Genomic DNA, 288,358 nt, shown 5'->3' with positions numbered 1-288,358 from the left:
TCCTGTGCAAGTTTTAAATTCAACCCGGAAGATAATCTTATACCTGTAGTAGAACGTATTCGTGATAATAATAGAACTGAGATATGGCATTCATTGTTGTTGGAAGTAACTGAGGAAGGTATATGTTACATTAATATTGATGCGCGCTATACTTGTTGTAGTATGTTGGACGGGTTAGTTGTGCCATCGGATTATAAAGTCACTTGGAATAAGGACTATGCACTTGTTAATATCTTTATACCTGATGTTATAAAAAATGATTGCGACAATGAAGAACCGAAAACTTGGAAGAGAGTGTACGTTGAAACAACGGGAGAAGGTAGAATGAAACTAAATATAACTCCATATGATGAAGAATATGGATTCGACTGGTTTAAAGGATGGCAAATCGTGAATACCACAGATAAATGTGAAACAGATGTAATGATGGTTCATACATGTTATAAACCGGATATTCATTTTAAAGAAAATCTTACTGCGATCATTAACGAGGAAAGTAAATTTGATGAAGTAACTGAACCAGCATTCACTAATACTGTTAAAGTAAATGAAAAAGAAAATGTTGTTATCGACATCCTCACACCTGAGGATCTCTGTAATAACAACAAAAACGAAACATAAACAACATAAAAAACATTAGTTACAATCCATATCCAGAAGTCTTTGCATGAGTTCATATTTGTCAAAAAAAATCCACTAGGAAGAGTTACTAAGAAATATATATATAGTATATATTTCATTTCAAATCTGAGTAAGAAAGTGAAGGCACTTATGGACTAATTTAAAAGAAACCTGATTAAGAGTATCAGGTCTTAGCAACCAATAAACAAATGTATACAGAAGGCTTCTGGATTGGATTTGCATATACTATTCAAAAATTGTAATGGCTTGAGCTGTGCACAGTTCAAAAAACATGCAGAAATCTTAAGAACAGTTGAGAAGTATTATATTAAAGCGATTCAAGTTATTGATTAATTTTTATCAAAATGAAACAAAAAGAAGCTAGAAAAGATGTGAATATATTTCGATATATAGATATTTTAAGCTGTTGTCAATTCAAATACCGATCAAGAAAATGCTAAAGCGATATTTAACATCGTTTACTTTGTGTTGAAATTGAAACAGATTGAAGAAACTAGATGTTCTTTCTAACTCCGTGACTAGTTCTTAAGACTCTGTGAATTCAAGAATAACCGGATATAACAAAAAATAATAAGATATAAAAATGGTACCATAAATACGTGCCGTGCCAATCTTTTAATATTATTAAGATCAAAAGTAAAGGTTTTAAACTGCTAAGAGGTAAGAAATAATATTTCTTCTTAAAAATCATTATTCATATCTTGTGCTTATAAGGATTGTACTGAAATCATCAATAAACGCATAATAATATAGGTGTTGTACGGTTCACATATTAACTATGAAGAATTGGTTAATTATTTGAGAGAGATGATGGAGCCTTTACTATGTGTAAGCTACTTGACTTACGAAATAACGAAATAATGAGAACTACTACTGAGAGTCCCATGGTTATTGAGAACTTCGAAAAATAATTTTTGTCGACCGAAGTCAACTGAATGATGGTCAAGAAACTACGTTGTCACTGGTTTGTATCAAACATATTTAAAAATTAATTTTTTTTTGCTTGTCTTTGCAGATAGATGCTGTATGTACTACTTTCTTCAAATAATTTTAATGTGTAATGTTATTTCTGTATTGAAGGAAACTTATAGAACTTATGTAGATGTCTTCAACTATAATCTTCAACTGTACACACGGCTGGCAGAAAATAATGTACAGGATTCATGTAGCTGTCTTCCACTATGTGCTAGGCGAGTTCCAACTAACAAGAATTCCTATAGTACTACATAAGTACTGCTTTCAATTGTAAAGACTGCTGATAGAAAACTACTTATAGGACTCATGATTTAAGTATAAGATGACCGAGTCACAATTAACAAGAAATACATAAAGGATTTATGTAGCTATCTTTAACTTTGGCTTAATGGGATTCGAATGCAGAAGATAAGTTCAGAGTCGTCATGTAGCTATATTTCATTACGGGCTAACTAAGCTCCAATAAGTAAGAAAAAGGTGTAGGATTCATGCAGCTGTGTTCAATTATGACCTCATGCAGTTTGTAATTAAGAGAATACATTGGTAGTGCTTAAGTAGCTATCTTTCACTATGAATTCCAATCAACAAAAATAATTTAGAGACTAACATGAATGACTTACAGGACTTTAATTCTACAACAGTGTTCAACTATAACGACTGTTAACAGAAAATTACTTGTAGGATTCACCTAGTTATTTTAAACTATGAACTATGGGAGTTCCAATAGGAATAACTAATATGCGGATTAGAAGAACAAATACACTACTAATATTTTGATGTTTAAAATTTTTACAAGTTATAAACAAGTTAATATCGAACTGATTTACCGCACCACATAAATAGATGCAAAAAATTTGAGGATTAATAAAAAATATATTTTTATATAAATTTTATAAACTTTAATATCCGGATAAATAAATTTTAAATAAATATGTTTTTTTTATATACCTTCAGCCAAAATTTTCTTTTGTCGTTTCTCACTTTCTTCCTGCGATTTCTCTAATTAATATTTAAGTGACAGTGCTGGCACTTCCTTTGCTCGTACACCTAATGTGAGACGTGTCATAATGGCATCCATTATATGGAAATGTTTCCGTGTGTTCATACTTTATTTGTGGTTAAACCTGATTGAACATGCTTTTTTAAACGATTATAGAAACATTTCAAATTTTTGATCTGTGTTATTGTCGCCTCGTGTATCTCTTTTGTATTCCTCTTGTGTGTTGTCTCTTCTATCCCTTTTGAACCCGATTTGTATCTCTCACGTGGATCTATATCGCCAGTTGATAGGTAATAACATGATTTTAATAAAAAAGTAAACACGTACTATTGTGCACCATTAAGCCCCACTTCACTCCGTCGAATGTCATCTGTGTACTGGGGACCAGAATTTATTTCCAATGAACTGGGGCGCAGGAACAAATTTTTTAAAATAAATATCTGTCAAAATATCTGATTAGCACTGCTTTCTTCATGTTTAATAATTAAATATTTTGACACATGATTTTTTTTAATTTTATAAACAAAATAAAAACATAATTGTATATAATTAATACTTCAAAAAATGTTTCGATTCTGCAAAGACATTTTAGGTATGATTGGCAGTTGTTTTGGACAACGAAATAGAAGACAAAATCCATGGGCAGATATAGAACTGCATGAACATAATACACGTAGAATTGATCTTGATAATATTAGCGTTGAGACAGAAATTTTTACGCTATATGAAGAAGATGAAGAAATACCCATTGCTTCAGGAAAAGCTAATGATTCACATGCTACTTCAATGAAATATGATGCCACATCAATAACAGATGTTTCCCATCGATATGAAAATCAGTCTAATATTTTGCATGCTAGTTTTGTTAGTGTAGATTTGAATCGTTCGGAACAACTTTACAAAAATGACAGTAATAATGATATACAGTTAATTATATTTAACGGTATAATTTTAAAAATATATGTATATATGAAGAATATATTATAGTTTTTGAACAGATTCAAATTTGGAAGTCAATGCTGAACCTGACAATAGAAGTGTAAATGAAAGTAACTCTTCTAAATATCAAAGTTGTGAAACTGATGAGGTTTTAGTCTTTAAATCACCAATTACTGAACATAACTTATCACAAGACTGGGTTTATTTTGATAGTAATAGCAAAAAAAAATTAATATTTTTATGTCAAATTATGTTATATGTATAAATTAGATACTGATGAAAATGCAAAATCCAAAGATGATGCAGAACGCATAAATGAATTTATTCAACATCCGCAAGATTTCAAAATGAATAAAATGTGCTTCCTGGCAAATAATGAAGGTATGTCTTATTCAAAAATTATATAGAATTTATATATTGCATTCATTATATGTAAAAGCACTTAACGAAACAACGGAACCATCCAATAATCAGCCAATCATAAAAGAATGCATTGAAACTTCAGAAGAAACTGAAGCAACTGGATCAAATGGTATATATAAAAATTTTAGGTATATATAAAACTGTACATTAAATAATAAATGTCGTGACTAGCTGTGGAAGAGCCTGAAAATAGTAAATTCCAGGAAAGTGGTTATGAAGAATTTTTGGGTGGAATTGGTCAAAATGTAAACCCACAGTTTTCACCTAATAAAGGTGCATTTTGTGTATTATATTAGACATTAAAATAGAATAACAACTTCTTTTGCAGATTTCTGTTTTAAAATTTCAGAACAGTTACCCTAAACTCTACATATACCAATTTTATATTATGATGTATGAATGAATAAAAGCTCATTATCAAAGGTACTCTAGTTTGCGTAAAATTGATTAAATATATAAATTATTATATATTTATAAAAAAGCGTTGATTTTAAAAAGAAATTTTTAGTATATAAAGAGCAATGAAACCTTATAAAGCTATCTAAAGCTATCTAACAGTTTTAGAAAGAAACACACAGAAATGTGTGTTCCTTTTTTCTTTTAATATTATAATCTTAAGGGCGTATAGTTTTACTATAATGTAAAGTGTACTATAAAGTGTTCAGTATAAGTTTATGGAAAGTATATGTATATGATATGTAATTACAATATTGCATTTTTAAATTTAAAGTGTCTATATAGTATAAAGGCATAGTACCTTGTTTTTGTTAATTCACTCATCTCCTTAAGAAGTCATACCTCAATACTATATTATATAAAACGAAAAATAATAAAACGAAAAAATAATAATAATAGTTCAATACAGAGTACGTATTATTAAAACAATTGCATTTGATTCAATTATAATGCATATATTGTTATACATTTACAGAACAAAGTGGCTTTTGGATTGTGGACAATGGATTAAAAAACCAGTTCCGGCACTTCACTTAGAAATTTAAAGTATTGTCTACCATTTTTTGACATTTTTACCTCATTTACCTCGAGTTAAGAAAGAGTAAAAGTGCTCAAACGTCAGTTATGACGGTTGTGACTACTTTATTGGCATCTCACTTATTGAAGCTGTATGGTCAGCCAAAAATAAAATTAATTAAAAATGAAAAAAAAATTTGTTGTTGCAATTCAGTACTGTTGCAAACCTCTCTATTGGTCATATATAAAATTTCAATTTCTCAAAGTAGCTTTCTAAATTGCTCTTCATGTTTATATATATAATTTAGTGATAGTCGTAAATAAAATTGTAACATAAGATTTTTTATCCCAATAGAGCATTGCATAGTAAAAATAAATGATATATAACTTTTCAAAATTAAGTCATTTAAATTGGAAATAAAATCCTTTAAATTTTTTGCAACACAATTTATTTCTCAATTTCGCCAAATTGAAATGCGAAAATCTTCCCGGATAACGTGACAAATGCGTAATCATTTAGTAAATAAATAAGTGTCCGCACTCAATATCCTACTGCTAAAGCCGTTTGCACTCAATAAAAATAATAAAGCAGTAAGAGGAGCAGCAATACTAACAGCGGCAACTGAAGTAAGGACTATGGTAACGGAAACGGAAATACATTGGCATAAGATTAGAATGCTCAACGCAAAGCGGACATCAGTGTTGATTGTTTTTTAACGTGGAGCATAAATTATGTTCATCATTGGCAAAGCTACCAGGAGTTACTAAGCGCTACAAAGCGCTATCATCAAACCTTATATTGCTGTAATCATACGCATCAAATTCATCTGGGGCACACTCAATTTATGGAGACTTCGAATATCAGAGTCGGTACATGGCGCGATGGCGTCAAAACAGTTAAGCGCGCCAAGAACGTAGCCACAATATTGGTAGTTAGTTTGTGTTTGTATTTATAAAAGTTTGTATATATCGAGAGCAGTTTTTCTTTATGGGGAATCTGTGTAACTATGCGAATGAGCAACTTCATCAGCAGCATGTGTTGTCTCATCAATAAAATCATCGAGGTCATTAAATGGATTAACTGCTACCATCAGTTGCATGCGGTGCTAGCAAATACTTCGTACAGCTCCGTACAGCTCCGTTCAGTTCAGTTCAGCTCAGCTCAACTCAGTTCAATTTAGTTTAGTTCGGTTCGGTTTAGTTCTAAGTGTGCTCCTACAAATTCCCAGTAAGTAAATGTCGCAACATTTCATTTCCTTCCATTTTGTGTTTGTCTTTCTATTGGAGCGAAGCGTTGGAATTATATGCGTACATTTTCCATCATTTGGGGTTAGCTTCTTCCATACTTCCTTGCTCAACTTATTATATTTATTTTAGTTTCATATTAAGTGCGCATATTTTTCGTTCCTTTGACACATCCTTAGAGTTATCCTTCTTAATATTTGCCTTTTACTTTCTACTTCATAATATTTAAGTGTTGGTCCTTTTGCTTGGTTTAGTTACTTTGTTGCATTTGTTGTCAGTTTCTATATTTTCGTGCTCCACTTTTTAGATACTTAGAACTAAGAGCATCCTTTTTTATCCTTGTGCAAGAATTTCTACTTGTTTGCTGATGTTTCGTTTTTATTATTTTATTATTTCTTTTTTTTACTTGCTTCATCTTATTGCGTCCTGATGCTATTGACATGTACAAATTAGGTTAAATTATTAACTGACAGTTCACTGAACTGGAAATTGGATACTTTATTAAATTTTTCTTCAGCATGTTTCGCACTGTTATGACATATTTTTAGGCGCACTATCCCTTTTTTAATTGCTATTTGATACTCTATTATATTGTGTCTCACATTAATTACAATAATTTAGTTACATGATTTTGTGAACTGAAGGGTGAACTGACTTGATAGTAGATAACTATTTCAGAAAGCTGCGTAGATAAATTGTTAGCATATTTTAATATAAAAATAATAGTCAGCAATATGTTGGTTTATATGAACAATTTCTAAAAGGATCGGAACTTATAATTTTAACTCAAAGTTATTATTTCAAACTTTTTCCGATAACTACAGTCATTAAATAGCTATCACATACCACATAGCAATATATTCTATATAAAACGTTATTTAATAACTAAGGTTAATTTTTTCTTGCCGATAATGGCGTGTCTTTTTATGACGAAAGAAACTATTTAAAAGTTAAACAGATTCAAATAGCAAAGAAAGGACAAACACAAAAATTTATTTTTAATTTTATTGAAAATTTGGCTGACCATACAACGCTGTTTCGAGTATTGCCAAGTACTCTTCATCAGTGGTCTTTGGAAATAATCGAATTTTTATTTAATTAGTTTATAGACCGTATATAATTTGTTTGGACTGCAAGTGCCAGGCTTAGAACTCGTGCCTGTCTAGTTATTTAATAACTTTTCTCAATTTGAGATTTTTGAGTTGTTTGATAACACATCAAGTTCATTGGTTGATGTTGGTAATCATGATGGGTGAAAGCAGGCTTACGCTGCTTTCTTTGAATTGGTTACGCTCATACCACCTTACAAATTTTTTTGTGACATAGCCTAATCACTAAAGGTTTTCTACAACATTATTCTTTATTCAGTACTGCTTTTTCCAACTCTTCAACTCTTTTTTTAATAGTTTTTATAATCTTATAGCTTTTATCTGATCTGGATCTTATAGCCAGATACTTGGTCAAAATTTTTATAGTACTTATATTATTACTTACAGTAATAGTTTAGCATGAAAGCTCAGTTATAGCTTTAAATCTTTCCTGTGTTGGGAGGTCTGTTCTTTGGAATACGTTTCGTTTAGTTATCTCTGAGATTTTTGAATCACATAAAAAATTTTAGGTTTAGGTAAAGAGGACACTCCTCTAGAGCATCTGATGTGTAATTGCCCGGCTCTCTCGAGAACTCGACAAAAATACTTGGGAGCTTTCAGTTTTGCAGGACTGGAGTACATACCTGAGGTTTCTGTTGGAATCTTAATAAATTTTGCTAATGAAACGCGCATCTTAAGTGATGCTTACAATCGCTAAAACAAGACTCTGATCTGGTATCGCAATGGACCTTAGTGGTCTACGCGTGGCCTTTATGGCCTGCCAGCATAATCTAATCTAATCTAAAGAGGACACTCATGCAATCATTGTAACACTTTATATAGGTAATATTTTTGTGTATTGTGTCCAATATTTCTTTCATTCCTTTTAATATTTCTTCTTTTATTTCCTATGCCCTCAAAATCGCATAACCAGAGGTAACTATTTGCTCTCTTTACCACTACAGTTTCCATGGTACTTAGCAACATTCACATAAAGATGAAAATCCCAATGTATTTATGATTTCTTTGCTAGAAGACTTTATGCAAAATTTATAAAGTAAGCAACTAAAGAGTTTTATTATGCTTTAGTGTACTTAAGTACTTTATTTCTGAATTTAAATAAAATATGCGGTATTTGCTTTATCTCTTTGGCAATAATTTAAAGAAAATGCGATATAACAATAAGCGCTATGCTAACATTTTCCGATACAACAATAATAAAAATAACAATATATATTTAAATGAAATAAAGACACATCACACTCATACCCCCACAGTTGCATTTCATAAGTATCTACGTTTGTGTGCTATGGTTTTGCCAAGTTTTTGTTAACAAAATTCGAAAGAAAATTGTTAAGATGTAAAAAGAGAAGAAATGGTGGCATACAGCTTAAGTTAAAAGTATTGTTACAATGTCCTTAGAAGATGCAAAGCAACTAGCAACTTGAGTTATTATGAGCACAACAGGGACGAGGTTGTTGCAATCAGTACATCTATAAGGACAATAGTGCGGGTAAGACTTAAGTTATTGTTTGCCAAGAGCAGCCACTATACTTACTGCAAATACACTTACACTCCCCTCCCGTATGTCATACTATTACTTTCCCACTAACAAAGCATCTAATACTACAGCCACTGCCACTACAACTGATACTACAATTGCTACTACTATTTTTACCACTTCTACTACTCTTCAAATAGCAGCAGTAACAATGGTGACAATATTGTCGAGCACTGAGTGATATTATTCAAAACTCTTTGATTTTTTATCATACATTTTTTTTTGCAAACTTTTTTTTTTTCTTATAGTACTCGTAACTGAAAATTGAAGAAGGAATGAAGGCATCGAACTGCACAAGTGTTGCAGCTGCTCAATACTGCAACATGATAAGGATGCAGTTTAGGAAAGTGGTAAGTATTAGTAAACATAATTTAAATCATATAAATAAAAAGAAAAAGTTCTTTTTAAAAAATACTTTTAGTTACAAATATTATATTATTTATTATAAAAAATTAAATAAAATTTTTTTCATTAATATTTTGTACTAATAATTTTTTTTTGAGTGTAAAAGTCAATGTATGTAATTTACTCGAAGCACAATCTGGAGTACTTTTCTTTGGTAATTTTTTTAAAACTATTCACTTCAAATCGTGCTTATGGATCACTTGCTGCTTTCATTGGGTGGCACGCTGAGTGACTAAAATATGCGAAGAAAGTATGAAAAAGCGTTCGCAATGAATAGTGTTGCCACATTGATGCAGATTAATGCGGCAGTAGTAAAATTATATGAACAGCGATTAATCAATGTGAATGCAGTTGCAGCTAATTTTTTATGCTTTTAGCTTCACTGTTGGTGCATTACAAGGATTTTACTTTTTCAATGACTAGAAGACGTCTAAAGGGATTTTTATTGCTAATGTCTTTGCATTGCGAGTGTAATGTAGAAAATTCTTAAAAATTTCAATCTAGATAATATTAGACAAAAAAATGGGTACGAAAAATTGTATTAAATAAGAATAAAATAGTACACTTTGTAGTATTGTTTATGGTAATTAGTACATAGATATACTTTTTTCTAAGCTAAAAATATTATATCGGTTAGGAAGCTCTGGTAGGAAATTTAATATTGAATAACTTTTGTCGCAGCTTTACATATTTTTTTCACTAGCAATGTGTTTTTTTTTTATTGAAACGAAGTCAACTAAAGAACCTTCCATGCAAAAGCTCTTAAAACCCCTTATGAAAATCTTCGAAGATATAAAAACTCTCTGAATCTTACAATTGCTCATATCCTACTTGTATTCTTACAATTGCTTTTTAAGTTAAAAGCAACTCCTGAGAGTATTCTGTTAATCCAATCTGATCTAAATATAAAGACACTTATAACAAAGGCTTTATCGTCAGAATTACACATATATAATACATTGATGCATAAACTTAAAAAAAAGTAAACAATATTTCACAAAAGCTAGTGACTAAAAGTCTATGAGAGAAATTCATCAAAATGAATCGGGTGAAGGCTTACTTCAGATCTTTCTGGTCATTGATGTATAGGCCCCACGCAGAGCTACTGTCCATTCCTCATAATCCTCACTGCAGAAGTTTTGGAAAAAAAAGAAACCATTAAATACTTTTTCTAAGAATGCCTGGCTTTGGCGTTCAGAAGAAATAGGTTTTAAGGAAGCTTAACAGAAGCTTTGATAGCTTAACATACTGTTTATTGGCAAGGACGAAAGACCAATTAAATTATATAAATTCGATGGGATGAACTTAGTCTATGGTATATACTTCTGTTTTTTAGGAGCTCTTGCGAGGAATCTGGTATTAAAGCGCCAAAAAATCACTAATTGAGGTACATGGAAAGTTATACGATGGCCTGCCACAGCAATCAACTAACCCACCAAAAGTCTTCATCCATCTAAACTATCTGAGCCCATCATCAAATGGAAAGCTCTGACATTAAAGCGAAGATCGAGCAATAAAGTCTGTGAAATTTTTGTCCGATAAAAACGTTCTGATTTAAAAAAAAAATACTAACAGGGCTAAGTATAGGCTAAGTATATATACATATAGTTACAGTTACAGTTGCAGTTGCAGTTACAAGTAATATGCCATATTTTTTTTACATATTGCCTATGTAACAAAAAGAAATATGTACCGAAGTTGAATTTCGATTATTGTGAGTATTTAATAATAATACACACAAGTATTATTTTAAATAATTTAATACACACAAGTACTAAAGTTTTTCCCTGAATATTTATTCTGCCTTTTTTGATGCTCGATGAAGGTAAGGGCTTTTGACAATTGTATATTTAATACTCTTGCTAACACGAAGAGAAAACGATATACTAAACGATAGGATCACTTAGTTTGTGGTCCTTAACAAAGATATAGATCGATTCCATTTTCTTCTCTGCATGTCAAATTATACACTCCAATGATGATTAATACTATCGTTACTATTCTAATTGTGTTTATTTGGAATATTTATTCTTCCAAATCTATACACTGCAGATAACCTATCCATCTCAAGTTGTCATTGAATAACTAACCCTAATATCGTTAAAAGCATTTTCATGAAAGGAATTTACTTTTACTTTCGAAAAATTCTTTAAGTGAAAAACAAACTGATTCGTAATTAATTTTTGTTACAAATAACAGCAATATGTAGAATCAAAAAAAAAAAAATACAATTGTAAAAAAATAAACACTAAAATCAAAAACTCTAATCAAAATGGAACTAAAAAGTGAAATTGAAAAAATTTGCACAGTGTTGCCACACATTCACACACATATAGAAGCCACAACATAAAAGTGCCATACTGTGCAGAATTGTACAGATTTGAAAGGATTGCACTGCAGTTTGGGAGGTTGAACGATAGGGTAGTAGCCAATCAGGGGTTAATGCTTAGTTCACTGAAAAGTGCAGGGTTAAATATTTCGCATTCTTCTCCATAGTTTTGTTGGGTAATAGTTCTTACCGATTTTCCGACCAAATTGGCTTGCTAATGTGGTACTTTCCGAAGGACAATGCGCTTGTGGAATGAGTGGAAATGGTGGCAGTTGCAAGCATGGATTTTCAGGCGAAAGTCAAGTGTTAGTCAATGCTTCAAGCAAAGAATTTCGGTAGTATCCTGAATTATTAAAAAACGCTGACAAATTGAAATTCGATGGAAGTTACGAGGTTATTTGTTGGGAAAAAGGAAAATAAAACTGGGAATGCCAAGTGGCAGAATCTGAGCTAAATGTAATGAAAAATGTGAAAGTGTTTTGAAAAAAGGGAAAGTGCACCGTTCAATTAGTCAAATTTGACATTTGACAAATCTGCTTAAGAGTGAAACAATGTTAAATCAGTTGAATGTTTTTTTTTATAATTTATTTAAGAGTTTTATCTATATGACTTGGCTGGGTTTATTTAATGTAATTGGTATTTTTTTTCGAGCTTTTCATTTTTATTTTTGTAATTAAATTTTTTTCCATAGTTTTTATTTTTAATAGAAAGGTAAATAAAGAAAATTGTAAATTAAAAATAAAATTGAAAATGTATATAAAATATTTAAATAGATTTTAATTAGGCTAGATTTGTAGATGAATGGTAAGAAATCAAATCAAATACACAATACACACAAGTATTACTTATTCAATTAACAACTGAGAGAGAATAAATGTAAAAATGCAACTTAAAATTTTTGGAGAAAATTTTTCATTTTCTAAATATACCTATATTTAATTTACCTAATTAAATTTAAAAATATAAAACCGCAATTTCACTTTATATGGAAGTATATAAAGTTTCAAACTAATAATAAATATTTTTTAGGAAGTATTAATCCAGAGAAAAGATAGTTACTCTTATTAATACTTGTTAGAACAATAGAGTAATCTTCGTTTGCGCCTATCTATGCAATAGGCTAACTCTTGAAAAATACTGCTATCCTCAGTCTTTATCATATCCTAAATGTATTCTTGCTAAAAACCACATCATTCGATTTATGCTTCTAAAGTAAAAAAACAGCAATTAGGGATGGATAATACATTGACCCGGTAGTATATATATCAATAACATGGTTACAAACTGCGTAGGTTTGCAGAAGATAACAGCAATATGATTTTTAAGTATAGCTCCCAAGACAGCAGAAGACTCGCATATGTAAACAAAACATTAAAGACAAATCAAAACAGAACTACGACTTTATGTGAATAACTAAGAACAAGTTAAGGGATTGGCATTTAACTAAGCTCAGTAGAGATTACATGTAACGATCCTAACGTTTTTATAGATATTTAAAATATTATATTACTCTATAACTGAAGGAGAAAAACTTCTAACAGGATCTTATTATACTTAGAAACTGCAAATAGTTACGTTCTTGAATAGGAAAAAACAGATTTTGAAATATTTTTTTTGGATATTTCAGATGCAATTTCAGATAGCAGATAATAAGAATATAGATGATCAAATACTGGGAGGACTGCTTCTATTCCGCAAAGCTTGATCAAATCCGTTAAGGATCTTTAACTTCATAAACGTTACCAACAAATCCAAGCTACTGCTGTATAAAACAATGGTCATATTAGTATTCATATATGGATCGACACTTACGTGTTCAACAAAATCCACTCCGACACGTTAGCTGTGTATAAGAGTCAATTTGGTAATCCTGTATGTGAGGAAAGGCAATTCTAGAGATCTCACTATCATGAATGTCTGCGATTAATATAGAAACATGCATATATAGGTCGATATTGAAGCATGATATAGACTACATTACTCATGATGGAACGACACGGACGATATCATTCACATATAGATCCAGGAACTTAGGAGGTTTGTAACTTATGTTATTTAGTAGGTAGATGGGAAATTGAGTTGGGTGTAGAATATTAGGGAAAAAATTTTGACGCTTGGTAAAGCATTTTTACGAAAGCAATGATAAAAAGTCATCTAATCGCTGAATACAGCGAATATACTCTATAAGACCCGTCAAGTATATATAGGTGAAAGGAAGTTAGGTTGAGGTGACCGAATTTAGCAGGTTCTCTTTTCATTTGATGGTTCTTATATGATCCGGATTCCAGACGAGTAAGAGAACACTGCTCGGAAATCCTTTTATGATATGTTTTATGGTAAGCGGTAGTAAGGCACATCATGTGCTTATTAGGACACAATTGGATGACATCGACTCACAATCGACCTCGGTTGCGGAACTTGTGGAAGCTAAGACCGTTATCGGTTATATTGTCGATAATGATGTGATGTTTTGGTTTTTTTTTTAAACAGTATTTTTTTATATTTTTGTGAATTGAAAAATTTCTATACTTAGTTAATATAATAAGTTACACATTAATGCAGTACTTTAGTTCTAGGTCAGCTTTTGAAACTAATTAAATGCATTTTTTTTTCGTTTACAAGAGGTTAATAACAGGATTGCTAATTCCATGCAAATTACTAATATTTATTCATCTCTAATTAAATTATTCACAATCCAATTAAGACTTTCTATTTGCGTTTACTTTTGGTACTTGACGTTAAATGAAACGCACCTAATGTACACACTTATGTGCTATTCATTACTTATACATACACACACCCATACACACAAATTGGGGTAAAGAGAACAGATCTAAGGCTTTACTCGATGCCAACAACAATTTGAAATTAAACTTTGACATAAAAGATACTTAAAATGTGATTGAGATACATTTTCAAGGTATGCTCATATTTTATGATGGTTGCGTAGGTAGGTAAGGAAATAATTGAAAATTTGAGATAAATTTTAAACAGATTAGTGCTTAAGTGTAAAATGAGCTTAATTTGGGAAGTGGATTTATATGGTAAAATTTTTAAAGGCAAAATAAATTATACGAGGAAGAAAATTTCCTTAAATAGTAGCAACTGTGGAGTAGTAAATTTAAAATTTTGTATACTAACAAAATTTAATTAAATTTTCTTTGTGACAAATTAAATTTCTAATCTTACACTAAATCTACTTGGCTAATTGCTTGCAGATACATTTTCATTTTCTTCAAGTAAAAATTCCAGACCCCAGGTGGTAGCCATTTCGCAATGATGGCATTAAATAATTTTATTTTATTTTTATATTTTTTTTTTCATTTTTTAATTAGACTGACAAAATTTCAGGAAAAATGTGTTTTTTTATGTTAACCTTGCAGAACATTTTATTTAAGAATTATTGTGTTTTTTAGACAAAGTCTAGGAATATTAATAAAGTATAAACGAGAATTTTTTGTTGCTTAATTATTATGAGATGCAGGTGATACAACATAATTTTTTAAATATGAAATGATAAATTCGTAATTAAATTTTTCTCCATTATTTTTATTAATTTTTATATAAGAATAATCTGGTCTTTAAGCATTTATATTGTGAATTTATCGCGGTTATTTGACGTAAAAATAATAAATTACATTAGACAGATTCGAATAGCTAAGAAAAGACAAAGACAAAATTTTTATTTAATTGATTGAAATTTGGCCATTGGTCAATCGAATTTCAATAAATTAAATACAATTTTTGTCATTATCTTAACTTTGCTAATCAAATCCGTCTTACTATGAAATAGCTTCTTTTCATCATAAAGACGCGTCACTCTCGGTAAGAATGGTGATCATATATTACATGATCATATACCTAGTCTAGCAAATTTTAGCAATATCATATATTTTCACAAAAATCTTACTAATAAACGATTAAAAACATTTAAGGATTTCATATATATAAAAGATTTTAGATTGTCCAAAGACTGCAAGGATGACAGCAAGCAGAATAGACTCTTACTATTACAGCTAATTAAGCCAAAGTTAGCAACAATAAGACACAGTAGAAAGTAGACAGACACTTGTTAAGAGGGTTATTTCCCAAACTTGAATATTATATATGTTCGTATGTTATTATGTAAATAATATAAATAAATCTAAAGAAATAAATAGGAAAAAAACATAATAAATATGTAAACAAATTCTGTTAAATCAGTATTTTTTGCACCAGTTGTGCTTTTATCGCATTTGAGAGATGTGATTTTCCTTTAGTTATTGAATGAATTAAAGTTCGTGTATTTTAAAAGAATTCTAGAATACAAGCCGCTGCGTATAAGAGTACTGGAATCGATAGTTAAATGTAACTACAGTTAAATGTTACTACAGCATCCCATTTTCACTCATGATGTATAATAAATTAAATCAGAGATGTACTAAATTTTCATATGCGCTACACACAGTAGATTAAGCAATTGGGCAACATAGAATGCCAATATTTTTAAATCTTATACGAATATTAACAACTTTATTATTAGAAATCAATAAATCCAAATTTCTTATAATTATTATCTTCTTCCTTTTTTTGCTAGATGAGAAACAAAGAAATGCATTTGCACTTAATTGTGTCTGCGACTACTTGGATGATCGACTGTAATAAGAGCTGCATTGTTTTTCAATAATAAGTTATTCAGATAATTTTGTAGAAGTATAGTTTAAAGCCCAGCGTTTCTTCCTGACGGAATAATAATTGAATGCAATAATTTTGGATATATGTTCAATATATCCAAAGATGTTTCCTTACTTTAAAGAGTTTCATTACGATGACTTTATTTGGTTAAGCGTACAGCCTTCAATTTATTTATAGAACGGGGTTGTGCCAAATGGATTTATTCCAGGTAAAAAATAAAATGCATAAGTACTTTCAAATCAATAATTATTGTGGTCACTCCTTTAGAAAATTATTTCTTAAGAACTTAGCTTTAAAAATATGCAAATATTAATTTAAATCATTATAAATGTTGTGATTGTGATTATTAAAATATAATTATATCAGGTAATAATAGAACAGTTCTATATTGAAGACATTGATATATCAATATATTGATATTGATATTGGATATATTTAAGCAGAATTAGAAATATTTCTTATGTAGTATACGTAAATCTTCATGAGGAACATATGTCGCAATCACTAAACGCCAACGACAAATCAGTAGATATCAGATACTAACCTCTAGAAGACAACCAAAATGATTGAAAAAACAACAATCAAGCGGAACGGTTATGCATTTTAGTATGTAGACGAATGTAGATTTAGTGTGAAGACGTACTCTTATAAAAACCTGTAAGCTACTGCTATCTTTCATTGAAATGAAATGCAACTGTATATATGAATTCTACTTTCAATTATGTATTTTAAAATCTGGCAACCAGCGGCTACAATCTGTTGGTGAAGGTATGAAACGGATGTTTCAAGAAGAGACAACTCGCTGCAATATAGAAAGTTAAGACCTATTTAGGTTTCGAAAAATCTTTTTATAACAAAAATGCAAAAAAATTTAGAAACCTTAGAGCTTTGCTCTAATAATAATATACTAATAAATAATAAAATATTACACTACTATATTATACTACTATATTACTATATAAAGTTTCTAAATACTTTTGCATTTTTGTTATAAAAAGGTTTTTCGACCTTATACTACTGAGTATATTATAATAAAGTAATATATTACTATACATATGTTGGCGAACAAAAATTTCTAGTAATCCGGTATGAGTATGGAAGCCTATGAGAATATTATTGTTGTTTTCTCTAAGTAGGCCGACGTTATTTATACTGATGAATAATGAATTTTAATCGGTGTTAACATATTCAATCTATATCAGGATGTAATCAGGATGTAATACAAGACCCGTCCTTTCTTTAAGATAAGTTTGGAATTGTAAGTTATCTACAAAAATAGACAATTTCTGTGATGTGTAATGGAAAGTTTTTTAAAAATTTTACTTAAAATTTTACGGAAAACTGTTTAGACCTTTTTGGATTTGTGTATATATTTATATATATATTTCGAAGAATCCATCAAATTTCTATATCGTATTTAGAATACTATTTCTGAGTGTAGCGTAGAGAAATGAAGTCAACAAAATCAACATCAATGATGAATGTTATTTAAGCGTTATTTATCAACCACTCAACATTTTAATGTAAATGTGGAGAAAGGATGTGGCAACACTCACATTTGGAGACTATTTCGTCAATCCAGCTGCACTCCTTCGTTATCAAAAGATGCAAAGCAAACGAAAACGGAAAGTTTAAGCAAAAATTATTTAAAATTACGTTACGCGCACTTGAACGTTGCTTCAGAACTGAAGTGCAACGCTTGTGCTTCAATATTTGCTCAACGTTGCACTGCAATCTGCACTGACGTGCAGATATGCAAGTATTTTGCACTTTAATAAATTACATTAAATACTCTCAAATTGTTCAGATTTAATATTAATATGAAAATATTTTTAACTCCTTATATGTACACAAATTTTCAGACTTTTAACTAAAAAAATTTGCAGAAATCGTACAATGGTTGCAGTATATAGAATCAGGAGCGGACTAACTTAATTTGCGGCTCTTCATGGTCCACAAGATATATTAATATTAATAGTTTTCGAATAGCAAGTTAAACTATTATATATACTGACCTTTTTAAAATAGAAGGTGTGACGGTACTATTTTTGAAACCGTGCTTTTGAAATTTATGCAAGTCATTTGTCAATGCACTGATTCGGCCCTGTGTGAATTTGCACTTAATTTGAGTAATTCCTACTTCAAGATTTAATTAATTAAATTTATTTGTCATTTATTTTTACTATTTAAATAAAAGCATTCAATTGTTTTAAATAAGGTTTGAATTTATTTAGTTTAATCCAATTAAATCAAACAACCGAAATATAAACAAGATTAATTTTTTGGCACTTAGCTTGATGCTTTCATTGGAAAAAAGTAAATTTGGAAAAGCTTTTAAGAACTCTGCTTCCAAAGGATTTAACACCTGAAAACTTAATTAATAGGATTTGGAAATAATTGAGTGTGTTTGGTTGTTTACTTTAAAACGCACTATATGCTGCCTAATGGCTGTGTATTTCAGTCATTACCATTCCGCTCAGCTCCCCTCAGTGTACATGTAAGCAACTGAATAAAATTAAATAGAAATTCTAACAAAACTTCAGCTTTTTTTCGAATGTGATTAATTGCGTTTGTAATTTCATTTGAAAATTCACTTACTTTTTTTTTTGTTTGAATTTTTCATTTAAAGACAACACTCCGAAATGTTGGATAGTTGGGGTGAGGTGCGAGAAAGTAGCAAATATTGCTTCCCAACACTGATGATGATGACGATTTCCTTTGGGATGCTCTGATAATAGCTGCGTGCAAATAAAACATAGTTTGATTGTTGTTGCAAACAGTGCTGCCACCTAATGTGTGTATGTTTGTGTGTAAATGCCGGCTTAAATAGTCGTCGCGAATGACACAGTGCTAATGAAGTTTGTTGCAGTATCGCGCTTCATGTCTCTTTTACTGTTGCTGACATCGAATAATTTCTGCTAGTCTGGCAACATTGTTTGTCGTTGTATGTTCGTATATTTGTTGCTGTTTTTGGTGTTGAGTATGAAGAGTTGACGTTGACAATGATGACATGATGATGCGTATGTGCTTAAAATTGGTTGGTTTGGTTTGAGGTACACTAAATCGCAAACATCTGGCAACATTTAAACTATTTTCGATTTACTTACTTCCAGTTGATAAATTATATTTGAAATTCTGTACAAATTTACTTGTAGTTCACTGGTTTATATGTCGAGCATGTTGAAGTTGATGAAACTGATGAATGTGTTCCTTTTTGGAATAATTTAAGTTGAAAGTTTGTACCATTACCCAGCATATAGGCAAACTATATTACATTTTATAAACTTTCTAAGGAAATTTAATTTATTTACACATTCGTTGTTTCACATCCTATGAATTAATTTTATTCTCAAATTGTGTTAGTATTTTATTTAATCAGCACTTGAGCTCTGGTGTACTGAAGGCGCGAACTTAATTAAATGTGGTTAATTCAATTTGTTTTTCCTGATGGGATTTTAATTGAAATCAAATTTGAAAAGGTGGTAAAGTTACAGAGGTTTAAAAGACTACAAAAATGAAAATTTGAATTAAAAAAAAATATTTTAATTAACATCTTAATTGTTAGAACTTTTTAAATGATTAAGAATGTTTTAGTTTGAGTTTCATAAAATAGAGAAAATTATAAAGTTATATAGAAAAAATAAAGTCAGGAAAAGCTATTTTAAGTGAACATCATATAGCGTAGTGAAATTAGAATCAACCAATGTTAAGTTACTCGAATGTCGGCATTTCAAAGAATCCACTTAGACTCATAGGTTTAAAACCCACCTTGAACTTTTCGAAAATTAGTAAATTTCATCGATAATTTTGAAGAAGACCATATTTTTGATGCAATATTATTATAATATATATTATTATTTATAACGAAAACAAATCACGAAACTTTTGTTTTGAGCACCCCAAGGGTTTGATATCAGATATCTTTGAACTAAAACCATGATGTTTGTTTTTAGTTCTTCATGACAATTAGAAAATTTTATGAACATTAATTATGGTTTTTCAAACTAAAGTTGACATGGACTGTCTGGATGATTATTATCAGTAGCAGTACTTAACAGCTATCGATAAAAAGTTATCTTTTCTAACTTCAACAGTTTTTTCAAGAGCAACTTAATTATCAGAATGCAATATATAAAGAACCTATAAACGTAATAATAGTTGTGGAGTAGTAATTATATTTATCTGATAATGGGAAAGCCTTTTTTTTATAGCACTTATCTTTTCTTTAACTATCTGGGAATATATTCAAATGTTATTGTTTGAATATTTCTTAAAAAGTATAAGGTTGACATTTAAAAAAGTTGTTATAAGAAGGAATTAGTATGTCCAAAACATCAGCTTATATGATGGCTAAAATAAAATTTAGTGGATACTAAAAATATTATTCACACATATAAACACAATTTCAATAAAATTTTTTTATCAAAAAATTAATTAAAATTAATTTACATATATATATGACATTTAACTAATTCCGATTATAATTTTTGGATCACACCCATAAAGTCTACGCGTTTTGTTCGATTCATATAATTCTAAAAGAAGGCAAGCTTGCATTGATAAATGCACACAGCCGAAGAAAGCTAGATTGATTCATCTTATCGAGTTGTTGATGTACCTTATTAGGTCTCCGACTTTTCCTCTATATAATAAATATCTTCACTAAATCAATGTTCTTTGCTGACACTATGCTAGCGTACAAAGTGAATGACTCGCAAATTAAATAAAAATAACAACAATCGTATAATCGGAATACAGACGTCTTCTGCTCAGTGAGTGGCCAAAAATTAAATAAAGGGGGTCTAGCGTGTCTCTTTTATGAAATACTCAATCTGTTGTATCGCTCTTAAATAGCAAAAAAAGAGACAATGACTAAACAAAATTTAATTAAAAATAAAATATTAAAATGTTTGGAATGACTTGCACAAATCAAATAGTCAACATGCGATGGCAAAAACAAATATTGTTGATGTGTTTATCAGTAAATATTATTAAAAATATATAAAAATCGTTGAGTTGATACAAATTTTTTAGTATAAAATTTTTACTTTGGAAGTACGGACATTTAATGATGATGCGGAGTCTAAAATTATTTAACAGCTTCATGCGAAAAGACAGGAATGCACTGAACTCGTTCCAATCTTTAATTACTAATCGAGTATGTTTTTTGCTGTTATTTCTAATATAATTTCAAAACAAATCAACCGGTCTGGATAATGAATTGAATTAATTTATGATATAAACAATTGTTTCTAGTGCTACTGTGTGGCAGCTATAAATCCCTTAACATGGGAGCATGCCAAACCGTTGAAAAACATACCAACTGTCGGTACTTATGAATTCATAGTTGGGAACTTACCTTGGGGTAAGTTCTACAAGAAAGACTTCGCAGATATAGTGCGTTTGTTGCATGAAGAGAAAGGTGATATATTTTTATGGAAAGGAATTTTCGGTCAGAATGATTTGGTGTTCACACAGACGCCGGATGATTTTGAAAACATTTTTCGTCATGATGGTATCTGGCCAGAGAGAAAATTTCTAGAACTGGCGACATATCATAGAAATGTATATAGAAAAGATTATTTTGGTGATGTTACAGGCTTATTAGCAAGGTAAATTAAAGAAGTAAAACAGATTTTTTCAATTTATTGTTTCAATTTATAATTAACATAAAAGCATTTGTAAGACTTAACAATAATAATTATTCACAGTGAGGGGAAAGCTTGGGGTGATCTACGTACATTGATAAATCCAATTTTAGTACATCCAAAAAATACAAAAATCTATTTGCCTTCGTTGAGTAAAATTAATCAGGAGTTTATTGACAAGTATGACGATTATTAATATCTATCTTTTCTATGTAATCTTATTCATCGAATCCAATTCTAGAGTTCGAAAAATACGAAATCCCGAAACTCTAGAAGTACCAGCTGATTTTGCAGATGAAATTAAACGTTGGACTTTAGAGTCAGTTGGCATGGTTGCATTAGATAAAGAACTAGGTTTAATAAATGGACATAATCCTGAAGCTATGGCATTTGTTGACAGTACACAGTTATTTTTCGATTTAACGGTAGAGTTAGAGTTTAAACCGTCTCTCTGGCGATATTTACCCAATAAAAAGTTTAACGAAGCGATGCAAATTTTGGATAATGTCATAGTATTTGCAACGAAATACATAAATGAAGCAATAGAAAGATTTGAGAAATCTCCCACCGATAAACCTGAAATAGAAAAAAGTGTTTTGGAAAAACTTCTAAAAATTGATAAAAAAGTTGCTATCATTACAGCTGTGGAAATGTTTACAGCAGGCGTGGATACGGTTAGTTCTAACTAAAAATTATGTCAATTGATTATCTTAATTATATTACAGACTTCAACTGCACTCATGGGACTTTTATTATGTTTGGCAAAAAATCCAGAAAAACAGGAGAAATTGCGTCAAGAAATTCTATCGGTCCTGCCAGAAAAAAATTCCGAGTTGACTGTGGAAAATATGAAGAATTTACCTTATTTACGTGCTTGTATTAAAGAAAGTTTACGAGTTTACCCTTTGGCAGTTGCAAATGTGCGTCAAACTGCTGAAGATTTAGTGCTTAGTGGTTTTCAAATACCTAAAGGTTCCAATGTTAATATGACGTCAATAAATTTGATAAAAGACTCAAAATACTTTTCACAACCCAATGAATTCATACCGGAACGTTGGTTAAGAAACGAGAATAAAGACGATACCTGCCCACATAATTCCGCTACAAAAAGTAATAATCCATTTATTTATTTACCATTTGGTTTTGGACCACGCAGTTGCATTGGTAGACGTATAGCTGAAATGGAACTAGAAATTGCAATTGCACGCCTGGTACGAAATTTTGGAATAGAGTTCAATTATCCTACGGAAAATGCGTTTAAGTGTTTGCAACTATACCTTCCCGTTATTCCAATGAAATTCAAATTTACGGACTTGAATTAAGAGATTAAATTAATCTAATGCCTCGTTTTCACTATGGCATTTTTAATGTCAAATAATGTCAGTGTAATGTCAATGAAAGTGGGTAGTCATATGATGTCAAATTCGCCTTCTTGTCATGAAATAGAAACGCATTTGACACACCAGTCAATTATAATTAAAATGACATAGTGAAAACAAGACATAAGAATTTTATAAGTTGTATATATTGTATTAATTTGTATATATTTAAAATAATTATTGTTTTTGAAGAAATCATTATATTCTTTATTTTGAATAAATGAGTTTAATGAATGAATTCATTAAATTTGAATGTTTTTTATAAATGTGTTTTATTTTTTAGTTTATTAGTTAGATTGAAGTGGTGGTCTTCTACACCAAAGCCCACTAGTTGTTAAATAGTCAAATGGGTTAATCTGTCATTACTTATATATGTATTGCTTCAGGAGTTACGAAACCCTAAAATTTTTCAAAACATTCTAATCTAAAATATCGTAAATGCAGTATCTCGTCATAATTTATATTGTATATAAAAATATATATTCTCACTGTGAAGGTTAGATTATTAGCCAACTTTTTAAAGTCTAATATTTGATATTGATAAGGAAATATCTGATAACCTATTAATTAGCTGATAAAATACAGTTTATCTATCGTGTGTTCACCAGCTGTTATGGTGATAACGGTATGTGCGTTAAAAGTAGAGAAGTACTTTACCGCTTTTTGTATTAGATACAGTATTATTAAACCTAGTAGTAATTTTAGAACAGTTCTTCTATCGTGTGTTCACTAGCTGTTTGCTATAGTGATAACGGTGTGTGTGTTAAAAGTACAGAAGTACTTTACCGCTTTATGTATTAGATATAGAATTATTGAACATAGTAGTAATTTCAGAACACACTTTTAAGATTAAGTAAAACAATATTTGACGGTAGCATCAATACTTTATTTATGTTATAAGATTAGCAAACCTCATTAAGCATTTTTTTTACATATAAAACTAAGTGTTCACACTGGAATTAAAGTAATGAATAGCAAAGCAAAACCAAAACGAAAATAAATCAAATTTGATATTAAAACAAAAAATTATTTAAATTAATTGATTAAAATTAATTGATTACTTCATTTAGATGTACTTGTAGGTAATGTCTCTGTTGTATTTTTTGTTGAGAGTATTTGAAAGCATTGGTACATGCGTAAAATTTTCATCTTAGGCTTAATATAAAACTATTCGTGACAGATGGTCCCAAAACTTAAAGATTGCCCAAATAATCAGGCTTCAGGTTATGGTTTCTAAAATGCTTCACCCATGTCCAGATATTAGAATTTATTTTTCATCATTAATCGCATATACAAGATTGTCATTTATTTATATATATCTCAATATATATATATATATATATATATTTATGCTCAATATATATCTTTATATTTAAAAGATCTGTCTAGTAAATACTTTCCTATATTGAGATATTAACTGTTTAAACAACAGTGTATGTTTGATGGATATTATTGGTATAATCGTTGTAATTTTTATCAAATAACAGATTTTTATCAAATAACAGATTTTTTTAATAATATCGGTATAATAATGACTTTAAGATTAAGCACTTAGTTTAGTACCGAATGAATGCATCGATTATTGTATATAAAATTTGTAAATTATATATTAATTACTCTTTTAAAGTAATAGTAATAAATAATAAATAGTAATAAAGTAATAATAAATCGGATTAAATTAAACTGATACTACAGCACAAATTCACGTAATGAATAAAATTATTCGACTTCATACCGCGACCGCTTCTATCTGACTGACTGCTTATAATGGTATTGTCTATAGTAATATTCATTAAAAATCGTTCTTCTTCAAGCATCACTCATTAATCAATAATTACGAAAAACATTTTTCCTCTCAGAGATTGTTTGAAACAAACATAAAAATAAATTAAAGACTAGTATTGAAACGAGTTTTGGTTTTGGCGAAACATAAGTACTCTACACACAGAGTCATTAAGTGTACTCTATAAAGAGTTTTGAAGTGGTGTCTAGATCATTAGTCCATATGCCAACAGTTAATACGAAAAACATTTTTAATTTTCTGAGATTGTTTGAAACAACCATAAAAATAAGTTGAAAGCTAGTATTGAAACGAGTTCAGGCTTTGGCGAAACGTAAGTACTCTACATACAGAATCATTATGTATATTTTATAAAGAGTTTGGAAGTGGTGTCTAGATCATTAGTTCATATGCCAACTGTGTCCTAACCCAAGTTAATCGGGTCTTAGAAACTGTAAGATCTGTCAATGATCAGATAAATATAAAATGTGATTTTATTCGGATGATATATTTTTTAGCTGGTTCAACATCCATTGCACTGCTTTGAGTTATTTAGAATATACATCGCCTTACTTTGTGTATAGGGTATTTAAACTAACTTAATTTAATTTAGTTTAAATTCACGCTTTAATAAAATAAAATAAATATATCGTATAGTTCATCGACAGCTGCTCAGCTGTGCGTTGTGTTGTCCGAAATTAAAAGAGGGGCCGGCCGGTTGCGTCTTCAACATATGAGAAATGCTCTTATACCTAATAAAATCTCAAATCTCATATGTAAAAAGAGAGGCAAATAATAGAGTAAAACTAAACAAAGAATTTTTGAACACAAATTACTAAAAGTGTTTGGAATGACTTGCAGAAATCAAAAAGTCAGCATGAAAATCCAAAAATATGGATCGCTTATATGTGCTTATCATTCAACATTGTTAAAAATTATAAAAACTGCTGAGTAGAAATTATTTGTTCAGTCTAAAATTTTTATTTACGAATGCAGACGGCCTACGACAATGCGGAGTCTAAAATTGTTAAGTAGTTTCATGCGGAAAGAGAGGAACGCAGTGAACTTGTTTCGGAACTTAATTAATCGAGTATGTTTTTATTAATTAATTAATTCATTTCATAGATATTAAATAGGTCAATGGCAAATTTGTTATTAATAAACACTGTTTTATTTGGTTTTTTTTATTTTATATTTTGTTTCTTTGTTTTGTTATTAAATAAATAGTAATATTCCACATAAACAATTAATATATATTTTTCATTTACTTTTAGAACTACTGCGTGGCGGCGGCAAATACTTTATCATGGGAGCATGCCAAACCATTGAAGAGCATACCAAGAGTAGGTGCTTATGACTTCATGATTGGCAGTTTACCCGGTGGTAAATTTCGTAATAAAGATATCGATGACGTAGTGCGTTTGCTACATGAAGAGAAAGGTGATATATTTATATGGAAAGGTATTCTCGGTCAGAGCGATATGATCTTTACGCAGACACCAGCTGATTTTGAAAATGTTTTTCGCCATGATGGCATTTGGCCACAAAGAAACTTTTTGGAAACAGCAGTATATCATCGAAAAAAGCATAGAGAAGATTTTTTCGGTGGCAATGGAGGCTTATTTGCTAAGTAATTAATAAAATAGAATAAAATAAAATAAAGTTGTATATTATTAATATATATAACATTAATAATATTTTTTAGTGATGGAAAAGATTGGGGTGATCTACGTTCATTAATTAATCCAATTTTAGTGCATCCAAAAAATATAAAAATATATTTGTCATCTTTGAGTAAAATTAATCAGGAATTTATTGACAGGTATACTGATAAATGATATTAAATTTTGAAAAAGTATTTAGCTTACAGAACTTTATTCTAGAATTCGAAAAATACGTAATTCTGAAACTCTAGAAGTACCAGCTGATTTTTCGAATGAAATTAAACGTTGGACGTTGGAATCAATTGGCATGGTTGCTTTGGATAGGCAACTAGGTTTAATTAACGGACATAATCCTGAAGCTATTGCATTTTTTAACAGTATAGAGAGATATTTTATACTTGTTCTAGATTTGGAGTTCAAACCGTCTCTCTGGCGTTATGTACCCAACAAGAAGTTTAATGAAGCTATGCAAATATTGGATAATATTATTACTTTTACTACAAAATATGTAGATGAAGCAATAGAAAGATTCGAAAAATCTCCCACCGATAAACCTGAAATAGAAAAAAGTGTTTTGGAAAAATTATTAAAAATTGACAAAAAAATTGCTACCATTACGGCTATGGAAATGTTCATAGGTGGCGTGGATACGGTTTGTTTTACAAAAAAATTATATTAATTGATTTTATAAATAACTTATATTACAGACATCATCCACTCTACAAGGAGTTTTGTTGTGTTTGGCAAAAAATCCAGAAAAACAAAAGAAATTACGTGAAGAAATTCTATCGATCCTACCTGAGAAAAATTCAGAGCTGACTGTGGAAAATATGAAAAACTTACCTTATTTGCGTGCTTGTATTAAAGAAAGTTTACGACTTCACCCATTGGCATTTGCAAATTTGCGTCAATCTAGTGTAGACCTAGTACTTAGTGGCTATCAAGTCCCGAAAGGTTCTAATATTAATATGGTATCTCTTAACTTGCTGAGAGATGCAAATTACTATTCACAGCCCAATGAATTCATACCGGAGCGTTGGTTAAGAAACGAGAATAAAGACGATACCTGCCCACATAATTCCGCTACTAAGAGCAATAATCCATTTATTTATTTACCATTTGGTTTTGGACCACGCAGTTGCATTGGTAGACGCGTAGCTGAAATGGAACTGGAAATTGCAATTGCACGCCTGGTACGAAATTTTGGAATAGAGTTTAATTATTCAACAGAAAAGCCGTTTAAGTGTTTGCAAGTTTACGTTCCAGCAATTCCAATGAAATTTAAATTTACCGACTTGGAATATTAAATTTAATAACTACATATTTTCGTATTATTATGGTATTGTAATTTAGTTGTTTATATTTAAAAATTTTTATTTATTATTATATTAAAAAATTTTAATAAATTTGTTATTTAAAAAAATATTCATTCTATATATAAATATAAATAAATAAATATTCTATATATAAAATTATATATAGAGTTTTAAATATGAATTGTATAATTTTTAGTTAAGAATTTTTTTTTATTAAAATAGATGTGTATAAATTTCATAAAATATGTCCTAATATATAGCTATCTCAACGTATATACCATATGCTACAAAAGCCTAAAATATCGTAAACACAGTGACTCTACAATTAAAAATTAAAAACAAATTGTAATGCTCTAATGTTTATCAATACCGTATACCGTATCTGTAGACACCTGTTTATGTAGTATATTCAGATTTGATAAGGTATCTAATAATTACCTGATGAAATATAGTTTATTTATTGCGTGTTCCCCAACTGATAGTTTGACCTTATAGGGTATGTGCTTAATTGGTTGTCAATGGTATATTGATATGATTAAAATCCTATATTTGAACGATTTTAATAGAATTACAATTAATAATGTAAAAGAATGGGTAAATAAATGTTTATTCTTAAAAGAAATAACTATATATTAGAAGAAGACCTTTGCGTAAGAAGTGCTAGTACATATTGATCATATACTTGGTCGTATTAGCATATACCTGAAATATGGCAGATCATTTCATTCATCTTTGTTCTATTTTAAAGTTCTATTTGCTGGTTATGTATGGAACATCAGATTTTTGAATTAGGTAGTATTATAATCATATACTAAAAAACACAATAAGTACTTATACAATGATAACTGAACGGAACTTTCAAATGGTTTACAACAAGGATATTACCGGCCACTATACTCAACAAATGGCAAGAGAAGATCAGAAGCAAACCATCGAAATATGGCAACAAAGATGGAATAATAGCATTAGGGGAAGATGGACTGCTAGAGTGATACCAAATATAATCACAGAAATCGGGAGACACAATCGGAAGACGAACATGGATATTTTTGTAAGTACCTGTAGAGCATTTATGGTGACGGAGACTGTGACGACGCATAGCTGGGCCAATAAATCCCGAAAATATAGTGGAAAATATGAGAGCGAACCTAGAAAGATGGCAAAAAAAAGATTTATATGTAATTCAAGTCTTCAAAACTATGAAATTAGATCTAGAAAGGAGAACCACAATGTAGAATAATAAAAAGTGCAGACACCAAGAAAATGGTTTGAAAAAGTGGAGGCCTGCAAGCAGATTGATAATCGCAAGAGCTTATGTTGAAATGTAAATATAAAAGAAACCCTCCTCGAAGTAATGTGAAAGCGGTTCCGAGTGGTTTTTTTCAAAATTTTTTTTTATTCTGTATTCCTATTGATTTATAATATCGTTAAAGTTTTGAGATAATGTAATGATAATTTTTTTTACATAGAGTTTGGTATTACAATAAAATATTTTAAACTAACAAAAACATATTTTATAGGTCTGTTTAACAATGTAACTCCTAAGTAATTGGTTTATGACAGTATCAGTACAGTATAATTAAAAATTTAAATAAATGTTAGTCAGTGTAAAGTCGATACTAAAGTCTGCAGAGTATAATTATATGGCGGATAAGCTATTTTGTTTATTTAGATAAAATACTACATATTTCGTACAAACTTAAGACTTCTGCTATTGTCCTCGTAACTCACGTTTTAAACTAGAAAATGGCAATTGTAAGCAACGCAAATTTCAAATATTTTAATTAAAAGATAAATAAATGTATCAGTATCTTTTCACCACAAATAACTATGAAATAATTTAACTTTGAAGAAAAGAACAAATGAAAGCACCTCACAGGCAGTTTTCTTGAAGTCATTCGGAAGAGCTGTAAGAAATGTACGTGTGATACATATTGTCACGTATTGGCGACAGTAATTTAAAACTGTCAACATCATTATGACCAAATTATGAAGCTCTTACCAAATAAAATTCAAGCAAAAATACAAACAAATAATTGAACGCCTCCAGATACGAGTGCTCGTATATAGCTAACCTACAGCCAAAGGCATACTGTTCGGGACACAAGATATTATTTTAATTTATAGCGAATTTGCCAACCATAATGAAGTGTCTTCCATTAAGATTAATTACAGCACTGAGCTGCTCGTATGGCAGCGCGACAGTGTTGCAGAGAGCCGACCTACGCCCCTTTATGGCAACCCAAGTCAAGAGGATTTTGGCTTGAGTTTATAGTTTTCTTTACACTTTACGTGAAATGATAGCCATAAATTATTAACAAAACTAAAGATAGAAATTGAACGCATCCATGTTTATCCTAAAGTGTCAGTTCTTATCAATGGCCCACAAAATTATACTTCTCAAGTTAATTTACATACATCATTTGGATTATTTTGCTTTGATCCAATTAGCTTCAAATTTCTATTTGTGTCATAAATTTTATTAAATTTTATCCATAAAATATTTTAGTTTGGTTTTTTTTAAATTTATGAAATTAATTAAATGATTTTAATCTGTTTGCCTTGAAGTGGGACAGTTTCTTCGGTTTAGTTAAGGAGAGAAGCATCTAAATCATTTTAGGTAAAAAAACATGTGTAAATGACTTTTAGGGTGGCTTTACATTCGAGTCTTTGGGGAATGATAAACGGATATGCTTTTTATATTTCTGGATTGCATATAATTTGTAGTTTAAGATTTTTGCATATAAGTGTGTATGGTATTAAAGTTTAGTAGTAATTTTATAAAGTTATTCTTGAGAAAAATATTTGAAAGGAGATGGCGAGCATATCTTATATACTCATAAATGAAATAAATAATCTTCGTACTCTTATTAAAAACGTTGACTAATAGTAATTGATTTCACTAAAACATTAGATTCCAGTCATTTTTACCGAAATTTGGGAATACCGAAAAAAATATATTACTACAGGCACATTGACAGATGATCAGAGAGTTAGATAAATTGAGAAATAGAAACACAACTAGACAAATAACTTGGAAAAGCTATTGATATTACCGGGCTCACTAAGTATGAATAGTTTATATGATCAGCTTTAAAAAGACTTTTTAAGGTATTATAGTACATTAGGACAAATGACATCCTTAGCGAACTCAATTTTGATCCTATCAAAAATATGTAAAAGATGGAGATCTGAAATTATTTACGAAAACTGACAGGCAACACCGCGTTATCGAATCTTAGAATGTTTACAGGCTACTCGGGGAAGTATGCAGATCTGTGGTCAGTTATTGCTTAGTCTGATAAAGTGATAAACCATAATCCAGTTAAGGCGTAGAGAGAGTTTTTGAAGAAACCTCGCAGTTAATAGAGAGTAAAAGCGCTCAAGTGCACTGACTCAACTAGCCTCAACATAATAATAATAATAATAATCAATGCATTACTATTATAATAAAATTCATAATAGTTTGGAGAGTAAAATGTTACTAACATTTTTTGTACTAAATTTGATTTTAACGTCAGTTATGATGGTACTGACTATTTCGCTTAATAGAAACTATTGTATTTGATAGAGAGGTTACGAATAGTACTGAAGTGCAACAACAAACAATTTTTGTTACTTTTAATAAATTTTATTTTTTTTCATAGTTCGTTTCTTCATTCTTCATTCCTTTCATTCCTTGAGTTGTGCTATTATTCTTTTTAGCTTATTAGATTCTGCTATACTAGATGCAGCTTTAGGATTTATTTTATGAATTTTTTTCGACACTGATGGAGCACCCATTGCTAATGGTGGTTTTGGGTTAGACACATCTTGTTCCTCGTTAAAAGATAAGGAATGATTTTCTTGTTCATTTTTCCTCGCCGATAAAAGCTTCGCTAAGCATTGGTCCCTATCATGCTTTGATCTTAATTTTTTCATCCTTAGGCTAAGTTTAGTACACAACGGTTTATTCTGATCAAAAGATTGATTTGGTGAAGAGCTAGTTTCACTACGACTTCTAGCTGATTTGTTACCAATAGGAAAACAGTGACTATCTTGTTTTGTAACTTTTGAAAATACAGGAACACACTTACCGCACTTACTACATCTTCCAATGAAACCCGAATGATGTAATCTTTGGCCAAAACGATTGGTGATTTCAGTTGAAATAAAACTGGTACATCTTGTAGTTTCATCGTTAGCATTTTTAGTCAATTGGCAAATTTTTTTTAACATACTATCATTTGCTAAGTCAGTCTGTTTATTACACCCACAAAACATCTCTTCAACGGCTAAATGTGTTGAGTTGGCGGCAAAACAATTAATCTTCTCTGATTCGAGATACTTAGATAAGCGAGAATTTGCAAATCTACTTGAGCATGGATTATAAAAATTTTCACAATCTCCATTCAATGTTCGTCTAAAAGGTTTAAGGTGAACTTGACACGATCGTGAATCACTAAGTAACTGATGATGTTGTGTTCTTTCACTATTCTTTATTGAATCAGAAATTGTTTGTGGTTTATTCGTATTTATACCAACTGATTCTTCAGATGTTTCTATAAATTTGTCATCGAAAGGTTTTTTCGGAGGAGCAAAGGTATGTATCGCTTTTTGTTTGAGTTCATTGATAATCGCTGGTAGGGGACTTTTTATATGGGGTTCACTGCTTAATTGTTTTGCTTTATCCCATATATTCTTGGCACCGTCAACATAACTTGTTCGCAGCTCAGAGTTCGAAAGGAAGTTAACGACTAAATTAAAAATGTTCATTCTAAATGTGAAAAATTGAACTTAAAATTTTGAATTTTGCAGAATTAAAAAATATAGAGAATAATTTTTATCTCTCTTAAACTTGAAAAATATATTATGAAATTCTACAAACATTATTTTTTAAGAAAACAATTTAAATATTCTTATGCTTACTATGATTTAAAAATATAATTCTATAGAATAATGGAATGAAAATTCTATGAAAAATTCGATCATCTAAAGACTATAAATGATCATTTAAAACTGCTAAATGAGCAAATAAATTATAATTTAGCCCCTTAATGATAATTTAGTTCCCGTCTGTCAATGCTATTACTCTCCTATAAATTTATACTGCACCAATGGAATATTGAATTCAAAGTAATATAAAATCTCTTAAAATTTTCTAAAAAGTCATTGGATTGTGTTTCTGAGAAAACAATTAAATTATTTATTTTATAATGTATACATTACTTATATTTGCCATTGTGCTTATAAATATCTAATATTCGCTGTTGTGCAGAGATTCTTGAAAGATCTTTAAACTAATGTGATTGATCAAACACCATACCCACTAGACAAGACCCCGGGTGAACTTTTCTGTTCACGAAGCTAATATGAGTACATCTACGAAAGCGTTTAGAGTCTATGGTGGTCATAAGAGTAAATGTGCGATAGAAGTTTAAGATTATTCTTTAATCAGTCTACTAAAAATAACTGGGGGATTAGGCGAGGCGTTGGCATCGTTGTTCTATAGTCTATGGGGCCTAATTGTAATGCGATCACAAAAATTTTGTTTCAAAGATTATTTTTTGTGTAATTTAATAATTTCGGATAAGTTTTACACAAATAATCCATATAGTTATGCTTTTTCCTATGATAATAATTGGAGATATGGTTATGGTATTTGTTATATGTATAAGCTTATAACGAATATCCTTGGGACTTCCATCCCATAGAGATGATAGTAGCAGTCCAATATATTCTACTATTAAGGCTGAATATTTTTAAACTAAAGTAGGCGATAAATAAATGATCAACGTCTTGAGAGCATATGTTTTTGGTAAGAATATATTAGATAAAATTGTTCAGCTGAATTCATAGTTTATTATAGGTGATTTAATGTTTTTTTAATAAAAATTAATAAATAAAAAAAGTATTAATTTTTAAGAAATTTAACGATATTATAAAAGATTTTTGCACAATCCGAAATTATATTTCATTTAAATCTTTAGTCAATTTTAGCTACAAAAATGTGATGTTTAGTAAAATTAGTTTAATATGAAACATAACATTAACTAAAATTAAAAAAATTTGATTCAATTTTTATTAAAATATTTAAAACGATTAATTGAAAATAGCTTTAGGCTGATAAGGGAACTGTTTGGGATGTTTCTCTACAATCATTATCAATGGAAGCTAAAATTGTTAGTATTGAAAATATTTTTATATAATTTAAATAATTGTACTTAAATATTTTTATTTTAAAATTCTAAAAATTATGAACTCATTTTTATTCTTATTTTTCATAGCAAAACTGATGCCAAATGTGATGATTCCTGTCGCGCATTAGACAGATGCACTCATTTCAGCGACGTGGCACTAAAATCCAAGTCATTAAGTCACCAAATGTGTTACTCAACTCAGGTGAATGCGCATTTTTAACACATGAAGTGAAAGAGTTCAACAAAAAGATACTTTTTTTTTTGAGAAATTAATTCAACTCAACTTGCATCACTCTTGAGGATTCTCACAGTGGAATGAACTCGTCTTTCACACTTCACCGTTTATGGTTGCAGCTGCACACGCCTCTTTTTAATTTTGGTTCGCCGTACTTAGAAATGCATTTACTATGTTTTTAATTATTTTTTATTTTATCTAAAACTTTTTACAAAAATGAACAAACAGTTTATGCCTCATGAATTACTGACGCAGCTTTTCAGAGAAACTTGATTTTCTGGAAAGGAAACTAAACAAATATTGCTTTATTTTAATTTATGGATGTACTTAAGCATTTTTCAATACTCGCATTTATTATAAATATTGACTTAATTAAGAATAATAAGTCTACGGATGATGGAAATTTGGCGCTGTCGAAAACACCTATAGCAATCCAATATTATATATAGATAATTAGAACAATAGAAGCTGTTAAAGACAATTGATAATGGACATTTGAGGTCATACGCAAAATTGTTGCAATTTAAAAATTATATGGGGACTAATAAACTACTAGATGTTTTCAAAAACCTCTAATGATGGATATTTGATGCTATCCCAAACAGATTTAGTAGTTCAAAGCTATATACGGACAATTACATCTATAGATATTTCGAAAGACCACTGATTATGGATATTTACTATAATTTAACACGGGTAATTAAGTCAAAAGGTGTTTTTGAAGATGTTCAACTTTGACAGAGTGCAGTTCTTAATGATGCACTCCTAAATCTTTGTTCGGACAATCAAACCAAAAGATACCGAAGAAGACCATTGATGATTAATATTTGGCATTATTGGAAACAGCTATTGCAATTTAAAAATTATATGTGTACATTCAAACTAATAGACGTCTATTATTGCAATTCTAAAGTTATAAATGGACAGTAAAACTAATCAAACAATCAAACAAATAGATATTTTTAAAGACAACTAATGACAGATATTTGACTTTATTCTAAATAGCTATTGCAATCTTAAAATTATTTACATATAATTGAACGAAGATGTTTCGAAAGAAACATCCAAGCGCTATCCAAAGTCATTATGGCTATCCTAAAGTTATTAAAGGACAATAAAATTAATAAATGTTATCAAGTTCTGCTTATGATGGATACTTAGTATTATCCGGAACAGTTTTTACTATTCAATAATTATGTACGGAAAATCAAACAGATATTTTCAAAGACTATTAATGATAGATATTTGATATTATTCTAAACAGTTATTGTAATCCTAAAATTATTTAGAGATAATTAAACCAACAGATGTTTCGAAAGAAACCTGGTGATGGATATAGTCCGAAAGCGTTGTTGCAAACCCAAATGTTGTAAATGGCCAATTTAACGAATAGATCTTTTTAAATATTACTTATGACGAATATTTGGTATTATCCGAAAAAATTTTTGAAATTCAATAGTTATGTACGGACAATCAAACCAATAGATGTTTTCAAAAGCTGATGGATATTTGACAGATATGACAATTCAAAAGTTATGATTTAAAAATTAAATTAATAAATGTTTATAAGGATCATTTATAATGGATGTTAGTGTTATCCGAAACAGTTATTGCACTCTATAACTATGTACGGACAATTGAAACATAAAAGGTTTGCAAATACCACTGAGTTTGCATATTTCACTTTATCCGAAATAGGTTTTGCTTTTATTGAATTAATCATTTATGGATAATTAAACCAATGGATATTTTCAGAGATGTTCAACATAGACAAAAGAGCAATTACAGATACTTGTAATTCAAAAATGGTACGGATAATTGAATCATTAAAAGTTTGCAAAGACAAGTGATGATTAAGTTATCCGGAACGGGTATATTGTCAACTTGAAAATTTATTCCATTAGAAATGGAATTTATCAATTCTAACGTTTCCTTATTATTGCCTCTATTTCTATTTTAAGAAATATTTCTTGTCATATGACATAATAATTGTAGTTACAAATAATTAAAGATTAAATTCAAGATACATTAATTAAGATACATTTTAATGTACCTCCATAGCTTTGATATTTAGTCCTTTAGAAGAATAATATGATTAAATTCATGTTGAATTAATTCGAATTCATAATCAAATTCGTATTTAAATTTTACTTCTTATACATATAAGCCGAAGAATTATTTGAAAGGATGAGATTTTTCATAGACATTTTACGATATGAAAATTAATTTATTCGCTTCATAATGAGAATACGCAATTTGCATAAATTTAACCTGACGAGATAAAATTTAAATATGCCAATTTTGACACAATTTATTCGTAATATATAAAATGGCATTACAATATACACAGATACTAGTTCAAAAATATGTAGATACATTTATTTGCTTTGAATGTACTATGTATGGTATATAAGTAGGGAAACCCTTATCTACGCATACAATTTTGTTATGTTTTGATATGTGCGAGATACCCACAGTAAATGGGTTAAATTTGCAATATGAAAACGATATAAATGATAAAATGATGGGTTGATATTCCTTTTCAAAACCTACAACAGCAACAACAACAACAATCGCAACAGTGGTTATAACAGTAACGATAAATAGGACTTGAGAAAAAGTCGGTATTGACACACATCCTGCATTGAATGTACTCGTTCGTATACCTTTTTTGGGAATTTAATGAAGTGCTATAATTAAATTTTAAATGTTTGCCATTATGGAGAGACATTAGCATGCGTAGAAAGTGAGCGGCGTCGATTTTATGTTAATGGGCCTAGGCACCAAACTTGAAGTATCGCATATCGCTTACGTAGGCGATTATACTCATATAGATATGCGAATATGTGTACTTAATCCTTTTTGATGGAAATGCGTTGTAAGATGTGTGTAATATGTATTTTTGTGTGAATATTGACATAAAATTGTTTGCTTAAAAAGCGTAAAAGAACATGTTTGAGAGTAAGTGGAAGAGGGTTAATTACATAGGTTAAACAAATTACTAATTATGTTTAATTTAATGCATGGAATGGAATAGATTATTTGCTCTTTTGTAAAAAGGTGAAATTCATTTATTTTGAAGTAATTTTTTGTTATCATAAAATTTAAATGCTTTGATGTATTTAATATAGAATTCGATTGTGGAAGAGTTTGTTATTTGAATAATGAACATGCTCAGAGTATGATTATAGTGCTCTTTTTACCATCTTTAATTTTCATCATTAGTAATCAAACACAAAATTGATTGATGTGATTTTTAGCAACGACATCACTATTTGTTCCTTTGCTGAAGTTTATTCCGATTTTTGTATAGTTAGTTCGTTCGTAATTTTTTTTCTTTTTATCACACGGTGTTTTGGAATCCATGTTAATGATATTGCCAATTGGTTACTCTTTGATACCAATTAAATTTTGCAGTGATTGACTTGCTTTGATTTTGCAGTGCGGCTTGCTAGCGTGAGACTGAGGGCTCTACTATTTCCTATGCTTACTTCTTTATAATATTTTGGACACATATTCAGAATTTAGTCAAATATTCTATCTTTAATTGGTTGACAATGGGAGGACAATTGAGATATGCAATTGGAAGGCAATTGCTATGAGAATTTGAAGATTAATTTATATAAGAAATTGAAAATTTCGTTCCGTTTTTCATCAATCCTTATGAACCATGATATATATATACCATATATATGTATGTAATATATACGGTCAATTAAAAATTACTTTCTAAGAAATTTCACAACATATTAGATTCAAAAGTTCTCATTTGTGTCCTATACTGTGATCATCAAAAAATCAATACAATATTATTATCCCGATCATTGGAATATGTTTGAACTTTGTTGTGTTATAACATCAACAAGTACTTTTATATAAAGATTTCTTAATAATTTTTTAATTTCAAAAGATATTAGATCGAAACGTTCTCATTTGTGTCCCATACAAATCTGATTTGTGTCAAAAAATCAATACAATATTGTTATCGTGATCATAGGAATATATTTGGATTTTGTTGTGTTATAACTTCAACCAGTACTTCTAATTAGAGAGGCCTTATACATATTTTTTTATCAATGACATTAATACTAATTATATTGTTAACTATTCTTAGTTTTTAAATATAAGTTGAGATTAATAAAAAGCCACATAAAATTTTATTAATCCCTTTTGCATTTCAGATGATCAATTAAAGCTTTGTTTGTTTTATTTATTATGTAGATACCTTTCAAAATATTTTGAATATTTAAGACATTATCAATTTCTAATACAAAAAGTGATAAAAAGTGACATTATTTTTATTAACATTATTATTCCCAGTTAATCATTTACACTGAAATCCATAACATCACAGGGGATTGCTGACGGAAAGCTGTTGATTGACATTTTCTAAATTACTTTTCTTTCACAAATGCAAATATTTACTGAAATCATTTTCTTATTCTCTAATCTGAAATGCATAAGCTCCTCTCACATCATAAAAATATTTATTTTTAACATGAAAAATTGTTCATTATTTTACCACAAATAAATAAAACGTATTTTCTTGTTAATTTTTCCACTGATCTCCTTCAATTATGCCTGTCAGCTTTCAACAACCAAAATCACTTGAAGTGTCAAAAATTACCTTAACGTGGCAGCTTATGAAATTGGCCAAAAGCATCCAAAAGCATAAGTAGCTTCATGGTAATGGCATTGATGGTGTGTGCGTGCTCAATTGTGGAAAGGGAGCATCTCTTAAGTGGCACATTTATGCTAACAATCACAGTACAGAGCACAGAAGTGGAGAAACAACGACAACCTCACTCGGAAGGAGGTGCCACATATAGCAAAAAGTGGTAAAATTTTGGTTACTTATAAATTATTCTGTCACAAAAATATTTTGCTTCGTTTATTTAATTCATCTTTTCTTACTCCTTGTTGTTCCTCAGTTTGTTTCTTTCTTCTTTTCAAAGTGGACGGGAATGTTATTATCCTTCTTCAATTTGAGTATTCAATGAACACACAGCATGAGGTTGAGGTAGGTAAAAGTAAAATATTTCTATATTATGGAATATATTTCTTACAAAAAAGATTAAATATATTTATTCCTTTATTAACGGATATCAAAAGGATATCAAATGGATAAAGGATACCAAAAAAAGCTCGTGTGATATTTGTACATGGTTTAAACTCAATTTGTGTTTAAAACACCTATTTATTATTATACACTAAATGAGTTTTACGTTCACCTAAAGGGTTATCCGTTTTACGCCTGCGATATGCCAGAATTGTGTTATTAAAATATAATTAACGGAACTGCCATCCAGGACATCACATAATAAGTTTAACATTTGCCATTTTATCGAATCGAACCTTCTAAACTAAACAACGGGTTTTGGATAATTATATAATTTTTGCTTAGTGGTTATGTCAACAAACAAAATCCCGTCATCTGAGGAATTAAGGCAGTCAAAATATACGAGAAATTATGGGAAGAATATTCCATTCACAACACGACACTATATGATATAGTATTTGGTCTAGAAGTGCAATAGACAAGTAAGTTTCTAAAGACGACGAAGGTGTGATCAATTAGATTTCCACTTTGGCTGCGCTAAAGTTTCCACTTCGCTACAGTCACATGATTACCAACTATTTTAAAGGGAAAGAAGTGGAAGTGATTTAAAAAAAATTTCACTACAATTGTCTTTATATCAAATTAAGATGTCTTTTGATGTTTTCCCCATACTACAGAGTAAAAATATGCTAGAATGTACTCAATGCTGGAAATAATGAGCTTTCGCTTATTCTTTAATTTTATCAGATACAGAAATGATATAGTTACGAAAAACATTTAAGTTTCGAGTATACCGTAGGGTTACTCCTGCAGGAAAGGGGTCAAAATAATCCTGAGGTGAAATATGTCTGTCGTAAGAGGTGACCAAAATCCAGTAGGCGGTACCCGATACTGTATGTGTGTATAAAGTATATACTGTCAATTATAATATATCAAATTAAACTATTATATTTTTATAAGGCTGTTGATATTCTATATAACAATAATTTGAAGAACAAGAGTTTTCAACGTATTCCATAGCCACTTTTATTAATTAATATATAAAAGTCAAAAATAATTTATTAATTTGTTATTTTTCAAGTTGCCTTTTGGTACTGTTCCAGTACTCCTTTGGGGTTATTTCCACAGTGCTGACCAACAACAATCTGAACAGCCATGCTGTGTTCGTACCAGGATTCGTATAACACCGGAAATTGCTACATTAAATGAAATCTAAGACCAGTTATTTATAAAAGCAACAAGGAAGGTAACACAAAACGCAAAACAATGATGAAAAAAAATTTAAAAAGCAATAAATTTTAAAGCAACTGTTAAGAATGTAACTCAAGGGGAAAGAAAACTGAACAATTTGACAGTTAATAAAAATATGGCGGGTGTGTTAGCGTTGACACGTAGTGACAACAAATAAATTTCACATACGCCAGCCTCGACTCGAGCTCAGCATTGAATTTCAAAGCAAAAGTTTCGATTTTGTGTACATTTTCATTTTTATTTTAGTTTCATTTTTTTTTATATTTTTTATATTTTATTTTATATTATCTTTGTGCTTCGTGTGAACGTCTTATCATGTTTTTGGCACGTGGTGCACGCAATCAAACGTTAAGCTAACCATGGCGGCCGGAAGTAATTTGCAGTGTGAAATAATGGCAGCATTAAATGAACAAACACATACACCCACAAACTCACATGCAAGTTCACATATACGCAACGGTTGTGGGGTGGCGCATTTCTAGGTGTCGGCGTTGCTGTGAAATTTAACACCTATTAAAAGCAGTTATTTGTTGCTGGGAAGTATGCGGGTAGCATATCCGGTGTTCTTAAGCTAAATTCATACACTTCATTATTTTTATACCATTACTCTCATTACTTCATTCTATTGAACTAAAATTTGGACTAAATTTGATGGAGGAGCAATACAGAAGCTACTATACATACAGTTATACTTATTATGATTAGTGTACTCAATGTGTTTATTCAATTAATTATTTCTTATTAATTAATAAATATTTTTAAATATTTTAAAAAATTTTAATGTGACATTCAGTATATTTTCATATAGGGTATACTACTACAACCACATTCTTAAATATTCTTATCTAAACAATACAAGAGTATTAAGTAAATGGAAGGAAAAAAAGTGGCAGCTAACAGCACTAAAAAATGAAAAAATTAAGCATGTAAAATTATACAAAAACAAAACCGCTACGTAGTAACACTAGAGAAATGAAAAATTATGGGCTGATTTATGACCATTTTTTGCGACAGGCAAATAGTGAGCGGACCCTTACTGCCTCAGCAGACAGGTCAAGGGCTACTTGGCCGATCTATTCCAAATATAGAACCTCTGACTTAATTTGTAGAAACAAATCTGAGGGGTCTAGGCTAATATCTGTGTTTACAGGGCACTGGTCCATAGAACGACATGAAGCTAGACTCGGCCTTCCCTGTGGTACCTCTTGCAGTGCGTGTCTACCAGCACTTGAAGAAATGACACCAGAACACCTGATGTGTTTTTATCCAGGTCTGGCCAGAACTAAGTGAGCTTCTGGGGGCCCCATTCTTCAACTCACTCAGCGATATCTCCAGCATTAGCATTAGCCAGAATCTTACCTTTGTTAATGCTTCTGGCTGGTTCTAGGTTGACCCTCTATCTACTACCCACTATTACGAGGTTTTTGTGTGGATTCAAAGCGGCTTTGTTAGCTAATTGGGGAGGTTTCGTCCCCCCTCTACCACAACTAACAACTAACTAACTATCCTTAAAAGAACATTTTCAATAATAAATTTAACAAAAGTATATACATCAAAAAAAACAACAGCCAAAATTCCAACTAACAGCACTAAAAACAGATAAATTTTAATATACAAAATATTCAATAAAAAAACTGCTAGTGGTATTAGAAAAATGGAAAATTATTTGTGCTAAAAATCTCTATTGAAAATCCCTGAAAGGATATTTTCAATAATAAATTTAACAAAAGTACACATATCAAAATAAACAACAGCCGAATTCCAACTCATAGCATTAAAAAATGAAAAATTTTATTAAGTAAGAAATCAATTAAAAATTTTATTATGCAAAAAAAAAATTTAAACTGCTAGTAGCACTAGAAAAATGGTAAATTATTTGTGCTAAAAATATTTATTGAAAATCCCAAAAAGGACATTTTCAATGTTAAACATTACGTCATATCCGCTTTTTCTGTTATTTATTAAATTTACTGAAACATGAAACTCACTTTTCTAATTACTTTCAGTCACTTACATTTTTCCGCTTAACATCACAAAAAAATTAATTTTCCATCGCTTTCATTTCACATCGTTTTTATTTTATATTAACATTTCTCAAACATACTAATAAACGCATACATATATATATAAGATTATTTATATAAATACAAGCAAATATATTAATTGTGCATTTGTCATCATAAAATATAAGTTAACAATAATAAATAAAGTAACTGGAAGCGGAAAAAGGAAATAATTACACATACATTTTGTTAACATAAATTTGTAAGTTTAATAGCGAATTTCACACATACACACGCACACATACACACATTCACACAATTACATTCAAACAAAAGTTCAAACAAAAATAAAAAGTGAGAAACATGCAAACATTCATAAACATGTATAATCAAACACAAATGTTGAAACAAATAGAACAGCAACAACAACTACTACTACAACAACTACAAAAACACCTTCAACAGCAACAACAATAATCACAACGAATACAAGTGTAATCAGAGTCATAAGAGCAACATCAGTTGGAAATTTCCCTTTCCGTACTCATACACTAAATACTAAGTAGTAGTGATGTGTATGTGTGCGTGCAGATATTAATGAAAAAAATCTGTATGTAGAGAAGAAAAAAAAATAATGTGCAAAACACTTTTACCAGTGTTCCGCACTTACTCCTATCCTTCATACATTTTTTCATTACTTAACTGTAACCGCACTTCCCTTTTACATTAGATTGCCACATGCAAAGCGGAAATGTGCTTAAGCGTAGCACATTTTGCTTGCCGCTACAATTTATCAATTGTATGTGTGTGTGTGTAGGTGTGTGTGAACTGCAAGTTCAGTGCTGCCATCATATAAAAGCTCTTTAGTTTATTTTTGTTTGCGAGTGTGTGAGTGCATGAGTGAATGAATGTATTTGTTTGTGTTATGGCATTTATGGCTGCTCATTGTTAATTTTAAAAGTGTTTTAATTTAAAATGATGCTAATGTGATTTGTTGTTGCAGTTGTGTGAGTAGCTGCCATTGTTGTTGTTGTTCTTGTTGTTGCTTTTGTTGTTATTGTGTAGTCATTGAAATTAAGTAATTATAAGGTTTTTAAATCTGACATTTTGTATTTAAATGAGTGTTTTTAACATTCATCGAAAAATAACCAAAGAAATTTAAAATATATGAAATTGCAGAATTAAAATTTTTGAAGTTTAAGCACTTTTTAATTAGTATACAAAATTTTGTAATATTAATTAATAGCTTTCACATATGAGATATGCTGGAAAAAAGCTTAAATATCGTATATTTGATATAATGAAGCACACTTCTGGAAACGTTTATATTGTGGTAATGGCACTGAATCTTAAATGCTTCTTCTTTTTCAAACTGACTTTCTATGTGTGTGTACGCCATTTTTGTTTACTTTTTTGATATGTTTTTAATTTAAGAACAATAAATATGTTTATACGGAAGGGTTTTATATAAATTCTTTGTAAATTTCCGTTTTTTCTTCCGTTTTTTTATAAATAGCTACCTGGACAGTTTAAATTTAGAATTTTTGTGGGAAAGAATTGAAAGGACGCGTTCAGACATTTGTTATTTTATGACTTTACCAATTACTCAGTGAACGAGCTATGGCTGATCACTCCAATTTTTTTTTGCGTTCCTTTTTTGTACTGTATTTAATTTTTTACTATGGTTGAGTGCAGGGTTAATCTTAGTTTGTGTAATCAATATATGTTACAAACAATTAATATCATAACATTTTCGTTGATTAGTTTAAAGGATAATAAATAAAACAAGTACTATCTACAAAATTGGACTCTATTGATCAATATTGTCATCTTCAAGAGTAATATAATCTTTCCAGTGCTTCTGTAATATTTCGATCCCCTCATTGTATAATACCCCTCATCTTTGTCCTTAAAATATATCTCAGTTTTGCTGATGACTTTTCCCCGGAGGCCAAATCTCCTTCCCTAGAGTATTACTAATACACTATGATGGTTATGATGGCCAACAACTTGGGATACGAAACAATATTTTGGTAAAAGAGAACTTTTTCATTTACAAATAGTGTATCAGTTGATGCACCAGTTGGTCTCTGTAGCCATCATTATTGATAGTTTGGCTTTTTTGAAGGTAGTCGATAAACAAAACTACATGTGCATTCGAAAATACAAATGTAATAACCTTGCGAGCTATTCTTTACGTTTTTGGCAGCTATAAGTGAGGTTTGCCGGCTGTACACGGCTGTACAAGTTTGCCAAAACGATTTTACAAGCTTTTTTTCTTGATATTTTGCGATGTTACCACCATTTTTAGGCGAACAGCGCGTTTGGTATCATCGGTCATCATCAGCAGCGATGAGTTTGGTTATTGAAAGAGATTTCAATACAGTTCGAGTTAAAGGCTTGGTACTTAAAGCTACAAATGTAGACTTTGGCAACTAAAACTTCTCTAACATCGAGCTATTGAATAACGTTTTGGGACTGCTATCACGAAGATAGTTTACCACATGTCATAATCTTTCCCGCTGATATACTTCACACAGTTCAATTTATCATCAAACTGCTTAATGATATGAGTTACAAGCCTCATCATTTTCGGTCCTCTTATCTGGAAGATATCGTCCGCATCTCTACTGTAACCCCGTCTTACAATCGTCACTAATCGTTATCCTTGTTAGTAAATAATACCTTCCTTCATTCCGCTTCTTGTTTACAGTTTTGTAAGCAAATTTTATGCACAAATTCTTGATATAGTTACTATGTTAAGCATTTGTTTTCTAATGTATGCCTTTTTCATCATCACTGCAATGGGGTTTTAGAATTTGATCTCTATGGTTCATATGATGAGATGTGTCCATTTTATATTTCTAAGACTTGGTTTTAGTAAGATCAAGCCTCACACTGTGACTTTCGATGTTTTCCAAATAAATACATCTATACATATATATATTATAGTTGCTATCTAACAGATGATCATGTCGTGTCTACTTTTCTCTGTATATCAATCATAATCGTAATCATGCTATATCAGCATATAGTCTTGTGCAAAAAGTTGCTCAGAATAGTGAAATTTTTCAAACTCCATCATTAATACTTAGTATCTGAATAAGGTAGTAATGCCAATTCAACGACTTAGGAATAACAAGATCAGTTTATATACATTTATTGGTGTAACCTTTGTGTTTAGTTCTAATAACTTATGCGTAATTAGACACTCAACAGACCTGAGTGTGTTTATATGCGTAAGCACCATTAATGGCATACTTATTAAATAGATAGTTTAGAAACATATCTATATCTAGGTATTTTGTGCGACGAATTTATTTATTTATTTTTTTTTTTTGTATAATATAGCAATTCACACCATTATTTAAACTATTGTGTGTATTTGAGTATTTTATTTTGTATGAACAACGGTATTACTTACTGTTCAAGTATTGTTTTTATATGCAACAATATATTTTAAATAAGTTTCAATTCAATGATTTCACTAAATTAGAGCTTATTTATAAATAAGTTTCTGTTTTAAACCACTAAAATATTTAATTTAATAAAGGCCTGAATGAGTTTCAAAGGACTGCGTCAGCGTAATATTACAAAAATAATGAACCAAACCAAATATTTTTGTGTAACCACAATGTATTGTGTTTTTGATTATTATTATTGCTATTATTATTTATATTTATTTTGTTTAGAAATCTGCTAACCAAATGCCTGATTTTCCATTTGAATTGAGAAATTCGCAAAATTTTATTAATAGTCGAATGTGTGTTAAATATTTAAACTCTGCAGGTGATAAACGCAAATAAATAGAAAACCTATAAAATTGAATTAAAATATCTGTTTATAAATATATATACAGTATTTCATATGTACATATATATATAATTAACACTATATGTAATTTACTAAATAAACGTAATATGTGTAATTAAATTTGTAGGCATATATTTTTATAATGATTGATTTTATTCTACAAAAGTGCGTGGTTTAAATTTTTATTTTCTGAATTTAAATAATTATAGCAAATATATTATTTTTGTTTTCAATTATTTTCCATAATTATATGATTTCAACCGATTTATTTGTAATTTTTATATTTTTTTTTATTTATGGCAATAAAATAAATGAGAAATATTTTCAAGTGCCAACAATTATAATAAACGAAATTTTATTAATGAGCGGTCAAAAATCACGCCCTTCAATAATAAATCAATTGTTTAATAAAGTTATTATTTTATTTGTAAAATGAAACCATCATTTATAAAAGCTAAATTATATATTTAACTATATGAACAATAATTAAAAATATTTAAATTTATTAAATTTAATAAAAGTTTTAAGAGTCTCACTAAATAGCAAATTATAAAAGTCAAAAATAAAATTAAATTAAAAACAAATGCGGAAAACGCAAATTATAAAATTATATGCTAAATTATTAAATTATTTATTTAAGCAGTAATTTATTTAAATACTTAAAAATATTTATTATTATGAATATCTCGGAGCTTCCATCATATATGTTTTTGACACGCCAGACAGCAGTTGTCAGAATAGCCAAAATAAATAAATTTATATGAAATTTATTAGGAAAATTTCACACACGAAAGTTTGCAAACTAAATCTATTGAGTTTTTGGGAATTTCTGCAAAATTTATGAAGCAAATTGTGTTGACTCACAGTTTATAATACGAAGAGTTATCACCTCTATTATAAATGAAATTCTCATTCGAATTAAATGTTTTTATATGCGAAATGATTTATACAAATTAACTTAGTCATTTAGCGCATAGTACGGTGACTATTTCATCACCAAAAAAAAAATCTCTTTGATATTATTTATAATAAAAAAGTTATATATTATAAAGAAATTTATGTATATTTAATAAATATAATATATAAATATTAATAACTTAATTATTAAGAACAGCAAAAGAACCTGTCCAAACTGCATAATTTTTCCTTTGCTTCGCACAGTCTTCGTCTTGTGGTGGGGGCGTATTCAGAATGCGGTAGAACAGTAATGCATTATATAGCTCTACAGTCCTCGTTTATCCGAGTAAACTCTGTAATTAAACCAACCAGCTAGTCATATTCATAGTCTTCAATTTACGTTTACTTTGCTTTCTATAATTATTTACTCCAAAGCTCTGTTTGGAGTTTTCTTTGGAGTTTCGAGTTTTTCGCTATATACTTATGTTACTTACTTTGTTGGTCATCGTGAGTCGTTCTTTGCCGCGTTGAGTAGGCCTCGGCAGCCAGTCCCATTGGTTGATTTATGTCGCCAGTTACCTGATCAAGCCAGCGGTGCTACTGAATTTTTATGCGCTTGACTAAGTCAATGTCGCGATATAATTCCTTAATGTTTAGTGCATTAGTGTTTAGATAATGTTTAGATAATGTGTTAAATATATTAATTATTTATTAATTATTAGGCTTTTTCTCATTTATATTAATGAGTGAACGTTTACATTATAATGAGGTCATTTATGCAGCTGGTGGTAGAACTTTGATAAACTTTATTTAATAATATATCACACAAAAAAATTATATATATAACTGATATATTAATCATTTATATAAATTGTATATATCAATTACATATTTGCAGCTCAGCTATTGTTTAATTACATATTACATATAAAACAAATTACTAATATTACAAATTTTGGTAATTTCCCTTGTGGGAAATATATTTTAAGGGTTTTTGTGCCTTAAATCAGTTGATTTATTGATAATGATATAAAAGCATTTTGTATGGAGAATCATCCTCATTACTGGTTATAATAAGCGAAACTGCCTAAATGATACACTGTGAATGTGCTATAAGCTTGTTATATATAGCCTAGTAATTATCAAACTTCATTAGCACATTTTTATATGGATGTTGTATGGATTTCCTATGTAAAATTGCACTTCTTGCTGCACATTTGTATGCCTACACAATCAAACATACTATAACTGTTTGAAGCGATGTTAACCTCAACATTGTCAAAGCTGATATTTTAATTATGGATTGATAAAATGACAAATTTATTTTATAAAATATTGAAAAATGGAAAACATTTCTAAGAATTTGTAACTTTTTTTCTATAGTTGTGGTTTAGTTCTTTTTTTATCGTGCAACAAAAATAAAATTAAATAATCCTAGTTCACGAAAAGTAGGTTAAAATTGTAAAACTTAATGCTTTTATTTAGTTATTCTCTTGAATATACTATACCATATATAGTAACTAAAAAGTAAGTAAAAGGAAATACTGAAATCTTAAAGAAACTTTCTGAATTAAATTGACCTTCACGCTGCACTGAGAGTTGCCACGTTAACTTTAAATAAATTATTTTATGTACTAACATTAACTTGAAAGTTCTCGTTCCTTTTTGCGATATTTTTTTCTCAAGTTCTTTATTTTTTTCTGAAGTTATTTCATTTCTTATTCCATTATATTTCTTTGTCAGTGCTGCCGGGTGTTTTTGATAACTAAAACGTGACTTTAGTAGTATTTTTAGTATTGCTAATGAAAATTTCGCAGCAAATTTGTCGCACATTTTGCAAAATTTCTTGCGCTACATACGCGAAGCAACTCATAACGTTTCGGGTCATAGTGTCTTCCCATAAATATTCTAGAAACGATTGGGGTATAAGAATCCCTAAAAAAATCTATAATATTTATACTGTTGTACTTAAAAATGAATATATTCTTGAAAAGTATAAAATTCTGCAAATTTTTTAATCTTTACTAGATATCTCCATCTAACAGGTCATCTCTTTATTTTTGTAGAGCCCAAAGTATTCTTAAAAACCAATCCATTCTTATTTTCGTAAATTTGGTATATTTTCAGCTACTTTCTGGTGAAAATTTTGGCGGCATCGATTAAACGATTTGTCGTCTCTTCTTGTTTATTTCTTTTTGGGTGCGATTCTTGCGTGGTCCATGTGCGTTACTTTGATTCTTCCACGGCGCCACACAATATTAACGTGAAAATGTGCTCCTCTTTTTTGACCATTTTTTTCCGACTTGTAATTTTATGTAGCATTTGCCCCATTTGCGCTGGCATTGTTCCTCTTTTATTATTAGCTCACGAAGTAGTTTTAAAAAAATTTTATTTCTTGGAATTTTTTACACAATTTCATGCTATTTTGGTTTTATCTTTATGCCTTCAAAATAAATTTCCTATAAGAAAATTATTCTACAATTGCCTGAAGACTTAAGTTGCGTATACGATTTGCCACACTTGTGTATGGTTTTCATATTAAATACATAAATACATATATACTTATAGGATTAAAAGGGAAAAAGTTATAAATAGTATTTGTCATCATTTATAGAGAAGTGTTTATTTTAAATAAAATGTTAAATAGACAGAAAATCTCTGAATCTCTGAAATCTATATTTATATAGTATTTTTCAGTTGTTTTTGAGAAGAAGTTTTATTTACACACGAATATTTACGGTAGAATAAAAAGTTGTTTAGTGGATTAGGCTTAATTTCGATAATTTGTTGAATACGCAATACTAACTTATCAATAAAGAAATACTATATACGCCAATGGCGATTCTATACCCCAATGGGAGATACAGGAATTGATATTGATGATGATATACGTCTATAATTATTTTAAGTATCTGACAACAAGTTTTTTCTTATAATTTATACGAAGCTTTATCTAGATTTATTAACTCACATAAAGTAACTATCGCGTATGTCGGTTAATACTTAGGGATGTTGCAATATAATAGGTATATTTAAAAGAAATCTATTATTTTCAAGAAATCCCTACGACAAAACTCTTAACTCAAAACTATATTGTCAACAATTGATAATTGACCATCTGAAGGAAGCAATCACACAGAAACGGCCAGCTTTGGGAAATAGCAGAGGAATTACATTCCATCAGGACAACATCTGGCCACATACATCGATAATGACTCGACAAAAGCATTAGGAGGAGGATAGTTGGGAAGCTCTTATGCATCCACCTTATAATCTAGTTCTGACACCAGTCCTGATTACCATTTGTTATTATCCATGGCAAAAGATTTTTATGGTAAAAGTTTCGCTCTAAGAGAGATTTGTGAAGATCGACTTTCTCAATTTTTAGCCAATAGGGACGAGGATTTCAACGAGAGAGGCATAATATAATATTACTCTCAAAATGGCAATAAGTTATTGAATAAAACAGAGCATGTTTCATCTATATACTATCATTTAGTAATTATACATAAAGGATAGAGATAGGCTTACCAACATTATCGAATCTCAGAATGGTAACAGGCTCCTCGGGGAGGTATGCAGATCTGAGGTCAGTTATTGCTTAGTCTAATGAAGTGATAAACAACAATCCAGTTAAGCCAGTTCAACAGAGAAACATACAAGACGTTCGCATAAGCAGCACATCATGGCCTTATCGTATGCTCAAAGCGTGGAGCGGATACGAAAATGGTCTGTAAAGTACAATGGAGGAATAGATCCAATAGATTTTGTGGAAAGCATAGAAGAGGTAGCGGACCTTGACGACATCAACGTGAATTTAGTTCCCAGGATGATGCCCATACTGCTTGAAGACAAAGCACTGATGTGGTACCGCAACAACAATAAGCATTGGAACCTTTGGTCAAGCTTCAAGATGGACTTTCTAAAATTTTTCCTTTCACATAGGTATTTCGACAGATTAGAAGACGAGGTGCGAGCACGAGTTCAGAAGGAACATGAAAGTTTTAAAGATTATGTACTGGAAATCAAATATCTTATGCGACACACAGGCATGAACCAAGATTCGCAATTGGAGCGAATATACCGAAATATGCGCACAGAGTACCAAATGTACATCAAACGTCGAGACTTTTCGAGCTTAACAGAATTAACAATACTAGCTGATGACTTCGAAGAACTTCGCGCAAAACAGGATAAAGTGAGTCGAGGCGGTGTTCGACAGGAAGTGATAGTTGGTCGCATAGAAGTTGAATATCCACAAACGATGCTATTAAAAAATACAGTGAGACACGTACCTACCACGCCGATACAGGACAAAGTTATTTCCAGTTCAAATTCCGAGTCGCCTATACTCATCCAGCAGCAAGTAACAACAGCAAAAGCTAAAACTGTAAATCCAGTAACATCAACACTACCCAAGCTAAGCATGTTGACACAAACCACGCAACGTCGAAGTTATTTAGAACAACACCCAGTACCACTACACGAAAATTCACAAGAACAAGCGTTATGTAAATGCCGCATAACCCCGCCGCAAGATCCAAGGCCTGACAGAAAAATTACAGAAGTATGTTATCAACAGCTAGACACGCAAGGTCAACAAATGTTCCAAGTTCAACCATGCGAACCAAAGCAAGAATCACAAAATATTAGGCCCATCAGAGGAAATTCACAGATAGAAGAAACACAACGACAAGTAAACCCAAAACTTACAAAGAAGAATCCCGAAGTATTTAAGCCAGCACGAGTTACACCAGATCAGGAAATATTTCATAGTCAAACGAAGCAAGTATCAGTACACCAAACACCGCAACATGTCACGTCGTTCAAAGAAAACTTAAAATCGTTCAATCAGGACCAAGCCACAGAATTTAAACGTATGCTCCAAATCCAAGCGTGCAAACCACAGCAAGATTCAAGACCCAACAAGCAAAATCCCAAAGTATCTATACAACAGCGAGTCACACCAAACCGTGAAATAGTATCAGTTGAAATACAAGAACTACAAAACCAGTTAAAACCAATATTTATCAAAGAAAATTTCGAAGTATCTAAACAACAGCAAGTCACCCCAAATCATCAAATATTACAAGTTCAAACACAGAAAGTACAACGACAGAAAGAACCAAGCGTAATCAAAGCGCAAAAACAAAAGATTCAACGGCACAAAGATCCAAGTCCTAGCAAGAAAAATTCACAGGTAGTTAATCAACCAAAAAGAATCAATCCAACGAGGAATCACCATATAACACAAGTTAAAATTCAAGATACACAAGGATGCGTAGAACAACAGCAAGTTCAAGATATTGAAACACAACAAGGTCAACGAAAGGTTACAGTAATCGAAGATCATACCAGACGAGTTCGATTGACTCAAGAAACCCCAAGTCCGACACAATCATTGCAACAAGTTTCAATTAACCACGATAGTCAACGAAAGCCACAGCCAGAAGAAGAAAAAAATGATTCCACACGTCCGAAAGATAAGCTAGACAATCCTCTGATACAAGTACAGGAACTAAGTCTAGGAATTCCAAAACCATTCAGCACCCAAAAACTGCAGAAGCCGATGAATAACTTAGGTGTACTTCAGCAGAAGGACTATGATCTTGTTAGTATACACCAAGATAAATTTTTCAAAATATTCAAGAGCCCAAAGAAACGGCACAGAAATCATGCAGGCAGATAGTGGCAAATTAATTTTCCTCGGAGAAGGAGGGAAATGTAAGGATGGAAATTTTGTAATAATTTCCAACCTACATAAATTTAGTAACACCACCACTTTGAACAAAATACGTGAAGTAATCTGTAATTAGGAGAAAACATTTCAATAATAAATACAAAAGGTATATAAATAAAAATAACCATATAACATACCTTCATTATTTTTCCACATAAATTTATTTAAATTAATAAATAATAATTTATTTATAAATTATTTATTATTTTATTTATAAATAATTCAACTATAAAATAAAACCACGAGCACCGCCGCTTTTTATAAAAATGTAAACAAACATTTACAAACGTCAAAAATGTCAGAATGCAATTCGCTGCAAAAAGATGCACAAGGGAGCTTTTGTGCAAAAGTGTTAAATGCAGTAAGTTCAACTAAGATCAACTCTAAGCTTTGTGTACTTTACACAAAAAGTTCAAGAGAAATGCATATAAAATAAGGCGCAATTTTCTAAGAATTTAGTGAGTCTTGTATGATCACTCGGTGGCATTGTATGTCAAAATATAAAATAAATAAATATAAAAAATATTGTCTGACACAGTGGCGGTTTTAAGCCTAGTTGTATAAATTACTAAAATATATATATAATTGTGTACAAGTGCATGGGCGGTTTTAAGTCAAGACACTTGGACACTATTGTATAGATATTCTATAACCGAACAAGGAAATATATTTTTTAGTATATATACACTAACCCTTCTGTCCCACACAGGTACGCATTGAGCAAGTAATCATACGAAGATACAAACCACGGAACCAGATTAGAGATCACCGAGCTCCAAAGGAACAACCTCCAGATACAGCAGAATACCAGGAAATAATCTCAAGTTTCTCAAGTTTAAGCACGTTTAATGAATTTACTTTGTTTTTTTAAAATACTATGTCATTGAATTGTACACATTAGTAATCTCAAGTTTACATAATTACGTTTAACTAAATTCCTTTTTTTTTTAAATATTATTTTCATGAATTAATAATATTTTAAATAAATCTACATTTAAAATTTAACACACAATCTTTTATTTGAGAAGTCCTGTCTCCGCGAATATAAATTTATTGTAGCGACCCCCTGGAAAAGACTGAGGATACCCCAGCATAAATTATAACGAAACGGGAAAATCCGTGTCGTTACAAGATGTAGAGTGGGGTTATGAAGAAACCTCACAGTTAATAGAAAGTATAAGTGCTCAACTGCACTAAATCAACTAGCCTCAACATTATAATAATAATATTGGAAAACAGAAATTAAAAATAAAATTCAGCAACTACTCATATTATTGCTAATAAATAGTATATTTTTATTATAAATTTTTTTTTGTATATACATAAAGCTGTGTGAATGACACTTGTGTATAAAAACCTACTAATTAGCAAATAATCAGATTTTAATATGCATTTCATATGTGCTTGAAGCATATTTGTGCCAACAGCTGTCAACAGCACTTCACATTGTGCTCGAGTATTTTCCACTGCAAAATGCAACAAATTGCAAAAGCAGGCAGCAACAGCAGCAGCAACTACAGAAGGATCAAAGGCCAACGGCAACTAACAACCGACTAGGAAGCAACTGTAAGGCAACTTTTCAGTTATATATTTTATATTTTATGCAGAAAATAAAAATAAGCTGACATTTTAGCTTGAAGCTGTAAAAATATTGTGCCTAATGAAAAGACCACTGACATTGGCTTTATAAGAATATTATATGAGAATTATTTTCAAATTTGTAGGACCATAAGTCGATACTATTTCAGTTATAAAGAATTGAAAAAAATTTCATAGGAACTAACGGAGGTACTATAATTAATAGAAGATTGAGAAAATTGAATTAAAATTAAATTTAAATTGATTTGAAAGCTTAAAAGACAATAATATTTTTATAAAATTGATTTGAACGAAATAATTTATGAGTTGAAAGAGTCAATATTGTGAGCTGGTATATAGGGTATATAATTGATGCCCTAGTTGATCTACAATGCTTAGTCAAAGATTGTTGTCTTAAGATATATAAACGACAATTTAAATCCAATAGGCTATTGCCTAATATTATTTATTTTTAAAGACCCTTAAAATAACTTTAAATGAGGTAATATGATATCCAATGCAATTTAAAAAATTTTAGTTTGAAACTACGATCAATAATAGTAACCTACATTATAGATTACAGAAATAGTTAAAATATGTGAAGCAATATTATATCTTCTGATACAAAATATTAAAGAAAATAAATTTGTTGAAATGATGTGGTAACCCTTAGATTATGAAAGCACGCAACATATAGGTTGTTCTCAACCTACAAACAGATTAAAATAATAGTAAAGGTAGAGACAAGAATATATCATTCAATTCAAAATCGTTAAAAAAAATAAATAGATAGTTGAAATAATAAGGGCATCATTATTGCATCAGGCATGTATGTATCACAGCTGCCCTTACTATATAAAATTTTAAAATATTAGAAAGGAACCAATTTAATTAGAAGAACACTAAAGTAACGCAACAGACCCTGTTGAATCTGTTGAAGATTCCTCCCTATACCTATGAAGTAAGACATCTTATAATAAAAGCAGAAGGAAAATCAAGAGACTCGAAAAAAATTGGGGTTAAAGATTTCATCTTAAAATTGTTATATATGTCATGAAAACATTGAAGACCCTTTACTACAACTTGAAGCCTATCAATTTTCGAGATGACTCATACTGCAGTTGAAAATTCAAGTGATAGCCTATGTTGAAGGAGGATGGTTAATTTAAGATATAAGAATTAAGCTGCAGCGGTATCGAAAAAATAACATTTAAATGCACTCTAGCTGCACTAAAGAATTGTTAAAAAATATATCGTTATATTGGATAGGTGATATTACACGTATTCAACAAAGCAAGTAAGGTCTTTAATGCTGTTTAAGAAAGTACTTATAGCTTAAGCAGGCGACTGAAAAGATGACCGAAACTTTCTTCTTTAACTCCTGACCCACAGCTATAAACGGAGTGTTTGAAAAGAGTCGATAACAAATAGATGTGCCTGCTCATTATGCAGTTATCTTGTATTATATCAAGATGTTTGTATTATGAATATGTAATAGTTCTATTTTTCGTAACTGTTTGGCTTTGAACTGGACTAGAAGAAGATGACTGGACTGATGACAGGCCTTCTACCCACGTCTGATGTTAGCATATCTATAACAGTTGACATTTTGCCATTTAATCGTTGGGTAGAGTGTCTTCTGTTTAGTTGGGATCGATTAGAAGCACAAAATATTAATTATTTCTATTGTTTTTTCGAAGACATTCTCTTACCATTTTGTGCATATTACTGGCTATGATTATTTTAGGATGCTCTATTTGCCAAAAAGAGATATATAATATATTTATTGTTTCGCGTTCTATATATTTGGAGCATTAGTACACACAAGGAAGCTGTATGGAACTATTACACATTAATATATGAATGTATACATATGAATATATCATATACATTGTGCAATATTTCATTATTTTACTTTAATAATTTAAAATAAAAATAATGAAAGTATTAGCTGTGACTTTGAGATAGTTTTATTTTCTCGATGACACATTTTCACATATTTGAGCTTTTACCTCTGCGACATATTTTAACACATTTGTGCTATAATATCTCAGTGACATATTTTCACAAATTTAATAAATATTTTAATTTAGTTTTCATCAAAACTAAACCTCAACAAGTGTACGTTTTTGAAGATAGATACGAGCAGATACATTTCTGTGTACATTTTCATCGTAGCACCACAGGTTGAAAATAGTTTTTACTTTCTCATTAGTCATTTTATTTTATATATCTGCTGTGTTATTAATATATCTAATTTAGTTTTTTCTATTTTTAGTTTTTAATTTTATTTTTTAGTTTTATTTTCAGTTAGACTCATACACACCTTAGATTATATTCAAGGTGTATATATTAGATTATATTAAAAGTTTTTATCTAAGTTATACACCTTCAGGGGAAAAAACAGCAGCGAGGTAATTGTAAAATATTTTTTTTTAAAAATATAATATCATATTAAATTTTAATATTTCTTCTATTAAAAACAAGGTTAAAGAAAGTTAAAGAGAGTCGGTTCAAACAAGTGCAGCCTCTAAACAAAATGTCGAAAGGGCAACTACTAAGGTCTGGTTAATAGTTTAATAATAGATTAATAGTTTAATAATAGCAATAAGATCAGATATGTTGAAGAAAATTACTAAATTAATGTTGCTACATACAATTCTGTTAGATGATTGACTTTATTACAATTAAAAACTCGGTACTACACTACCTTTAATCAAAATGAATCACATTTTAGGCAATGAGTTCTGATACACTTAGTAAAAAGAATGATTAGTTTGGATTGTTACTGATCAAATTAGATAAAAACAATATATTTATATCAATGACAAATACATATTGATATTGTATTATATTCTTAAATAAAATTTCATTTAATTTGATAAAAGACTTTAAGTCTTCTAATTATACAAATGCAGTCAAACACTATATTAGGTGTCAGTTTATCAAGCCACTGACAATGACTTCAATAGACAATTACAACAAAATTTTTTAAAACATCAGGTATTGATAACTCCAGTAGCAATAGTTACAATACATCGAATGCATATACTTCCCTTTCCAGAAAATTAAATTTTCCTGAAAACCTGCGCCAGTAAATCGTAAGGCCTAAGTGAAAATTTGACATAATTCTTTCATTTTTTGTAAAAAGTTTTAGTTAAAATAAAAAATAATTAAAAACATAGTAAATGCATTTCTAAGCACGGCGCACCAAAATTAAAAAGAGGCGTGTGCAGATGCAACCATAAACGGTGAAGTGTGAAAGACGAGTTCATTCCACTGTGAGAATCCTCAAGAGTAGACGACGTTGTGACATAAGTTCAGTTGAATTCATTTTTTAAAAAAAAAAGTATCTTTTTGTTGAACTCTTTCACTTCATGTGTTAAAAATGAGCATTCACCTGAGTTGAGTAACACATTTGGTGACTTAATGACTTGGATTTTAGTACCACGTCGCTGAAATGAGTGCATCTGTCTAATGCGCGACAGGAATCATCACATTTGGCATCGGTTTTGCTATGAATAACAAGAATAAAAATGAGTTCATAATTTTTAGAATTTTAAATTAAAAATATTTAAGTACAATTATTTAAATTATATAAAAATATCTTCAATATTAGGAATTTTCACTTCTATTAATTTGGATTGTAGAGTAACATCCTAAACAGTTTCCTTAAAAATCTAAAGCTATTTTCAATTAACCGTTAACCGTTTATTAAAAATTAAATCAAATTTTTTATTTTTAGACTATTTTAAGTAAATTATGTTCTATATTAAACTGATTTTACTAAATCATCACATTTTTGTAGCTGAAATTGACTAAAAATTTAAATAAAAAATAATTTGGATTGTGCAAAAATCTTTTATAATATCGCTAAATACCTGAGAGATGAGTACTTTTTTTATTTATTAATTTTTATTAAAAAAACATTAAATCACCTATAATAAACTATGAATTCAGCTGAACAATTTTAGCTAATATATTCTTACCAAAAACACATGCTCTCAAGACGTTGATCATTTATTTATCGCCTACTTTAGTTTAAAAATATTCAGTCTTAATAGTAGAATATATTGGACTGCTACTATCATCTCTATGGGATGGAAGTCACAAGGATATTCGTTATAAGCTTATACATATAACAAATACCATAACCATATCTCCAATGATTATCATAGGAAAAAGCATAACTATATGGATTATTTGTGTAAAACTTATTCGAAATTATTAAATTACACAAAAAATAATCTTTGAAACAAAATTTATGTGTTCGCATTATAATCAGACCCCATAGGCTACTCTAACTATGCCAACGCCTTGCTTAATTCCAGACTTATAAATTTGATAAATCTGATAAATTTTTATTATTATATTCTATAAAAATTCTCTAAAAATTTGCTCTATTTTATTCACATATTTATTGATTATATCCTGACTTACCCAGTTACTTTATATTAATCAATCCCTTGAAAAAAAGGGTGACATTAAAATATATATAAACCACACGCTTAAAAAGGAAACTTAATGCTCTTTGTAACTCCTAATTAACCGACATTTCATACTTTTGTATTCAATTTCTTTTCGAAAGCATAACCGACAAATGTAACGACGAACCGCAACTGTAACCGGAAGTTAGCCTCAAATAGACAACACGGAAGTGAACGCACAAAATTGATGTCAGCAAGCGGAAAATGTAGTAATTATTTGGTTAGTTGATGGTTAAACTAAAATAGCAACATAACAATGTCACAACAAAGGTTTCAAGGACTCAAATGTCCTGTTTCGTATTGCTGATATTGTATGGTCCGTGGTGTATGGGTGTGTGTGTGCGACTATAAACTTTATAATTTATAAAAAAAAGAATAACATTAAATTGTTTTGCATATCCTTTTGAAATAAATTTTTGAATTTTTTTTTTGATTTTTCCTTTTTATCAATGCAGACATCAGTAGCGGAAGTTGAATACAAAAAGTATGCAAATCCTTCAGGATGTTTCAACAAAAAGAGAAAAGAAAAGTCAGAGTAAAATAAGTTTATTTTAATCTTCCTTTAGTTGTTTTTTAAAAATTAATTGTAAGGTTGCTAATCTTTGATGCTTATTTCTAAATATTATATTAAGGATACTAGGGAACTGAGATTATACTCTTTCCTCTGTGCAAGAACTATATAACACAAAATTTGCATTAACTATATTTTTGCAGCCCATTATTAATATATATTGTGAATGGAATTAAAGTTAAGTTAAAATTCTGGCAGGAAGGAAGTTTCCCTGACTTGAAATTTAACTTCCTTATTGAAAATGTTAAACATATTAAAATTGCTATTGGGTACCATGCAGACTACTTGTATACAAGTAAGTTTACCTTTTCTTCTCAATAGAGAAGAATAAGTGTACATTTATGGAATATATGTAGACTAATCAAATCCATAGTTTCCAACACAAAAGCCAACTTAATTAAACTTTCAGTTGTGTGAGTGTTGCAAGTCAACAGTTTTCTGCCTTTGGTTATTAATTTAAACAAATATTTTTGATTTATTCTTCTGACCAATAGTACGACGTATAGCAACTCTGCATGCTCTGTGGAATTTCCTTTGCTTTGCATAAAATTAATTACTTTATCAAAATCAGATTTGTGCATTCAATAAAATTTGAAATTTGAAATTAAATTAGAATTAAAAATTCTCAACTGCTTTAGTTAAGTAAAAATCACAAAATCTTAATAATTTAATTTAAACAAATTTATACGGTCGTTTGCATAGAGAGAATTTTCATTTTAATTTCTGCACTAATGATTTGCAGGTTTAACCACACACAAATATCAACACACATACACACATACACATATCAGAAAGCATATTAAACTGAAGTGCATTTATATACGTTCATACATATGCAGTTAGTTATACACACCATACAGTGTTGTAAGTATAAAAATGAATGTCGTATGCAAAATTTTCGATTTGCATTCAAAATTAGTAAACGATGCTGTCGACCACAGTTGTACTCTCAGCCATACTTAAATATACACAAGCACATACAAGCACGTGCATGCTCGTACATGTTCGTACAATGAATATGCACATAGATACAAATATACTTTTATCCCATACAGAGCATTCAATCAACGGCATTTTGCAAAATTCGCCATTTTAAGGAACACACATTTCATATCACTCAACATAACCGCAATCATTAGTGGTGCAATCGTTTGATGCTAGCTGTTCGAATTTGTAGGTGCATTAGATACTGGCAACATGGTTTGGTCTGGTTTGGTCTATTCAACTCAGAGTTGCTGGCGCATTACTCGTTCTTAGGGTAATGTGAATTCTTTGCTTTAATTGAGATGATTGCATGAGATGATGGTAGGATTGCTCAGTACGAGTATTGGGGTTAAATGTTTTTCTATGGATCAGAAGGAATGAGGTGATGATGTGGTTTTCGAAGTTGGTACAGATGTGATAATATACTTTCTATTACACAAAATTGTTATTAAAACATGCGATGTGTTTTTAACTTACTTAGAACTGAAACTGAATATTTCGTACATCAGTGACGTTTGTAACATAAATTAGAGGTTTTGATAAAAAAGTTATAGTTAATGCATGCGGAGGTAAAATGTTATGTTACTAGCGTATGTATGTAGTAGTATATTCTAAACTATATTGAAATGGTAAGAAAAATATTTGTCTTGGATGTGTCGAAAGATAGTTATTTAACAGTTTTGTATTGTTTACTTACGAAACATTTTGAGTTTTATACTTAAAATTATTTTGGATATAAGCACTGTTGTGGACATAAACATAAATTTGGACATGCATATAAGAAAAACATTTATCTTGGATTAATCGAAAGAATAATCCTTACTGTTAACTTGAAAAATATTTTCAGTTTCATACTGAAATTGGTTTTGAAGAAAATCATAGTTTTGGACGTCGGCATAATTTTGGACATAAGCGTAGTCTTGGACCAAATTTCAGTTTTGGACATAAGTACAGTTTTGGATATAAACACTGTTGTGAACAGGAACATAGATTTGAAGAAAAATGGTTATATATCAGCTTTTTATTGTTTACTTGTAAAATATTTTAATTTTTATACTTAAATTAGTTTTGCACACAAGCACACTTTTAGACATAAGCACAGTTTTGGACAAAACAGTTGTTTTGGATGTAGTCAAAGGCATTTTTCAAGAAAATATCCGAAGCGTTTCCCGCTTCAGACGAAATTTTGAATTACGCCCAAAGCGGGAAACGCAAACATAAATGCAAGGACAGCTGACAAGATTATGGTATCCGTGTTTTTGGGATGCATCTGGAATTTTTTCGTGAACTATCTTGAAAAATGTCTTTGGCCAAACTGTACTTCAAAATTTCGTCCGAAGCGGGACCCTGTTATTTTGGATTGGCGGAAATATAGGAAAATTGGAATTGTTAAGTAATAATGGTGGAAATGTAAATAAAACATCTATAAGAGATAAATAGGTATAAGACGGGGTAAAGATTAAGTAACACCGGAGATCACCACATGGAGTCCTTTTGTTGGAAAGAGTGAGATTAGTATCGCATCAAGAGCACATACAAAAGTAGTATTGTTCACTATGAATGTATTTAAACAGTTAAAAAAGTATGCAACTGACAACTGCAATGTGATTGTCTGCATAATATGCCTCAATTGTTGTGACACAGAGAGCGTAAAAAACACGGTCACGAAAAATATGAGCTTTACTATTACACGCTTTGGTAAATTAGTGCTTTAATAACCAATGTATTCTAATTTTCCTGATCTTCTGTTATAGCTCACCAATAATGCATACCTATTTGTTAATCATTGTTCCCTCTTTCACTCGATGTGCCATGTTTTTGAATTAATGCTGTATTACTGCTTCTGTTCATATTTGATTGGTTTGTATTCCTAGGACTCTATTCTAACCATCTCAAGCTTAACGATTTATTTTACCCGTTCTGTCATTTTATTATGCGATCAAAATCGTGATTGTTTCGTATTTGGTATGTTTCATTCTTCAGCAGTATTGTGTCATATATTTTCCGATCAAGATTTATTTACGTTATTTATTCAGTAACTCGATTCAAACAGCTGGATGTTTTGATTTACCCAATTTATTTTAAATAAACAGATTTCTTTATAGTGTGTTGTGCATAACAATTCTTTGTTTTTTTTTCAACTTTTAAAAATTGATTTCATCTAATGGGAACGAAGTCGTAAATGGAGACAATTTAAAAAGAAATAAAATAAATAATAACACTAAAACACTACTAATCCATGCAAAATACCCAAAGGAAATTTTTATTATTTGGTTCTCCGAATTTGATTTGTTGAAAATCACACAAGATGCATTTTAAGCATGTTGCACAGTCCTTAGTCCTTGTTCCATACATACCGTCTGCTCCATATGTATCGGCTGCTCCATACATACCGATTGCTGCATACTAAAGTACACAGAATTAGACTAGACCACATCCACACGAACAGGAAGAATAATGAAGAGCCATGTAAAGAAAGAACCTCAAATGAAACATTTACGATGCATTGGATTTTTGAAGGCAAATGGCAACTTTATTAAGAATTCACTTCTTGGCATTTGAATCAATTTTTGCTCTTTGGGTTTGCGACTGAAGTTATTTCAGTAATGAAATTGAGCAATGAATGAAAAATTGCATATTCGAAAAAAGATTTTCAGATGTTTTATTCATGGAAATTCGAGCAAATTGAATTAAGTTGCAACAGTCCGAGAGCTTGAAGTGGCATTTCGTTGAAGGCAGAGAGAATCATGCGTACCACATCGAAAAAGAGACGTTAACAGAACAGTGGGAAATTTTAACAGAAAACAATGTAAATGTTATGATAATGTTAATGTCTTCTTTTCTTATGTTAAAATCGAGAAGCCTAATTTGTTTTGTGTTATATAGTAAAAGGAATGTAAAAATATTTATTTTCTTATTTTTATATGCCCTGTAAGTCAAATTAGAGTTAACTTGGACTTGCCCCTTACTGCGTTAATACAATGCTTACATTCTTGCTCTATTTCAAATGAAATGCGGACTACTGATATAGCTTCAACAGCTGATTGTCAGTAAGAATATAGACTTCCTCTTTGTGAAACTCTTTCCTCAACAGTAGGGTGACGAAGATTTCTAGCTAAAATCGGAATCGAATCGGAGAGATGGTAGGATTTACTAATCTCTAATTCTGGCTCTGATGTCTTTATTCATCTTAGAGTACTCTGTGTAGATAGCTATTCTATTTTAACTTTCCCTCGTTATTTTCACATCTTCAGTAATAATTAAATTGGACTAATCTATTACACCATCACCTAAAGTGTAAATAAAAATTGATGTATAATTAAATAAACACTCTACATACTTCGTATTTCTAATAGAATAAAAAATGTATGAGATTGAACATGTGTCTATAATTGTATGAATGTAATTTCAATTATAAATACAAAGGGTTGAGATACTATAAAGTGAATATACAATATTGCATAATGTTATTGTATCTATACAGAACCCCCTTTCCTCCATTGGACTCTTCATTGAAATTTAAGTGGGCATAATTACAGTTAAGTACTAAAAACAATGCCGCCTTTATTAAATGGACAAATACGCTAATCGTTCTGCAGCTAAGTGTGTGCATGTTCAGATATGCAGATAGGCGTACCGGCGGACGGCCAGACAGACAGACAGACAGACATGTGTTTGCTGTGATATATATATACATAATTGAACGGATATCTATGCACTTCTGTCTCATGGCACAGATAAATGAGTGCATTGCAGTGAGCTAAGCAAATTGCTGCTAGTAATGATAACAACGAGTGTCATTGTTTCCATAAGACAATTACCGGCACCGGCAATTCAAAATTATTGGGCTTAAGCAAATTGAATGTATCGTCAGGTCACCTTTTTGGCGTGATTACAATGTTTTATTCATTTATTCAATTTGAATCTTCAAATATTGATGACAATATCAACTGATTACAGTGTCAATTAATTGAATTGCATATAATGATTGAGAACATGAATTATAGATGGTGGAGTACAAGATAGCTAATATTGGATCATCAGATATATCATTAAGTTGATTGTTTTGCTTAAAGTAACTTCTTTTTTTTAAAATATTTTAAAGTTACTTGTAAAATATGTTTGTAAATGATTTGTTTGTAATTATGGAAAATTTAATCTGTCAAGTTATTAATTATGTATGCTAAACTAGTAGGAAAGTTTCGATAATACTATAGTTATTATCCATAGACTGACATTTTTTCTAGTACTGTTGGATATTCCAAACTGTGCACCTTATCTTCCTAAAACTGATAGATGAACTACATTATATTAAATAACATATAAGAAAATATAACCCTAAATAAAGGAATTAGTTTTGAATTTTAGTTTTGGTAACTGTTACCTCTTATATCTGTTTGCGATTTGGCTCAAATAAATATTATTTACGAGAAATATATATCTTAAGTTAGAAATCAGGCTTGATTATGATTTTGTTAGTTTTTTTGGTGCGCCTTATTTCTGAATTCAATTGACTGAATTCGGAGGCAAATAAGATGTATTTAAGAGATATATAAACCTTATATAAAAAGTCAGTGGCAGGCCCAGTATTCTCGCTAGTTTTAGGGTGGGGATTTCTGCAACTGGTTACCACACCTAACATCAAACAAAAAAAAAGAAATATAGTGCCATGAACTCTATTACCACTTTTACAGATTGTTCAATATCCCCTCAAAAAACATTTTGTCCTGTAAGTCGGTTTAAGTCTTTCTCTCTCTAACTACCTCACATACCTCACATCACATCGTCATATTTCCATGCACAATCGATTATTCTTGTCATTTGCATCAAAGATTTTCTGTCATATGTTATCACACTTTTTGGACCTTGCTTCAATACATCTATTAAAATAGTGCTGTCAGAATATTTGTGGTCGAACCTTTGATGCCTTTCAACACTGTCTAGTACTTTTAAGATTAGTTGACCTTACATGGTTAAAATTTAGATAAAAAATTTTAGTTAAGTACATACTATATAGGTATCAAGTTTATTTATTAACGGCTGTGTGCTATAGAATAATACTTTTACAAAACCGAGATTAACTGAACTCAATGGGTATGTATAGTGGGGCTTTTGAATTTAAGGATTGAGTTGAACTTAGTCATTTTAAATTTACATTTATTAACCTAAGTAACCAAATACAATTTCAAAATTTTAAATTACCTACGAATCATGTGAACATATAAATTGTATTTATTTAAAGAATGTTTACTAATTTTCTCTTCGAAAATTATTTATTTTTGACAATCACGTTTTTTAAATTTTTTATTTTGTGTCAAATTTTTGAGTATCAAAATTTTCAAAATGATTCGTTTGGTGAAATCAATGAAGTATACACTTATCAACTCCCTATATAGTGCAAAGCGCCAGACTGAGAAATATCCTGCAGTTGGTAACAGAATTTACACATTTGAGGCCCTTAATCCAGTACTGCAAAGAAGTGAAGCGCAACCGATTACTGGTGGACTATTTGCTCGTTACCTGTGGACAAGGCAATCTGATAGTTTTGCGCTTCAGTTGGACGATCAGAAATTTAGACGATTTTGTAAGCTTATGCCATCTATGGACGAAAAAATAAATGAGTGTGGCAAATTTAAGAGGTTAAATTCCATGCTGGAATTATCTGCAGAAGACAACACAGTAGTTTGGTTTCCTGGTAATATAACTTTATAGATATAATATGGAAATTAATTAAAAAAATTTTACTTGTGGACTAGAAAAATCAGTTTTTGGTTAGTGTTTTCAATATTTTGTTTTACTTTCAGAAAAATACAAAGCATATCCTAGGGTATTTAAACCACAATTACTTGACAATAAGAAAACTGATTGGCATGAGAATATTTACCAATTTTTATGCGGATCTAATGTGGAGAGTACTGATGCTATGATAAAGATACTTCCAACAACTCTGAGGTGTGATAATTTAGCTGAAATGAGTGAGAGAAACATTATTTCGGCCTTTGGAAATCAACTCCAATGCATACTGAGGGAGCCATCCAATAATTTCACAATTCTCCTTTGCAAATCTATCGAAAAATATAATAAAAAATTATCTCCCCTATATATTGCTTTTGATAATGCAGATGGAGGGGGAGTTAACAACAAATTCGTGGAACATATTCGAGCTTTGATTGTTCCGCATAATAACGAAAGTTTACGAATTTTACTTCCAGTCGAATTGTCTGAAGAGGACCTTTTTAAAATACTAAAAATTTACACCAACGTTTGTTCTAGAGAAAATGGCTTTATTAACTCCCAGATAATTTTTGGATGCTTTGTATTTAAGCCTGGTCTGGTGTTGGGGCATTGATCCATATTTAACTAGAACAAAAATTTCTTAGGCAAAAACAGTTCAGGAAAAATGGTTGGGTATAAATTTACGTCTTCTTAAAAACAAAATTAATACAAAACATATTAGCATTTAAAGAATATTAAGAAAACTACTGATTACTCGTATTCACCTATTTGGAAAAATTTTACAAATGAATTTGAATTGGGGACTAGAGAATAATTTTACTTGACTTATTAAATTACCTTATAATGAAATGTTATGTTGATGACAAATATACAATTTCAGAGAACGAATATATAAAAATGATTACTTCGAATGAGTTAAAAAATATATTTTACATGTTACTATAAAAGTCAAAATAATGTATTTAAACTGGTATTATTTATATATATTAATGTGTGTCCATCAAAACCAGCAGTTTAAGAAAATAAAAAAATTAGTATCTCAATTTGAAAATTTGTTTTATATTATAAAATATATTATATAACTACATATTATAATATCTCTTATATCTCTAAATAAATATTTACATAAATAATTTCTAAATAACTGTGTATGTTCTTTTAAAAGTAAAGATTGGAGAACAGAAATGGTACTTTAGTCTAAGCCTAACAGTTGGCTGTGTATGTTACATGATAGCAGCAGAGAGATCCTAGTTTTTATATCAGAACAATAACATTCCATTTCGGAAAAACCCACTTTAATTATACGTTTAGGTTGCTAAAGTACAGCTTCTTATGACTGCTTTTAATACTCATATATGCCATATAAGTTCTTATTCTTTACATTTGCTGCGCAGAAGTAATTATTAACGATAAACAGTGGCGCTTTTAGATCTTCAGGAAGTTTACTAGGAACAATATGAGATGCGGAAGGGGGTAGAGGGGTTGTTTCCTCTAAATAAGTATTATGTACCTGTATTCACGCAAGATTTCTTAAAATTGGCATTAAATGCAATGTTTTAGATTTATATACCTAAGAGCTTTACAGAATACGGCTAATCTTTGCAGATTCTTATACCGAACTAAATCGTATAATTGTTTAGAGAAAGTATTAATTCTATTTTCAATTTTGTAAAAGTCTTACTATTTAATAAAAACTTTCATTTACATACATATGTATGCTAATTGTGAGCTATAGTTGTTAATTTGTGTTTTTTAATTTTAAATTTTTTATAAATTAACCTACTCATAGTCTTTTGTAAAACTCTATAGCAATGTTAATGTATATAAGACGCTGTATATAACGATTATGAAAAGAATTTGGGTTAAGGAAACTTGATCTGTAACAAATATACTAAGGTCTAGAGATTATCTAAACACATTCTCGTCTGAAAATTTTGTTGTAAATAGTAAAAGGTTCGAGGAAGATACAAATTAATCATTTATACAGGAGCGCAAGTTATATTCCATTCCCTTTCAGCTTTCAAAATTTAGTTATTTATTTTTATGTAGAATATTTTATACTAAAATCAATATGCAAAACAATATTATAAACTTATTATTGTAAATTAAATAATTTATTGCTCATGAGTTGTTATTTAAAAGATGTAACTGTACCTTGTTTGTGCAAGAAATAACGGCACCTTGTTTACACAAATTTTTAAACTGGCATTCAGTTGTCAAAAAATAGTCAATCGACCCGGGTTTTAATTTCGATACATAATTCGCACAGCATAATATGAGGTATTTGGACTTAAAGATATTCTTTGAAGATAATGCTCATTTTCATAGCGTGGAAGATATGTTAACCAAATAAAATTTTGGATCTAAGGTTATGGAATATTTCCCAAAACAGTCAACAGGCTGTTGCTTCACGGAGTGAAATGAAAATATTTCCCATTGAAAAATAAACATAAACAAATTCTCTAGTGATTTTGTGAAGAAAACCAAAACAAAATATTTATGAGAGAATGGCGAAGAGAAAGTGTGACACGCACCCCAAATTCGAATTTCGAATTCGAAAATAATACAATTTTCTTGGGTGGAAGTTTCGTTCAACGGCGCCGTGTGTCGTTTAGTATGAAACGAAACAGCAACGAGTTCGGACGGCAATTAACGGGAACGGTGAGTTTAAGAAACGTGCGCGCCAAAGGCGAAATTAGTCGAGTAAAGTGCGTGTTTTGAATGCGAAAATAAATAAGAAAAAAATTCTTGAATATATAAATTTTAATGTAAAGAAAATTAAAACATAAATATAAGAATTTGTCAAGAAGGGAAAAATAAAAAATAAATTTATGTATTAAAATTTTAATTTAAAGTCTAGTGCAGTCGGTGACATTTACGCGCGGGCCACCCGTGAAAAATAACAGCGTAAGTCTTCGCATTGAGAAAAAAAAAACTATACGAAAAAATAAAAATATTAAATCTAAAAAAAAAAAATTTGAAAATTAAAAAAATATTCTGTTGCGGAGGAAAGTGTAGGAAGGAAATTGTGCGAATTTCACGCAAAATAAAGCTAAACTGTGGCGATTTTTTCTTATTCGTAATTTGCAAGTTTCTTTCAACTGCCAAGAACAATAGCCGGAAAATTAATTTCAAGAAAATTTCTGCCTCTGACGAGTGTGTCGCTTTCAATTTCCTTAGATTGCCGGCAACGCTGAAAGATACTTAAACGAAACGTGAGGGTCAAGTACTCCTAAATACAAACAAAGTTAAACGAAACATATCCTAAAGTGTTTAAATTGTGTAATTGTTATTTCTTTTAAAATAAAATACAACAAAAAAAAATATAATACAATAAAATTAAATAAAAAATTATTAAAAACAATTTTACTCTTCTCTTCACTATAAGTTTGTGTGACGTTTAGTATGAAAGAGCCACCATACAAATACAAAATGTCGATTTCCGTTCATTTAACGTCATTGTTTCTTATTATTTATTTATTTAATTTGTGCCTGGCAGCACCATCACCTGAACCGGTATTGTTTACAAAATCCGGAAGTGGTTCCAATTACGGTTATGACACCTCTTTTGTTTCAAATCCCTCGATTTACAGTTACACAATTGCCAATCAAAATGCTCTTAATAAATCGCAACAACTACAAATACAACAACAGCAGCAACAACAACAACAACAACAGCAACGTATGAGAACCACTGCTGTTAATGATGTCAATTACCGTAATAGCAACATTGGCGGCACATTGTCACGTAATTTTTATTACACAAACAATTTGAATTCAAAAGATAATGCTGCCATAATGGCAACATCAGCTACGAGAACAGCAACAGCCACAGCGACAGCAACAGCAACAAATATCTTACCAACACAACCAGCGCCTAATAGCGGTTGTAATATGGATCGACTTGCTGTTTACAAGGTGGTTTTGCACACCTATTGGACAAGAGATTTATTTCCGAAACATTATCCAGATTGGAGGCCAACTGCACAATGGACTAAAACAATAGGTGAGTGTGAATTGAAATTTTTAATTGATTTGGAACCACCCAAGTTGCCGAATTTTGAATGTTCATTACAGTGCATATATTTTTCGATTTTATGGAAAAATTGTTTCGCTAACGCTATTCTCTCAAAATGGTAAAAAAGGTATTAGCAGATTATCTTCATTTTCCACTTAAAGTATCCTTGTAGTAGACTCGTTATTGGTATTAGTCAAATTTTATATTATTTAATTTCATATCTACATTATAAAAGAAGTAAGCGTAAAAGTGTGAAATCTTTTTTTTTATTTAATTTTTAGATTTAGGTACATGTTATTACAAAATTAATCACATTTAGATTTCAAAATTCTAAATTTGGTGCGCTAGTGTAGCAGAACATTAAATATAATTCATATAGGTTGAGGTATAAATAAATCTATAAGTCATAAAAAATTGAAAATGAAAGTAGCGGAAATAACAGCCGAACGCAAAATTGAAATACTAGAATTGACTGAATCAAAGAGACATTTTATTGAACTATTAGCATTTGGGAAGAACAGTCTAAAAGTCACTTTCAGAGAGCTACCAGATATCGCATTAATAGAAAGATAACTAAAAAAAAGCACTGTTACCAAGTCGTGTGAACCAAAACAGAATATGAAAAACGACCATTCAGTTACACGTGAGTATGAATTTGTTAAACTTGGTTCAGTTTGCAGCGAGAGGTTAGTATATTTAGTCATTAGGAAACCGATAATCCATTGCTGTAAGTGGCTAAGAAGAATCCGTGCTTTGAAAATGTTTATGATTAGTCATAACGAAATGGCTGTTCTATTGCTATAAGTAGTTAATAATGATCCTTGGATACTGTGCATAAAAATAGAGGATTTCTGGTTTTTAAAGTGAGAAAAGTTCACACATTTACATGTTGGCCTGCATGATATCCAAATTCAAATGACAATAAATGTGATTGATACTTAATCGAATGGCTCGGAGAACTAATATATACAGTTATTTGTTTGTCAAATTTTAATTATTCCGATTTTTGAAGACAAAAATATTTTTAACGTTCATGTGGAAGGTACACTGATTGAAGTTCATTTTCGTGTGATAAGAGTTGTGATCGGACTACAGATATTTCTACTGTTGAACTAAAATCTACTTCTTTTCAAGAATATATACACTACCAAACCATCCATATCACATGTTATTGGACTAAAAAATAAATTCGAGTTTTTCAAAATACTTTGCTTTTAATAGTTTTTTTTTTGATATAGTATTCAATGGCAACAAAATCTATTTTGATTGTCAATGAGATACTTTTGCTTTAGTTTGTATTGGCGTTTATTGTGTGAGCGTTGAAAAAGTTAAAAGTTACTAAAATTCAGTTAAATCCCACTTTGTCAGATCATTTCCCCTTTGCCACGCCTCGCCACGCCCCCACACATCAACTATTTACATAGTGATCGTCAGCATAGGACAAACGAATCATCATGTGTCCATATCACTTGGACTGAGTTTCCTTTATTCTCCCTATTATGTGTGATTTACTTTTAAGAGAGAGAAATTCGAAATTCTTTCTATTGTAGGCAAAAACAAAAAACTTAATTATTTTGATGTAAACAAGATCCCGTAAGTCGAGTGACAAACAAATTTGTCAAAACAAATTTCTGAATAACTGCATAGAAAAAAAAATGAGTCCACAATATTTTTTTTCTTGAATTTATTTATACAGATAAACAAAAAAAAATTACAACAACTCTAACAAATTTTGCTAGTGGCAGAAAAAAATGAACACCTGATTCGAAATTTACAGAGTGTTTAATTAAAAAAATGGATTTTTAATAAGTATTAATAATATGTGGGATTATAATAAAATTTCATCCTTACAATGTAATCATGTTTTTCTATATTCTTCAAAGACAAAACTTGTGAAACAAAGTTGGTCCAAATTTACTAGTAAAGTCCTTACCAGCTTTCACATCTTGTATTTCAGATGGGGCAGCTCTGATAAAACACAACTATGTTGACTTATTAAATAAAATTATTGCAAATTATGCATCAATGAACTTACTTTATTAAATTAATTTTATAATTACAAATTAATGTTTAGTTGAAGGAGTTTCTTTCTACTACGTGTGCTACTTGCTGCTTTCTTCACAAAACGGTATGAAATCGCAGGGATTTTAATAATGTATTTTATAGTTTTGTTAAAAGGCTGAAGATAGCTCAGATCAAAGACCTATTACAGTATAACGATGAGTGAAAGACAGAATTTTTTTTTTTTGATACTTACATTATATTTACATATAATATACATTATATTTGCAATATAAATTAAATTAAGTTTAAGTTATTCATATGGGTTAACAATAGTGTTAGTTGACTTTGATGCCTAGTATTATTAACTGCTGTTCGTTGCGGTGTTGTGTTATTCCTTTATTAACTACTTTATTAAACAAATATAAACTTAATATTTTTATTTTTTATATGGAGTTCATTACTTCTATTATAACTTTGAGCTTTTTTACAATATACCATAGAACCATAGAAAAGACTTGGTTCTTCCCAATTGTTTGTGTAGTCATATTTGGTTTTAAGTATTTGATTTTCCATCTTATAGGGGCCTTAATATACGGAGTCCCAAGTTATTTTTTTCAATATAATACCGTTATTGTATATAAATTTGCGATTCTAACTTAACCCCAGGAAGAGATTAGAAAATTAATCTTGCAATCTCAATAGAAATTAATAATACTAAGATATCTTAAAACTTGGTTTCTGTAATCTATATCTTTCTAATCTAATTTTTTAAGTAATACTGTAAGTAATACGACACTCTGTAAGTTTACAAGTATCAACTTGGATGGAAGTCTAAAAATCAAAGTTTTTGGCATATTTTTTAGAAGCTATATAGTTTTAATTTCATAATCTATATAATAATGTAATAGTGATTTCTAAAAAAAATTATTAATTGTAGAAGCAATGAAATTAATCTAACTTTTACAAAGTATTTTATGCTGATTTGATCACTTGTATGTTAATATAAGATCTGTAAATAATTTGATAATAATATTTCATCATCATCATCCGTGACTATACAGTTTATGTAGGACCTAATCCTCTTTAAAAACAGTCTTCAATTCTTCTGTTTTTTTGTATTTCTTTTCCAAGTTCTTATGTTCATTTCTTCTAAGTCCTGCTGCATACTGTCTTTCCATCCTTTTCTTGGTCGACCTCTTCTTCTGCTGGTTCCTACTTCGTTCTCATAAATCTTAAGCGGTACTCTCAAATCCGGCATTCTTATCACATATCCAACCCATCTTAATCGCTCTTTCTTTATAAATTTGTTTATTGTTTCACCTTCAGCTAGCCGTTCTAGGTCGTGGCTGTATCTTATGCCAAAAATTGTTAAGTATATTTACTAGCTTTTATAAAAATTACTTTTTTAATATCAATAAAATGTAGCAGTGAAAAGATAACAATAAAATTAAACCTTGTCAATCATATCCTTAACAATCAACCAACAATGTGATATATTAGCAACATAACACAAACTTATTAAGGCACAGCTAAGTTACTACAATTTTTTCTTCTCTAATCCTTAAATGATATAAAATGTATAAAATCAAATGAAATTTCTTCAATGTTCAGACAATTCAAAGGAAAATATGATTTGTGTGCATTTTTTGCCACTGTTTGAAATTTAATTTCCTGCGATTATTCTTCCAAAGAAATACAAAACGTCAGATGATTCAACTTTAACGTTGATTTAATTTCTCATCTCCCGGCGCTGCTTTTGCAAGGAATTGCATTTTGTAATGTTCTGTAATATTCTGATGCTCCCTGCCTTCTGCTTTGTTTCATATTTTCACTGTTCCGTTGTTATGAGTTGCAACTCGTTGCGCTGAAATGTAGTAAAAACTGCAATGATTGCAGTTAAAGTGACTGTACTTTAGCATTGCAGTTCAAAATGTTGCTTAGCTACTTTTGGCACTACCCACTCAATAAAATTCCCCCTTTTAAATAGTTTTTTAGAAGCAAATATAAAAAAAAAAAATTCTCTGATTTTATTTATTTACTTATTCATTTATTTATCTCTTGATTTATTTGCTATTTTATTTTATTGTGAAAAGTTCTGACAACTACTGATCCCCACACAACGGAGTCTTCTTCATTTGTTTTTCTTTTAGCTTTCAGAATTATTTTCATAGAGATTTTCTAAGTTTTTGCCAGGAAGTTTTACAGATTTTTCAGATTTTTAGTTTTCATTTACTTTTCAAGTGCAATTTTGTTGTTGTGAAAAGGACACTTGAAAAATGTTTTGCTATTGTGAATTGCATTTAAAAATTTTAAACTTTACAATGCTATTTTACTTTTATTGGTAATACCATAGATATTTTTATATTATTGTTGTATTCTTTATATTCTTAATACTCTTGCTCCTGTTGGAAAGTTTCAGTTTTATTTTATTTTATTTTATTTTTTTGGTTTCGTCGAAAACTTGGCTCATTTCCATTTTTATAAAACTTACTGTGCAATGAAGTGTACTTGACGACTGAAAAAGAGAAATAAATAAATAAAAACTTCTTCTACTTGTACTCTTCCACTTTTACTATTATTTTTATTTTTATATTTATTTTTATTTAATTTTTGATGAAAGTTTCAATCTTAGATTTCCTTTTTCTTGTCTCTAACGTTTTTATCCCTTAAATCAATGTAACCTACGCTTTAGCATGGAAAGTCTCTGACTTAACTTGCTGTGCTTCCATAAATAATTTATTTTCTTATTTATTCTTTTTTATTTTTAAAAATATTTTATATATGGTTTTATTTTGGTTTTTCACCATAGTTCTGACTTTTTGTGTAAGTATTAAAAGCTTAAAAGTGCAGTCATATCAAGCGTTGTACAGGAGTTCCCAGAGTATAGCGAAAATTTCGCTTCGAGGTTTTATATTTTTCAAGCGCTGGATTACAATCGGAAAAACGCTTTGTGAATTTTTAATAGAATTTTAAAGATTGTATTGGCTTAACGTTTTTCTTTTTTAAAGCATTAATGTCCTTAAAGTTTCAGATATCATACCATTTTAAATTAAAAACTTAAAAAAAGAAATTTAAAATACAAATGAAGTTATTTGAAATATTGGTTGGTAGTTTTAATCGCTACTAGTTCGCTTGGTGAAGTCCAAACTCGATTGCTAGTATATTTGCTACAGATGAGAGTGTCTTAACTATTATACAGCACAGCTTCTTCTTTATTAGGAACATATACGAGTATAAAATTTCCTCAGATTAAATTAGAAAATAATACGTATTTACATACAGAAGAATAGAATAGAAGAATCTAACCAAAAATTGTTTGGTGTACAGAACTAGTAACGAAAGAGTTGTTAAAGTATGTGTAGTTCTCTAACACTCATTAATAATTCGCGTTAGAAGTAGCATGGAGAGTCGAAAAGTACTTGTGGTTATTAAAAAAAATAATAAGCACAGTGGGCCAGAAAGTTTTAAAATTATTAACCAGCAATATATAAAATATTAGTTCATTAGATTAAAATATATTTTTTACAAATAGTTTCAAAATTTCAGTTTTAAAAATTCAAAATTCAAAATTCAAAATTTCTGAATATGAAGCGTCTGTTTAATCTCAAAAACCATGCGGCTCTACAGCAATTTTCTTCGAACCCTGAACAAGTAACGACTAATGAAATACCTAAGGGGCTTGTAGCTAATCTTATAAAGTTTTGGGAGGGGAGAAGTACAAATTCCCCTCCTCAATTAGCTATAAGCCCCGGTATAATAAGATATTTTAATGGCGATACTGAGGAACCGTCATCTCCGGTTCAAGGTTCATTAATGTCCATTGAAGAAGTTGACTCAACAAATGTAAGAAAAAAATCTTTATGATTGGCCAAATATGTTTAAAATTTTTTTTCAAGGCACTCGATACCCATTTATGTCAAAACGAAATTTCATATAACGATATGAGTGAGCCAGACTAGCGATTAAGGAGACTGAGCATTCCGGAATAAAGGTTAGATTAAACCGGACTACCTTATATAGATGAAAAAATAGAAAGTTATATTGTAGAAGCATGCAAACAAGACAACATCTGACTAGCAATATAGCTGAGACAGGATGACGATTAAATACAACCCTTTGGTAATTTATTTTTGGCTACAACATTCAATAAGTTCAAATATATATAGCAATCACCATAAATTTTCTATGTTTTATTTTTTTTTGCACTTATTTTGACTATATAGTATATGGTGTGACACCACAAAAAATTATATTCGATCTTCAAAATTATGTCGTGGAACGTTTTGGACTGAAAAATAACAAATTCTTTAAAATAGCTGCCAAAGTCAAATACAGTCTTGTCGACCATAATATAATGGTGCACGTATATAGCATATATATATACCGAAATACTTTTGATAAGCGCTATAAAGTTAAACATAGCTAATAGTTTCAATTGGATAAGAAAAAAGTTTTAACAAGAATCTGTAATATCGTACAGAGCACATATCAATCAATAATGACTAAGACATAAGGCACAAAATTTTATTTCCACTGTTAAATAGATTATATGCTAAATATATGCGAGTGAATTTCTTTGTCTTTCAGTGGTTGACTTTCTTCTATTATTTATTATTGGCAAATTGAAGAGAGTAGTGGTAATTACTTCTCTTAACGATCTCCAGACAAACATAACCGGTACCCCTAAGGATATATATAGGGAAACACTTGGATGGGTCAAACCGTATGCTGTTTTATTCCCTTCAATATTCCTATATTTAGGTGTCTAGATGAGAGTGAGGTCAGCCAGTTTAACTCGCCAATTTCTTCTTTTTCTTTGATTAGCTTTAATTTTATGATAATAGATTAAACACTTTTGATTGCTGGGTAGCTGTCAGTATAAATGACAACACTACAATTATTCTTAATGTAATTAATCGTCACTCTTCCCTGATCACTAAAACTTCAGCCTGAAAAGACGAATTAGTGTATGTCTACAAATGGTGCGAAAATTTCTGCTCCTACCTTGTTGTACATTCTTGAGCCATATATGAAAATTGATACATCGTAGTTTGCTTGAGTTTTTTGTTAATCCATTCGTTTCTTGATAGCATAAATATGGAGTCAGTAAATTCGAAGTCATTCTATTCACACAGTTTGTAATTGTGTCTAGAATCTAACTATGCTCACATATACGTTCTATGCGGATGCCCGTCACTTTCGGTTTAACAGCATTATAACAAGGAATATTTTTATGGTGATATGAAGATCAATAGGTTGTAAATGTAGGATTACGTTCAGAGCGTCATAAGTTTTAAATGTTGTAGCTTTCATTCAGAGCTGGTCACCAAACTATGGTGGCATGAGTACATTGTCTGTGTATATTCAATGTATAATATCGGGATGAATCCCCCACTTTGTGCTGAACATTCTTTTGTAAGGTAAGAAAGCTAAACAGGCCTTTTTGACTCGTACCTTCACATTAAATTTCGAGTTAGGCTTACTAACCAGCAAAACTCACAGGTATATATTATATATATATAATATATATAAATTATATATATTTTATATTTATTATATATATTTTATATAAAATCTATATCTAACCGTCATGTTCTTGATTTCGTGTCTAAATTCCATATTTTTAACAAAAAGATACCCAAAACCGGATAAAAAATATATAAAACCGTTATAATAAACAAAAACAGGTAGAGAAATAAATTCAAAACTTTATAGTAAATATATTTATGATTAATTTAATATGTAGATATCTGTTTATATATTATTCTTTGATTATATTACTAATTATTTTCTTGAATGAAATAGTTTTCCAATGAACAAATATATAACAAAAAATTTTCAAATATTTACTATTAGTTCGCTTCAATTAAATATCCTTTATATTTTTCCTAATATAAATCCAACGAAATATACATATGTTTAGTTTTCATATAATTCATTAATACAAATTTATGCGATACCACAACTAAACCATTTACGAAGCCACAATTAAGCTCAAATTATTAGCAAATATTAATAAAATTCATAAATCCTAGAAAAGAAGGTAAGGATCTGCATTAATATTTGCCTTGCATAAAATTGAACTAATAATCAAGCAGAAGAAGAAATATTAATTTTATCATATATCAGAAAAACCAATTTGTCACAGTCGAAAATCCAAACTTAACCAGACCAAGAGACCAAGATACCAAAAGCCTGCAAATGCCAAGTAAAGCCACAAACAAGAATAACAGAACCAATATCAGGACTTGCCCGAAATGCTTAAAAGATCTTCTCATCCAAAAGGGGAAAACTTTTAGACACACAATATTTTGGCAACACAAATACATTTGCGAATTTATTGGAAAAGCATTTTTTTCCATGTACAACTCGCAGTACTAACTTAAACACACATGCACACACATAGACAAAACCAAGCAACAAAAAGTTAAGCGTAACAAAACACTAAACGCCGAAGCATGAGGAAGAAATACTAAAATGAAAACGAAACGAAATGAAACGATTGAAATGAAGGCTAACTTAAGTTTTATTATATGTATGCTGTGTATGTGTATGTGCTTGCGTATGTTCTTTATTGTTTTCTTCTTCTTCATATGAGTAAGTTTTGTTTGTGTTTTTAATGTTTGTTCATTTATATTTGTTGTATTGGTTGACTTTAGCATTGCTGGGTGGTTTGATTGGCACACACATACACACGTATGCTTGTGTTTTCATTCGAAATCCCACTAAGAAATGCGATTTGTACGTGCTTATCCTGACTTCCTTTGCCTAAAAGGAAAATAATATCAAATAGTTTGACTAAGAAATCATTAAAGAAAAGATTTGCTTTTCTAATAATATTATTTTCTTATAAAGTAAATATATAAATAATTTTGAAAATAATTACAGGATATGGTATGAGAAGTACTTAAAGCATTCGACTTATGTTAGTGAAAGTAGTTGATGGAGAAAATACAAATGTTTTTCTTTTAAAAGAGAGTTTTATTTATTAAAATATAAAAGTACAATAAATAGAAAAAAAATAATAATACACACGTTTTGAGTTTTTTATTTTCGTTTATGCCAAAAATATTTAAAAAGTGAATTTTAGATGTGATTAAGTCAGTAATTAAGTCAGAATGTCAATAATGTCAATTATCCTTAGTTGTGTTGTTAGAAATCAGCGAACCCGTTCTATCTTATGGAACACAAAGCATTCGATTATTCGTAGTGAAATAAGAATAGAAAGAAACGTGAGAACAAATTGAATTTTGGTTTTCATTGGTATCTATATTTAAGCAATTACATTGCATTACCTTGTTTGCGAAGTGCTTAGTGATCGGATTGAACTTGTATTGTTTGTGTTTTAATGCACTTTCGTTTTGTGTGCTCAGTCATAACTAATCACTTTTTCTGCGTTCTCTCATGTTATTATCTAACTTCACTTCATTTATAACACCTATCACAATTAATTTAGCCTTAACACTGCACATAAGTTGTTATTAGATGTCTTTAATGAAGTCAGCTGCCTCCATTTGCTTTATAAATAAAGTAACAATATCTATGGCATCCGGATTTATTTGGCTTTAGTGTAATAAGATCATGTCTTGGGAACTAATAAGTTATTGGGTATTGGGTAAGGTATAAGGTATTGGGTAAATATTGTCAACATTATTCCAGTTTTTGAACTACGCATTCTTTTCGACACTTGTTATAGTAATTGTGGAAATATAAACGGTAAATTATTTTGATTTTTTAATTACTTGAATTTTTAGCTGACCATTCAGTTATTTCGAGTATATCTAAACAGATGATGACTATTCTTGAAGCAATTGTAAAATGGTTAGTCAAATATTTTAATAATGCTATTCTAGTAGTAACCTCCTCGAATTAATTAAATAGTAATACTAACTAAAGTAATACTATCTAGTTAGTACGATAACATATGCTTAGAATGCCTTCAGATGCCTTGATAAGGCAATATGACTTCACTAAGATTTACTCTCAATTAATTTTAACTTGAATATAAAATACTGTGTATCATCAGCCCAAAGAAATACATTTTTAAGTAAGTACTTTTTTGAACATTTGCAAAAAGTACTTTAAAAATTTTAACTATTGATCGGTGAGGATGAATAATATATTCAATTATCTAAATTTGACGAAATCAACTTAGTTAGTGTCTTAATGTATTTTAATGTTTCTTGCGAGAAAAGTGGTGGGCAAACGGCAAAAAATTGTGATCAGCGTAAAATTATCTTCAGAACTACAACCAACCAACCAAGCATTTCAAATTCATAAATCAAATGTGTTGAATTAAATATTAAATAATTGAATATTAATACTCCCCTCTAAGGAAGAAGTCAAACAAACTTTGAAATATTGGAAATTGAAACTTTAAAATTTCATAACATATTTTAATTCTTATATTAATTTCTAAAATGAATATAGTAAATTTAAAGAACATTTTGTAATTTAAGGACTTCTTCCTTAATCCTTTTAATATTAATGTTAAATTTAATGTGTTTACTTTGCGATAACTATCTGTAAAAACTTCAAATAAACTTCAGTTGAAGTTAGAATAACAGAGAAAAAGTAAAAATCAAAATGTAAATAAATAAAAGGATAATAAAGTTCAAAAAATATACATGAAAAATCCTTGAGACTCACTGGTAAGTAAACACAGAACCTTCAAGATTGCCTTGTTTTGATTTTTGGTTTTGTTTTTGTTTTTGTAAATATTTTTCACTGACATAAGTAATTTTTGTTGGTGCTGTTGTTAACAAATAGCATATAACACAAGTTCATATGTGTGCACAAAAAATGAACAACCAATCAAACATACATAAAAGCAATACAAATGAAAAGTAGACATTGTGAGGCAATTTATACGTAAAGGATAATCTTTTTGGTAAATAAAAATATTACATAAATTTTGCCTTGAAAGAAAATATTTACCAAAACAATAAGAAAACGAAACAGAAAATGAAAAAGAAGAAGAGTGCCAAGACCAAGAAAACAAAAAAAAAAAAAAACAAAACATATTTAAAAAATATAATCTCAAACAAAAACATGCTTAAAAGCATTAAAACACAACAATAAGAACAACAACAACAAGAGCAATACATTACGTGCTGATCCACTTATATGAAGCAGGAAAAGCGCTACTTCGTAGCATTTCACCATTAGTTGGTGTGTTGAGACAACAGTGTTAGGCGGACGGGCGGGCGTAACCGTATTATTTCGGGAATTTTTCGAGTGCCTGTTTGTTTTTCTCTTTTCTTCCGCACAAATGTGCCTCTGTTTATTCTTCTTACAAAAATAACAACAACAACTTATTTTTTGATATTTTTTTTCTTAGCCGTCATAAACTTCAATATTGGAAAAAATCTTTATTTTTTGGCAAATCTAATCCATTTTCATATATGAAATGAGTTTTGGTTGGCACACAAAAATTTTTAAGATTAATTGTATTTCATGTTTTCCACTTTAAGCGTAGGATTTCGAAAAAATCCTTTTTCCAATTTGCCATAAAAATGTTGTGATAAATGCAATATTATTTTCTTTAATCTTTGATTTTATCAATTCTGATAGAGAGGACAAATGGGTGTTAAAGTGCATACGAAGTGACTGAAGACATCTTAAAATTTTATGGTTAGTTGTCGAACATATCAAATCTCGCCTTTCTTAAGGGAAATTATTTTTTTTTTAAATTAGGATATTTAATACAATATGAGCATTATAATTTTATATAAATTTAAATGGTTGTGAAAATCTTGGAACTAAAGTTATTGGTATGCTTTAAAAATTATTATATGAACTACTGGTGAAACTGTAGTTCTTTCTGGTCATTGGTGTATAGGAACCCACACACATTTCTTATAATTCTCACTGCAGAAGTTGTGGAAATCCGCAGGAAAAAATGCCTGGTTTTGGCATCCAGAAGATATAGCATAGGTTTTTAGCAAGATACTTCTTTGATAGTTTATCAGAATATTCATCGGTAAAGTCGAAAAATCTATTAAATTATCTAAATTCGGCGTGATAGATTTAGTCTTTACTCTTTTATACTAGGGTTCTTCAGAGGAATTATGTAGCAAAACGGCGAAAATTCGCTAATTGAGTTACATAAATGTTATCTTTTGGCCTACCAAGGCAACTAACCAAACAACCAACTGGTGGTGTTTAGAAAAATAGTGCTTTTTAAAATCCCAATTACTTTAGAAGCTATTAAGCTATATTTCCTATTAAAGATAAACATCTCTTTTGTGAAACATAATGTAATCATAGATAGCGGTATTGTGTATTATGAACTATTGAATCCCAACGAAACCGGGTTAATGCACAATGCTTTCGCCAAAAAATGATTAATTTATATTACGTATTGATAAAAAGACGACCGGAGTACCTCAAAGGACAAGGCAAAGTGATTTTGTGACACGAGAATACTACGTTTCACATAACAAGATTAGTAAAAGTTATTTTTAAATCGCTTGTATAGAACATCCTCCCACACCTGTCGTACTCTTTAGATCTGACGCCACTTGACTATAACCTCTTTGCATCATTAAGGGGCCGCACTAGCAGACGACGTTTTTTATTCTAATTTTCACTTTATATTTAATTTTTTTGCAAATAATTTCTAAATCTTAAATTCGCTCTGATTAAATTCGCTCTGAAAACAGCTTATTTAGAGTCTCTAAATTTTCGATAATATATTATCGATAATAATTGAATCAATTTTTTATTTAAAAAAAAATAATAAGCACAGTGGGCCAGAAAGTTTTAAAATTATTAACCAGCTATATGTAAAATATTAGTTCATTAGATTAAAACATATTTTTTACAAATAGTTTCAAAATTTCAGTTTTAAAAATTCAAAATTCAAAATTCAAAATTTCTGAAAATGAAGCGTCTGTTTAATCTCAAAAACCATGCGGCTCTACAGCAATTTTCTTCGAACCCTGAACAAGTAACGACTAATGAAATACCTAAGGGGCTTGTAGCTAATCTTATAAAGTTTTGGGAGGGGAGAAGTACAAATTCCCCTCCTCAATTAGCTATAAGCCCCGGTATAATAAAATATTTTAATGGCGATACTGAGGAACCGTCATCTCCGGTTCAAGGTTCATTAATGTCCATTGAAGAAGTTGACTCGAAAAATGTAAGAAAAAAGTGTTTATGATTGGGCAAATATGTTTAAAAATTTTTTTCAAGGCACTAGATACCCATTTATGTCAAAACGAAATTTCATATAACGATATGAGTGAGCCGGACTAGCGAGTATGAATGTGTTAAATGTTAACAGAGAATTCCGGAATAAAGGTTAGAGAAGATGGAATCTATTTCTATTTCTGTTAGAGTGGCTTGAAAGATGCATGCAAATAAAACGACATGCAAAATATAATTGACACAGAATGACGATTAAATACAACCCTTTGGATATAAATTTTTGGCTACAACATTCAATAAGTTAAAATATATACACATTCACCATAAATTTTCTACTTTATTTATTTTGCATTTATTTTGACTATATAGAACGACACCAAAAGAAATATAATTCGGTCTTCAAAATTTTTATCTTATCTAACTGTTTGAACTGAAAAATGAAAAAAAATTTAAAATAACTGGAAAAATCAATTTTAGTTTGGCCGCCCAAAACCAAATATTTTGAATTATAGTGTCAAGTATATACCATATATAGCATATTTATTATATAGCAAGTATGTATCATATTTATTATATAGCAAATATATATGTTAGCAAATGTGTTTAGCGAAATATTTTTAGTAATAGTTCTGAAGTTGAAGATAGCTAATTATTTCAATAGGATAAGATAGAAATTTAAATAAGAATCTGCACCATCGTACAAAGTACATACCAATAAATAATATCTGATAATATTTCTCATAATATTTCTCATTTTGTGGTTATGATATAACCTTCCGGGATACTCAGTTGTCTACGGACTACGATTTTGTAAATTTAAGAGTTTATTTTTGTTTTTGTGTTTTTGAATGTGATATGTGGAAAGCATCAAAAGTCACTGTATTACACTTGAACTCACTAAAACTAGCTGTTAGGACCGAGTTAAAATAAATCTGCCACCAGATTGAGAAATGACTCCAGATTGCTGAAATCGCATTCCAATAATCAGTAGATGAAATAAATATGAGAGGTTTAGTATTTCAATTTCGTGAATATATATAGATGTTGATATATATAGATATATAGATGACTTGGGCCCTTTCTCCAAATCAAACACCCGCTGTTGTCTGCACTTAATCATTGAACAAATTTTACAACTTTAGTTAAAACTTCAATCGATTGTGTTAGAATGGTTGAATCTAATTTTCTTTAAGGTACTCCGACGAAAGTTGTATATTATATACCTATGGATATACCTATAGATATAGATAACAATCCATGTATAATAAAAGTTTTATAATAAGTTCTTTAATCCTCTTGACTCTCTTGTAAAAGTTTGCTTGAATAGACCGCACGCCATAATTGAATCTTTAAACGGATTATATCAAGGTTGTCATAATTTTTCCTATTCCTCGTTCAGTGATCCCGTTCATTCAATCGTCCTGTGATCCACGGATCCACTGGGGTTGGTTATCTATATTTCTCTAGAAAATCCTCAATTATACTCACATTACCTAAAGTGCGATAGGCTATATTTTCATTCCCCTTTCAGTTAAGATTCTCAGACCGTCTTTGTTATTACAAACATTACATTGTAATGTAACAATGAAATAGTTTTATCATAAAACAAATCATCCTCTAAATTTACATTATTATCGTTATTGATAAATTTGTTTGATAAACCGCTTATGACGTTATGTTAAACTTTAATGAAATATTTAAATAATTTAAATTGAAAAAGAAATGGATAGTAAAAACGCTATATGCAAGCCTGCTATAATATTTTATCACGGTTTATTTGCTCTAATTTCAGTTCCATTTCAAACGTATTTGCTTAAATAATCAATCACCCGTAGGAAAAACAGCAGTGCCATGGCTAAATTGCAAATAAATTAACTAATATTTAATCCGCAAAATTAAAGCTGCAGCACACAGCCTGCGAGCAAATAATACCAAAAAGGATTATATAATTTGCAAAAATTTAAATAAAATTTATGAGCTACAGAAGTTTACTAACTTACACACATTCATATATATGCATGCTTACATTCATACCTACATACGTACCATACATATTTGGAACTCATGCGATGTCCGCACATTTTGCTAGAAATATTGTGGCTACAAATTGTGATAAAAATTCACGCTCAACAAGTTAAATCCTGTATATTAACACAATTCAAACAGGATAAATGAACATTAAAAAAAAAATAAAAAAAAAATAAAAATGCCACACGTACTCATCAAAAATGAAATCAATTTACTTAACCCTCCATTGTGTATTGTCCCACATATACCCCGCCACCATTTTTGTGCATTGTGGGCTTCTTTGTTCAACAATAAAAGTGCGAACCCCTCAGGACAAGCGATTTGCACCACAAAGTATACACAAAACATGAAATCCTCATAATAAAGAGTGAATGGTGTTAATTTGGTATGTTGGTTAGGGAGTTGGAGTTGAGCATAACTAAAGTGGGGTTGACGGGGTTTAGCTGGTAAAATCGGAAATTGAACTCTTATGAATGAAAAATATTACTAAGTCGATACACAAACAAATTTATAATGGATTAAATTACTGTTGCTGATATGTACGTGCATAAATAATTGCAAATATGTGGACAATGTGCTGAGTAAATAATAAAAATTAAATGCCTGGCATTTCCTGACTTGATTAGAAATTGAAATGCTTACTAGTACAAACACTGTTTTCACTTTAGGCCTAATAACTACCCTAAGTGTTTTAAGAGATGACCGTCTCATGGAAGATGAACTTACTTGGCCATTAAATGAACTTGTGGTATTTGTGGCTATTAATGGCAATAAAATTTTTAGAGAGTTCGAATAGAATTGAAAAATCTACCAGAAAAATTTAGTTAATTTATTGAACTAAATTTCAAAAAACGGTCGCTACAAGCTATTATTAAATTTTGACCTGACGCAGAATATCTCTCCAGACGCCCCTAGTGTGTGCGAACTATCTCCAGCCTCATACATCAAGTACGGTTAGTGCTTGCTCAACTTGATCACTCCACCGAATACACGACCTACCTCTACGCCTTCTTCACCTAAATATCCTTTTAAATTGTTTTTTCGCTATATCATCTTCATCCATTTTTCCGACATGACCTAGTCGGCGATACCTCTGGATGTTAATTCATTGAAATGTATTAATATCGTGATAAAGCTCATGTAGCTCGTGGTTTTTTGGATGCGATAATCGTCGCCAACTCATAGAGAATCATAGATCTTATAAAGAACTTTTTTCTCAAAAAGTTTCACTGCTGCTACACTATGTATTTTTATTACAGTTACTAATTTTTTGAATTATGAATAAAAAAAATTAAATTAAATACAGACAGATAATAATTATTATAATTAATAATTATTTTCTTTGATAAACCCAAGTATTTAACCATTCACAAATAATAAAAAAAACTTTAAGTAAAGGTATTCTCTACTTTTACTTTAATAATAATTATCTTCTTTACTTTAATAATTATTTTCTTAAGTAAACCTAAGATGTGAACCTGGTATTTTATTAAGTAAACCAATTATTTTTTTGTTGAAATTTTAACTAAAGATAGAAAACCTGAATATTTCCTTCTATTGTTTATATTATATTATCTATATTTTTAAATCACTAAGTAATGCAAAAAAAAAAACTAAAGCTATTGAAAATTTATTTTTTTATATTTTTGATGCTTAATTAAAAAATAATAATATAAAAATGGTTGTGAGATTTTGAAGTAGCTAAACCACTAAAAAGTTTTTATGCTCATAAAATGTTTGCATACAGCCCTCGTACTTTTAAAGCAGTAATTTTTAAGTGTGCTTATAAATTGAACGCATACAACCCCCGTACTGTCATATTAGTACTGTCTCATGCTAAAACTAAAAGAATTAACAGGCCACATTAAGCTTAACACCAGCTGATGCATTTAAAATGTTAGTGCATAGTGTTATTGTTATTGCAAAAATATATAAATAAAACGTGTTTAAAACATTAAAACATTTAAAAAGCCTGGAACAACAACAGACAACAACAAATTTATTAAAGAGAGGATTCTTTTAAAGCGACCAAATAACTTCAAAACTTCGAAACTAAACACAACGCTAACGTCATGCAGCGTTATAGCCAAACCTAACAACAACACCAAAACACCAACGCAAAACAAATAACAACAACCAACAAACAAACAACAAACAGTTCAAATTATAAGGTTCGTAATTTAATGTTAGTGCAATTGTCAAATTTTTTTTTTTGCTGTTTTATTGGTAGAAGACTTAACTTACAGCAGGGCAAATTTGAACTATGCGGGTTTAATGCTTATGCGCTTATATTGACATTAAACCGTATACGTTTTGTTGCTATAAAGTGGAGGGATGAGACTATTACACTGTTGCTGTTGTTGTACAATATTCTGTTACTGTTGTTGCTATTCAATTATGTTGATATTGTTGTTGTTTTTGTTGTAGTTGTTGTATTAAATGTGAAATTGATATTATTGGGTGGGGTTTTTCTTTACACTCGTGTTTACATTGGGTTTACTTGTTTTTTTTTAAAATGTTTTTGTTGGTTTTTTTTTCTTACGTTGTTGTTGTTGTTGGAGTCGTCGCGTTTATTGTTTATTTTGCTTGCATTACTTTGCATTTTTAATCAATTTTCTTGCTTTTAATTTGCTAAAAAGACAACACAAAATTTATGTGGGCTTTCATTTAATTGAAAATGTTTTCGATTAATTGTAATTGAAATCGATATCAAGTGAAGGTGGATTCTCTTATTTTTATAACTTCCAAATGCTTAAATATTCTGTGGAAATACAAATAAATTAAATTAAATTGTAATTTATAGCAATAATTAAAAGAAATTAAATGATTTTCTACAGACATTTTGAGTTAAAATTTTATTCAATTAACTTAAGAGTGCTGCTTTTGAGTAAAGTAGTAAAATAGTAAAATGGTAAAGATATGCCTTAAAATCTCTATGGTATCACATTTCTTAGTAAAGTGGTTCTTAAAGATTTAGTAAAATATTTTGATTATTTGTTGCTACCATCTGTTAATATATTTAATTAAATTGATAAAATTTTTAATAACTTAATTACAAATTCACTTAAATTGGCAATATTGTAGTTATTAACTTATTTTATAACTTTATATATTATTCTATTAATTTATCATAAACATTATTTATTTCTTTTACATGAGCTTCTTGTTAAATATTAATTAACAATATGTAATATGCTTAAAATTATGTTCACAATAATATATGTTTATATTATAAGCCGGTGTAATACTTAAAATTATTATTGTGCAATAAATGATATAATGAAATACGTTTAATTTTTGAAACTCATTTTAAATGCAAATATCATATCTACTTATATACATATATATATTCGGAAACATCGGAAAGTGGAATTTAAATATATATTTAATATACTCTTTCTGTTAATTACAATGCAGCATAAAGGATATAAATGTGAAATTTATTTAATTAAAATTAAAAGTAAAAAAAAAACCATTGCAAAATGTGAAAAATATGCAAAATTGGCCATAAATAAACTTTTTAAATTGACAGTTTTTTAATTGCTATTATTAATGTGCAAAACTACAGCAAAAATAAAAACAGTAATATGACCGACAGTTGATGCTACAATTTAGGGTCTCATAAACAGATTATCAAATAAGGGTTCTTAGTTTCATAATTTATTGTTATTAAGATAGGACAGTTATTATTGTGATTTTGAAATTGTTGGGAAGCCTACTTGAATTTTGAGTTCTCAATTTCAATAATAATTATTAATTATTATTATTATTAATAATGTCACTAAAAAATCAATTGTTTCTTCGTGAAATTTGAGTTCGCTCTCGAAGTCCAATTTTTATGATAGATTAAAGTATTCGATTAATTTTACCGAATCTTATCTTGTCATGCGATGTAATATGACCACTTTGGTATTATTTTCGTTTAAGTCTTTATATGGAAATCTGATTATGATGGCCTTAATAGATTGTCCTAATATGATTCTCTCTGTTTCTCCGTCTTCTGAATTGTTTTATTTTAATTTTTGTACCAAATCTTTAAATATATGATTTCCAGCATGTACTTTGAGTTTGAACCTCTACTTTACGGATTTCTATTAATGATTATTAAATTATTATTTAGTTGCCTATAATCCTTAAATCATTTTATGTGAAAAGTTCTTAATGGGATTTTGTTTGTAATGGCCTTAATGATCTGCTTATTGTGAAGTGTAAACATAGTATAAGAATATCATCAAGCTATAATCGAAAAGCCCTCTCTCGACAAACAAAAATCACGTTCTATAAATCTCTTATCATGCCTGTCCTGCTGTATGGTGCAAAAGCTTTGACAATTACCAACAGTGATGAGAAGGCGTTAGAAGCATTCGAGAGAAAAATTCTTCTGAAGATCTATGGTCCCTTACGCGTAGGTGACGAGTATCAAATCAAGTGGAGCGATGAGTTGTATGAGCTACACCGCGATATTAATATAGTTAAACGCATAAAAATTCTGCGGCTACTCTGGCTTGATCATGTCATGTGAATGGTTGAAAGTGCTTCGGCTAGAAAGGTATTTGATTCGGTACTCGCAGGTTGACCAACGATTTGAGGGCACTCGGTACTACCAACTGGCGTCAGAAAGCAATTAATCGGGCTGACTGGCGGAGACTACTTGACGCAGCCAAGGAGGACTCACGTCTGTAATGGCTAACTAAGTAAGTTAGTATGTAATCGATATCCAATATCTTTTAGGGTTTTATTTTGTTTACGCTTCCTTAAAAATAAAACAATATTACTATTAAAATAAATTACAGGAAGTGCATGAAATTGTTATATAAAATAAATATCAACAATTATGAGTTTGATTTTAATTGTGTGCTTAAATAACTTTTGTAATATTTCACACTAAAAATGCATATTTTAATTAATTCTTTTTTTATTAAATTTTCATTGAAATGCCTAAAAACATTCGTTGAGAGTTTTTTATATTGGATTTGCATTGTCATTGTGGAAATTATGATGACTTTTTGAAAGGCTCTGAAGTGATAGTCTGCCTTTATTGCATATGATAATTAAAGTGAAACAATAGGAAGAGAAGTTCAATTAAAATTGCAAAAAAATAATATTTTTTGTTGTTAAATTTAAAACAAATAATTTTAATGATATTTAATTTAAAATTAAAGAATTTTTATAATTGCTTTATTAATATTAAATAATATTTTTAAATATTTGAATAACGATAAATTTAACCATTATTATTAATTTTTTTTTATATTTGTACACACAAATTTAAATATAATAGAGTATAAAATATAATAGTCATGTTAAATAGTGTCCACAACAGTAGCACTTTTTACAGCATCCTGTAAAATTAACATTTCTGTTAATGCTTTTTATTTGAATTTGTGTAAGAACTAAGGATATTAAAAAATGTTATTAAACCAAAGCAAAAGGACTATTAACTAAGATAAATTAATTCAATTAAAATCAGATTCACTTTGCTATTCTCTTTACTGAACAAAAAAAAATTATAAAAATATCTGGCATGCCTATTTAATTTGTTTTTGCCGGCATTTTCGTGTGGCAGAGAGAAAATGGCAGCGACATTTGGAAGCAATCAGATTTCGTTTTGTTATTTGGTGTATTTACACAAATTTTACACATTTTACACATTCTTACACATTTTTACACAATTTCCACCACAAATATTCGCATTTGTCTTACAATGTCTGACGTGATAAATTACCGTCTTTAGTGTGGGGAAATGCGAGAACTTAACTGCTCTAAAGCATTGTCTAACTTAATGTCTGTCTGTTTGTCTGTCTGTTGATATGTCTGCCTGTCTTGTATTCCTTAGTGGAATTTAAATAAATTCAAATTCAGACCACTAGTTGTGCATACTAAAACTGTTTAATGTTTTGGAAATTATTTAAATTAAAGTAAAATTTTAAACTCTTAATGGCACAGATAAAGTTTTGAAAAAATTTAATTAAAACTAATTTTAAACAAGGATTTGATGTATAAAAAATTTTACTAGATAGTCTCTGAATTTTAATGAATATGATTTAAAATTTTATTTAAAATCATTTCGAACCATTTTTACTTTTGTCATCAATTCAAACATTAAAACTATTGCCATTATTAAGTCGGGTTATTTCCCTATAGTTAGAAACATCATATATATATCATCATCGCTTTCAAATTAATATAGAATAAATTTTTCAAATAAATCTGCTCTTATACTTAAAGCTACTTTTCAGTAATAACTATCACCACAGTTCCAATCTTAATTTTTTCTATCCTACTCCATATAATATTGTCTACACCTCTCATGTTCCCAATTTCCACAGCACATTTAAAGGAGAGTTTCCATCTAGAGGCACTTAATTATTAGGAGGCGTCTTATTAAGAGAGGGAATAAACTTTTTTACTGACGGTTTATAAAAGTTTACTGACGGTTGCAGTTTTCACAAAAGGACTAAATAAATCCATATATTATAGGCTTCTTGCTTTTAAGAGGTAGGTGATCGCTTATAGAGATGCTATAGTTTAACTAGAAGTAGGTAATATTTTTAATGGAAACATATATATATTATCAAATATTCTTAATAATTTGTGCTTGAGTTCTTGAGTCAAGGTCTTTGACTTTAATCTAATTTGCATTCAGTGCAGATTTCGATTGCTGCGCACCTCTAAACCAGATCATTTCTCTGCTCGCCACTTCTCTTTTATATATATAAAAAATTTTACAATTGCAAGGTAGATGAGCTAGTGAGACGAGTACTTCAGTAATCACTCGGAATACCCGAAAAATCTGTGTCGAAGGATAAAAGGATAAATCTGCCTAACATATATTTTGTCACTGTTCAGTGTTTGCAATGCACTGATTTACTATTTTAGGAGCTTCGTTTTTTTTTGAAGATTTTGGCCAATTATAGGACCGTCTTTTAAAGCGGATTTTGAGTTTTGCCAAATGTGCAAGGGTGGTTATTAAACTTCTGAATTTCGTATATCGTAACACAATGAACCAATAGGCCTAAGTGGAACTTTAAGACCGATGGTATAACTTAATCTAAGTTATAAGAAAATAAAGAAGTAAACTTGTGTGATATATAAAACATCATTATTGTTGAAAAAAATATTGTACATAGCTTTTGAATACACATATTTGCTTTAAGTGACAATGTGCTTATGCTTCTCAACTTCACCAAATAATACATAATACACATTATTAATAATTCGTATGTACCATTAAGTCTATTTTTCATCGAAGACCGTTTATCTTCCAAAAATAAATATTATCTCTTTGATATTTCAAGAAATCGCTAAAATGTATATTTTTATTTTTATCCTTTTACAAAATTTTAGTTGTTCTCTTTCTAAATTAATATAAATATGAACATAAAAATTTCTAATGAATTTGATTTATATTTCATATGAAAAATTATAATTTAACTGCAGCGAATGAGAAAATTTAATAAATGTTTTCAGGTAACCGAAAATTGATTTGTGTGCTCAACGATTTTCCCCCTGAAAATGAAACGAAACACCCTGGGCTGTCTTGTTGGAATATACAATTTTCTTGCTAATATACTTGAGTCATTAATTTTCATATAGACCTGCTGTCGGGTAGTCATGTATGAATAAATAATGGTGTGCCATTTACGAAATACATCACTCACAAAACTGTTCATGCACAAAAATCAAGTAAATTTTCAAATGAAAAATAAAATGTAGAAAAATTGCTTCAAAAAAAAAAAAAAAAAAATAAATAAAAAAAAATTCAAAAAATCAGTGATATTATAGAAATAATGGTCGATGTTATGCGGCAAGACAGACAAGCTCCATTGGGGAGAGTTTAAAGTTGTCTCTAATATGAAGTCAAAAGCCTTGAACGATATGATTATTTTTTTTTATATAAAGTAAAGCCAAGAGGGTGAAGTAGAGTAAGTTACTTATTTTGATTGGGGGGTAAATTTATATGAAAGAAGAGGTCCATGTAAATAGATTGTGTTAGTTTCTACTTTGGTTTTATTCCTAATTTTATTACTTAATTTACATAGGTTTGGAAGTGGTCGGTACGCTCAAAATATATTAAAGTTATTGACCAATACTAAAAGGTCTTTGAAATGGTCCGTAAGCCCAAACTTATTAACGAACACTAAAAAGTCTTTGAAATTTTTAATTAATGGCTGTAAATAAAAATTAAGTAAGCATTTTTGAATTTGTTTAACTGTTAACATTTATCTGTTCACAATACTAATGTTATTAACCAGCTTATGTTAAATTAACAGTTTTTGAAATCTGCTGTAAGGAGTCTTTTATCACTAAATGCACGCCAGAAACTTTTTATTAATATTCTAAAAATCAAATTGATGCATAATTTTATTTGACGTTAATTTTTTATAATTAATCCAAAACTCTCATTGAGATACCTTGCATAGATATCGATCTTTTGTTAGGTTTACTTACAGGTCACTGTAAACTAGGGAAGTATGCTAGAAGATTAGGTCTCCCTTTTCAGCAAACCTGTCCCAGCTGTGGGGAAGACAATGAGGGTGCCTCTCATCTACTATGTTTTTGCCCAGCTCATATACGGCGGCGACACAATATTTTAGGAGCCACCTTTCTTGAAGATCTTGAGTATCTGACTTCGCCAAGGATTTGAGAATTTGGCTTCGCCAAAGGTTCTAGGTGGTGTTAAACCCTAACTTTTTTCTACATATACTGTAACGCAATGAGCCAATAGGCCTAAGTGGACCAACCAGGAATCACCGGTATAACCTAAGCAAACGTAACCTAATCTAATTATACAATATCATAAATTTATTTACATACTCGTATAATTATTATTCATTTACTTAACTAATCTGATTTTACAGACAACTTACTTTCCTCTCTAAACTGCAATTTCTATTTAATTTCATATACTTTACTATGAATTTTAGTTAATATGAGATTATTATACTTTTTAGCATAGTAAAAAGAATTCATTAGATATTTCGTATTATATAAAATATTCATTTACTAATTTTTTTAATGCTCATCCTCTTTTTTGTTTCTGTCTACTTCTGATAGAACATCAAAGCGCCCATATTGTCAAAAAACAAAAAAAAACGTTGCAATGTTGAAAAGGCAAATACGAAGAAAATGTCGGAAATTGCATTTAATTTATTTTTTTTCTGTTTTTTTTTGAATTTTATTTTTGCTCAAAACAAGTTAAAAAATTTACTTCATTTAAAAAAGTTTTCCTTTAACTGAAAATTAAAAATTGTTGCCATACTGGCGTGTTTTTGCTTAGTTGCTGCATATTCCATTTCAAAGGAGAGTGCAGCAATTCCCTTTGCGAAATTCTCATACTGTGGGTCTGGGAAACTTTTTCGTACTTAACTGTATTTAAAAGTCAAGGTAAAAGACAGAAAAAACGGAAAATGGAAAATTTGTACAAAATTTTTAACTGCCATTTTCATGTTGATTTTTTGATCTTTTTTGGGTAAGTTTTAATGCAACTTAAATTTTTCTGCACTCTTCGTTAACAAATCATTTCAGTTTCCATTTGCTCATCTAGACAAATTGTTTAAGTCAACAAAATTAGATGATGAACTTTTGACAGAAACCTAATGTTGCATGTTTGTGAATTAATATTAAAATTATATTTGAAAGAAAGAAAGATTAAAAATTTACAAAAATATGATAACTTCACTTTTAACCAAGTACCTAGTTTTGGGAATAGAGATAGCAAGAAGTAAAAGTAATTTAGATTTTACTTTACATACGAAAAAAAATGGATTATTTCATGAGTCTCAATATAATACAGAGGTATCTTAGTAGTATGTGCATCATCATTATACTACTCATGTGCAATAAATTGAGCTTATATCTTAACCCACCATGATTACCAGCTCATGTCATGCAGCTGAATGTTTTTAAGTTCCATACGACCTGATCTATGTCATCATTCTATTGTAAGGCTACTTTAATTCACTGTTTGATACCTCGTTAGTTGCAAATTTTTAAGATATTTATAAGGTGTCATAACCAATCGTACTACTTTAACACTGAAAATATTATTCAGTTGAAATATTAAGCATTCGTTCACGTACATTCGAGTTTAGATAGGCCTAGAAGTTTAAACATTAAACATTTTTACATGTTAATCCGAGTATAAATACTTACTTAATTGGTTATTGCAGGCGTGAGTTGTCCTTGACCACGTCCGATAGCCTACTTCTCTCAACCCGATCAGTGGATTGCTGTCGCAAATTGATAATACCGAGTGCCTTTATATCGTTGATCTTTCCATTGAAAATGCGGGAATAGTCTACCGCGTTTTTAACCAAAACGAATCAAACATCATTCTAGCGGTAGCTCTTTCTTCTATTCGCAACCCGGGTAGTCATGCATAGCTTGTACATCTCATCGTAATTTGATACTCTAATTTGATACGCATAAGGGACCAAAGATCTTCCGAAGAATTTTTCTCTTGATTGCTTCTAACGTCATCTCATAACTGCTGGTAATTTTCTGAGCATCTGATTCATATGTCAACAAAAGCATTAGTAGCAACTTGTAGCGTTTGATTTTTATTTAAAAAGAGGAGAAACTATTTCTTAATTGCCTACTTAAACCGAATTAAACTCTGTTGGCTAAAATGATTCTTGTTCTTCTGTGTAGTTTAAAAGTTTTAACTTTATGCATTCGGCGTTGGGTTCCATAAAAAGTTTTTTACGAATATCAGAGAACATCAATGTCAGAACTGGGTAACAGGGAAGTTTAAATATCTTCCTTAGAGTTGAGAGATCTTCAATTGAAAGTTTCAAAATAAATATTAAAATTTTTGGCATATTAGGGAATTATGTGTATTTTATTTAGTGTAGTTTAAAATTTTATCTGTTTTTCAAAAGTTGATTTAACTGCCTTACTTAAAAAAACACAATAATATAGTAAAGACGGCCAGATGACTTATTTAAAGATGAGACATTCTTTTTATGCGACATAACCTTTCACTTTTGCGAAACCAGTTGAAACTGATACAGAGTTTGTATATACATTATCTTCTCTGTCTTGTTGTGGTGTCTACTTTGTAAGTCAGAACCAGGTATGTTATTTTTTCACTTTCCTCAATGTAGGGAACTTTCCTTTTTAATAATAAAATTTAAATATTAAATTTATAATTTTTAATTTATTAATATTTATTTATATGTGTGTATGTTTATGTATATGGGTTTCCACGCCTTTATCTACATTTTTTATACTTTCTTTCTGAATAAAATAAAAAATTATGAAAATTTTTTCGCTATTTCTCTGTTTTAGTAGACAACAAAAAATTTTAATTTCAATATATATTTTTTTTGTCTTCCATATCCAGTTTTTTGTGCTCCTAGAAAACATTTTTTGTTGTGTCGGCTTATTTCCGTTTTTCTCATCCCACTTTTCCTTTAAATTCAGTGTTTTTGCCTGTTTTTGCGAGATTTTGGTCTGAAAGCTTCTGCTTTCCAGCCTCTACAGCTACAATTGATGTTTATGTTCTTCGCAGACAGACTGTCGTGAATTAAAAAATTTCCTAAATTTCCTACTCAGAAGTAGTTGAGGGTGGGGGCGCACGATAACACCCTCCATGTTTTTTTTCATAGAAAACAATGTTCATGTATTTTTTTATGAAATAAACCTCTAGAAGTATGAAATTCTTTAAATATGTTTATGTAAATACATGAATATTTTATGTTTATGTGTGTGTTTGTGTAATTTTATTTGTGTGTGTAAATATGTGTCAGCATCGGCTTATGTTGCTTGGGTGGCTTAATATTTCCTTTCTTTAAAAATCTCAACAAGCACAAGCAAAAGAAATATTTCACTGAGTCTCTTAAGCTCTTCCGTTTCGCCATTTATGCTGATGCGCTTTAGCATTATATACACACTATGTGTGTGTATGTATGTGAGCATGCTTATGCTTATTTTTCCTCTGTACTTTCTGTTGTGTGATTGTGTTGGTGTGCTTTTGTTGCGTGTTGCTGCATAAAAGCTTCTAATTCGCTCGTGGCGCCTTCGTTTAATTTTTTACGCAAATAATTCTTTTCAATTAATTTACAGTGTACCATGTAGCATGTTCAGTGTGTAATTGTGTGTGTTCAGTTGAGTTCGTTTCACTAGCTATTGGGACCATTGGATTTCATGTCTTGTAGACTTGCTATTTGCATGCGTGGAAGCCGTCTGTCATTATGTTGATGTTAGAGATTTTGTGGTGTTTGTTTAAGAAATTTCCGTGGTTTGCTCCACAAATCAAAAACAAATAAAATTTTTGTTTGTCTTCTGGTAATTTAGATATATTTCAAGTATTTTGTTGGCATTTATTTAATTAATTCATAGAGAGTACTTTAGAATGAATGGGTTAGTAATTAGTTTGAAAGTTTTTAAATGATTTGATTTATTTAATGTTAAAGGGTCGTTTATGTACAATTTGAGGGATTTAAATGTTTTGATATTGAGTGATTGTATGTCATAAAACTTTTCTTCACAGCAATATTTGAGGTGGGAACAGTTGGTAAATTCAGTACTGGTAGAATCCATTAAATATATGAGCAAAAAAATGTTCGTAGTCTCTTTAATTTGTAATATGTAATAAATTTATAATATATTATGTATCTGCTCTCATCTTTGTATATTACCCAAGTTCATTAACTTGTTAGGTTAATTGGATTTTACTTTTTAATGAAGAAATTATTCCTTCAGTTTTCGATGCTGTCTATATGCCGACCGCTTTGGTCTTTATACACGTTTTGATAACCTTCTTAGTCTGGCATATAAATAACACTCATATTCGTGGATAGAATACTAAAGGAAAGTTTAGTGTTTATGGTCACCACTTCAAGATAACCCAGCTTCTCCGTTTTATAAAAACTTTTTATATAGTAGTAACATTTATTAAGTACTTTACTTGTTTTTTTTTTTTAGATAATGTTAGTTATTAATATTTTTAAGTCAAACTGTATGTTATCTGTGCATTGACTAATGTAATTTGGTTAGTTGAACATAAATCTTCTGAATAATGAATACAAACTTGATAAATTAAATTAATAACAAAAATTTATCCTTATTAATGGATGTACAACATAAATAAATTCATTTAAAATACTTCTAAAAAAAATGCCATTGGGAAAGTTTCTATTTTTTAATAAAATTTCATGATAAATCTTCTTGATTCTTCTTGAGTCTTCTTGATTCTTCTTCTTCTTGAGTTAATGCTATTACGCACTTTTACTCTATAATGGCTGGGGGGGCTTATCTCTTATTATATTTACAATGTAAAATATTTTAGGTCTATATCATTAACAGAATCTGAGATAAAGCCATTTAAAAATTATTTTTGAATACAAATTCTGTAAACCCCATAACAGTAGTAACTTTTAGGCAAAAAATTTAATATATTTTCCTCAAAATACGGGTCTTTTTTTTTTTTTTTAAAAAAAATGAAAAATATCTAAATGTAAAATATGTCAAAATACCATACTATATTAATGTACACACTTCATTCTTATATGTTGTTTTAATCTATATTACTCTCTTTCCAATGTTTTCAATAATTTTTATGAAAATTGGAAAACAGAGATTTGGGATTTAATTTGATTGATTTTGCAGTGTAACCAAAAAAATTGATCTGACAAAAGTGTAAAACGTTCCGTCACAAATAGACATTTTACTATACTGTTGTTATTTTGACAGTCCCAAAAAGGAGGTTGCTACCTAGTAATTTTATTTTAGTTTACACGAGACTATTCCATACTTTTGCTGAATCAAACCTAACAAAAAAAATTTTGCCGGAAGAGGCGAGTTGTTAACCTTTGTTATCCTTGTTAAATCATTTGGTTTTCCAAATGAAGTTGAGCAGATCCGATTAGTTTGTTTTCGTTATCTTTTCCAAGCCAGTATAAAATCGACCCTCAAGATATTGAAGTAGCCTTGTCTGTAATTCTGGGCCAACACGCAGGAAGTGATTGATAGATTCTACCTCCTCTTTATTTTGGCAATACTTGCATAATTCACATGTTGGAACTCGCCACCTTTGGAGTATAGGCGCAATGCCACACTGTCCCGTTAGTACTCCAGTAAGTACACGAACTGCAATTTTACTGAAGCCTTTTAGGCTTTTCGCATTATTAAAACATCTATGTTGTGAAACTCTGTTTGGCATTGAGTTTAACAACCTCGAAATAATAAATATTTATTTTTAAAATTAACAAACAAAAAATAATTGAGTTCTAAGCATTCATAATCTTATACCAAAAAATTAAATTTGCTTACAACTTTTAATAAAATCTGTAAAATTATCTCAATTATTATTAAGATTTCAAGGATCTCTTAGCTTAATGTTTTCAAAAGTTTATCAAAAAAGTTCATAAATTTTTTCTTAATTTTTTTTTATTCTATGAGAAATATGCTAATATTCTTCTCTTTCCTTTTGATTCCAATTGCATTTTCTTAACAATATTAAAACCCAAAAATATGGCTTAATTAGTAGCCACAAATTAATACAACAAATAATTAACACATTTTATAGTAGAGATAAAATATAATTTAAGGCAAAACTTCATTTTGTTATTTTCTGTTAAATTTATGCACACCGCAGCAAATATCCAGAAAAATTCATAATTCACATTTTAAAGACCCACAAACATGCAAGAGTAATAAAGTCGAGAAAGCCTCCTAATTTGTGTGCGTTCCGCCGACAACCCTTTTTAGGCTTACATTTCGTTGTCTTAGCTGGTGCAGCCATTAACTGTCTACCAGACAAACTAATAAATTGTAACTTATTACAGTAAGCGCTCCACCTTAAGCGCAAACCCTTTTCACAATATTTTCCTTGTTTTTTTTCCTTTGTTTACACCGAAAGTTGCACCTTTAAGGCTCATAAATCTTGCAACTTTTCGTTATAAAAATGTTAAAAACTCGGTGTTTTTTTTTTGTTGAGCTGTCTGCGTTGCAATATTTTGCACCCAAACAAATTTCACTCACACGTTCAGTTACAAATACCTTAAAGCCATTAAAGCATTGCTTTTTCTATTGGATTTTATTTTATTTTATTTCTGTTACTTTTTAATGAAACAGTATTTCTTCATTTGATGTTTGGGGCAAAACGTGCTGAAATCCATTTCTTGGTTGCTTTCGCAGATGTGAGGGTAACTTGAGTCTGAAACAAAAGTTCTTTCTTCAATTTTATTATTTTATTTTAATAATTTCTTTTACAATTTCATAAATATGTATCTAGAAAAACTCTTATACAGTGTGTAAAATATTTTTAATTGCAATAATAATAATTTACGCAAATAATATATGAGTGAAAATACAAATACATAACCTTAGTGTGAAGAACAGAAAGCTGATCGACAGCCAGAACGTAGCCATAGACTCGCTACTTCAACGGTTTGACTTCAAAGGCATGCAAGCAATTGGGTATGCGAACGATAAAGCACTGATGGTGAGCGGCAAGTTCCCAGACACCATTAGAAACATAATGAGAAGTGCTCTCAAAAGCGTTGAACAATGGTGTAGGGAACAAGGCCTGACCATCAATGCGACTAAATCACATACTATACACTTGAGGAGGAAGAGCAGTCTGTTAATGGAGCTCTTACAACTTTTCGGTAATAACATTCTATGGGTGTGGCGCGTATAGTAAAGCTGCCAACTCTACTATCCAGAAGCTGCAAGTTGCTCAAAGTCAGGTTCTCCAAAGACTCTTCAAAGTGCCTTCATACATACGCACAAATGACATGCTAAGAGACCTTAGGAAAGACCCGGTCAAAAAATACATAAGGAACAGAGCCCTGAAGTTATATGCGACAACCGATAGGTTACCCTACTTAGCACTATCTAATCTCAGAATAATCTCTAGCCGCACGTGGCGGTACGCAGATCTTAGATCAGTCATCGAATAATTACAAAGCTTTTGAGAAATACATACGCAGATCTTAAATCAGTCATCTAACATTAACGAAGCCTTTGGGATTCTGCAGAAACCCCCCAGCTATCAAAGAGTAAAAGTCCCAAGATGCACCAAGTCGAAAAAGACTCAATATGAACATGAACATATACATTTGTAATATAATATGAATACACAAAAGTAATATAAATTGTGTACTTTACTACTAAACTTTAGTAGATAAGTAACTCTCTCAATTACTTACTTTTTCTCGAATAAATTTAATCATATATTTCGCGCACTCGTGGCGTATGAGTAACATTTTTGCAACACAAATTCCTATTAAGTTCCTTAAGCTGTATGTGTTAATAAAAGCGTGTAAGCAAACAATAAAGTTTTATGTCTTAGGCTAATTGCGGTCTATATTTTTAAAAGATTTTTATAATAACATTGTTATTTATTATTAAATAAAAAAAACAAAACATAAAATAAACTTTATTATCATATGAAAATCTTTTTGGTTCGTCTTAATTTGTGCCATATCCTGCTGATTTACAAGCAATTTTCTGTAAATTTTACTACATGCTTTACGATTATTAAAAATGTAGTGAAAAATCCTTTACATATTTGGCATAACTATATAAGCATACAGATTTACACTGATTATGTTATATCCGACATAAGGAATTTGTTTGCTCCTGTGTACGAGTGAATATATGCTAAGCATTTTTTATTAATAATGCTGTTACGAGTATATCCTTTTTATTTGTAGATGGTAAAAAAAGAGATTGTGTTTTAGATATAAGATAAGCTTGTTGTGTTCTTTTGGTTTATATTTTTATTTATTCTAAGCAAAATTTTTTTTTACAATTCCCTGTAAGATATTTGATATCCTTATATCCTTTAGTAGTTTTTTACAAATTGGTATTTTGTGTATGCCTACATCTATCTTTGTGGGAAAATGTGTGAGAATTTGGTATTACGATTGTCCTAAAAATAAAACAAATAAATGATATATTTATTTATTTCTCTTGGTGTTTTATTTATAAAACTTAATTTTGAATATTTACTTGTGTTGGATAAAAATCTATACACAAAGTTTATTTGTGATTCGAAAGAATTTCGTATTTTTATTTGTATTCGAGTTGTTTCATTTAGTATCGCTTGATTTGGAAATAATTTTATTGATCCTTTTCCTTGTTGATTTGTGTTTGGTAATAAATTATGAATAAATATTGACATATGTATATATGTACAATAATATTTTTTGAAACTATATTTATTAGTTTAATACACCCACAAAAAAAGTCAAATTGTGGTAAAAAGTTTTAGTGAAATTAAAGCGAATCCCAGATGATACTAAATGGAAAGAACTTGAGGTTTGAAGTTTTGTTAAGCTCAGTTTGAGTACCAAAAAAGCCAACATTCTACGCTGTGTATATTCGGTGTATTTATTATTTTAAAACGCTAATATATATATAAATATAATCATTTTGTTATTAGGTTTGGTCAGCACCTGCATTCGGAGGCATATATTGCCCATTGTGATGCCCTCAAAAATTATGCCAGATGAGGCGAGTTGCTAACCTTTGTTATCCTTGATAAACCATTTGGTTTTACAGATAAAATTGAGGAGATTCGATAAGTTTGCTTTAGTTATCTTTTCCAAGTCAGTGAAAAAGCGATAGAGGAACAGGAAGTGGTTGATAGATTCTATCTCCTGTTCATCTTGGCATTTTGTTATTAAATGTAATATTATATTTTTACAAACTACAACAATAGGCAATATTAAGTGTCAATGAAAGCAAAATGTGGCATTCAGGAAAAGTGAAATATGTGAACACTTTGTACTGGTAAATATAAGATCAATTTTGGTTCTTTACTGATCTCCTTAACTATATCTGAACTAGCGATTGGTTTATTATGGATAGTGCTCAGAGTTACTAAGGAAAATATTCAGTGACCACTGTCTAATATAATTGCATTACTGACAGGGCAATGCCTTGAAGTAAGTAAACCGAATAACCAGGATCATAGTAGTTCCCGGATCAGAATAGAGAAAATATTTTCACGTAAAATTCTTTTATTTGATTATCGTCTCCTTGTTTAATAGCATTACTATGATAAAGTCATTGGAAGAAGTCTTATAATTTTTTATCTGCGATATTGCAATAGGCGTACTCCTTAGGAGGTAACTGAGATGAACTTTTTTTTTGTTTTTTTGTTTTTTTGTGTAACAAAGTGTAAAACATCGAAAGCCTAGTCAGTGTAAAACTTCAACCCACTAAAGTCACCCCGATGTCCGAATCGGATAACCGATTTAAATTTTGTCAAGAGCCCGGCCAAAGCACGAAGCTTAAATGTCAGTTTTTTGTCGTCATACTATAAATATTTTTATATATGCTTAGGTACCCTTATCCCTCATATAATTGTAGCTACTATAATTGACTTTAAGGCTGCTTAGGATGTATAATCAATGTCAATTTTTTTTTCTTTGTTTAGTTTCATATTTTGTTATCATTTTCTCGTTCATAATAATTTTGTAAATTGCTTAATTAAATAAATTTATGTTTATATTTTGTGGTTTATTTGTTGTTATATCTTTTACTACATATTTTCTTGCCTATCTCCGGGCAATACAATTTCAGATGCGTGGGTGTGTTTTTATTGTTTTTCTGCCATTATGTGTCATTTGGGAAACATTTTTGGGTCACTGGCGTACTGTTTGCGTTACAATATTTTATTTCAACTTTATTTTATTAATTTTTATTGTATTTATTTAATGCTAGTTTAGCACAGAGTAAACAGTAAAATATCCGAGAAGTGTCTATATTAATCGTATTCGTATAGCGCAAAAAGATTTTTACTATGGCACATAAAAATGTTCATGCAACATCAATATTCCTTATTATAGAAGAATTTTCGTATGTTTTTATTAGTTTTATAATAAGAAGGGATAGAATATGGAATAAAGATGACTGTATATTATTGATTTTATATAAGATTTATAATTTTGATTATAAACAAACTAGAGCAGTTAATATTGATATTAGTCATTACAGTGAAAATGTTGACTATTTGTGTTTTTATATAAAATTGATTGGAAAATATGTACAACATATTATGTACAACTATGTACAACATATTAGGCGTAATACCACTATAATACTAATAATACCACTAAGAATTAATCATCAATTCAAAGTCTGTAGAACCCATAGAGTACAATACTACTGGCAGCACTTGATCTAATCTATAAAACGTTTTTCGTAGGCTGACTTTAAGGTATGACTTTTTAAATAAGCTTTTTTTTATATAAAAGGCAAAATTTAAGGGCTTCTTTTAAAGTAGTAATCTTTGCTTCGAAAATAGACACAGCTTGCACTAGACTAAATCAGGTTAGAATGGTGTATGAGTTCCTTCAGTTAAGTTTTTTAACAAGGACTCTTGAAAAAAGCGAATTTTTTAAGCTAAGTTTTATATAAAAAAAAATCCGCATACTTTTTGCACACTATATGATTCTTCAGCGGAGTTAATTATAAAACTATTCGTTGTGATACAATATTAAATTTCAAACAATTACTTTTAATAGGTGAATACTCAGCGATGCAGAGATATTAGCGTGAAAGTTAGCCTCTTCACATTGGAAGTAAACTAATGATTCTATTTAAGTGCTTACTGAAAGAATCAGTCCGGTAGTAAGTTTGCTTATGGGTAGTTTATGTTAATATAAAATATGAATTAGAAAGATAGATCACTGGTACTAAATTTAATTTTATATTTGGTTGATTACTGCTAATAAAACTTATTATAACTTATCTCTCACTTAGCACCTTTAAACTACGAAAGACTTGACTGGTGTCAATTAAACTTGAAAATTTTGTACTTATGAACAGTATTTCTTACAAGATACTCTAATTCGCAGGTGAATCGTTAAGGCAAATAGTAAATTATTTTTATATTAAAATAAACTCTTTTCATTGTCTGTCACAGAGGAACAATTTCTTACATTTTGCCACAATACATCACATATATATATAGAGAAGTAAAGCATTCTAAGGTAAGAGTAAGTACAAAAATATTTATGCCTGAGACATTTTTATGTGGTAACATTTACACTGACTTCACAACACCACACCACACGGTAATAAACTTCAATTAGTATTATTTTTCTATTAGAGCCGGCATTTTTCCATACCTTCGCTTTGTGGTAAATTTGAGTGAAGTAAATTGTTCCTACGAAAAGTACGTCCGTTGGCCATAAAAACACATTTGTTCTTATTTAGCCTAATTGCAGTATTGGGCATTTGTGGAAAAACTCTGTCCAAACATTGCTGGACAGAAATGTATGAAGAAAGTATCTGGAACTGGAACTTACAAGTAGCTCAGTGCGAATGCATGTTAACTCACAATTAAGTTTAATAGCTACAAAATTGTTGTATACTGGCTAATAACGCATATTAAAAAGGACATGCAGGATGTATGAAAATTATTTCCAATTTTTTTTCTTAGTTTATTATTGCCAGTAAATTGCAGAAGGTAATCAAGAGAAAGTATATATAATCAGTGCAATTACTCGAATATTAAGTTTATCATAGGTGTAGCTTAAATATAATAATACAAAGTAATACAAACAAATTTTTTGTAATTGGTATGTGTATAAAAAAGTAGATGAAAACATATATTTTTATAAAAAAATGTACAATTATACCATATAAATAAATATATGTGTATATGTAATTATAGAATGAATAAGTCTCACTTTCTTTTTAAAATTGAAGACTTGGACCTCAGTCATGTTAATTCTTTATAAGATGATGAAATCATAAAGCAGCATATCTTGCTTAGGGTCATATTATGTAAAGTTGCAAATTGGAATTGATCATATCTATATATCCTTTTAAATTTAGACACTACCAAAAAGTACAAAAATATTGTTAAAATACTTAATTGGCAATACTGATGTGACAGTCTATATAACATGCATTTTCGGTATAGCCAGAAAGAGCCAATTTTGCGGTGCTCGAGACAATCTACATTACATGGCCCTTAACGAGATTAAGTACTCATGTTGTTGTTGTTCTGGTTTGAGTTAGTGTTATTGCGCATATTTACTCTTTTATGGTTGGGGGACTTATCCCTGCCACACACTAAGCTTTAACTGTACTAGAATTATTATCATCTTTAAACTGATGACGGACTATAGATCAGCATATCTTCCCGTGCTGAGGTGGACTACAGGTTAAGTACTCATATTGAAATAAAAAAATATCGAATAACCTATTCTTACCTCGGGAATATTCTTACCCACATCCCGAAAGAGGAAATACCAGTGTCAGAAAAATTCATCTATTTTAAATGATAGCACATGTAAGGACGAAAGGGGACTCCACATGTGACAACTAAAGAAACAAAATGAAGTTCTGAAGTTCAATCTGCTCGAAGAAAGTACTTTAGAGAGTGACAGCTCTTTGAGTTGATCGTATAAGGAATTTTTTAACCTTCGTTGGTCTTCACATAATAGCAACTGGTCTCTAAGTTTCTTTTCGTTTTAACTCTTGTACAGATTGTGCTTAAACTAACTTGTCAGACAAGCAATCAATAAAAAAGTTGATTATGTGTTTACCGTATGAAATTGGTGTGATAGTGCATACTGTACTCTCTGACTGAGATATCCCCTAAACGAACCAAGCACATTTATGTGAAAGTATAACCAATTTAAATCTTTTATAACATATTCACCATAAAACGATTTTCTAAGTCTTTTAAAATGGACAACTGTTTTGGGTGTTATATTCTTTATGCAAGTAAAATTTTTTTTCTGTAGAGCTTGTGAATGCATCGTAGTCGCTAGTTGTCAAACTTTAAGAATTCACTGGAGTTGAGAGAAATTCGAAGTGTAACTCATATAATTTTCTCATCCTTTATTCTAGTAAAGTTTTGATCTAATAAATTTTTTATAGCTTTAAATAATCAATGAAGTTTAATGGTCTCTCTCCCAAATTCCAACGCAAAAATTAAGTATGTCTAGTCATTTAGTATACGATGGATGGCAGATACCGCTATAAAAGTAATGCTATATTTCAAAAGAAAATTAAAAGTTAAATTTAAGTTGGAAAGTTTAGTTTTAAAACTTACAGAACCATTTTTCACGAGCACAAAATAAACGGTCACTTATTTACTGGCAGTTGTATTTTTATTTTCGTATTTCGGTGATTCACATAAATCAGTTCAAAGCCATAAAACTTCATTACGTGCTGCAATATAAAGAAAGCTTTAAAAACAGAAAGGTACCCAGCTAAACAGAGAGAGGTCGAAAAATATTTAAAGAAAGGTGGCAATATTGCGAAGGTGCATGTAGCTGTGTACGTTTCTGGAAAGTGAAATTCTACGTTTGTCATTTCTTAGTTTAGAATTTTAAAATTGTTTTTCCCCTGTTGCGGTCGGTTAACGCAACAAATAGAAAACACTTTTAAGAACTTTTAAATATTTTTTATTTATTTTAGCATTTCTGTGAAGCTTTAAATTATGTCAAAAATTCTATATTGTTTTTGAAAACAATGAGAAAATGGCAAGAAAATGAGATGGAGGTCGAGATGGAGGGTAGATGGATTAAGATTATAAAAGGTAGTTAAAGGAAGTTAAAGGAAATGCACCAGCAAACAGCGAAATGTGCATTTATTTATAGTTGTGGAGGCGATAAGGTAAATGTTTTTCGCTGACATTTGTGTCAGAAAGAATTATGGCTTCACGAACCAGAAAGTATTAAAAAATAGAACGGAACTGAAAGCAATTTTAGTAAAGTTGAAAGTATTGTACAATACTTTTGAAATTGTTTTCAATGCATTTTTCTAATCGGAAGTTAAATTAGCTTTAACTTTGGAAATATTTTAACAGAATCAAGGCAATGTGTTGAAGAACAGTCAATAAACCGGATGAAAGGTTTGAATATTGATGTTAGAGTTTATTTATGCAAGGTTGACACAATCCAAATTGTTCTACAGCAATTTTCTGTTAACGAACGGTTAATAGTGATGAAGGATGGCGAAAGAGAATTTTTGTGCGACTGTGGCCACTTTAAAAATGAGTCTAATAGAACTTTTCATATTTAAAGAGTTACAACTGATCCGATCATGATCATCTCGTTAGTTCATGATGATTGCAATCATGTTGAATTGCAACTTGGTAGACAACAGGTGAGATTTGGATTTGTATTTATCGAGTATTCTTTTTATCATTAGAGTCAAAAACGCATAGTTTTAGAATCGATTCCTTATGCTTAGTTCATTCTTTCAACGCTTTATATTTAGGTTCTTATATATAGAGTATTTATGCAGATGTGTTGTTTTAAAAGTCATTAGTAGGCATAATAATACCACCTATATTATAAAGCCTTTGTCTACTAATAGCCAGAAATTTACAAAACGAAGCGTTTTTCACTTCGGGTGTTCTTTACTTCAAATGTTTTTTATTTCAATTGTTTTTTACTTCTGTGCTCTTCGATTCGAGATTTCTTCACTTCGACTGTTCTTCACTTCAAGTGTTCTTTGCTTCGAGTTTTGTTCAATTCGAGTGTTCTTTACTTCGAGTTTTGTTCAATTCGAGTGTTCTTTACTTCGAATATTTTTTATTTCTGTGTTCTTCAATTCGAGATTTCTTCACTTCGAATGTTCTTCACTTTGAGTGTTCTTAAGTTCGAGTGTTCTTTACTTCGGGTATTCTTCAATTCGAGTGTTCTTCACTTCGAGTGTTCTTTACTTTGAGTGTTCTTTACTTCGGGTGTTGTTCAATTCGAGTGTTCTTTACTTCAAATATTCCTTACTTCTGTGGTCTTCAATTCGAGATTTTTTCACTTCGAATATTCTTCAATTTGGGTGTTCTTCAATTCGTGTGTTTTTCACTTCAAATGTTCTTTATTTCTGTGCTCTTCAATTCAAGTGCTCTTAATTTCGGGTCTTCCTCACTTAGGGTGTTCTTTAATTCGAGTGTTCTTTACTTCGAATGTTCTTCCTTTCAGGTGTTCGTCACTTCTAGTGTTCTTCACTTCGAGTGTTCTTCACTTTGAGTCTTCTTCACTTCGAGTCTTCTTAACTTCAAGTGTACTCCACTTCAAGTGTTCTTCACTGCAAGTGTTCTTGACTTTGAGTATTTTTCACTTCAAATATTATTGACTCCCAGTGTTTTTCACTTCCTTCGACCTATCTATCACTACAATTTTAAAGTTTCCTAATATATTGAGAAGGTTTTAGATAATTATCTTCTGTTTTAGAGGTAAATGTGGTCATATTGTAACTTTTCCAATAAACTAAACTATTTTTGAAACTGAGTTATAATATTTATTGCAGTGAGATTTATTTAGTATCTATTTGTTAATTTTCTCAAATTATCTATATATTTGATAAATACTTATAAGAATACTATTGAATGATAACACCATTGGCATTAAATTCTATTTTAATAAAAATTTCACAATATATGGACTTAAATTTCCAATATTATATATTCTCCAGGTAATTACCTTAGACAAACAACAACAGTTTTTAATTGTTTTTATTTTTTTTTGATTCTTGTTATTTTAAAATAAAATATATTCCAGTTGTTTACCTTAGACTCATCGTTTATTCCTGCGGCATATTTCCATAGTTTGGAATACCTCAGCTGGGTATTAAAATGTAACAGCTTCTTTTCGTTGCCTTCTCCCATCGAAAAACACATTTTTTTTTTCGTGCTTTCATGTTAGATAAAAGTTATTTTTAAATTTTAGTATTTTCGGAGGGTATTTTACAGACAGAAAAAACACATTTTTTTTTTCACTTTATAAACTGGAAGCTTTGAAGTTTTATTCATATTTTGTTTAGTGTCATTTTATTGTTGTTGTTTTTGGAATATACACTTAATGGTCTTTGACTTGGGGGATAAACGTCAACAACAGACAACAACAGAAATAACAGCAGCAACAGCAGCAACAGCAGCAACAGAACATTAGCATTAGCAGCACTTAAAGTAGCAGTATGAACAGAACACACCGCACCGCATCGCACCACATCAGCACCACTAGACACCCATCCAGCACCAATGGACACCGAACAGCAGGGCGTCTTCACACTTTTTTCGACAATATTCGAAATTCTTTGTTCTCCCCCTACAATGTAGTGGCAGCGATAGTAGCGCTAAAATTATGCGGTTTAAATTTGTCACAGAGTGTGGTAATTTTATAGCTTATTTGCAACCTAAAAAAGCAATAAACAAAACTTTTTGGTTACCTTAAATTTGGTGTTAATGCCTAATTTAAATGCCACCATCACACGCAGAGCCACGTTGGAATTTTTCAATTTTTACCGAAAGTAGGAAAAAAGAATTGTCATTTGAATTAAAATAATTTATTATGTAAAAAGTTGTTTTTATTGAAATTCCGAACTTTTGGGAAAAACAAAAAAATATTTGGAATAAATAGAATGTTATTTTTGTTTTAATTAATAATAAATAACTGCTTTTGTATTCATGAGATTGCATAAAAATTTAATTGATTATATATTATTTTATTATTATAAAAATAGCATCCCTGTTGTTGGATAGGATTGTGTTAGTAGCCAACGGTATCTCTTCAAAATATAACATAAAATTCATTCTTGACTATTTGACAATAAGTATATTATTACTAGTGTTGACCGGAATTCTTTTAATAACTTTGTAAAAGAAGCATAACATAATATATCGACCGATCGACAGTATCTATGCAAGATATTATGTAAGTCAGTCTTACACATTGGGTTTGAACAATATCAGCTCTGGTGTAGGATATGGTTATATTAGTGAATGAATTAGTGAATAAATAAGGCTTAAGTATGATGCAATATATCGATCGAGGTCTTAGTATCCAAGATATGATGTATAAATCAGTATTCAGCATTTGATTTTAAAAGTATCATCTCTGGTGTACCTATCAAACATATTTATCAAAGATATGGTGCAAAAGTCATTGTTGAGAATTTGGTTATAAGAATCTAGGTGTAGGATATGTTTGTATTAGTAAATGTATAAAAGAGGCTTAAGTATGATACAATATATCGATCGAGACCTTAGTATCAAAAATATTATGTAAAAGTCAGTACTGAAAGTATGATTGTAAAAATATCATGTCTATAGTATAAGATACTATTATATTAGTAAATTAATAAATAAGCTTAAGTACGATAAAATATTTCTATCAAGACCTTAGTATTAAATATGTAATACAAAAATCAGTCCTTAAGATTTAATTACAAGAATATCACCTCTAGTGTAAAATGTGATTTAATTCATCAATTCAGATGTTAATAATTTATCATCGTTAAAATCACTCCTCAGGATTTGATTACAAAAATATTATCTTTAGTAAAGAATAATACTGTATTATTAAATTAATAAAAGTAGGATAGTTTAATATTTATAGAGCCTTAAGTTTTTATTCATGATATGATGTAAAAATTAGACTTGAAGATTTGATTATATGAATATTATCTCTAGTGTAGAATAAGATTTAATTGATAAATAAATTAAAGAAGTATATTATGTTATCTCGAATACCTTAGTACTTATCTAAGATGTTAGTATTTTATCATCGCAAAAATCATTTGTTAGGAATCGATTATCTATTATATTATCTACCTCATGTATTATCTTATCTTATCTTATTACTTATTTAAAATATTAATAATTTATCATCGAAAAAATTACTCCTCAGAATTTGATTATAAAAATATCATGTCTTGTATAGGATTGTATAATTAAATTAATAAAAGTAAGGTAGTATAATATATTTATAGAGTTTAGAGGATTTGATTATAAGACAAGACATCTCTGACGTTGAATAAAATTTTATTATTAAATTAATAAAAGAAGTGTAGTATAATAGATTCTTTTGAATCTATCTAATATATAATGTGAAATTCATTTTTAAGGGTTTGATTATAAGAATATCATTTCGAAGGGAAAATAAAATTGTATTAGTATACATGTAAAAAAAGTATAAAATGATATATTAACCCAACTCTCTAAGTATCTGCTCAAGATATAATGTAAAAATTATTATTGAGGATTTGAACGCAAACGTCAGAAGCTAATTTCCATTAGCTATATTAATGTAGGCAATATAGCCATTATTTTATTTAATATCTATATAAGATAAGCACCTTTATTCTGAATGAAAATACTGAAGACGAAGCGTCATAAGTTCTAGCATTTTAATATTACTGACGTGATTGTAACAGCTCTAATATCAAATGACTTGGTAGTTGTAAGTACCTGGCTTATATATAAACCACAATATATGTTAAGCTTGATGTTAGTTTTTTCTACTAGTCATATTAATAAAAAGTATAAATATGAATGTACTTAGGCTCAACTGTGAAGAAAGATATGAAAATCCGAAATTTTAAAAACCAGGCTGTTGCAGCATACTTGTATATTGAAGACTAACAGTGAGAAAATATGTTTAAACATCTGAAATTTTAAAAGCCAGGCTACTAACCATATATATTAGAAATAAACTGTGAAGGAAGCATTTAAACATCCCAAACTTAAAAGTCTAGGCTATTAAAAATGCATACTGGAGTTAAACTCAGATTTCTACTAAGAATTAAAAATTGTGTTTTTTGGTTTATTAAGAACAAATATTATCTTTAATAAAATTTAGTTTAGTTGGTCTATGTTATATCTTTCAATAGCTTAATTTATTATTTTTATAATTCCTGGAAATAAATTGCATTTGTAAATATCTGAAAATATTATGAGATATTTTATTAAATCATTTGATATGGTTTGCTAGTAAAAATATTAAGAAAATATTTTCATACCTATTATTTTCGTTTCATAAAATTTTCTCAATATTGGTAATAATTTTTAAAATACAAAAGATTCAATAAGAATTTATTTACCAATAAATGTCATATAAAAAGTAAGAAATGCTTCGTTGCTCTTTTATATTAGCAAACAATTTTCATTTTGTTACTTTTGTTGCTTTTGTAGCAATTTTAAAAAATATGAAAATATTAAGAAAAAGTCGCAAAAACTTTATCAATCTATCAAAAATGCTTACTCAAAAAAAAAGGGTGAAAACCGCATTTAAAATTTTTTATAACTAGCGAAGCAAGCACTGAACACACACATCACAAACCCCATAATATAGCAACACTTACAACACTGAAACTCCCACGGCAAGAGTTGAGTAGACTCATACACATATTTGTGCTATTGGGGAGCACAATAGGCTCAACACTTGTCTAGGACTCAATGGGGCTTATAGAAGCGCGTATATGTATGTACATACACTCGAATTGGATAAGAAAATTTTTGAAAGACTCGTTCAAGTATTGATAATGTCGCGCCGTCTTCGACATACTTCAATGTCTGCTTGGCTTTGGGTTGCCAATGAAATGTGAAGTGAAAGACATAAACTTCCGCACTTCCGCACTTCCGTTAGGTGTGGAACCGAACGAGTGTAAGTAGTTTTACACGTTTGAGCTGCCAAATGACACACAATGGTAACGTGGATACTTCGATATGTCGATATGTGAGGTTTTTCTTTTCAATTTTGCTTTTATTGCGTTGGGGTTGCCATAGGAAAAATGTTGTTGAAATTGGTGTTGAGGGGGTGGTGGTGGCTGCAATTGTTTTCAAGAAAAACAAATTGATTTTTGACATTCGAGTGGCAGTGGGAGGTAAATATCTTATGACAAAAAAATGTGAAGTGTACTTTTGGGCGCAAGTAATGGCAATCCGTTTGCCATTTAAACTCGTAAATGTGTACGTATTGTTGAGTTTTACGTGCAGCTATAAAAATTTTACTGCAAATATTTTATATATATTTTTTCTTTGTAAAAAAGAAAAAAGTCTTTTTTTTCTTGCTTGCATTGTAAAATATACGAAAATTGCAAGAGTTTTTCTCATCTTGAGTGTCAGCTACGTACCCGTAATGGGCATTATGCTGTAGTACATTGTGATAGGTGTTGTTGTCAATCCACCGAAAGTAGTACTAAAAATAATAATAATATTTGCACGTTACAATGCAACACTCTCTCGGTGAAATGTGAAAAAGGCTTTGAGCTTGGAATTTATTATCTTATCGCGTGAACAATTTACTTTATCGATTTGTGTAGTTACACAATAAACCCTTTTAAGGACGAGTATCTGCTTCAACAGAATATGGTGAAAGTGTACTTTGGCGCCATACTGTACGTTGATGTCTTATTTTGGTAATACAATTCCCCACTGTATACATTAAAGTATTTCTAAACAAAATCTGATTACTGAAATTTTTGTATAAAAAATCTTTTCTATTTTTTTTTTTGCATCTGAGTTTTTTGTTGAGTGGCTTAATTTCTCTTCTTAAAATTCCAAACTTTTTTGGAGTCGTGCTCTGTATTTGTTTTTCCCCTTATATCCCTTTAAACTGTAACGATGTTATAGCGAAATTTATTTACATATTAAACGCAAACATTATTTTGGAATTTTAAAGGCTTTAATGTTATTCTAATGGCGCCTTAATGTGTGCCTTTTACTTTAATATGCAAATAAGCATCGCGTTTGCTCCTTCCAGGACATGCAACTGAAACGGAAGTGTTTTGTTCAAAATTATTATCGTTATGCCGATAACGCTTATGTTTAATTTTAGGTTATATGATGTTTAAGTAGGAGAGGACTTTTGGGCACGTGCAAGAAAATTTAAAATAAGTTAAGCAAAACTCCTAGTCTATGAAAGTGACATGCGAAAATTGTTATTACTGGTTCTAACAATCATTTTAAATAAATTGTTAATAAACTTAACAAGCAGGACGAAATGAGGAATGGATTTCAATCAATTGACTTTAAATTTGTATTAATTAATATATGTTGCAGTGACATCTAAATAAATAAATATATAGAAAAGCTCATCTTTTTGTTGATATACTTTAATAAAGATTGATTCGAAGCTGCGAACCTGCGAACCTGCGATTGAGAATTGTGGCAGTTGCCTGTAGACTATTGTGAATTCTCATGCTCCATAGTTCGAATATAGCAACATTACGAGATGTACTTTTTGCTATTGTGAATGGTCGGTTCCGTCAAATTGTGGCAGTTGCCTCTAGGCTATTGTAGATTCTCATGCTCAGTAGCTCGAACACAACAACGTTACGAAATGTGCTTTTAGCTATTGTGAATGGTGGGTCTACTGCTACATTACTATTACACTTAACTTGACAAATAAGTAGCCATTAACTCTAATTTTTATACAAAATCCATATAAAGTCCTTGTAAAATAATGCAAACAAAATTTAAAGATTATTTAAAGTCTAAAGTCTAAGTATATACATGGAATAACATAGCACGTGGAAAGGTGTTTGTATTCCCATTCCCAGGAGTGGTATGAATGCAACAATATGATAAAACGTCCTTTTGGTTATTGTGAATGCCGAGTTTCGTCTAGTTGTGCTAACACAGCACGATGAAGACAGCTTGAACTGCTATGCTCAAGAAGGTGTACACAGTAACATTGGACTAACGTACATATGGTTATTGTGAATGGCGAATACTATTGGCGAGTTATTGTGCATTCAACACTAGAAAGGGAATTAGTTATACCTGTAACATCCTTGCAAGCAGTACCAGAATTTTAACTGAATAATAGTATTTCAATATCAACTTATACATATATAGACTCAAATTTAGAAATCCCTTGCTGGAATCTCATTATTCAACTTAATTACTTGATACTGCTACTAGTAAGCAAAAATAATGTCGTTCTTTGGTGAACTCCAAGATAATCTATATGCAGTGAAGCAGCCATTAAATTCTATGAATGAAATCCACATAAAAATCAGTCAATCCACAACAGTTGGTAAGAAATTAGGCGTTCATTCTCAGTTTCATAGAGCTAAGGCTTTTAGTAGGTTATCTGATTGATCACCATAACCTGCGTTACCATCTCAATGCGATGTTACTATCTGTGGAAAAAATGTTCGCTATGTGTATAAGCAGATGAGATGCCTAGTCATATATATGGTGACTATCATTTTTAATTTTGATCTGGAAGAAAATATTGGAATGCTACTTTTTACCACTATTTAATATTAATTGAACATATTATGGGTAATATTTTAGTCATAATTTGTAGCGCTACTGTTCGGTTAAGTTTAATCAAAACAACTACATGATGTATGTCCTACGTGTTATTGAGAGCTATTAATTTCTTTTGCATTTCATATTATGTTTAAACAAAATTAATGAATATTTTGACGATAAATTTAATTTGTAGGTTATGTAAGCTAAGGTCTTGAGTAAGAATATTTTGACCTTGAGATTTAATCAAATTATTTAAAATAAAAACTTAATATAAATATCAATAAATAAATATATTTCTTTTCACATATCCTTCAAAATATATGTTCTCTAATATATTTTTCTGTTTTTTTTCTAGGTGAGTTGAATATTTTAATACGAAAATATAATAAAATATATGCAAATAAAAGGTGAGTTCTATAATTTTATTATTCCTTGTATTTCCTTCTGCAATTATATTAAAAAAATTCAAGTTCTATAAGCTTATAGCTACAGATTTTGTACAAATATATTACAAACTGCCTAAAAGCTAAATACCCCCTTTGCAATTACCCCACTTACTATGTGTAAATTTATTATGCCAAAAATACCACTTCATAAATCTACACTTCATTGCATCTGGTCCTTCAATGACCATAGCTACAATCTCACTGAATTGATAATAATTGGATTAGCGCATTATTTTCAGTACGATTGGAGTGAAATAGCAAATCCTCAACACATAATCATATACGGCCAGCCCTAAGGCTTGTCATATTGCTATGCAAAAAAAAAAAGAAATATGAAAATGTATAAAAATAATTTGCGAGAAATGTACCCCTTATTCGCATAAGAGTTAACAGTAATGTTATGGATACAAGTACGAGTATAAAATATAGCAAGGATATGGTTATATGGTACTGTCTGTTGTCCACAAGCGACTAAAGCTGCACCCAGCCCACAATAAGTGCTTGGCTTGAATAGAGCCGTGCGTGGATGGATGGTTACATGGTTGAACCAAATGCGCAACGAAGCGTTATTGTTACATCCTGTCAATTCGTACCCATGTACACCCGCACACCCGCACTCCCGCACAACCAACAAACAAGAACCATAAAAATTAAATTTTGCCATAAACGCTTGATTCAAGTCAGCAGCATAAAAACACTAAATATGCTAAGAATTCTAAAAAAAGATTTTAAAACGTTTACATATAGTAATTTTTTATATTTTTATTTTTTTAACTAAAATTTAAATAAAATGTTACACTTCCCCCGCCTTTCTGTATTCAATTTAAATCAAGCGCAAGTTTTTTGTGTGGCGTGCAAATTTTTAACAAATTGAGACCAAATGTTTTCTGCTGTAAATTTTCTCACTTGACTCTTTTCTTTTTATTTATTTTTGGAATTGTATTTCTAATATAAACATGCATGCAATTTTTAATAAAAACTTTTTTTTTTAAAAACATGGCATTATTACAATATTTGAAAAATTACGCTCGCGGGTGAAAACGCCATTGTGCGCCTTCAGTTATGCAATGAAAATATTCTCCCCCGAATATGTCGTAATGAAAATTTATGGGTTTACTCACGTGTGGCCAAAGCTGTCAACTTCAATATTCCTAAAGTAACAATTCATTTGATTTGGAATGGTGCTAAGTGTAAGCTTTGCACTCTTTTTGTGGATGTCAGTTTTACTGGCGGTACTGGAGACATCACTTTGTCTGCCTTCCTAATAAGAATATTTAGATAAAATCTATTATTGGACGTATTAAAGTAAACACATGCAAAGAAATGCTATAAAAGATTATGTCAAAAAGTGTAAAAATATTTTATTACCTAAATTATATTAATTATTATAATTAGTAATGGTTTTTATATATTTTTTAATCCGGCTATAGGTCACTTTTTGTTAAAGAATTCAACGTTTATTTTTTTTTATTATATTCTACATATTTCGACTCAACGATATGTGGGCAACCGTATCAAATTTGGGCTTGTTCCATTAAGAAAACAAATCTAGCACATTCAATGATATGTTCCGTAGAGATATCAGTATTACGGTGAGTTCACTTACGGATCACAACCGATTATGGTTCCATACAGAAAGAATAAATCTCCCTTTCAATTATTCCTGTTGCAGTTGGGTATGGGACAATGAAAGTATCTCCCATCTGCTTTGTTTTTGCTTAGCGTATGCCAGGTGCCACTTTAATATTGTAGGGGCGTCCCTTTTCGATTATTTTGGCCAACTGCAAGACTTTCCATTAAGAAGCATTTAAAGCTTAGGTAAAGGTTCAAGATGGTTTAAGTTTTCTCTTATACGGTAACATAATAAGTCAATAGGCCTAGGTAGATCTTTTGGTGCGACATTAGAACCTTGGTAGGTTATAGCTACATTAATATTCGAAAAAAACGCGGCTAGTATTGAATTGTAATATTTCTAGCATAGTACTGTAGTTATCTAGATTTTTAAGCAATTATTTTTGTGAATTTACGAGTTAATTTAAGCTCCATGCCTAAGACAGAGCCACCAAGCATTTTTTTATTGCACTTTAAGCATTTTTTGACCAAACTTTAGTGAAATATAAACACAAATCTTAGATAGGGTTAGGACTGTTGCAGAATAGGTTAAATATTTAAAAATTTATTAATGACCAGTTGAAAGTATATTTCGGAATATTCCAGTTTTTAAGTGGAATATATTTCTGGCCAGTCATCCATCTCGCTCTAAAACAATTGTAAATTCAGCTTCAGTATATTCTCAAATATAATATGTATTTCTGGTTCAAACTATATAAGCCATTGCTATTTAATTATAAATAAATAAATATAAATAAATAGCAGTGGCTTATATAGTACTAATTGAACAATAAATTATATTACCCTAAATAATTTTAATCTGACAAAAAAAAATTAAGTGCCATTACTTTTAGTTATTTAACCAAAAGGCAATATGTAACATAGTTTACTGCAAATAAAACACAAGACATTCAAACACAGAAGATATATTTTTGAAACTCAAAATTTTTGTAAAAAATATATAACTATTGTGTGTAGTGCCATAATATACAATAAACGGAGTTTTTTTTAGGAACTGAAAAGATTTGAATTATCGCTAGTGGACATGAAAGTGATGCAGGTATTAAAACAGACCAAATCTTAAGTTTACTCAAGTATCCAACAAGATCCAACTTTAAAAGTTTAATGTTAATGAGTTTCTTTGTCTTAACTCTCAGATCAAGAAGGTATAGCAAATGATCAGTCTTGGTACTGGCGCATCTATTACAATAATTACATCACACTGGTATTATCTACTCAAATACTTAAGATATAATATAGTTCATTATTTAGACTTATATGCAATATTATACCTTAAGTCTTCCTTCCACTCCCGCAAGTGTCCAAAATTGTATAGAAAGTTCCAAAACCAATGTAAGTTTTTATTTGTGTACCACCTTCTGTATTCAATTCCTGCTTTTAAGTTCGATGTTGATGAGCTTCAGATCAACAAGATCTCTAGAAGTGATGAATTCTAGAACTAATAGAATTAAATTGTTTAGACATAATATATATAGTTCATTATTAAGACTTATATGCAATATTGTACCTTAAGTCTTCCTTCCACTCTCGGAAGTGTCCAATATTGCACAGAAAGCACCAAACTTGGGTTAATTTTTTATTTATGTAGCATTTTCAGTATTTAATTTCTACTTGCAAGTTTGGTGTTGATGAGCTTTTTTTCAGATCAACAAGCTCACTGGAAGTGAATAAACCTGGAACTGACAGATATTTTTAAATAAATATTTCTCACAAATATTATCAAATTAAATGCTTAGCAGATACTATAACATAATCCGTTATTAGCACTTGCATCAAACCTCGATTAAGTTTTTATTTATATTCGATGTTTAGTATAGGAGTATGTGCTTCTTGGTCTCTTTCCCACTTTACGGTGTTAAATAGTTTTTAAGTGTTTACTCGCAGATCCAGAAGGTCACGGAAAATGATCAGTCCTGGAACTGTTTCACGTATTACAATAATTATATCGCATAAGTAATAACTAGTCAAATATTTAATTAACAATATTATTCATTATTATTTTCTATATGCAATTCTTATTGTACCTAACAATAATGTTCAAAAAAACCCAGAACAGAAGAAATTTCTTATGAGCTCTTAATCGCGTATTGGTAGTTTTTTTGAGGCTTCATTCTTCCTTTTTAGTTATGTCCTGCTGAACCTCAGAGTACGATATTTTACGTTTAGTCTTTCGGAATTGTTCATTTTGTTTAATAAATCTTTGTTTGTCCAATTGATACTCCTCAACATTAGCCGCAATGCGTTCCTCAAAATACTTGATGAGGTCATTAAGACGTTCAGACGTAGTTGGTTGAGGAGGTGCATTTTCTGAAACGTTTAAAAGTTTAGGCTCATCTTCAGTTTGTTTATCCATTTTTTTGTAGTTTAAACACTGCACAAAAGAAATTTTGAAATCTAAAGATAGTGAAAATTGAACCAACACTTAAACTAAATATTTTTTTATGAAAAATTATTTTGTTATATTCTAAATGAAAAAATGCTATAATTGATTTGATATAGAAAAGTAATACTCAATATTGTAAATAAAGCAATAGAAGTTATCAAAAAATTATTAAAATTCTTTGTATATAATATAATACTTAAATTAACCAACATACGTATAGGTAAAATATTACTTAATATTTCAATATATTTTTATTCCTGCTTAAAATATAAATAATGAACAGTGTAAATCCCTAAACCCTACAATTCTGAAACATTTTTAATTTTTTAATCAACTTGAGCTTTCTTTAATTAATATAATAAATGCATTTAATTTAATAGAAATTATTAATGATCTTAATTTTTTAGCCTTCAATTAATATTCATTAAAGTGACAATAAAATGAAGTCTATTTAAATCTAAATACTCCGCAATAATTTACATATTTTAAATGATTTTTGTGAATTAACACATAACTTATTTGATAAATTTTAGTTAAAAAATTATGATTATTGCTAATCTATTTTAATTATAAAAACATAAAAATTTGGTCCATTTAATCTCTTAATTATTCACACGTTTATTTTTCAATTAGGATTAAACAAAAAGTATGATTACTATAAATCGGTTCTAATCTATAAAACTGTATACATAGTTTTTTGTTTGGACATAAGCTTCTATCATTAAGCTCTTAATTACATTAAAAAATATAATTATAAATAATTTTTAGTATATGGACCTAATTTCCTATTTTGTGATGAAAATACTATTGATTGGTTTTTGTTTTTAGTGCTAAATTTAGTACTTAAGTCCGTAATGCTTGTAACTTACCCCGATTTTTCGAAACGTATTCATTTGAATTTATATAAAATCCACTTTTTGTAATTTAAATATAATTTATAAAAATTTTTATTATATAAATCATGTTTATAATTTAAATGTTATTTGACAGATAAATATTTTTATATTAAATAAAATTTGCTTTGGTAACTTAATCTAGTATATTTTTAAACCACTTAAGCAATCAGCAAGTTGTGGTTAGTGACATCACAACAATAATCAATCTTTGTATCAATTATACAGCTATAATTTGATCAACATTTCCAAAGAAAGATGTAAATATATAAACATTTATAAATATCAATTCTAATTTTTAAGAGATTTTATTATTTAAACATAGGTTTCCAGATTAAATCTAACGCCTTTCTAGCCGGAGCACTTTCTGCCATTCGCACAACATGACTCAACCAGCCAAGCCGCTGAATTTTAATGCGCTTAACTATGTCAACATTGCGATATAGGTTATACAGCTCATCGTTTCATCTAATTCGATACTCGTCACAAACCCCTAAGGGACCAAAGGTCTTCCAAAGAATTTTTCTCTCGTATGCTTGTAACGCCTTCTTATCACTGTTCTTATCATTGTTCAAGCCTCTGCATCATACTGCATGACAGGCGCGATGAGCGACTTGTAGTGGGTGATGTTTCTTTGTAGAGAAAGAGAGCTTTATTAGCCTAAAGTAACATTTGTTGGCAAGAGTGATTCTTCGTTGTATCTTGAGGGTGACGCCATTTTTGTTCCTAAATAAACAAAATCTTTCACAAAGTTGAACTTATAGCTGTTAACAGTGACGTGGATCCCAAGACGCTTAGGAGATGTGTTTGTTGAAAGAAAATACTTTGTTCTGTCCTTACTTACCACAAAACCTTTTTATCCATTTACCAAGTTATTTAAGCAAAATTTTGAATAATTAATCTCCACTTCATTTACACTTCTATACTTTAATCAATATTTATAAGTTAATGAGAATATAATAAATCGATTATTTTCTACATAAAACCATTGTTCTTACTATTGCTGTATTAAAATACTATACATACATACTACATTAGTAGAGTATATATATACTTTATTACAAAAAACAAATCTCTCACATTCCAAATCTGTTTGACAGAACGAAGTCTGTCGGGTCCGCTAGTATTATATATAAATGTACTGTATCAGTATACTATATTATTATGTTGAGGCTAGTTGAGCCAGTGCACCTGAGCACTTTTACTTTTACTTTTACTTTTACTATATATATGCTATATTATTATACTATATATATACTATATTACTGTACTATATATATACTATATTACTATACTATATTTATTTTATTACTATACTATTTTGTATTATATTACTATACCATATATATGCTATATTATTATACTATATATATACTTTCTTACTATACTATAAATATTACTAAATTTGAATATAGTATACTACTATACTTTAAATATACTATGTAACTATACTATTTTATATACTATATTATTATACTATTAAATATACTATATTACTATACTTTTAAATCTACTATATTACTATACTATATGTATACTATATTACTATACTATATATATTACTATATTACTGTATTATTAAATATATTATACTACTATACTATTAAATATATACACTATACAATAAATATACTTTATTACTATACTATAAATATACTATATTAATTAATATACTATAATATATATATATTATATTACTGTACTGTTATATAGTATATTACTATACTATTATATACTATATTATTAAACTTTTGTATACTATATTATTATATTATTACATACTATATTACTATACTATCTATATACTATATTGATATACCTATAATATATAAAGTATATTAATATACTATAAATATTACTATATTTAAATATTGCTTTCAATATTTAATGTTGTAATATTTTAATCAACATTTACAAATATTACGAATGTTTCAAGTCGAATATAATTTATATACAACCATAATTTTCACTTTATACGGGCAAGTTTTTATAGTTAATCTCCTAATCACAGTATAATCCTTAAAGTATAATCCTTAAAACAATTTCTACAAAAAATTATAATTATTTGCATCGAATGAAATCTATAAAATCTGTCAGTTTTTAAATTTTTTATATACTAAATTAAATTTTACTATTATAAATAAATATCGACAATGCAATTAATTAATAAATAAAGTACAATTTTCCATTAAACGACTTCCGATATTAACAAATGTTAAATAAAACTGAAATACCCAAATGAATAATATATTTATATAATTTTATATACTAATTAATTATTTTTACTGCGATAATGATCTAAAAACAAAATCAGTGATTCAGCTTTAATATTCATTAGATATACTGACTCTAATTGCAAAATAATTACTTTTCGTATGTAAAGGCGACGACGGAGTAGTTGAAGAAAGCGTTGATGGCAATTCAATTAATTTCATTTAACATGCAACACAAATAGATTTAAATAGAAAAGACTACAATTCTATTTACATTATCTACGCCTACAGGCGATTTCTAATATTTTTCCAGCAAAATGCATGAAGTAAAGGGAAAAACACTTCTACATTCAATTTCATTAACATTGAATGAACGCCAATGGCTAAATTCAACCAAAAAATCTGTATAAGGTAAATTAAAAGCTTAACGAGGGTAGCCTGTTAAGTTAAAAGCAGCTTATGCGGGTTGTGAAATTCATATGTGTTGGTAGATATAGTACAAGGAATAACAAAATATTTCCAACAAATTACCAAACAAAGCTTAACAACAGCATTGTTTGCAGTTAAGGTTTTTCCCCCTTATGTCTTTGTACAAAAGGAAAAACTGCCGAAGCCATAATTAATGCACAAATCCATTAATGTATAACAAAGTTACAATTTCACCCCATAGGTTTAGTGTTTGGAGGACTTATTTCTATAATATTTATTTTTCCCAGGATTTTTATGTAAATTTTTTAAAATTTTCCTTTAATTTCTTTTCTAATTTTTTTTTCAATTTTTTATAATATTTTTTATTTATGTGTTGCAAATAATTTTTTTTTCCTTTCAATAAAATTTTCTTTAATTTCTTTTCTATTTTTTAAAATTTTCTATATTTTTTATTTATGTTTGTAATATTTTTTTTCTGCTTTCTACGCTCGTTTCGAATAACACACCCAGAGAAACGCTAAAGGGAATATCGTCAATGTAAATCAATATACTTTGTGGCACTTCGCCACAGGAGTACCGCCTTTAATAGAATTTTTTCAGTTTCAATAAAATCAAAGTGTGTAGAGTATGTGGAGTGTCATTAAGTTACAAATAAGCATGACGTTTCTACTTTTCCTCTCACTTTCAGTGACTCACATTCACTTCATGTATTCGATTTTCCATTACTTGCAATACATGCAGTGTACACTGAACAGAACTCCAGTGGAACTAACAGTGGAGTTACCTTTGCTGCAATGTAAATGAGTTAGAGTTTTAATCTGCTCCACCGAGCTCAATGACTTCATCATTTGTTAAATATTTAAGCACCTCTCGACTGTGAGAGGCACAATTTTTTGGTATTTTTTTTTTTTTTGATTATTCCTTCTTAATCAGTGATGCGCATTTTACGTGAGTACCGCTAAAGTTACGTACGTACAAAATGTGTTGCGTGCTTTTGGGGTTGAGTAGTGAGTGTGTTCAGTGCGTTCTGTGTTCTGCTGTGTTGTAAGCAACGTTATTCATACTATGTACTGTTATGTTGCGAAATTGCATTAATTATTAATTTTATAAGTCTGCGAGAGTACGTTTATGATATACCAAATTACGTAAATAATGCATGCATGAACATGAAAGTGTATACGGAATTTTTTTATGCAACGTTACGTCTCCCTCTTGCAAAATTTTCCTGCACGTATTAGCAATTGCGTTGGTGATGCTAAAGTATTTTAATGTAAAATTCTTTTTATAGGACTTTGCGCAAATATAGTATTGAAAAAGTTAAATTATAAGATGAAGTATTAAAGTAAAACTGAGACAAAAGTAGGATATGTATTAGGCAGTCAAGAAATAAAGCTATTAAAGCTTTATTTGTATTACCCTAAAGCGGAACTGACTCCTTAAAATTGAAAACAAAGTAGTTTCTTAGTATCCAATTATGATTTATTTTATTCCTCATAACGACAATCCATACAATTACTGAATATTGTTAACTTAAAATGGAACTGACGTTTTTAAATTAAAAACAAAATTGTTTCTTAGAATGCAAACACGATTTTAGAGATCTTTTTTTTTCTCAGAACGACAGCCCATTAAATCCTTATGATTACTCAGCAAGAATTTTCAATTATGATAGGCTTTACTAAGCTAACTTAAGATAGCATAGTAAACACTGACACCCTTAAAAAAATCGGGTAGCACCGAAATATAGATCCGATTGCTTGTGTAACCATATTTAGCGATCTAACACTTTCTGTAAAACACAATTCTAATACAATTCTGTAAAACTTTACTTTTACTTACATAAACTTTTGACCTCTTGGTATAAAGTCTTTTATCACATCTTCCTCATTAATTACTGGACTGAATTTTCCACATTGTGGTGGAAATCTACGCCGTTCATTCGTAAGATATGGTTTTCGTGGGTTAAAATTTTTGTAAAAGTTTCAACATAAGAGATACTTTTCTCTTCAATTCATGTGCTTTAGGATATCCCTCTCTATCCCTCTCGATGTCACGGTTTTCACCTTAAAGAAACCTAATGCCGTTTGCTTAATGTGGATGGGCTTCTTACATTTATAACATTAAGTATATGGTTATTATAGATAATTTATTTTATTTTATTATTATATATTTTATTTTAATCAAATTTTAAATTGCAACTTAGGTAAAACCATAATACAGCACTTTTATTATAGAGTGTGTGGTCTGTAATTGATACTGCTTTCATATCTATAATTTGAAATGTGTTCATCTGGAATATACTACAGAAGTTAGGTAGGCTTTTTAATGTACCAGTTGACTATTACTTTCTGAAACGTGAAAAGTTAACATAATTGTGGTTGAATATCTGCTTCAAGATAATTTATCCATCCATCTAAGGTTATAAATTTGCAGTAATTAGCTCAGTTCACTTATGGCTTCTTTCTTTAAGCTTAGTCTAGGTATAGTAGCAGTTTCTAGAAATCATTTGATTCATTTGACCATTCATTTCTTAAATGAGAAATGTATTAAAGTATTTGTTGGATAGCAGTTTTAAGATGATTCATTCCTCTATGGTCATAAATTTTTTCTTTCTAGTAATCAAATCAGTTCACTAATAGTTTCTTTCTCTAAACACAGTCCACTTATAGTAGCATTTTCTATAAACCTTACCAGATTTGATAAAATTTTTCTTCGGAATATCATTTTTAATTTTTTAAATAAAAAAAACCTATATATTTTTTAATTAAAACTAAAAAATATTTCTTAAGTTTTTTTTATTCTCATAAAAATATTTATTTGGAGCATATTTTTGATATTGAAAAATATTTCAACACTAAAAACTTAATATCTACAAATCCTTATAAAATTGAATATTAAAACATTTAAATTACTGCGTAAGCCATGAATAAATTTTATCATCAGTAAAAAAAAAAATTCCATTGCAAAAGAAGCCATTTTAAAAATTAACAAAAAATTGAAGGCAACGAAGCAAAGAAAAAACCAATAAAAAAAATAAATGACAAACCAAAAGAAAAAATATATATTTGTATATATATATATATATACTTGTATAATAAATTAAATAAATAAATATGCCAGACGAACTGTAAATAACCACAATGACTTAAGTAGCTAGCAACCGGCAACTGGCAACTGGCAACTGGCAACTAGCAACGTAACAGCCTAGAGCAAGCGATTCACTTACAAACCTCAACCGTAAAACTAAACAAAATCAAAGCCGATGAGGTCCTTTCATTTATAAACAAATGGTTTTTTATCCTCGCTGAGTTTGGAATCTACTGTGAAGTATTCATTTAAAATATTTCCTACAATTTTTATTTGTTTTTCTGGTTTTTTTCATTATGGCTGTGATTTTATTCATTATATGTGAATGCTTATACCGAGTGTAAAAACGTAAAGGCGCGCACTGTTAATGCCCACTTAAAATCGCCTAAGTAGCTGAGCTGAGAGAGGAGCTGGTAAGGCACATGAGCCGTCATAACTGTTGGCAAATAAAAGTCAACAATGGTTTTTGGAACGTATTTGTGGACGAACCATTTGACAGTTTGAGATTGTCATCAGTAAACAACACTCACAACCAACATAACAAGTGGGGGACACTAAAATCCTACTGAAATCCTTAATATTCCCGCCCGCTCTGAAAGCAGGAAAAATATTTTTGTTGCTGTTTTCATGGATTTTACTCGAAAATTACTTGGCGGTTGTGTTAGGCAGCCTGTAATTTTGGTGATGTAGCACTCGAAATATAGCAAGTTTCTCCCTCTTGTCTTGTCTTGCCAAGGATGTAGCAGAATCGTTAACCTAATTTTTTAGTTTAGTGGTCTCACATAAATTTTCTTTATCTTTATGACTTGTTTTTGTCTAAAGTTTTACGCTTTAAAATTGATTCGTTTTGTCTTTAAGTGGATTTTAGTCACATTTTCTTGGCAGCGAGTTTTTCGTAACATTTTCTTTTATTTTTTTTTTTTTTTGTTTTTATAGGTATGTTGGGGAAAGTTACTAGATATTTTTTAGTGTTAAATAAGGCAGTGAAGAAAAATTACTTTAAAATATTTGCTTGACTTGTGTTTGTATTACTTGTAAAATTTAAATTATTCCCCTTCAGTGGAATAATTAAATTTTTACTTCATTATAAAAAACTGTCTTTTCAACTCTGATTTAAAAAAATAGTAGCAATGGCATTATTATTGTTAATCATAATTAAATTAAGTAAACTGCATTTTTATTTAAATTTATCATTATTATTATGTTGAGGCTAGTTGAGTCAGTGCACTTGAGCACTTTTACTCTCTATTATCTGCGAGATTTCTTCATAACCCCTCTTTACTCCTTGACTGGATTATTGTATATCACTTCATCAGACTAAGCAATAACTGAACACAGATCTGCATACCTTCCCGAGGAGTCTATAACTATTCTGAGAATCGATAACGCGGTGTTGGTAAGTCTACCAGTTTTCGTTAAACTTTTTGTACTTTTTGATCGGATCAATCTGGAGTTCTCTAAGGATGTCAGTCGTCCCAAATCTTCCAAACAGAGAAGTGATGGCCTTGCTGTATGTTATGAAAAACTCTTCGACCCGTCTGTAGATTGTTATTTGAAAACAATGGAATTGGTGTTACTGAAAGTGATGTACCACTCTGGGTCTATTTCTCAATTTTATACCTTGCAGGAAATATTTTCATAATCCGTACTCAGTTCAATTTCGTCGATAAATGCACCGATAATTCAATATAAGTCTTAATCACTAAATATTTCTTTAAATTATTTTATAGTGACAATGCCTTTAAATACTAATATGGATGGCATCAAACTTTATGTGGAAAATACTGTAATTATTATTTATTTAGAACAATGATTTTAGATTGACTTTCATGAAAAATAGACCCCACTTATATCACTTAGATAGAAGATAGTTCTAGATTGAGTACACCCATTTCCCTTATCATCTATTCGGAATGATAGTTCTAGATTGAGTTCCAAGAAAAATTCATCTCGCTTACCTTATTATATAGTTGCACGATAAAGGGTTATACTAGGTTGAGGTTCATGAAAAAATTTTCATACTTACCCAATCACTAGGGTACCAATCACTAAAATTCTAGGTTGAGTGTCATGAAAATGTCATCGTATTTACCTCAACACTTAGTCAGAAAAATAGTTCTAAACAAAAAAAAAATTTGGCACTTTAGTAGATACAATAGAAATAATAGAAAATTTAAGAAAACTTTTCCTTGTCGGAATTTCGTTGAGCTATAAAAGCTATTTATAGTTGATCTACAATAGGTCTTACAAACAGGATATGATTAACATATTTGACCTACTACCCCATTAAAATATATTTTATAATAATGTGCGAGTTATTAAATAAAAGTTTTTATATATGTTGTTTCAAAAAAATGTGTAGTTATTTTATTAGTAAATACTACTCTTAAATATATCCAAAAAGTATATATTAGACATCTTTATCATAATTATTTTATTAAATTTATTTAACGAAATTATTTAAACTTTAATAATTTATAATTTATTAAGGAATGGGGCTGTACCCTTTAGAATTTTTGCCATTTCATTTGTATAATATTTTCTCCTTTGAAATTTTCACCATTTCATTTCTATGAAAAATTTACAAAATTTTTTATTTATTTTAAAAAATTTCATTACTTCTGATTTTAACTTATTTATTTTAAAATTGAGTTTGTTACCACAATAAACGGTGAAATTAAAGTACGGATCCTTTTTAATTAAATCCACATAAAAATCTAGATACTTCTTATGGAATTGTTTTTCTGTTTGTAACAAACAAAACCTTAAGGACAAACTGGCGGCTGAAAAATTTGAATTGCAAATATAAAAAACAACAACAACAGAGCAGGATTGCTAACATTAAAATCTAAAACCAACAACTCTAACAACAATTCCAGCTATAAAACCACAAGTACCGGGCAACCTATACCCTTCTACTAAACTAAGTAATAAACCAAAAAAGCAACAACAACGACAACAACAACAACAACAACAAAATGAAAGTATGCAAAAAGCAATGCCATATCATTAAATAACCCAATCAAACAATGTTGCCAACACAAATTTCATTTACCAAATTAAAAAACCACAAAATCTCAGCAGTAACCAAAACGTATTAGAAAACAAAAACGAAAACAAAAACACAAACGCAGAAAAAAAAATAAAAATAAATTAAAATCCCATAAAAGCAAAAGTATCCCTAACAAAGCCTCAAATTTATTCTAGCGAAAAATACAAAAATATTACAATTTTCTAAGTTTATTGCTGCCAATTGCTAAGGACCTTTTTCTATTGGCACCCGCACTGACACATAAAAAAAAGGAATACCGAACAACCCGAAGCGTAGAACTGAGTTCAGCCTTTTTTTTCCTTTGGCTTAATTAAATGATCATTTGCGCGCAATCAACGTGCAAATAAATTTTTATATTTCCTTCGGTTTCGAATATGCTGTCAATTCTGTTGAAATTTCTGGAAATTGTATCCTTAGGCAGTGATTGCGTTTCCGTTTCCGCTTTAAATTACAGCGCCATAGACGCCAAGTCATGGCGGCCTCACTGCTTGTACTCTTAATTAATTCCTAATTTCTTTTCATTTCGAATTTTCAAATTTCAAAGTAGGTTCAATCTTTTCAAAACTTTTCTGTCCTTTTTTCCTTTCGCGCTATTACATTATTTGCTTTTCGCTTTCCCCCGCAGCGGTTGGCAACACCTCCAATTCCGAGCCCATACCATTCGAATGCTTTTAACCCACAGAAATTTCACTTTAAGTAAAATATATTTCTTAATTTCTTTTGTAAAAATTTTATAAGTTCTTCGCTTTGCTGTTTTGGGTACTTCCCCTGCTGTGCTTGCTGCGTTATTAATTGAAATTTTAAATAGAATTTCTCAAAGTGGAATTTTCATTACTTTTCATTTGCGTATTCATTTTGATTCTCGTTCTCCTTTAACGATTCTTATGCTTTTGTTCTTGGGCATCGACAGTTTTCATTGTTTGTTGTGGCTTTTCAATTGGTTTTCCTTCGCTTTGCCTTTACATTTCTCTACTTTCACCATTTTTTATTTTTTCTTTTTTTTTCTCTTTTCTTTTCTTGCTCTTTAGTTGGAAAAACACTTTTTTACAGCAGATTTTCAACTTTGATTAATGCTCGGAAAAAGTTGGTCATTTCTTATTTGCATTGTTGTGTCAGTGTAAGTGGTGGAAGGGGAGGGGGTAAGATATTTCTCCTATCTTTATAGTCGTAAAGGTATTGTTGCACTGAGTTTTCTGATTTCATTAAAATTTTATTCTTAATTGAATGGAAAATATGATTTAAATTAAGCTGAGGTTAATTGCTACGAAGAACGTTGCTGTCATAGTGGATTCCTTGGTTGGCTTCTTAAAAATTTCGTTAAAATCATTTTACTGGTAGCACATTTATGTAAGAGCTTAAGTATTTTATTTTAATTCAATGTAAATTAGTTATACACTCATGCATATAAAGCATCAATTAATTTTAATTTGTTATTAATTGCTCGATTTGCTTGGCAAATTGCCTACCACATGGCGTATGAGTAATGCGTACTTCGGTATGTGCAATTCGGTGTTAAGTGTTATAAGACGCATATCAATTATAGTTGCAGCTATAAGATGTGGTAGAACTAATACTATTTCAAAGTTAATGAATGAGTTTAAAGATCTGAAAAATATATTCAAAGTATATTCAAGATCTATGATGAAGGGTATTGGGCATTAGTCAAACAAGAGCCATAATGAGAACGTTTAAAAGTTAATGAATGCATTTTTAAATCTAATATATTTAAAGATCTATGATAAAGTGTGTTGAGCAATAATCAAGCAAAAGCAATAATTACAAAAGATATAGCAGAGCAGGCCGAACTTGGTCCCATGTCCCGAGCAGATGAACTCTCGATCAATAATTCAAACAGTTATGTTATGTGTTTTTTTATATTATTTTGAAACATGTTATTGTAAATATTACCTACTGTGGCTATATTCCGATTAAAGACGTTTATAAAACTTCACTTAAAATTGATTATTATTTGGTGTAGTGAAGACTATCAAGACTATGCAGCAGGTCGAAGTGCGATAACGAGGGGTTAAAGCCAATCAAGTAAGTCTTAATACTGATTTCTCTAACAGCTACACAATTTCCTTATTGATTAAAAATTACTCCCCATCTCATTAGCTACTAACAGTCACTTATGCTCAGCATTTGTATGGAATTTAAAATCATTAAGTTAGTTATTAATATTTTTTTATTCATACCTTAATACATGCTTAAATATTCTTACATTAGATAAAAACAAATTTTTGATCACTGCTTCGTAGTAACATGCAAATCAGTAGCATTTCACTTCTGGGGTTACAGGTATATCTCTGACCTGTTGTATTATAATCTTCTTACTTATATTCTGACAGTGTCGACCAGGAAATCTTAAAGTGATAATAAGTACGAGAATGATGAGCAAATGATTAAATATTTAGCTCACATAAGAGATATAACTTACTTAAGAAATAAGGTGCGAAATTGATACGGTCTTTGTAGGAGAAGCTACGATCTTGGTTCATTGTAAGGTCACTTTTGTCGTCACATCTTTTTCTATATGCGTTTGATTGAAGCTTGATGGCAGTGCTTACTATATGGTCTTCAATATGAGATACTGAGGACGAAGAAACAAATACTCAACTTGCTAGGAACTCATTTTCTACGCGATATTTATGTAAAACCATCAAATTCATTGTGACACTTTGAGTCTTTATTGTTTGCTGTACTATTTGAGATGGTGATATATTATATTTAAAGCCGTCATATTCATTTTCACTTCTACTTTGCTATTGCTTAAGTCATTTACAAACAATATTGCGCTTGCTGTGAACCATCAAATTCAATGCGACGATATTTTTGTGATCATTTGCTCATATTAAGCACATAAGTTGGATTTGAGTCTTGATATCATTGTTTGCTGTCAGTAATTTTTAGACATTATTTAGCTTACTAATTGGAACAGTAAACATCCAAACGATTGTTTTGTCATACATTCGTCATCATAAAAAATTTGAGGATTGGCTTCATGCAATACTTTAAACATATTTGTCACGATATTGTTGGTGTTGTATACCTTCGAGGTCTTCACAGAGCATATGGTGCATAGTTGTCAATTCTGGCTGCTGTATTAATTGTATCAATATTTGGTGCAGTTACCTGTAAATTATGATACAAACTTATATATTTTTTAAAATCCCATTAATATTCTTTGAGTATTTATCAAGAATTTTCATTTAATATTAAAAGTATTCAGCAAAATTAAGTCAAAGATATGTGCAGTTATTGTTTGTGACCACACAAATTTGAACTTAAGTTTTAAATAATTTTATTTAATTAATCATTTTATTATTAAATAAATTCAATTCAATTCATTAAAATTTATCATTAGCATTAAAAAAGCCACTGGCATAAGTAATAAATTTCTACTTTAACCCAAAAAGCTAATTAACTTTCCTTTCACCAATTTCACAAAATCAGTGCTTAAACATCACATATATCCCAAAATATCGCCAACATTATAAACTGTGCGAGTCATTTGTTAATTTCACCATCACAGATGACTGTACAGATATCAGATAATATATGTGTGTATTTGTAAAATGAATGTGCCTAAACATTGGTACGAGTAAGCTCAGTTTAATGACCGCACATTTAGTTTGATCATTTTAATTACAAGGAGTCGAACAACTGCTAATGCGGTTATAATTCTCAAAACAGATTATAATTGATTGTGCAGGACCTAATCTGATGTGTAAAAACATAATTTCTATTTAATGCTATCGAGCACACAGGATAACTGCCAGGAAAGGACTCTTGTAATCAATTTATGAATGCGAGCGAATAAAATAAAATGCCGGATTAGCAATTCACCAAATAAAATGGCCAAAAATGTATGTGGGAACACACGCCGTATGAGTGACTTTTTTGTAGCTTCTGCGTATGAGTTTTCATTGTTTGCGTCATCTGTTTTTTTTTTATTCATTATTATTTCCATATTAACGTTGAAGCACAGGAAAAATTTCGATTTCGCGCTTGAATGCGAGCTAATGTGGAAAAAAATACATATGGAATAATAAAATGATAAATATTAAGCTGAGCTTTTTGTTTCAATAAGCTACGATACGTTGCAGAAAAAAATAGCAATGAGGCCGTCGATAATAATGATTGCAGTTGTTGTGTATTCGCTTAAGTTAATAGATAAAATTGTTTATTTATTCAGTATTAAGTTTTTAGTAATCATTTATTAAGGCTATAACTCGTGATAAATTCATGAATAGGCACATTAGTACAATATGTACAGGCAAGCGGTTGGTAAGCTTAGTAGTTGTCTGTCTTTTAATACCTATATAATGGTTTCTCTGAAACTATGTATGACGAAATGCAAACAGTGAATTTCACTTTTCACTTATGGACTTACCATATGCAATCAATAACATCTAAGCAATTCATTCGACTTGGTTTTAAACTCTCTCACCCACAGCATTGAGTTAAAGGAGACAATTTTGTGTAAGATATACAAATTTTGTGAAAAAACTTTTTGCACCCATTATAAAATTCTACTAACTTGTATATAGCATAATTGACATTTTAGCTTAAGACTTACCTTTAAAAAATTCAGCTCCCTTACTTTTAAGGTAGTCTTACTTTTTTCGCCTTTATCGTCGATGGTCTTTATGAAGTGCAAACTTTATTGAAATTAGTTTCCAAAAACTTTTCCAATTTCATAGAATTGAGCGGCAGTAATAAATAACCCAATGATTTTGTCATATTCAACAAAAACTCTTCTTAGAACAAAGAATAAAATTTATTTAAGCTTGCAGTTATCATTGCTAATGCTCTATCTTATAACCAATAGCACTCAAGACTCTTCAAATGTATGTAATGATTCACTACTATCCAGCAAAGGAAGTCGATATCGTATCGTGAGAATTTTCTTGCCCTATTCAATTAATTGGTCAGTACTCTTCAAATTTATGTAATGATTCACTATTATCCGACAAAGGAAGTCATTATCGTATCATGACAATTTTCTTGTCCTATTCAATTAATTGCTCAGTAATCCTCAAATTTTCGCAAGTGTTTACTAATATTTGGGAAAGGAATGCTCTTCGTAGCGTGAAATTCTTTTTGTGCTATCGTATTCCTTTACTAAATTTTTATATGCAAATTCAGACTTTGGCTTAAGTACAGAATTAAGTAAGGACTTCTTTTTAGATTCAGACATATTAAATTCGTTAGTTGATGCACCATCCCGTCTGGTAGCTCTGCTAGAAGCACGTCGCCATCTCTTCGTGTGTTCAGCTGATTCCTTTGTCTGATTTTCGTAGTAGTTATTTAGTTTTTTCATATCAGGTGGAGACATACTGTCCACTAGTGCTTCAGTTTTAGCATGTCTAACTTGAATCTGCATGTCTTTAATATTGGATACATAATTTCTACCGAGCTGAGGTGATGATAGATGCTTCTTTATAGCAAGTAATCTATTCATTTTTAAAATTTTTAATTAAGCCAAACTAGAATTTTGAATATTTTAAAGGAAACGGAATTTGAAACAATTTCAGAATAAAAAAATTTTAATTTGAAATTTTATTTACTTACAATTAAGTTTATGGTTTATAATTTCATTTATAAACAATATTTAATTTTTCTGGCCTACTAAATTAGTACTCTTACTAGCAATGTTTTCAATATTAGTGCTTAATAAGATATGTAGATAATGAAATTATTTTCACCTTGAAACACAGTAGTAAAGGAGATCCTAACATATATTATTTGACATCATATACATGAGTTTGATTTCTATCTATAGATGCAGTGAAACATTTTGCACTGGCATTCCTAACGTCCTTATAAAATTCGATTGGTGCTGAATCTAAACCGATTATCAGTAAGTGAACACTTGTAAGATTAGAGATTAATCCAATTTTTTAAAGAAAGTTTTGTTCAGTGATATGGGTCAGATCTACCTCAAGAGCATTCTCAATGAAGAAAATAATCACATACGATGTAAGAAAAATTCAATGCTAATCCATCAACGTCATCGGTTTAAACTTCTCCGTGACGTTCAAGCCAAAAGTAATGTAAGTATTATTCTCATTGGCACCTGATATCGAGGATTGTTAAATAATTTTTTTATAAGTATGGTCTGAAAGATCCTTGATTGTACTTGGATGATGTCGTCTCTACGGCTATTACTAGAAAAGCAATCACTATTTTCAAGAAGTGATTAATGAAGCAGTTCGAATGATTTCATATCATTGCACTATTTTAATGATGGACAATTCAGTATCGATTTCAGTCTTAAAGTTTAGTACTGAACATTCAAGAAAATTAGAAGGAATAGTAATATCAGGAAACAATATTGAACCTTATTTTTAGACATGGTCTGAAGCTAGTTTTATGATTTTTTTTTATCTTATCTTCTTGTATCTATTTATCTATATATCTTCTATCTTCTGTCTTTATCTTTTATTATTGATCAATATGGGTGCTTTTCTCATTTAGTATTGAAAAATGTGATTTTTTGAGTTTCGATAGGGGATTTAAAAAATATAAAAAAGCTGTAGCAAGCCATATAATAAGATGGTTATGGCAACTGTTACTGCAACAAATATACAATAAAGAACTACTACTCTGTAAACAATACATAATTCTCACGATTTTGAAATTTTCGTTACTTTTTGACCCGACATATTTCTTGGTTATATTAACCAATTAGTTATTTAGTTTTCGAAAGAAATCCTAGATAGACATGTTATAGTCCATCATTCTCATATAATTTTACTTACTTAATTAATTGACTATAGCAATCCATAAATGCTTTCGACTAGTTCTAATATGATCATTCTTTCTTCTACCCACTATTACAAGGAATTATGGAATTAAAACGGTTTTCTTTGTTATTCCTCCTTTCATTTCACTTAACCTAAATTATAGGTTAATCTAATACATCTCCAATCGCCTTCATCGCTTGTCCAACTTCTCCAGTCTTGTACAACAAGTGAGGTTAGTGTTACCTAAAATTCATCAAACCATTGGAGACACGTTCTTCTTCTTTTTCTTTTTCGTCTGTCTGCCAGTTAAATGTCATTTTACACCGGAACGTCATTATCTTTTAACTCCGTTTTGTCAACTTAGCGTATCCGTTAACTTTAATCAACAATTCAATATATTTGGCAATGTTTAGAATAAGCTTCATGTCATTTTCACTTAATGAGTTCATAGCATTTAAGCACAATTATCCACTGTGATTTGTGCTTTAATTAAAACATTTTATTAACTTGGCTAACCTTAACGTCACAATGAAGTCGCTACGCTAATGAAGCAAAAACGATTTTTTTGCACTCATTTTAAAAAGTTTATAACTTTTTCGCAGGGAACTAAACTTTTGCGAAATTCAGTAACAAAGTTTTTAAGTTAATAAATAATAAATTAAGTTAAGCTACCATTTAACAGGCAATATTTTTTTAATTTTTCTCGAATTTAAATTTCATGTGCTAAATACTAAATTATTTATGAGCAAAACGAAGCGAAAAAAAAAACTGCCCAAATTGTGCCAAAAAACGGATGGAAAAATGGAAAAATAAACTACAAAAAAAAAAAAAATGGCTTACATTACAAAGCTTACACTAGTGAAGTAATGTTGAAAATGGCGTAGATGAGAAAAGGAAGTGCAGAACTTACCAACTTGATACTTGGTCAAAATAACAAAAGAAGTGCCTACTTTCAGGCGTTAAAATCATTATTTGGCTCATTAGCGTTTCACACAGATTTACTTGTTGTTCATATCTCTAGAATTTCTTTGCTTCTCTTTTTTAATTCTATTTTATTTTACTTTATTTTTAATTTTTTTTTGTTTTATATATTCTTTTATTTCATTGTTATATGTGAGCAGGTGTGTGTGTGTGTGTGTGTACATTTTGTTTGGTTTTCTGCATTCACGGCAGGTTTCATTATTCGCAAAATGGCAGTTACTTTCATTCTTCCTTTTGGGTTAGTGTTTGTTATCTTTGCTTGTGTATGCAAAATTTTGTTGTTGTTTTTGCTTTGTTCGTTGCTTCCGGTTTTAGTGGAACATTTACAAGAGCACGTGAAATGGTTGAAGCATACATTTTATGCAGGACAACGTTTCCACGAAATTAGGTTAATTGTTTTTACATACCTTCACAGATCTCACCTACATACACACACAGTATTAGCACACACACACATACACATACACAGATGCTTGAATATTGTGAACTATACAGTATTGGATTGGATTATTTTGCAAATTTCATTTCATTGCAGTGATTTTGTGAAATTGTGTTAATTACTTTCGCAGTTTACACAAATTCAATTACAAATTAATTTCAGAAAATATTGTAATAAGTAGATTTATATAATTGCATCTCTCTGTATGCCGGTGTATGCTGGTGTATTCCATTTGTTGTAACAATATTACATTCATTTCATTATACAATTACTTACAATAAGAAAGTTTATTTCAGATTTTATCCCTGAAGATTTATGTGTATTTCATAAAATATCATTTGTGTTTAACTTCAACTTAACTTCATTTATTTGATGTAATTTAGATATGAATAATTAATCTCATTATATGATCTGCAAAACGTGTGACTTTGTACCATAAAATGACAGTTTTCGGTTTTAATTATTTCATTTAATTTATTTCCATACCTGATGGCTTCAAAACGCCAACAGTTTCTATCGTTCGTTCAGTAATTATATTCAGCATTTTATAAGGAGAATTATTTTTTAATGGAACAATTATTTTTTTTTTTTGTTTTATAAGAAAAAATTTTTTTTTGTTAACGAAAAAAATTTTTTTTTTATAAGAAACTTTTTTTTAAATAGAACAATTATTTTTTTTCTTTTTGTTTTATAAGAAATAACTTTTTTTGTTATTAATTAAAAAATTATATTTTGTTTTGTCATAAAGAAACATTTTTTTTTTGTTACTGAAAAAAATTTTATTTATTTTTGTTTTATAATAAATTGTAATTCAATGTCAATTATGACGGTAGTGACTATATTACTTGATAAAAACTATTGTATTATACTAGAGAGGTTTCAAAAAGTACACAAAATTGATATATCCGACACTAATATTTGTAGATTTTTGTAGATTTGTAGATTTGTGTTGTGCTGTGGAATAGTCTATGGAACATCTGATCACCAACTGTGATGCATTAGGCCACAGAAGAAACAAAATTTTAGGAGCATACCAACTAGAGGATGAAGACATTCGAACATTCCCTGCGAAGGAGCTGGTTCGATTCCTCGAGCTACTAAATGTTTAAATACAAAGCGATGCACAACAGATCAAGCTAAACGCAGTGCATAGGGACCTTAGCCTAACCCAAAACCCCTTAATACCATTGACCATTAACCATGTTATATAAGAAATTTTTTTAATTATTGAAATAATTAGTTTTTTTTTGGTTCTATAAGTTTTATATAAGTTTAGTTTAGTTTTTTAAACATTTTTTTTGGTTAATGGAAAATTTTTTATTTGTTTTGTTTTATAATAAATTGTATTTTAATATCAATTATGACGGTAGTAAATATTTTTGGTAATAGAAACTTTTGTATATTGTTAGGGAGGTTTCGAAAGGTAGTAAATTATAACAACAAAAAATTGTTTCACATTTTAATTAATTAATTTTATTAATTAATTTTCAAAATTATTTTTTTTTTTGTTCCCTAAGAAAAAAAATTTTGTTTTGTGGATGGTAATATTATCAATTCTTTTGTTTAATAAGAAAATTTGTTGTTTTGTTAATTGAAAAAAATATTTTTATTTTTTGTTTTATAAGTAAAAGATTTTGTTTTGTTAAAGAAATTAAATTATTTAAATTATTTTTTTCTTTTATAAGGAAATAATTTTTTTTTGTTAATGTAGAAATTATTATTTTTATTGCTTTGTTTTTCATTTAATTGTGCTTTTAACTACCAGAAAAAAATATTAAAAATAAACCTATATTTTCAGATTTAAAATTTTATTTCCTTTCCATTCAGAAATAAAATATCTGCGTGTTGTGAAAAGAAATTATGCAAATTGCTGCTTTTATTATAAACAAAAGCATTAAAATTTGCTTTCTCTGAAATGAATATGAACGAAATGAATTTATGTTTTTATTCAGAGCGATTTAATTGCAAATTGTCTCATTTACTACAAAGAATAAACATCATAAAAGCAAAATGTATTTATACGATATACATTTCCATGATATTAAATATAAAACAATAGCAAATAGAGATAATGTTTCGCGAAATGAATTTAAATTCCATTAAAAAGTTACTTTTTGTTATATTTAAGTTCTAAATAGATTTGAAATACAGATATAAATAAAAAATTTTTGGTATATTAACTATTTCTCTCAATGAGTTACTTCGGTGCTTCAGCGTCCAATTTATTATGGTATTTGGACTGATGTCATAAGAGTAACTATAAAGTTGATGAATTTATCAACTTTAGCGAGTTCAATTTTTTCTCATTTCATTTTGCAGAGATTATTCATTGAATAATATACCAATTAAATAAAAATAACTTGAGAATAAAGTTTGAGTAGAAGAAAATGTGACACCTCAGATCACAAGATATACTAAAAATAAACAAGTACAACCTATTCAATACTACAGCTTTCTGATTACAAGGAATACTTGTACCAAAGTAGAAACTAATCAATACTTCGATATTTAAATCACCGAATACACTCAAACTAAATCGGACAAGAAATGGACCAGTTAGCTGCTTCATTATTATTAAGTATCATATATCAAAGTAGAATCTATTCAGTACTTGGGTCGTCAAACCACATAGCACACTTAAAATAAATTGAACAAAAAATGAATAAGTTAAAAAGTTCAACTAAAGTAGTACCTATTCAGGACTACAGCTACAAGATTACAAGGAATACTTTGACCAAAGTGAAACAATATAGAACCTATTTAGTACTTCGGTTGAAAAACTACATAGCACATTTAAGCCAAGTTGGACTAGAAACCGACGAATTATCTAATTCAACTAAAATATAACTTATCCAGTGCTATGGTTAAGCTTAATTAGCCAAAAAACGAATAAGTTAGAAAGTTCTATTAAAGTAGAACCTATTCACAAGGAATTCTTGGACCAAACCTATTTAGTACTTTGTTTGTCAAATTAAAAAACATGATTGAACCAAGTTGGATTAGAAACAGACGAGTTATCTAGTTCAACTTAAATAAAATCTATCTAGTACTATGGATATCAAACCACAAGACATATTTGAACCAAACTGGACTAGAAATTAGCTGTACATAATGGAAATTCATCCTATTTGCTATAACAGAGTTCTTCGATAGCATTTTAGTTCGAAGCTGAAAAATTGATGTCATGCAATTCCTTATTTTATCATTTAGTTTCAGAATTGGTGATAGATTTAAATCTCAATCATTATAATGAGTACTCACCACAAACTTATTGTCTAGGTGCTTAACAAACGTATAGTCTGAAGTAAAATGCTAAATTTTACTAATTCCAATAATTCATTCATCAACATCTTTAGATACATTTTTAATTATATTACAATTCAAATGTTTTTTTGTTTTTTATCTATATTTCAATCAAATTTGAATTCCTTTTTAAATAAATTTTTATTTATTTCTTTTTAGGTAAGAACTTTTGTGATACTAATATTCTGTCAAAGGTAAATAAAATTTTTTACAATTTTTAATAATTCTGAACCACAGCTATAACACATTTATCGTACATATTGTATATATATACCTATGTTATATATGTATAGGAAAGTCAGAAGCAAAAAGCAGAAGTTCAAGATACATTTTGCAATAACTGGGAATTTATTGGACTACTTTATTGGCCAATAACGCCGCCAGTGCGAGTCATAAATATAAACGTCACGACAAATATATTTCATACAAAAATAATAAAAAATGAAAATAATAAATAAAAAATGGAAATATCACAAATACAAAAAAAAAACAAAAAAAAATAGGAGAAAATGAAAACCGAAATTTGAAATACGTTTTTTATGTGAAAAATAAGGAAATCAGGTTACTGCAGCACTTGAAGCAACGCCAAAGACGGAAGTATAAAGAAGTAGAAAAATAAAATAAATGACTCCCACGCAATGTTTTTTTTTTGTTTTTAACATAAAAAAAATTATTAAAAATTATTTATTATATTTTATTTTACATTTTCATTTTATATATATTAAAAACATTGCCTAAAGGTAATGTAGTTTGTGTAGGAAAATGTGTAAATTAATATTTTTGGTGTCTATTTTGTTGAGAATTAAATATTATTTTATACTCTGCAGTACTTTTTAAATAATATTTTTTTCTAAAATATATACAGGGTGTTTTGTAGTAAAATACTTTAACTTTGGAGTATGATTTGTCGGTCCATGAAACAAGTAAAATCGTATGGGGGTCCAGTATGAATATTTTCCGATATACACGGTATCAAAGAAATCCTAACTATAAAGAAAGGGAACTAATATTTTTTTATTATTCATAAACATTAATAATAATTATTTATTATTATTATATGTTAATAATAATTATTTATTATTACTATATATTAATAATAATTATTTACTATTATTATATATTAATATTCAATATATTCAATTATATATTAATAATCATTATTTATTATTATTACATATTTATTTATAATTATATATATTATTAATTATTGAATAAATAATTTTTAGTTAAATAAATATAGGATATCCTATTCTGGTACTTAAGTGCATTCGGATATTTAAATGGTTTAAAGAAGTCTTGTTTGGAAAATATTCGGTACTGTATGAGAAAAATTTAATTTTTCCGAATTTATTGTAAATAGTTCTTAAGTCATTTTCCCATTTGCCGTATATCCGCATTTCATCCTCTTAAAACCATTTCAAGCTTTAGTATTTATATGCTATCATGAAAAGTTTTCCAGTAATCGTCTTAAGGTACAGGCAATCTTCAGCTTTTTTTAATAACCGACATACCAAGTTAACTTATTATAAATATAAAAGAAAGAATATTTGAATGTTAAGTAGACTATTTTCATAGTAAGTTGAGGTACATCAATATACTTATTCCCATGAACCCACAGTTATGAATCCTATTTCTAAAGTGGAAAGTCTGTTAGATACTCTATCCTTGTTGTAAAATAAACTATTTCCATATGATGTTTAGGTACATCAATTCACTTATTCCCATGAAGTGGAAAGCCTGTTGGGTACGCCATCTATATTGTAAAATAGACTATTTTCATATGATAGTCAGATACATTCCTTTACTAAGTCTATATTGTAAAATAGACAATTTTTATATGATATCCAGGCACATTATTTACTTATTCTCATGAACCTAAAATCATAAATCCTATTTCTGAAGTGATAAGTCTATTAGATACTCTCTCTGTGGCAGCTATTCAGTTGATACAAATCGTTTTTGATAAAAAAGTTGTTTATAGTTTGAGATGAAGTAGAGCACATAGCTTTTTAACCCGACTACCAACCGTGAAGGCTCAACAACGCTCTTGAGCCTGTGCTCTTAACACAGCGTTGTGTCGGTATAATGCGTAGATAAACGTCTCCATGGGACTTCCAAGAATTTTTGCCGGTATGAATTGAAGTTATTCTCATTGGGATGAAACAAGACTTATCTAACATTTCTGTTGTTTATTGGGACAGCACCCGGTTGGAAAAAGTAACTACAACTCGAATGAAAGTAACATATATAGTCATTCTATCTGCGTAATTTTGAGTGATAACGAAAAGCTATGGGTTCTCACCCTCGTGATATTAAATTTGCAATTTTGGTCAGAAGCCGCAAATAAAACTTACTTACTTACCATTTGCGCTCCAAACAGTATTGGGTGGTACCTATGATCAGTCAACAATTCAATTACTTAAAATTAATTAAAAACTTTGTTGCTACAATTCACTACTGTTCGAAACCTCCCTATAATATTTTTTTTTAAAATTAAATATTTTAAAGTAGATGCGTATTTATTTAATTTTCCTTACTTAAATAGAGAAATTTTCTTCCTTGGACATTAGAAAAAAATTCTGTCTGATTATCAATAAGTCGCTTTATCTGTCATTACGTTTCTCCGCTTTAGACATTTGAAATGCTTGAGTATCTGTGAGAATAAGAAAATTGATAAAATTAATCAAATTTATTTTCAACGCCATGTTTACAACCATTTTTTTATCTGCAGCTGCTGCCAAAGTGGCTTTTTTATCTTATTTTCATAAAGAAAAAGATATTTTAAATTTGAAATGCCAGCATCAGCATTGGTAAGAATATTAAAAAAAATCTATATATAAAAATAGTGCAAAAGTATGTCAAAGGTTTTTTCTCAAAGTTAATAAAAAAAATAAGAAAATATCTGGACACGAAGAAAATCGCATTGATTTTCAAATGTAAAATGTGCAGAAAAAAATTGTATTGACATTTGGTTTGACATGTCAGACAGAGTACGAGGGACACTAACAGGTTAACATACGGGTTAGTTGTGGGTTGGGTTTACTATGAATTTTATTAGATTTTCAATTTAACTTAAATATTACATGGACTTCAGTTTGTTTTTTTTTTTGCTTTCAAGGGGTCACTTGGAATGAAAGTAAACTTTTCATCTATTGATATAAAAAATTTTATACTTCGAGTAAATTCTGAATATTTTATAAATGCGGGTAGTTTTGTGGTATGTTCACTAGTGATTTCGATTTAAATATTTAATAATATCGCCATGACACAAAAATACTAAAAATTATTAATTTTAAAATTACGACTTGTGTTCACATTGCAACCACAGCTGACCCGAATTTAATGCGTTTCATAAATTTTCATTAAGAATAAAACATGAAAAAGCATATTTTACTGCTTAAGCTTATTAACTGCTTCCACTCGATTAACTCCACGACGCTGCGAAAAATACGCAGGACTGCAAACGGTATGGATGAATCCTTTCTTGGCAGGCAATGTACGCTGTAAGTGAAACATTACGTGTTTAGGATTTTGCACTCCAGTATAAGGGGAAGGATATTAAATTTTATTGGATTGCTAAATTCAGTGAAATTGATTTCATTCTTCACTAAATTCAAATAGTGAAAATCTATATTGTATAAATTCACTGCATTTTTAGTGCATATTTCTACTACAGCGATGTCAATGGGTATCAGTTTTGGACAACTGCATTGTGTTAATAAATAAAAAAATGTATGCAAAAATATGATCAGAGTAACGATGATGTATGCATCTAAGTACTGGTTTGAACCGCGAAAAACTAGATTTTCTGTAATCTGAGGCCAGAGAAGTAATTACGGTGAACGACTTATTAAACTATTTCATTGAAGATAATAACAAAGTTGCTACAATTAACGACAAGCTCCAAGAAAGTCGTTCTCATTATCATAACACTGTAGTATCGAGATTAGTGGAATATGTGATAAGGCAAGTGCTACAAATCAAAGTTATAATAACAGAGGCGAAGATAGGCCAGTGAAAATCTTAAAGAAAGTGAGAAAACCGATATGATTCTTTCTTGTAGTTCTATTAAATAATGTGCAGTAAATAAAATTAACAACTACTTTCTGAAAAAAGTTCTTTAATACATATTAATTTGCTGGATTAGATGATAATTGATGCTTCCAAAAAGGAACGTAACTAACGTGATAAATTTATTGATTTACTTTGTTATATATTGGCATATTTTTTACATATTATGGAATAAGTAGGTGAGCAGTTGAAGTGGAAGGAGTTTTCTTTTATTAGCTAAAAAAACCGTTTTTATTTCATATTTCTAGACATAGAATATTTGCCTCCTGCTCGATCGTCGGTAGGTATGTACTACAAGCGAGTTTGTGAGGAATTAGTCCAAGAGAAGGGAGGGACTCTGTAGAAACACCACAGCTAAGAAAGAGTAGAAGTGCCCCGTTACACTAACTCGGAAAACCCTCAACATAAGACAAGCAATTCGAAAAGGCAAGCAAATCTTAGCTCCACACCGTATTATAATACAATGTACCGTAAGAGGCAATAGTATCTTAAGTATAACCGATTTACTTCCATAGAGTAAGACAAATGTTTCACATTTGCGTAGGCCATTACCCAGAAGCAATAGTTAATGGCTTATGCCTTTTTCTCTTAAAAAAATATTAACCCAATTTTTGTTGGCCTATTAAAAAAAGTGATGGTATGTAAATTTTTTTCTGTGACTGACAGCAGCAGAAACTGAAACGAAACGTCGAAAGACTCGTAGCGGTCGTTTTCCCCTGTATTAATATATTCAAAAGCCAAAACTAAAGTTGCAACTGTTACTTAGTTATTTGCTAAATCGTCAACATTCATGACATGAATGTCAGATGCAGACTGACAATATAAATGTTAAATCAGAATTTTAAAACTAATAGTATCTATAAATTTCTAGGTTCGTGGCTTAGATTATGATTCCATCAAAGGGCCTCAAAGTCTTGCTAGCTATTCAATACGTCTTGCTAGCTTTTCAACCGACACCCTAACAAGAGTTACCTTGAAACTGCTGCTGAGTTATTTGCTAAATCGTCTATTTGTAGAACTATTTTGGATGAGACCTAGATTGCTGATATAATCTGACTGAACAGTGATGCCCTGTTCACAGCAAGAAAGCAGGTTTTTAGGATGGCGAAAATTTGTGCCTGAAACATTAAAGCGGAGTTTTGATAGTGATAGGATCTATGCACAGATTCGTGAAACAGATTCCTGCTACTTTGCCTTTATTCAGCTGTGATCTGTCTGTGTAAAGTGCTATATTTTCTTATGCTGTTTAATAATCCTGTCTTTAAACACCCTCTTATTGGGAGTGTTGATTTCTAAAGGGCCCATTAGACAGCAACGTTCGTTGTCAACGCGCGCTTGCCATTACACAAACAATTTTTTAAAAATTTTTTAAACACGCCCCAGATAAAACAACAAATATACTAAAAAATCGCTCTCACAAGAGAATTTTTTTCTCCTACTTTTCTCCTACTTTGTGAAATGCGAAATTTGTTTGTGTAATAGTAACATTTGAAATTTTAAGAAATGTGTTGACGAAAATCAAAACATTTTGATATTTCTTCAAACATGCTCGTGTTTTTGCATATACAGTCGGATTTGGTCGGCATGCAAAATTTTATTTATTTTGAGAAATGGAAGCGTAAACATCGTTTAAATGCACGCATGATTTGTCGTTAGCATGCGATGCTTTGCTAATATGAATGAATTTTTATTTTAAATATTTGTATTTTCTACCTAGGTAAAATTTTTTAATTTCCAAAACATTTTATTAAGAAGAATTAAAATATTTTAATAACCTTGGGCAAAAAAAAATAACCAAACATTAAATTACAATAAAAATTTTGTTTTAAATATTAATTGCATTGTGCACCTACGGAAAATTTGTTATTAAAAAATACCAAAAAAAAAAAATTAAATTATATAAAATATAATATATATAAAAATAAATATATAAATTGAAATCATAAAAAGAAATATAACTATATAAATTAAAATTATAAATTAAATGTAAAACATCATTTTTCGTAAGGAAATTACGCATAGCAGTCGCTGTCGACACTTCAGCGATTGCTTTACTACTGATGAGTGAACAAATTTTGCATTGTTTGCTGGAGGCGTGTTTAAAAAATTGTTGGTAAATTTAATGTGTAATGGAGAGAGAAGACTTCGTGTGTTTGTCAACGCGCGTTGATGTCTAAAGGCCACTTAAGTTGCTATTAAAGTAGGCATAAGTAACATGAATAGTAAGCCGGTTAGTGATATCTCAATGTACAGCTAAAGGTCTTTGATAATATTGCTCTAAATGACTATGTTTACTTATTGCTATGAGGTAATAAATGTTCTATACGTACCATATATATGAATTTATACTTCTATATGCTAAGAAAACTTCTTTCACTTTTATTACAGCTTATGAACTAATAATGCCTACCATTTTTGTAGCACATCCCTCTAAACAACAACATAAAATACGTAAAAATATAGCGGCAAATTACATAAAAACCATTAAAAACATCAACCGACAACATAAATTTCCTAACCAAAAATATGAACAATGAGGCGGAGAGCATCAACATCAGCAACAGCGACTATTGCTGTTGCCACACTAGTACTAACAACAACAACAACAGCAAATGGCAAAATGTAAAGAAATTAACAAATTATCCGCACTTAAGCTGAGTTTTTAGTCTTCATCATGAAAAATGTTACTCCGTAGGCAAACAAAACTAAGAAGCGTGGGGAGGAGAGAAAAAAGTTGAATACGAGGAGTAAAAAATTGTGAAATTCTTTAACATAAAATTAATTAAAATTAATTTCCTCAACATGTTGGCGTGTTCGTTGTTGTATTTGCGGTAAATGTTGCTGTTGTTTCGGCTGCCTCTCATGTTGTTGCCAAATGTTGCCGTCCGTCGGAGCAAATGTGCCGCTTGTTATGTTGTTAATAATTTGTACTGCTGCATGTTTTCCTCTGTTATTTGTTTGTGAAATTTTAAAACTTTACTTGCCAACCCTTTCTCCGGCCGTGGGCTTGGAAAACCCTTGGAAAACCCGACGTGGGTGCTATACAGCTACACAGCTTCATTTGTTTTCACTTCTGATGCCTTTTTATTGGTTTTTAGTATTTTTTCATGGTTTTTGTGATTTTCTCTATAAAAGTTTTGTTAACACAATTTGAAGGGCGCGAGCTAATCACGAATCGTTGCACAAAACATTCCTCAATTCAATAGCAGCGCGGGTGCCTTTTACTTTATTTATTTGGCAGGACTTGTATGCGTTTTGTTGTGGTAAGCCAAACGAAAAAAAATAAAAAAAGAAAAAAATTCAACACAAAAATTTCAATATTTCAATTTTTATTTTTGGTTATTCAACAATATGTGGCGCCTCAAGTGATTTTCACCACAAAATGTTAACATATTTTTTTAGTCATTTACAATTTGTTGTGCCAATTTTTTTTGCGATTTTTTTTCGGTTATTGTAGTTGGAAATCATATTTGATTTTTTCGGTTTTGTCGGAAAAATATTGCTAATTAAGTTGCCACGGGGCGTATGAGTAACGCCCGCAAGTTCTACGTCAAAAAAGAAAATATTGTCGAAAAATAAATGAAATATTGTTTTAATTAAAAACTAATATTTCAACACTTGATGTTTCATATTTTGGAGTATATTTTAATGGAATTTTATGTATCAGAATATATACTATAGTGTCGATGATTGTTATGGCGTGATATTATTGCTCTAATAGACGCCAGTTTGCAACACAACTCAGAAATTAAAATTTTATCATTCATTTTTATATTGAAATGTATTGTTAAGTAATATGAGTATGTTGTTGTTGTTGTTGTTGTTGTGGTTTGAGTTAGTGCTACTGCACACTTTTACTCTTTTGTGGCTGGGAGGCTTATCCCTGCCCCACACTAAACTTTAACTATACTAGAATTATAATCATTTATTTATCTTTTAACTGATGACGGATCGTAGATCAGCATATCTTCCGTGCGTCCTCAGGTGGACTTAAGGTTTTTTAGGCCGGTGTTGGGCAACGTATTAACTTTTGTGAATAATTTTAGGGCTCTTTTCTTGATATATTTTTTCACTAAGTTGATCGTTAAATCTCTGTGCATGTCTGTTGTCCTAATATACCAAGGAATACTAAAATTCAAGGGAAAGCTGTGCGTCATAAGATTTTAGGCTTTCTTTTTTTTTTCTTTTTTTTTTCTTTTTATTATATCCTTTCAGTCTACTAAATCTGTTTATTTTTTTCACAACTTTTAGTATTTGAATTAATTTTTAATAAATTTTTTAACTATATTTTTAACCGAACTAAATTTTTAACATAAATTATTATGATCAATAGAGAGATTTTTATCGAACAGTAGTGAAATTGCAACAACAAACAGTTTTTGTTCTATTATTTTTTATTAATTGAATTTTTGGCTAACCATACAGCTGTTTTAAGTATTATGAAATACCCATGATCAATGGTGTTGTAATTATTTCTTATATTCAATTATTTGTAAATTATTTTTTCGTTTGAAACCGCATGTATCAAGAGTTAAACTCTTGCCCTGCCAAATTGTGTGTTCGAATGTGAAGTTTTGTTAATTTGCTGTGATAGTTCATTAAAGCAAATACACTTGCTGTGTTATATTAGAAAGAAAGAATACTTAATTTTTTTAATGTTTTTGGAATTTCCTTGGTAGTCAGTACTAACACTGACTTCATTTTATTTATTATTTCAGAGCGTTAATTAAGTACGATTCGAGTATTTCACTTTATATCATCCTTCGAAATTCTCTATTGAGTTACAATAATATACATAATTATTTTTTGTTAGAAATATAGCTTATTAATAAAAAAATTTAATAACAATAACAAAAATTACACTTGAAACATATACTCACATTGAGATGTAAATAACAGAAGAAGTTTAATTAACTTCATTAGCTTCACTTACATGTTTTTCCAAACTTTCCGGTTCATATATGAGTATAAAAACAAAGAAAAAAAGTATCTCAACTTATTTGTACTTTACGGATTTCAGATTGTTTATGTCTAAAGCAGACATTGAGGTAACAACAAAAAAAAAAGAATGAAAAAAATAAAAAAGTATAGGAAGTAAAAAAGTACAGTAAAATAAACGACAAAGTGGAAAGAACAGCAAAGAAGCAAAGTTGGTAGTTTTTGCCCATAAGGCGCAAAAGTAAACAAAACTTTGACGATAGATGATGATACTTTACGCACACGTTTCCGTTCATACTGAACCAGCACAGCTGCACCTTAAGTAGCAACAAATTCGCATATTTATACGCCTCAGTGGCTCATATAACTCAGACGCATCTGAAATGCCATATAAGTGCTCTCATCCACAGGCGAAGTAATTTCAAAGTTTTTTTCAATTACTGAGGCTGAGCGTACCAATATGCACATAACTTCCAAACTTCAAAGGTATCAATAACGAAATGTGCTTGAGTTCATACTGATAAAAAATAACAACAACAACAATAACAACTAAGTGGATTTCGTTTCCTCCGTGAGTCTAAGGACTAAGTGTGGAAAAAAAATGGTTTTAAATTGTTTAGGAAAAACAAACATTATTTTTCGAATGCGAATTGTGAGTTGAGCGATTTTCTTTTTAACCGAAATGAATGCTTATCGGTACGTACTATGCGTATGGGATTTCGGAACCTTTTGTGGAACCACTGTAGTTATAGTAATTAGAATCAATGGAAATGAAATTCAAAAAAGTTAAACTAAATTTTCAGATTGAATATTCAATGTCAAATCAAAAAGGGTTTGCTTAATCAAACTTATGGTTATCGATATGAATGAGAATAATTTCTTGTTTAAGAAAAATCTTAGCATAGAACTAAGCAATGAATTATATAGCACTAGCAAAAAAATTTATGTCGCACCTTCAATTTGAAATTAACTTACAGAGAGGTTTCGAACAGTACTGAATAGCAACAACAAAATTTTTTATTTATTTTTAAGAAAAACGACGGCTTCGAAACAAAATAGAACAATCTGCAAACTATTCGAATAAAAACAAGCGATTAGTAAATAACAGAACGAGAAGAAAATATTTTGTGGAGGCATTATGCTCAAGCAGGAGTTAAAGAAAAGAATATATGTCAACCAACACTAGACGAGAAGACGGTGGAATAGCAGTTATGTCAATGTACAGGCAGAGTGAAGAATGAAGCTTAAGTTTTTGAACGTCCTATTTTTTAGTACACTCGGGAATATTTTATAAATTTTCCTAAATTTCCGATATTAGTCAGCTACTTGCATTCATCAATGACGCGGGTTGTTTTGATATAATCAACTTTCTAGTCTCAATTATGACAAACATGTAATCGAAAGCTTTCTTGGCTAATTTGGGAGGATGCTATCTTACTTCCACTTCTCCTATGTATCTACAGAGCTAGATAAAATTCTTTCAATGCTACGGAAACGAATGACAGTTTTTGGTGCATTAAAATCAGTGCCTCAATTTATCCAGTTTCACAGTAACACTTTTAATGAAAATAATTTTCTCATTAAAAAAATATTTAAGTTTAGAAGTATAATTGTTGTTTTATCATATCATTGTAGTTTTTTTCTTCTATTTCTTCTCTATTTACGTATACAATCTGTTAATCGACATGTTTTAATTTTTAATTCCGTTCCATAATATATGTTTTAGTTCCCTTGTCAACAATTTCTGTATTTGCTTGCTGACCCGAGGGCTTTGATATTCTATGACAAGATGTTATCGGACAGATAGATTGCTAGTGTCGTCAATTTACATTTCCTCTTTGTTGTTTAAGTGTTCTCTGAACTAGATCTAATATGTTTTGTGCATACAAGATCACTTTGATCAGAAAAATACTTTTAACTATGCATGGACGGTCTTTATCAGAGAGAAGGTGGGTGCTATATTATATCACACCTGCCTATCTTAGTAGTGAGAAACAAATTTTTATATTTTGAGGACATTATATACCATCAGTATGACTATATTCTCTTTAATTTAAATTAATTGAAATATAAGAGCTTGTTTTTCTTAGTATTTTTTCATGCTAATATATTAACAACTCTTGTATTATCATAAGTATATGCTCTCAGGAAACACTTTGATGGAACAATTTTTATACAAGACGAATATTTAGGGAATATTTAAGTATAACATCCACACACGTAGTTTTTAAATTTTGTTTTTTGCTGGATGATGTAATACGTTAGGGTGCCGAAATAATCCACAAGTACTTCGTATAAAACCTCGTATATTTTTAGGAAATTCTATATTTTCTCATGTAAATCAGTGAACTTTAGGGAAATTGAAATGTTTAACGTGGAAACTCACGGAAGTGCAGAAATAAAATACGTAAATTTTGTTATTATTAATGCCATTCTGCCTTATGGCTATTTGCAAAATTTATACGATTTTGTTGTAACTTAAAAGGGAAATCCTTGTTGAAAAAAAAATAAATTCACGGAAGCAAGAACAGCAGGTGTAGTGCAGTTTATTAATCCTATAGAGGAAAGTAAACATATTTGTATATCAAAGAAATATATTTAAAACAGCTTTATTAAATAAATTAAATTGAATGATTGAAAATAAAATTTAAATAAATTTACAAAGCAATAAAAAATATATTTATAAGATATTTAAAGTGAATGTAGGTATATATTCAAATTTATTAACTTCCACCTGTAATACTTATAACAGTATGAACTTGCCTTTTACGAGTGATTAAAATAATTATTGAAAATTGATTGAAGGTCCTGTATTTTAAGTCTGTAGAAAATTATTTTATCGACTAAAACTTGAGTTGATGAAATAGATACAACCAATTAATATATGGTTTGATAATGCTTTACGTTAGATGTCCATCATAAAGTATAGAACTGTTACCCTTGTGTTATTCTTAAAACTCAAGAAGAGAATTAATAAGAAAAAATAGATAAATACTGAATTTTATCCGGGAGAAGAAATTAATAGTGTAATACTGGTTGTGGCAATTTTTGTGTATTGGTTTGCAATGTGGTTTGTATTTCTGATTGAAGAGCTACTTAGAGAAGAGCCTTTCGATAATAGATTTTCATAGTTTCTGTGTCATCAAGAATCGATTTTCTTATTATTGTTAACCCTGATTGCTGTAAAAACTGGCTGTTTCCGCACAATAGTTGAGAGTTGTTAATTGCAGTAACTACTACACTATAACGAGCAAATCGTATTTCTAGCACTAGTATTTTTAGTAATTTAACAATTTTTCTATAAACATAACATTACGCTCAAAAGACTTTCAGTCTACTTATGAGATTAAAAAATATTTTTTATCCTTATATAAATAATAATGAACCATTTTTTTTTAAATGACATATTTGCAATATATACATCATTTCTGTATATTATACATCAATTTGTATGTAAGGAAAAATATATATAATAAGATTTATGTATATACTCGTATAAGCTATTAAAAAAAAAACGACGTAAAATAATAGACATAATGACTGCAAACTCCAAAAGTCGAGATACTTCACAAAGGCTTCTACAACTTACTTCAAAAGAATTAAACCCTTTGTTCTAAGTTTCTCAGTGTCTAGTGGTCCTTTTTGTATTCTACTTTATTTGTTCTGAGCACAATTTGTTGTACTATTGTCCCACTTCTTTCTTCAAAACAAAAAAAAAACATTTTATTTACGCAACTTTTGAATTTATTTTTATAAATATTTTTTAAAAATACTATATGGAAAGTATTCAGTTTAAGGACATAGAACAGAACCATGTCATTTTAAATTGCTGCACAAAAAAAAGGTTTGAAAAAACAATATGCAAACTATTGAGCAGTAAAAAGGATTTAAATATTCAAATATAATTATTTTAGAGTTTTTAATATTGTAGTAAAACGAGCAATAATCATTAATTATAGGAATAGATAGGGTATGTATTGACCTTTCATTGCAATCCACAGAACAGCCCTTCATTATATTCAATTTTTTAAACAAAGAATTCATTAAAAGACATTACAACAGCTCAGCTTACAGCTCAATTTCGAGGTCCTTCTTACTCGAAATTGTATAACTCATAATTTGAACTCAAACCTTATATATAGCAAATAAAATAATAAACTGACTGTTGTGACAGTTCGATTTCTGCGAGTTGTTTGGATTAAAGTTCTCAATATAAATTAGATTTAGTATTAAGAATAATTTTAAATAATGCACTGCGACCTAAGAGATCTATTGTGCTCCTTAGTCGGATTAGAGTATATCTCTAAGCCCGTCTTTCCTAGTCTTGAATCCTTATGATCCATGAAATATCCTCCTAGGTTTTTCTTCCGCTTGTGCATCAGTACCGGGCACTCCCCAAGCACGTGGTTTACAGTTTCTATGGCTTCTCTACAGTATTTGCAGTCATAGTTGGATTGAATTCTTAACTTCGCTAGGTGATTATTCAATCTACAGTGGCCGATCAATAATCCTATAATAATTCTTAGGTTATTGTTTGATTAATCTATGCAATCTTTGAAGCATTTTAGGTTGTAAGTCCCTAAAAGCATTTTAAATTGTGATAGTCTTGATATCCTTTCTCAACAGAGTTCTCTTTCTCTTTCCTTTGCTCCGTTCATAAGAATAGATAGAGTTTCTTTTTTTTTTGCCTAGACCACCGAAAGGTTCTGTGTCTATCATTATTGAAACCGCATCTTCTTGCAAGCTTGTCTGCCATTTATTAATTATAATAAAATATAATAATTATTAGTAATGGAAACATTAATTTAATAATGAAAATATTTTATACTACACATCAATGATTCAATAGAAGATTTCTGCAAGCATTTCGTTTAACTATGAAAAGGTGTACAACATGGCGTATGAGTGATTTTTCAAATATAGTTTTAAAACTCGTATTTATAAAAAGATTAAAAATTCCAAACTAATTAATTTGTTTTCAAGAAAAATATATTCATACAATATAAATAAAACAGTCTACAAACTTTAAGTAACTACAACTTTTACTTTTGTAGACAAATAAGATAACATGGAAATTAATTTGTTGCAAATAAAATATTTTTATTATTAAAGATTAAAAATAAAATTTTAATTTTTAAAACATTTATTTCAATTTATTTTAATTTCAATAAAATGTAAGAATAAAATAAAAATCAAAAAAATTAATAAAAAAAATTTTGTCATAAACTTCATTTTAAGTTACTCAAAAATTTATTTATTACAATATTATTTAACCACAAAATTTTATTCTAAAAAAAATATTTAAAATTTTGATGAATACAAAACAAAATATTACTAATACGTAAATGTAATATAAATATTTCATAATACAATGGGATGACAATAACAGCAAAATTTTCCTAAATTTATTCATACAAAATTTACATTTGAACTTTTATTTCAGAGAATGTGCAAAACACAATACTAAATGCATAAGGCATTAAGGATATGTAAAATTTATAGAATGCTATTCTTACCATTCATTTGAAGGAAGTAATAAAATACTAAAATAGCTTACATTTTCAGAGTTTGCATAAGAAATCATAAATAAAATTCTCATGAATTAAAAGATGAAATAACAAAATATTTTATTTAATACTCCAGAATTCATCTAAGAAGAAAGAATATTTATTTTAAAACAATTTTGGAGAAATAAAGTAAAGAAATTTTTTTAATAAAAAATAATATATACATTTTGTTTATATTTGATTTTAATTTATAACAAAATATTTTTCCAGCATTGCAACAATTGAAAGAAATTCCTAGAAATAGCTTTAGAAGTTGGCAGATTCTAGAAAGGCAAAGCAAATGAATTTTCATTAATTAACAAAAGAATGTTTCATTTCAACAAATTTTTGTAGTATTTTTTAGTTCAGTTGAGTACTGAATGTATGCACGAGTGAAGTGAATTGTCTCACTTTCCAATTGATGAGTTTAAATGAAATTCATGTAATATCAGGAAATTTTTTTTAAATTTTGTTTCATTGAAACATCAAAATATATAAAAATAAAAAATTCTACATCAAAATAAAGATATTCTCAATATCTGGCTTAATTAATAATTAATTACTATTATTATTAATTAATTATTATAGTTAATAATTAATGTAAAAAATTTTTTTATTATATTTTATTCATATGTTGCTAATAATTCAGCTTTTGTTTCTTTAATTTTCATTTTATTAAAATGAAAAAGATTTAAATATACTCCCCCGTTTTAAAAGATAACGTTCAGAAAATTCCTAAAAATAATATCAAGAATTTTCTTATTACTGAAAACTTTATGTTTTCAATTGAGTCACATTGAAAGGATCAAAAAAACTGATGGTTTGGCTACCTTTGATATTTCCTTGCATGTATCTCTAGGGGTACCGCTCTAATCACCCCTAAAGATCACTAATAGAAGCACTTACAAAGGCAATCACTACTCAAGACCTGTTGTACTGCTGTTCACCTTAAACATAAAAAATGCTTGTTACATTTTATCAGATTGAAAGATTAAAAATCTTTATCATTTTCGTTATAATTATTATTATATTTAACTAAATGATCCTAGCAGCGTTTTTGCCTTTCATTGGTTAGGTATTTACTAATCATTCACATCCATCTCATAAATAGATTTACCTTATATGAAATATCCTACCTTACTTATTCCCAACTTACTTATTTAAAATATTTATCTTATTTTGGTATATGAATTTTTTTTCTTAAACCATTCAATCAAAGGAAAAACCATAATGTAAAGGAAAAAAAACTGTGCAATTCTATAAGTACAGAATTTAGTAATTTGCAGTTCAACAAGTTTGAATATGTAAAGCGCATATGAAAAGCAAATGTAAATTTGTATTGATTATTGATGTAATGAAAGTATCCTTGTTACTATGAAAAATTTACAGCAGTAGTTTAGAAATTCCGACAGATTTTATTTAGCACAAAAGAAAAATACTTTCAATATTAGCAAGGATCAATGCATGCATAGCAAAGTAATCTTTGGCAGTGTAACAAATTAAATCTGTTACAGCATAAATGAATAAATGAATGAATGAATGAACGAATAGAGAAATGAATGAATTATTTAAAATTTAATAAAGCTATAGTATACATGATATACTATATATGCTATGCAATGTTTGTTAATAATTCTAATATACAATAATTTTTTCGTATAGCAAAATGTAGAAAATAAGTCAAAAAATATTGCATAAAAGCAGTAAATACATTTTTCATTTATTTTATTTTTATTTTTTTTTTTTGTACAAATAAAATGAAATCAGTATGAAGTAACGAAAATGAAAATATGGTAGTGAACCAGATTACTGGAACTCAACAGACTGTGAAGATGTAACAACAACAACAACAACAACAACAACAACAGTTTGCTCTCTGCCACTCTAGAACTCTGCCACTTTAAGCAGCAAAACTATTTTCTATATAAACTGTTGTGGCAAAAATATTACAAAAAAAAAAAAAAATAAAAAAAAATAGATATAGTTAGATAAAAAGTAAAAAAAAAAAGAAAAAGTATATATATATAGAAATACAGTTGAAAATATTTTATTTCAAGCTGGTTTGGTGCTACTGCAAATTTACACATGCTGCTGCAAGTATAACAAGCGTGCTTGCCATGCATGCCTGGAGTGTGCAAGTTGGTTTGAATTTGTTAGTATTTGCGGAAGTATGTTAGTTGTGCGTCGATGGTAGAGTATCTCTGGTAGAGAGACAGGACTTAAATATAAACTTTGCACAATTTAAATCAACAAAAGGACCTCATGAATAAACTAGATGTTGTTGTTGTTGTTGTAGTTGCAAGTGCAGTGGCTGCATAGTTGCATACATGTTTTTGTACTGCTCCTCTTAGCTGTTACATGCACTTATTACTTTTTGCTATGGAGTAAGATTTTAACTAGGGAATTTCGAATCAAAATCAAAACGAAATTGAATTTGAATTTATTATTTAGTAAAGAAAAATGATAAAGAATTTTTACAATCTAAGCAATATAAGCACATAAGTGTGATGATATGTGAGTATATGGCAATATGGTATTTATTTATTTGCAAAAAAAAATAAAACTAATTCAATAATATTTACAAAAAGTAAATAAATGAAAAAAATAAAATAATATCTATATTAAATCAATTATACTAAAGAATCTAGAAGAGCTGAGAAATAGAATTGGTTACGAAGCAAAATTTTAAATTACTTTCAATAATTCAAAGGATAATCAAAAAGAATTCTATAGCTTCCAACCAACAAAGTGAAGCATTTGAAGTTTTTGAATTTAGCACAGAAATTTTATTTAAATTTCAATTTAAGCTTCAATTATATTTACTTAATACTCACAAATCTTTAAAATTGTAATAAATTCTGTTGTTGGATTTTTATTTTTCACCTCTCGATTCCTTGCTTTTTGACTTCTACTGCTGCTCCTTGCATACCGTTCACAACTCAATTAAATTCTTATTTAACTCATTACGTACAAAATTAGAAAGTTCAAAGGACTTTTAATTTTCATTTTACTCATGAAGACTTGCATTTGCCCATTTTTCACTTCCCACTTCCCACTTGCCTCCTGGCTCTTGGCTCTTGACTGAGTTTGATTTGGCTTAGATTGTGTGCAACTCTCGGAACAATTAAAAAATCCACAATTGCAGTTGCAACTGTTGAACTTGCATTGCTGCTGCTCCTGCTTCTGCTGCTCCTGCTGTTGTTGCTGCATTTGCCTTTGCTGCAGCGGCAATTGCTGGGTTTGCCTTTTTATTTTGCCATTCCTTCTGGCATCCTGCTTTTGTGCTCTTCTGCATATGTTTGTGTACTCTGCAGAGTTGCCACCCGCATATCTTATTTTGGCACTGCTTTTGAATTTTATATTCTATTCATTTTCATTTAACTATATTTGCAGAGGTTAATGTGCTTTTAGTTTTCTTTTTTCCTTTCTGTTGGCTGCATTGTTTCAGCTTTTAAACTTTCGTAGTTTATTGCATTTTAATGTTGGCAAAAAGTAAAGCATATGTTCTACTTTAATGTGGCAGATTTTATGGCTTGTAAAGATAGATGAGTGGATCTGTTAAACAAAAAGTAGTTGTTTAAATTAAAATTTTTATTTTTTAGTTTCGAAATAGTTTTCAATTAATTTGTGTAACAAAAAAGTGAACCAAATTGCTGAAACTTGAGATATGTTTGGAAAGGGAGGTGTATGCAGTAATCAAGTGAATTAATAGTTTGATTGGTTAGTTGGCAAGTTAACAGATATCTGTCCGCTGACAACGAAATATTAATTATATTCTGTCGAATATTAAATATTCGTCATTCTCTGATTCTAGTCGATAAATTATCCTGCACTTATCGCCTAAATGTATGCAACAAAAAATAACCGAAATAATTTCCGCTTTTATTTGGGGTAGAAAATGTCAACAGTTTCCTTCATTGCAAGCATAACGAAATGCAAAAGAAACAATTATTATGCAAATGATTTTGATAGCAACAATTAACATAAAAACAATAAAACTAAATCCCCATAGAAAAATATTTTTCAGTAATAATTAGCCACAGTATAAAATCATTTGAAATAAGGACATAGTTGCCAACCCCTAAGCGAATCACCCTTGGCAATGGCATGATATTATCATGTGTTAATTTATCGTAGCTCATTATTTTGCTACCCTAATTTTGCATTTCACAAAATGCCAATAATCCTTATAGAATCAGTCAAGCTTTCAAATGTCACACAAAATACGAACACAACAAAAACAACGACAACAACAATGACGGCAATGAATAAACTAACAATAACAACGACAAGGACAAACGCAGTCAATAATGCTTATTATTAACGTAATTTCTTAGCCAAGATTAACAAAACATATTTCTTTTTTTTTGTTTTTGTACCAGTTAGAAAAAGAACAACGAAAACAACAACAACAATAACAATCGAAGCAACAGAAACATAGCAATATGCAGGGAAAATTATTTGGGATTTAACAACTAAAGACAGGGATGTGTGTTAATGCTGCCACTCCAATGCGATGTTCTGTCAATGTTCTTTGCTATTGACGCTACTATTATAGAAGCTGCAAAGGATTACTGTCAAAAGTTGACCAAAGCAGCTTTGAATGATGCTTATCAATCTATCAGGCTTCAAGTGCCACTTAGGGAGATTTTCTCTTCCCCTCGCCATTTTATATATTTGTTGACTGTTAATTCAATGTATTTGTAAACATTCTTTTTTACATTATTTTTTGTTTTGTTTTTTTTTTTTGTTTTTATTTGTGCAAATGTCATCAAAAATGATTTTTGTAAAGAACACATTAAATAGAGAATTTGGCAGCTGAAGACAACCTAATAATTGCCTACAAGTACGTTTGCTTCTGTCATTAATGCGTGAATGAAAGTGTGAGTGCGTGTGTGTGTGTGTGTGTATGTGCGGATTTGTATAACACAATTATGTCATCTGGCATATTGTTGACATTTTGTCGTGTCTGTGTCTGTTTCTCTTATGACTAAGTATATGTAAGTGTTTGTGTAATGCTTGTTGGTGCGTGTTGTGTCAAAGATAATAAACAAATAAATGACATTCACCAATAACGACAACAATGAGCAGATTGTTTGGCATTATTGTTGCTTAAGTTGTTGTTGTTGTTATTGTAGTTTTTATCTAACATGAATATGTGGTACTCAATTCAAAAGTGTGTCACGTAAATGTTTTAACACGAAATGCCCAAACACATATGAAATGTGTGTGAAATATATGTACATACACATATACCATATATAGCATACATGAACTGACAAATAAACAGATATGTTTTTATGATTTTACATAGAAAATACAATGCTTTAAATGAAAACAAAAAGCATCCCTGCCTTGCTCTGTTCAAATACACATTTTCCATTGAGGACTGCAAATGTTGCTTACAAATGTGCTGTGACAGGAGCATTGGGTAAATACAAAGAACAGAACATAAAAAACAGAAGTACATATTGTGCCATAAAGGAACCCATCATGTAACACAAAAAGGAATTATTTTAATATAAAACAGAATAGAAACAATATCGAATTGACTGATTTGCTTAATGTACAACATTCATTAAATGTTATATAAATGAAATCTATTTTTATTTTTTTTTTATTTTTAAGTCTTTAAAACTTCACAGTTGGACAAAAATTCTATTCTTTCTACTTAAATATAAAATTGAAAAAATACTAAAAAGGAGCTATTGAAAGTAAATGATATTGTAAAGTGGCTATTTTTCTCACATTTATATGGGTTGGTAACGATAAAGTAGAATACGTTAAAAGCGGTACTTACTTAGATAGCTTTATGACGTACAAAAGCAGAGCTGACGAAGAAGCTATGCTTCAAAACAAGCATAGCTTTGAACCAACTATCCAAGATATTGAGCTCTAGTCAAATTTCCTTTAAAAATAAAGCTTCGCGTGTTGAAGTTAAATGTTAAGTCAGTGCACTTCTATGCAGGTAAAACATGGAAATGTTAAGAAAAAAATACAAAACAAGCTGCGTGTGTTTGTTAACAAGTGTCTTCGTTGAATTCTCGAAATCCGTTGGTCAGAAAAAATATCGCACACCGAATTATGGGGAGAACAAATCAACCCCTAGTTACAACAGAGATGGCAAAACGCAAATAGTCCTAGATTGGGCACACAATTCGACAACCCAAAAATACTAAAGCAAGACAAGCACTGCGATAGAACCCACAAGGTAACCGGCGACCTGGTGCACCAGCAGGAACAATTGAAAAAAAATGAAAAGATGCCGAATTTACTTGCAATAATTTTATAAAAACAGCTCCTAACAGAAACGATTTAAATCGATGGTAGAAACCCTATATACCAGAAAGAGTTCAGAACATCCGTACTACTAGCCAACATCCGTAGTACTTAGTTGACTATTACAACCGTGTGCCCTCCGTGCTGTGTCCATTCGCTTTCGCCAGACAATCTGATCAGCTTTCGATTAGCTTTCTGTCGCCAATTATTAGTAGCCAATACCTTGATCTGATTGGTCAAATAATTCTTCCATACGGGCTTCCTTTACCACATTTTTCACCAACGGGTCAAACGAATCAAACCACTTTATAGCTGGAGTACTTAATTCCATATGCAAGACATGGCCAAAACAGCGAAATCGCTGAATTTTTATGCGCTTATTTATGTCAATGTCGCTGTATAGTTCATATAGCTCATCATTCCAATACTCGTTGCCAACGCATCCTCATTTTTTAACCTTTCGCATAGTAAATCCAGTGCAAAAGAATATTAAACATTTTCAACCTCTTAATCTTAGATTAATTACTATTATTATTTAGGATCAATGTTTATTAGTATGAGAATAATAATTGATAATATTAAGTAAAAATGCTTTAAACACTAACTCGCGTTTGATCAAACAAAGAAGAAGAGGACATATTAGGGGTTCAGGAATAAATGGTTTAAGTAAATAATTACTTGAAAGTAAATATGTATAAAGTAATTATGTCTATATACTTTTTCCCCACTTGTTAAAAGCAGTTTTTGTAATTGAATGTATCCTGTGTTTTCTTTAAAGTTTTTTCATTTCTGTAGAATAGTTTTTTTTTACAAGGCACACCTTGTCTAGAAAAATATCATCGTAGTACATAAATTAAGTAAATGTTAAGCTTCATTCAAATTATTATTATTGATACAACACTGAAACCAAAAACTAACAGAAAAAGCCTTTTAATGATAAATTCAAACATATGTACTCGTATATATTACATGATATCGCGCTTACACCAAAGAAGCACGTATATTTTTATAGTCACTCTTTTGCTAAGGAAACATCGCGATATATGCGATATATAGTTACATGTACGTATTTACTTACATATGACCTCATATAGTCATACAGTTTGATGTATGAATGCAATCATTCGTGACACACGCTGCCAGTTGTCAAAGCAAATTGACATTTGTACGTCTATTTGAGCCTTTGTTATCCTTGAGTATTTTTTTCCAACTCGCTGCTTCGTTTTCCTTTATGAACCATTTTGCCTCACATTTTCCCATTAAGTTCGTGTGGTTTTGTTGAGTCCTTCGTTAGTTTGTCATGCTCTGTTAGGCAAAGGCGCTGTGAATTTATTTCATTGTCTTTCTACTACAAGAAAAAAAACTATAAGAAAAATTTAATTAATTTTAAATAATTCAATTAATAATTTAAAATTTTTTTTTGCAAGAAACTGTCTAAAAGTTAGACGGATTCGAATAGCAAAGAGAAGACAAATACAAATATTTTATTTAATTTATTCAAATTTGGCTGATCATACAAATACTCGAAATAGCTGATTACTACTGATTCAGATTTTATTTATTTACATGTTATCTTATTATACTACATTTTTTGAGCTAATCCAACACCGTTTTACTCCTTTTCTATTGCACAGGAACACTGACATTTTGTTTCGGAAAATTGTTGTCATGTAAATTTAGTTGACATATAAAAATATTGTTAGCATAAATTCAAGCAGAAAATCTTGTAATAAATTTACAAATTATAACTATTTTTTTTTGTATCTTTTCTCTCTTGTTACTTGACTTTTAATTTACATGTTTACTGCATAAAAAAGGAATGAGAACAACAGAGCCTATTAGGAGAACATAAAAAATTCATTTTGTACCTTAAATGCAACTTGAGCTACTTACGGGTTAAGCAGTGCCTTAGTAAGCATTCAATCCATTTGCTGCGGTATTTAGTTTTGGGGTAAATAACAACTCTGTTTTATTAGTTTGACTTTGACTTGTTGGATGATATTGTATTGTGTTTAATAAAAACAAATATTTAATATAAAAAACAATTTGTTATATTATTAAATTAAATTAAATTTATGTATAAATAAATTGATATTAGGAAAATAATAATAAAAAAAATCAAATAAATATTTTAATAAACAGATTTTTGCATTAGTGCTTAGAAAATTATGTTTAATATAAATAAAAATATTTATGTGTATACAATTATCATTTATATTTTTTTTAAAATAAATTTGTCAATTACTTAGATTAGTTTATAGTTCAAAAAATATACATGCACATGTAGATTCCACCACTCAGTGAAGAAAATGTGAAATAAAAGATGTGTCCATTTACACTATTTATCGATATATAATTATCCGAAAAAGTCTACCCTTTATATCTACAAAAGCACATTTTGTTATGGAATTTAGTTTTAGGTGTAAAATTTCTCTCTCATGCCGATTTCTTGCAATCGTCCTCGAAACCTACTTCCCACTGCTCTTATATTCATATTAATCCATTTTTCTGAATGGTACTTGAGTTTATTTGAACTGATCTGGAACATAAAATTCCATACCTTGAATATTTGTTCTTACATCTATTCACAATAGTATCATATTTTTGAATATTTGGGTTTACAGTGATTTGAGACTTAGAATTTAATATCTCAGATATTTGGTTCTGAAACAATCCACAGTAGGAGTTGTGATTCTCTGCTAGTCACCCAAATTTATATACTTACTGGAATTTATAATTCAACACCTTTAGCAATTGGTTCAAAATCTAGTTGTAACAGTGTAGTTATGCTTAGTATGAGTACAAATCATCATTAATATATTAAAAGATATTATAGTCACCAAACTACCTGAAAATAGTCTGACAGACAACGATTCCTACTTATTCTGTCAAGAGTAATAGGAAGCAGTAATACAAATTTTATGAGCCTGCATAGCCATGGCAAAATGCAGACTTGATCATCTAGGCAGTGAAATTTAGAGCTCTAAACACCTAGCTAAAATACGGGTCACAGTTATCACGAGTTTCTTCCACAAGAGATGTCTCAGGTCGCAATGCATGTACAGCCTATTTGTAATCCAAATAGCTGTTTCAAATATTAGCATACATTCATAAATAATGGTATTGGCATTATTTCTTATATTTAATTATTCGTGAATAAATTTTTTGGAAACTGCAATTACCAAGGGTTGAACTTATGCGCCGCCAAATTTGAAACTCAGAGTCAGTGTTCATTAGCCAACTGATCTCAAGACATACTTGAATTGCATGTTCAAACTGAGAGTTCACTATTAAATACGTCAAAATTAATAAATGACATTAAAATCAAATTTATCTCAAATGTATATCCTTATAATTCTTAAATCTGTATTTCCATTTATATAATATTATGATAACATATCGTTCCAAGTAAAACCCTGTACACTATAAACAAACCTAAGCCACTGGGTTGTTATCTTTTTACAAATAATACCCTTGTTGCATATGCTGTTATGTATGAGTTAACGAAATTTGCATATGTTGCATATACATGTATATATTACAACTAAACATATATTCGTACATACATTGAAGGAACACCGATATGGAAAATAGGCTGACATGTCACAAATGTCATCTTTATGACATTTTCTCTATTTTTTTTGTTTTTTTTTTCTTGTTATCTTTTTGTTTTGCACCGTTTTTGCCTTACATATACAAATTTGTTCCCAGGGATTTACTTACTTTACTTCTGTTGTTTGCTTACATATCACCGTCATATTGTATTTTTTTCACTGTTTTCACTGTTCTCAGTGTTTTCACTGTTTTCCAATGTTTTCAAGCATTTTCCTGTACTTTTTGGCCCGCTCTACTCTGCGTCATTTTCATATAATGTGTGCCAAATTTCGCATCAGCACATCAAAATTCTTATGAATGACAATTCGTTGTACAACACAATTTCAACATTTGCATTCATGTTTTCTTGCCTCACTGGCTGAATGGCTCCGTGCCTATAGCGTCAGATAGTACGCAAAACATTGGCCCACCGCCCTGGAATAGTACTTTTTTATTCCACTTGTTTGTGTCTTCAGTTGTGTTATTGTGCTGCCTGTGTGTCATTTCGGCCGTCATATTGTGCAGTCATCATTTCCATATGCTGCTCCTCCAAACGATGAGTACGGTAAGTACGATGAGTATGTGTAGTTAAATGAGTTTGCTGTGCCTTGTATCTTATATCTTGTATCTTGTAGATAATATGGCAAATTCTTGACAACCGTTAAAGATTTTATAAATAAATTACAAAAAAGCATTTATTTTTGTTTTTTTTTTTGTTTTTTGTTATGCATTTTCCGTTTCTCTTAACAACAAGATACTCGTTATATATGTAGACAAATTATTAAATTGAAATATGTAAAGTTTTGTGGGGCAATGAACATTTCAACTATATGTAAATTGCCTCAGCATCGCAGTACCTTGAAAATACATAATAAGGATTTGTAGATAATAAGATATTTAATATTTGTACACTAAATTGCATGTTACTTTGTTGACACATAATGGAAGGAAGTATAATGATTTGTTTCAGTTCTCTCCCTCATAGTAAAATATACAAATAAACCATAATCTATTTAAGGATATATAGAACTGCTTAGTGCATGAAATAACTTCCAAGGATGTCAACAGGAATGTAATGGTAAATATCTTAAATTTTTACTGCAGTAAAAAGTAAGTCAGTCAACTTAGTTAACTGCAGTATTCTAAGAATAAAATTAGGTCTTTGTGACAACTAAATATTTTAGCTAAGTTTGTTATGAGTAAATAATTCATTTTTATAGATTTTAATGAAACTTTGGAATGAAAGGTTAAGAAGTAGAATACACCAAGAGTAAGTGTCTTTCAAACAATGCATTGGGTATATACTTAAGGTTGAAAACCAAAGATATACTTACTATAAATATATTTTTCTACTATTTGAACTTTTATGCGAGTTTTTTTCTTTTATTAGATTTAATAATCACTTTTGGAAAAGACGACAAAAATGTCTCCAAACTACTTTGTACTAATTCAGCACATACGCGGCACCTCCATTTTTGAGGATCTTTGTCAACTACAAGATCTTCCCTTAAATAGTGTTATAGGCTTTACCAAAGGTTTAACGTGGTTTTAAGCCACTAAGATTTTTTTTTTTGTTGTACGGTAATACAGTGGTCCAATAAACCTAAGTGGATTCCTTTGGATCGCCGGTACAATCTAAACTAACCTAACCTAATTATCACTATTAAACATAAAGAGTCTATTGTAGCCTAAATTTGGCTCTTTCTCTTGCTCAACTCTCAGTATAACAGCCAGCATGGTGGAAGTGTTTCTTGGAATTTAGAATTTGTATAATTTCAATTTTAAGACTAATACGATATCTTTTTTGGAGAGAGTACGAAGGGGAGATTTTAAAATGCCTAATGCATCGTCACTATGTCGTCACAATAGTGTTATGTCCGGTTTGAATGAACTAAAAGCAATCCTGTATGTGACAGACCGATTCTGCCCTGGAACTTTATCGGGTGTAGTTCAAGGTGGGATCGCTGTATTGATTATCCCTTAAGAACTTTCTTCGTAAACTTGAGTTCAGAAGAACATATTTTTCCGTTTTCGCCTCTAACTGTTGAAATTGTTTATATTGAGGTGGATGCCTCTTTCTGCAACAAATTAGGACTGCGTATAGATCAGCAATCAGTAAACGATTCTGAGGAAGTTGATTATGATGCCTTAGGCATTAGACTTAAGTATCTAAAAATCTATCTTAACAAAGACAATGAGGATAAGGTGGTAAATGATGAGGAGAACAAGTGACGAGGAGAACAAGTGAAGAGGAGAACAAGTGACGAGAAGTGCAAGTAACGAAGAGGACAAGTGACGGGGAGGATAAGTGATGAGGATGATAAGTAATGAAGAAGACATGTACCGAGGAGAACAAGAGACGAGAAAGACAAGTGTCGAGAAAGACAAGTTACGAAGAGGACAAGTGAATAGGAGCAAAAGCGACAAGGGTTACAAGTGCCAAGGATGAGATCTGATCAAATGAATAATTTATAAAGAGAACAACCACCGAGAAGTACAAATGACGAGAAGAACAAATCAAGAAGAAAATTAGTGATAAGGAAGACTTTACTAGCGACGACGAGAGCGAGAAACGAGATTGGTAACTGAGGAGAAGCTAAAGCTACTTTATATTGAACTATGAAAAAGTAAGCCTCAAATTTTTTCATTTCACATCATTTTGGATGGTACGGGGCAGTATGTAGATATTAGATCAGTCATCGAAAAATCAGCAAAGCTTGTGAGGAATACATTAATTAGTCCAAGAGAAGGGTGTGACTCTGTAGAAACTTCCCAGCTAAGAAAGAATAAAAGTGTTCAGTTGCTCGAGCTCGGAAAAACCTCGACATACGATATAAGACTTATTACCCCTATGGGAACTCTATTTTACCTAAATAAAGCTATCGAGACTAGTAAATAGTTACAAAAAAATTTCAAAAATAATTTTTTATTCTTTTTAATATATTCATATTTTAAATAAAATTATTTTAAAAATTATTTATGTAATGAGGTCATCGAAATATTGTAATATATCAATTAAAAATGCATTAATCTTGCAGTAGACAGCGAATATGTAACTATAATTTGCATGTAATTATCTAAAATGAAATTAATTGGCGTAAATTAATTAGTAAAAAGAAAAATAGTTCGATATTATGTTAAAGTGTTGTTTTTTTTATTTTTAAAATTCGCAAAGGATAATGCCATTTCAGTAGCCATTAATTGCATTGAAGGTTTATTATTCCTCATGCGCGACACTGCATTCGAACATAATTTTAATAATAATTTATGTAATGATTTAATGCAATAACTTGTGTAATAATTAATCGATTTTTGCGTAAATAATTAAAGTATTGAAAAGTTTTAATTGAAGTGGAAAGCATGCTTAATTTTTATTAAAATCAAATATTAATTTAATTTTATATCATTTTATTTTATGGAAAGCATACAATATTGCCTTTAATATTGTGAAAACAACAACAAAGTAATTATAAGGATTTACTTACATTCATTCATGCAATTACACATAATTTATATAAATACAAGTGAAGTGAAAATGCAAATACTTAAGTGCAAATATGCTTTATATGAGTAAACAATGAAGTGCTTGCAGAAGCAAAGTTTTGTTTTAAGTTCATTTGATTTTTATGGTAATTGAGTTAATCCATATTAATGAAAATAATATAACAACGAAAAGATGGTACACACCTTCTAAACTATTTTGGATGAGTGCTCTACTTTACTAAGAAAAAGTTCAACTAATAGAGGTTAAAGCCTTCTGATTTTCCATGTAGTAGAACAATGACACTTATAAAAGGGTTATAAAAGGGTTTAGCTATACGGCAGGTTAGAATCTGTATAACATACACTTGTATAAATTTGTTCAGTTTATTTATTGAAAAAAGAAAGAATCTAAAAAAATGCTAGGAAGTAATAGCATTAGTGTTCTTTCCACTACTCATAGGACGAGAAAATCTTAAAATCTATATTCATATGGATTGGAGTTTATCCTAACTCAAATTTTTTCAAGAGTTTATTTTAATTATGCATTATCCATTGTATTACTGCTTTTTTAAAGACATTTATTTCTTTGAAAGACTAGTAGAGTTGAATAATCATTTAGTGAATGATTCAAAACCTTTACTTTAAAATGAGCCCGTTTTTTTTTTGTTTTTGAATCAATCCATATCCTTATCGACACCTTTTTCTTATTATACCTCCAAGGCCTTCAGGTAAGGCATTTCTTAGCAAGACAACTAAATGATTATTCACATTATAGAATTTGATACTGAATGATTTAAAAATTTTTCAAAACTTTAACTCTCAAATGAGCGTGTTTTTTTCTGTCTCATTCCATATCTCTATCGCTATCATTATATTATTATTTCTCCACAACCCCCGGTTAAGGTATTCCTTAGCAATACAAATAAGTAATTATTCATAATTCAGAATTTAATACTGCATGATTCAGAGATTTTTTAAAACCTTTACTCTAAAATCAGCTGGTTTTTTTCTGACTCAATCGTTTTTTCTATTCCTTACTCTGTATTATATCTCCGCGGCCTTCAGGTAAGGCATTTCTTTGCAAAACAAGTAAGTGATTATTCATATCATAGAGTTTGGTATTAAAAGATTTAGAGACTAATGTTTAGAAATCGCTTAGGATTATCTATAATATGAATAGATCAGTATTCTTCCAAAATAGGGACTTCAAATAATATCAGGAGATATATCACCTTTTCTTGGTCTACTACGTTTTTTTCATTTTTCTTAACTAGAATTTAAAAGCATCAAAAGCCGAAGTCAATGCGGGTCTATTACCAACTAAAAACATGTCCTCATATCCGAACGGAAACTCCCTCCTGGAACTACTGTAAAGTATTATGTTAGAAGATGTCTACTAGGTATTAGCATCAATTGGTGTGTGAGGGTATCACTCTTTTTCTTTATTTAATGAAACGTGGGTTAGTGTGTAAAGTAAACTAACGATCCATTGCTATACAGATGATTTTATAGAAGTATGGTTTAAAGCACGGCATATCTTTCTCACAAAATATATATTGTACATATATAAACATATCCTTATATCCGAACGGAAAGTCCCTCCTGCAACTACTGTAAAGTATCACGTCAGAAGGTGTCTACTAGGTATTAGTATCAGTTTGTGTGTGAGGATATCACTCTTCTTCTTTATTTAATGAAACGTGTGTGTAGTAAACTAACGATCCATTGCTATACAGGTGATTTTATAGAAATATGCTTTGAAGCACGGCATATCTTTCTCACAAAATATATATTGCATTTATTTTAACAGGTGCAGATCTGAATTAGTGTGAGTATTAGTGTTCACAGACTCAAGCAAGTACTTTTACACACTGTCGACTCTCAAGTCTTTGTCTTTCTCCTCATTTCTAATATACCATGAAGCTTTTAGGGTATATCTCAATGCAATATTTTGTTAAGTTTGATTTTATTAAATGGTGAATAATTTATCAATTATTACTCATATATCTTGTAGATATGTGCACTCGTATATGACTATAAAATCTCAAAGATAGATATGAATGTGCATCGTTCAGAGTCTCAATGCTATAATATGAAAAAAATATATCGTTTTTGATTTAGAAAATTTAATTTCTGATTAATGTTTTTTAATCAATATTATTGCCAAATTATTTTAACCTTCCCTCGCATTTTCGCCAACCACAACGCATGTGGGCAAACTAATTAAAGTTGACACAGTTTTTGGGTTAAACATAAAATTAATAAAAAAATTAATTTCAATAATCAGAAGAAATATTTAAATTAATAAAAAATTTAAATTATTGGTAAAATATTGGTAAAAAAAAAATGTTGACGCATTTATTTCGTGGCTCGTGGTTCTTTTTACCTGAAAATAAATAAATTTTATACACAAGCAAATTTTTAAGATTTTTTTCATAATAAAAAATGGGGACAATATTAATTTTATGCTATGAATATATAATTCGAAAAAAATGTATTTTTAAGTTTTTTAACAGATTTCTTTTTATTTATATTTTTTTTTCTAAAAAAATCTCTTTAGAAGAAAAACTGTGTCACTACGCTTCGCATCAAAAGAAATATTAAAAACACATAAATTATCTGAAAAATATGTTTATGAATTATAAAATGAAGTAAAAAAATGTATAAAATGTATGTTAGAAAAAAAAAAAACAAAAAAAAAAATGAAAAGACCACACATAATTAATTAAAAAAAATTTATTAAGAAAGAAAATAGAAAAGTAGGAAAAGAATTATAATAAAAATTATTTATCAAAAAATTTGCACTAATACAAAAACCAAATTCTCTATTAATAAATAAATAATAAAGAATAAAAATGAAAATTTATATAGGAAATTTTTAGTATTATATACTTTAGTATAATAAGTGTTTATTTTAAAAATTCACAATTTGATTTTTCAATAATTTTTATTTTTCTTCGATATTTCGACTTTAGTCTAAAGTCATCATCAGGAAACAGGATGACTTTAGACTAAAGTCGAAATATCGAAGAAAAATAAAAATTATTGAAAAATCAAATTGTGAATTTTTAATTTTTGTTTTTTATTTTTAACAACAATAAAATAAAAAAAGTTTTGACCAATTAGCCTATATAAAAATAAACACTTATTAAAATTATTTGGTCACAAAATTATTAACATTTATACTTTAGTATATAAAATTTACAAATGTATTTTAGCCAATTATATCAGAGTTGTTATATCATAATGTGATGTATTCGTTATCACTTCTAACAACATTCAATACTTCATTCAGTGTTACCACACGCATTCTATATGGGTTATCCGTTTATATCACTTTACTCAGTGCTACAGCATCATCTCAGTGATAGCAAAGTAGCATCAGCTCCATCTACGTGTGACTCGCGACCATACCCAAGCATGCCTATTTGACATTACCATTATATAGGTATATATTGTTTGGCAGGCAAGAGCTAAATTATTAGCTAATAGTATTAAAAATGAATGAAAAGAAAAGAAAATATGAAAGCAAGAAATTGACGAATGAATGTACCTTCGTTAAAGTGAAAACTCTATATAAACGTTCATACTTTTCAAAGTTTATCAGTTCTTGGTTTTGCAAACTCCTATTAACATTGGCTAACAGTAGGCTTAGCTCAAATATATCTTACAACTTGGTATCTAAGTACACAAAAAAACATGGAGTTTAGTTCTTAATTTAATTAATTTTATTAATTTATTTATTTAATTTTATTAATTTATTTATTTAATTTAATTAATTTATACGAATATGCACAAAAGCTGACAGTACCTTTAGAGATATATAAGTCGTATATATGTCGATGATGTTGATATTTATTGAAAGGTTTTCCATACAACCTACCTGATATACCGAGGTGCTTTTACAATACTTTTAGATGACTCGAATTGGCAAGTTCTGCTTTTGCTTTATTTCATTTTAAAAACACCTACCAACAATCTATGTATACTGTTCTATCATAATAAAATCTTTGTATAATCTAGATGCTACAATAAAAGATACTTTGAGCACAATTCTCTCTATTCTCTAGAAATAACTTCTAACAGAGCAGTCTATTCTATAATAACAGCTAACAATGATTTGACATCTACTACACAAATTCAAAGTTCTGCTAAGACTAAAAATTTCAATAGAAATTCTCTCTGCTAAAAAGACTTTAAAGTCAGCATAATGTTAAGTTACCCTTTACCAAAAAAACATAGAAAAATTTCTATTTATTTGACCATAACATTCTTATTGGATATTCTTTAAGTGATCAATGCTTTTGCTGTCAATGTCACTCTTTATTTGTTTATTACTTTCATTGCTTTTCTACCGCTTATCATAAGTAAAAGTGCACTTTTTTAGCTAATAGCATTTTTGTTTTGGTTGTGTTTTTGTTGTTGTTGTTACCTTACATTGCTGTTATTGTTGTTATTGCAAAGTTTCGCCTGTCATGCAATTCTATTTTAATTAACCAATTACATGATAATCATGTTGTCGTAGCTGTTTTTAACAGTAATGTTGATTCACTAAAAACATATGACATATATATTATGTACGGATATGTGTGATATGAGTACACAGACACACATATACACACTCATATGCACTCATATATTGACTGCAATTAAGTGCTTGACATATTTTGCTGTTAGGCAATTTTGGCTCATTGCCAATATTGATGATTAATTTTTATGCTTCACTCAGCAAATGACTAATTTGTGTGGCATTCGAAAGACTTTCACATGCTCATGTCGCACAGTAAAAAGAAATTTACTTAAAGTAAAATTTACTTTAAGAAAAAAAAAAAATATTAATTAAAAGCAATATTATTATTTTTTTTCTTTTTATTGCTTAGGAAATAATAATTTTAGTATTCATTAATGGGTTGGGTTCAAAATAATTTTGTATAAAATGCAATCAAAAAAAATTATCTTATTTCAATATTTTTTAATTTGTTTTTACTTTTTGTTGTTATTTTTTCACATAATAATATTTTAATTGACTAATGAAAAAATCACTGAAACTATAAAAATTATTTTAATATTTTAATTGTATCCAATTTATGCTTTTTAAAAAGGCTAGTTTTCAACCTATTGAAGTTGAACCTATTGAAGTTGAAGTTGATGGAAAATAATAACTGATATATGCTAAAAAGAATTACTACTCGAGCAATTGTGTATAGGAACTATCTATCCGATTCGCAAGAACAAAAGTCAAATCGATTACTCTGTGCACAGAATGATAATTATCATTCTATTTTTAAGATAACACGAATAATGAGAAAACTCTTTAAAATTGTTAAGGTTAAGGTTGATGCTGTACATCAAATATACTCATAACACAATGGAACATTTGAGTGACCCAAGTAATCCAAGATAATATTGAAGAAAAATGCTTCAAACACTAATTTGCGTTTCCTCAAAACAAAGATAAATAGAAAATAATTACGTCCATTGTTCGACTATTGTCTACATTCGTCAGTTTCTAATAGATTTAACCGGACTTTTTGTTCGTAAGGAAGTGACTAGTTACACCACCGATCTATTTTTTAAATAAATTTTTTAAATATTTGGATAAAATAATCTTAGTACTAGCAGGTTGTATTCCTGTCACACCAGTTCTAGTTAGCTTCGCTAATATATTCTAAATAAGCCAAGCTTTTATAATAATTTTTGTTAACACCTAGAATTGGTTTCATCTTATATGGTTACCATGAGTCACCTTTCTTAGACAATTCATCTCTCACTTTAATGCCATCAAAACCACTTTATGTAGATGTCTGGGGTGAAGTCATTAATTTACTAATAGCAAAGCTTTAGAAGATAGTCAATATCCAATTATTGATAGTCTCTCCAATTAATAATTCGTCTCTTCCAACCAATGGAAATTTTATCGAGGGCATGCGTAATGACTGAGGGATATTTGGTTCTCTTTGTTGTAGACACTTGACCCCAAATTCTATTCAGTTTTCTATAAAGTTTGTCAAGAGGGAGTACTAGAAACAACGAATATTTAGTTTCCTGGATTATAGAATGTTGAGGCAAAATTCTGTTCAGTTTTAAAATCATATGTGTACCAGGCAATGTCATCATTAGTGGAGCTGTTATAACTAAAGATGATTAATTGTAAATAAATCATTTTAAGTATAAAATGAACGTCTGAAAAGGCAGATTATACCTTTATACCCCTATGGGTACTAATTTATCCTTTTCTGGAGATCGTTAAGAAAAATATTTACCTCTACTTTCTTCAGCTTACCAATAACAAATGAAAGACACTTAGGTCATGTGTAACTCCTCTAGTTGACATGTGCCTCTTATATTAAGACTCGATCTTAAGAATTCAGTAAATGGAACCGCGCAAGTACTGCAAGTCTTAATGCAGTTCTATTTGGTGATAGCTGTAAAAAAACCCGATTAAATCTCATTGCAGAAGTTTTGGAAACTTACCAAGAAAAGAAACTATTAAGCATTAACTTTGTGAATGCCCAGAAGAAACAGCTTTTTAGGGAAGTATTTTTTTGACAGTTTGTCAGTCTGTATAATGGTAAGAAGGAAAAATCTGTGAAATTCTATAAACTTGACGGAATAAATTTAGTTTCTATATTATTATACTTAATAGTTTTTGCAAATTTAATTTGGTAGCAAAACGGTGAGATATCACTAATTGAATTCAACGGAAATTGAACTGTTGACCTGCCATTGCAACCAACCAACAAACCAACCATGAAAAGAAATAAATTTTTGAATAATATCAATATTTTCATATTCTGGTTAATATCATATATATTTATTTCTTTATAATACTTACTTTTTAAATCAATAATTCAATTTATCAATAATTAATTTATTTTAACTATAGATTGTGTTTAAAATTATTGCCATCAAATTTAATCATTTAAATGACTTATATTGACAATTACGACAATTTTTTTAATATTTATTTATGCTATACTATACCGAAATACATAGACGAGTATATCATGGTAAACATATTACCCAAAAAATTGTAATTTTATTTATTTACTAAGTGATTTGAGAGTTGTAGCCAATAAAAACAGAAATCAATAATAACAAAAATATTCAAAATAGATGTGTAATAAAAAATCCTGCCCTGCCCTCTATGGAAATTGCATTGATTTTGATCTTTTGAGTGCTATTTTTTATTTGCATTCCATTTAAAATAAACAAATTTTACTAACAAGCACGCAAATTTGGTAAACACGTCAATAAAAATAAATGGTTTTCCCTCAGATACCAGAATTGCTTGCATAACAAATGAGCACTGATACGTTTTTTGCATATCAAAAAGCATAAAAAAGCAAATACCAAATAAAAAATTTTCACACAAATTCGGTAAAAATAGTAAAAATATCTTATCAACATTTTCGATTCTGGCATCTAAAGACTTTTTATGTATTTATTTAAAACATTTAAGAAAACTGTAATTCCCCCCTACCCCCACTTCGTCTACCTGCTGCATTTGTAGTATTTTGCCAGTCGAAGCGTAAAAGCAATAAAAATTACTTTGCGAATGTAAACATCACTCATACACCCTGAAGAACAAATTACTTGAAGAAATAAAAGTGTTGCCAGATTTGAATGCAAGAGTAAGAAATTTGATATTTTCTTGTTTTGATATGACTTTTAATGTTAGTTACTTTTTTTCTTTGTTAATCATTTAAATATAGTTAATTTCAATTTAAGTCGAAGCGCAAAAGCAATAAAAATTACTTTGCGAATGTAAACATCACTCATACGCCCTGCAGAACAAATTACTTGAAGAAATAAAAGTGTTGCCAGATTTAAATGCAAGAGGAAGCAATTTGATGTTTTCTTGTCTTGATATGACTTTTAATGTTAGTTACTTTTTTTGTTTGTTAATAATTTAAATATAGTTAATTTAAATTTAAGTCGAAGCGTAAAAGCAATAAAAATTACATTGCGAATATAAACATCACTCATACGCCCTGAAGAACAATTACTTGAAGAAATGCTGGCAGACTTAAATGCAAGAGTAAGAACTTTGATGTTTTCTTGTTTTGATATTTAGTTTTAATCTTAGTTATTTTTTTGTTAACATTTTAAATATAGTTCATTTGAATTTAAGTTTTGGCTTAATAAAATTTTCATTTTAATTTGAATGAAATTCCAAAAAAAAGAAGAAGGTAAAAAGAAAATGAAATTAGTTTCAAAAAAAAAATGCATGCAATATTACCAAGTCCAATATTTAGAGCAGTTAATTTGAGAAAATATACTAATTGACAAAATTTTTTGGCTTTTTGATTAAAAAATTCCTTAAATAAAATAAATTCTCACAAAAAAAAGTTCTACAAAGAGAAATATCATGTAGAATATATAAGCATTTTTTAGGTTATTTACCACAAACGATTTTAGGAAATGTATTAACATTAATTAAATTAAATATTCTTAAAGGAAAAAAACAACTTTAATTTAAACTAAATTAACACACCTAAAAACTCAGTTAAGAAAAACTTTTAATGTGGGTATTAAATATAAAATAGAATATTTAATTATAAAACTCTACTGCATAAAAATGAAAGGTAATAGCACTAAAATTATGTTTATATGAGATAACAAAAATGCATTTTTGGCATCTGAAATTAAAATATATATTATTTACAAAAAGTTTATGCTTTAATGTGTTATTACTCTTAAGAATTAGTAAAACTTTTTAATGTTTATTTAATGAAGCTCAAAAACTGACCAGATATGTCATATAATATTAAAAAATGTCAATTTCAAATTATGAGTATCCTCTTAGCCTAAATTAAGTAGTTTATGTAGATAGAATTTTTTTTAATAGCTGTCCAAAAATTGTTCAAAGAGCACTAAGAGCCCATCTATAAACAGAACAGTGTGACTAAATGGACTTGCTCAGCCATTAACGATTAATACAGTCACCAAAATAACGAAAAACTGTCTCATAGACAGACATGTTTATCGATTTGGCTCACTTTTTGATGATCATTGTCATTGCTATAGTTTACAAAAGCAAATTGTTACTTATCTGTTATCACAATCCAGAAGATGGTTATCTACAATCATTAAAGAGAGAGTCAACAGTGTAGTCTTGCTCGTTTTTCTTATGGGTAGCCATTCGGACTAGTTAAGGGCTTTGTTAAGTGATTACTGTTGTATCTTAATGATGAAAAGAAAATTTTCCTCATCAATTCTATTAATATCCACCACTCGTCACAAAACGTTTATACTCTTCTAGGTCTTCCTTTCTTAAGTGTTTGTTTAGTATCTAATATTTAGATTGTGTCCGATTGTGGTTCTGGGTTGAAATAGGTTCCTTGGAATAACGTTGTACAAAATTGTAATATCACAATGGGCTTACATTAAAACCTCAAAGGAACACTGTTTCCTTATCAGAAGCGCTGTCACTGGTGTTAGATAGTAAATACCATATATATACCAGATCTAGTGACTCTCATAAGGTTTGTTATTCAAACAAGCTTACTTTTTATTGTTAAATGAAATGATTAATGCAAGTCTATCTACTATAGTATTTCAATAAATTCTAGAGATATGTGAGTCTCAACTTTGTTTTTCTTTGGCTCTGTCGATTTAATAGTTTTATAATCTTGACTTAAACCGATTAGTGGGGCACTGGAAATTTTAACCTATTTCTTTCTTAAACCTAAATAAATAATTTTCCGTTTTATAAATGCATTTCCATTCTATTTAGAAAATCATTTTACCTAACTGTGAAGATAATCTTTTAAATGTTATACTTTTATGTTAATTTATTAAGTAGAAAGGGCATTTACTATAGTTATGCTATAGTGAACCTTTAACCTACTTCACCATTTCACTTAGTCTTTCTCAACCAAACCTCTTGTGTACCATTGACCTTCTTGCCGAATTTAACAGATAACAAATTAAAAAATGTTATTAAAAACAGAATTGAGGGCAAATAAAAAATAAACTGGAAATGTTTATAAGAACACTAAGTCCAATTGAAACTGGCACACAATGAATATTGCATTGTAAAATGAAAAATGAAGAAGAACCGAATTAGTGAAATGCTTTCACTTTGCAGTACCGGAAAATACACAAACAAAAATGGCAACGGAAATTTTTGCATTTGATGGCGGTGCCTTTGAAGTGAAAGTTCAAATGTGGATTTGTAGTCATTCAAATTTTTTTAAGAACATTTTTTTAATATTGTTTTTCTCTTGGACTTTTGCATTTTTCTGCATACAAGTATTAAAGCGATGTAATTTTTATGACTATGTCTCCGAAACAAGCTGCCGTAGCATTTGCTGTACTCGTAAAGTATGTACTACACAGAGAAAAGGGTTTACTAAATGCAATGGGAAGTGCACTATTTTGTTATAAAATTTTATTCATTTTATATGAGTTTTCCCTTTTAAGAGTATTTAATGGACACCAACGTGTCTTGATGACATGTTTCGCTAAATTTTAAACATTCCCTTTTCTATAGGGACAACTTTAACAAAGCATTCAGAAAAGGGTATATGGAAAGTGAAGCAAGAGGATAATATATATATTTTGAAATGTATGTACTTCGCTATGTACTATTTTTAATACAATGTAGCGAGTATAAATTCGCATTTAGTTTGTCTATCACAGTTATGTCCCATCAAGTGGACCCCTTACTCAACAACTGTAACTGGGCACGTATTGCATTTTGAAATTGTGGAAACGTTAGCATATTTTACAGAGTTTAGCACCACTACATGCTAGTAAAAAGGAAATTAGGAATTTTACTTGTAAATACAAGACGTGATCTCAGTTTACTGAAAATATTTACCATACAGTTTACATGGCTTAACTAGAGACTTAGTTGCCACTTTAAATCTGATGAAGTACATGCTGGATATATTTTAAATTACTTGTGATATGATAGACAGTTTCGAATTGGTCAATCTTTAAGTGAATTTTGTATAAAATATGTAGTTACCAATAACCAATCGATAATTCCATAATGTGATCGATAAAAGAATTGCATAAAACAGTTTTTCAATTAAAAGTTATTAGTCTAAAGGCCAGATTAGTATAAAATATGTCGTTATCGATCAATCAATAATTCCGTGATATGATCGATGCAAAAATTGCATAAAACAGAAAATTCTTAGTCCAAGAGCCAGTTTTACATTGCATATTATCGACTTTTACAATGCAAAAACTGAAATGACTGAGATGATAATAATTAAATATATAGATAGGTTTCGAAAAGCAGTGAATTAGGTACGTCCATTATACCGTCGATCCCAAGGAATCCACTTAGGCTTATAAGCCCATTGTGTTACCGTATAGTTTTTAAATATTAACAATTAAAATCATTTAGATCCTTTGTCAAAGCTTATAATTCTGTTCAATGGGAGAACAAAACTTCTAAAGTGATAAGGTCAATAACAGACTTGGTCTAGAATGATTAGTTAAATTTTGGAAGTAAATAAGTATAGTCACACAGAATTCTGTTTTATATAAAATTGATAGCATACCTTGTTTTATTGGAACACTTGATTGGCCAAATTGCTAAATTAAGTTAATTATACTAAACTAAATAAATTACTAATTATTTAAACAAAGTATTTTATTTACTACCATTTCTAATATAGTTTCAAATGCAATAATATGCATGTGAGATACGATATAAATAGATAAGTTGAGTTGTTAAGATAAGTTGAGATAAGAATAAATTAGAAACCACTATCATTGTCTATAGTTTTGTCAGTTATTTAAACCATTCTGAAATACTTTTTTTAAAAAAAGTTTTTCTAAAATTTACCTTCATTTTATATCTCAATTTTTTTTTTTTTTGTGTCAAACATTTTTTGTCTATTTTTTGTTTTGCATTTATTTTAAGGAAAGTTCCCTAAAGTTAGTTTCGGTGAAATTAACCTAAATTGTAGGAATTCTGTTCAAAAATTTTGCAATTAATTAAAAATTATTCGGAAAGTTACTATACTATGAAACGTCACTACGTAGAAAACTTTTTCAAAAAAAAATAAAAATTATTTTTGGTAATATTCCATACTAAAATATGCAAAAATGTTTTAACAAAGTTTGTATTTAATCATTTGCCATTAAATATTATGAATAATTTATGAGCCTTCGAAATTTCAAAGAGCATAATTGGAATTGAACTTTCAATATTATCTGCTGGTTTATTATTTTGCATTATGGTTGAAGGATAAGAAATATCTACAAAGGAGTTAATTATGTAAAGATATATATAGTATTAAATGATCATTTAAACAAGAATTGAAAGTGAAAGGTTTTATTTGGTTCTAAAAAAAAACGAGTAACTAAATGTGTACTAAATAAAGCATTTATATGATCCTAAAATTAAAGAGACAAATCATAAAATCCTACCAGGATTTGTAGTAAAAAGGGTTTTTCATTTAATAAAAGATACAATATATATATATAGAAAGCATCTTATGCAAGTGATTATGCCGATTAAATAAAGTAATATTTGACTATATGACTATAGATATATGACCGTAGTACTGGCTGTTGGGCGATTTCACGTCAAAACTTAAAGAATAATAATAAAAATTAATAATCTAAATGACTTAAAAAAAATAAATAAATAATTAAATATTTATAATAATAAATATTTATATTTATAGATATATATACAAATAATATAATAAAAACAGCTCTTGACACCAGATAAAGTTGGCGTCACACATTAAGATGTCTATTTTCCATCATAAGTGAGTAACGATGATGACAATGATATATGTCATTTCTCCTAAATGAAGCATAGAACCTCTCATTCATAAGTAATCAACCATTATTATCTCTTTTTCTAATATTAATATTATTTTCTCTTTGATCAGCTTTCGGGATATATATTTTTAGACATTCTTTGACATTTTTAGACGTTTTCCCAGTTAGTTCTCATATCTTCATTTACTATTTTTTCGATGTTTTAGATTGTATTTGAAAGTTGCTTCTACAGTAATTTACTAGTTTTAACAGATCTTTGCAGTTAGCCATATATATATTAATATATGTATATACATTATATTATGTTGATTTAGCATATAACATTTTGCAAACCGAGTCTTTTGACATAAATCCTAAGTTGCCATTAGAAATTCTCCACAGATTGATATTACATATTCTTTTGAATCAGATGTAAACATTGGTGTGTGCTTTAAAAATCTGTGCTTCACTCCAATGCATATGCTTATATTTAGAAAGCATTACTACAACAATCTCAGAATGATAACAGGCTCCCCGGGGAGGTATGCAGATCTGAGATCAGTTAATAATACAGTCAAGACGTAAAGAGAGGTGATGTAGAAACTTCGCAGTTAATAGAGAGTAAAACTGCTCAAGTGCACTGACTCAACTAGCCTCAACATAATAATAAAATTTGTATAAATTCAAATTATTTTTTAAGATGGATTTTACTGTCACAATAAAATCTTTCCAAAAAGAATGTAAGAGATAAAAAATGTTAATTAGAAAAATTAACGATTATATAAGATATAGCTTTTTCTGAAATCCATAATATTTCATATTGCATTTAACATTTCATCAAAGACTAATGAATTTTACTACTTAATTAGGTCTGAAATAAGGACAATACATACACTAAATTTAAATACTCATGCATATTACATGAAATATAATGTCAATAGTATAAATCAGTGAAAGATTATGGAATAGCTATTTTTGGAATTATTCATTCATATTTTATACTCAGTGGAAATTATTTAATCCATCATATAATCATATAAAATTTTTTATATACATATTAGATGCACTTCAAAAATAATATCTTCTGATATTCATATCCTTAAATCCACTAATGAATACTGAGACCCTTGAGTGCTAATGGTACTTCATTCTGTGCAAACAATTTAAATCCAAAGAGCAACCAATTGATGAAGAAAAAAAAAAGAAAAAATGCTTATAAAAGCAACATTAAATTCTGCTAAAGAAATTATAATTCCCGCATACTAACAACTAGAAAAAGAAAAAAAAACTAACAGAAAAAAATATATTTAATGCAATTTAAATTTTTGTAAGCTTAACCGAAGCAACGAGATACGTTTTTCTAATGAATGCGCAGAGTTGCAATTGGAATGAGACAAGCATTTTTGCAACGTTGCATGCAAAGGGAGTAGAATACAAGTACGTTTTCAATTATGCAGTAAAGTATATTTACCAGCGCGTTTTGTGAAATGCAGTAGAATTCCTTTTCCTTTCATTTTTCCACTTGTTTTTCAATTCAACTCAACTCAACTCAACTTTTGGTGTTTGTTTTCTTTACTCATTTTTTGTTTATCATTTGATTTCACGTAAAGGGTTTCCAAGTGCTTTTAATTCATACACTGTAAAAAAGTCAACAAAAAAAAAGACAGAAAGAAAGACAGAAAAACCAAAAAGCAGAGCTGGAAAGTGAAGTTATTCTCAACACATACTCGCATATAAGTCCGCATACTTAGAGGTCGGTAGGTGAATGAATGTCATAGTAGCGTAAAAGTAAAAGCAAAGCTATATTCCCCCACCTCCGGCAAGCTTGAAAAACTTGATTAAATCACAAACTTTACTGTTGCAAAAATAATTTTAAAATGTTTATAAAAAAATTTGAGATACATTTGTTTTTTTTATGCTGTCATAATGCTAGATGTTTAACTTTTATTCTTTTAATTTTTATTTTAGGTCGCACTCATGACGCCTCCTATGCGCTTTACCATATCGGTCAACAGGCGACGCCCGGCGTTAAACAATTCGCTGAAACTGGCAAATCAGACATTTTGGACAGTATTGCAGGAGAACAACAACAACAGCAGCAACAACAACAAAAGCAACAAACAACAGGAAACTCATTTACTTCATTTGTATCAACAATAAATGGTGTTGGCAATCAGCAACAGCAACAACAACAGCAACAGCAACAACAGCTGCAGTCGAATTTGTTGCAGCAACACGGCGAACGGAGAATTTTCGATGAATTCAATGTACCCGCGATTTTTACTGGCGCCGGACGTAGTGAAGCAAAATTCTTTGTCGACAGCAATCATAGTTTGGTTTCTCTAATGACGCGCATTGTACCATCGCCGGATTGGTTTATCGGTGTCGATTCATTTCAGGTAAGAGTTGCTGTAGACTATCTAAATATTTTTATGACAACGATTTTCATTCGGAACTTAATGCATTTTGAAGTGGCACTAAAAGCACTTTGAGTCATAGTCAAAAATTGTTAGAGTCAAGTGAAGTGATATAAGACTCTTTAGTATAGATTTCAAATCAGAATAAATAATATCCAGATTAAATATTAATTTTCTTTTTGAATTTTATATTTCTTTTAATGAGTTGTTCATATTAAAATATAGTATTAATAAAAAATGCTATTCAAATAAAGAAGAACTCATATTTTCAATAAACGTAAAGATCTGGAGTTCAATCAACTACGAAACTTATTTTAATGATAATTTTTTTTACCGAAAGTAACGTGTCTTATGACGAAAGAAAACTATTTAAAAATTCGATAGGTTCGAATAAAAATAAAAAAACAATAACAAAAATTTTAATTAATTTATTGAAGTTTTTCTGATCATACAACGCTGTTTCGAGTACTTTTTAATACAGCGTTGTATGGTCAGCCAAAATTCAATAAATTAACTACAACTTTTGTTGTATTTTTTTTATTATTATTTGAACCCTTGAAACTTATTTCAGATCTTAAGTGGAAATACAAAACGTGGAAACTAACTGATGGAAAACCTTAACCTTCATTTTCAATTCAAATAGGTTCAATTCAGTCTTTAATGATTATTTATTACTTTTTCGTTTGATTTATAATACATTTGGAGTAATATATTATTCTAACCCAATTGATATTCATGCTAACAAAAATTCAAATTAAGTAAAGAAGATTAAAATATCACATGAAACATAAAAAACTAGCAGTGAAAATTATTCATTCTTAATAAAATAATACAAGCTAAAATTTTCCTTCACAAGGCAGAAAAATATTCACCTTAGATATATCCAGAGATAGGTTTAGATATACCGACAGGTACTCTATCAATTAACGTTAAGATGTTCCTTCAGGCAAGCTTAGCACTTAATTAAAATATAAAAAAAGTATATCACCTTAAGCACCTCAGATGGTTGTCGACAAGCTTAGCACTTAAATAAAATAGAAAAAAAGTATATCACCTCAAGCATCTCAGCACCTCAGATGTTTGTCGGCAAGCTAAGCACCTAAATAAAACAGAAAAAAAAGTATATCACCTTAAGCACCTCAGCACCTCAGCCAAGGTAACCAGACCTTGGCTTAGTTATCTCGAAAATGAATCTTAGATTAGCTGTTCCGAAAGATGATTTGTTAATTAAGTTTAACATGTTCCTTCAGATATTTTATCAACAATCCCAGCACTTTCGAAAGACAATAATAAAAATTTATCACCTCAAACACATCAGAATCTAAGATGTAGTCAGAAGTTAACTTAAATAGCCCGACAAGTTATTTGTCAGCTGAGGTTAAGATGTTCCTTCAGCTAATTGTCGGCAAGCTTAGCACTTAAATAAGAGAAAACAAAAAGTATATCACCTTAAGCACTTTAGAACATCAGACGCAGCCAGAAGTTAAGTTAGATGCTCCGAAAGGTGATTTGCCAGCTGGTGTTAAGGTGTTACTTTAAATAATTTTTCAGCAATCTTAGCACTTACGTGACAGAAAAAAATATATATCACATTAAACAGATCCAGACGTATATTAGGATGAAAAGTTAGGTAATATGCCAGCAATTTTAGCTGATAGATTGAGCAAGCAAACCTCAATTTTTAATACATGAGAAAAAGAAAAATGAGTCCAAAAGATATCAGCACTATTTTCAGGGTTCGGCTTTCAAGAGACATAGGTTAACGACCATCCGGACATCATGTATCGGCATCTAGTGAACTCTTCCTAAGTCCACGTAGGATTAATTTGAAGAACTTACTCGTTTTGTTTTTTCTAATTAATAAATTATAAACATTTTATTGGCCACTTAGTAGAGAGCTGCATCGTTAGCTGATTTAAAAATAGACTTAATAACCGATTAAACACGAGGTATGACCAGCTAGTATGGGATGTCGAACAAAGGGTTTATATTAAGTCATAATTGAATTTAATTCGACTTAAATATATGAATTCGTGGAATCTTTATGAATGAATCGTAAATATATAATTTGAAGTATTTAACATTGAAATCATTCATGTGTTAGAAACATTTATCTTAAACTCGCAACACTGCCTACTTTATGTCTCATATATATATATATATATATATATATATATATATATATAATATGAAGAAAACAAAATTAAATAAACCATTTTAAATATTTAATCATTGAATATAAACTTATAATCATATTGTAATTTACACTAAATCCTTTGATATATTTCTAAAATTATCTCGAAACAATGCAAAATACAAATACTGAGGTACATCAATGTTAATCTCTCCACCTCACGCACGTATCGCTTAATTAAGGCTTATAATTTAAACTCATTGTAATTATATTGAAATCGGAAAAAACAATCAAGTAAGCAAAATCACTGCAAATAATGATGAAGTACATGCAACCCAAACCAGAATTAAACAGCAACCACTAACCCAAAACAACTAAGCCTTTAGGAGTGGCATTAACATCATCGTCTTTACCAATGCCACCAGCAACGCATTAGCGATTTCACCACCTTCACCTTAACTGCCCCACTACAAATACAGTCACTGCTGTCAACATCGAAGTGAGTCTTCAACAATAATGACAATGTACAACTGCAAAGATACGTAGTTCATCTTGAAACCAATCAAATTAAATTCGAAATGGTTTTCAATTGAAATTACCATGCCAAAAAGCAGTCATAGTAGTGCTCCCACTATTGTCTACGCAGCTAGACGTTGCGGTCGGTATTGGCTTGCAGCGACTCACCATGGCTGTAAGCTCAAGTAAATTGAAATGTACTTAGCGAACATATATATATATATATATATAGAGCAGCTTCAGTGGAAGTTGTCGGTACTTTGGATTCAACAGTAAACACAACAGTGGTGGTGGCAGCAGCAGACGCAGAAAACCGCATTTAAGTTTTTTTTTTTTTTGGTTTTTTCTATTGACTTAGGAATGCCACATTGAAGACATGCACGAAGAAGAAGAAGAACAACAACAACAGTAACTACACCATTACTACATACTAATGATAACAATAACAACCCTGGAATTATAATAATAATCATTGTCATCAAGTTGATTATTATCTTTATCAACCGATATGCTATACTACAATCTATATATCGACGGACAAGGGAATCGACATTAATGTTGAGTAGTGATTTGATTACGTTGTGCTGTGTTGTGTGGTATTGCGTTGTGTTGCATTCGATTACGTTTCCTTTACGTTTCTATTACGTTACGTTAAATCCAATCCAGTTCGGTTACGTTCAGTTGTGTGCTGGTTATACTAATGCGATTTGCGACATTGCTTAAGATGATTTTCGTCTATGCATTCACAAATTACGAATTATTGTTGTCAAGCATACTTTTCGGCGGCGTATTTATTTGACATTATTTGCGGATGAGGATTGTCTTGTTGTCTTCATTAAATTTGTTAATTCCATGGCGTATTTAAAATTCTTACAAAAACAAATTGTTATTCAAATTTCAAGCAAAGCTTGTAAATTATTTATTAAACAAATAAATGATTTTATCAAATATTTGAGAGCTTCTAAAAGTGCTACGGGGGAGTTGAGTGTGGTGGTTAAATTTGGAATTTGCTTTCTATTTAGCTTTCAAGTGTAATTAAGTGAATTCTTTGAGAAACAGAAAAGCAGATTTGTTAACATTTTAGTAAATATTGATTCAGTAAGTTTGTTAGAAATTATTTATTACAGGCAAAGTAACGATGAAATTTAATTCAATTAAATATTTCTTTGATTTTGATTTTAATTAAATTTGCGAAAAATGGAACTCGTTTAATTTAGAAGGAAAATAATGTTTGTATTTTATTAAAACATTTTCTAAAATATAACAAAATTATATTATAAAATTAAAATCTTAATAACTTGTTAGGTTCAGTTAAGTTAGAGTGGTGGGATTTAATACGAAAGTCCATCAGAACTGGTATAATGGGCCGTTGCGTTGCTATGGAAGCTTATTAAGTTACAAGAGTTTGTGATAGGAATATTTAATCAAAAAATTCTGGATCGTTTAAAGTTAGTTAACTACTCATTTTAATTATTTTTGTCATAAAATCAATAACGTAATTTTAACAACAGATACAGTTTGTCTTAGTTCCTTCCAAATATCTCTATATAATTATTCTTTATGTACATTCAAAATTAATTAACTACTCATTTTAATTATTTTTGTCATAAAATCAATAAGATATTATACATTGTTAGGGTAATTTTAACAACAGAAACAATTACTAACACACAATTTCTCTTAGTTCTTTCCAAATATCTCTATATAATTAGTCTTCATGTACATTTAAAGTTTTGTACAGTTGACGTTAGTTAACTACTCATTTTAATTATTTTAGTCATAAAATGAATAAGATATTATACATTATTAATTGAACCACAGTCACAGTTACTAACACACAGTTTATATTAGTTCCTTCCAAATATCTCTATATAATTACTCTATAGTGTACATTTAAAGTTAATTAACAACTCATTTCATTAACAACTCATTTCAATTATTTTTGTCATAAAATCAATAAAACATTATCTATTGTTAAGCTAATTTGAACAACGTCAGTAGATACTATCACCAGAGTTTATCCCATTAACTTTTGAAATGTCTCCTCCATATAATTAAACTTTATAGTAAATAAATTAATATTAAAAACACTTGTTGCATTTCTCTACTTATCTCAACTTAACCATTTACTTAACATCGTGAACTACTTAAGTCACTACTTAATTCAATTAAATTATTAATTTATTTACAGCTCTGCGTTGGTGGCTCTTGGATAGACACAGTCACAGTCGAAATGGATCCACTCGATGCTGGTACCGATAATGGTTTCACATTTACAGCACCCAATTGGCCCACATCACCTCAAGGTGTTATATATCGCATTACTTCTCGTTATCCTGCACATCCAGCCGGCAGTTTCTTCTATCCAAAGAGTAAACGTTTACCGCCAATAGCAACATTTCAGTTTATTAAGGTAAGAAAATAATAAAAATTATATTAAAAACAAAACAATATTAAAGACCAAAAGCATAGAAGTTTAGACGTATAGAAGAAAAATATAAAGTGAAAATGAAAATAAAATATGTAAACAAGAATGAAATGCAAAAAAGAATGGAAACGTTGAAATGGTGAAATGGCAAAATAGCTGCACTAAGAGCACAATTGATTTTTATAACTTTGATTTATTTCCTGCTCTCGAGCGAATGAAACACTTAATTAACTCTAAATCAGCGGAACTTGTTATGCAATTAACGGCTACGTTAATGGCAGCGCTGAGGAAAGGGGAATATAAGTTACAATACAACGGAAATATAGCATAAATGTGTTTTTATACTAATGACCCATTAACCATGTTCATGTCGATGAAAGGAGCATGAAGTTGTTGTGAATGTTATTAACGTAGCAACACGTTTGGGAGCCGTAAAATACAAAAAGTAATTATGAGTGAAAATCTGTTACAACATAAACCAGAAATGAATTTGTTAATTACAAAATATTCTATTTGTTCTTTTACATCAATTTCTCTTTTTTCAAATAATTTTTCAACAAAATTGAAAAGTTCTTCATTTCCTTGCCATATCCTTTCTCACAATTTTTTGGTATAGTTTTTGTAGCATACTTGTTGGCGCATTTTTAATGAGAATATGAAATACATTGTTAAAAACTGTGTAGTCTTAAATATTGCTTTTAAAACATGCGATAGTATAGTTTTTCATTTAAAAAAATACAATTTAAAATAGAAAAGTAATAAAAGTTGCAAACAAGCATATTTTCAACATTACAACACATATCCTTATAGCTTATTTTTTTAGAAGAAGGTAGAAGGTAAAATGCTTTATACACAATACAATCAACCATCTTCGAAATAGCCTCTCCGATTTCTTAACATGGAAATATGTAAAATACTAAATTAAACACTGAATAGTGTAGTGGGTATTCATCGATTTATCAATCGATGATATCGGTTAATCAGTCCCGGGACCGCCTTGACTTTACTTTAGGTATGGACCGTTTTTTGTTATTGAGAACATTAAGTCTACATCAAAATGTTCATTATAAATCTAAGATACAAGAAGTTATATTAAGGCTATTATCATTACTAATGCCACCAGCACTCCATTAAAGATTTTACCATCTTCACCATAACTGGCTCACCACAAATATAATCACTATATAAATGTATAGTCACTAAATATAGTCATCAACGAAGAGTGTTCTTAAGAATAAAGAGAATGTAAAACTGTAAAAATACATGTTTTAGTTTAAACTTCGAAATGAAGGCTCCTAAACATAGAATCATATAGTGTTTCCTCAATACTCATCCTCATAGACTTCTTTAACTATACATTGGGTAGGGATATTTTTTTTTTGTCATTGGAGACCAAGCTTAAGTTATAAGCTCCATATCCAAATTTTCGCTATAAATATGTGTTCAGATAATGAGGGTCACTATTTATATATTTTGAGCCTTATAATGAAAAAATATTTACTTGTACTTGAAAATTATTTTATTGTTTCTCGAAGTATTATAAAAGGTCGTAAAGAAGTATGTTTGATACACATCTGTATACCTTCGAACCATTTGTCAAATTATTTTTTTCAATCTTCTTCAGACACCTCCAAAACGTAGTTTCAAAATACAACAATGGCTTCTTATGAACAAGTTTCGAGGCATAGATTAATATTAGCTAATAACTGTAGAGCTTTTTCACTGAAATCAAAATCGAATCAATTTTTTTACGGAATATCGAACCTGAGTCCATAGCCTTTTAAAGTGACTATTTTCTATTAAGGCTCGACGCCACAGTGTTTTTAATATACACATAAGTATAATGCAACAATAAGTACTTCCATTGCAATTGAAAGGAATTTTGCGGGTATTAATTAATTTTTTATATAGATATAGAAATGATTTGAAATAGCTATTAGGATACAGGTTCCAAATTGAGAGAAAGCGAGGACCATCTAATACCTCTTCTGTTCTTTGGGGTTCTCCCGTTTGTAAAATGCAATTGCACGTCGAATAAAAGTAATTGAATTCAGTCATTCTACCCAAGTAGCTTTAGATTTTAACCACAGCCAACCTCAATTGGTCAACCTCAATTGATCAGGACAGCCAAAGTTGTAAGACTGGACTAGATTTACAGCCCCGGTTGTGTGCCATAATTGAAACTTATTCACTACCATATATACCTCATATGGTATAGGGCGGTGCCTGATGGATTCTAGTTGTCTTTTACATCACACATGCCTTGCCACGGCAATATTCTAACCCTTGCCTGCTCGAGTATTACAATGGGACAGATAGCTTTAAAAACTTTTTCAGGCAGTTTTCTGTTGGATTTTGCTCTTATATATATATATATTCCTTTTGAAAGAATTTGTTCGCTTTATTATTTTTTTGTTTTTTTTTACTCATTTTTTATTTATTTCATTCATTTATATTTCATTTAGAAATATATATACTTTATGAGCTCTACGATGTTTCTGTAAAATTTTGACAAACCTGCTAGACTCCTTCTTACAGTTATTTATTTAAAGAGTATAAAATAAAATTTAAGGTGTATATTAAAGTACTAAATAATTTCCTTATATCATAAACATTTATAGCGATATTATTAAAAAAGGAGTAAATTGTACAATATATAATTTAATACAATTTGAACATCTGCAATAAAAATGTTATATATAAAATCGGAATAAAGTGTGTTTAATATGAAGAGGCGGTAACCACAAAAATAAAGTGTAATGACTAAAAGGACTAACATTTTACGAGTATAGCCATGGTTGCTTCTATTACTGCCTATTCTAGTCCCTACATTGTTGTGGTTGTTGTTGTTGTTATTCCAACATTTACAGTTATTCAAAACAGAAGTAAAATTTCATGTTGACTCGGTCGTACTTATTATATTGGACTGTGTTTCCTATACGCTTTACGGAAATTATATACGCATTTTTATTTCCAGAAGCACACATTCTCGTTTCCTCCTTCGACTCATAAAATAGAAATTGAAGGCGTTTGTATAATTACAATGGTCCTTACCATTAAATTGCCTTGCTTTAGCTAATGCACAAACACATGCGAATTGTTCATATACAAATACAATATTTATTATACATAAATGTTTCTAAAATACATACATACATACATGTATATATGTAAGTATATATGTTTAGTATATATATTATAGCAAACATGCTATGTTGAACTGACAGTCCTGTACGTGTATTTTACTGTTAAGGATTTGTAGGTGGACACTTAATGCCAGCCATTCTGCACTGTTTATGATGCGTGCTTAATCTGCTCGTATAAACGCATACAAAAGCCTTTTAGCATTTACTGCTCCTGCCCCGGCAAGGCGTTACTGCGGTGTGGTCAAGTGAAATGAAAGTAAATTTTATTTGATTGAAATATTAAAGCATTTCGATAGAATATCCTTTGAATAAAATTTAAGATAAACAGTGTTTAAATATTGTATGTCTGAAATTATTAAAAACAAAAGACTTCGAACTTTCATTCAGATGAAAATATAATGCTATACTAGATTGCAGTTTCGTTAAGTATGAAAATTGTAACAAAAAACTTGGGAATCCTCATATTTAATAATAGACTAATTGGTAGTAAAGAAAATTGTATATGAGCAGAAAACTATTAATAATATTTATTAAGACACAAGATATCGGAAAAAGTATATTCAAAAGCTACTTCTATAAGCTTAACAAATGGTTCTTCCGAATAGCAAAATACATATCCCGATTATAAATCCACTAGAATAGAAATCAACGGGAAACTCGATCTTTGGTAGCAGAACACTGCTACCATCATAGATCTTCTATAATAATTATCTATATTTATTGAGCAGAAGACAAACCGGCTTCTGAATAAAAGCTCAAATGACAGTAGTTGAAGACATTCCTACTTCGGATGGGGGTTAGGAACTCATGACCTAGCACTTTCTGAACCACATTAAACCTGGATAGTAACAGAGAATATAACTAAATCTCTTTAAATTTGGTACATAACATATTTTTCTATTTATAGTATGGGTTCCAAAACTATTATTGATCAAAGTTGAATTTTTTGAAAGTTTTTAATCACATTTTTGGTAGATTATACTCAAAATTTTCGTAAATTTTTTTGGCTTGAGTTATCATACATCGATCAGCACAAAAGATTAACTGTGGTCGCAGTGCTCCGCTCCGTTTTGAGCTGATACCCTATTTATTTCTATTCTATCATACATCGATACTTTAAAATCCTGCATAATATTTTCTGTAGAACATACTAATTTTTTATGATCGTTCTTTAAAGTAAAATAACTGCTGCCTTCTTCAATAAAAATACATAAATTTGTTCAATAGTATACATTACTATTATTATTATAGTAACTAATTCTTATAATTATTATTATTATTCGGTGACTTAGTCTATCCTGCTAACTCTAATTGCTTCATCAAATCTATAGGCTTTCTTTTATGAAACTTGAACAGCTTTGATTGTTTCATAAGAGGAATAAGACTATCACATAAATATTTAAGTTCACCATTGCTCAAGTTAGGAAATTCAGACGTTTCTTAAACCCGGCATATACTTATCTCTGAAAGCCTATTTTATTCAGATATCTGAGATTACAGTAACCTGTTAGAAAACCTAATAAGAGATTTAATATTCTCTGACAGATTCCTTACTTTGAGCAGAATTTTAATAATTTCTAACAGATTTCTATAGACTTAGGCAAATCAGAGCAGAGAGAATTTAAAAATTCTAATCGGTCTTCTTAGAAGTCATTGTTAGTAGCCCAATTGTCTTAGATTAGTAGCCCGATTGTTTCAGATTGTCTTAGCAAAAAAAATTTAGACGTATTCTAAAAATACATCTATGCATATAAAAACTATTTCTAATTTCGGTAGAAATGTTTAACTTTATTTTATGCGACTCCAAAATAAAATTTGAAAAATCCATTAGAAACTTTGAATTTAAGTGTCAAAGTGAAATTCTAACGGTCATGCAACAAAAAGATAACCTACCCATCTTATTCTTCTGATTTTCAGACCACTATCATGTTGCATACAGTTTCAGCTCCATTGGAAAGCTTTCATTTGATTGTTAGAATACATTTCTCATTAAGGCAGGATGTAACATTTAACCAGGTTTTTCTAAATGACTGCTACAGCTAAACCAAGAACTGGAGAATTATTTTGAATATCCTTGAAACTACAATCACACTCCCATGTCTTAACATGCCAAAACTAGTTTCTTCTCTGCAGCCAGTCTATATAGTTTAATAAGCAACCGATAAGAAACATCTTTAAAAGCAATTTTGGCAAAATTCTTAGTTTGTTGCACCAAAAATTTTGGTTTTTACTGGCCAAAATTGCGATTCATCCCCCGGTTTGATTTTGATAAACCCATGTTTGGACTAAATGATCCTGGTTGTTCCGAAACTTCAACAGTTGCGCTTGCCATTAATGCAGTTTTCTCCACATCAAATTGAGGATTATCTGCAATTGAATTAGTTATGCCACCAAATTTTTCTTGAAATAAAGTTTTTAAGTTACCAGATTGATTACGAGGGATGGTTACTTCGGCAAAATTTTTATTTTTATTCGATTCGCGCTTCAAAGCTTCTATCTTATTTTGCATATCCTGCAGATTAGCTGATATATTATCCTGTATATGAGGTGACGTCATTGCCCACGCAATATTATACAAATTTTTAATTGACATATTTGACCAAAATATATACTCTTCGCTAAAAATTTTGATACTGCTCTAAAAATTTTATAAAATATAAGGAGATCAAAATTTGTAGTGATCGGAAAGTGAAACGTTTTGTATTGAATGACAGAGTTTTCGATTTAATGAGGTAAAAAAATTAAAAATATAAATGTTTACTACAATCAAAATTTTTTATTGCAATGTATGTGATGATTATGAATTCACTAGATAAACCTTATGATGTTAACACAGCAATTAAAGATTATAGATACAAAAACAACTGTAGATCAGCGTATCAAAAATATTGCGATTACTCGCACATTAAAATATCCTTTTAAGATATTTGGTTGTGGTTTAATGAACGTAACAATACTTCATTGGATATACTAAAGACCCAAAGAAACTTTCTAAAAGAAAATAATAAAGCCTCATAATACGAACGGAGAGAACCATGATAAAAAATAATACTACAGAAACTCTAAGGGACCCGATGATACTCAAGAAGTAACCACAAAAAAACAACGGAGTAAAAGTCCTGGAGAATACTAACTTCATACATAGACCTATACAGAACATTGAACTAAATTTTTTAGTTCAATGTTCACTCAGTTATATTAGAAATATATTGCGCCGTAGATAGTCACACGTACGGCCAGGTTATGCAGAGACTCATATAAAGAATTGCCATATTAGTTTTACAGTCTTCCTATAGCACTCTTAAGAATATCGTATGAATATTTAAAGAGATTCAAAATGTCCACTATATATTTAATATTTTTCAAATTCACAATTGGTTTTTTTTTTAATTTTAAAGACTTATCCTTTACTTATTTTAGTAAAATGATCTTCCGAAGTTATAACATTTTTTTCTCAATTGTTATTTTGAAAGACCCGATTCCAGACTTTATAATACCGTTTCTGAATTTTAGAACAAATGGAATTTTGATAAAAGATATTAATATAATAATAATATTACATATTATGTGTTCTCAACTTACATGTGTGCTTGGATACAGGAACATCTCCATGGCAGATGAGTTTGCTAATGCAAGCACTCTAGTCTCTGACACTTATTTTTTGAATATGGTTACCAATATTACTACTTGTAACAGCCTTACTGACAATCAGGCAAGAATATCTATGATTATAGCTAAATAAATTTAGGCAGATCTTCAGATCGAGCTGGTTCAAGCTGGACAAAAACCGTACTAGTCCTGCTTTAACTTAGGCGTTACCTGTTTAGTACTATGGTATCAAAGTTAACTGGGTTACTACATATTAAAAACACATGCTATAAGACTGGGTCTACTCTATAATTAATTTTGTGGGGGTTATGGCTCTATGAATGAAGAGTGAATTGTATTTCACTTTATGTACATCATTGGCTTGGGGAAGTTTAAAAATTTTTGTGGTTTTTTTCTTACCGACTTGACTATAATTCACCTCATGTGTTAGTGTCCATCATTGGCTTCAAGAAATTAATAATCTGTGGATACTCTTTTCTAACTGGGCTTACATAGCTATCAAACTGATATATTAAGAACTTGGCCACGTTTACAGCTGTATCAGGTAAGGGATCATTTCCACATCATTGCAGGAGGCGTGCCCCTCAGCGTTACTTGCAAGCTTTCTACTACGGTTCTTCCGGAAATCTTTGTGATCTGCGAAGAGCACTATTGCGTGGTATTGCATCCGGCCATTATTTGAACTCAAGTAGGCTTTGTGCATAAAGCTGTCACTCCAACCTTATGTATATACAAGATTTACATAATTCTGAATTAATTAGTCTTAGCTACCTGAACTCGTTGCAGAAATTATTTTTCTATTAACATTTTCAGTTCCAACATTTTTTAGTTCACTTAATGAATTTATTTTTTATTTGAATTAAAAAATATTTAACTTGAGAAAAAACCTTTTAATGCCAATTGACATTCAAAGCATTTAATTCCCAACTACATTTTTCACTTAAACTAAAGTTTACCCCTGCTCCGTTTACACATGAGTTTTGCAAGTTAAGCTCGAACCGACGACGAATGTAGACGCACCTCATTTACACATTCCGATTGCATTTAATCTCTGCGGAAAGGAATTTCTCGTGCGTGTAATCCACAAGGAATTTCACAGTTTTCTTCGGTATTATGTCTTTTAATGCCAATGAGAGTACGAACACAAGTGGAAAGAGATGGCAACATGGTGGAAAACAACGGCGCGCTTAAAGAGACGTAACAATGCTTAAGGTAAACCTCTACGTACAACGTAAGAACGTAACAACAAAACAGCAACAAAGCAACAATCGTAACAATGCGGTTAACAACTTAAGTCGAAAATAAATAAATTAAAATGCCACAGCGTGACAAAGCGTTGCCATCTTTTATAAATCCAGTGTTGGCATGCTGAAGTTCAAAAGCAGAACTTTTGTGAGATTTAACTTTAAGTTTGTACTCGGAACGCTCGGAATTTGTTATACTGAACGGAGTAAGAAAAATGTTTTTAAACATGAAAAACTGTGAGCTGCACTTATAAATAATTTTCACTCTTCTTAACCAAATGTAGTAACTTAAAAGTATTTCTTTCAAAGGATTACCAACAGAATCTTAGAGTCTTTCGGTTACAATACAATATTTCAGGTTTAAGTCTTATTTAAGTTTATTTATCGAAGAATATTAAAAATAACAAGTATTCACATCTTAATATTCTCATAGAAAAAGCTAGTAAAGTTGAAAATCTCTTGCGTGGACCTTCAGCTTCAACCAACTTTTATACTTTCAATTAAAGTGTTCAACCAAAAGATTTTAGATTGTTTCAAATAATAATAAGAAAATATAATTTAAAAAAAATTGTTCATTCATAGCGTCTATATTAAAAGTCATCAAGCAGTAAGTTCCCATATATCAGCCAACTTTTGTTTTCGAGTGAGGTGCCAAACCAACAGAGAAAAAATTTTTTCCTGATTTGAGAAAAATTGTTCATATATAAGACTCTTGTTAAGCAGATATCTACGTAAAAAGTATGCATCCTACCATTTTTCTTCATGGAGTATATTCTCACATGTCTAAGGACTTAAGTGCTTAAATCACGGCAGTCAAAACTAGTTAACTTATGGAGACCAAAGAGATAATTCTAAAATTCTGTACTTTGCAATGAACTGCCGGGGTGACCAATCTGCGAAGGCAGCTACTACGGAATATTTCGTCATAACATATTTCATCGAAATTTAGATTTTCAATGTTAGGATCAACTCCCCAATAGTATGTTAAGAAAATATGTGGGACTACATCTTTGCCCAAATCCAGTTCAGACTCACATTATTACTCGTCGACAACAACCTACATTTTTTTTCAGATAAACTGACTAGGTAAAATAAAATCATATTTAAAATCATTTTGTGATCCAAAATGTTTTTTTTAGCTTTAAAAATCGGTAATATATAGCTTGTTAAGATAAGTGTAATGTAATAAAGAATCCATTTCTATTTATTAGATTTCATTGTTGATCGAAATATAGATGATCGTTTAATAAATTATTCGCGCTTCGTTTAGCAAAAATTTCTATGAAAAGGGTTCGAAGAGTAATGAAGAAATAACAACCACAAAAATTTGATTAATTTATTGAAATTTGGCTGACCATACAAAGTTATTTCGTGTGTTGCCAAGTACTATTTATGATAAAATATTTATGATAAAATGTACAAGGTACTGATAATATTGCCAAGGAATCTTCAAGGTACAAAATGTCGTAGTCGATTGCAGACATTTTGAAAAAAGACATGGCTGCCTAAGAACACGCAGAGTCTGAATAGATACATAGCGACACCGGATCAGAGTCTCTGAAGGTAGCTAAAACCAATGAACACTATGTAAAGTATAGATTGTGTCTTATTTGCAAAGTTTAAAAGATTATTATTATAATTATGACATGTTCTATAAATTACAATCACATTTCAAGAACTGAGTCTATTCACATATACTTTTCAGTTGACCCTATTAAAAGTTTGAAAGATAGTTCAACTTATTAGATATAGAATCTAACTAGTAGCACCCAAAATTTTAAAATAAGATTTTGAGAGAGCCGAATAAAAACAGAGTAGATGTTTCATAGCTATTTAACTGATAAGAGTGTGATAAGAGCAGAAATTATTAAAATGCCTATATAATAACTTTGAGGTCGTGGTAAAAATATGGCGTTTATTTTGTTGCATTGCAAATAAAAGTAGATACTTGAAATGGTCCAGTGTGGAAGAAGCTTAAAATATGTTTTTTATTCAAATTCCATTTACCTTCAGAATGGGAATTTAAAATTTTCAATAGTTAATTATTTTTTTTAAAAAAAAGAAAAATTATATAATTAAATAATTAATTAATTATTAAATCAATTAATTAATTAAATCAATAATTAATTCAATTATTAATTAAATATATAATAATAATTTTTTATTTTAACTTATTTCAGTTAAAAGAATACGAATTAAGCGAAGTTTTCAATTTTGCCGAAGATGATCGTAAATATGAAACAGTAAAGACACAAACCCATTTAGAAACGGAACACAATCACGTTGAAATGAATAATGAATTATCGGCAAGCATTGAACGTGAGCGACAAAACGAGATTTCACCAAAGCCAACTTCGATATCAGAACGCGATAAAATACGATCAAAGCTATTAGCCAAAATGAATCCAAAGTAAGTAAAGCATAAATGTGACGTACTTATTTACGCTCTTATATACGTTATTATTTATGCTCTGATAAGCTACTCCATAAGGGGTATATAAAGTATATGTTTTGAATTGATCATTGTACTCATTACTCATAATAATATTTTTATATTTATTATTAATAATATTTACATTAATTAGTGTTTTGTTTAAAATAAATTTTATTGAATTTATTATCTTATCAGTGACCATCAATTACTTAAAGACGTATTTTGCTACTGATACGTGCATTTGTGTTTTTCATATAAAAATATTTGCTGTTCAGTGCTTTTGAATATTTTTTGTTAGCAGTTGTCTAAATAGTTACTTTATAAAGTATAGAAGTGAGAAATTTACAAAGAAAAAAATTTAATTAATATTAAAATCATGGTTCATCACTGTTCTACATCAACAAGTACTGTGCATCATCATGTAGTGCACCATAGTCACAATCAAGTTCATCATAAACCAACGCATAATTCGAATTGTAAGACATCGAATGTCAATATTATGCCAGCAGTAATAGCTGCATCAGCTGTTAACACACAAACCGATCGAACCGATAATAATAGAAAGAAAAAAGTACAAGGTTCTAACAAGACTCTAAATCTACAAGACACTGAGAAAAAGAATAACGGGGGCACTAAAAAGAGGAACATACAAAGTTCTGAGAAGTCGAATGTAGATGACTCTAAGCAAAAGAATGCACAACGGTCGAACAACCACACTGTGCAAGGCTCTGAGGAGAATAATATAGAAGGTTCTGTAAAGAAGAATGCACAAGCTTCTGGGAAGAATAATGTACAAGGCGCTGAAAAGAAAAATCTAGAAGGTTCTAAAAAGAAGAATACACAAGCTTCTGAGATGAGAAATGTACAAGGCTCTGAGAAAAAACAAATACCAAACTCTGGAAAGAAGAATGTTGATAGCACTAAGAAAAAGAATATAGAAGGCTTAGAGAAAAAAAACATAAAAGGCGATGAAAACAATAATAAAGAAGACTCTGACAAAAAGAACTGTGTAATATCATAATATTTTACACTGCTATTTGAAAGTATTTTCAACAAACTTGATTGGAATTGCATTAATCTATATTTAAAGTGAATAGATGAATTAATAAGGATTTCTTAAAAAGTCACAAAACTTTATTTGTACAATTGAGAAGAAAAATGTACAAGGTTCTGAGAAGTGAAATAAATAATTTTATATAGATTTTATATAGATACATAAAAGATATTCTATAGCTTATGAGCAAAAAAATATGAAAGTAAGAATATATTTAAATAAAAGTTGTTTTTGTTTTTTTAAATCTAAATATTTATGTTTGAAATTTAAATAATATAGAATGTATTATTCCTCTGGAAGTTTAAAATCAAGAATATATAAAGTTACCGTTCTTAGTAAGTACAGTCACATCCACTCTAATCCCAGAAATCTAACAATATTTCTTCCATAACTGTATCAGGTACGGCGCAGTCAGTTGACATTAGTTTTTGCATCTATAGTTTGGAAGTTGGTCTCCTCTTTGCCAAGTAATGGCTTCTCTATGGTTGTATCCTCCTCTTCCTCTAGTAATATGACTTACCTTCCGAACAAGTTCTAACATTTTTATCACGAATTATGCTATCTTGTTTAATCAATTCTCAAAAGAATTAAGCTGTGGTTCTGATCTTTAAGTAAGTTATCTGAGAGATCTCCATGGTCTGCATGACCAACCCTATAAGACAAGTCTGTTTTTAAACTCTGCTTAACAGCATATAAGATCTTCCATCATATTCTTTGGTACAGCATGATTCATTTTAATTTTTGTCAAAATGAAGGTTCCTAACGCTATCTGATATCAGATATCAGGACAACGAGAAGATTCACTCAAGATTCGCTTATATTACAAATATAGATTTGTCAATCGTCATTAATCTATCAGTAAAAGCTTATAGGCAATGATTTAAATATATTAAGTTGGCTTTGAAATTATCATACATGAAATGTTAAAAAATTTATTGCTTTAAAAATTCGAATTTCATATGAAATATATTTCACTAAGAGTGAGTTTTAATTCTGGTCCGGAAAAAATTCAAATTTTTGTAAATAAGAACATTAGAGATGAATCATTTCGGCAAAGTAATAAAAAAAATTGCCTGTAGTGCGATACAGAAGCGATTAATAAGTACAACATCAAGTTTAATTAGTGCTGCCACTGACGGCAATATTTTGGATACGGATTCTGAGGTTACCAAGCAATATGATGATATAGAAAGTGATGATATCGAAAAGCGGGATCTGCCTCTAACTGTTGAAGTTGTTGATATTGAGGTGGATCCCTCTTTCTACGATGAACTTGGTTTACATATAGATCAAGAATCAACTGATGGTGCAGATGGGGGTAATCCTCCTGAAGTAAATGATATTGACGATTATGATGCCCCAGGCATGAGACGTAGATATATGAAAATCTATCCTAATAAAGTCAGTGAAAATAAGGACTAAATTATAATAAGTGCGAAAGTGACGAAAAGGACGAAAAGGACAGGTGACGGATCGGACAAATGACGAATGAGAGGTTGAGTAAAGAGGACAACTGACGAAGTGGAAGAGTAACAAGGAGGACAAGTGACTAGAAGGACAAAAGACGGGGAGGATGAATGACGAAAGAGACAAGTGATGAGAGGGTTAAATGACGAAAAGGACAAGTGACGAGAAGAATAAGTGAAGACAAGAACAAGTGACGAAGAGAGCAAATGACTAAGAGCAAAATTGAAGACATAATAAAGCTACTATATATAATGAAAGAGTAAGAATGAACTTCTCTTATTTTGGTCATAATTTAGGTAACACTTTTTCTCAAAAATTCTCTTCGTGACAGTTAACTCAAGTTAAATAAATTTATTTTGGGAAACTTTAAAAACTTTAAATTTTTGAATATGAAAAACAATTATATCCATATCAATATTCACAAACATTTTATTTTTGATATTCTTTAAAGAAATATAACCAATCAAACCAAAAATGTTGACAAAATAAAATTATTTTAGGTATATAGTAATAACAACTATCGTAGGTATTATGTCGTATTTATTTGATTTATAGGTCAACGGTTTCAAATTTTATTTTCTTATAGCTCTTGAGTTTAAACCATTTTATACTCGATAAGAATTTTTTTGAAATGAAATATTTTCATATGAACTTTGAATTAGTTTTAAAAAGCCCAGGCTATATAAACGGCACTGTATGAACATGTTTAGTCAACTTAGAATATAATACAAGATAGTTTCTGTAGTTTCTGCCGACATGGGTGCTTTACCTCGCATTGGTAAAGTCCATCATCCATTTTTCAAAATGAAGAAAATCTGGTTCTCAAACTTTATCTCATATCTCACTAAGTTGAAAATCTTTAAGACTAGCATCAAATCAATCCTTCTATATGGATCTGAAACGTTGAAAGTCACAGAATGCATCCGACAGAAACTGCAAGTAATTGTCAATAAATGTCTTCGTCGTACACTTAAAATTTTCTGACCACGGTTAATCTTAAACACCGTATCACCATATTCGAAAATGTACCAATAAAACTTCAGGTTCTATTGGTTCTATTGTCTATTGTCGCGTAGGCCTGGCTGCAAACGAGTCACTTGGCTGCGCTCTATACACGCTGAACGTCGACAGTTTGGTTTATGGAACGAAATCCAGCAGAAGGCTCATAAGAGACAATTATGGAAGACCTTCGTCTCCGCTTTATGCTCTCACTAAGAGCGGTGTCTTTACCTAATGTATTGCAGATAAATACATTGAAAATGTACCAAGAAAATAATAATAATAATAAAAGTAATAATGCAAGATTATTAAGATGGAAGAAAAAAAAAATATCAAAAATTATTATATTACATTATTCCCTAATCATTTCATTTTATTAATTTATTATCAATATTGAATTTTACTCATATTCAGTTTTAAAACTTATACGTTATCGAATTATATCTATTATATTGTAATAATTTTCAAAATTACTAACAATAACATGTGGGAAGCACCTACTCTGACAAACTCATTGATAAGATAAATTCGATATCATCAGCTTTTACGTTAATTCACTTATTCAATTCACATACCAGAGCTATGTGATCCAACCATAATTACAAATTGATTGATGTTGACGGACCCATATTCAGTATGACAGTTTTGGACAGTTTTATAAATCAATTTAGTTTGCTTGAATATTTCGAAACGATCGGTACAATTCTTAAGACGTATAAAGCGTTTACTTTCAACTTAAAGTTTATCAGTTAAGATATATTATGCCACCACCAGGAAGAGGTTGGGGTGGCCCACCACCAAGAGGAGGAGCACAGGTTAATATTAATATTGGCGCACGACCACCACCGCCCCCAGCAGTAATAATTGGACCACCACGACCACCAGCTGTGATCATTGGAGCACCACCTCCACCGGCAGTAGTTATAGGTGCTGCAGCGCCACCTTTAGTTGTTGGTGCAGCACAACCAGCCGGAGTTTATGTAGGCGCACAACAGCCAGCGGCTGGAGTATATGTTAGACCACAAGAAGAAATACTCTGCTGCACTATTTTATGAAAATGATATAAATTCACCTAAGAAGTAAACTATAGGGATTAATAACAATATATGAGAAGTGGACAAGAGCAAATACATATATATGTGCTTATAATTAATATGTGTTATTGCAACCAATATTTATATATTCTAAATATATTATAGATAAATAAATTTATTTGAATTAGTGTTAAAAAAGTTTATTTAAGCTATAAGTTAAATAAAAAAGTTAAAGATCTAATTTTTAAAAACAAAAAACGATTGATTTTTAAATTGAATACATTCTAATAAATAAATAAATTTAGAAAAAATATATATTATACCCGAAATATTTAAATAATTCGAAAAATAAAGTTAATATTATTAAATAAAAAAAAACTTTTTTATAAAAGTTCATTTAAGAAAATGAATTGGGTATTCACACGACAACTTTACTGAATTTGGACAGTTCGTCCCCTCTTTGTTGGTTTAAATTTGTAAAAAGGCTACTACCTTAACCATTATATATTAATATATAATTATCTATCATATGTCTACCTTATGCGCTAATTAATTTGGTTTGTGCCGTATAAAATATGTTTTTTTAATATATTGTACATAAAGGGTTAATAGTAAGGAAATGCTATTGCAAAAATTCATTTTTAATTAATTGATTTTTTAACTAGCTTTTACTACCAGTGGATCAATTATATCTTAATTTTTTTTAGTAAAATCTTTTTAGTGTTAACCCTTTTCATACAATTTATAAAACAAATATGTTTTATATCATATGTTTAATAAATTAGTGCATTATTATTTTCTATTATATTATATTTAGTATAATATTACAAATTTTTGTATATCACACAATAATCAAAATAATACATAATATTGTTCAGCTTTTCCTTATTATATTATAAATGTTAAAAAATCATAAATAATTTGAAATAGATATTTTAGACACGTAATACCAATTAAATTGTATACAATTAATGCAAAAAATAGTTTTTTTGTAACAAATTTTGTCACAAATATACATTAATATATTCTTCATGTATCTGTACGTATACAATATACAAAAAATTATATCTCATTGCAGTTATAATCGTATTAAAAATCAGATATTGATAAAAAATAATTGATTTTTAATTCATGTAAATTACTGATTACATATCAGCCAGACACAGTACGTTGAGTACATTTCAGTTATCAGTTAAAAATTCCTAAATTAATTTATATAAAATGATTCAATAAAATTATTTACTTATAAAAAAATTATTTTATCATTTTGTTGTGAAATATTATTATTTATATTTAAAAAGAAATAGAAATTTTTACTTCAGAAAACTTACTATTTTCAATGAGTAAAGACCATCTCCTGATTTACTTAACTCATTTGTAAACTATTGGATACAACGAAGTTAGTATGGAGCTTTAGATTCCAGGATAAAGTAAATTCTTACTTATCTGCTTACGAAATGAAAAGTGCAATGCCACCATGCTTCCATGGATTTTTGTCCATGATTCTTACCGCAGCGGTGGGAAGTTGTAAGAAACTACATCACATATGCTCTCTCACTATCCAACGTATTCGTAATAAAGTCTGGATACAAAATCTTTTATGACCTTCAGGACCACAACCACGACTAGTCGTTATAAATGCTTGACAAAGTTCGCAACTCAGTTTGTTTCGAACTAGCTATTGCCAACCGGACATACTGCAAAACTGCAAACAACTATCCAACTTATCAGCAATGCAATGAAACTGGAGGCACCGGAATGGCTTATCCAGGAGGAAATTAGGAGTAGATCCACCGCCTTGACAGATCCCATAATTCTTTAATATAATTGCCTGCCATTAAAACTTAATACCATGGTGTTCTTTGCACACGTATCAGTATGCAAGGATAAGCGATAATGCAACAATTGAAGCTATACGTTTGGTTATAGTTTCTCTTTGGGACAAAGTGATGCCAATAAACTCTAACACCTCTGCCATTCTTTCGAGCATAGTTCCGATCCGACATGGAGTAAAATGAATGCAGGCATATAATCATATTTACAATATAACCATCATCATTGTAATAAAATCAACCTCAATTAGTCAGGAAAACCGAAAACGTAAACTCTAAAGAAACTCACTCACAACTTTTTTTACTCCAAACAGTATCTGGTGTTGCCTACTGGATTTCAGATGCCTTTTACGTTATTACGTTAGATATGCTTCATCTCGGGAATATTTTAACCCCTTTCCGATAGCATCCACCGTCTTGACAATAGAATCTAGAGATAATACGTTGCAAAAACACTGCTAAGAAAAATGTTTCCTAAGTATATCCTTACTTTCTCACAACCCTGGCTTCGACACGCTCACAAAGCAGCACGACAGTTAACATTGTATAATGAGGCACTACATGATTGAGTTTATCTTTAATTAAACTACATCTGATTATTATCCTTATTAGTGGTAATAATAGTCTATGTCGGGTCCTAACAAAATCAAGGTTTCTTTCTCTAGCAATTCAGCTCTGTCCCTCGCTGTTGTGTGTGTAGTTGGTATTTTGTTGCTTCATTCCCGAGTTTTTATTTAAAGTCTGTTTTTCTAATATCTGATCAAACGTGGCATCATTTCCAAACAACTTATTTAGTTAGTATCCTTACTAAGTTCCGTAGATCTTTTTATATCTGTAAATACTTTGCCTGCCTTTCTACCTATTTTATATTTTTCATTTTATATATTATATTATGTATTTAATATATATAACCTAACCATGTATCTTATTAAAGACATAATTCTATAAATTACACGAATATTGCTCATAGCTTACTGTATATCGCCCAGCCAGCAATCGTTAACCCCCACTCCCCTTTAATATATCTAACTGCTAAGGCCAACTATCAACAAAGTTGCCACCTTTCGAAGGCACCAAACTTCAGTTTACTTTGTTAGCATCCCGACTCCTCACAGTAATTACTGGAGTTCGATTACAATGTGTTAAACGAAATAAAATGTGAAGGTTCGCTCGGTTGAGGGGGAAGGGGAAAAAGAAATGAAATTGTCAAACCAATTTTTACGCTAATAACTTCCAAAATTACTTTTATGTGCGCATCGCTTTGATTTCAAATTTACTTCCACGTAATTTGCCAAAATGTTTTTTTATTGATTTTCGCCTGGCAACACCAACAACACAACGTCCTGAAATTAGCACCAAATTTGGTAATCGATGTTGTAGATTCGTTTCGGGCGGGGTGGCGTTGCCAGACTGGTTATTTAGTGAGTGTCGTGTAGTAGAAACTGAAAATGAATTTTTATTGTTTGTTTGTGCTTTCACACGTTTTTAATATTTTCCGCAATTTACTTGAGTTTTTATTACTTTTGCTTAATTCCTTTTCCGTCGCATTGCCTTGGCGCCTGTTGTGTTTATTTTAACAGTGTACCGCTGGTGTGTGTATGTGTGTGGGTGTATCTTGAGTATGTTTCACATACTCGTACATTAAAGGCTAAACTCGCATATGATGTATATATACATGTGTGCATATGTATGTATATGTGCATATATATGTATGTGTGCATATATATATATATGTGCATTTGATAAAAGGCAGTAAATGGAAAATGAAAATGAAAATGAACATGAAAATTCAAAATGCAAATTTAAATTGAAATTGTCTTATGGTTGCAAATACAATTGCTGCCAAACTGTTATACAGTGGCAGAGTGTAGCATACTTTTAGGGGATGGAAATAAAGCCAGCCACCTAAACTACAATTGAAGCGAAATTATTGCGAATTTAAAAACTAAAAAACCGCCACTGCCTGCCTGGCAATGTGTGAAGTGACACGTTTTCCATTAAATTCATGTCCTTGTCGCGTAACACTGCGCCACCGAAAAACCTTTAAAATAACAAAAGATATACCAGAAATTGAAATGGGGAAAGAAAACAAAATATTCATTAAACCGCAAGTTGACGGTAAGGACACAGAAACAGTTGAGGGTGGTAGCGGTAAGCATATGAGCAGCAAATCAAAAAAAAAAAATTTAATTTTATGCACATTTCAACTGTGCTGATATGAAGTAACGTACGCGGAATGTAAGCGAGGCAATTTCACGAATTTATAGGCACAGTTTGCGGTTTCTCATTTGGTTGCAATCAACTTCAGCTTCTGCTCCAGCTTCGGCATCTGCCTCAGCTTCTGTTTCAGCTTCAGTTTCGGCTCCACTTTCGGCTTCTGTTTCAGCTACTTACACCATTCCTGCTTTATTTATTGTAAAATAGGTTAATGGATATTGCAAAAATTAATTGCATACAAAATTGCCATGAAGCGAACAAATTTCAATTTCATCTCTTTTTTAAATTTGCTTCCATATAAATTCTTCTCATTTATTTATATTTATTTTTGCTTTTAGCAATAATAACTCCATTGCGCTCGGCTCGGCTATATCCGCCACAAATATGGTGCCAAAAAATGACAAAAATGCTATCATGCAGAATATTGTCAACAGTTACGAACGCAGCTCGCAGGCGGTATCAGCATCGGCATCAACCTCATCAACGTCCTCGTCCTCGGCAACGTCAAAAATTGCAAAACGTCATCGTGCGAAACGTCAGCGTGACTGTCGCGTAAGCCATTGGTCAGATTGGACGCCCTGCAGCAAGACTTGCGGCATTGGTGAAATGCATCGATATCGTAAAGTCATTAAGCATGGCAAGCGTGGCGGACGTCCGTGTCCTGCGTTGCAAGAATCGAAATGGTGTGGCACAGAAAAGGGATGCCACTCGCCTACTTCATACTTTAACTGGTAAGTTCTGCTTTCATTTTTGTAATTTTAAATCTTTATAAATTAAAATGCTTGAAATGAATTTTAATAAAATTGACGAAAGAAAATTAAAATGAAGTTAAAGGATACGAAAACTGAATAATTAAATAAAAAATGGTAAGAAATTTTATTTTCCTGATAATGAAGAGTATATAAAGAAACAGTAGAAGAGAAAGTGATTATTATTGATGCTATTATATAAACAAATAATTCAACCGTCACTTCTATATGAATGAGTAGCGTTCCGCAAAGCCTTAATTGCTACTACACACCAGCTAGAAATTGCACAAAGTCAGGCTCTCAAAAGACTTTTCAAGGTACCATGGTACATTAGGACGAATGACATTCTCAGGAATCTGAAGATTGTTACGATCAAAAAATACATAAAAGATAGAGCCCTGAAATTATTTACGAAAACTGACAGATTTACCAACACCGCGGTATCGAATCTCAGAATGGTTACAGACTCCTCGAGGAGATATGCACATCTGAGGCAAATTATTGCTTGGTCAGATGAAGACATAAACAATAATCCAGTCAAGGCGTAGAGAGAGGCTATAAAGAAATCTCGTAGTTAACAGAGAGTAAAAGTGCTCAAGTGCACTGACTCAACTAACCTCAACATATGAATTTAAAAAATTATATAGTAACTGTAAATTTATTACTATTAAATAGATTCTACTACATATAACATACATAACGAATCAAGTGATATATACTGCTAAAACTGCAGATTTAGTAGCTATATAATATATTAAGAAAGTTAAATGAAAATCCGTTTCCTGTTGGACGCTTTAATGACAGTTATAAATTTGTCAGGAAGATATAAACTGATAATCATATAACACATGTAACCAAAGAAAGTTTATCTATATAAATTAAAGAAAATAGATAATTTGGGTACTAAAAACTGACTAATAGTGAGTTTAGACTTAAACGTGAAGTTGGAAAAAACCTAGTTGAATTACTTGAATGTTTTGCTTTAGAACAAGTAAAATTGACACTTGTTGAAGGAATATAATAAGAGATATTTTATAATGATTCTGAAATGATGCAGTAAGAGTAATAATGGAAATATTATATATATATATAAAAAATTATATTTGATAATTATTTATAAAAATTCCGACTATATTACCGTTAATAATAATGGGAATAGTATAGTACCTATATAAATAGTAACTATTATTATGACTTAAAGAAATAATACCGACACCAATTACTACCATAGGAAATAAGAGTGACGACAGAAGACCAATAAGTCTAGAGCCAAAAACTTATATTGCGTAATAATAATAACAACACCTCATTAGAAATATATATTATATATAATATATTAATGCAATAAAAAAAATTATTTTCGAATAATTAAATAGAAAAAATAATTCCCATAGCACTGATGTTATGGGAATTATGGTGTATTGCCAGCCAAAAATTCAATTAATTAAAATTATATAAAAAGTAATTTCGAAACCTCTGCATAGAAAAAAAATAGTAATCTTAAATTAATAATTTAAAAATAAAAAAAAAAAATTTTTTAAATTCCTACTAAAATTATTTAATTATATTAAATTTTTTGTTTAATTTCAGGTCAAACACATGAACGGATAAATCCAATTAACTTCTGAGTAAGGCTTAAAAATTATATACTTGAGAAAATGTATTAAATATTCTACAACAGAAAAAAGAAATTAATTAATTAATTAAATGTAATTTAAAAGAAAAATATATACAAAATATATGAACATCAATACAAGGTAAATTTTAATTCAATTTTTAGATTAAGAGTAAAAATGATTTATAATTTCACTTAAAAAACAAAAATCAGTTTTGAAAGTAAGTAAATATATACTACAATTAAGAATTTAAGTTGCATTAAATAAAATATATAAAAACTGAAATAAAATAAAATAAAATAGTTATTTAAAAAAAAGAAATGGCTAAGGCTAAAGACAATATAAAATAAATATGTACGGCAAATTAATATATAAGTAGATTTTTTTTTTTTAATTATTTACGTTTATTTATTAATTTTTAATAACCTTAAGATTTGTTAACTTGAAATTTTGATTAATATTTTTTTTTATTTTTATGGTATTAAATTATTTTAATATATTTTTAAGCAAGTATTTTTCAAAGAATTGACTTCACATAAAACATAATTTGAAAACTCAATTAAACTTTAATTAATCTTTAATTTTATGTAATTTATATATAATTATATTAAATCAAAAATTTTGTTTCTATTTATTTAGTTTAATTGTTAAATATTTTTTTTTTTATTTTTCAACTACATATATATATTTTTTTTATCAATATAATTATGGTAAATATATTTAAAAAATAAAATAGTTTTTTGCTGTTTTAAATTTTTTTAATTATTTTCAATTATTATATAAAATTAATTACAAAAAATGAACAAAATAAAAATTTAAGTTAACTTAATTTTATTATTATTTTTAATAGTTTTTTTTTAATTTTTAATTTTTTGATTTTTTAATTTTTTTTAATTATTTTCAATTGTTACACAAAATTAATTACAAAACACAAACAAAAACGAAATTTAAGTTCACTTAATTTTATTTTTATTTTTTATTTCGGAGAATTGCAAAAATAATAAAAGTTAAATAATATATAAACCTAAAATCATTGAAAAACATATTTTCGTAAAGAATAAAAATTTTATGTAGTTGTGTGCGTACTTAAATAATTAAAAAATAATATTTAAACTAAATTAAGAAAGTTTAATGAATGTACATTAAAAATTTGAAAAATTACATATAAATATAGATATATGTATTTGAAGATATTACATATGTGCTTAGGTATATATATAAATACTTTTTTTGCAAACCAATTCAAAAAAAAAAAAAGGAAAAAGAATCGGAAAATTTATTGTATATTGAAATATGGGAAAAGCAGATGTAGAAAAAAAATCTTAAGTAGACGTACAAAAAGTATATATAAAAATCAAATTAAATTCAATATATAAATATATATATATTAATTTTTATTTAAATATATTATATAAAATTTAAATAATTACAAATTTGTTGCTCTCATCAAAGCAGCAGATTTGGCAACTTCAAACAAGGTATAAAACGTAAATTTATATTTAAAAATTATGTATAAGAAAATAAATTAATTCCGAAACTTAAAAATAATTCAAAGAGAAAGAAAGTTCTTAAAAAAACGTAAAATAAATTTATTTTGAATGGCATGAGAAAGTTGAACAACTTTAGAATTCCTTTTTTTAATCTTCAATTTTTGCCTATTTGATTGGTTGTCCTGAATTCAGGAGTAAATAACAACTCTGACTTAAATCGTTTCTTTTTTATTGAAATATTCTATTTCCTCCTTTTTTTAATTTGGCAACACTCAACTCACTCTCGGCCGAATTGTTGATATTTAAGCGCAAACGTTTTATTGTTTAAAAGTAAAATAAATTTTTTATTCATTGACTTTATTTATTTAATAAAAGAAAAGCGAAACATAAATAAAACAGAAATAATATTAAATAAAATACCAATTTTATTTTTCAGCAATTCGGCATCAAAAGCAAATAGACCGTAAAATTAAAATTCAAAAGCAGAGAGAATCCAACTCCGTAAATCGTGTAAAATAAAAATTGTAGAATAAAAATTTAAAGTCAGTAAAGGAAAGAATATATAAAAAATAAAATAAAATAAAAATTAATGAAATAAAATAAAATTAAATAAAATAAAATTAAATTAAATATTTAAAATGAATATGAAAATGAAAATGAAAAATGCAAATAAATTGAAAATTAATGAAAAGCAAAATCACGACAAAAATATACATATATATTTGCAATTTGCATATAAATTATGTATTAAATATGTAACTCTATGTAATAAATGAGAAACCGAAATAATTTTTGTATAAAGTATGAAGTAAAATAAAATTAAAAAAAAAGTATAAAAATTTTTGTTTTTATTTTGCGAAAAATTTGTTGCCTTATAGTAGAAGGAATTTTATATATGTAATAGTGTACCCGTAATCATATATAATGAGGAAATGTTTAGAATGTTCAGAATTTTAAAGAAGTGTATACAGTGTTACCATCTATGATAAGGAGTCGGATAGAAATGGAACCCTGAAACATCTGCTGTGTTACTACCCGGTTCTCTCGAGAACTCCATAAAAATAGTTGGCGAAATCAGTTTTAACGGACTGGAACCTGAGGTTTCTGTAGAAATTCTAATTAAATTCGCTAAAAACACGGCAATCTTAATCGATGCACACTATCGCTAAAAATGAAGACTCTGATTTGGTATCGCAATGGACCTTAATGATCTACGCGTGACCTTTTTAGTCTTTTTAGTCTAACCGATACCACCATCTATGATATAGCTTAATAATGAAATGCAGCACAGTATTTCACTATCATTACTAGGTGTAACATATGCATAGATTTTAAGAGAAGTCTGTGGAAAAACATGGTCGGAATGGAAAACTGAATGCAATGAAATAAGTCTTCAATGTGTCTTAAAAATGATTTGAAAAGGACAAATAAGGAAAACACTTTATAAAAATTTTTTTATTAGGTTGATTTTCATTAGATCTCAATAGAAGTATGTTTGCATCGCTATCATTTGACTCTATAGCATATAATTAATTATATCGTAAACTTGTTCTGTGGACGATGTTGTTTTTCACTGAGAATAGTGTAGACCAAATGACGGCTAAACTACTTTATAGCTCAGGACACAGTATTAAGGTTACGTAAATATATATTTTATGCACATATATACATATGTATATATATGTAGATATATATATACATATATAGCAACTTACTTCCTTTAGTTTAGATATCCATTAACATCTCCAACTTCTTGATGTACGTACATTCCAAATTCAGTGAACTCTTTTTTTAGTAAGCATAAAGTATTAGTAACCACCATATAGAAACTACACTCGGAAAGATCAACTGTTTGGTATGTTTTTTAAGATACATATTATAGATCACAGACCGTGAAGGGTCATTATAATGAGAATATTAATCAAATATTTTACAAAAATGTTTGGCTCCTTTCGAGTAAGTGGAAAATGTGTAGAAGAGTTAGCTGATTTTTGTGCTACTCATACAGTCGGACATGAAAACTTGAAGTCTGAGTTTTGAGCCATTGTCTTATTCATTTTACCTCAATTCAAAACAGTATTTAATATTTTCTGTTCACTTCTTTTGGTATTTTTGATTGACGTATATAATGTGACAGCACATAAAACAACTCTTTGAAAAATGTTGATCATAATAGCACAAATTATAGCAGTAAGAAGGTTAACTGTACATTGAACTACTTCCTTTCGCTTATTGATGTCACTTGACCAAGAAGTTTTTTGTGACTCAACGCATTTAGGACAGATTAGACCTTAAACTTTTCTCTTGATGAATAGATAGTTTCACGAAATGTATGTCATATTCCATTGTCCCTTTAAAACCACATATCGTCTATGTTGAAATCATCGTATTTAAGCCCAAAAATCCCAATCATCATAATCTTATCTTGTGGTGTTTTTTTAATGACCCTGTTTTCATTTTCAGAAGAATCCAGTCTTAATACACTTCCAATTCACAAATCACACTAAATTGTTGTTTTTATAAATGTGAGTTTTGTAAACTGTTTCTTTATGTGGCATGATATATAAATCGTTATAAAGAATATTACGTTCGGTATCATAAGAAAGTCTGAGTTCTTAAGAACATTGTCCTAATGATTGCACTTAATTCGCATACACACGTCTCTTCACAGTATGGATATATTTAGTAATATGATTACTTTCCAATTCGGATTCCTTACATCCCGACGTTTATTTTTGTATTTAAATTCGATCGTTTCTATATGCAATGGAACTATGAACTATGGAAGACAAATACTAATTTAGTGGAAATTCTAAGATTCCCTATTACCCTGTATATTACTTAACAAAGCAACATGCACTATTTTTTAAAATAGAAATAATAAATTTTGAATTTACTTACAAAATATATTATATTAAAAATCATTTCATTTTATTTCTTGTATGAGAAAACTACAAATTCATAGTTTCTGGCCACATTTAACTTAAAATTATATATATTTTTGATTTCTGTAAATTTCTGTAAATATGTTTCGACAAAATTTAAAACATTTAAATTGTTTAAGCGTCTTGGGCTTTTCCAAGGAAAAGAAAAAACCAAGTCCAAGTCCGTTTACCTTAAGGGAAAATACCGCGACAATTATTAAGCCGAGAACATTACCATTGGATGCTTATCTCTCGAAGTTATCTTTGAAATATATGTTCCTTGGAGACCAACGAAGTGATCTTGTTCCAAACGCAATCAATACTAAAGCGACTGTTGTACCAAATTTTAGCACGGTTGAGAAAGGTAAGAAAACTATCGAACTCGGAAGTCGAAAAGTCTAAACTTAGTCTATTACTTAAAAAAGTCTAAAAAAAAAAAAAGCCACACAATCATAAAATTTTTTTTCATAATTTTTTTATTTAATTTATTTATGATTTCTCTGACAGAGTTAGCTGAGATCATGAATCTTATCAATCACGTCACCAAACCAGATGAATGTTGGAAACTGTATCAAGCGTTGTATAAATCAAATCAACTTAATAAGGAAAAGAAACCGAGAAATATGTGCAAAACATTAAAAATATCCTTATTCCAGATACAGTGTAATACATTTGAAAGAATAAACAAAAGGAATATTATGGTTCCTTTTCGTTTTCCAAATGTACCAAACAAGATACCAAACAAATATGATTTGGAAGATAAGCAATCGCATACATTGGAGACCTATAGATCACTGTCGCAAAAGAGCAAGAAGATATCAGCACCACTTAACACTATGGTTATTGCTGTTAATGAAGGTCAAGTTAAGGACAAAGATGATGAATCTACGAAGAATAAGGAACCTTCCAAATGTACATTACTAAGTAGTGACGACGCGGTTTGTTATCTCATGTTTCTTTAGAAATCAAGCAAAAAGGCAATAGTTCCCCTATTGGAGGTATTCGGTATCTCTAGAATAATGTTTTCTTTATTACCAGCCATATTGAGTAACTGGAAAGAAGGGGAGCTCAAATCATATTTCCAAAACCTATGTCAGATTCATGTTTTCATGCATTCTCAATAGCAAAAGGAGGGAATTGGCAACGATGCGGTGTTCATGATTGTGATTACAACATGTCATTTGGAAATGAAAATTCATCTTGGATTCCAGTAGTGAATAGACGTTATTTTTGTATTCAAATCCCATAAAGTATATTAAATTGTTTGTAGTGAAATTATGAAATTCGGATTCCACTAATAAAGTTTTCCATACGACATACAAACTTACTGAAATTACTATAATTTTTGTCTATATTCAGAATGTTATTATATTTTCACTCAGAGATATTTTAAGCATATTTTTTGAAATATGTTTGTATCTATGCGTCCGATTAGTTCTAATATTACCAACTTTCTATCTAGAATTGCGTGAAACATAATAACAAAACGGCTTACTAAGCTAAATGAAAAGGATTGAATCTTCGTTTCACTTCACCTACTAATGTACCTAGTATATAAACTTTCTTTTTACAACAAAGTTCAGATATTTTAAAAAAATATTACTCCCCTACAAGCTCTAAACCACACGCTGACCTAGACAAAAGTCGTTTGGTTACTCGAGGAACAACCAACGACACAAGCCTTGACCGAAAATAGTATGAATATTACTTTAATTGAATTTTAAAAAAAATGAATAAGTAGGAAACGGTATTAGGCATTATTGATAGGTTTGATAAATGACATACCAGAAAAATTGTAGTCCTATTACGAATAAAAATTGCTTTCCAACTAGGGATCATGTTATGTAGAGTGTCATGGACTCGTCAAAATTGGCTCGTTTGGGTTATGACGAAATTGATATTATGCAGAGTGTCTCAGTAATTGTAATAATTTGCTACTAAAAGATACAAATGTTGACATTTATTACTAAACAATACTGCTTTGTCTAAGTAACCAGATAGCCTAGACTCTCATAACTAAATTAGAACCGACATATTATTTTCTCTCTCACTTTTAATTTTATAATATGCATTGAAACAACAATTTGGATTTTGATGACCCCATGACACACATGCGAGATAACGCATCGCATCTTAAATCGATGGGGACAGCGGTCACTTTATACTTCAAATAGCTCTTCAACCTGGTACATTCTCCTGATCAGACTTAGTGGCTACTACCCATACGCAAATGTAGACAAAAAAGCTTAAGGACTTTTTTATGCCTAGAGTATTAATATTTAAGAAAGTTCTTCGAATATACTTCGAATAGCTCTTCAATCTGGTACATTCTACTGATCAGACTTAGTGGCTTCTACGTGTACGCAAATGTACCTTCTGCTCAAAAAGTACTCGGATATTATAAATAAAACACTCAAATTTAAATTTTATTCCAAATTTATATTATCTCTTTCAAAATATGCTCCTTCTGAAGCGATACACATATGCCAACGCTTAACCCAATCTTCCACACACTTTTCGCAGGCCCGTGAAGGTATGGCTTTTAGTTCCTTCGGCGAGTTCTCTTTTACCGATTCAGTCGACTCAAACGCTTACCACGAAAGGGCAATTTGAGTTTCGGGAACAGTTTCGGGAATTGTCGCACGGAACCAGATCTGGCGAATATGGTGCCTGAGCGATGACAGTGGTGCCGTGTTTGTTCAAAAAATCGTGTACAACAAGAATTTTCCATAAAAAAAATTGCTAAATTCACTTGAGATAGTCTCATATTAGCAAACTAACAAATAAACTAATTGACAGATGGCGCTTAAATTTGTACGTCAAGAAAGGGTGTACCAACATAACAAAACAATTTTTGAAAAAGGTCTATTACTTAAGGAGTAGTTAACAAACAACAAATTTCGGATACTTTTTGAGCAGATATTCTCCTGATCAGACTTAGTGGCTACTATCCATACGCAAATGTAGACAAAAAAGTTCAAGGACTTTATTATTGCCTAGTGTGAATATTTAAATAAAGTTCTTCAAACACTTCTTTTATAAATTAAAGTCTATTGATTGGATAGACTAGAATAGAATAGAAAAACTTTCAATAGACAATAGAAGTGTATTGAAGAAGTTAACTATAGATCGCTAAATGTGCATCATCCGTAATAAGATAATGACAGGATGTGTTATTAAAAAATTTTTGACATTTAGATCGACAGAAGGCTCTATTGCATTTTTTTATGAACCTACGTAGAATACAGGGTGATCTACAAAATTGTGTTATTAATTATTATTAGTAAACATAATGAAACCATGTTGTAAAGTTTCGAAATAGCTCATTCTTTAAGGACATTTTAACGATTTGATATTTTAAGACTTAATTATAGAGTTTACTTTTATTATTAAAGCTCAAAAAAATATATTACAAAAAAGTTATTTCTTTTTTTTGTTTAAGGAGCGTAAAGAAAACAGTATTAAAATAAATTTTTTTTATAATTTATTCAAACGATGATTCTTACTATTGTCTTAAGTATACCGGATATAATTAAACAAATTCCAGATATTGCGAATGTGTAAACATAATTTCCAGTGCAAAGGCGCATATATGCAAAAACCAAATATGCGATAAAAACTGCAATTGCCGTGGCAATGCAAGACAATGAATAAGCGTTACTTAGGTTTTCGAATCCGACTAATTGCTCAAGCCCCACAGTTAAGCGTATCGGATGCAAAGCTTATGTAAAGACATATAAATATAAATTAATAAGAACGTTGTTAAATATTCTATGCACTTACCAGGTGCAATGCCAAAAAAGAAAGCATAAAGGCATTGAAGGCATACATTGGTTCGACCATAAAATGCACTTATGCTCAACGCAATTCCACTAAATATTACGCAAACACAGAATATTTCTAGTATGTCGTCTGCATTGAAATAGACCACAAATCCACCAGAAATACTAAAGAGCATTATTGATATCCCGATAATGCAACCTGGTAGAAGCTCATAGGGATGTTGTAGCTTGGAATGAGCTACAATCATTTTTAATGCTTAAAAATTTTTATACATGACCTAGAATAATTAATACAAACCATAGGAGTAGATATAGGGTGTTGTGAATCCTAATGCAAAGAAAAACACTGCTGTTAACATAAGTAGATACTTTGGCATAGTTAACAGTTTCAGATTGAGGAGCACACTAAGCGTAAACGAAAGTTTCACGCAAAATTTCATTACAGATCCACCGTATCTACCTATTCGCCGACTCCATACCATGGATAGAATATAATGTGTAGTAAGCGTCTAAAAATATTCTTTTTTAGTTTAAAATGTATAAAAATATTGCACTTTCATATCACTTACTTACATCATCTTCATTGGCAATCAGAAATAGTGAGGATTCTTGCAATAGCAGAAAAGCATCTTCAGGAAATATATATTTCACTGGCCCTGTATAGAAAATATCTTTTATTTCGATAAGATCGGGTTTCAAAATATGGTTGCTCGAATAAACATGCACATCTTCGAATTTACAAGGAGCCAGTAAAATGCGTTCACTTAAGCCAGGAGTAAACACTGTTGGTGGCGTAAACGGAACTAAAAAATGTTATAAAATATAAAAAAACTCATATGCATTTGGTTACAATAATATATGTATTAATATTAAGACATCCAATATTTTATATCAATAGCTTATAGATTTAAATGTATTTTGAACGGGTAATACTTGTGACAATTTCGATGATAAATAAACCATCAAATGACTTTTTATGCTTGCTCTGCATAGAGTAAAGATACAATACCTTTTCGAAGACATATCTGTTACCTAAATTTTACTACTAGAACTAGAACTATGGTATATAAACTATTGTTATTATAGTTCAACAAGGCATTACTATATCGATATACAGTTATTTTAGAAATACTTTTCGATCTACCTACGTTACCTTTGAGTTACAACCACAACTTATATCTCAAAATACTCCCAGTATATCTAGAAATGTTCCAATAAATTAGCTTTTAAGATATTTTAAGAGTGCAACCTGACACTTCTATAAACTAGGCCAAGTCCCTAACATCACAGGATAACAACTCAGACAGGTCGGCAGGAAAAGGGGAAGAGCAATAACACATTAGATGCAGCACGGTCTCCTCCTCCTCATTCTGCAAATTAGAAAAAGGTAATTTTTTCTCACTATTTCAGAAAGAAGAGAAGAAAGAAGAAAGCTATATTGCGATCATCTACCTGGCTATAACAATAGAAATTGCTTATATGGACTTTTAACATAAAACGGTATAAGGACTGTGTGTGCGACTGAGTGAAAATATTAACAGAATTATTACAGAAATTTTGACAGGGCACTGACACTATCATCTTTGAAAACTGGCAACTTGCGCTAATATCAGATGATACCGCAAGTTCCCAGATGAAAAATATCAGATGAAAAAAATTATAGTTTCAATACAACAACTCATAGAAGTACTTGGACTGGAAGAAATACTCTAAACCAATACATTTGTAGGTTGCATTATTAATATTATAATAATAATAATAATAATAATAATAATGAATCCACTGTCTAAGAGAATCCTACATGACCATATACGACAGTGTACGTTTTAATATAAATAAATTAGATATCTTTCATAAAATCTTAACGCCTTACCAAATAATTCTCCAATTTTTTTATTCTCAAAAGTAATAGTATGTACATCACTTAGTTTTCTGACTGGTACCTCTCTTGGAAATTCTTCTACCATCATTGAGCCAAGAGATGTAGTTGGTATCTTTGTTTAAATATATTTTGAAAAATGTTTTATGTTTTACAAACATAGATAATAACTTACTTCAATTTTAAAAATCCTTTTAGGTGTTATTTTCACGCGTTTAAGTAATATAAGAAATAATATTCCAAATAATATGGAATGACATTTCATAACTTGTCTCCAATTGTACTCTGCTAGTATATAATTGTTTACGAAGAAGAAGACTACCAAGCCAGCTCCAGTACCTGAACATGTCATCGCATATGCAAGCGAACGGTATTTTTGAAAGAAGAGACTTATGCGTAAAATTGAGGATATATACAGAATTGATAAAGCTGGTCCGCCTGTGTTATTTAAAAATAATATTATTTTAAAATTATATTTTCATATACATTTCTAAAAAAATTGAAAACTTAATTACAATATAAGAGAACTTAAGAACAACAATTAATTATCTGTATAGAGAATTAATCTGTCAAGGGCGTGTATAGAGACTCAGTTAAAGAGAGGATTTTTAAAAACTAATTCCAGGTTCAGATGAGAATGTTTGAAAAATATATATAGTATGTTATCTATTGTAAAATTTTTTAAAATTAATAAAACACGCTGTTACAATCGGTTCATACTTGCTGAAGTATTAATCTCAAAAATAATATATATACAAATATAATATATAATATAAATTTTTTGAATTTTTCCAATACTTACCTAAAATGCTAAAACTAAGCAGTAAAGTTTCAATTTGTGTACAATAAGATGCTCCAAACATTGCGATTGCTGCAAATGATGCTCCACATAAGTTTATACGATAAAAACCATAGCTATTGAAGAGGGCAGTTGAGAATGGCATGCATAAAAAAAACAAACCTATCAAATAATAATATTAACTATAATTTAATAATAACAATGAAAGCGATTTCAATACCAAGAGTTTACCAATTTGAACCGTGGGAATAAGTGTAACTTTCACATCAGATAATCCGAGATCAGCAGATATATGTGGCAATATTGGGCCAATAGCGTAAAGTATTCCGCTAACGAGTAATTGGCATAGAAACGATATCAGTGTTACAATCCAACCTGTACCACCATCTGGAGGTAGAATAAAATATAACTAAAAATAAAATGGAATTTTTGAAAATGCAAATAATTGTGTGACTTTATATCGGTATACTCAAGCATACCGATATAACATAAAACTTACGAAATGTCCTTCTTCTCTTAGCTCAGTATAGAGTACAGAATCTGTACCATAAATTTTAGATGAATCACGTTTAGCATATCGATTACCATAAGAACCGTATTGCTTAGCAATTGCTTTATGTGTGATCATTGTGGTTTCTGATATTCTTCTTTCTGCTACTGCATTTCTCAGTGGATCTGACGTTAGATCCTCATCTTCAGGGAAAAGTTCTTCTTTAAGTCTAGGATATAATACTTTATCAGTTGGTTCTATGTATCCTTCTCCATATGTGATTGAGTCAGTGTATCCTGTTTCAGTTAAATTTGAATCCATTGAAGGTAGCGATTGGTAACTTAAATCTCTTGAGTTTTCTAAAAAACTTACCTCTCTTTGATACTTAACGTTGCTTAATAAAAATATTACAAAATATTATTTAAATGAATGTTGGTTATATGAAAAAATTATTTAAAAAAGCCTTTTAAAAATTTGCAGTAAATATTTTGGTTAATATTATTATGCTGACTAAGGGAAAATACTATTAACAATTATCGATTTAACAATTTAAATCTCTAAGTGTGTTGAAACTGAAGCTGTCCAGTTCTCTTATCTAAGCTGCTATATTATAGAAATGTTTTCTCTAATGGCAGCCACAGCTTTTTATAAAACCAAACAAGAATCTGCATAGTTTCTTTAAAAAAACAAACAAAAGATTATTAATAGCTACTTTAGGTATATTCGACTAACCAGTAAACTTCTCAGTCTAAAGGAAGCTAAAGAATGGAAAAATCTATCGGTAGCTACTCATTTAAATTATATCATTGTCTTCTGACTTTTTTTGATTGCTGCATAACATATAATGTATATCAGGGCTGTCTAAAGCACGGTTCACGGGTCTCATGCGGCCCGCGACTAATATTTGTGCGACCCGCGATATGTTTCTAATCTACCACACTGAAGCAAATTTTTCTTTGTTATATTTTGGTAGCATTACATTATTTTATGTTTATAATATCCTAAAAAAATGTTAGCTTAAAATTATTTAATAAAATATTATATTAACGCCGTATTTTTTTCTCCGGTACGATTATGAACGTATGTATTTATTTAATATTCAATGAATTGAATTGGCTCGCGATCTTATCTGGTCTGGAGAACTCTATTGCAGATCATCTTACATTACATATATATGTACTCTGCATTATTTTTAATATATGTATATATATATATATATTTAATAATTATCACTTCAACTTTAAAAACAGAAAGTTACTTTATACGCAAGTAATTAGATCTGCACTACTGTACGGATGTGTTACATATAGCAAAGTCTCAAATAATACTTTAAAGCAATTACAGGTAGCTCAAAATCTGGCTTTAAGAAAACTGTTTAAGATTCCATGGTATATTAGATCAACAGACATACATAGAGATCTTAAGATTGACTCAGTGAAAAAATATATCAGAGACAGAGCTCTAAACTGTCAAATAAATTAAGTGTTTTTTTTTTAGCCTAGTTAAAGTCTAGTGTAGGGTAGAGATAAGCCCCCCAGCCATTATAGAGTAAAGGTGCGTAATAGCACTAACTCAAGAAGAAGAAGAATCAAGAATATATATATATATATAATATATATATATATATATATATATATATATATATATATATATTATATATATATATATATATGTACATATATATACATAATTGTTCTAATGAAAAAATCACTGACTGGTACTTCTATATGAGTGGAGTTCTATCTAAAGGAGACTTCAATGATATAATAATCGTATATAGTTTTGGTTATGGTAAAATAATAAAAGCTTCCTATTTTATTTTAAATATGTGATGGTCACTTATCACATTGTAGGTCCTAAGATATTATAATTAACAATAGTGACAAAAAGTGTAACCTAAATGAATAATATAAAATATGAGGTTCTTTTAGTAGAACAACTATATGGAGTGACGAGTGTTATGCGTAATCAATATAAACAGTGAAACTTACTCCAATGAAGACTTTTTACTTTCACTTTGCCCAGTTTCATCAGTGTCTTCGGGTTCTTTAGATTCTTTAGACTCTCTCGCATTATCATTATTTTCTTTCTTACTTTCCTCCGTATTTTCTTCATTATCATTATTTTGTTCACTATTTTCACTATTTCTATGCTGATTATTTTTATCCACATTTTTGTTTTTTTCCTCTTCACTCATTGATCTTATAGTTTCCGCAAGTCAAATCAAAAAAAGCAAAAAATATATTAGGATGAAAATTAAATAAAAAAACATATGAATTTTAAATCGATGGTAGTAATGATTTTATTTTGACAATTATTGAAAATGTTCGTTCACTTTTTTTATACTATTTTATACCTTTTTTTATTTGATATTCCTGTCATTCTCAGAAATACATTACTTAAAGAAGTTCTTGTAACCGTTGCGTCAGGCAATGCACTATCTGCCTACAGGAGCGAAAATCCTGGGATCTAGAAAGCAAATAACATGAAAGGATTCTGGTTTCAATAAAACTATGACATTTCTTACTGCATGGGGGAGTAGTCGTTCTTTCTCAGAGTTGTTAGGCAGAAGTCTGTTGTACCTCAACCTTGTTCTTGAAGAGAATACCGTAACTGTGTGGAAGGCTGTAAGTCCACGATTATATTCGATCTCACTGATATTAGCTCCATAGCAAAAGGTGTCGATATCTCTATGATAAAATGAGAGAGATCGACGAATGCAATTTGGAGGCAGATCTTTACTAAACATAACGCAATTGAGGACTTTTCAACACATACATACTTTTTCACTGCATATTATATATTAAAGTTTTCCAAATGTATTTCTCAAATTTTTAAGAATATTCCAAAGCCATTCTCTAGTATTCTCGAAAACACTATTCACAAATAAGGAATATATTTTATCTTTTAAATTTGGTAAAAATGTGAAAAAAAACTTCAATTGAGTAACCAAATCTCATAGTCATATCACGTATTTTGCGTTGTTTTTAACGCTCATACTACTTTGCCAGGAAACTTTTCGCACCACGAAGTGCTCATCTATTCTCATATCCTTGTGATAGACGAGACAAACTTACTAACAACAACAACTGTGAAGACTTTAAGCCAAAACGGATACATAAATTCGTACAGAAACACGAAGTATACTTTTGTTTTCAAGATATTCTGAACTTCCAACGCTAGCTAAACATGCCCACACTATCACCTGCAGCCAAATTGAAATACCAGATATGAAGATAGTAAGTCCATGAGTGTATCACTCGCTATACATACCAGTGCGAAGGAATGCAAACTTGTCAATAAAATTGAATGCTCTGTCGAATACCAGCAAAAGCGATGGAGCCAAATATGTTTCCATTTAATTTCCTGTAAGCTAGCGAAGATATTTCGCGGGATATTTGGAGAATTCCACATGAAGCATGGAAAATGTTTGCCATTCCGTAGCAACTGAACATTTTCCACTTAATACTGAAACACTGCAACTGTAAACACTCCACAAAGTAACACAACCGAATATTAGGGCTTATTTGGAAATAAATAGCGAAATTTTGTTTATCAATTTGAAAATGCAAAATTGCATATTTTTGCAAAGTTGCATTGCGAATTTCAACTTCTGACATGCAAATTCCAGCAGCCATGGAAGCTGCGATTCTCGTTCAATCGCTGGTGTCGGAGTTAAATGCTCTGAATTCTAGCTTTCAAAGTGTCCATATTTTTGAAAATTTTAGTACCAAGTTTGGTTTTAGGAAATATATTCAAGCATATTTAAAATATTTTCATAAAACTGGAATGCAAATTATTCTCACATTCAACAGGAGGTGAATATTAAAGAACATGGAGGAGGGAATTCATATTTGCGGGTAGATGTATTTAATTGGTAAACTCATCATAATTATTTTTCTATTAAAGTGACATGAATGATTTTTCACAGTACTAATACTAATCCTAATCACAGACAATCCTAAATAATGCTTATCGGTTTTATGTTTAATTTCATTAGGACTCATACTTATAGCTCCATTATTTCCTGTACATTCATCGCAATCAACCCTTAAAACTTTCGAGTATGGATATTACAGTTACTATATGTATCTACTACACATTCAAAATAGAGTCGGTAATAAGATGAATCTCTGTGCAGTTATTAAACATTATTAAACAACATCAATAACAAGGAAGTATATGTAGTCGTTCGCACGAAACATGCGTGGAAGCAGCTGGTATACAAAAATATGTTGATGCTTTTCTAGGTGCCAGATCAGATTAGAATCAATGCCAATAAATGTGTAGACAAACTTGTAAGGACCAAATTGTAAGCCACACAGTTCTATACAGTACCGTAACGTTATTATAAAATGAGTTGTAAAATAAGTTTTTAATAGATCTAATAGGTCTGTGATCGAAAAAAGCCATAACAGACGCTATTCGTCAGGTAATTGCGAAACTAAAGAGCTGGTTTATCTATACAACTACGGTAGTGCATCGCTCTTCAGAACTGAGGTTGTTAGAAAGTTATCTAGCCACTTATCATGATCTCTCTTTTTCCCAACAAAATAGGTCTGTTTCAGGAAATAGACTTTCGACCTTACTTAGAAGCGGATGGGACCTCTAGTTACAATTAGAGATAAAAATTATTGGACCTGAAGATCCCGCACCTACCTGATGTTAAAATTCACCCACCTAATGTTTTTTTTCACTTCAATATCTGACAAAGTGGCTTTCATTTGAAGAGTGGAGTTAACTTCTGTTTGATTAGGGTCAGTTAGAAGCACAAAAAATAAGAGCTCAATGCTCTGCTCTAGGAAGTTCCAATACCTCATATATTTTCTATTCTATTGTATATACGTCACAAATCTACAAACTGATTTTTGTTATCGAGGTCTATAATAGGTAAGATATCAAAGATACGGTATCATGCATGATTAAAATATTCAAACACCTATTATAAACTGTCTAGAGTTAGGTTAGGTTGAAGTGACGGTTTTGTGCGCAAAGCTCATTCTAGCTGAAATAATGTCCAATTGTGATACCACGGAGCGTTGTTCATATGCATACCAAAATAAATTATAAACGCGTTCCCCATTCAAGTGAAAGTGAACTCGTGATAGCCTGATAAGGCTATAAACTTGGCCAAGTTCCTAATTTTTCAGAAAATTAGAGTATTGGAAAATAGGAAATAAAGATTTTCAATCTTCTCCTAGCCAGTTTATTTTTCGTCCACATAACCACAATTCCGACAAAACTTATTATAAGTTGGACTCAATCTCACAGCTTGTCTTCATAATATCGTAGTGCTGAACAGGTTACTCCTTAATTAAAGCAACTAACTGGTACGTTTCTTGTTCACTTTGAAATAGTTGACCTTTGAGATCTGATTGTAGGTTTTATCTGCCCAATTATGCTTAGCTATACTTAGATATTTTGATTATTGAATTGGCCGTCGCAAGAGGCATACCAATATCTGAGTATTGAAAATCGGGTGCCTACCTTAGTAAGTTCATCTGCCAAGCTTTTCCTGTGTCCAGGTACTCATAAAAGCAGAACATTGGTGAACCTATCTAGATAATTAAGAGAAGCACAGCATTGTTGAACTATTAAAAATATAGTTGCAATGTTTACCAGAAGCCTGATGTAAGCTTAATTGTCCTAGAGGACTATGATATTTACACCAGGAATCATGTCAGACAGGACTCATTTTGCTGCATATTAAATCACTATTATTTTTGTCTGAAATACACTGCATTGAATTCTTAGTGGAAACGTGATGTTAAGTCTTAATTCATACGAAAATATGCAACCGTCTGCTATTTCATCTACATTAGATTCGTCAGTGTAAACATCCACTAAGTCAACAGAAACTACTCTATCTGGATTTCAGTCATCTTAACCTGGGTATAAGAAAGCTAAGAACTGCCTTGATGATAACAAATAATGATTAAGATCTATGACCGACGAAGTACAACAAAGAAACTGAAAGAGCTAAAGGATATATCCCGAATATTCTAAAAGGCGGCATAAAAAATCTATAATTAGTTTATTTAATTAATTAAAAGCCTACTTCATTAAATGTCTTGATATTATAAATGCTTAAATGAATAGTTAAAATTCATAATAAATTCATGAAAGGGAAAGAGTTTTTAATCCTTGAAATAACTGAGTAAAATTATAACTTAATTTCGTTTTATTGTTCCGTGTCCTTTATTTAAAAAAAAAAAGAAAAAAAACAATATTAAATAAACTTTACTATACACCCAAACCGTAAACAACAGCAACAATAAAACTAATTAATTAAGGCTTTATCGAGTTTAAAGTTTAACAATTCGTGAGGTGCTCCATGCACCACGGAGCGTGTATCTAGAAGTGGTTTCAGGATGTAAACACACCAAAACTTTGAAGTAACAAAAAAAATAAAATAAATATATAAACATAAAATAAAATTAAAATAGGAAAAATTGGTACAAAAATTTTCTGGTGGAACTGAAACAGTGAAATGTAGAGAATCTGCACAACGGTGGGCTCCTCTTATTGGCGGCTCGGAGCAGTTTGCCTCTTTTTAAATGCAGCGATGCAGCAGGAAGTGCAATAAAATCGCCAAGTGGCTATTGACCCATATTTTTGTTATGATGACTTTCATGAATATGCAACACTGGCGGGCAAATTACATTTTTGTGTTTTTACTTTCATTTTGCAAACAGAATATTTCCGTTTTCATTAATTTCAACTTTTTGAATTATTTACTCACCTACTCACGCTTTTCAGTGGTTGAAGGTGTGGGTGCCTTAAAGTTTTTTTTACTTCATCCGAGATTTGATTCAATACATTGAGATTAAAATATTTTATTGAAAAGAGTGGATTATGCTTTAATTAGAGTAGTACACATAAATTAATTCAATTATAATATTGGAAAAAGTTTATTATAGGTAAAAATCTAATTATTTATTCAGTATATTTAGCTTCAGAGGCTATCTTCTGGAAAAACAAACACAAACAAAAAAATTTTGACTTTCAAATAGATATATAGCCGATCTTAAAGTAGGTCTAGTGATTTCCCGTATAAGAAAAATATTTAGAGCTTTTATTAAAGCACAAGACGCATGTTAAGCGCAGGTGTTGAAGCTGACTGAGATTCCCTTATAAGTAAATCCTCTAAAAAGCAGTCCACTCAAAAGGGAGTTCATAACAGAGAACTGCAATGAGTACTTAACACTCGAACCATACTCGACTCATTGATTGTATTTCACCTAAACACTTTTATTTATTTTTTTTTTATGACTTTATTATGTATGTCTTTATTGAATCGTTTTTATATAAAGCCATATTTTATATATACCTATACATACTATACCATTTTATAAAAATGATGAATTTTTAATTATTTTAAGGGGCCTCTGCACAAATAGACAGGGCTTATTTACTAAATATCACGGCGCATAAGTTGAATTAAACAGGACAATCTTTAGAAAAGCAGAATGGCAGATCTATCATTCCGATTCAGTCTAGAGAAACACATTCTGACACTCATCGTCATATATTCGATATGAGATATATATCAAAAGAGAGGTTAAGTTATTCTTTTTAAAATCATATAAATTTCAAAATATTTTACAATGTAAGTTCTTACAATTTGGGATTGAAAAATATATTCCTTCAATTAGCTTATACTTAATAAACAATTAAGTATTTAGCTTATACTTTTTTAATTAAGTAATTTTTTAAAATTAAAGACATCATTAAATTGAGACTTGATTGTAGTTGGTAATGAAGTAAAACACATTTTATTTATCGATTAAAGTTTTTACATGGAAAATAGAAATATTGAAAGTGATGGAAATTACTATTAAGAGTTTCTTGATCATTAAATTAGTTAATTTCATAGTTAATTTCAGACACTGACAAAAGAACAAAAGTTAATTTTTTAACTATGCAATTTATTGTTGAATAGTCTTCTTTTTTAAGTAAATGGACTATACTAAAATAGCGTCATCAGATATCTAATTGCATCGACTGCATTGCGTCTATTGTAGAACTTGATTGTTGATAGAAAGGATACGTAGAATTAATCATGTGAACTGTTCTCATATAACGAATGCTTCGATTTTATTAAATTGAATTTACTCATCAATACTAACCTTATTATATTATATATAGACAAATTTTACGAAATCAATAAAGTATCGGTAAAAATCCCAAAATTTATAACTATAATCTAAGACATGAAGCAGCACAAAACACATTTCTCTTGAATTTCATTTATAAAATACATTTTCAACACATTTTTTATTTTTATTGAAAATCCTTTTTTCATTTGATATTATTTTTTTTTTTGCAATAAGAAATATTTTTTACTCTTTTGGGAATGTTAAAATTTATTCAAATTCAATAAATCGAATGCAACAATTTAATGATGCATAAATACGTTCACATGCCTTACGTGCGATGCGTTCCACAGAATAAATGGAGCTATTAAAATTGCATTGAAGACAAGTGCGCTCCACTTATGGGTTAACTGCACGTACTTTCATATCAATACCAATATATCTGGCGCAAGGAAATCGCACGTGAATATAGGTCTGTGCATAATATTGAGGTGAAATCGTACAAAACAAAAAAAAAAAATAGTAATAATAAATTGAAATTGGTGACATCGTCGATTCCATGCAATGTTTAAGAATTTATTGGATAAGTTAAAATAGTACAATTACAATAAAATAGAAATTTCAATCGAAATATTTTATAACTAAAATTGTTTTATTTCGCAAAGAGAACTGCTCTTTGCAAGAAGTTCTAAAGAATATCATAATTTCAGTATAAACAAAATAAATATAGGTAAATAAAATTTTAAATAAAGTTCACGAAATTAATGTTAAATATATCCTTACCAAGCTACATAAAAAATTGTATATCTTCCAACTTGGTTTTGATAATGATTTCAAAATTATTTGTTGGAATATCACCTTCTTATTATTCTTAACACCATCTTCTTATAATAGTACAATATTATTAGTAGTGTTGCATTATATCCTAAGTGCGAAACTTTATTTTGTCTATTATAAATAGACAAAAATTGATATGGATTGGTCAATCATAGGAACCCGGTCGTAGATGATAATAAGTCGTTTAAGTATATCACAGAAACATACTACTTTGAAGAATGTGGAGATGCATGAAAATTATAAACTGTGTTAAACCAATATTATTTACTCTATTATAAATAAACAAAAAGGGATAAAGATAAGTCATTGAAAGTAAGCCGGTCACATAACACTGTTACTTGACTTTGAAAACCTCACCGTTGATGATAAAAAGAATTCCAAAAATATCATAGAAAAATACTTCTTTGAAAAATATAGAAGATGCATGGAAATTATAAAATGTGTCAAACCAAATATTATTAACTTTATTATAAATAGACAAAAAGGGATTGAGAGTGGTCACTGAAAGGAAGATAAACTCAACGGTCGAAGATGAAAAGACGTTCAAAAATATCATAGAAACATACTACTTTGAAGATAATGGAAGATAAACTGTGTTAAACCAAATCTTATTTACTCTATTATAAATAGACAAAAAGGGATATAGAGTGGTTACTCAAAGGAAGCTGGTCACAGAATACTGTTACATAACTTTGAAAGCATCAACGTTCAATGATAAAAAGGCGTCCAAGAATAGCATAGAAACATGTATGAAAATTATTTACTATATGAAACCATTAGCTACCAACTGCATTCGCTGTAATATTATAATAGAACGTCACGGTTTTGAGTGGAGCTGAATAAAATAATGAATAAGAAAATAAAAAAATACATCGGCTCATACTTTAAAAGTTGCCTTGGCTTAAATATACACATTGGGCTTGGAATCAATTGACTTACACCCTGCTGCACCAGCTCTGACGAAAAATTCTCGCGTTAATTCCATTTTTTCTCGTACAGTCAATTTACAAATCACTGCAAATACTATTTGTCTTATCTCCTTTGACAAAAAGTATACGGTAGGTTATGTTTAATTAAACAAACATTCCAAACTTTCATATGTAAATGTCAGGTCACACCTGAGAACAATCAATGTTGCCAATTCTCAAAATATAAATAGGTACCCTCGTATTTCTTCTTTTCACTGTGGCTAAAACAGTTTTGTAATACAGTAAGTTTCACTTAATATTGGGAATACAGAAAGCTAAGTAATCAAATAAATTCATACTATTTTATATAAATATTATAATTTTTATTGAATGTTCAATACAAAAAAATAGTATTGAAATTTAAAAATTTAAACTTAAAATTTAATTATTTATCATTATAATATAACACAGCAAATGAATTTGTTAATAAACTTTCACAGCAAATGAACAAAACTGCAGATAAATGTGCGAACATAAAATCAATTACGGCTTTGGGTCAGTTGGTGAAAGTGCGCTGACTCTGAGCTTCAAATTTGGCAGGGCACAGGTTCAACCCTTGGTAATTACAGCCTCACAAAATTATTTATAAATAATTAAATGTAAGAAATAATTTCAAGTGAACTGATGAAGGGTATTTGGCAATACCTTCAAATATTCAAGTAATTAAAAATAAATAAATATTTAAGTTGTTGCAGTTTACCATAATATTGTTAAAAAACTCTCTGTTACTCCTTTAATTAAATTTATTAAATTCTAAATATTACAAAAGTAAGGCAAAATTAGCACTTTTTATAAAATTCGTAAATTGTGTTTAACTTCACTTAGAAGTCAGAGATTATTTACAAAATACTTAAAATCAAGTTCATATGAAATACTGAATTTTAACTTCAAATATTAAAAAAAAATCATATAAAAATAAAAAAAAAATTTGACTGCAAAAATTAGAAGTAAAAGTTTAGTAAAATATTTGGTATTTACAGATGGTTGTTTGGACTTAGAGATTGGAACTGTTCCGCACTTAAACAAGCAGGAAACATGCTATGATAACCTCATCCTTCCTTGCAATTCGAACATTATGGTTCGGAATGTTAAAGTGCATTTCTCTCCTCCTCTTCTTATTATTATTATTTTTTTTTTAATATTTCATATGCCTTCCTGGGTTGTTCTAAAGTTTCATTTTAATCCCGTTTATTTCGTTTTTGGTTTCACTTCAATTTTATGTACTTAGTAAAGTTTTTAGTTTAGGTATTATTTGTGCTTAAGTAAGTGCAACACTAATTCTATGGCTCTAGCTCCGGCTCAGGCTCATATTTGCATAACTGCTCGCATTTCAATAATCCTTTTTAATTACATTTAAAGTGCAGGATGATTTGCTTAGTGTTAGATTTTCCATATTTGAGCTTCGAGACTGAATGCCTTTGGGGCATGCAATGTATGCAGAATGTTAGGATTTGATAGCAGAGTTCAGTAAATTTGTTGATATTTGATAGAGTATCTAAAACAAATTGATATTTGTCTGCGCATGTTAAAGTAAATTCTCTAAAATGTTCTCACAATATATAAAAAATATACATTTTTTACTAAAAAAAATTGTAGTATTGGACGTGAATAATAGAAAGGAATATGAATTGCTGAGTTGATTTGTTCAACTAAAATTTAATACAGAAAAAACATAAGAGAATCATGTATGTATTAATGTAATATGAATGTAAGAATAGTATAAAATTGATGAAAAAGCTGAAATAAATTACAAATTTATAAAAGTTTATCATTTTTGAGCCTTAAATCAGTAAAGTTAACAACTTATCCTCTTTATATTCACAAGAAAAAAATTACGTCTTATTTCAGTTTTTATTGCAGACTATATTCCTTTGTGAACAAAATCCCAAAGACATTTACCCAACGAGTGAATTTTGCAGAGTTAACACCGAAAATTTCCTAACTTTCATTATTTATGTTATTAACCAAATTATTATCCATGACATCACAGGGTTCTGGAACCCATATAAAAGGTAGTCTAACATTTTACATATAAGTTTATTTACTTACATATGTGGGTGGCCTCACCTAACAAACCGTTGCTAGGTTTTGATACAACACATTTCATATCAAGCCCACAAATAAGTAAGATATTTGACTTATCAATGAATGAGTTATCTGATTTTCATTGAAATACATGCACCTCAATAATATAATAAGTTTGTAGTATTTCATATATCTCAAGCATTGTTAACAGTAAATGATATGAAAAGCAGGATCGCCTTCATTTATAAAGCTACACACAAGTTTCTACAATATGCTGAAAACATGTGGACCTTATGACATAAACAACTGGATATTCTAGAAACGAATGGATCTTTTATATAACAATGAATATATAGTATTCTTTTAAAAATAAGAAATTAATAAAATTTTATTGAAGTGTTTTTTTTATAAATATAAACAGTACATGACTTGAACCTATAAAAAGCATGTCTTGAAAGTGATTTAAAAAAAATTTCCAGCGAATATTAAGGACCCTATTCGAGAAATCAGAATATCAGTCATTTCAATGGATTGAAATTTACATTTAATAAATGCTCCTAATCCAAGTGGTGGTCATAAATCATATAAATCATATAAATCGAAAAAGAGTATATTTGGAAACGAAAACTGGAGTTATATTTTACTGTGGCAGTTTAATTCACTTTACCTGCTCCACAAACTCCCCGTTCATCTCTGCCACATCTATGTTTGCGGCCCTAGATGAACCTAGACCTCTAGGTATTAAGCCTCATGACTACATTTCTACACCATAATTACTGAATAAAGTTTCCATATTGCGGTGATAATCGTCTCCAATCATTCGCAAAAAGTATTTTTAATGAATTAAAGTCTCACACTCTGACTTTCGATACTTTCCTTTAAAAAAAAAAAGATTTTTAAATTGACTGAGCCAAACAAATGAGAATTCCAACTTTGATTAATAGACGATTATTGTTAATATCCCATATTTTAACAATAGAACTATCATTCCATCTACAACAGACATTGAAAAGACCATAGCTATAGTAGAGTCTATATGCTTTATAGCACAAATAGAACGTTAGCGTTAATCATTTATATAAGAGATATATATACTCATAGGTAGTATTTTTAATACTATTAAAAAATAATCATAGCAAGCGCACAAAGTTATAAATTAAATGTTAAGATAAATCGTCTTACTATTATAATCAGATAAAAAATTTTTGGTTTGAATGTTGTAACAATTTTTCAGAAGTTTAAAAATAAACTTTTGGGAAAACGTCAAAATTGTATCCAAAATTTTTTTTTTATATCTTGTATTTTGTCTAATTGAATATGGAAAAACTACGGAATTTAAGAAAACATATAACGTCCACAATACTAAAGAAAAACTACCGCGATAACTTAGAAGTCATTAGAGGCCAAATAATAACTGAGACAACGAAACGCGTCAACAATGAGAAGTATGTCCATAACTTAAAACCATGGTGTAGTCAAAGCATGAAATCTTTTAAAAATCATTTGCGAGAAAAAGATAATACCTATGAAGAAATACTTAGGCCCAATACAATTTTTACAAAGAATGCAATAACATCTTATTGTGCAACAAGGTCTTCACATCCCCCGAATGCACGTGTGGTTTTCTTAACAGGTAAAAATGAAGGTCTTGACAGTTGCTTACTATATGAGGTATATGATAAACACGTACAAACCGAAGATTTGTCAGACGATCCTGCCACAAAAACGTTAAATTCTCAATGCCAGAAAAGATCAGGATATATCAATCCCCATATGATCACTGAGTTTCTTATAGCTTTGTTCAAAATAGATCAAAAATAATGTAAGTAAATGTAAATGCAATATATAATATATATAATATAATACATATAATATAATATATATAATTATAATATATAATATTTGTTATATAATGTGTCGTACCAACAATATTATATATATGTATATATATTTGTATAGTTTATGCGTATAATATCAAAAAGCAAGTTAAAGCACTACCCTCTATGCGTTGAAACCTCTAACTTAAACCTTGTATTAAATTCAAAGTTCTTTTCCTTTTTCTTTAAATTTTTTTTTAATAGTTTGATTAAAAATCTAATGGTATTAAGATAGTTTAATAATCTTGAATGTTTTTATCATATTTTAAAAGATATTCTTAATGATAATACAGTCCACTATTTTATTATGTTGAGGCTAGTTGAGTTAGTACACTTGAACAGTTTTACTCTGTATTAACTGCAAGGTTTCTTCATAACCCCTCTCTACGCCTTGACTGGATTATTGTTTATGACTTCATCAGACTAAGCAATAACTGACCTCTAATCTGCATATTCTGATCGAAGATACCGGGCCCTGTTTTGGATAAAATATAATAGTTCTTCGAGTTGCTTAATTAAATTAGGACATATATATGTAGGTACCTAAAGTCTATATGCTTTGACATCCTTTGATCTATAAAATCAAACCGTAATTCTCCTCTGGAATGCATGTTTTTCCACGGCAACGAGTTTTTGGAATCTTGTTCTTTCAATTCTAACTACTGTAGTTCATTCTTCCATTTTGGGCCCATAGGTGTACCACATCCGGAAGTTGTTTTATATTCGTATGTGATTAATGCATTCATTTTTCGAATTGAATTAGAAAATTCATCTCGATACAATTTTATTAGTATTACTCAGAAGCTTTGACATTTTCTTTTAACAATATTGTTAAAATATCTATCCTATTTTCATTTTTAACAAACCACCAATACCGGATTGTTTTTCTTAGATGTCTTTAAACCTTCGCCTTTAGATTAATGAGGGTATTGTTTGCGAGTTTTGGGTAGTATTATAAAACCTTTGACTCTCAAAGGTTTCGGTAAGAATTTATCGGTCATTCCACTAGTCATCACATCACATCAAGTACACAGCCACCAATAATGATTTAAAGACAATCCTTCGAACTTTATTTGATCCGTACAATGGTTTCCACGTTCACTGTGGAGTTTTTAGTGCTAAGACTAGCACTAAATTATATCAAATACAGATTTGTTGATAGGAATACTTTTTAGTAAATGTATGAAAATTATGTAGCTTTAGATTTGTGGAGAGTGTGACTCATGTATCGATCAAGTTAGAGCCATAATTAGCGATAAGACGACCTTATTCGAAATTAATACAAAACAGTTTTTCGGAATCAATATAACTTAATTTTAAATATAAAAAAATGTCCATTCGAAAGAGTTTTTATTCAATTGATACACTCTGTATATATGTATTATATTATTTTAATATATCATCCATATATTATCAATTATAAAGGACATAGATAATTTCTTTGCTTCTTGTGCAAATGGGGTTTTAATGTAATAAAAACTCATAAAAACTGCAAAACATTTTATTTATTTAAATATTAACGATTTATGAATTTATTGTGTATATTATTATTGTGCATTAATTAGTATCTTTTGCTATATATAGTTTTTATCATATTTGTATCTTTACCTCACACATAATACTGACAAGATTGCAACAAACATAAATATATAAATTTTTTATCTTTTCGTAGAGATTTGGACGGTGTGGTAATATATGCTGCTTACTATACTCTCTCTATTTCCTGAAACATCTTTGACCAGGCGTTCATCAAATAGAGAGAGTATAAAAACAACATCTGACGGAGCAGCTCATTTGCATCACTAGTGTAACCAATATGATTACTAGAGTTGGTTGTAAGTTGGATATCCGATATTTAATTTTGAAATTGAAAATGTATAAACATCATCTACATCACCATAGCAGGTAAATATTTACAACAGTAAATCATATTTAAGTCTCTTATCTACTAAATTTAATCATTAAAATAAAATAAGGGAACAATTGGAAGAGATTTGGATTCAAGATGGAGTGTACAATTACAGGAGTAAACCACTGTATTATTTATGACAACGAAAGCATGGCATCGGAAAAGGTTGATGCCATTGGATGTTGAATACAGAAAAGATGTTTAAACTTTGACAAGTTTTAGAAATAAGTCGGTGTTGATACTTGCTTACAACTCTAGTTGCAGCCATAAGAATATCTGATGTTATTTCTAGCAGGTATATATAATTATGATCTTACAATAAAAAATTTAAGTCGTGCTTAGAAAATGATTACTTTCTTTACTATAAAAATGGTATCTGCTTATTTCACACAAAAATTCCCAGCAACATATATTGATAAGCAACGTTTCTTGTATATACTAACTCAAAGTATTCGCATTTTTTTTACTTCCAGGCACCAGGTTGATAGCTTAACCACAACGTGGATTTCTTCAGCCACTAGGACCATGCAATACAAACCACCGGCTATCATTTGCATTCATCCAATACTAGCACGAGATATTTGTGCAATACATTTATCTCCGAGACTTATTCACGATTTCAATTTCCGAGATGTATCTGACCGGCATTAATTTGCTTTTGTCTGGAACTAAGATAAACTATTATTTACCATGCCATTCCATTTAATTAACTTTAACACGACCTCGATTTCCAACATCTTTCGGATTGCGTGCACAACACCCACAACAAAGACGACCGGATTCGTTTTGCATTTGTTCCGTAGATATAAAACCAATTTAAGCCCTATATAGTTCGGTCAACTTTTCCTGTGTCGGTATTAGAGCCAAATCTTTTTTTAACCCAAAACCTATATTCCAATATGACGTCTAGGATGTGTGTATACGCTAATCAATTATTTAGGAACACAAAAGAAAATAAAAAATTGAACAATGTTTCTGGAGAATATAGAATATATTCTAGAATATTGCAGAAACTATATATTTGAAAATGTAACAGAAATTTTTGAAACAAACATAAAAAACCGAAGGACTGCCCATAACAAAAATATTGGACAAAATTACAGTTTATTATAATAGTGTAATTATGTTATAATAAAAATATTTTGAAGAAAATTATATGCAAAAAACACATCAACACATCTATCCGAAGTAACCAAATAGATTATACCTAAATATATGAAAGAATTTGATAAAACAACTTCACAGAAAACAAGAGCTATAACAAAATATATGAGAGAATTTATGAAACTAACTTTAGAAAAAACTAAAACTTAAGATATAACGAATATAACGAAAACACCATTGAAAACTCCATAGAAGAATTTTGGACAAAATTACAGTGTATTATGTTATAAAAAAATTTGTTTTGGAATTAAAATTATAAGTAAAGAAAAAAATCCAACTTTGTATTTTTCTTTATTGACATCGTGTTATGTTAAACCTTTTCCGAGTTAGTGGATCTGGGTACTTTTACTCTATGATAGCTGGAGGCATTCTGCAGAGTTCCGCCCATCTCACTGACTAATTTGAGTATTTCTGATAATCTTCGTGATTATTCAATGATTGATCTAAGATCTGCGTACCGCCCATTGCGGTTAGTGATTACTCTGAGCTTAGATAGTGCTAAGTAGGGTAACCTGTCGGTTTTCGCATATAGCTTCAGAGCTTTGTCTCTTATGTATTTTTTGACCGAATCTATTCTAAGGTCTCTTAGCATGTCATTCGTGCGGATGTACCATAGTACTTTGAAGAGCCTTCGAAGAACCTGACTTTGAGCAACTTGTAGCTTTTAGATAGTATAGTCGGCAGCTTTGCTATATGCGACAGACCCATAAAGTAGTGCTGGTCTAATTATCTGAAAAATGGTTGTAAGCAGTACAGTGTTTTTGCGCAACTACTTCTTTTGACTTGAAATCATGTCAATATAATATAATTCTTGCCTTATCTAATTAGACTAGAACTATATAGACAGTTATATGATGAATGATCATTAAAATATTATGCTCTTTTTGGTCATAACCAAAAGGTATACTCTATAAGACGTCATATCTCAACTCTCAATTTTTATATGCTTTTATTCTCAATTTTATAAGGTAATATTAAAGCATAACCGCACAAAAATATACATATTTACTGCTAGAAGATGCAAATTCTGATATTATATTAAGCAACACTTTTTTGAGCAAGGTGGCAAAGCCCACAAAATCTTATCAGAGTGACTAAATTTTAATCGAAATTTCTCTCTATCTTTTATTCTCAGTTATCTAATTACATTGAAAACAACAAATTCATATGTGACGTGACCATGACTATCTGTGTATAACAAGGCCCTTATAAATATATTCCAATTTTAATTATTAATATTAAAAGTTAAATTTGACTTAAGCTCTGCACTGGTCTCGTCATTTACTATAATTAATAATACAACTAATTTAATATATTCGTAAGTATAGAGACTATTCATCTAAAAACCAATTGGTAGATTATATCTACTGTTTGGTAGTGAGGCAAACGGAAAGGCTACAAAATCTATTCTCAATAAATGTCGCTAACAACTACCAAAAAAGTCAAGTCCAGTACCTCCATACTACTTTCATTGAACTATAGATTTATTAAATCTTAAACCAAGAAATATGTTTAGGCTTATCTATTTCTCTTTCTCTCTCTCTCTCTCTCTCTCTCTCTCTTATCCTTATCTCCCAGTGGAGCATAGGGCCTCTACCATCTTTTTATATCGCATTCGGTTAGTTGATTCACGGCATATGTCACTCCAGGAATAGTTCGCTTCTCATCTATAGCTTTTGTAAAATTTTTTCATATTAGCTAAATAGACTCTTTAGGGATAGCACAATTGATCTCATAAGTAAACTATAGTAAACTATTTTCTGATAATTACTAATACTATATGAATTATATGGTAATATATTTCTAGGATAGATATTTTCACGCACCTTTAAACTAATTTTAAAGGTTTAAAAACCTTTTAATCTTGTATGTCAGCTAATAGAAGTATACCAATCATTTTATGAGTAATATATATAAGTCGTGTCTCTATAATGTAGTAGAGGCCCAACTTATTTTAATGCTGTATCAATTGAAATATTAAATAAATAAATAGACTTAGAATTACAGACGTGATAAGTCAAAAAAACTTTTATATATTTGAGGTAAGCAGTAATAATTATCTTTAATCCTAAGATTTGCTCTAACAGTCTTATGAAAAAGAGACTAAAAGGGAATCAGCCCCTTTTATTTTCATTTGCTAAATGCATTTATTATTAATTAAAATTTTTAATTGTTTTGATTTTTATTAATCAATGTTCTTAAGCAAATCTTAAACCTCATATCAATCAACATTTTGCCATCTCTTCTGTTAAGAAACGCTGTGTTCCCGCCACCATGTTACTGGTACACTTCTCAGCAGCAGCAACACTTGATTGAGTAAGTTGACGTGTACGTAACAGGGTGTTACTAGCAACTTTAAGCTGCTTACCAATTTCAATATTAATATCGGCCATCCTATTGACAAAGCAATTGGTACTGCTTGAGAATGTGGTAAGCATGTTGCAGACAACGGGTAAATTGACGATTTCATCAATGAACGTTTGTAAAGCGCTAGTAATACCGGCTGCATCGCTCTCAAAGGCTTGCATAATTTCACTAATATCTTGTGTACATTCCTGCAGTTCACCATCGATCCGTTTTCGTAAATCGTTCATGCTCCAGTCGAGCTCACAAGTACCAGACGTTAGTTTTTGATCAGCTTCATAGATTGGTGTAGACAACTCAGACATTGCATTTGCTATTACAACTTCCATATTGCCAAGTAAAGAGCTGGACGTACGTTCAATCTTAGAACCCAATTCCAAATTTAGTTCATCTGTAATACTAGCCACATTGTAAGCTAAGCTCTCCATGACACCTGTAACTGGTCCTGTGTTAGTTGTCTGCACATCATTTGCTTTTAGCTATAATGAAAATTATTTTTGATTGCTGGAATACTATACAAACGGCATATGATAAATTATCTTACCTGTTGACTAAACAGTGTTACTATCAAAACAACCACAAAAGTACACATCAGAGACATAGGTTTTTAAATACTTTACTACTTCGATTGCTGTCAAATCACAAAATAGTAGAAAATATCACAATGAAATGACGACTCACCATTGACTCTTATCTCTACTGCCAAGATAAAGTAGTCATTCCCTTACAAGTCGATAACATATTTTATCTTGTAGATCTTGCGCCGAATATAGACATTCAATTACAATAATTATTTTTAGTGAATTTAATTTAATTGTTTTTTAATCAAATATTTTGCCAAAAAAATACCAAAAATCAGTTTATTATTAGGCGTTTTATCTTCAACTGCTCTTTTGAAGGCGCATAAAAGATGAAAGTCTACAAGATTTTTTTAATTTTTTTTTTCATTGTAAGTTAAAATTGAGTATTTGAATTAATATTAAATTAATTAAACAATTTTAATTATAATAATTTATTAATTCACTAAACAGCACCTCACTGCAGCCAGTAGTAACTTCTCACAGTTGGCGCTACGTAAACATGGTCCACTCTATGAAGCTATAAAGTTACTCATTTCTGATGAACAGTACAACGCCCAATTAGTCTGGAATGAGACAATAACCCAATACGATGATTTTCTACTACAACTTCAGGAGGCAGAGGCCAAAATACAATTTTACAATAGTGTGGTAATAAAAAGATTGGAAGAATTGAATGCCAATTCACGGCCGGCGGGAATGAATGCCTGTATTAAGGAATACGAACGTGAAATTGCGCATTTCAATCGCGAAATTTTAGAAAAGTACAATTGGTGTATGCTAAGCTTAAACACCGCTGAGGCATTAGTTAAGAACTTGACCAAGGAAGAGCTAAAATATATAGAAAATGCACCCATGGAACTGAAAAATGTTACGAAAGTCTGTAATGTGGCTCTGCTGAAGTCAGGGCGCGGTGACCAAAAGGGCATTACACTCTGTGTTGTTTCAAAAATTGGTCAAATAGATCAAAAACTTGTTGAATCAACACAATGGTGTATGAATATTATATCTGATATATCTTTTGCTGATTCTGAAATGTCTTCAGCGGAAAGTTGTCGTGATTTTGATGATTTGCAACAGGAATTCAATTTGGTATATGAGAAAGTACAAAATTGCATGAGAACATTTTAAGCAAAAACGTTAATAGTTTATTATAATTATTTTTTGATTGAAAATTTTTTTGAAATTAAATTAAAATAATTTAAATAGCAAATTTTGTATTTTTATTTATTAATTTTTGTGTTTTGTCTACAGTAAATCTTTTTGTTAACTTCGTAAAGTCTTTTTACTAAGATTGCAGTCCTTAAACATTGAAGTTAAAATCTATAGTAAATTAATTTTTTTATTTTATATAAATCGTATTGTGGACATAAGAAGATCTAATAGATCTTCAAATAGCGATATAACATAGACGTATTTTTAACAGTTACCAATTGGAAGCTTACTAGATTTTTTCGGATTTTAAACGATAAAACTAACACAACAAAGAGGAAATGCAATATTAATGCTGCTATTTACAGAGCTTCTAAGATAATTCCATATATAAATACATGGTTTTTAAAGAAACCATCACCAAGTGGGTGCCGTTTTATTACCACACACTCAGACATGCAAAACTAAGTTCTATGCCGTCGAGAGGGACACAAGGTTTGAAAGATCTTTGTTTTGAATATCCAAAAGTCTCATTAGTGTTTAGATTTTGTAATTTAATATCCATATATTTATTAGTATTCAATTGTACCCCTTCTCATTATAGCTTCTGCATTTCTGATTGAAATACCATTTTCAACCATCCATTTTTTGACATGGATGAAGATTTTTGACATGGATAAAGACTGATTAGTTCGTAAATTTAATAGTGGAGTGTCTATGTATTTATTAATATTGAATTATACCTCTTCTATCTTCTTCCATGCAGCTTCTATATATCTGGTTAAACTTAACTTTTTTTACATAGGTGTCCACTAGTCTTATTAGCATCGTCACCAATTCCATCACTTCGATATCTGCTGTCCTGAGTAAAATTTTTTTTCCGCATTAATTGTAGCTTCTAGTGTGTAGATTGCAGCACCCAGTTAACTATAATTTCCCATTTGTATTCTACTACTATTACAATTATTTACCTGTGGCGTTACCTTTGTAACGCTTTTTACTGAGATCAGTATTTATTCCGTAGCATTCCGTAAGGTTGCTTTTAATCTTAGTTCGGTTAGTACATTTGCATTTTAATTTACTTTTTGCCACCAATACATGAATATTATTATTCCCGAATTACTCCCTAATCTCAGTTAACTTGAACACTGTAAACTATCAACTAAGCTATTACATAATAAAATTGCTTATCGACCATTGGATCCCCAAGTAAAATATTTTGAACTTTAAACTTCAAGATAATCCAAAGTACCGACTTAACCCAAATTAGACCAGAAACTAACCAGTCAGCTCAGCACTTTGGTATCAGCGCTAACTGGTCAGTGCATACTAGAAAGACATACTATGAAACATGTTCTATCCTATAATGGCTTTTTCAGGGTTGTGACTTTGCGGATGAGTAACCTGTACTTCACCTCCTGATAATGTACATCATAGGCGAGGAAAAAATTCAAAATCTTTGTGGCCCATTTTGTTACCGACCTGACAGATCTATCATCCTTGAAAATTAGAGACCAAGATTTGTCCCGTAGAGTCATGAGCTGATGTACTACGGTACTTTCATTAATCCTTTTGGTCTCTGTATAGACAGTGCTAATTTTTGGCATCATAATTAGTCATTATTTGAGCTGAAGTGGGTTTAGAACACAAAGTCGCCACTCCAACCTGATATATATTAAGTCAAAATATGCTAATTCTGTGTCATTATATGAAAAATATTTGAACTTAATTTTTATGACTATTATATTCGTACTTAATTTTGATTACTATTATAGCTTAACCAAAAAATTGCAGATAGAACTTAAGTATGCTTTTATGAAATTGCACTCAACATAAGTATTTTTATGTCAAAGCATTTGACTTTCTAATCAATTTAATGTAAAATAAATATTTTCATATCAGTACATCCTCCTTTTACAAATTGATTGTTTTCATGTCAATGATTTAAAAGTTACTTGTAAGCAGTGCTTAATTGCCTAAAAGTTTACAATAAATTAAACAAAAATTTCAGATAAATTAAACCAACCTTACGGACCACTTAAAAGCACACTTGCAACAACACAAACACAAACAAACACCGACAAAAATAATTTAATAAATTGTTTTCTTAGAAATAACATAACTTCATAAGCCCCACAATGCAGAGTAGAAGTAGAAGAAGTAAAATTCCCTTTCTTGCTATTTCCCCCTTCTCCAGATATAATAGGAAGTTTTGGTCAAAAGTGAAAATTTTATTTATTTATAAAAGGTTACAAGCCATAAAGATGCAAGCAAACTTGTTAACACTTTAAAGTCTTCTGTTTGATGGCACAACAAACCATAAACTTCACATATGAGTGGAACACTAACACCAACACAAAGCCACACACACACAACCATTTAGGTGTATATAAACAATATTAAAAGTAACTCATGGTTTACTTGGCTTCTTTGGCTGGAAATTGTAAAGTTCATATTATTTATTTGTATAGATTTTCCTGTATTTTTGGTATTACTACTTGTACACATGTATTTGCATGTGTGTGTAATTGCTTGCTGCATGTGCTCAGAAAACCACTACATTCGAACATTTTATCTTAAGCTTTTTCATTTATTTAAATTTTTGGTTTTGATATGCTTTCTGCAACTTTTTGAATATGAAATGTGTTGCATACTTTTATGCGGCTTTCACTCACCAATGGTCATGTTTTGCATTACAGACACTTTCAGACGTCTTGGTTTTTAAGTGCAAATTTAAATAAAATCTATACAATATTCTTAAATAATAATAATTGAGTTTTATATTTTAATTCAGTAAAGTAAATATATCGACAATTATTTTTACTAAACCAAGGAAGAAAACAGTATAACAAATGAGTAGTGTAATACATTTATCTTAAAGATAAATATTTATTACTTAACAAATTTATGTTAACATTTTAATCAAACTATTTATGTTTCCATACTTTTGTAGTATTAATTAAAATTTGAAATGAAAACTTCTTTTACTTCACATATCTTCACTATAAATGAATGTAGAAGATAAATACAAAAAAGTCGATATTAACATCGTTCAAGTGACGAAATAGTAACAATGCTAGATACTATCTAATGATGTATAGTAGACTTCCATGGTTCCCAGAACGGCTGGGTCTACGTTCCGGAACTACTCGTCGAAGACAACCAAGCGCCGTTCAACATCCCTCGAAGGTGTCACATAAGCAAATCCCGGCGGGGTATAACAACAGTACACTTCCATAATAAATTGTGTATAGGCACTGCAATACAAATTCCAATCACATAAATAATACAGACTAAACAAAATCAGTCAAACATCACAACGGACTTTACGTGAATATCATTTGAACATAACACATAAATTAACCTTCTAGTTCCGAAGGAACTAAAAAACTAAACTACTGTGACAGTGTCAAGAATCATTATAAGATGCTGAATTTTATGATCCCTATTTAAAAACTTTTTTATTGAACAAATATTGCTTATTTATTTTAAAACTGTACCCAGTAATTTTTTCAAACACAAACAGTGACAAGTAGAGTGTTAATCCTGACTTCCCAGACACAGCTATTTGGTATCTGATTTTAGTAAAACTTTTTGGATATAAGCTGTGTTTAACATTTCTCACTAACTCTTTGTGAATATATATTAATTTTTGAAACATCGGGCTTCCAAATTGCACAAATTTGTATACGAACACTATTAATAAATATTGGCGTCTCGCCTATTTTTTTCTTTCCCATTCCATGCGCAAACAATTTCTAATTGCCACTATAGATAGCATGTGCCGTTTTTGTTATAATAATCAATTTAAAAACTTACGTTGTAAAACCTTGGCATAGAGTTGAAAGATAGTTTGGACTATAGCATTATAACAAAATTTAATCCAAATAGCTGTCTCTACTCAAATCCGTTGTGAAAGCATTGTGATCATATACACTAATATAATTATTACCGTAAGACTCAACTATAAAAGAATTGCACAAGATTATCACCAGATAAAAAAAAATATAAATAGACGAGAGACTTGCTTGACCTTTTCAGAAATCACGAAATATAAGCTGTATTGAGCTGTATCAGGCTGTAGTGTACCAAAAAAAAACTTGCTCAATACAACTGAGTTTATTGAAATCCGTTTGAGGAGCGACGTGCTCGAAATTCGGACTGGTATTCATTAATATTATTATTGTTGTAATACTTAACAATAATATATTTACAGTAATTATCACCGAAAGAAAATTTCAATAGACTTGCTTTAACTCATTAAAATTCATTAAGAAAATATTAATTTATCACCATATGCTACCACCATAATTCATTGTTTATGATATTTATGTTACTTCTATTTACAGAGATATTTTTTAACAAAAAGTTATTTACATTTACATTTTTTAAAAAAAATCGACAATTCACATAAGGTTGAATTTAAATTTGCATAAAATCTGATTGGAATATTCAAAAATGAATGGTTTCTTGATGTCACCATCACATTAATCTCATATCAGCTGATGTAAGTATTTAGCATGTCTGTTGCTTTTTGTGCTATTTATTTGTTGATTAAATTAAAAAAGTCAGCTGATTTCTTATGTCACAACTAATTCACACTTCACTCAACGTAATGTTTGATATGCTTTCCTGAAAACCTATTCACACAGTAAATCATAAATGAATACATATTTTGTTTCTCATCTACATTTTTACAGCTGTACTACGAAATGAATATGCTGCATGTGATAGTAATATATTGCTTTTCTTCAATTATTGTGAGTTATTGGTATATAATTGCATTATTACAAATAACGATTTTAATTAAGATTATATATAAATTTCAATCAAAATTTTCGATTGAGTATAATTTTTTTATTTAAATTGAATAAAAACTGTTATTATATGTATTTTTAATTAGGGATATTCAGACGTGCTTGGTAATTCGGTAGAGTACTAAAATCATATGTGTGTTTGTTCTGCTAATATTACAACGTTAAGCTAACTACTAATATTAACTTTGAACGAAAAATTTACAAGTAACAAAATCGCATTAATCCATCCTTGCCTTTCTTTAATAATTGTAAACTGTTTCCATAAATTTGGAGAAACGGTTTAATGGCTTGATCAACTCATTGCCTTTAAATTGTTGCTACTTGTTTACTCCAAATTTATAGAAACGGTAAAGTAGCATGTTTTTAAAACTAAATTATTACTTTTGTACAATAAAATAGAACTTCACTTTAATTTCAACCATCGAGTGTTAAACAAATAAATACATTGCTTATATTAAATCATGTTATTTGTTACATTTAATAAAAATATTATTTAATATTACTTTATAATATATTTAAAGGCTTTAATTTTAACCATCGAGTGTTAAAGAAGTTTTAACTGTAACATTACTAACATAGTCTTATACAAATTTTACGTGCAAAAAGAATGTTAGTACTAAGCTTCTCCATACTTTTCCGAGTTAACGAAATCCCAAAGTAACAGCTTTAATAAATTATCCGGCATTCGCTAGAATATCAGCTGATTCATATTATTGTAAACTTTACATAATAAATAATATATAATACTATAATAAATAAAAAAGTATAGGTAGAAATATAACAATAAGTATAATAAGAAGACTGACTTTGATTTCAAATTTCTACTTTTGCTTTTTTCTAACTTTTACATATAATAAGACAAACAAAATCAAGATCACTTATTTTAGCAATTCTATTTTAAACTAAAAAATAATTAAAAATCAGAGTCATTTATTTGTAAATTTAAGATTTTAATGATTAGCAGACTCTGAAATTTACTTTTGTTAAAATAAATAAAAACAAGGTAATTCCCTTTGTAAACATCGTGCAAATTACAACACGCACAACACAAGATAATGTGTCAATTTTTAGATCATCTCTGTTTTCATGAACTTATCAAATATGAAATTTGGCAACGCCGCTTTATTTGACAGTTGACTTATTGACTAATGTCATTAATGTAAAAGCTGATTTTGAGGACGGTCATGGATACTAGTGAGTTTATTTTCCAGTGTTCCTAACATAAATTATATATTTTATGTGTATATATATTAATAAAAACATGTTCATTCATAATAATTACATTTTGTTGCTAAGATTTTGATAAAATTTATAACATTTGGCTGTATAACATCCAATACCTCAATAGTCTATAATAATAATGTGCATAGTCTATAATTAATATTATATTTTATACACGCGATGAAAATTTCTTTTTAGAATTAAAACAAAAGGCAGCAAAAATGGTGGATCAGCAGGAGCCCAAGAATAAGATTGCTGAAGAAAAAATCGAAAATAATATGACCGAGAGAGAAGAAAATGATCAACCAGTCGATGAAAATGGGAATCAAATTGAGAGCTTCTTAGGTTTTCCTGATGACAGTAAATATTAAATATTATTAAAACTATAAATAAGTGTTTGAGATTTCTTTCTGCAAGTTCCCATGGAGACTCCCAAGTTGGACCTTTGGTTTGACGAAAACTTACGTAAAAACAAAAGGATCAATAAGGATAATAACCAGATTCCTTTCCGCAAGTACACGAAGTAGCTTGGAGAAAAAAGTAGAATGGCTTAAAGTATTAAACTTTTTTAAACCGAATAAATTAAATGAAAAATTTTTAAGCCTCTAAATTTAAAATTACAATAAATTAACTTGCCAATTTTATATGATTTTTTTTCTCGTTTGCATGTGCTATTATATATAATATTATATTGTACGTTATATGTATTTATATAAATATATATGTGTTACACCACGCTATAAAGAACATACTATTAAAGAATTATTACGAACTGAAGAAGTTAACGAATTATTAGTTCGTCCAATTTGGTAATATAGCTGCTATATATACCTACAAGCAGCTATTTGGTTGGATTGATTCGGAAAAGTAAACCCATTAGATTGACTTTAAAATTTATATAAAAGTAATTTTCTAGAAACTTTTTAAATTTTATATATGGGATTATTATTGTTAATAGATTTCCTTTGTATTTCTTAACAGTAATCTTATGTATTTAATTCAGTTTATTTCTAATTAGCAAATTTTAAGATATTTAAGAGAAATCTTCTGTTTTCGTTTTTTTTTGTTCTGTTCTTCTGTTAATTTTTTTTAAAGTCTTAATGCTAAAAATACGGATATATCGAATTATGTTAGAATGTAATTAATAAGGTATCTAGTATTTTGGATAGATAGGCTTTTGTATTCACATCACAGGCTTATTAAATGTGAACTATATATCTTTCATATACTATAAATTAATATATTCCCCATCTTCTAATCCTTCGATATTGGTTGCCAAAATCGACGTATTGAAAATAAAAAATTTTTTTAATTTTTTTTTAATTATTACTGTTAAACTTTATATCATAAATTCATAATAAAATTATATTAAAATGTTAATTATTAATTTAAACATCTACCACATTAATCTCATTTATTATCATCACTTTAATTTTGTAATAACTCTAAACCATCTTAAGTGGATTTACGTTTTCCGATAACAAGAAAAGTTAATTATAAATTTATTTTTCAATTAATTAAACACTCGTAATGTAGACAATAAAATGAGCATTGCATATCAAATGATGTCCCCCAAGGACTTCTATAAAATGTCAATATGTCATTTTCACAGGCTACACGAGGCGAAGGTAAAACAATAATAACGAGAAAATGCAATAAAAAAAAAATTAATTAAATTAAAAATATCGCATTCAGACTGTTGAGTCTGTCGAGTGTCTGGCATGATGAGACATGTTTCAGAATAATCTTCTCTTATTACCATATAAATGAAAATGCAAATCTATCTGTAAACAAATATATTAATATTATTTCATTTGTATAGATAGAAACATTGAATATATTGAAACTTTTTTTAATTTAAAATAAAAAAAACAAATGGCAGTGGGGATGAAATTGAATAAATTAATTAATAAATAATTTAATTAAGAAATTAAATGAATTTCTCTTAGAGATCGTTACGAGGAGCACCTAACTCCATCAGCTAATGTATAGTAAAAGAAAGAAATGACAGAGGATTAAAGTCATTAGTAGGCTTTCTGTTGGAGAACGTAACGAGGTGGACCTAAAGATAGGTGCTCCTTAATATAATTAGAAACATTTAATACATCCAGATACTTTACATTTCGACATGTGTAAAAAATATGACAGAGAGAATTAAAGTAATTTTATAGGCTTTCTCTTGAAAATCGTTGCAAGGCGGACCTGAAGATAAGTGCTTCTGAATATAATGAGGAACATTTATTATGTATAGAAAAATTTTTAATATATATAATAATTAAGAAAAAATGAATAATGATTAATATAACAAATTTTCTCTTGAAAATCATTAAGAGGAGCATCTACCCTCATTTTCTTAGCTAGCTATATTATATGCAATTTCCAAGTTGACCTAACTGTCGTATAATGAGACCAAATCCTAGAAACAGAAATTCTTAACAGAAATCCCTTGATACGAAACGTATTACTTCAGTTTTCTTAGGGTAGTATGGACATTTAAACTGCACATTCGTTTTGACACTCCTCACATAAGTTGTAGACTGAATAAATAACATTCTCTCTATGATTGTTTAGACTTATCCAGCAGAATAAACATGTTTTTCTTTTGAAATACTATAATGTCTTCTGTCTGGATTTGTCGGACTGTCTATCGGCGAGGACAAAACGACGTGTTGACTTAAACTCAACACTCTTGGGTGTACTTCTGTGATATGTCATATTAAAACTACGAATAATCGTTTATTATTACAAAAGGAAAGGTATTCGCTGATTAGCAAATTTAATAAAAATAATCACAAAAATGATATTGAAATGAAATAAAATAAATAAATTGTAAAGAACCTATTTACGCCCATTGATAGCTGAGATAGCTCATGGTTCCCAGAGACGTTACAAGAATATAGTTTTTGTAACCCTGAATCTCTTCTCGCAAATAAAATCGAAAGACAGTTTTTTTTGCTAAAAGATTCTGCTTTTATAATTATTATTTTTTTTTATTACAATATACATTTACAAATTAAAAAAATATTAATAATATTAATATCCCTGAAAATGGCAGAACGTTCGACATTAACAATTTGACCACGTTAATGTAGTAAAGAATTTAATTAGGGTTACCTAGGTATGCTTGGAATTTAGTCAATATAACCGATTAGGCCACATTGGCATACTGGGAAGCTAGTCAACGTTACCGATAAGGCCACGTTGGTATACTGAGACTTATCTCTTACCTAATAAAAATACCTTGTTGGAATACTGTGCTGTCGCTGGGTCGCTAAAAGTCGCTGGGGTGCAAAGTGATCTTCATTTCAATTTTCGCCTTTTTTTATATGCAAGTCTCCTTACATAAATAAGCAAAGTTTGCCGCTTTTGTTTACTTCGTTCCTATCAATTACAAAGGTGTGGTTGCTGGCGCATTTCGGTATTACTTAAGTTCCTACGGTACATACATACTAACTGAGCCTTTACCATATAGATTAAAGAGAAGTTACCAGGTTAATTAAATAAATTTTTTCGCATCAACTGTAAAATTTCCTGGTCTCAATATAAAAACAATCTAAAACTTTATTGGGCATAGGTAATTAAAAATTTTTACCCACTAATTGCTTATTGGACGAAATTATTATAATCTCAAATTAGTCGGTATCACTCAGTTCCAGTCTGATTAATCTAAAACTTCACACAACATTCAGAATTCTGCACTTGTAAAACGCAAAAAAAAAAATGTTTGCGAAAAAGTTAATTCTCAAAAAATAGATAAGTATAGATAGATAAGGACATCTGAGTTTGTAACAATGTACACCACGTCATTGTTGTTCTTGTGGAATCCTGTGTTTTGGTGTTTCGGTATTTTGGGAAGGTGAAGTTTAAGGCAGGAGTTGTACGAAATAAAGTAGCAAAATGCATGAAAATAAATTTTTAATGGCAAAACTTTTAATGATGCCAACATTTATGATGTTGCCAATTTAAATTTTCATGAATATAAATTGGATTTAACCGTTTAATAAAATAATAAAATATGCATCAAGTCGTACTCATACACAGATAAAATGTTTACCTACGAATAAATTTAGTTTAGGTAGGAAGTTGATAGCGATTTTATGAATATGCGCATACATGCATATTTATTTCGTTATCTGTGCTTATTTAAGTATCTGCTTAGTTGTAATGTTGACACACGTTTTCATATGCAGATGAGTTACACAAATTCAAAGTCTGTTCTGTCTAATAGAAATTATAATTTTCAATGGAAGAAACTTATGTACTTCTTCAGTTGTGAAGAGTATTATGCCAGTACCTCAGATCTGTTACTGCCCAGAGCTTGCATGGTGCCTATTAAGTATACTAAGAGCTTTCTTTTTAAGGATCTTGTTGAACTCCAGGACTTCCCCTTAAAAAGTATTTCAAGCTTTGTGAAAGGTTAAAGTGGTTAATAGTAAATAGTACACCGATGGAAGTCTTAAATGACTAATAGAGACCCTACCTCGAAGTAATACTAACGTAGTCCCGGGGTAGAACAAGGTCTCTAGGAATGAGGGGGAGTTGGTTTAGTCCGTGCGAGACGGACACTCACTTTCCGGGCCGCCGGATTGTGGTCAGTGCGTAGGCATTCCACTCCTCCTTGCCGCAAAACAAAAAAAAAAAATAGTAAATGGTAATGGTTAGAAATGGTAAATTCAGTAAATTTATATAGATAAAATAGATAAACAGTAACGATACATGATTATATGATACTTCAAAAGCATACAAATGTAACAATAAAAGAAAAAAAACCATTTCTCCAGTGTTATATACCCTCATCATTTATGTAGTGTTCTTCACACTTAAGTAAGAACCAGCGGGAATTTTTTTAAAAATAAACAGTACACACTTACGAAATATTGAAAAATAATAATGGAATAAGAGTTCCGATTTTGTGTTTCCAATCTATGCCACCATCGTTGATTTTAAAACCTCTATAGCTTAAATCTCCCCAGTTTAAACACTCACTATAAAAGACAGACCAGCTTTAATTACAAATGATAATTAATGTCTATTGCATAAAATGATATTATATAGCTTGAATAGTTGTAAGGTATTGATATATTTAGTCTATTTCAATGGTTTTTAAATATTTTGTCATGGTACCTTATTCCAACGTATGTGCCTAAATGAACACTAATTTGCAATAGGATGACAGCTATAATGAAACCTTTGTTGTGGCGTATACGCCTAAATGAACACTAATTTGCAATGAGTTAATAACTATAATAAATCATTTGTTGCGGCATATGTGCCTAAATGAACACTAATTTGTAATGAGATGAGAACCATATTGAAATAGTCAAAGACAACTCTAAATTGTGAACCATTTAAGCACATAATAAGTAAAGCTTATTTTCAAAAAGTACTTTATCTGATTATTATTTATTTTTTGTCATTCAATTATTCTAAATAATCCCACAAAAGAAAATCTGAATGATACCGCGGTTACAGCTTCTGTAATGTTTAGTTGGAAGTGTATTGTTATTAAAATTATATGAAAACTTTGTATATTTTGCGTCTATTTCGCAATTGTATGAGATACTCTGTGTGAATTTGATTTTAATATTTCAAATTAAAGTTAATAATTAATATTATTTATGTGCGTTGTTAGCAAAGATACATAATTACATAATTGTGGTAATATTATTGTTGAGTACTATGAATTTATTTTGGATTTTATAAATACATATGCATACTTTTGTATTCATATATGTATGTATATAAATCTACTATATAGTAGATAAATTTAAAAAAATATGTATTGTAACATATATGTCTTTGGTTAATTATAATTAGTTTATCTTGCATTAATTAGCTAAACTACTACATTAGGAATATTTATGAGTATTAAAGAGATTTACTTTAGACATGAATTTATTTTGATATGTACTTACCTAATTTCAATTATGATTATTATATGATATATAATTCAATTATAACTAACACATGTGTATGTAATATGATACTGATGATGATTATGAAAATAAATGGAAGAAGACCTCCGTAGATAGTCAAAATAATTGTTTTTATATAGAAATAAAATTGATTTTAAAGTCCACAAAAAACAATATAATTTAGTTAATATAACTAAATATTTCATTATAAATATTGTTTGAAGTATCCTATGGTTATATCGAATGATTTATTGTTTGTAAATTATTATTATTACTATTATGGCACATAAAGGAAGGGTCTGTTGTAATACCATTCGGCTAATTATATTATCTACAGAGAATTCGCAATACTCTATAGTAAATCATTCGAGTAGAAACCTAAACAGCATTATTACGTTGTCTTTACCTATGGCTGCCAACTTTTAAAAGTAAAAATAACCCAAAAAATTAACTTCTTGTTTAGGAAGCCGGACATTAAGAGAGAAATTAATTAATGATTTCAAAATGAATACTGATATTAATTATGATTATATCCAATGATTTCACTAGTAGTTTATTTGGAGTTCTAAAAGATCATATGAATAAAGCAAGAATCTGTTGTGTCCTTGGGTTTCCAACAGAAACTTGTAGTCCTATTAAGTCTGCCATTTGGTTTAATTAGAAATCACCCAGGGAGTTAATTCTTTGTCTGGAGAGACCAGGCTAGTGACACAATTTCTTGATCTTTTTGCTTGCATTTCCTCTATTTTTACATTCTTAGAAGTTTTTTATTGGGACAACTTATCTACACGCGTTTATTTCAATCAAACAATGATCCATAAGGACGGAGGTCAGCAGATGGTTATTATTTCTTGTCGAACTTAGGCCTGTTCTTTTATAGTATGCTTTAAACAAGAGCTGCTTAAATATAATACTGATGTGACAGCTTCGTTATATCTGCTAATCTTTTTCAGCATTTTTGTAATAGTTTTGTATTTAACAAAACATTTAAAAGAGGGAATTAAGTTAACTATTCATGCCACCATTCTCATTTCCTTGGCGTATCGATTCAACAACGGCTTTAAGTAGACTCAGCTATTTTGATCAACTTTTTTATACGCTTTTTAAAATTAATATAGTTTAAAGAGCTAATGCTGCAATCTTCTTATATCGATTACTCTAATCATATATTAACATGCTCTGTAGTACCAATTAGTATAATTTTTATATTAATTATACAAACAATGGATGTGTTGTTTCTGGATGAAACAGGCTAACTAAGTCAACCAGCAAACAAGCCAAGTTAAAATGTTTTGAAAAAGGTTGCTCAAAATAACTGTACTTAAATCGGTTGTCAAATAGGAATATCTGGGAAATCAGAAACGTGGCCTTTTTCATTTTTAGGATAGAAATAGTATTAAAAAGCTTGATGAAATGCGAGTTAAAGTCAGAAGCACTTTTACTCGATAGCGTCTGTAATCATTTGGGTCCACTGTAACAGCTCTATCTTTTATATACTTTTGCATACTCTCCACTCTCATGTGGAGAGTACCTTATCAGTAATATTATAATAAATTCAAAGTTTTCTAATAGTGGATAGAGCAACATTGCCATAAGTAATGCACCCATAAAGTAGTTTAGATCTAATTTATTTGCTTTTACAGCAAAGTTTAACTCTTCACTTAACTTTCCTTATCTTAATGGTTTTAGAGTAATTAAAATTATATTACAAGTCTTTTTGACCTTCTAGCCAAGTACATCTTCTGTCAAAAGTTAGACCTATGTATTTTATATTGTCCTTCCATTTTAATAAATTTTCAAATAAACAAAAAATTATTAAAATATTTAAAAATATATAAACATTATCAAAATATTTGAGAATTACATCAAATTTCGTTGAAAAATATTGCAAAATATGCTTTTGACTTTTCAAATATTTCATTTAAAATAAATAAAGTTATTTATAAATTAAATTTTTATATATTTCTATTATTTTTAATTCTATTGAAAGTATACGAATATGCAAAAATTTATAAAATTTTTCTGCCGACGATATGAATGGAATATTTATCGAATTTTATTTTATGTCAAAAACATGTGCAACAATAATTTTTGGACAATATTTTCGAGCAAATTTTGTTGCAATAAAAATATTAAAAAAAAAAAATAAAAAATAGAAATTTGAAATGCAGGCGAATCTAATTAAATTGAAAACTTTTCAAACAACAACTCAAGCAAGATGTTGCAATGGTAAAATGCCAACAACACTGGTAGAGACAATCGGCAACAGCAACAGCAGCTGCAGCAGTAGCACCAACATTAGCAACATCAACATTAAACCAAATGTGTTGGTGGTTTTTCATAACAGTTTCGAATGGCAGCAGCCCCACAAGTTGCAACACGAAAAGTGTTCCAAAGTCAGACAAGGGTCAGACATATAACAGGACGTACGACAACGACAGACGCAGACGCAGCTAGGCGCACACATGCATCATTGACAGTAAAGGATAACAAAACACTGAAGTACGAAGGAACTTGACAAGTGTATGGAAACAGTAATACCGCAAACATGTGAACTACAGAATTGCTATTGCCACTGTTGAACGGAAAGAAAAGTATGAGTCAAATATGTCCAACACAAAATTGCACCATACAAGACCCAACTACAGTGATAGAAACCAAAGTCGACACCAAGGGGAAGTAAGAAGCAGAACAGCATTGTACGTAAGAACATAGAGAACGGAGGTGTTGGATAAACATTTTTGGGGTTTCACATTTACTGTGCAGAGTCGCACCACTAGAAGAAAATTACTTCTGAAAGGGCAAAATGCAAAGTGTCCAAATGTTTGTAGCTTCAAAGTCCAAAGGAGTGAAGTGGCGTTACAAGTTATCAACGCGCACTAAATTAAAATATTTGAATTTACATTTAAATGAGTACGAGCAGCACATGAATGCTATCATAAGTGGTCCAAGCAGAGTGTGACTATACACTTCCATGGTAAAATAAAAAGTAACTGCTTTTTAATATGCCAAGGAAAGTACGGACGCTGTTACTTTCAAGAAGGGTTCACAGTTACTCTTGTTATTATTATTATTATTACTGTTGTTGTTGTTGTTGTTTCATAGTCAAGATTCTAAACTTTTATAGTGAAAGTTAAAATGTTATTCTTTTTTTTTTATATTCTACCAAAAGTATTATATAAACTAACAATGAAGTGCAATGAAAGAGGAAATTAAGTTTTAATTTATTATCTAACTTTCTCTCTTTAAATTTTTCTATGTATAATATTCAGAACACCCTTTATTTTACGTTCACTATTAGAAAGAAGAAAAGTACTTGTTGTAAGTGCATTATTTCATATAATATCTTAAATAAATTTTATTAAAGTTTATACATCTTTATCATAGTCATAAGTTATTAGTTGACATTGTCCCCAACTCTCGTCCAAAATTATAATTTTATAGCATATTTAGTTAATGGAATACTGAAAGAAAAAAAAATTGTCCCAAATTTACATGAAATTGTAATTTTCTTTGGCCAAGGGTTGCTCTAATAAATTCAACTTTAATGGATAAATATGAATTTCCAAACTTTTCAAGGTAAGACCAACTTCAGTTGATGCAAACAAATTTAATTTTGTCCTTATTTATTAGGGGAAGTACCCTTTGCATCTTAAATTATATTCTGCTTATCTGCATTTCTTTTCCATTATTCATCCGCAAGTGAAACGCAAAATAATGATGAACTTCGCCATTCTCTTCCCAAGTTCAAACTTCACCTTTCCGTCTCATTGCTTTATTTGGATTGAGTTTCTCTTTTATTCTATCCCAGTCCAAGTATTTTTTCTTTGCACCCTAAGCTGTTGTAAGGTATTTGACCCTTTGCAAAAATTTCTAATTTGTAATCCTATGAATTTCATAGCAATAACCTTTATTAATGTCATTATTTGTAAAATTTCTTGAAGATTTTGTTAACGCTGGAACCAAGCTATGGGTTTATATGTTAAAGAAAGTTTTTTTTTTTAATACAAATAATTAAAGAGGTATTTTGTCAAAAACATTGCTTAAAATCCAAAACAGAGGACTTAACTATTGAATCTCCAAGCATCCATATGAAACAAAAAGATATCAATTTTATCAATTTATCAATGATTTACTATTTCATTCTAATATAATGAAATTTTAGGACAAATTAACAAAAAAGAGTTGATTAATGAACACTGACTCTGAGCTTTAAATTTGGCAGGGACCGACTTCAACGCTTAGAACTTGCAGTTTTAAAAAAAATATTTTCGAATAATAAAATATAAAAAATAGTTCCAAGACCACTAATGAAATTGTGCAATACGTGAAACAGCGGTATGATCAGCCAAAAATTTAATTAATTAATAAATAATAATAAAAAATTGTTGTACTCGCAATTCACTACTGTTCAAAATAAGTAAAAATACGTTAACAATAATTTCTATAAGTAAATATGGTTTCCTTCGTCATAATTGACTTTAAAAATTAAAAAATATTTCTTTATTTGAATGATAATGCGTGTCTACAGCACTTTTACTCGATAGCGTCTGTAATCACTTGGGTGATCTACTGTAATAAAAGCTACTTTTAATTCTAATAATGAGTAATTTAGATGAATTTACAAAAGTATTTTTTGAAGTCCAGCATATCTTCCTAAAGAAATATATTACTATTAAATATACTATATTTGATTTAAGAGAGTGCAGTTCCGAATTTGTGTGACCATAACTAAGCAAACTTAGCCAGATGAGCCCTTGCATTAGAGTTCAACATCAATCTGTTCCAAACAGTATAAGAAACGTATCAGTTAGCTGCTGTAACTAAGGCGTAAGGGTCACTGCGCAATAGGAAGCTGTAAGACTGGGTCCACACTATAATGACATTTGTCGGGATTATGGCCCTGCAGATGAGAAAGAAACTGTACTCCACCTCACGTGTTAGTTTCCATCATTGGCTAGGAAAAATATGAAATCGTTGAGATTTTCTCACCTTTTTCTTACCGATCTGATAGAGCTGTAATCCTGCAAAATTAAGAACTCGGTCATGTATATCAAATATGTCAGGTTGATTTACTTTCACTTGAATGAGGGAGTCGCGCATTTCGGCGTTTTTCATACGAAGACTATTGTGATCTTCTCAAAAATCCCTCTGGCTTGCGTTCGAACAACGCTAATCCATAGTATCACAACGGGTCAATCTTTGAGTTCAAGTGAACTCTGGGTATAAGGATGCCACTCTAACCCAACCTAACAAGTTTATACATTTGACAGATTAGTTCGCTTTCACTTGAATGAGAGTGTCGTGCCTTTCGGCGTTGATCGTACGCTGTTTATTGCACTTCTTTCAAAAATCCTTCTGATATGCTTATGAATAATGCTAATCTATATTATCACAACGAGTTATTATTTAAGCTTAAGTGGGCTTTGGGCATAAGGCCTAACCTAACCAAACATTGTTTGAAACTATAATACACTATGCAAGATATTTAACTAAATTATCACCTTCATTTAACCTTCTTTCATAACTCTTTGAAATTGATTATAATTATAATAAAATTTATAATTTTTATAAATCATTATTTTATTATATTATCATTTTTTTAAATCGGTATCAATCAGCACCTTTGTTCTATTTTATAGGTAGTTCTGTTAGCATCTCATTGAGAGTCATCTTATTGTTTATATGCGTTAGGCGTTTATATGGCTAATTCGTTTCTTAGTGTGTATTTGTCCTCATTGAGAGTCATTGAGAGTCATCTTAGTGTTTATATGGGTTAGACGTTTATATGGCCTAACCCAGTTCGTTTCTTAGTGTGTGTTTGTCCTCCATATTTTTTAACGCTTGTGGGGTTTAAATGAACCTATAGCTGATTTAATGTTGGCTTGTGATAGTTACCAGTACTATTTTATCGAAGAGTTTCAGAGCTTTATGTCCTATATATATTTTTTAACTGTTGACATCTTCAGATCTTTGTGAAATTTTGTATTTTTAATATATTGGAGAACATTTACTATTCTTCTTAATGTTATGTTCTTAAGATATGATGTATATAATTACACATTTGTACGATTGTTACCAGTTTTAATGTTTTAATTTTGTCGAACTTTTAAAATTCAGTCGTTAAAAAATATTTGAATGATAATTTAATTAAAACAAATTAAACATAAAAATATATTAATTATGAAAACATTAATGAAAAATCCAATATGTAAAGATTTTTTTGACAGTGAATCCTCAAGCTAACTTTCGGAACGTGTTACTGACTTCAATTGCATGCAATTTGAGTTCAATTAAATTGAAAAAAGGAAAAGCTATTGTATTTTATAAATTAAGCAATCAAAAATATTTAAAATTCAATCCAACCAACAATCCAACAATATCAGCAACTAATACGGCGAAAAAAAAAAAAAAAAAATTGCTTATAAAACGATTTCTGACAAAAATCCATCAAATGAAAATAATGAAAATAAAATAAAAATAATGAAAAATAAGAATAAATAAATGAAATCTATAAAATGCAAATGAATAGCAGTAAAAGTAGAAAACATTTAATAAATGAACAAAATGCAAATTACGAAAATTAGTATTCGAATTTGGTTTAAAAATGAAAGAGCATAAAAAAAGGATAGAAGCTCAATGTCATTTCCGGTACCAATCAGACATTCAATATACATATATATGTATATGCAGATAATAATACCAATGCACACATTCCACATAACATACATGCAAACATACACAAAAATGCAGTGCAAGGATAATAATACAAATCAAAAACATTTCTCAATGACCGCACTTAATATCCGTTTCAATATAAATTCCATTTGCAAAAATCCAAAATCATACGAAATGTCCTTATTTTGCATACAAATGACATTTCAATAGCTTAGAAGGAAGGAGTTAGTGGTTCAGAGGAGTTGGTGTATGAACAGCAGGAGATAGATTTTCACAGCAGGATTTTAACCAAAATTGCACTAAGCACCAATATGCAATGGACTAGGTTGAGTAAGTCTACATTTAATGGCATTTACAAGCATACTGGTTTTTAGAAAATGTCTCAGTTATCAACTTGTAGCATTTAGGATAATATTTTACTTATTGATAGCATTGAATATTTTGCAATATGCGATAAATACGACAAATATTGTACGTAACAATAACGACTTAATACTTATGAAGGATATACAGTAAACACTCTTATAAAGTGGCAATATACCCGCCACTAATCTTAAAAGAATTACGTGTATAAAGAAAAAAATCTTCAAATAATGCTTCGCAATTGTATTTATAGATTGTTTGGGGACTGACAGGAGAAATTAAACCCATGTGAGCAACGTACTAGTACCATCGTAGATTATTTGAGCTACACAAAAATTAATAAGAAAATAGTTCATAAAAGTCCAAAGTAAGCACCAAAATTAATTACAATTTCAAAAAAGCTCTTTCTTGCACAAATAAGCTTTCTCTCACATAAAATTTATGCTCTCTCAATAAGTGAGAATTTAATTGCTCTTTTTTTTCATTTTAACAAATGACATCACAACCACAAAGAAAAGCTTGCTTATATTGTGTTGACGAAACACAACAACCACAAGTGGGCTCGAAGGGCAGCTTAGCTATGCGACAGTACATACCGTCATTGTGTGGAAAAAATTTCGTAAGTCTATTGATGGCATGAGTTCCCACTTGGAAGATATTTCAATATTTTGCAAAGAGCTTTGCATATTTCATTCGTGGCTCGAATACTCTCCCGACTCAGTACTATCTTCGGACTTTTGAAGATTTCGTGTGCCATATGACTGGTTATTTTTTAAGATAATAATTCTTACTATAATATTTCTCCCATCACATTAACTTTTTTTACATTCAGATTAATCAAAGATCGTGATCTACATTATGATTTGCCATTAGTCTATGCTTTTTATAGTAAGGCATTCATATTCACAACTCGTGATGGAATCTTATCATTGGAGAAGATTGTGGACTACTATAATCCTTAACTTAACTTATTTAGCTAATCAAGTGATGCATCACTGTAGTTGCACAAACATGCCACTGTAAGTATCAAATAATGATACTCGCATGAGATAAGAGTGTCACATAAAGGACATAAAGATACACCAACTGAAATCGTAAATGTCAGGAATGTTGTTGCAATGCCTTTGTTGTTCGTCTGCATCGGTACTTGTCTGCAACATTTTTTATTTATTGACATTTTTTTCTGGCTGAGTATTTCAAATTCTTTTCAAAATCAATAGTTTTTCCTCTCCAAAGATTACTTTATTAAAAGCAGCTGAAGTGAATTATAAATTGCTTGAATTTTTTAAGTTCTGTAGTTTTCCCAACTAACAACTGTTTGCGAATATTCCAACAAGATTAAGGGTTTGCAAATTGACTATTCAAATTTGGAATGCGAAGAACTTAAAAAAATATGTAAAAGAATTTAATGAGTTAATCCTAAATATTATCCGATAACCTTTGAATAGTTTGAGATAAGTGAAGTTATTACTAATTTAATATTAAAAGCAATATGCTTTGCAAAAGGATGAACGACTAGATAACACCAAACCGTACTATCGATAGATACTATACAAGCATTAGAAAGAGGATGAGGTTAGAAGAAAGCAGTGAGCAAAAGAAAAGTAAGTGAAGTCATTAGGATGAAAGAATTTTGATTTTTTGTAAAATACATATTGGTTAATAATACTTCGTATTTCGAATGGATCAAATGATTTCCACATTTTCAACTCATAATTATTAATTTAAAAATATATAATCCAAAATTGCAGTCCGAAAAGTACATATAAACAATAAAAGCAATGGATGTTTCCTATTCAAGAATTTACTTAATAAATATTTAAGATTTTGAGAATTAGTAAATTTTCTTTTTTTATTATTATTGACTTTTATGTCACACAGTTCCTATCTGCTTATAGATATATTCGAATACAACTATACAGAATAGAAAAAGCAGAGCAAACCTACTTTATATACTTAGCATCAATCGAGGACGATGCTGATTATTTCTTCAACTGCGAAAAATACCATGGATAAAGAATACTACTTGTAGAATGTGCAGGTCACTTCACAGTCGAGAATATCAAGGAAAAAATTATAGAAGGAGCAGAAAATTGGAATGAAATCACACACTTTGTTGAAAATGTGTTAAGAGCAAAAAAGAAAGACCTGGACGTAAACTAATCTAAAACAATGAGCTATGTAAAGACTTTCCAATTCGGATCAGGTGTGGGAGAAGCACGTGAAGCATATTGCATGAATTGCCAACATTTAAGGGAATCTTACTGAAGTAATGTAAAAGCGGTCCCGTTAGAAGAAGTCCCAAAGAAGAAGAGAGGGTGATTAAGAAGAAGAGAGGAAAAGATTAAAGTAATTAATTTTAAATTATATTTAATTTAATAATTTTTTTTTAACTTTGTTCTTGGTCTCGTTGATATTAATGAGGTATATGAAATAATGAAAGTTTTAAAGTAATATAATTATTTAAAAAAATACTATTTGGCTATTTATATTCTCATTTTGTTGATCATTGCAATATGTAAAACTATATTTATTTATCAATATTTTTTTCCGATTTTAAATATTAATACAAGATTTTGTATCAATATAATTTTAACTTCTAGGATACTATTTTTTTATAGTTACAATATATTGAATTATTAAATCCCAACAATATTTAATAAAAAAAACTAAGTTTCTAAGTTTCTTTTATAGACTCAATTTATTTTTTAAAATTTTAAAAATATATGTTTTGTAAGTACTTCGATTGAATTTAATATTAAATGTTGAATTTATTTTTTTAATAACGTACGATAAATTTATTTTCAATTTTCAAAATAGAACCCATTTTTTTTAAATATTTTGAATCAACATCCCCGTTAAAAGCCACTTTATTTGAAGTATTCTGCATTCTACCGTTTAATTTTAAGCGGTAACATTCCAGAAATCACTTTTAAGCCCATAAATACCTGTTCAATAAAATTAACACTGGTGGGAGTATTTTGTAATCCATGAATGTCTTCATTATAGCAATCTACATCAAGCGGAGTTCGTGGACACTCATCGCTATAATCATCTTTCCTTTCTAACTTTATCTTATTATTAATCAATGGATTTTCAGTATCCAAAAATTCAATAGATTGGTACGTATTGTTCGGCAATTCATAAGGTAATTCATCACTATAGAAGTCCACATCAAGTGGAGTTCGTGGACTTCCGTCTTGTAAGTACCGCAAGAGATCAACATGTTTCCTTTCCAACTTTTTCTCATTTTTCATTTGATCTTTGATACCCATAGATCTATGTTCAATAGAATAAACATTGGTATAGTTGTTTAATGATTCGTAATGATCCTTATCATGGAAACCCACACCAAGCGGAGCACATGGACGTCGATTATAAATTTGTAAGTACAGCAAGAGATTATCATCCACTAAACAAGCATTATTTTCTTTCATTTTCACCTTTGGCATTTGATCTGCAATGCGTACTACCCCAAAGGTATTAAGTGGAATGGAATGTATGATACTTACTTTTTTAATAGGTTTAAGAAAACCTGTAGCGAAGAGATTAGGTGATTCCACTGGCAGCGGCAATTTATTCTGCATTTTGTTTGGATAAAGTGAAAAAATCGTGATCTGCTTAACCATTCCCCTCAAACTTTTACGCCTTTTAGTTAATGAATGTATCTGTAATATTACATCAGTGTTGTCCACTTTAGACACACATTGAGATTGATAAATGTCTTCACAGCGATCAATTTTATTTTTATCCGTCGATATTGATTGAGATCCCTTTGAACGGCAAGATTTAGACTTCATACGAACCTCTATCAGTCATTTAATGTTGAAATTATTAACGTTTATACATACATTGTTTATATATTTAAAGAAAAATAATACCTGAAAACCATTCATCAGTGTCATCACCAGTAGCTGATGGTTTGATTTGTTCAAATCTAGTTGAACTTAGTATGCCTCTATCTAGAGACGGCACGTCCTTCCAAAATCGACTAAAGTTTTCATCCTCCACTTGATATATGAATTTATCCTGTTTATTTATGTGCGGAGCAAAGATGCCACAAGGAATGGTTTGCATTTTTCGCAGTACCGGATTAACTGTGGGTCCATTGTGAGAAGATTGTTTTTCACTGTGCTTCCGTGATGCATAATAAGCCGGCGTAATTATGTTTTTCATTCCCTTAAATAACCTTAACATTTCGAATTTAGTACTTAAAAGTCAGCAAAAAATATATTCCAAAATGCGATCTCAAATAAAAAAAAATATAAACGTTCCTAAACAAAATAATTTTTATTCTGAAAAAATTTTTTTCCATTATGTAATTTCCGTAATTTGAAAAATTTCTTTGATTGCTAAGATAACTTAATATATATATTAGTACTTGCCGCAAAATAGTTGGACTATATACAGTTAGTGGTCTTAATATACAACTGGCAACTGGAAAATCTTGCTTGACAACTGGAGAACCATTATTGAAATATAGCACAATGCAAAAAGTGACTCTGTATAGCCGATTATATGGAAATCCGTTATCAACAAACAATCCCTTAGAAGTTGTAAAGTTAAAAGAGATCTACATTCATAGAGTTTCATTAAGTCCGATTGCATAGATTGGTGTTAGTACTGAACTAACAATAACAAGTGATATATCTTCATCTCGATATGAATATCACCAGAAGATAAAAGATAAAATCCAAAAATAAAGAGTAACTACTACAAACTTAGACTCTACATGGACTATATAGCTATGGATGATGGCGATGATACCTTCAGCTGATATAGTATCCCCATTTAGGCATGTCTTTCGTTTATGAATCACACCGAATAGACTCTTAGCATCCGCTTTAAGGTCGCATTTTGCTCCCTAGAAAATCTCTAAGTTCAATTTAACTAAGTTTTCATTTCTTTAACATATTTTTAAATGAAATTATGTGGAGATGGTTCGAACTATGTTGAATTGCAACAACAAAATTTTTATTAATTTTTATTAATTAAATTTTTGGGTGACCCCCACCAACAATGGTCTTGAAATTATTTCTTATATTTAACTAATTGTAAATAGTTTTTTGATTTAATTCGTCCAACTACTATCAAACTTTCATAGAAAAGATATTTACTGATATATCCCTACTGCAAATTGTCACGGATTATCGGTGCATTATACCGACACGTGTGTTAAGAACAGCACGTTTTGAATTCGTTAAATTCGTTTGACTTCTGTCAGAACCGTATAATTTTTTTATAAATATAATAAATTATATATAATATAATTTTTTTTTTTTGTTGTCGTCCACTAGTTTTCGAAAACTCTCTATTATTAACCATAGTTTATATTAAAGTAAAAATAATCGCTACTGTTATATTAACGTTAAAATCAAACTTAATATTAAATAAACTAAATGCTTAATTCTCAATAGAGTAAAGCACTGCAATTATAATAAAACTTTAATGTTAACAATCGACTCTAACCGAAAAGTTATTCAGCTCATCGAATAAAGGTGAAAACGTATTCCGTTTAGTGTATTTTAAGATCAGATAGATTTAAGAGATCTGACTATAGGTAAGAGATATAATACTCCCTCATTTGTCGAGTATATCTGACCTATAGTTAGTGGTGGAATACTCCAATATCTAGGCCAGAGAGAGAATGCTATGTCTAGACTTTTTAAATGCTTCTTATATTAAAACAGTCTTAATGGAACACCTTTTCGCCATTATTCGACGAGCCTATTGGGTTATAGTCGCTGGATGGTCGTTATAAATGTGACTAAAGATCTCATCTATCGCAAATCAGGTCTAGCATTCGATCTCCGCAAAAATACCCATCTATTTTAAATTATAAAACAGACCACGTCGCTCCTTTAGATAATTTCTCAACAGTTTTATCTCAAGATTAGTGGATAAATTTTAATACAAATAATTAATGACTGCAATAAAAATAATAACTTTTATACAACAAAACATTAACTATTGTTCACACATAATGGGAGCTTTGAAAACAAAACTAACACTTTTAACAATATTTCATTTGACCGAGAAATTTTTAAATAAACAGATTTTTTTAAGCTTTCCTCATGCATCCACAAAACGGCAACTGTGTTTGCCATGGAATGATGATGAAATATATGCGACTGCACCATGAGGCACCACAAGGACATATGTAAATTGTATTGCCATTTTCATGCAACAAATGTGGCAAAATTTTTGACTCTTTGTCAAGTCGCTAGTGAATTTTTTGCCATTGAAATATTCACCATAAAGGAAGCAACAAGGATACAACTATTATATAAGCAGGATTATGCAGAATATAAAAAGCTAGCAACGACCACAAAAAATCGAAATAAATGGAAGAAGTTTGTACGAACGAAATATTGCAGTTCAAAAAGAATGTCAAAAATAACGAAGGCTAAAAAATATGGCTGCTAAAAAGGATATATATAAATAAATTTTTTTTTTAATTAGCGATGAAGGATACAAAAACAAAAAACCATTCAATCGGTAAAAGTATAGGTAAAAGTTTGGATATTAGACTTGTTTCTAAGATGATCTACAACGAGATGATCTACAACATTTACTTGACTAACTTTAACACGACTAGAAATAAAATACTATTTTAATTATAATATGTCACTATATATTATAAAAGTATATGTTAATGTTAGAATATTATTCAATTAGCATTTTGTCTAGAAACTTTAATGCAGTAGGCCTCTTTCTAAGACAATCTACAACCAGGTACACATTTACTTGTCCAACTTTAGCACGACTAGAAATAAAACACTTTAAATTATAATAAGTGACTATATATAACACTACGTATGAAGAAAAAAGCACTTGCATATGAAATTGAGATTCTATTTATTGCGATTTAGAATTTGGAATCCAACTACTAATTACATCTGATCAAAACAAGTGCAAGTAAGGTAGAAGATATAACGTAACTTATAGCAATAAATTTCATTTTACTTTTTAATTTTATTCATAGATGCATCTATCATTTCCACATCAGTGTCAACTAAATCAGTTGAAACTTTCAAGACCTTATTATCGAAGCATTTCTTGATGCATTTTTCATTCATCCACTCATCAGTGTCAAGGTCTTCATCAATCCAGGTAAGGGCCCATGGAAGACACTCGCAATCTTCAGTTTCTAAACATGAGTAAAAGCTCATATTAGACTTAAATAATTTTAATCAAATTTTACTAAATACTAACTGACTGCAGGGAATTCTTCGAATTCATCATCTTCTAATTGGATGTCATTATTGTGCTCCTCTTTGTCAGTCATCTTGTAGTTTTTAGTTATCTATCTGCAACATATTTTTTTTGTTTTTTGTTTTTTTGATTATTCAATGAAATATTTATTTAGTATAAAATACACATTTGTTTTTTCATACTTCTGTCAATTTTAATTAAAGATAACTGCAGTAATAAAACACTTTCTTGGCAATTATTATATTTTTGCCAAATGGCAAGCTTCAACTCAGACACTTTATCTGCAAACGTGTATTTTACAATAATAAAGCACATATGTTTCTATACACACATAATGCATATGCAATACAATATATGTATGTAGAATATATGTAATATATATTTCTTAAATAATATAAAAAAACACTTACTAAATTCACACTATTCGTGATTATCAAAATCACGTCACCGTTTACCACTAGCTTTTGCAAAATTACTAAAATGTCAAAGAAACAACACTGCCACATTTAATATTCCAAATAGTCATAAAAACAGGGATCATATAAAAATTAAACTGGTATATAATAGATCTGTCCACGAGCTACTCATAGTAAGTTTGAGTAACACTGTGTATACACAAGTGCGTTCCACCAACAAATTTTCGAGTAAATGAGAGCACCTGGGAGAGGGTAACATCCCTGTCGAAATTTGAATTACTACACAGACTTTACTCGTACATCTTATTTCAAGTAAAATTTGTGTTGATATGTGAATCAGCTGTTTTGGTTTGAATTTAAATTTTTGTATTATTTATTTGCGCGGCACTGATATTCTCACCAGATTTTATACAAAACTGTTCCATGAAAATCTGTGTAAGGAACGTAATTTGGAACTTTTTTTATTACGCTTTCAGTTTATCTTTACTTGTGTTTTACTTGAGTTTTACTACAAGTAGCTTGTAGAACAGACGTTATGAGTGGAATTGAAATTACAATATGAATAAAATGTTTATTACAATAATTTAAATAATATGAGGTTTTCGATTTGTAAATCTGGATGTAATCTGGATGTAGTCTTGATTTGTCAAATTTTATGGTCCAATCATACATTTTAAGAGTGATTTAACATTTCTGTATTAAAATTAGTAGATAATTATATATTTCATAAAATACATATACCGATTCAAATCAAACATTATATGTCAAGTCATTTAAAACAGTTGTTAATCTTAGGGTAATCTTGCTGTTTTGGCAAACTATATTTATAGTTTTATATATTAATCTCGAATGTTATACATTTCGCTAGAGATTTACCAATCGAAAATGAAAATTGCTGTAAAAATGAATCTCGATTAATAAAGTTGCCCCAGATTTAGCAATCAAAAACCGCATTGAATTTGTTATTAATATCTCGATATGTGACAACACTGTTTTCTTCTTATTAATAATGAACACTATTGAAATATATCATTATTGGGCTTATAAACAATAAAGTGATTATATATATTATCATATTTTTATTATATGAATTTGTATTTATCCACAAATTAATAATACCAAAATATGTATCAACTTTTCTTATCTCTTATCTAGCTGATCTCACCACTTAAGTCTTAAGTTAATATTCATTTGCTATTTATTGAAGTAAAAATAATATATGGAGTTAACGAATTACTGATACATCAGGTCTGATCATTTTACCTATATTCAGCAAAGCATCAGTTGACTCATATTATTGTAAACTATGACATTAAAATTACAAAATAATTTAAAATGTTTAAAATTATTTATAAGAACAATAATGACTTTAATTTTAAATGTTCTCCTATTTTTGCTATTTTCTAGCTTTTACACACAATAAAATAAACAAAAACACGATTATCTGCTTTATACTGCATTCACACGAGAATTTTGTTTTTAAGCTCAGCTGTCAACAGCTGATATTAAAAAGCAAAAATAACTGTATTATGTATTATTTTATTTAGTTTTTACGAAAGGAAAAATAGTTAAGCCTAAATTTTAAAAATATCGGACATTGCAGAAAATAAATATTGTAAAAATAAAAAAATTTGATGAAATGGCAAGAATTGAAAGAAAACGTGATATGAAAAAGATTGCTCTATATCTTTTTTTCTATTTTTTTTTTCTTTTTTTCTATATGACTAAATACTTTGCATATTAATATGAAATAACATATGACAAATTTTTATAATATAATTCCTAAATCCTATAAAACTATTCTGTACTACTGTAAATTATTGAAGTTGATCTCAAATTGATTTTGTTTATATTACGATTCAAACATAATATCAGATGTCAATATTATCATAAAATCTTTTTGATTTCAACATCAACTAACGAAATTAAGAATTATGGTAAATGAGAGCTGATATTTAAATTAAAACTTTTGTGTGATGACAATATTTTTATTTTTATTTTAAGAAACAAATTAATTTTGTTTTGCAATTAACATGCAAGATACAATAAGGATCAAGTAAGATAAAGCGCCAACATTTAGAACATCCCTGTTTTCGTAAACTTAATAAGCACACAATTTGGCAACGTCGCTTAATTTGACACAAGTTATTTATTTAGTAAAAGCTGACTTCGGAGCCGGTCGTAATTGTTAATCGTTTTCCACTTTGTAAGTGTTCTTCTATTGTGCCAAATACAGAATAAAGTGTGTTTTAATTGTTTAAAATTCTAACTTCTGTCGCTATAAACTATTATTCACTGTTTTGATTCAATCTATTATATATAAAACATTGAAACTAGTACTGCTAGCTGGTATGATATATAAGTGATTAAAATGTAGAATACTTCGAGCTATAGTATCCAAAGCTATAATATCCAATTTTTTATAAAACTACATGAATATAAAATTTAATTTGTGATTTGTGTATTTTAAACTTTTTTAAAATAATTATATTTAAATAATTTATTCAGTAATAGTAATTGAGTTTTTTATATATACAAAAAAAAATTATTTCAGAAATCAAACTTTAGGCAATAAAATGGAACGTGAGAAAATTACAATTAAAGAAGAAAGTGAACACATTTTACCTGATGAAGAAGAAAATGCTGAATTGGTCGATATGGATAAGCCTGAATTAATTCAAGCAAAAAGTAATTAATAATTTATATTTAGAAGTAGAGATAAGTGATCGCATTTTTTTTTTTGTAAGCAGGGGAGGTAAGCGACATTATGTTACCTGTATGGATTACTCGGTTTGGTGAAGAATATCTTATATTCGAAGGTAACAAATGGATTAATTACAACTTCTGCAGTGGCGAGAAAATGGTGAGACGCCCTGGACAATAATGATATTAATTTTGTTTATAATAAACAAAATAAAAAAATTGTCATTATTTGCTTCATTCGCATTTCTTGTAATCATTTTCAAATGTTAACTTTTAAATATTTAAAATTACAATAAATTAACTTGCCAACTATATATATGATTTCTGTCTTCGTTTACATTTCCTTTTATTACAATTGGAAGAAGAATTCGTATTTAGGGTTACGTAGCGACTTTTGGCGTAACGATTATAAAGGGCTTGTTAATTAGCCTATCCTAATTTAGTGATATGGTCGCTATTTGCATTCTCAAACAGTTGTTTGCTTTGATTGTTCCGCTATTAGTAAATATTTCCTGTAAATATTTTCAGGATTTTAAATAAAGCCTAGTACTCACATCCATAAAAAACTTCCATAATCTTTCGACTTTGTAAAAAAAATTTTTATGTGGTCTTTAATAACAATTATTGTGCGAAATGAAAGTTCGTATTAGATTTTACATTTTGTGATGTCCAGCATTTAACGATCCGAAATCTTGGTACATACAAGCAACCACACATAGACTATTACGCATGATATTAAATATATAATTACATTCAAACCAAAAGATTTCAATACAACTTGGATCCAACTGGAGAGAAATTATGGAACTGTTTCGTTTTATTTATTTTTTTTTTTTGGTGTTGTGTATATGATAATGCTTCTCTTCTACATAATATAATTAATTGCAACCAGAAATACCGAAATTATATAGATGTTCAAACCATTAAATAATTTTCAAGCAATATTTTTTTATATACTCGTGTCGAAATCTGTCCAATCTTTAAACAGTTTTTTTTTATATTAAAATTTTTCTGTCTGAAACTATCCATTCTTTAAATAGCTATTGAGTAAGAATTTTTTTATACAGATTTCATAAAAAGGAACGCTTTGTTTTCGTCTAAAATATATAAACAGCCTGAACTATTAGATTCTTACGGAGGTGATAATTCGACAGGTGATCATCATATTATTGTTCCTTTCAATGAAGTTAAAAAATTGAAACTAACTTAACTAAAATTAACAATGACAATATGCTTCAATCGTATCAACGAGAATCAAAAAAAAAAATAAAGAAGATAATTAAAATAAATTTAATCATTTAATTATTATATGTATTAAAATAAAACTTATAATAACCACTTTTTAAAATTAAAAAATAAACATCACAATATATTGTAGCTACAAATATACCTATAAACATATGTCCTTTTTGGCTGCCAGCCACGATGAGCGCTCACTTTATGGCCAACAGTTTTTGTACAATTTAAAAACTTTTCTCCTCTTTTTAGTTGGCTTTCCGCTTGTATGACCATGAATCCTTGTTATGTGCTGCATCCTTGTTATACGTGATGTGTTGCTTCACTCTCTTAGGCAATATGTTGCAAATGGCCATACACTTTTTTACAATGTGGTTATCCGCTTTTTGCTACAACAGCCTTCGATTCTTTTTGCTCATGTGTTTTGTAACTGATATTTGTTTACATCACAAAGTGAAGAATACATACAATAAACTTGGACCAGTAGCTTTTATACAACCGAAAATAGTTGTTATTCTGTTTCGGATTCTGTTACTAGTAGTAACCAAAAATAGGCTTTTTTTGTGCTGCTTCAATCATAGAAAAGCTGAAGTTTTAAATTAGAAACACACAGATGTAGTAGCACCAAATTTCTCTTAAAAATAACTATCCTTAGTTTGTTATTACATGAATAATCCACAAAGATGATATGCATAATGCAGAGTAAAATTCATTAAATTCATCATCAAAACAATTTCATCCAAGAATAATATAAAAAAGAACTGTAGATTATAATATCAATATCATTGCACAAAAAAAACAACATAAGATAAAGAAAGATAATGGTATATAAAAAGATTTAAAATATATTCTTTGCTCTATGAGATGCTGAATAACATTGTTGCTATTCCTTAATATATTAATTAAATAAATAATATTTTTATTTAATTAATAAAATTTTTGACTGACTTATTTTTGCTGATTTATTTAACAATTACTAGATTTTGAAAAACGTATGTTAATGTCACTTCTTTTCAGGCACCACTGCTATAGTACCCATCTCCACGGGAAAGATCATAAAAGTCAACGAAAATCCAATAGGCATCACCCAACACTGTTTAAAATACAAATGTTATTGAGTGAGAGTAACTTACAGCGCTCGATTGGAGGTATAAGTCAGGTGTCACGAGGATCAGGGTAGTTATAGCTTCGACTATCCTGACTAATTGAATTGAAATTCCCATCCTGAATTTTGATATGAGTATAGTTGTAGCAAAAATTAAAACCTGAAGTAACGTGGGTAAAATGATTGTATTCATCACTTTTATCCAATGTGTAATTGCATTTTCTAACTGGGTGCTGTACCCCAAAAAACAGTAGTTAGAAAGGCCTCGCTTCCTAATAGCAGGAAACTATATTCAATAGTATAGCTTCAATTGCTTCCGAAGAAGTTTCTTGTAATGTGAATGTTACCGTTTATCATCGCATTATACTGATGCGTTTGTTAGGAGTGTGTTGGTTGGTTGGTTGGTTGCAGTGGCAGGCCATAAGATAACTTCAAATGTACCTCAATTAGCGATTTTTCGCCGTTTTGTTACCACATTCCTCGCAAGAACCCTAGTATAGAAGAGTAGAGACTAAATCCATTCCACTGAATTTAGGTCTTTCATCTTCACCATTGAGCAGTCTGGTAAACTATCACAAAAGTATTTTCCTAAGAACCTATATCTTCTAGATGCTAGAGCTGGGCATTCACAGAGAAAATGTATTATTGTTTCTCTCTCCTGCGGGTTTCTGCGGAGTGTGTTAGTGTTAAGCCTTAATAGCAGATAACTATGTTAAGAAACTTTGGACACTGCTTAGCACGTCTCTTCGATATGAGTTTTTAATGTAAAAGTTGTGCTATTCCTTTCATTGTCTTGTTTGTCTTGTTTTATATTTATTTATTCATTTTTATTCCTTTCCAAATATTTTTATATTTGTTTTAGTTACTATATAATATTTTGAAAATCAACTCTTTATTTAATCATTCTTCAACTTGACTTTATTTTCTCTCATCTAGATTAATTCCACTCTAGAACTGTTCTGGTTTTATATTTATTTATTCATTTATATCTCTTTCAAATGTTTTATTTTATTTGATTCAATGGTTATATAGTATAATTTTCATTCTTATCCGATCTAAAATGATTCCACTATAGAATTGTCCTTGTATATATTATTTATGCTATTTATCTATAACACTTGTCCAATTTCTTTTATATTCGCTTCAGTTATTTTATAGTATTCAGTAATCAACTCTCTATTTAATGATCCTTCAAAATGAACCAATCTTATCCGCTCTACAATGTTTTCGCATCTATATCCCTTCCAAATATTTTTTGTATATTTGTTTCAGTTATATAGGATGTAGCAAATGATCTCACTACTAAATCATTCTTCAACTTGCTCCAATCTTATCCGCAAATTTACCAATCTTATCAGTGAAGACTGATTGCCATTTCTTCCAAAATTTGCATTACGAGTATTATGTTAGGTGTTTCTGAAAATATTTTCGGATTTTTCAGTATGCGAAAATTGTCTCCCAAAATCCTTGCAAACTTTTCCATGCACCAAAGCATGTTATAACGTGGTTTACTGCAAATAAATTTGTGTCACTAAAACATTTCATGGAATGCCCACACATTTGTGTCGTTCCTTTGCTTTAGCCGTTTTTTGCAGTCCATTTTACAAATTATGTTCGCATAAATTTTACAACTTATTTGGCCCATTTTTTTACTTTCTCCTTTCATTTGCACTGCATAATGCCTCCATTATTCTTAAAGCGAAAATGTGAATAAAAACTGTAATGGAATAGATGAAATGCTTTTGATGCGCATTCACACTTGAGAGGTTCTCTACGTACTTCACTGGGAATGCCCCTTTTTTTGCATTTACGACTGATATCCTGCTGCAAATGAGTTGCATGTGTTTGTGTTCTGCTTAACATTCAAATTTTGGGTCCACATATGCCTTTAATTCCGAAAATCTGTGAATGTGTTAAAATGTTTGTAAGTCTGCCGACACATGCATGAGTATTCAAGTGCAAAACCAGTGGAATTTCCTTAAAAAGAGAGAAATGGAGGAATACATATATGGAAAATTATGCTCAAGAAGTAACCCTACAGTACTGTGAGGCAGAACTGTAGGTGAAGTGAAGCGTGACGCATATTAAATAAAATAAAATAAAATGAAGTAAAGAGAATATAAAAACTGTGAAGAAAAGATGTTTTCTAGTTGAAGAGGCCATTATGACATGTGAAAGAGCTGCCATTTGGGATAAGTGCGCCCGAAATCGTCTTGTTTATTTGTATGAAGCCTCGAATATGTGGGATTGTCTGTGTGCAGCACAGCTTTAGGCGCTTTAAAAAGGGTTAACGAATAAGAATTTAGAACAAATTTGCTTTTAAGTTTTTTTTTTCTCTGTTTTGAAATATATTTTTCGGCATTTCGTATGCTTGAACATGTTCTTGAAATTATTTTGTAAATGGTATAATGCACATAAATAAAATGAAATATAAAGGAAAAGTCTCTATGACATTGGATGAGGAAACTGAAAAATGTTCAAAACACAGAAAAATATGAAGAAAATGATCAGAATTATAGGAGTATGAAAAACATGGATAATTTGAAATGAATATGTTAAGTCCTATAAGCAGCATTAGCGTGCAGGAAAGTTTATTTCTGTTGTTTGTTGTTCAAGTATTTTGTTTTGAAACCGAGCAATAATTGCTGAGCACTGAAGTGAATATTATTTAATAGAGTATAGATAAGACAAAATAATATGATTCCATTTTTGTTTCTAGTTGGTTTCTATTACTTTACATGAATTAGATGTTAGTGAGTTAATCGAGTAAAGTTACATATTGTCATACATCAGAGAAATCTGTTTATTTCTACTAGTACAAAATACATAATTAAATTTGGTATTCAGATAAATGATAGGAACTAATAGCTTTAAATTTATATTGTTTAAGAACATCTTAGACAATGACGTTTTGGCTGAGGATGAGGCTCAGCTGTGAACTGCTGTCTCAGACTAATATTAAGACATCTTCTATGATAAACATGAGACTCATATGCGCTTTTCGGTTAGAATCAATTATTAGATCTACTATGTTATGGTCTCAATGTTTTACCTAACTGCGAGCCCAACACTCCTTTAATACTTTGTCAATTAATAAGTTTTTGGTTCAAGGAAAATATTTATTAATATTAACATATTTTTCTTAATGATCAAGATTTATTACAGCTTTTATTATTCATATTATGATTAGCTATACAGTTGATATCAACATTAAATATCCTGATGTAGTTATTTTCTTTACTTGAGAAATTCTTCTTAATTCTATGGGAACTGGTGATGATGTTCAATAAGGTTTTTAGATATAAGTTTTAAAACGGTATAAAATACAGTTATAATGACATATAGTGTGTTTATCGAACAGCAATTTGATGTTAGTCAATATATTTTTCTGTGTCTTCCCACAGTTAATACACAATGATTATACAGTTAATTATGAATTTGGGGGGTTTGAAACCACACTTATCAGATCCGATTACTCGGTTAAGAACTGGCTACAGTCTTTTTTATGCTATACTATACGTTTAAAATGACTTTATATGAGCATTAGTGACAGAATCGCCCTTTTTGTGAATTAGAAGTACTAAAGAAAACTAACAAAACTTTTGACAGGAATGTAAATGATATATACATATATATATATATATATATATATATATATATATCTTTTATATATATATATATATAACTGATATATATATACATATATATACATAAAACCGATCAAAATCAATTAGCGTTAATAACATAACAATGATTATTAAGAGTTTGGTTCCTATATTTAATAAACATAAAGTTGAGATAGAAAGAAAGGGAGGGAGAGAGAGTAGAAAAAGTAGAGAAGGTGAAGATTATTATAAAGTTTATCTAAACACAGTTAAAAAGTGACCTTTTTAAGAAATGAAACAAATTTAAAAAACAGCATTTCGAGAGAAAAGAAAACGGAATTCGTTTAACAAAGTTTCTTATATGTACTTCTAAATAGGTATATTAAAATGATATCAGTTAAAGGAACCCTTAATTTACAGAGAAGCTTAAAATCTAAATAAAAAAGATTCTATTACATTTGTCCTGCTTTTGTTAACAATAAACATATAGCATATTCCATTCCAAATAAATCAAATCACTAACTATTTATTTCGAATTCCTGTTCAAACAGTGGATCAAAGACGTAAAAGTCTTTATCAGATTTCTACTAAGCTGGTGAAAAGTATTTATATGAATTTGAATTTAGTTATGTTGTTGCCTAACTACATTATTCCAAGTAAGCTGTATTTATGCCTTGACTTCTGATAACATTTATTCGTACATTCCACTCATTTAGCCAATGAATGCGTCTAACATGGAGGGCGAGTAAAAACAATGGCCATGCAACTAAATCCACACGAAGGTATTAAACGTGTCCACATGGAATTAAGCGCTTAAAATGTCAGACAGATTTACTTTGTTTTATTATGCATGCCCGTTGCTGATATTCCAGGTAATAATCCAATAACGAAAAGTAAAAATAAAAATAAAAATATAAGCAAAACCAAAACCAAAACTGAAACTGAAATTGAAATAAAAGAAAGGCAATTCAACATAAAACAACATTGCGAACAGAATGTCAACAGAGCAAGTTGACATTTTGGACACGTTGGCAATTAAGGTGTGCTCGAGTTTCCATGGAATTTAATAAAAATTAATTTAATCAGAAAAACAACTGTCGCAAAGGCTAAAAGATATACAGAGAGATATGAGTTTACATTTAAATTAAATTATTTAAATATTTAATGAGATATTTCTGATTGTAATGAATTCAATAATGAAAATTACGTTGTTGAATTAGAATGTAATTATAAAATTTAAGGACAGATTTTTTAACTACAACATAAAAATAACTATATTAAATCGGTTTCGTTAACACTTAAAATTAGATATTAGTATTGACATTTTTTAAGGAAACACCACTGGTATTTTCTGAATTATATTATTCCATGAGTATTTCATAGTATTCATGAATGCCATGAATACTATGAGTACCAATTCTTTCTCTACTCAAACCAATTTATCCTATACACAAACCAATTTACTCTGAATGCAGCTCAATTAGGCATTTTTAACATAAATGCATACTTTTCCGGTTGCCCATACAACCTCCATATAAGCAAGATTTAATTTCGTTTTTTGCTTATTGGTATATATTTTGAAGTTTATATGATTAGTGTTTACATATGTTTAAACAATTTAATTTTCAAATAGAAATAATGCAGATTCATTTGTCTTTATTAAAATAAAATTCTTGCAAATTGTATTAAGTGATTTACCCTCAAATGTACTTAAGTCAAGGCTCGCAGCAACACAGAGCACACAAAAGTATGCAATGGAAAATTTCATACCAAACTTCATAAAAAAGTAGTTTTGAGATTCTCGTGGGAAATTTAAGTGAGGAAATTAAAAGGAATACAATTCATGCAACCGCCAAGGAAAGTAGTGCATCGGTAATAGTCGGCGTAGGAGTAAGAGTTATAAAGGGAATAAAAGTTTTTCTTTTTCTAACTTCCTATTTAATTAATTCCTATTAATAATGAGTTCAACTCTCCTTATAAAGCAGCAACGTTAAGACTACCTACACTACACTTCAACCAATTTATATATATAATTTAGTTTTTATAGAAACAGTGATTATAATATTGCCTTAATCAATTTTTATTTGTTTGAAACGATTAAGTTAACCCAGTTTAAATAACAAGTAACAGAAAAAACCTTAACATAACTGCTGAAAGGGTCAAAGCTTATAGTGAATATCAAATAATCTCTATTGGTTAATGTCAACCTTAACCATTACGCGGTCGTCGCCGCTGCTATAAATAGAGACTAGAACGTCCAAGGAAAATGCAATACTTCAACAAGTTTTCTGAATAGACTATTAGAAACATATTTAGAGACCGACAGCTTTACCACCGAATAAAGCAAATCTAGATCTATTGTAACAATCTTAGCTACTTGATAATTAAAAACTTTTATCATATGCTATGGATCGATAATTAAAGTGTAAGCACGTTGATAAAAATGTTTATAAGGATTCTAATATAGTAGAACGTGTTAGATTGGATGTTATGTATATGTTAGCTTTGGCGGCACTAACGTCCACTTGAGCAAAACAACGAGCCAGTTGTAATACCACAGATATTCACCAGAAGAAATTCACCAGAACAAGTGAAAGCAAACGAAATGGTCCGCAAATGAATAATATTGAAGGAAACAGATATATCTTCCCACTTATGTAAGAGTGAACTAAACTGACAAGTCTATAACCTATAAATTATGTGCCTAACTTTAACAGATATGTCGATTTCCATCTTCTACTAGGCCAAGGTAGGCACTGACCCATAAAATAACATACAACATGGTTTTCTCTCCCTCTTCAGAACTATAATTCTGAAAATCAATATGAATATGAATAGTAAGAATCATAAAGTATGAATAAGCTATGCTTATTAATTTAACTATGTTTCATTATATTGTAATTTTCGTTCATATCGTTTTTTTAGTGCTGTTATATGGCGTTTTCTTATTTTTTACTTTTACTTCTTAGTGCTGTAAGCTGTCACTATTTTATTTATTTATATTTATTGTGATGTTAGCTGAATCTCTACCTTGGTTTACTTTAAAATCTATATGCGAGCTGGTTGGTCACTGACTGAATGTGTGAGTAAAATTAAAAAGTTCTAATAGTGGCAGTTTTTAATGCTATAAGTTGCCACTATTTTATTTCTTCATACTTATTGTAATGTTAGCTGGATCTTTGTCTTGGTTTACTTTAACATCGACATTGGTGTGAGTGAAATGAAAGAGTTCTTAGAGTGATAGTTTTTAGTGCTATTAGCTGCCCCTTTTTTATTTTTTCATACTTATTGTCATGTTATCTGGATTTCTGCCTTGGTTTAATTAAATTAATTGATGTGAATTCGTTTCAATAAGACAATGAGATATTGGTGAGTTTAGTTGGTGAATTTAGCTAATGCAACGAATTGACAATGGATTTAAGAATATAAGTGGAAAATATGAATTAATATTCACAAATACTAATATTAACAATACTAAAAACATCTTTCATTATTGATAGTTTCAGTTGTCTTTGAAGAATATTTAGTGAACTTTAGAGATATAACCTAGAACTTTTGAAAGATGCAGTGAATGGTTTCAAGTCGTCTATGACCTATTCAAATTTATTTCTTAATTTTTTTTTGTTTTTTATACAATTTGCATTTATTTCACTTTACTGTACACTTTTAGTTGTAAATTGCATACCCAACAAGGGGAAAAACAATTTCCGCACTTGTACGATTCGCTCGCAACAGAAATTACCGCAGAGACTGCAAATAAAACAACAGAGGAACAATAGTAACGACAACAAATTATAACAAAAGCAACAACAATAAATGTATTCACATTGTATTCCGCACGCCTCCCGCAAGGAAAGCAGCAAGTTTCAGTTCAGATGCTGCAGTTCCTCGAGCTCAGATTTATTTGCATTCGTAAGCATGCAAATGCTTAAGAGTGCGTGTATTTTTCAATGCTGGCAATGCTGGCAAGTGAAGAATGCGTTAAAGGTCGCCGGCTACTCGAGTTCCTCCAACAATGCACGTCCCACAAATTGTTTAAGAAATTTTAAACAAAAATTCTTTTCTCAAGTTTTGCAATTGAAGTTAACTCGTTTCAGGATTTTAAGTTTTTTAAAGTTTTTCTTCTCCTTCGTTGTATTTTGCGTTATACACTAACTGACCGACATAGATAGTTGTAAGGATAACACAAATTTCTGTGTGAACTAAAGAGGAAAGCTGTTAATGACTGCCGAATTTAGTTAAAGGAAATCTTCAATAATGGAAGAATACATAAAAGATATTAAAGCGTAGTTAAATTTGCTTTGTATTTATTAACAGATCCGAAAATGTCGGATATTGACACGCAAATACGAGTATATCCTTAACAGGTATCAATAGTACACTTCTCTATAACTCTATAGACCCTATAGACACTTTACAACTTCTTTCTACAACTTCTTCCCTTGTTATTTTTAATATTTCTCAGAAATTTTCGTAATTCTCGCCGATTAAGTTTAGAAAGTGTTTCTCTAACTGTGACAACGAGTTAAACAGTAGATGTTATACTCTCCATATCAATTATTACTTATTGAAAGTTAGTAACAAAAGTTGTGAATTATGAATCTATATAATTTTTTATGTATTTCTACTCATTATATTATTTAATATTATAAGTATGTTCACTTTATTCAATATACTTAACTTTTGATCCAGAAAGTAAAATGAAAGTAAGTATTTGAACCATTGGTAGTTAAGTTATCTAATATTAAATTTTAATCTAGAATTGTAAAAAACCCACTTATAAATACAAGCTTGTGGAAAGCTATTCCTATATCACTATGGTGTAGTATACCATATGCGTAAGCATGTCGATCTTGACTCGCCCAAAATCGATCAACACACCACATATTTAACTAAAAAATATCAAATGGAAGGAGGATCCCAAAATACGATTTTTTTATTATAATTTTATGAAGAATCTTATCCGGATTTCAGAAGGCATTTAGACTAAAACCACAGTGTTAAATTACTAGTGGTTATTACATATATCTTAAAATAAATAAAAAATAGTTTAGAAGAAAGGCGCCTGCCGTATACAAAGTCCTATCTAGCATACTGTATTAAAGATTCATATATTGTCTGGGTCTGATGAGTGTAGCACTCACACTGTGAAAAATTCTGGAATAAGCTTATTGTCGACACCTATTATTTTTTGCTAGTCAAAAAAGGTAACGTTCGGTAACAGCTACATAACTAAAGGTACCAGTGGAAATATTAAAAAAATAAATTTTTCGATCTTATATTCGAAACGATTACACTACGACCTTTGCATCTATATAAGCCCACAGGAATCAGGAAACAGGAAATGCTGTAGCATGACATTATTTAGTAGCTTTGTTGGCTTAGTTATGTCTGAAGGATGAAAGACAATGCTTGTAACTAAAAATGTGTATATTCTGAAGTTAGAGTAGAGTGTTAAAGTTGAGAGAGCACTCAGCGCACTCGTTGCAGGAGACTGTGCATACAAGGTGCTTCCACAGGTCAAGCTCTTAGAGTGTAGTGTTGCTTCAGGCCGAAAATCGGAAAGGTCTGTTATGACAAATTATATAATTAGTTAAGTATCATTTGGTTAGTGTTATGTAATAAGATTCACTCTACTGACATATGGAAATCTACACATAATACTTTTGTTAGTGGATCACTATTTTAGGTATGGAACAGTAAACTGTTGTTTTAAACTATATTGTTAGAAAGTTTTATTGATTTATTGTTATGTTAATTATTTTTTAACGGCATCAATTCAACTATTTCTGACCAAAACTAGTATTATGTTAAATGATTTTGGGAGAGGATATAGTATTAACTAAAACAGCATGTTTTTAAAAATTTGTGACCTAACAGAGTAGCGAAACCCCGCATTAAGCCGTTAGGTAGTTTGCCTTAAGCCAAGCAATCCAATTGCGTAGTGGATTTGAATGGAGATTTAATTTGTTTCTAACTTCTGACTTAATTGAGTGTTTTGAGAAATGGGTAAATAGATTTTGTTTTTGACATTACATTACTGTTGAGGTATGTGTGAAGGAAATAATTTTTTGTGTATGTCTTTTTTGAAATAACAGTCCTATGAACATTTACTTAATATTCCTAATTCCATTACAAGTTGAAAAAAGTTTCTATGCAAGAATTATTTACTTAGTTAAACTAGCAGTTCAGCGAGGACTACAAATTTATTTTGCTAATTCATTTGTATCTTTTGAGAACAATAAAAAAGTTTTATTTCTGGCTTAAGGGAAATTTTTTAAACAAAAGCAACTAATTTCTTTATAATACGCTTCGGGTTAGATGTACTTACATTAGTTAAAAACGCCCCCAACACCTATTTCTGAGTAAAATTTTTACTTCTTTAGTTGTTTTATTTGTTGTTGTAACACTTAAAAGGAATTCTCCTTCTCTTGGATAGTTCCTGGTTGCACCAATGCAATTCGGGCATAGCAAAGAAGAAGAAGAAGCAGATGAAGGAATTTAAACTTTTCTACTTCACTTTGAAATTAAGTTGATTTTCTTTTTATAATTTAAAGAAAAGCAAAAGTTTTTACTGCCATTTTCCACACATTTTTCTTTACTACTAATTTCCTTTTGTATGAAGCAACATTCCAACAATTCAGTGCATTAAGTTTCAGCAAGCAAAATGGGCAGCAGTCATGCACTTCAAAGGAATTGAGTTGACGCTATTCAATGGCACTAACAGCCACGTTCCAAGGCAATGTTGAAGTTTTATTTGAAATTCTGTACTTAATTCACCATTGCCTTATTTTTTCCTCATTACTGCAAGGATACGGAGTAACATTTTAATATTAAGTTGCGCTTTTCCTTCGGCTCCTGCAAAAACGTTCAAACTTTGTTTCTTCATTACTTGATTATTTTGGTTAAAAATACGAGTTAGTGAAAAGGTAAAGGTACAGCACAATGAATGTTGCACTGGCATTATGGACGGGCATTCTGGAGTAGGGGGAAGAATAGTGCAATCCGTTGTAATCCAACCTTTTTTTTTGTATTTTGTTCTGGAAAAATGTCTAAAGATGTTAAATATAAAAGTTAAGCAACAAATCAGATTTTCATTACTTACGCCATAATTTAAGTAAAATATTTTTCTCTCTCAGGAAAATGCAGAAATTTCTTCTTTAAAAAGTTGTGGTTTGCTGGGGTAAAGAGAAGTGAAGTAAAAGTTATATTAAGCAAAATGCACATAATAAGGTAAAAGTTATTGCAATTCTGCTACTTTTCCTTATTTTTAATTTTTTTTTTCATGTAACTTTAAGTGTTTTAGTTAATGAATTTACAACGCAATGCAGCTCACAGAAATGAAAATGAAAGGACATTATTGCACATTGCACTAATGAAAATAAATGTATTTTTTTTGAAATTCATTATAACACAAATTAAATAAATTTCAGAAGTACATTTATAATTATAATTCCATAATTCTATATACAAGTTCTTAAAATAACTATTTGAGTTACCACAGATGAACCGACTATGTATATGCGCCGACGAAGCTATGTATATACGAAATCGACTCTTTTAAAATTATATATATGAAATAGGTAAACATAAACACAAAATTATAATTTGGATAAAGAATATAAAAAACTAAAAATCTTTAAAATCTTTAAAAATTAGATTTGAACCATTCGAAATGAAAATGCTAATGAACTGGCATAAATGGGATAAAGCTCTTGCAGAGCTGTTTTTCAAACGTGGCTAAAAAACTTGTATTAATTATATACATTCATTCAGGGAAGCAGTGAAGATCCCTACATCTTCCAAAACGAGTATAAAATAATCGCACGGACACAATCCTAAACAGATGTTATCACTGAGGAACAACAATAGACGAGATATCTATGGATTAACGGCGGATATTACTGGTTTATGAAATGCAGGCACCCGGAATAAGAATCCATTTACAATATTTATCATTACAATTTCAAATAATCAAAAAAAAAGGAAACTACTTTATATATTTCTGAGCGTTTCCAATCCTTTGGATAGGGAGCAGAGAATAGTGGTCCTTAGTAAACCGCTTTTCAATAATCTTGCTAAGCTAGGGTAATAGAATAATAACAACCTGAAGAAGTTCGAATAGGATTTAACAAAACTATCCAATTAAACAACCAACGAAAGAGTTGTTAACGAGCATAAAGCATTAAAATGGTACAAAATCACGGAATAAGTCGTCACTTAAACCAACCAAAATAGTTAGATTACTACAGTATATATATTATATATATAGTGAATAGATTAATTTATTCCAGTGCTGTGTAAATCTCAACATGTTTAGTTTCAATTAAGTTTCAATTAAATCCTGCAATAAATTCAAAGATATTTAAATATAAAAATCTGCAATTACTAAAATTCTTAAGAAGACCATTTTACAACCAATTATTAGAGAGATATTTTCAGGTGTAACATACATCTCGCAACTCACTAAAATACTTTAGAACAGTAGTTTCCAACCGGTGGTCCGGATATAGTTAAAAATGGTCCGTGAATCAAATATATGAATTGTAGTTTGTCCACTGAGACTTCACTTATTAGAAAATAAACCTATGCACTTATACAATTCATCGTACATTATACCAGAGATGCATTTTAAAATAATCATACAGTTTTTTATTCTTAAACTTTAAACTTCGCTACTAAAAACAAAAATAACATAGTGCTCCTTGGCCAAAAGAGTTTAGGAACCACTGCTAGAGCAGTTACAATTTGTGGGCACGATATCCTATTCTTTTTCTATCTTTATAAAATATGTAATTAAGTATAAAATTAAAATGAAATTAAAATACTTTCAATGGCAGTGTTAACAAAA

The 288,358-nt window shown here is 29.6% G+C and overlaps 15 protein-coding genes and 3 long non-coding RNA genes across 25 annotated transcripts in view; 12 read left to right on the top strand and 6 right to left on the bottom strand.

Annotated features, from left to right (window-relative positions):
* LOC119679526 overlaps positions 1–2,522 on the top strand; it is a 3,674-nt gene extending 1,152 nt beyond the window's left edge. The window contains exons 1-2 of one of the 2 annotated variants that reach the window (XM_038091926.1): positions 1–1,302; positions 1,396–2,522. The exon at positions 1–1,302 is cut by the window's left edge and continues 1,152 nt beyond it. In XM_038091926.1, coding sequence (XP_037947854.1) covers positions 1–621 — 621 coding nt within the window. In that variant the 3' untranslated portion in view covers positions 622–1,302; positions 1,396–2,522. The other variant, XM_038091925.1, reaches the window with a different exon arrangement.
* Positions 2,523–3,156: 634 nt separating this feature from the next.
* On the top strand, positions 3,157–4,397 carry LOC119679525. Its single transcript, XM_038091924.1, has 6 exons — positions 3,157–3,560; positions 3,616–3,768; positions 3,827–3,937; positions 3,996–4,088; positions 4,151–4,252; positions 4,308–4,397. The coding sequence occupies exons 1-6, from the start codon at positions 3,182–3,184 to the stop codon at positions 4,340–4,342; spliced, it is 873 nt and encodes a 290-aa protein (XP_037947852.1). The 5' UTR covers positions 3,157–3,181; the 3' UTR covers positions 4,343–4,397.
* A 16,912-nt stretch (positions 4,398–21,309) lies between these two features.
* LOC119684784 (cytochrome P450 CYP12A2-like) lies at positions 21,310–23,400 on the top strand. Its single transcript, XM_038098908.1, has 5 exons — positions 21,310–21,411; positions 21,510–21,865; positions 21,965–22,081; positions 22,143–22,575; positions 22,627–23,400. The coding sequence occupies exons 1-5, from the start codon at positions 21,322–21,324 to the stop codon at positions 23,221–23,223; spliced, it is 1,593 nt and encodes a 530-aa protein (XP_037954836.1). The 5' UTR covers positions 21,310–21,321; the 3' UTR covers positions 23,224–23,400.
* Positions 23,401–25,924: 2,524 nt separating this feature from the next.
* On the top strand, positions 25,925–28,056 carry LOC119685619 (cytochrome P450 CYP12A2-like). Its single transcript, XM_038099958.1, has 5 exons — positions 25,925–26,150; positions 26,335–26,690; positions 26,766–26,882; positions 26,944–27,376; positions 27,432–28,056. The coding sequence occupies exons 1-5, from the start codon at positions 26,070–26,072 to the stop codon at positions 28,029–28,031; spliced, it is 1,587 nt and encodes a 528-aa protein (XP_037955886.1). The 5' UTR covers positions 25,925–26,069; the 3' UTR covers positions 28,032–28,056.
* Positions 28,057–66,109: 38,053 nt separating this feature from the next.
* Positions 66,110–67,436, top strand: LOC119680999. Its single transcript, XM_038094054.1, has 2 exons — positions 66,110–66,532; positions 66,642–67,436. The coding sequence occupies exons 1-2, from the start codon at positions 66,181–66,183 to the stop codon at positions 67,184–67,186; spliced, it is 897 nt and encodes a 298-aa protein (XP_037949982.1). The 5' UTR covers positions 66,110–66,180; the 3' UTR covers positions 67,187–67,436.
* Positions 67,437–69,192: 1,756 nt separating this feature from the next.
* Positions 69,193–211,976, top strand: LOC119684885. The gene is made up of 6 exons (XM_038099018.1): positions 69,193–70,579; positions 184,972–185,402; positions 190,262–190,483; positions 200,678–200,907; positions 209,873–210,265; positions 211,874–211,976. The coding sequence occupies exons 1-6, from the start codon at positions 69,979–69,981 to the stop codon at positions 211,884–211,886; spliced, it is 1,890 nt and encodes a 629-aa protein (XP_037954946.1). The 5' UTR covers positions 69,193–69,978; the 3' UTR covers positions 211,887–211,976.
* Positions 76,119–76,756, top strand: LOC119684886. Its single transcript, XM_038099019.1, has 2 exons — positions 76,119–76,438; positions 76,492–76,756. Exons 1-2 carry the CDS (start codon positions 76,181–76,183, stop codon positions 76,552–76,554), a joined length of 321 nt encoding a protein of 106 aa, XP_037954947.1. The 5' UTR covers positions 76,119–76,180; the 3' UTR covers positions 76,555–76,756.
* On the top strand, positions 83,423–84,074 carry LOC119684887. Its single transcript, XM_038099020.1, has 2 exons — positions 83,423–83,738; positions 83,792–84,074. The coding sequence occupies exons 1-2, from the start codon at positions 83,481–83,483 to the stop codon at positions 83,852–83,854; spliced, it is 321 nt and encodes a 106-aa protein (XP_037954948.1). The 5' UTR covers positions 83,423–83,480; the 3' UTR covers positions 83,855–84,074.
* On the bottom strand, positions 119,876–122,162 carry LOC119684890. Of its 6 annotated transcripts, none has more exons than XR_005252763.1 (6): positions 122,078–122,162; positions 120,850–121,196; positions 120,569–120,785; positions 120,333–120,504; positions 120,097–120,263; positions 119,876–120,036 (listed from the first exon to the last, which is right to left on the bottom strand). It is a non-coding gene; the product is annotated as an uncharacterized LOC119684890 (long non-coding RNA). The 6 variants fall into 6 exon arrangements; XR_005252765.1 differs by having other exon boundaries at positions 120,604–120,785; XR_005252764.1 differs by having other exon boundaries at positions 119,876–120,047; positions 120,333–120,785.
* Positions 159,778–165,189, bottom strand: LOC119684891. The gene is made up of 3 exons (XR_005252767.1): positions 165,082–165,189; positions 164,267–164,536; positions 159,778–160,464 (listed from the first exon to the last, which is right to left on the bottom strand). It is a non-coding gene; the product is annotated as an uncharacterized LOC119684891 (long non-coding RNA).
* On the bottom strand, positions 195,538–196,360 carry LOC119684888. Its single transcript, XM_038099021.1, has 2 exons — positions 196,069–196,360; positions 195,538–196,011 (listed from the first exon to the last, which is right to left on the bottom strand). The coding sequence occupies exons 1-2, from the start codon at positions 196,235–196,237 to the stop codon at positions 195,872–195,874; spliced, it is 309 nt and encodes a 102-aa protein (XP_037954949.1). The 5' UTR covers positions 196,238–196,360; the 3' UTR covers positions 195,538–195,871.
* LOC119684889 (neural Wiskott-Aldrich syndrome protein) lies at positions 205,094–205,611 on the top strand. Its single transcript, XM_038099022.1, has one exon. It carries the CDS (start codon positions 205,213–205,215, stop codon positions 205,504–205,506), a length of 294 nt encoding a protein of 97 aa, XP_037954950.1. The 5' UTR covers positions 205,094–205,212; the 3' UTR covers positions 205,507–205,611.
* A 4,365-nt stretch (positions 211,977–216,341) lies between the features above and the next one.
* LOC119682206 lies at positions 216,342–217,646 on the top strand. The gene is made up of 2 exons (XM_038095576.1): positions 216,342–216,677; positions 216,821–217,646. The coding sequence occupies exons 1-2, from the start codon at positions 216,416–216,418 to the stop codon at positions 217,273–217,275; spliced, it is 717 nt and encodes a 238-aa protein (XP_037951504.1). The 5' UTR covers positions 216,342–216,415; the 3' UTR covers positions 217,276–217,646.
* A 2,134-nt stretch (positions 217,647–219,780) lies between these two features.
* On the bottom strand, positions 219,781–225,531 carry LOC119684743. Of its 2 annotated transcripts, XM_038098851.1 has the most exons (10): positions 225,255–225,531; positions 223,273–223,657; positions 223,005–223,182; positions 222,777–222,935; positions 222,150–222,412; positions 221,969–222,089; positions 220,669–220,898; positions 220,394–220,604; positions 220,097–220,333; positions 219,781–220,034 (listed from the first exon to the last, which is right to left on the bottom strand). In XM_038098851.1, exons 1-10 carry the CDS (start codon positions 225,458–225,460, stop codon positions 219,802–219,804), a joined length of 2,223 nt encoding a protein of 740 aa, XP_037954779.1. In that variant the 5' UTR covers positions 225,461–225,531; the 3' UTR covers positions 219,781–219,801. The 2 variants fall into 2 exon arrangements, with proteins under 2 accessions (XP_037954779.1, XP_037954780.1); XM_038098852.1 differs by lacking the exons at positions 219,781–220,034; positions 220,097–220,333 and having other exon boundaries at positions 220,457–220,604; positions 220,665–220,898.
* Positions 225,532–236,411: 10,880 nt separating this feature from the next.
* Positions 236,412–239,994, top strand: LOC119682352. Its single transcript, XR_005252577.1, has 4 exons — positions 236,412–237,011; positions 238,739–238,971; positions 239,043–239,270; positions 239,449–239,994. It is a non-coding gene; the product is annotated as an uncharacterized LOC119682352 (long non-coding RNA).
* A 2,264-nt stretch (positions 239,995–242,258) lies between these two features.
* Positions 242,259–243,144, bottom strand: LOC119682351. Its single transcript, XM_038095765.1, has 2 exons — positions 243,048–243,144; positions 242,259–242,982 (listed from the first exon to the last, which is right to left on the bottom strand). Exons 1-2 carry the CDS (start codon positions 243,102–243,104, stop codon positions 242,365–242,367), a joined length of 675 nt encoding a protein of 224 aa, XP_037951693.1. The 5' UTR covers positions 243,105–243,144; the 3' UTR covers positions 242,259–242,364.
* A 228-nt stretch (positions 243,145–243,372) lies between these two features.
* LOC119682349 lies at positions 243,373–244,217 on the top strand. Its single transcript, XM_038095764.1, has 2 exons — positions 243,373–243,452; positions 243,535–244,217. The coding sequence occupies exons 1-2, from the start codon at positions 243,414–243,416 to the stop codon at positions 244,210–244,212; spliced, it is 717 nt and encodes a 238-aa protein (XP_037951692.1). The 5' UTR covers positions 243,373–243,413; the 3' UTR covers positions 244,213–244,217.
* Positions 244,218–266,006: 21,789 nt separating this feature from the next.
* On the bottom strand, positions 266,007–267,503 carry LOC119686248. The gene is made up of 2 exons (XM_038100772.1): positions 267,109–267,503; positions 266,007–267,035 (listed from the first exon to the last, which is right to left on the bottom strand). Exons 1-2 carry the CDS (start codon positions 267,422–267,424, stop codon positions 266,119–266,121), a joined length of 1,233 nt encoding a protein of 410 aa, XP_037956700.1. The 5' UTR covers positions 267,425–267,503; the 3' UTR covers positions 266,007–266,118.
* Between the last annotated feature and the right edge of the window lie 20,855 nt (positions 267,504–288,358).

Source organism: Teleopsis dalmanni, chromosome 2 (assembly GCF_002237135.1).
Source record: "Teleopsis dalmanni isolate 2A chromosome 2, ASM223713v2, whole genome shotgun sequence".
Lineage (NCBI taxonomy): Eukaryota > Metazoa > Arthropoda > Insecta > Diptera > Diopsidae > Teleopsis > Teleopsis dalmanni.
The sequence above is the reverse complement of the archived record's forward strand: the minus strand, read 5'-3'. Positions and strand labels throughout refer to the sequence as shown.

Excerpts from the sequence above, each read along its gene's own strand:
- LOC119684888 (XM_038099021.1), bottom strand. The coding sequence starts at position 196,237 with ATGTCAATTAAAAATTTGTATAATATTGCGTGGGCAATGACGTCACCT. Across the intron at positions 196,012-196,068 it reads CATCCCTCGTAATCAATCTG|ATAATCCTCAATTTGATGTG; the intron begins GTAACTTAAAAA and ends ATTCAATTGCAG.
- LOC119684784 (XM_038098908.1), top strand. The coding sequence starts at position 21,322 with ATGATGATGCGGAGTCTAAAATTATTTAACAGCTTCATGCGAAAAGAC. Across the intron at positions 21,866-21,964 it reads GTTACAGGCTTATTAGCAAG|TGAGGGGAAAGCTTGGGGTG; the intron begins GTAAATTAAAGA and ends AATTATTCACAG. Across the intron at positions 22,082-22,142 it reads AATCAGGAGTTTATTGACAA|AGTTCGAAAAATACGAAATC; the intron begins GTATGACGATTA and ends ATCCAATTCTAG.
- LOC119684885 (XM_038099018.1), top strand. The coding sequence starts at position 69,979 with ATGAAAGAGCCACCATACAAATACAAAATGTCGATTTCCGTTCATTTA. Across the intron at positions 70,580-184,971 it reads ACAATGGACTAAAACAATAG|GTCGCACTCATGACGCCTCC; the intron begins GTGAGTGTGAAT and ends TTTTTATTTTAG. Across the intron at positions 185,403-190,261 it reads TCGGTGTCGATTCATTTCAG|CTCTGCGTTGGTGGCTCTTG; the intron begins GTAAGAGTTGCT and ends ATTTATTTACAG.
- LOC119684886 (XM_038099019.1), top strand. The coding sequence starts at position 76,181 with ATGAAGCGTCTGTTTAATCTCAAAAACCATGCGGCTCTACAGCAATTT. Across the intron at positions 76,439-76,491 it reads AAGAAGTTGACTCAACAAAT|GCACTCGATACCCATTTATG; the intron begins GTAAGAAAAAAA and ends TTTTTTTTCAAG.
- LOC119685619 (XM_038099958.1), top strand. The coding sequence starts at position 26,070 with ATGCGGAGTCTAAAATTGTTAAGTAGTTTCATGCGGAAAGAGAGGAAC. Across the intron at positions 26,151-26,334 it reads TTCGGAACTTAATTAATCGA|AACTACTGCGTGGCGGCGGC; the intron begins GTATGTTTTTAT and ends ATTTACTTTTAG. Across the intron at positions 26,691-26,765 it reads AATGGAGGCTTATTTGCTAA|TGATGGAAAAGATTGGGGTG; the intron begins GTAATTAATAAA and ends AATATTTTTTAG.
- LOC119682349 (XM_038095764.1), top strand. The coding sequence starts at position 243,414 with ATGAAAGTCTACAAGATTTTTTTAATTTTTTTTTTCATT. Across the intron at positions 243,453-243,534 it reads TTTTAATTTTTTTTTTCATT|CACCTCACTGCAGCCAGTAG; the intron begins GTAAGTTAAAAT and ends TTCACTAAACAG.
- LOC119684743 (XM_038098851.1), bottom strand. The coding sequence starts at position 225,460 with ATGAGTGAAGAGGAAAAAAACAAAAATGTGGATAAAAATAATCAGCAT. Across the intron at positions 222,936-223,004 it reads TATTCCCACGGTTCAAATTG|GTTTGTTTTTTTTATGCATG; the intron begins GTAAACTCTTGG and ends ATTATTTGATAG. Across the intron at positions 220,035-220,096 it reads CTTTTTTGGCATTGCACCTG|CTTTGCATCCGATACGCTTA; the intron begins GTAAGTGCATAG and ends TCTTTACATAAG.
- LOC119686248 (XM_038100772.1), bottom strand. The coding sequence starts at position 267,424 with ATGTTAAGGTTATTTAAGGGAATGAAAAACATAATTACGCCGGCTTAT. Across the intron at positions 267,036-267,108 it reads CACTGATGAATGGTTTTCAG|AGGTTCGTATGAAGTCTAAA; the intron begins GTATTATTTTTC and ends AATGACTGATAG.
- LOC119680999 (XM_038094054.1), top strand. The coding sequence starts at position 66,181 with ATGATTCGTTTGGTGAAATCAATGAAGTATACACTTATCAACTCCCTA. Across the intron at positions 66,533-66,641 it reads CACAGTAGTTTGGTTTCCTG|AAAAATACAAAGCATATCCT; the intron begins GTAATATAACTT and ends TTTTACTTTCAG.
- LOC119682206 (XM_038095576.1), top strand. The coding sequence starts at position 216,416 with ATGTTTCGACAAAATTTAAAACATTTAAATTGTTTAAGCGTCTTGGGC. Across the intron at positions 216,678-216,820 it reads TTTTAGCACGGTTGAGAAAG|AGTTAGCTGAGATCATGAAT; the intron begins GTAAGAAAACTA and ends TTTCTCTGACAG.
- LOC119684887 (XM_038099020.1), top strand. The coding sequence starts at position 83,481 with ATGAAGCGTCTGTTTAATCTCAAAAACCATGCGGCTCTACAGCAATTT. Across the intron at positions 83,739-83,791 it reads AAGAAGTTGACTCGAAAAAT|GCACTAGATACCCATTTATG; the intron begins GTAAGAAAAAAG and ends ATTTTTTTCAAG.
- LOC119684889 (XM_038099022.1), top strand. The coding sequence starts at position 205,213 with ATGCCACCACCAGGAAGAGGTTGGGGTGGCCCACCACCAAGAGGAGGA.
- LOC119679525 (XM_038091924.1), top strand. The coding sequence starts at position 3,182 with ATGTTTCGATTCTGCAAAGACATTTTAGGTATGATTGGCAGTTGTTTT. Across the intron at positions 3,561-3,615 it reads ACAGTTAATTATATTTAACG|ATTCAAATTTGGAAGTCAAT; the intron begins GTATAATTTTAA and ends GTTTTTGAACAG. Across the intron at positions 4,089-4,150 it reads TGAAGCAACTGGATCAAATG|CTGTGGAAGAGCCTGAAAAT; the intron begins GTATATATAAAA and ends TGTCGTGACTAG.
- LOC119682351 (XM_038095765.1), bottom strand. The coding sequence starts at position 243,104 with ATGTCTCTGATGTGTACTTTTGTGGTTGTTTTGATAGTAACACTGTTT. Across the intron at positions 242,983-243,047 it reads TAACACTGTTTAGTCAACAG|CTAAAAGCAAATGATGTGCA; the intron begins GTAAGATAATTT and ends TTTTCATTATAG.